The 288358-nt window shown below is 38.3% G+C and overlaps 14 protein-coding genes across 28 annotated transcripts; 10 read left to right on the forward strand and 4 right to left on the reverse strand.

Moving 5' to 3' along the window:
* Positions 1–11965: 11965 nt before the first annotated feature.
* On the reverse strand, positions 11966–15214 carry si:dkey-192g7.3 (uncharacterized). The gene is made up of 5 exons (XM_056232923.1): positions 15169–15214; positions 14537–14583; positions 13943–14257; positions 13134–13285; positions 11966–12623 (listed from the first exon to the last, which is right to left on the reverse strand). Exons 1-5 carry the CDS (start codon positions 15210–15212, stop codon positions 12579–12581), a joined length of 603 nt encoding a protein of 200 aa, XP_056088898.1. The 5' UTR covers positions 15213–15214; the 3' UTR covers positions 11966–12578.
* A 1488-nt stretch (positions 15215–16702) lies between these two features.
* Positions 16703–45112, forward strand: appb (amyloid beta (A4) precursor protein b). 2 transcript variants are annotated; one of them, XM_056232865.1, is made up of 17 exons: positions 16703–16930; positions 21603–21770; positions 27817–27946; positions 28215–28327; positions 28706–28896; positions 32551–32795; positions 32967–33137; positions 36001–36134; positions 39047–39121; positions 39406–39564; positions 39705–39833; positions 39922–40021; positions 40113–40316; positions 40893–40946; positions 41238–41308; positions 41411–41557; positions 43277–45112. In XM_056232865.1, the coding sequence occupies exons 1-17, from the start codon at positions 16868–16870 to the stop codon at positions 43376–43378; spliced, it is 2256 nt and encodes a 751-aa protein (XP_056088840.1). In that variant the 5' UTR covers positions 16703–16867; the 3' UTR covers positions 43379–45112. The 2 variants fall into 2 exon arrangements, with proteins under 2 accessions (XP_056088840.1, XP_056088841.1); XM_056232866.1 differs by lacking the exon at positions 32967–33137 and having other exon boundaries at positions 16706–16930.
* A 70-nt stretch (positions 45113–45182) lies between these two features.
* On the reverse strand, positions 45183–56881 carry gabpa (GA binding protein transcription factor subunit alpha). 4 transcript variants are annotated; one of them, XM_056232919.1, is made up of 10 exons: positions 56751–56881; positions 55109–55205; positions 54833–54977; positions 54650–54734; positions 54102–54329; positions 47300–47494; positions 47134–47187; positions 46815–46943; positions 46005–46197; positions 45183–45880 (listed from the first exon to the last, which is right to left on the reverse strand). In XM_056232919.1, the coding sequence occupies exons 2-10, from the start codon at positions 55183–55185 to the stop codon at positions 45619–45621; spliced, it is 1368 nt and encodes a 455-aa protein (XP_056088894.1). In that variant the 5' UTR covers positions 55186–55205; positions 56751–56881; the 3' UTR covers positions 45183–45618. The 4 variants fall into 4 exon arrangements, with proteins under 4 accessions (XP_056088894.1, XP_056088896.1, XP_056088895.1 ...); XM_056232921.1 differs by having other exon boundaries at positions 56544–56876; XM_056232920.1 differs by having other exon boundaries at positions 56540–56876.
* Positions 56882–58977: 2096 nt separating this feature from the next.
* On the reverse strand, positions 58978–82472 carry jam2b (junctional adhesion molecule 2b). Of its 2 annotated transcripts, none has more exons than XM_056233006.1 (10): positions 82353–82472; positions 79762–79827; positions 79560–79670; positions 78930–79079; positions 78465–78652; positions 78179–78287; positions 59582–59698; positions 59438–59462; positions 59310–59340; positions 58978–59190 (listed from the first exon to the last, which is right to left on the reverse strand). In XM_056233006.1, the coding sequence occupies exons 1-10, from the start codon at positions 82402–82404 to the stop codon at positions 59152–59154; spliced, it is 888 nt and encodes a 295-aa protein (XP_056088981.1). In that variant the 5' UTR covers positions 82405–82472; the 3' UTR covers positions 58978–59151. The 2 variants fall into 2 exon arrangements, with proteins under 2 accessions (XP_056088981.1, XP_056088980.1); XM_056233005.1 differs by having other exon boundaries at positions 59310–59343; positions 82353–82471.
* A 1475-nt stretch (positions 82473–83947) lies between these two features.
* Positions 83948–88178, forward strand: LOC130069242 (probable serine/threonine-protein kinase kinX). Of its 2 annotated transcripts, XR_008803744.1 has the most exons (5): positions 83948–84024; positions 85610–85675; positions 85933–87414; positions 87603–87642; positions 87811–88178. XR_008803744.1 is itself a non-coding variant. In XM_056233004.1 (4 exons), the coding sequence occupies exons 2-3, from the start codon at positions 85639–85641 to the stop codon at positions 87384–87386; spliced, it is 1491 nt and encodes a 496-aa protein (XP_056088979.1). In that variant the 5' UTR covers positions 83948–84024; positions 85610–85638; the 3' UTR covers positions 87387–87414; positions 87811–88178. The 2 variants fall into 2 exon arrangements, 1 of the variants encoding a protein (XP_056088979.1); XM_056233004.1 differs by lacking the exon at positions 87603–87642.
* Positions 88179–90854: 2676 nt separating this feature from the next.
* Positions 90855–103168, forward strand: mettl21cb (methyltransferase 21C, AARS1 lysine b). The gene is made up of 5 exons (XM_056233018.1): positions 90855–90951; positions 92225–92388; positions 102227–102344; positions 102487–102758; positions 102878–103168. The coding sequence occupies exons 1-5, from the start codon at positions 90855–90857 to the stop codon at positions 102995–102997; spliced, it is 771 nt and encodes a 256-aa protein (XP_056088993.1). The 3' UTR covers positions 102998–103168.
* Positions 103169–119012: 15844 nt separating this feature from the next.
* On the reverse strand, positions 119013–132400 carry tfdp1a (transcription factor Dp-1, a). Of its 3 annotated transcripts, none has more exons than XM_056232996.1 (12): positions 132289–132400; positions 129430–129515; positions 129281–129347; positions 129007–129110; positions 126040–126161; positions 124566–124731; positions 124269–124415; positions 123973–124041; positions 123737–123888; positions 123467–123633; positions 123304–123382; positions 119013–119608 (listed from the first exon to the last, which is right to left on the reverse strand). In XM_056232996.1, exons 2-12 carry the CDS (start codon positions 129439–129441, stop codon positions 119467–119469), a joined length of 1227 nt encoding a protein of 408 aa, XP_056088971.1. In that variant the 5' UTR covers positions 129442–129515; positions 132289–132400; the 3' UTR covers positions 119013–119466. The 3 variants fall into 3 exon arrangements, with proteins under 3 accessions (XP_056088971.1, XP_056088972.1, XP_056088970.1); XM_056232997.1 differs by lacking the exon at positions 132289–132400 and adding an exon at positions 130984–131056; XM_056232995.1 differs by lacking the exon at positions 132289–132400 and adding an exon at positions 130870–131042.
* Positions 132401–136784: 4384 nt separating this feature from the next.
* dcun1d2a (DCN1, defective in cullin neddylation 1, domain containing 2a) lies at positions 136785–141464 on the forward strand. Of its 3 annotated transcripts, none has more exons than XR_008803741.1 (7): positions 136785–136896; positions 138103–138319; positions 139299–139467; positions 139863–139993; positions 140094–140176; positions 140315–140433; positions 140597–140624. XR_008803741.1 is itself a non-coding variant. In XM_056232887.1 (7 exons), the coding sequence occupies exons 1-7, from the start codon at positions 136894–136896 to the stop codon at positions 140674–140676; spliced, it is 780 nt and encodes a 259-aa protein (XP_056088862.1). In that variant the 5' UTR covers positions 136785–136893; the 3' UTR covers positions 140677–141464. The 3 variants fall into 3 exon arrangements, 2 of the variants coding, with proteins under 2 accessions (XP_056088862.1, XP_056088863.1); XM_056232887.1 differs by having other exon boundaries at positions 140337–140433; positions 140597–141464; XM_056232888.1 differs by lacking the exon at positions 136785–136896 and adding an exon at positions 137780–137884 and having other exon boundaries at positions 140337–140433; positions 140597–141464.
* Positions 141465–142629: 1165 nt separating this feature from the next.
* Positions 142630–153186, forward strand: cdc16 (cell division cycle 16 homolog (S. cerevisiae)). The gene is made up of 18 exons (XM_056232886.1): positions 142630–142876; positions 143355–143409; positions 143568–143665; positions 143929–143967; positions 144268–144408; positions 145992–146151; positions 146424–146518; positions 146803–146936; positions 147023–147102; positions 147190–147239; positions 147337–147410; positions 148115–148240; positions 148372–148524; positions 148603–148666; positions 148932–148993; positions 152331–152466; positions 152547–152637; positions 152718–153186. The coding sequence occupies exons 1-18, from the start codon at positions 142715–142717 to the stop codon at positions 152960–152962; spliced, it is 1965 nt and encodes a 654-aa protein (XP_056088861.1). The 5' UTR covers positions 142630–142714; the 3' UTR covers positions 152963–153186.
* Positions 153187–157294: 4108 nt separating this feature from the next.
* upf3a (UPF3A regulator of nonsense mediated mRNA decay) lies at positions 157295–164135 on the forward strand. 4 transcript variants are annotated; one of them, XM_056233010.1, is made up of 11 exons: positions 157295–157525; positions 158312–158418; positions 158506–158612; positions 158787–158885; positions 159006–159116; positions 159553–159608; positions 159702–159860; positions 159967–160100; positions 160734–161019; positions 161323–161400; positions 162939–164135. In XM_056233010.1, exons 1-11 carry the CDS (start codon positions 157385–157387, stop codon positions 163101–163103), a joined length of 1443 nt encoding a protein of 480 aa, XP_056088985.1. In that variant the 5' UTR covers positions 157295–157384; the 3' UTR covers positions 163104–164135. The 4 variants fall into 4 exon arrangements, with proteins under 4 accessions (XP_056088985.1, XP_056088983.1, XP_056088986.1 ...); XM_056233008.1 differs by having other exon boundaries at positions 157296–157525; positions 160731–161019; XM_056233011.1 differs by lacking the exon at positions 161323–161400 and having other exon boundaries at positions 157296–157525; positions 160731–161019.
* A 1114-nt stretch (positions 164136–165249) lies between these two features.
* p2ry8 (P2Y receptor family member 8) lies at positions 165250–169722 on the forward strand. Its single transcript, XM_056233017.1, has 3 exons — positions 165250–165456; positions 165614–165718; positions 168465–169722. Exons 2-3 carry the CDS (start codon positions 165707–165709, stop codon positions 169512–169514), a joined length of 1062 nt encoding a protein of 353 aa, XP_056088992.1. The 5' UTR covers positions 165250–165456; positions 165614–165706; the 3' UTR covers positions 169515–169722.
* A 3165-nt stretch (positions 169723–172887) lies between these two features.
* Positions 172888–183272, forward strand: asmtl (acetylserotonin O-methyltransferase-like). 2 transcript variants are annotated; one of them, XM_056232979.1, is made up of 13 exons: positions 172888–173018; positions 173126–173257; positions 173357–173404; positions 173492–173556; positions 173645–173709; positions 173807–173915; positions 174208–174577; positions 178146–178320; positions 178557–178741; positions 178838–178970; positions 180389–180529; positions 180663–180785; positions 182934–183272. In XM_056232979.1, the coding sequence occupies exons 1-13, from the start codon at positions 172926–172928 to the stop codon at positions 183203–183205; spliced, it is 1911 nt and encodes a 636-aa protein (XP_056088954.1). In that variant the 5' UTR covers positions 172888–172925; the 3' UTR covers positions 183206–183272. The 2 variants fall into 2 exon arrangements, with proteins under 2 accessions (XP_056088954.1, XP_056088955.1); XM_056232980.1 differs by having other exon boundaries at positions 182846–182961.
* Positions 183273–183733: 461 nt separating this feature from the next.
* On the forward strand, positions 183734–189485 carry slc25a6 (solute carrier family 25 member 6). Its single transcript, XM_056232972.1, has 4 exons — positions 183734–183968; positions 185622–186108; positions 187913–188053; positions 188162–189485. The coding sequence occupies exons 1-4, from the start codon at positions 183858–183860 to the stop codon at positions 188317–188319; spliced, it is 897 nt and encodes a 298-aa protein (XP_056088947.1). The 5' UTR covers positions 183734–183857; the 3' UTR covers positions 188320–189485.
* A 10084-nt stretch (positions 189486–199569) lies between these two features.
* Positions 199570–207721, forward strand: crlf2 (cytokine receptor like factor 2). The gene is made up of 5 exons (XM_056233019.1): positions 199570–199719; positions 199911–200076; positions 201892–201994; positions 202086–202164; positions 206713–207721. Exons 2-5 carry the CDS (start codon positions 200007–200009, stop codon positions 206935–206937), a joined length of 477 nt encoding a protein of 158 aa, XP_056088994.1. The 5' UTR covers positions 199570–199719; positions 199911–200006; the 3' UTR covers positions 206938–207721.
* The last annotated feature ends 80637 nt before the right edge of the window (positions 207722–288358 follow it).

Consider the following 288358-nt stretch of genomic DNA (forward strand, 5'->3'; position numbering starts at 1 on the left):
TGTATTAGTGGTTGTGTATTTAAACCACAATAAGCAAGGTAATATTTTATCAATTAAAATAATATATTGCAGTTTTTTCCATATTGAGAACAATATGTTTTACTGTGTATGACAATTGGAAGGGAGAATGTGCATTAAAGCAGTTTTTAATACAAAATAACTTACAATTAATACAAACTATAATTTGTGGATGTTAAGATGAAATGTGGGCTGAAAATTTAGTTTGAACAGGTTTTTTGAGAGTCCTCCTCTATTTAGTTTCATCTCTAACACTTCATGCAACCTGATGCTTTTAACAGCATACCAAAGCCACGATCCTGAAGCCTGATATTACTAACTATGAAAGCCTTCTATGTAAATCCCACATGCTTGCCAACATCTATAATCTTTCAGTTATTCCAGGCCATTCCAAGTCATATTTTTCTGCACAGTACCAGTAGCCTACACTATATGTAGGCCTACTAAACTGCATTTCTCAAAACCTGCCACAAATCGAGAGAATTTCCATGAAATGATCATTGTTTTCATAATGATGTTATCGATTTAAAAACAGCATTTTTACTCGAGGACAAGATCATTTACCCCCTTTAGGTTCAAATAACATTGAACTGAAGTCAGTAGATTGAAGGAAGAATTTCTCAAGAAAACGTCTCGGTCACGGATGTAACCCTCGTTCCCTGAGTAGGGAACGGAGACGTTACGTCGGATGACGGAGAATGGGGGTTTCGCCAGAAAGCCAATCCTCTTCGAGTATTAAAAAACGAGCCAATGGCAAAGAAATGCCATGGGTCTGCGGAATTTGCATAATGTATCTCCGCCTCACCGCGTGAGTATTTAAGGAGAGACACCTGCAACAGCAGATCTTCGCTGAGGAGCCGAGACTGAACTCAGGCGTCTACCCAGCGGTACAGCGGAAGTGGCAGGGAGACGTAACGTCTCCGTTCCCTACTGAGGCAACGAGGGTTACATCCGTAACCGAGACGTTCCCTTTCGTAGTCACTCCGAGTTACGACGGATGACGGAGAATGGGGGTCCCCGTGTAATCACGCCACCTTCACAGCTGTCTTCCAGTGCCCTGCGAAGTCTGACCTCCCTGTCGTGATATAGGCACGGACGAAGGAGTCCTACTTAACACAGGAATACCAAGGTACACTGGGAAGCATGTCTCAGGGGAGATATGCCGCAGCATGCCTACCCGTAGGGAGGACTTTAAGAATACACATATGGCCCGAGGGGGCTACATATGGAGGAACACTGGAGTGACCAGCCCGTGGGGTGGCATCTACTTTCAACTCCAGGAGTGGCAAGGTGGCTTGCCGAGGGAAAGACACATGCTCAAAGAGGCTTACAGTGGAAATACACATGTGGGGGTTACTCAGAGGAGGAACCATGCACACGGAGGCACCTAGCCGACGCACAGGCAATAGACACTGGCGCCAGCGTCAACAGTGCTGGAGGAACTCAGGGCTTCAGAAAGGAAGGCTCAGCTGAGGAAATATCGCACGTATCCAGTCCGTGGAGTGGAATGGCGAGCAAGCGAAGACATCTAACGGTTCCCGTGTTAGCTTGAAAAAGTCAGTACACGGGAGGAGACTGGCTCCACTCGGAGATTGTAAAATCTGGCGAATGTGTTAGGTGTCGCCCAGCCTGCAGCTCTGCAGATGTCTGTTAGCGAGGCGCCACGCGCCAAAGCCCAAGAGGACGCCACACTCCGGGTGGAGTGGGCGGTCACACCAAGGGGGCATGGTCGACCTTGCTGCTGGTATGCCAAAGCAATGGCGTCCACTATCCAGTGAGACAACCTCTGCTTTGAGAGAGCCTTTCCCTTCAGTCTCCCACCATAACAGACAAAGAGCTGGTCTGAGGTCCTGAAACACTGCGTCCTGTCTACGTAAGCACGGAGGGCGCGTACTGGACAGAGCAGTGCCAAGGCTGGGTCTGCCTCCTCCAGGGGCAGCGCTTGCAGGTTCACCACCTGGTCCCGGAAGGGAGTGGTAGGAACCTTGGGCACATATCCAGGCCGGGGTCTCAGAATCACGTGAGAGTGACCCGGCCCGAACTCCAGGCACGCTTCGTCAACGGAGAATGCGTGCAGATCCCCTACCCTCTTGATGGAGGCCAGTGCAACCAGGAGCGCTGTCTTCATTGACAGGAACTTAAGCTCAGCTGATTGCAGAGGCTCAAAGGGAGCCCTCTGCAGGGCATTTAAGACCACTGAGAGGTCCCAAGAGGGAACGAGAGGAGGGCGAGGAGGATTCAATCTCCTCGCTCCTCTCAGGAACCTGATGATCAGGTCGTGCTTTCCAAGAGACTTACCTTCAACTGCTTCGTGATAAGCGGCGATAGCGGCCACATACACCTTCAGGGTGGAGGGAGACACCCTTCGCTCCAACCCGTCTTGCAGGAAAGAAAGCACGACACTGATCGAGCATCTCCTGGGGTCTTCTCGGCGAGAAGAGCACCAGTTGACTTCAACGCATAGACATGTCTCGTGGACGATGCTCTAGCGGAAGTGATGGTAGCCGCCACCGCTGGTGGCAGGGTACTCAAACCTGCCTCGTCCCGTCCAGGAGCCACACGTGGAGTCTCCAAAGATCGGGACGAGGGTGCCATAGGGTGTGCCGTCTCTGAGAAAGGAGGTCCTTCCTCAGAGGAATTGGCCAAGGAGGTGCTGTCGCGAGGAGTATCAGTTCGGAGAACCAGGTCTTGGTGGGCCAGTATGGGGCGACCAAAATGACCTGCTCCTCGTCCTCCTTGATCTTGCACAGAGTACGTGCGAGAAGGCTCACTGGGGGAAACGCATACTTGCGTAGGCCCTGCGGCCAGCTGTGCGCCAGTGCATCTGTGCTGAGCGTGCCCTCGGTCAGGGAGTAATACAGGGCGCAATGGGATGAGTCGTGGGAGGCAAACAGATCTATCTGTGCGTCCCCGAACTGGTCCCATGTCAGCTGGACCGACTGGGGATGGAGTCGCCATTCGCCAGAGGTTGGCCGGAGCCGTGACAGCTCGTCGGCTGCAAGGTTCTGCACTCCTGGAATGTAAATAGCACGAAGGGACCTCAGGTGCTTCTGACTCCATAAGAGGAGGTGGCGTGCGAGTTGCGACATACGGCGAGAGCGTAGACCACCCTGACGGTTGATGTACGCTACAGTCGCGGTATTGTCCGAGCGGACAAGTACGTGTTGACCCAGGAGCAACGCGTGGAAGCGGTGCAGGGCAAGGCGTACTGCCAGCAACTCAAGGCAATTGACATGCATGAGGCGCTGGGGTCCTGTCCAGGAGCCCGCGGCTGCATGTCCATTGCACATGGCGCCCCAGCCTGTGGCAGAGGCATCTGTGGAGACAACAACATGCCTGGAAACTCGTTCTAGGGGAACTCCGGCCCGTAGAAAGCTGAGGTTCCACCACGGGGTGAAGGTCTGACGGCAGGTCGGAGTTATTGGAACTCTGAGCGTACCGCGATGCCATGCCCACCTCGGGACCCGATCGTGAAGCCACAGCTGAAGCGGTCTCATATGAAGCAATCCGAGTGGCGTTGCCGCGGCTGCGGATGCCATATGCCCCAGGAGCCTCTGAAAAAGTTTCAGTGGGACCGCACTCTTGCCCTCGAACTGTCGAAGACAAGTCAGCAGTGAGTGTGCTCGCTCGTAAGCTGCGCGGACATGGCGACCGAGTCTATCTCCATACCGAGAAAAGAGATCCTCTGCACGGGGCAAAGTTTGCTCTTCTCCCAGTTGACCCGAAGGCCCAGACGGGCTAGGTGCCGGAGCACAAGGTCTCTGTGTTCGCAAACCTGATCTCGAGAGTGAGCTAATATTAGCCAGTCGTCGAGATAATTCAGGATGCGAACCCCGTGTTCGCGTAGGGGAACAAGGGCTGCCTCGACGACCTTCGTAAAGACGCGAGGAGACAGAGCCAACCCGAATGGGAGAACCGCGTACTGGTATGCCTGCCCCTCGAAAGCAAACCGAAGAAACGGTCTGTGTCGAGGTAAAATGGAGACATGAAAGTAGGCGTCCTTCAGGTCTATCGCTGCAAACCAATCCTGTGGCCGCACGCATTCGAAAATGCGTTTGGCCGTGAGCATCTTGAACGGCAGCCTGTGAAGGGAGCGGTTCAAGACGCGCAAATCCAGGATTGGCCGTAACCCACCGGTTTTCTTGGGGACAATGAAGTAGGGGCTGTAGAACCCTGACCTCATCTCGGCTGGAGGGACAGCCTCGATTGCACCCTTCGCCAGCAGGGTAGCAACCTCCGCTCTCATGATCGGGGCATTGCCACCGACCATAGTAAAGCGGACTCCCCTGAAGCGGCGTCCTCCCGGAGGGGCAGCGAAGCGGAGTGATCGGCACAGGCAAGGGTGGCATAGCGGCCTAAGCGTGTGCGCAGCCAAGCTCCGCGCCCTGACAGAGGAGACCAGGGAAGGACCAGCGTTCCACGGGGGTCTGCTCTGCCAGGGGTCTGGCGATAGAGGGGGATGAGAGTGGTGTGGTCCGGGGACGGCACGCACTGTCATCCTCGCCCTCAGAGACAGAGGAGGACGAGAGTGCCGAGGCACGGGGGCGACACGCACTGTCATCCGGCTCTGTGTGCTCAGTGATGGACATTTCGGTTCTTTCTTTAACCACATTAGGGTGCTGCCCACCCGTGGGTGAGCAGTGGGGAGTGGAGAACAAAAGATTCTCCCCCGGCCCTCCACCGGGGGAAGGAGGGGGCCTGCAACCGCCTCCTGGGAAAAAACCGACACCATCACTGAGCAGCCCGTCTCAGGAGCGCCGCTTGGCCTGGCGTTTAGTGGGGCGCGGGGCCTGAGGGGGCTGGGGCGCCTTCCTGCGCCTTCCTCCACGACGCGGCCCGGGTGAAGGCTGCTGCTGGGGCCATGCGGGAGGGGCGGGAGCCGCAGGAGGGCGCCCTCGGCGGCGAGTGGAGGCAGCAGCTGGCCGTCGGGGCAGAATATGTTTAATCGCCTCAGACTGCTTCTGTGCGGTTGAAAACTGCTGGGCGAAGTCTTCAACCGCTCCGCCGAAGAGGCCGGCCTGGGATATGGGGGCGTCGAGCAGACGAGTCCGCTCAACGTCCCGCATATCGGCCAGGTTCAGCCAAAGGTGACGCTCCTGGACCACATGAGTGGCCATCACCTGACCCAGGGAGCGTGAGGCCACTTTCGTCGCCCGGAGAGCGAGGTCAGTGGCGGCACGCAGTTCGTCGAACGTCCCTGGGTCAGTCCTGCCCTCGTGCATGTCTCTGAGCAGCTGGGCCTGGTAGACCTGCAAGGTGCTCATAGCATGCAAAGCAGCAGCCGCCTGTCCTGCAGCTCTGTGAGACCTCGCCACCATAGATGACGAGAATCTACAGGCCTTGGACGGGTGCTTAGGATTACCACGACAGGAGGCGCTCTGTGGACACAGTTGCATCACAACAGAGCGCTCCACCGGGGGAATCCCAGTGTACCCATGGACAGCTGCGCCATCGAGGGGAGGAAAGGCGGAGAAAGCTGACGAGCGTTCACGGGAGGTCAAAGGAGCCTTCCATGATCTCGACAGCTCCTCATGCAGCTCCGGGAAGAAAGGAATTGGGGTTGGCTGAGGCCGTGAGGCGGCAGCCGCACCCAAAAACCAATCGTCCAGCCGCGAGCGCTCGGGGCAGGGCGGAGGGTTCCACTCTAGCCCGATGCTCACGGCTGCCCGGGACAGCATGGCTGTCATCTCGGGATCCGACACGGGCAACGCTGGGACTCCCGAAGGAGGCAACGCAGCCGCATCCTCACTTCCCAAAGAATCGAGCCCACCTTGTGATGCCGCGATCGACATCGCGTCCTCCTCTGGAGCGCCGAATGAAACACGCAGGGCTTCCGAAGAAGCGCCCGCCTGAATCACTGCGGCACTCGCGGGTTGCAACACAGCGGAGGGGGGCGTGGTCCGAGGACGCATCGTCGGATTGCTCCACACCGTCACCCTCAGATCACCCTGTCCCCCAGCCGAACTACCACCTCTCGTGGAGGAAGCAGAACGGGTGGTGGACGCGGGGACTCTCACTGATAGATCATTGAGTCTTAATCTAAGTGTTGCGATGGCCATGTTCCCACAGAAGGAACATGAGTCATCCACGAGCGCTGCTTTAGCGTGCTCAAAGCCCAGACACACAAAGCAGCGCTCGTGCCCATCAGAAGATGACAGATATCGACCGCAACCAGAAGAACACGGGCGAGACATCTTTAAAAAGATGTGCCACGTGCAGCTCTTTTAGGAGAGGAAAAACTCTGCAATGCTGAGGCGACCAGGGAGAAAACACAAAGTCTGGCAGACCACTGCACAGATCGCAGGCAATGTGAGGACTCGCTGGGTACCGCCGTCAGTGCCCGTCACACCAACACTGGAGAGTTCGCTCGTCTCGAAGAGGTGAGTCACTTGTAAACTCAGGTCTTGTGGCTGTGGAGTGAAGAGGTTCTCTTGGCTCCGAAGCGAAAACATGATCTGCTGTTGCAGGTGTCTCTCTATTTAGAGAGACTGATTCATCCATCGAGTCTTTTGAGAATCGTTGAAAAATGATGTGCAATGTATATTATGAAAAAACACATTTTAGTAGAATTAGTTTACATATTTGACAAGGTCAGGCTTCCGTAGCGTAGGCCTATTTGTCTTTCAAAGAGATGCTTATACTTATTCAGTCAGATGGCTTGAAACCAAAATAGTGAAATATCAGGTTTACACTCTTGATCTTGCAGAAGATTTCAACACCTTACATATCTTGCAAAACTTTTGCAATTACCACAAGTATTTGTTAAAAGCAAACTGACAGATGAAAGTGATTGGTGACAGATAAAACATTGCGTACTCCACACTGACTCAACTGGTTTACATCAGCATAGTTCCCATCAGGATGAGAAAGCAATTGTCTCTGAGACTGAAAACAGATAATGCACAGTACTGCAGAGCCAGGGCCATTCTTGATTCTCGCGTTGTATGTTAAGCACTCGAGTAGCGTGGCAAACATGGCATGGGCAGCTGGCAGCGGTGCCCCTCAGCAGACACAATACAGCCCCTGGTGAGTTGAGTATGACACAAGGGCAAGCCAGTGCCAGCTGTGCCACAGGACGCCATGTTTAAACATCCATGCGACAGTTCTGCTAATAGGTTAATTTAATTTACTTCAAACATGAGAAGCACTGCTTTTCATGTGTTTTAATGTTCAGCTTTTAAAGCTGCACAATGTAATTTATGGCTGTCTAGCGGTTGAAGCATTGAAGTTATAATTATTTTTAAAATTGTAAATTACTATTATAATTTAGGCAAAATAGACCAAAACAGTAACTGTTTAAGAGATTGGCATTGGTACCAACATAAAAATTGTTTTGTGAACTTAGTCAAGAATGAGATATTAATTTGTGATGATTTTTATTCTAATGTAGGCCTATGTTCTAATGTTAATGCAGTTCTATAGTTAGTAAAATCATTCATTTGATTATACCTTTATATTACAAGGTAATTGCTAGAGAAACTATTTCAGAGAAAAAATAAATATCAAAATGATGACGTCATTGGAGTTAAAGTGATTTGATTAGAGTTCAAATGCATAAACAGCCCTGTATTTCACAGGTGTCTGTTGAGGGAACGTGACTCATATTCAGAAATCTTACTGAACCGCAGCTTGTCAAAAATGATGCATGAGGCAGTTAAATTTAAAAGGGAGATGGCACAATGGGTTACAGATGGATAGCTGTGAAGATACGATTTAAAAAAGTACAGAATACCTTTGATGAACCTTGATTTTTTCGTCTTTTTTAATTTTTAAATTTTTAAATAACTTCAAGCATGATCTTATTTCTTTGAAGGAAAGTGATGATTTTGCATGTTCTTATTGTGACAGTGAGTCAAAACACTTTAATCGGAATATATATATATATATATATATATATATATATATATATATATATATATATATATATATATATATATATCAGTAAGCTTTGAAACTTACTGATATAAATATTATGATTAAACCTTATGTGGAGTACTTCTTTATTGCATAATGCACATTTCTTAATATTAAACCTAAAATGTATTTTAATATCCCTATTAGTAAGGATAGTATCTCTGTATAATATCAGTCTGCAATATATTTAAAGTTTACCTAAAGTATACTTGCAATAGTTCCACTTTAGCAGAATCAAATACACTTAATTATATTTAGTTGGACCTCAGCACTATTTCTGTATAACTAAAGTACATTTAGTACTAAATTAGTATGTTTAATTTAGCAGACTTTAAGTATATCAGTTTAGTATATCAAAAGTAAAGTTTAAGTACATAAATATGTAAATGTATTTGTAGTATACTTAGCATAAAATAAATTTATTTCAAATAGGCTACATTTTGGTACATTTATTTTTGACTACGATATAAATACACACAATCTTTTTTTTTTTTTCATCCAAACAAATGGTGGCTTGATTTCCCGCTCTCCTTTGAGTGGTGGGTTCAGGCTGAGGATTTCAAGGTCTTAGAGAGACCCTTAGAGGCGGACTGAGAAAGAGGAGGAAGAACATCTCACACAATGAATGCTATACTAACAACGTTTTAGATTATCTGTAGAGATACTGTAATATGTAGAGTACAGTATGAAGTATCTCTGTTGACCTTCCCAAAAATAAGTATAGGCCTACTTCAAGTTCATTTTATTAAGTATACTTAAGTAAAGTTCAAGTATATTTTAGGCATACTTTATAAGTATACTAATATGTACTAGACGTATACTTGGAAGTGTACTGTTTCAATACTTGGGACTAAATTGGCCCACCTTTTAGTGTTTAGGCAGAGATTGTGTTTTGTTTTGTTTTTTGTCAAAGCCCTTTATCAAAGACTCCATCCGGATCTGATTCAGAACGATAATCAAAGATGGAGTAGATCGAGTCCATCAACACCCCCAAAGCTTCACAGTTGTTTCCTCTTCAAGGATTCGACATTTCATTCAGTAATGTTTGGCAGTTTTGATTTATATGCTGTTTAATGTCTGATGATTGTGTTATTTTACATGTGCATAAGCAATGCTTCTATTGCTTGTATCTGCTTCTTCTTCACCTGTGTTTTGGTCCAGAGATTCTGTACTCTTTCTAAAATGGGTCATAGCGCCCCCTACCGTATAACAGTGAAAACATGGATTGCCGAAATTTTCCATTAATGGTGGGGAAGAGTTGTGTCATAAATAACAGCAAATTCTGTAAATGGTGGGAAAAGAGTTAAGTAGTTTTGTAGTAAATTCCTATGTATACTACCAGTGGACTTCACAAAATTTCACATTATTTTCAAACAAATCTATTGTATTGGGTCCCAAAATGCTCAAGTTTATATGACAGTATGTAAAACTATAAGAAAATATTAGCATAATGAAAGAGTAAACATAACTACAAGCCAAGTAGAATATACTTAGAATACTTAGGCTAATTATATTTTTAAGTATGCCTATATCTCGATCCAAAGTTTGAGTAAAAGTATAGGCCAAATAAACTTAGACTTTTCTGTCAGTAAAAGTCAAGTATACTTAAGTGTGAATTTATATTTCTGAGAAGTACATAAAAAGTGTACTTCTACTAATAGCACACTTGAATAAACTTGAATAAAATCAAAACTTATCCGTTGCTTGGTTACGTCTATGATGCAGTTTTCTGAAAATCGGACTTTTCAGGGTGTGCTAACCAAGATAGCCTAATCTTGTTTTTGGAAGGCTTTACACTGTAACATTCATTTAAGTAACGTGCACAACAATTATGCCTTGGTGCCAATACACTTTGTTTTCGAGTTGTTATAAAATGTTACACAGCTTGTTTTACAGAAACTTCAAGGATCTCAATCTTTCCCACACACAAAGCATTACCAAACACAAACTTTCCTGTCCGGTTCCTTTATTAACTTCCTGGAGACATGAGTATCATGCAATCTTTTGAAAGAAGATACATTATAAACTTCTCATTGTTCACCTCACATCATGAGGAATATCATGTCTGTGTTTGAGCATTTCTGGGCCTGGAGGTTGCAGTCAAACTGCCAAGTATTTTCACTAAATTATTAGTAAAGTAGTAGTAGTAGTAGTAGTAGTAGTAGTAGTAATAGTAATACTTTATTAATCCCCAAGGAGAAATTCTTTGCGACAGGCTGCATGCACGCATGCGCACAAGATACGCTCTCTAAGCTCTCTAAGAATGAAAAGACAAAGCAGCTTGAAGACAAAAACTGGCAACAGCATGTCAATAAACAGGAAGCAAAACAAAGTAGATTTATATGTGAAAACTTAATAGGTAGTTACCTGATTTGGTCATATATAAAACATATGGTTGTATTATATATTTTTAAAAAATATTTAAAAAAACGTGATTTCACGTGTACAATTACATCATCACATGACAATGTCCTACTCCGCTGACATCAGCATGGGACTTTCCAAAGCAAAACAATCACAGAGGTGAGAAAGTGTTTTTCTTTCTTTTAAGGACTGACTTAACTTCGAATCAATCGAGAAGTTGTTTGCTTTTATTTTTCATTTGTGTTACGAAACTTTCTTCAATCCATTGTGTTCTAGAAAGTAAACGCAATTTTTTACAGGTTTTTATATTGCTTGACAAAGTAAAAAAAAAAAAACTTCCAGAAATGACTGCTTCCATTTTCCCAGGCAGAGATTTAATGTTAATAATTCATAGTGTATGCCAACTCAGCTTTACTATATTGTCAAATATTAACTCTCTTTTTATCAACATGATTTAAAAGGTCAATACCTATGGTATTTTATGGCTTAAAAGAGGGCAAAAGACAGAATTACTTGTTTGTTTGTTTTTTATGATGTTTGTATCTTAGATGTGTTTTATGTTTCCATATGGCATGCCCTCATTTTAGTTTATCATCCTTAAAAATAACATAAAGATCAGATGCCTGAACAGTGTGTCACCAGTGAATCTACATTAAAAGGAAAGTTCACCCATAATTTGGCCATCTTTTTGAAGTCCACCGAGGCAAGAAAATCATGGTTTAGAATTAGGGTGAACTATAACTTTAATTTCACTGTCAACACTGTGGGAAAATATAATCTTTTATTGACAGATATCTTGAGGTTGGAAACTTAACCTGAGCTATTAATGTTTGGCACACATCTTTAACTGCCTGCAGCAACTTCCTCTATTAGAAGCAAGCTTTTAATCCAAAATATGCACGTTCTTTCAGATCAAACACACCCAGCACGACAAGAACAGCCTTTACTCTAATATATGGGTTAGGTTTCTGATTGTGACCTTACTGGACTCATTTGAATAACCTGAAAACACATCATCTTGATTTGGCAAAAACATTCCAGAAGAAACAATCTGAAGATACGGTCCACTAGAGAAAACTGATTAAATTCTTGACCTCATTACAACCAGGAAGAGCCATTGATGTCAATGAACTAGAGCAGATTTTTATAATTATTAACTCACACGATGGTTTAGCCTACTCATAAACACAACAGTAACCAGCAGGTTGTAAGGCTTCCAATATGCGAGTAATAGAAAATTGCTTTGAATGGTCATATTTTATGACAGAAGAATGTTTTGATATGCTTATGCATTAAAGGTTCTCACAAAAGTTAATATATGAGTGATTAATCTGTTCATTACAGTTTGTGCGTTCTGACTTCTTCATTCAAGACATTTTGTCCATCCTACTTGCACAGTCATATAGAAACGGAAAGCAAACCAGTGGAAAAAAATGTAAAATTTTGAGACAAGGAACAAAATGTCATTCTTTTGTTTCAGAAATGTAGACAGGATTACAACCTCAACGTTACGCAACAGCCGAGAGTAACTTCTAGATGGAATTTTTGACCAAAATCCCATGTCAGCAAAATTTGCTAAATTCATGCCAAGCTTTAGTTGTAATTCATTCTGTATGGTATTATTCTAAAAGTACTAAAACTTTAGTAACAGAAGAGAGATACAGAAAAGTGTATTTGTAAAAGGTTTATTGCCTCGGCAGGTTTGAAGCAGAATTCATTTAAAAGTAAATGAAATTTAGTAGAGTAAAAAAAAGCAAACATATCCCATAGGGAGTGCAATATTTCTTCCACATAAATGAAAATCAGCATAGGCTGAGAAAGACAACCCATTCAAGAGTAAATGAAAAGAAGCTTACATGGTGTGTGCTTAATAAATCATTGCAATACACATATGAACTATAAAAAACAGTGATTTGAAAAGCCTTTTTAAGCATGAGACCACCAATGACTCAAATAGGTGGAATATGCTATATATACTGCACGTCCCCCACCTCTTACATCTGTTCTTGAAAGAATGAATAAACAGTTCCTACAAGGAGAATCTTGTCATCTTACAAACTATAATGTTTACAGGAAGTATATTCACAGTGTATTCACAATTCAGTGGTATAACAGTGCTACAACTGAAGACTGCACATTGCAACGATTGTCTGGACGCAGAACGCACCACTCTGTAATGCCCACATACATGTGTTTAGGGCTAAGGCCTCATATTGTCTGTGCTGTTGTAGAGGACCTTGTATTACAACATAGAAGTTAGTCCATTATACTTTCAAGCAAGATCACACACTTTTGATCATAGGCTGCTGTGCTGGTAAATCAGTGTCCTAAAGCAAAAAAGAAAAAAAGAATTCACAGTCAGGTTTTTGGAAATGTTTCAGGTACCATGACTAAACATGTCAAACACATGACCTGAAGCGCCGCTCTGAAAATATGTGCCAGCAGTGAGCAACTGGTGTAGATTTACTTTTGCCATGAGCGCAATTCAAGGAATACGGCCCCTTTCTCAAGTCAAACCTCAAAAGCTGTCATTTAAGGTCACGTTCTTGGAAGATAAACGGAATGGAACAAAAATGTTTTCAACTTAATATGGTGTCTCAAAAACGTGACCCTCAGGTTTCGAGATGCTGAATAAACAGATGCATCGTAACACGTCAAAGACATTTGTATAGTAGAGCGTGTTTACAGGCATCTGCTTCTAAACGACCCATTCGTTTTTTTATATAATAAATGAAATCATTTAGAAAGTGTATATTTGCTATGATGTTTTATGTCATTTAATGACTAATCACAAAAAAAAATCAACAAAACATAATATATAGACAAAAACTGCTTACCGTGTTTGTCCGATGTCGTCTTTTGATCAGTAGGGTAAGAAGCACGGCAACAGCAAATATTAGCACGACCACAATGGGAACACTAATAGAGACAGTGTTGTCAGTTTTGTCTCCAGAGAAGGTTAGCTGTCCACCGTCTTCCTTTTCAGACACTGGTTGAAGACAATGGTAATATATGAGACATGATTGTCATCAATATCACACATTACAGATTACAAGCCCAACTTGTTATATATAAAATATCCATACAGGCAAAGGGTTCTAAGGCAGTGGTTCTCAACCAGGAGGCCGGGGTCTCAGCAAACGTCCGAATAAGGCTTAAATATTTTATTTAGTCTTAAATGATTATATTTAGTCTTAAAATTATATTAACATAACACTTGAACTGCTGTTCTAGCGGAATCTCAGCATTCGTAACACCAGCTCTGAGCCTATAGCCTTATTCTGATACCATTCAACAGATAAGCTATTTTATTACTGCTGGCTGCACAGCTGATGACGTCAGGACCATGTTTTTAATATTGTGATAGGCAACTCTGTGGGGGCTATGACTTTCGGTTCTGCTGCAGTGGCAACAAATTCAACTTCCTTTGGTTGTCGTGAATGTTCTGCTTTTTAGCTGCTTTTTCCGACCTGTGAGTCTCTCACACGTCATCATCTAACCAAACATAATAGACTAAAGCTAAGCAGACTAGCATTTTGAAAAGAGAAGCACAATGAAATTTTAAAAGAGGAAGAGGCTTGTTTCCTTTCAAGTTATTGCTACTGATTTGCTATAGGATAAATAAATTCAGTTTTAGATAACTCACCTGTTAGATTAACTTCTAATTCCTTCCTCGACCAGATGCGGTCAGAAACACTGAATAAGGCATGACAGGTGTAAACTCCTGCATCCGCTGAAGTGATGTTGAGGATCATAAGGGAGCAGTTTGTTTTCTCCTTTTCCAGGAAGAGTTCAGTCCTGTCAATGTGAGCCTGGTCTATAGATTTCCTTTCTTGTGGATAACCATTCACTACTGTTTCACCTTTCTGCCATACCAGTTTAGACACATTAGTACAGCCACAAGGTAGAATTACGGTCTGTCCAACGATGCCAGTCGCACTAGTTTCCACTGCAGAACCATCTACAAGAACAGTAACAGATTCTCATCATAACAAATACTCAACTTCATTTTCAAAATTTGGAACACCGAATAAACACCAAAAAAAAGAAGATATGATTCTCTAAAGGAACATCAGAAACTGTTTTACATTTCTTTGATACATATCATTTTACATTTTAACTTTTTTTAATGCCAATAATATATGCATATCTGTATGTGACAAGAGATCATCAATAAAATATGTTTTTTCATAGATTAGAGCTACGTTTAAGGGTCCAGAAGGATTCAATAAAGACTCACTCGTGATCAGCAGAAGTGTCAGCAATGCCAAGATCATCATGGTTGTCCTGGAGGAGAGAGAAGCAGGTTTTGAAGTAGGCTATTTATTTGAGGTTATCAAAGGGTAGGTTATCTATTTAAATTCACAAGTTCTCAAACAAACTACAAACAAGGCTAAAATGTGCATAGTTGTATGCGAGTACTAATACAGGATTATAAACATCTGCACTTTGTCCTGGTGAGACACGGTATTTTTCCATTAAAGAAGAAAACGATCTCCTAGCAGCTCAATTCATTGGTGAAATTTATCAGGCAGCCAATTTCCCACAGGTCACATGAGAAAAAAGAGCCAAACAGCTTTTCCCAAAAATCCAGTCAACTCTGGAATGTCCTGTGTGAAAACAAAGCTCCCCCAAACAATGCAGTCGTGAAACGCACTTAAGGGTCGATCATCTGAGTCTCTAACGCGTAAGTTGTGGACCACTAAAACTTTCAACTGCATGAAATTATTCAAAAACTGTTTTATATTACATAGGCTATATTAAACATATTAAATTTAACCTTTTATTATAGCCTAACATATTATGTATCAAACGTATAAAAAATAAGATCAGTAAAGAAAAAAAAAAAAGAATAAACAATATCGTGCTGACCTTTGGGTTAGCCTATATTTCCTCTGCAGAAGACACGCACGCATCCGATCGCGATGAGTGAGAAATACATGAATCAGTTCTGGAGTTTGTTTCAGTTAAGACGCGCCTCCTACGTCATCCCACACACAGATTGCAACGCTGCTGGGTGTGGCCTAAAAGGACTTTGGTGTGGCTGAGTTTATACAGAAGCAGTTACCTGAACGAGTTGACCTGGATTTTGTGGGTAGGTGATCAGGCTCATTTTCACCTGGATCTGCACGTGCAACTTGACTTGTTTGTGGGCGGCGATTTTAGGTGGGAAAACCCCAGACCGGACAAGATAAACAAGATGTCCAATGCATTGTTCTCTAAATTCCATAAGATGGCGCTAGAGGGCTTTAAATTCCCTTTCTGTGCCTTATTCATTTTCTCTTGGCTTTCCTACTGTTATTGCCCAGGAAATAAATTTCATTGACCCTATTAATTATAGGGGGGTAATTAATTTGGGTAATACTTTGGGTATTGTTTATGGTCCAAAAGTGAATGAAGTTCAAATTTAATACTGAGGAGGCAACACATTTTCTGTGAACAGAAGATTGCTTTTAATAAAATTCTAGGCCTATAAAATAACACATGCTATTTATTTTTGTAATATTGATTCATAATAATCACTTCAGCAAAAGGTGTATCATTTCATTAAAACATTTCAAGTAGCCGCCCTATTCTATAACAACTCATTCTTTCTGCTTTAGCATCTGAACATGTGTTGTTTTAATGCTAGCTACCGGGGTATTTAAAAAATGAATCAAAATTGGCCTACTTAAAATGAAAGCTCTGAAATCTTCACATGTGTGCCATTGCTAAACGTAATGTGCCAGTTTGAATATGTAGAACAGAGAGAAGAATGCATTAAGTGAATACATACAATATAACATATAAAACAACAAATCTTCATACATGAAGACATTGTGTAGATAGGCTATACATTTTTACATATGCTATTTTTGAATTTACAATGGTCATCTACACTCTGGAACAGGTTATAAATTTTTTTTTTCGTCATAAATTTAATTTAAAAACAATGATATAATATAATTGTTTTAAAAGTAAATATAAGAAATTATATCTACTGTGAAATAACAGTTCATAATTTTCAACAGTCATAATTGTTGTTGCTTTGGCTCCATGGTCATTTTTACACACTTTTAAGAGTTCTTCCAAGCTTTTTCTTTGACCTCCTTTTGGGATGGGTTAGGCTACAAAAACTGAATAAAGTTTTTGTTTGGTAGCCTATTTTATTTGGTACAACGTGTCGGTTTAGGTAGTAACCTAAATAGATCACTTCGTTCAAACCTAAACCGGAACGTTACACCAAAATGATGCAAGAGATTCAACTCTCAAACATGCTTTGCGATTGTGTCTGCTTTGCTGTTTGTTCATCATCCCTGTGTTTTGATGTATCGGTCAAATTCTGCGGTTTCCTCAGTCACTGACCACCACCTTCAATCTATATCTGCCTCCCTTCTCTTCCACACTCTCCTCTCTCCAGACGTGTGGTCAGCTGACTTTCACTGGAGCAGCTGTGTGCAGTCGCGCATTCTCACAAAGCACAGCCCAGCATAGACGATAGGGGAACACGGGGCTGAAAATCGCGACAGAAAAACCCTGAACCGCTCAGGACATTTATCCATCAGGACGTGCTGCGCTTGGGAACACGGCCATGGATATGGACCGTACGGTATTCCTGCTGTCAATACTGACGACTTTGTCGCTCGCCATCGAGGTAAGAATATGATTGTGTGTAATGGAGACGGAGCTTGATTCTCCTCCATAGTTTAAATGACGGCCTGGGAGCAAAGGGGAGGAAAAACGCAAAGCTAGAGCATGACGGATGCAGATAGACATTTGAGCGCTACGTGATTGTCAGTTGCGTATTCCAGCATGATCATACTTCTTTCTCATGCAGTTGCCAGTTGGGTTTCTTGTCCATCGGTGTTTTAGATCAATTAAAAAGTGTTGGGTGGATCCACTCCTGGTGCAGGCAGGATCGTCACTAGGCACAGCGGGCGAACTGTAGCGCATGAAAGTGATACATAAAGACGCGCATCATTCTAGCATCTTAGCATTGTTTTTAATATCTGAGGGTCATTTGCACACCTTCATATAAAATATTAGCATCACATTCGAAGGTGAAACGTGGCATTGAAACATAATGAAGAATTGCACTGTGGAAAACGCTGATATGGCGATTGTATGCTGCTGTGCCCGTAATGTGTTTTATGTTAGAGCAAATAAATGTGGATCGGAGGAATATGAACTCATGTCATGCAGATGGGGCTGGTGGAATCATGTAAACATCAGTGACTGACAGCTCTTTGTCAAGGGGACATGTGTTAAAGAGCGCATTCTCTCACCACCTGCAGTTAGCCTATAGAGCTTTTATTTACACGAAAAAAAAAGAAAAGACATAAAACCTGTGGCTGGTTTGCAAGATTGCAGAGCTCCATTTTGGGGGAATATGCTGTGACAGCAATCCGACGGCCCTGCTGAGCCATTCGATTATCAGAGGACAACGCGCTCATTCCTCTGCGGCGCCTTTTGCGCATCTATTATTCATACAAGTCTTTATGAAGGAATTTGCTTTGTTATAGGCCTAGGCTTGATTGTTAAAATGCGTAGATGATGTAGCACTTGTTCATGGTGGAGAGATTTTGTGAGGAATATTAGGCCTACAAAAAGATGTTAGTTGACAGAAGCAAGATGGCGTCCGTGAACTGCGGCGTTTCTTTTTTTTCTTTTTTTTTTTCTTTTTTCTTTTTTTTTATCTCGTTAAGGCAAAATCTGCTATATGGATAGATAAACTTTCTCACTCCCACAAACACACACGCATCTGCACTACGTGTTCTTTGCATGCAAGATTATTTTAATACTTGAATGTGGAGCTTATGACACCTGGTTGTCAGTTTACACAGAGATATTTTATTCCACATAGTTTTCTGTAATTCTGGTCTACATGTAGATGTGGTGTTGTTAGTGTTCTTTTAAAATATGGTAGCCTATAATGGTACCAATATCAGGGTGCAAATAGCATGGAGCCTTTGGCGGGGTGACTCCCAGATTACAAATATTTCAACATTATTTAAAAATTAATCATAACATTTTAGTTACAAATCAGCAATGTATTTTCGCAGGGTACCAAATAGAAGCTCCCCAAAAAAATGTTACCTATTGTTAGAATATGGTTCTCATTTGGTTATTTTGTTTCCTAACATTCTAGGAACGCTTCTTTTAGGTAACGCTTTGTTTTAATAACCATAAACTAATGTTTCCAGAACATTCTGGGAACCAAAAATTGTTAACTGGGACAATACTAAAGCTCTTTCTGTTCAGTATTAGATCAGCAAAAAACAGGTTCTGTCATTGTCTTCCACATTATTATTGATTCACAATCACAATATTTCACAACAACTGTTTAAAACCATGTTTGTGGGTCTTATTTCATGTGTGTTGGCTCAGAGGTCATCTGCTGCTGCTGTATTCCTAAACATTGACTAAATTAATTTCAGTTACTAATTTTATTGGGTTTTCAAAACTAAATGAATAAGTGTGGATGTGTGTGTTGTATGTGTGTCAAATGACAGTTTGAGTTGTGAACTAAAAAGTTACAAATTCCTTTTAAAAATGGACCCTTGTACCAGTCAGAGTGCAAATTATATAATGACTTACATGAAATAAGACCCTGGCCTAAAGCTTTTTCCATTAAAAGGTGTCATTTGTTGGTAGTGTGCCAAAACAAGCTCTGAGAGTTTGTGTTGTCACCTCTTTACTGATCACCATGTTTTGCCTGAAAGGTCCCTTGCTTATTTTGCGTATAATTGGTAAATCTGTTTTCGGTTAGTCTCCATCTGAAAAGGGCTTCCTTTGTTTGACTGGGAAATATCAGTGGAACATGTAAACATGGTCGGTTTTACAAAAACTACCTTGTTGATGTTTGACAGCCTTTAAGATTAAGCCAGAGCTGAATGGCTGTTGAAAGCTGCACATTTTCATTTTGCACTAATGTGGATCCTGAACTGCTATGACAACCTGGCTGAGACACTATTTTGGTACACTGATATCCGCAGATGATTAGCTTTCACTAGTGGCTCAGTGGCTGTGTCAATGTTAAAGCATTTCTTATATCATATGGTAATGATCTCGTGTAAAACAATTTATAGCTGAAATTTTGCAGCTTATTGCAGTAGTTAAGACCATTTCGTGTCTAACACATGGTTTTCCTAAAGAGTTACTGAAGTGTGGCCAGCATAATTACAGTATTCTGTTTTTAAATTGCCTACAGCATAGATATGTTTTATTGCACTATAACCACCAAGCCATTTGTTAAAAGGTTTGAAAGAAAAAATACATTACGGACAGAGTCTATCTATCATCCTATCTATCTATATATCTATCTATCTGTTTGGGGTGTAACGACGATACCCTCATGTCACAAATCGATACATATCACAATACGATATTATTGCGATACTCTAAGACATAAGAAAATGTACTGTTGATTAAAATGCTAAATTTGATATTAAATTGTGGGTGTAAATGAATAGGCTTGGACTTGGTGCTGGTAATTCAATGCACAGGACAATGGTGACACCAGAATAAAAAATATTCATCATTCTGAGGCTGAAAATACAGAATTATTTTAGACGAATATTTGCACTTTGTCACTGACTAGATACATTTCAAATAATGTAGGCCACTTTTTACTGGTAACATAAGACAGTTGGCATTATTAGGACCCACAAATATTCCCCCATTGCATTGAATTATTATACATTATATTAAATATTATATAGTTTAATAATAGACATTAAAACCGTGACTTGTGACACAATATATTATTACACCCACTATCTATCTATCTATCTATCTATCTATCTATCTATCTATCTATCTATCTATCTATCTATCTATCTATCTATCTATCTATCTATCTCTTATTAAGCCGTTTTCTTAATGAGACAGATGCATCTTTCAGACAGCTGGCTACAGCAGCACTTCCACTGTTTGTTACCCAGGACAAAAGAGGGAAAACACAACAGTCCCATAATCCCTCACGCTCAGTTGAACAGACAGGGTGGGTCTGGTTGTAAGGAACCTTTGTGACTCACTGGGTCGAGGCCAGGCCAAAGACACACAAAAGAGGACAGCCATTATTCTCTCTCTCACTGACTATGAATTGAGTGTCTTCTGCAAATATGTTTTCCTTCGTGTCATTTTCAGGACCAAACTCATACTTTATCTCTCCCTTTCTATCTTTTTTTTTCTTTTCAATCTTCCCACCCACTTCAAGAGATTAGATTGTATTCAAGGCTTTTAACCCTGAACCGAATAAGGCAGTAATGTTTGATATTGTATGTTACATAACTGGCATTGTGGCTCTAAAAGATTAATGTTTGTTACAAGTATTTGTCAGATGTAGAGAGTTTTCACTCTCATGGTTTCAGTTGAGTTGCTTGTAGCTTTACAATTTAGTTGAGCAAAAAGAGTGAAATTATTTTGATTATTCACTTTGGTTTAGTATGGAGGAAAACAAATCCTCCATAGTTATCATAGTTATATATTTCTATGTTGAAAATTAAGATTAATGATACCTTTTTAAAAGTTTGGGTAGGATTAAGTTAAGAAATGGAAGCTTTTATTCAACAAGGATACATAACAGACCCAAACTTTTGAATGGTAGTGTATACAGTATATACATATTTATATAGTATTCAATATTTTATTGAATACCATTTCTAACACTTGCTTACGCGCTAAAAGCTTTGGTATAATTTGAACACTGCTAGCAAGGACCACAAAAACAGCAACAACAGCATAAATAAAGCCAGCAAACAGTACAGCAATAACCTGATAACAGTCGCTACATAATTTATTCACTCCATACACAGTGCATTCTGAGAACTCAAAACCCAACATTGTTCAATATAAAAGCGTTTATCCAGTCGACTTTCCGTTTGGCTAGTTAGGGCAACATTTGCTGCAATATTGTTCGTCTAACGTGTTTGTATGTAGATTCAAAGTAATTTCCTTGTGTCTGTATGTCCCTGTCTGAACCCCACAAAGCATGTTTCTTGGACATTATAATGTGTAGTGCTCTAAATAGATGGGCGAACCTGCTGTTATCTATATCTATCAGATGCTCATAATCACATCAACTATTTGTTGAATTGTTGAATTCTTGTGCTTCCCTACACATTTGCTTTTTTTCCTCTTTTTATTGTCATCCTGTCTCTGTTATCGAATTAATTAAATGATTGGCTGCTTACTTAATCAGGTCAATCACAGTTGATCGTATACATCAATATTTGCTGAGAAAAGCCCCGACATGAAGACATCTGAAGATCATAGGCTTATGTGATAATGGTTCCTCATGTTCCTGCTGATTGTGCTGTTGGCAGGTGCCATCAGATGACTCAGTGGGCTTGTTGGCGGAGCCCCAGGTGGCCATGTTCTGTGGAAAACTCAACATGCATATCAACGTCCAGAGTGGCAAGTGGGAGCCGGATCCAACTGGCACCAAGAGCTGCATCGGCACCAAAGAGGGCATCCTTCAGTACTGCCAAGAGGTAATGAGAGAGGAAAAAGATATAAAACGAGACGAGCAAATATAATGAGTTCTGCTGCTGTGTCAGTGTTAGTTGTCAATAGCAAGCTTACACGCATTGTAAAACATTGTATCATGATTACTTTAGGAGTTAAAGTCAATTATATAATGACCTTCACGGTATATAATACGGGGCTTCTGAGTATTACATAAGCATGTCAAGTTCTATTTAGTGGTCGACTGATATAAGTTTGTCAATGGCTGGTGCTGTTATTTGGGTAGCAATGTGGCCGATTGCCAATGTAATGTCAATATACTCTTCCTTTCAAAGGTTTGGGTTCAGTGAAACATCTTTGGGGAAAGAAATTTATACTTTATTCAGCAAGGATGCATTAAAAGTGACAGTAAAGACATTTATAATGTTACAAAAGATTTCTATTTCAAATAAGTGCTGTTCTACTGAATAGAGAATTGTATTAATATAATATATAACATTCAATTCATGGGCAACAGCTCTGGTTGACATTCCTGCAGTCAGCATGAATGAATGTGTTTGGGATGCTCTGGATCGGCGTATACGACAGCGTGTTCCAGGTCCTGCCAATATACAGCAACTTCGCACAGCCATTGAAGAGGAGTGGACCAACTTTCTGTTTCACAGTTTCCACAAAAATATTAAGCAGCAAAACAGTTTTCAACATAATAATAATACGAAATGTTTCTTGAGCACCAAATCAGCATATTCGAATGATTTCTGGAGGATCATGTGACACTGAAGACTGGAGCAATGACTGCTGAAAATATATTAAAATAGAATTTTAAATTTTGTAATAATATTTCACAATTTAACTTGTTTTTTTGATCGAATAAATGTGGCCTTGTTGAGCCTTTCAGAAACATTAAAAAAAATCTTACTGACCCCAAACCTTTGAATGGTAGTGTATGTTTGCAAATGAGAGTACATAGTACAAACAAAAATCTGAAATCAAATGTTTATGTTACTAAATATATTCTAATAAATTTAGTCAAAAATATTTCTGAAATCTAAACTGACCCTTTTTACACATTCATGGTCTTATTGTGTAAAAAGATAAATTTAGCAACTAAATATGTTCAGCCATGAAGTTTGAGTTTTGGCTGTAAGACAAAAGAGGGCAAAAATGTGAAAACAAACAGTTGTTTTTAGGATTAATTAATTAACGCCAGCTTGTGATGGTGATGAGGGGGGAAATTGTGTAGTTTTTTTTATCACAATTATTTAGTTAAAGGGGTCCTATTATGCCCTTTTACGAAGTCTTGATTTTGTTTTTGGGGTGTACTAGAATATGCTTTCATGCTTGATTGTTCAAAAAACACATTATTTTTCACATATTTTACATTATTACAGCTCATCTCCTAGTCTGTCCCAAACGCATTGTTTAGTTCCGGTTTCGATGAAGCCCCTCCTTCCGAAATACGAAATGTGATTGTGATTGGCAGCATTTAGCGTGTGTTCGGGAAATGTCCCCACTACACCACCCCCAACCTGGAAGCTGTTATTTGTAAAATGTGCAGCGCACAGATAAACATCAGGACTATAATGTTCAGGAACAGTGTTTAAAATAAATTTTACCCATTCTAAGTTCGTCAGCCTTAGGAAGGTCAAACAAATGAGTTGTGAAAAAGCGTGTCTTTGACATAGCAGCAGCTCATCCAGGCCCCATCCGCTTTTCTGCGTATTCCGTGGGCGGATATCTAGCTATAAATTACAGGAACGTCTGTCTGTCTGTGTGTCTGTCTGTCCGTCTGTCTGTTAATCGAATATCTCTCAAACCGTTAGTCCGATGGATTTCAAACTTGACAGGTGTCTTGCTATGGGCACGAGTAAGTGCAGTGCCCAGTTTGACGTTGTTTGGATTAGAAATGCAAAAGATATCATTAAATATATCTTTTAAAGAAGCACACATTGAAGTTGTGGTTTAAAAACAAATAATCTGACATTAGAGAGGGTTGTGGTTTAAAAATAAACATTTATCAGCTAAACATTAAGTCAGCTACACTGTTTACTTCTGAAGTAAAAAAGTAGCGATTCTTTTCGAGAAATGTAGCAATTCTTTTCAAGGTTGTTATTATACATTTATTACAATGTAATTATACATCGTTTATAATGTAATTATACATTTATTACAGTGTAATTATGCATTTATTACAGTGTTATTATACATTTATTACAATGTAACTATACGTTTATTACAATGTAATTATACGTTTTATTACAATGTAATTATACATTTATTACAGTGTTATTATACATTTGTTACATTATTATTATTATACATTTGTTACATTTTGTTACATTATTCTTTTTGAAAAAGTAGCGATTCTTTTTGAAAAAAGTAGTGATTATTTTTCGAAAAAGTAGCGATTTTTTTGAAAAAGTAGCGATTCTTTTTGAAAAAGTAGCGAATCTTTGAAAAAAGTCGCGATTCTTTTTGAAAAAGTAGTGATTCTTTTTTTAAAAAGTAGTGTAAAAAAGTAATTATACATTTATACATTACAATGTAACTATACGTTTATTACAATGTAATTATACGTTTATTACAATGTAATTATACATTACAGTGTTATTATACGTTTATTACAATGTAATTATCCATTTATTACAGTGTTATTATACATTTGTTACATTATTATTTTGTTACATTATTCTTTTTGAAAAAAGCGATTCTTTTTGAAAAAGTAGCAATTCTTTTTGAAAAAAGTAGTGTAAAAAAGTAATTATACATTTGTTACAGTCATACATTTATTACAATGTAATTATACGTTTATTACAATGTAATTATACATTTGTTACATTATTATTATTATACATGTGTTACATTATTTTGTTACATTATTCTTTTTGAAAAAAGTAGCGATTCTTTTTGAAAAAGTAGCAATTCTTTTTGAAAATAGCGATTCTTTTTTGAAAAAGTAGCGATTCTTTTTGAAAAATGTAGTGTAAAAAAGTAATTATACATTTACAGTCTTATACATTTGTTACAATGTAATTATACGTTTATTACAATGTAATTATACATTATTAGAGTGTTATTATACATTTATTACAATGTAGTTATACGTTTATTACAATGTAATTATACATTACAGTGTTATTATATGTTTATTACAATGTAATTATACATTTATTACAGTGTTATTATACATTTGTTACATTATTATTATACATTTGTTACATTATTATTTTGTTACATTCTTTCTGAAAAAGTAGCAATTTTTGAGAAAAGTTGCGATTCTTTTTGAAAAAAGTAGTGTAAAAATGTAATTATACATTTGTTACAGTCTTATTATACATTTATTACAATGTAGTTATACGTTTATGACAATGCAATTATACATTTATTGCAGTGTTATTATACATTTGTTACATTATTATTATTATACATTTGTTACATTATTCTTCTTTAAAAAAGTAGTGTAAAAAAGTAATTATACATTTGTTACAGTCTTATACATTTATTACAATGTAATTATACGTTTATTACAATGTAATTATACATTTGTTACAGTCTTATACATTTATTACAATGTAATTATACATTTATTACAATGTAATTATACATTTGTTACAGTGTTATACATTTATTACAATGTAATTATACGTTTATTACAATGTAATTATACATTTATTACAATGTAATTATACGTTTATTACAATGTAAATATGCATTTATTACAGTGTTATTATACATTTGTTACATTATTATTATTATACATTTGTTACATTATTATTTTGTTACATTATTCTTTTTGAAAAAAGTAGCGATTCTTTTTGAAAAAGTAGCGATTCTTTTGAAAAAAGTAGCGATTCTTTTGAAAAAAGTAGCGATTCCTATTGAAAAAGTAGCGATTCCTTTTGAAAAAAGTAGTGATTCTTTTTCGAAAAAGTAGCGATTCTTTTTGAAAAAAGTCGCGATTCTTTTTGAAAAAGTAGTTATTCTTTTTTGAAAAAGTAGTGTAAAAAATTAATTATACATTTATACATTACAATGTAACTATACGTTTATTACAATGTAATTATACGTTTATTACAATGTAATTATACATTACAGTGTTATTATACGTTTATTAAAATGTAATTATCCATTTATTACAGTGTTATTATACATTTGTTACATTATTATTTTGTTACATTATTCTTTTTGAAAAAAGTGATTCTTTTTGAAAAAGTAGCAATTCTTTTTGAAAAAGGTAGCGATTCCTTTTGAAAAAGTAGCGATTCTTTTTGAAAAAAGTAGTGTAAAAAAGTAATTATACATTTGTTACAGTCTTATACATTTATTACAATGTAATTATACGTTTATTACAATGTAATTATACATTTGTTACATTATTATTATTATACATTTGTTACATTATTTTGTTACATTATTCTTTTTGAAAAAAGTAGCGATTCTTTTTGAAAAAGTAGCAATTCTTTTTGAAAAAAGTAGCGATTTTTAAAAAAAAAGTAGTGATTCTTTTTGAAAAATGTAGTGTAAAAAATGTAATTATACATTTGTTAGTCTTATAAATTTTTTACAATGTAATTATACGTTTATTACAATGTAATTATACATTTATTAGAGTGTTATACGTTTATTACAATGTAATTATACATTTATTACAGTGTTATTATACATTTGTTACATTATTATTATTATACTTTTGTTATATTTTGTTACATTATTCTTTCTGAAAAAGTAGCGATTCTTTTTGAAAAAATTGTGATTCTTTTTGAAAAAAGTAGCGATTCTTTTTGCAAATAGTGTAATTATACATTTGTTACAGTCTTATTATACATTTATTACAATGTAGTTATACGTTTATTACAATGTAATTATACATTTATTAGAGTGTTATTATACCTTTATTACAATGTAATTATACATTTATTACAGTGTTGTTATACATTTGTTACATTATTTTTATTATGCATTTGTTACATTATTTTGTTACATTATTCTTTTTGAAAAAAGTAGCGATTCTTTTTGAAAAAGTAGCAATCTCTTTTTGAAAAAGTAGCGATTCTTTTTGAAAAAAGTAGCGATTCTTTTTGAAAAAAGTAGCGATTTTTTAAAAAAAAGTAGTGATTCTTTTTGAAAAAAGTAGCGATTCTTTTTGAAAAAGTAGTGATTCTTTTTGAAAAAGTAGCGATTCACTTTTGAAAAAGTAGTGATTCTTTTTGAAAAAGTAGCGATTCTTTTTTGAAAAAGTAGCAATTCTTTTCGAAAAAGTAGCAATCCAGTTTTTTAAAAAGTAGCGCTTCACTACTTTCGAAAAAGTAGCGATTAATTTTTTTTAAAGTAGCGATTTAACTGAATCTGTATGTCAGCTACACTGTTTAATTCTGAATATTATATTTTATTCTGGTGCGCTTAACGTTATCGTTTTCTCAGAGTTTAGGCTCCTGTGTAATAGTAGCCTAGGCTATTCAGCAACTCAAACATACCAAACCAACAATTACTAAAAACACACAAAAACTGATTTTGTACGGGCATTGCACTAGTTATTTAAATGAGGAACATTATGACTTTATAAAGCCCTGAAAAATCACGTTGTAGTCCAAACGAGCCATTTGTTGTAGTTCTTGGAAGTGGATTCTGTTAAATGAAATAACTCCCTTTGGAGTGGACTTTGAGCTTTGTAAACTTGCAGATTTTTTTATGCTTAAACAGCAACATTACACACAAGCTAAAGTTGAAAAGCATAATAGGACCCCTTTAATCCTGAGAAAATAAGAAATAAAATATACAGTATATATTGCAATCTTTCATTGAAATTTATTTTGCTTCACCTCTGAAACGACTTTTCTGTTTTGGATGATGTCACCAACGCCTCTTATTTTTCTACATTCTGATATATACCACCTCCTTTTCACCATCCAAGCACTTAACAATGGATAAAATCAAGATCCCTCATCCTGTCTCATTGAATATCCTGTTTCACTTGAAAATAGGTCAGATTATGCAAGTAAAATGGATTGCAAAAGGCTTTTCTGTTGACCCCCACAACAGCTGGTAATTTGTACATTGTCTTGACTCCCACAGGTATACCCAGACCTCCAGATCACTAACGTAGTGGAGGCCAACCAGCCCATCAGCATCCAGAACTGGTGCAAAATGGGTCGCCGCCAGTGCCGCAGTCACACGCACATTGTGGTCCCCTACCGCTGCTTGGGTACATATTAGTGTTTTACATTAAACTATCCTTCAATGTGATGATTACATCAGTACTCTGCCACTCCTCAGGTTTTAACCTGGATTTGTGGAACATTAAAATAATGCTTTTAGCGTGGCTGTTGTGTGATTTCCTATCATCCTTCCACATCAGATAAGATGAGATTCATCAAAACACAACGTTTGCTCAGGATATTTTCACCTGCAAGTTACATATCAGCAAACATCTATTTGAGAACCTGATGAGCAAATGTTCGTGTTTTTATTAGTTGGGGAGTTTGTAAGCGACGCCCTTCTGGTCCCAGACAAGTGCAAGTTCCTGCACCAGGAGCGAATGGACATGTGCGAGAGTCATCTGCACTGGCACACGGTGGCCAAAGAGGTCAGAGGTCACACCACATGACATTTAATGTACTCTTTCACAAAGTTATAAAACCACACACAAAAAGCCGGATCCAGATCAGGCACCTCCAGAACTGAATCTAGTTCCTATTTTAGTGGATCCCCATTTGAAAAGAAATGTTTGCTATGTATGTTTAATATAAAATGATATCCCCAAAAATGCATTTTAACACACATTAAACATCTAGACATGCATGTTAAATAATGGTGCAGGCAGATTATGATTGAATAGGATGTATAATACATCTCTATCTAACCCACGACAGCGTTCTACTTATAGCTCTATGATGACTCAGCGTCTTATACCTCTCTTGCTTTCGTTCTCACTCACACCTTGCCTGTGGCTGCCCCTCTGCAGTCCTGCGGTGATCGTTCCATGAATCTCCATGACTACGGCATGCTGCTGCCGTGCGGCATCGACCGTTTCCGTGGTGTAGAGTTTGTGTGTTGCCCCATGGAGGAGCACAAGGACTTAGACAGCGAGGAGGAGGAGGAGGCCAACTCAGATGTGTGGTGGGGCGGCGCAGAGGCCGAGTATACCGACAGCAGGTACACAAACACAAGTGCTATTATTGACACTTCATTCTGAGACCACTTGTGAACATGTTTATTTTGAACAACTTTTTTTATATAAATTATATTATCAGAATAAATAATCATTTCCAACTTAAACTGTCGTAAATCTTGAATGTTTTGGATCACAGTCTTAAGTTTGGTCTTTTTTAAAGAATCTTGAATGTTGGCAGATTATTGCTGCGAAAAGTGAAGAAAAAGTGAAAAAAAAAAAAAGTTTAAGTTCTAAAACTCTAAAACTGTGAGAAAATCCAATCCATAAATCCAAATTCCAAAATCCCAAAAAATGTTCCAAATTTGTGCTTGATATCTCAAAAAATTAGCTTTCAGTAACATTTGGTTTAGGCGCAGTATCAAATGTTTCCACTAAATGAAATTCGCTTCCCATTCGTTTCCAATGCGGTAATTTTTTACCACGAACAGTTCAAGTCAAGTCAAGTCACATTTATATATATATAGCGCTTTTTACAATACAGATTGTTTCAAAGCAGCTTTACACAGAGATAACAGGACATAATAATGCAACAGAGTTTGTTTCCAGAAGAAAATAGCGTCACAGTCCAGCTTAAGTAAGTTCAGTGATGTTTCATTTTTGTTGTAAAAAAGTTGTTAATTTATATATATATATAGCCGCTCTGGAGAAAACCGTGATGTCATCGTCCAGCTCAGTTCAGTTCTCATATAATGGACAAGTGTGACTATTTTTTTTCAGGACCATTTAACCCTGTCGAATCATGTCCATGGATTTATTTTGTGTTCACATAGCAAGTGCTAAAACCTTTACCAAGTTTTGTACCATTCCGATGAAGTAAAAAAAAAAATTCAGCACCAGAGGGTTAAAGGGGCAAGAAAATATATTCCTAATACAGGTCCTTCTCAAAAAATTAGCATATTGTGATAAAGTTCATTATTTTCCATAATGTAATGACAAAAATTAAACTTTCATATGTTTTAGATTCATTGCACACCAACTGAAATATTTCAGGTCTTTTATTGTTTTAATACTGATGATTTTGGCATACAGCTCATGAAAACCCAAAATTCCTGTCTCAAAAAATTAGCATATCATGAAAAGGGTCTCTAAACGAGCTATTAACCTAATCATCTGAATCAACTAATTAACTCTAAACACCTGCAAAAGATTCCTGAGGCTTTTAAAAACTCCCAGCCTGTTTCATTACTCAAAACCGCAATCATGGGTAAGACTGCCGACCTGACTGCTGTCCAGAAGGCCATCATTGACACCCTCAAGCAAGAGGGTAAGACAGAAAGAAATTTCTGAACAAATAGGCTGTTCCCAGAGTGCTGTATCAAGGCACCTCAGTGGGAAGTCTGTGGGAAGGAAAAAGTGTGGCAAAAAACGCTGCACAACGAGAAGAGGTGACCGGACCCTGAGGAAGATTGTGGAGAAGGACCGATTCCAGACCTTGGGGGACCTGCGGAAGCAGTGGACTGAGTCTGGAGTAGAAACATCCAGAGCCACCGTGCACAGGCGTGTGCAGGAAATGGGCTACAGGTGCCGCATTCCCCAGGTCAAGCCACTTTTGAACCAGAGACAGCGACAGAAGCGCCTGACCTGGGCTACAGAGAAGCAGCACTGGACTGTTGCTCAGTTTTGCATGTCATTCGGAAATCAAGGTGCCAGAGTCTGGAGGAAGACTGGGGAGAAGGAAATGCCAAAATGCCTGAAGTCCAGTGTCAAGTACCCACAGTCAGTGATGGTCTGGGGTGCCATGTCAGCTGCTGGTGTTGGTGCAATGTGTTTTATCAAGGGCAGGGTCAATGCAGCTAGCTATCAGGAGATTTTGGAGCACTTCATGCTTCCATCTGCTGAAAAGCTTTATGGAGATGAAGATTTCATTTTTCAGCACGACCTGGCACCTGCTCACAGTGCCAAAACCACTGGTAAATGGTTTACTGACCATGGTATTACTGTGCTCAATTGGCCTGCCAACTCTCCTGACCTGAACCCCATAGAGAATCTGTGGGATATTGTGAAGAGAAAGTTGAGAGACGCCAGACCCAACACTCTGGATGAGCTTAAGGCCGCTATCGAAGCATCCTTGGCCTCCATAACACCTCAGCAGTGCCACAGGCTGATTGCCTCCATGCCACGCCGCATTGAAGCAGTCATTTCTGCAAAAGGATTCCCGACCAAGTATTGACTATTGAGTGCATAACTGAACATAATTATTTGAAGGTTGACTTTTTTTATTTTATTAAAAACACTTATTTTATTGGTTGGATGAAATATGCTAATTTTTTGAGACAGGAATTTTGGGTTTTCATGAGCTGTATGCCAAAATCATCAGTATTAAAACAATAAAAGACCTGAAATATTTCAGTTGGTGTGCAATGAATCTAAAATATATGAAAGTTTAATTTTTATCATTACATTATGGAAAATAATTAACTTTATCACAATATGCTAATTTTTTGAGAAGGACCTGTAATACATTTTGGGTAAATGCAAAATGTTTTTTAAGTGTAAATATATATATGAATATATCAGATTTTTTTGACGTATATGATATATGTGCTTTAAAGCTGCAGTCCGTAGCTTTTTTGGGTTAAAAATTATCCAAAATAATTTTTTGAGAAAATACATAACCAGCCAGTGTTCAAAACTATCTGCTTGCCTTAGCTCGATTCGAAACAGTAAGCTTGTAATAATGTTTTTAACTCAAGTGGTACTGGTGGATTTCCGCGGGAGATTCTAGCATGTCTTTGCGTCATTACGTCACATCTGTACACATAAAGAAGGAGTCTCGGCTAGTAGGCTATATTGCGTGTGAGGATGCTGAAGGTGGAGATTTATAGACTTTTCTCACAGCACTTGATATAATTAAACTTATTAATTTGATGGCGGATCCAGAGAGTTCAAACGACAATCACCAGTGACAACAGGAGACTCACCCTTGATGTAAAATGCAACTTTGGAGACTATAAAAAGACTTTGGGCTGAGAGTTTGGAAAAACAGACAGCAACCGGCCCATGCGAAAACAAGGATACATATCGGAAGGACATTACATGTTGTCACTTGTCACGCAATGCTGACATTGTTAACATTAACAATTTGAGAACAAAGTATAATTTGCACGGTTTTACGTGATATGATAAGCGATTTTTAGATTTAATCAGCGCGATTTACTGCAATGTCAGAACCAGAACAAAAGTGGATGTTACTTACTTGTTCAGATGACATTTTCCGGTGAAAATTATTATGTTGGTCATACTTCCAAATAGAATAATCTGTGATTCTGAATGACAGTATCCACACCGACGCGGTGACTGACAGCCTCACACTCTCCTCAAACATTGTGTTCATCCGCGCTGTGTCCTGTCGAAGTACAACTCACGTAAAGTTGATAATTCCGCGAATAACTGCAATTGCCGATTTTGAACAGAGATGGCGACAAAGAGGAAAAACTGCAGCTTTAATTGAAGAAAAACATCTGATGGACAAAGGAGTTCACATGAACAAACAAACTGTATTTGATTAGTGACAAAGAAATAGTGCTGAATCTTAAATCTGTTCATTTCCTTGTTTAAATAATATTTTGAATCCCACCTTTTCAATAGTCTCAGACTTGTATATGCCATGAACTTCATACATTTTTGCATCTCAGCGTGCTGAGAGAGCAGACCCCGACCAAACCTGAGCCCGCTGTGACTGAGGATGATGAGGATATCAACAATGAGGAAGAGGAAGTATGGGACAACGATGAAGATGGTGACGGTGAAGATGATGAAGACGAGGAAGATGACGATGAAGACACAACCGACGAACAAGACACCAGCGAGCAGACCTCCAACGTTGCAATGACAACCACCACCACTACCACAACAGAGTCTATAGAGGAGGTTGTGCGAGGTGAGATTTGTGTATGCTTAAGTGTCCGTATGTACATTTCAGTCGTACATTTCAGTATCCAAATGTGAAAAAACACCCTTACAAGACATGTTTGAGAGAATGAACCGGATAGGCAAAACTGGAGCAAAATGTTACATTTAAACAAATCAAAGAGTGTCTCTTCTCCATTAGCGGTGTGCTGGGCCCCTGCTCGGTTGGGGCCATGCCATGACAAGCTTCCCCGCTGGTATTTTGTGGTGGAGACGGGCCGATGCGCCCCCTTCATCTTTGGGGGCTGTGGGGGCAACCGCAATAACTTTGAATCAGAGGAGTACTGCATGGCTGTCTGCAGCAGCAGTGTGTGTAAGTCCAGACGACTCCTGAGAGGAAGTTCACCTCTCTCTAACCAACACGTCGTCTCTTTCTCACTTTCTTCGCTTCATTCGTGCTAAACTCACAAGCTGAGCAGATGGCTAGATGCTTTAGCCCGCATGGATTACAGGTCTCTCTGAGGTGACTGTACAGGCAGGGCGCCTAGTTCCTTTAGTTTAACCTCCTTCTGTCTTGTCTGAGCACACCGGAACTTTTCTGAAACTTTTCTGAAACTCTCCTGAAACTCTCCATCTTCGTTTCCTGAATCTACAGCACCATGTTAAAAGAAATAATATTGTTTTGATATTCAAATCCGGATTGTAAGTGATAAGTAAAAACACGGGGCATAGGGCTGAGTGGCGTGAGATTTGCTTGTTTTGCTTGTTTTTTGATGACACTTAAGTTTTTAATGTGAAGCTGTTTTGGCACTGATGCCAGTCTTATCATACATATCTTATCTTTTGTGATAACGGTGTTCTTATCTAACTGAATTATTTAAAACACTTTACTTTAATGTATTAACTAACATGAACTAACAATGAGCAATACATTTGTTACAGTATTTATTAATCTTTGTTAATGTTAGTTAATAAAAATACAGCTGTTCATTGTTTGTTAATGTTAGTTCACAGTGCATTAACTAATGTTAACAAATACAACCTTTGATTGTAATAACGTCTTAGTAAATGTTGAAATTAACTAAGATTAATAAATGCTGTAGAAGTATTGTTCATTCTTAGTTCATGTTGACTAAGGTAGTTAACTAATGTTAACTAATGAACCTTATTGTAAAGTGTTACCGAATTATTCATAAATAGTCATACATGCATGGTTATTTAATATATAAATATTTCTTGCTCTGGAAATTCCAGCAAAAGTAAATAAATAATAATATTTTATATTAAAAAGAACATGTCTTTGTATTGTATTGTCTTTGCTAGCTGTATGCAAAAACAAAGACAGCGCAACCAGTGTAGTTTAATTCATGCACAACTAAATCTTATGAGCCTGTTTGTTTAATGAATTGTTCAAAAAGCATTTGCAGAATTACATCTGACCTAATTACTGAACTGCATCTTATCAGATCAAATACAGATTTAAAAATTTCGATTAAAAAAAATAGTAGCAGTTATAGAGTCAATGGTAGCAATAAAATCTATATTTTTCCAAAAATGGTATTCAAGTCAAGTCAGCTTTATACAATACAAATTGTTTTTTGTAATTGAATATGTTTGTAGGAAAATGTTTTTATTTATTTAATCAATCATTCTTTATGATGGGCAATGTTTTCCATACTGTACTATGGTTTTGTGTTTGCTTTTTTTGAGTTTCAGCCACTACAGATTTTGAGTAGATACTGACATATTTGATAGCAAGGAATATTTGTTTGTGCTTTTGTCTGTTTTTAAAGCACCTGCATGTCAGTGGGTGTATTTCTTAACCTGCTTAACACTGCACTTCTGTATGCACTCCCCCATTCTCTCTCTCGGTTTGTGTTTTATCTCTGTGTGTGGGCCAGTAATGGAGCTTTAGTCGGCCTCTGGTCAGACCAGTCTGCGGCAGTGGTTCAGTGGGCGGTTTACGCTCGGTTAAGCACAATGCTGGACGCTGCGGGAGAGTGACAGGGGAGCAGCCCTCATTCTGACAGGGCATATTCCTCACAGCCAGTCTGGCTGTTCCCGCATGCTCGCTGTCAGAAAGTGTCACAGCAGCTTCACTGGAGCTGCTGCAGAACACACCCATAGAAATACAGCTCTCACACCCCCACACACTTACAGCGGCACAAAAAAAGTATTTGGACACTTATTCCACAATCAAAAATGTCACCGCATTACAAATTATCTAACCAAAGGGCATTTATTTTAAAGATAGCTCAAGCACACTTTTAAAAAAAAATCACTAAAGGACATGTTAGGTTTAAAATGGTAAAACAATAGACAAAATTTTCAAAATTAAGATAAAGGTTTTATATACTTAGTGAAACATGTCTTCATGTCTTTATTAAATTGAAAACTGTTTACTCTTTGGAGCTGTTTAAACGACACCGTTTTCAACTAAAAACGTAAAACTTTGTATGCGCTTTGGCCGTTCATTTACACGACAACGGCGTTTTGGGTGCCTGAAAGTGCAAGATTTTGAAAACAGATTTCAAAGTGCAAGTTTTTGAAAACGGTCTCCGTGTAAACAACAAAAACGCGAAACCTCTGAAGACAATGACGTCATGCACATGCGTATTACTTGTTCAGTCTACAGTGTTTCATCGCCATCTAATGGCCTGGCAGCAGAATACAGTGTTTTCAGTCGTTTTCGCGGATCCGTGTGAATGGGGATCGTTTTGACTATGGTGTCGTCTGTACGCGGAAAACTCAAAGGATAAACTTCTCCGTTTTAAGCATATCGTTGTCATGTAAACGTACCCTAAAATACCGGGTCTTATTTTGCATTATTAATTGATGCACATTATTTCAAAAGTTCTGCAACAAAGTCTAGTATAATTTGTGTGCATATGCCTCATATTTGATATTTTCTACTTCATGCAGTGACATTCATTCATTTTCTTTAGTGTCTTAAGTGTCCAAACACTTTTGTGGGTCACTGTATATACATAGATCTACCATACTGGATGATTTTCCAGCATGAAAACTCTTTTAACTTTCTGAGCGTACCTAAAACATGCACTATAGCAACCTTTGGCAATAGTAAGCTCACACAAATGTTTCCGACTTTGCTAAAAAAAAACTTTGCGACTTTTCTTTCCCTGGAGTCTTCACTCTCTTTGCTGAAAGGAAGATACTCTGGCTCACATTTATCTGTTTTTTGACACTCACTGAACAAGACTTCTCACTCTCTCTAGTGCCAACCATGGCCCCGAGCCCTGCTGATGCTGTGGATCGTTACCTGGAAGCTCCAGGAGATGTGAATGAGCACACCCGCTTCCAGAAAGCAAAGGAGAGCCTAGAGGCCAAACACAGAGAGAAAATGTCAGAGGTGGGAACCTGAGTAGAGTGGTATAATGCAGTTATAGCAGTGGGGCAAAGTTCGCTAACAAAAACAGTGTTGTGGTTGTAGGGCTGGGCAACAGTACTAAAAAACAGTTTCTCTTTTTTATAGGATTATATAGGATCACATTTATGTAAATGGTAAATGGTAAATGGACTGCATTTATATAGCGCTTTCACAGACCCAATGGCCACCAAAGCGCTTTACATTTGCCTCACATTCACACACCGACGGCGGTGTCTGCCATGCAAGGCGCCATCCAGCTCGTCGGGAGCAGCTGGGGTTAGGTGTCTTGCTCATGGACACCTCGACACTTGGTCAGGTGGAACCGGGGATTGAACCACCAACCTTTCGGTTGGTAAATATATATATATATATATAGTTTATATATATATATAGTTTATATATGTCTTGAAATATGAAACTTTCCTGAATTTATGAGTAAATTTGGAGTAACTTCTTGAAAACTCTCCTCCGGATTCACAAACGCTTCGTAAACATCAGATTTGAAAAGTGTGTTAATGAACAATCATTTGTAAAATTCGTTTAAAAAAAACTTCTCAATTGTTGTTCAGTCGTTGTACAAGTAGGATGGTTGTTCGGTGTAGTATTGGTCCCGCCTCTCCTCCACTGTGATCGGCTAGTTAAAAAGTGACAGTGACGAATGTACAAAGTTGAACATTTTCAACTCTAAGTTACAAAAACAATTAATTAATTAAAAAAAAGACAGGGCAAAATAACTTGTGAAATATTATTATGGTACATAGTGCATCAAAATTCAGTGTCATCAGTTTGCCTAAAAGAATACAAAATGAATGTTTTATGCACCATTAACATGTGGTAAGCAGCAGTTCTTTTGTACCAACAAAAATTTTGTAAATACAAACAGGACCAGGTGCAAAGACTAATCAAACCATGGCTAACCATAGAAACTAACTAGAAAAGGGGAAACGGAACAAAGGAAACGGAAAACAAAGCCAAAAACAACTCATAGTAAAACGCAAACACAGATAAAACATTACATAACCCTGACAATTGTACAATTACAATGTTTAATGCAGGAAAAAAACATATTTTATTAAAAAAATTAAAGCATAAAAAATTAGATTGCTGAATAAAAAAAACAAGATTGCTGAATCAGAGTTTTGATTTAGTTCAGTGAAATTGACAGTTTGAAGTGATTCATGAAAATGCATCATCATTTAATTGGTATTTTATTGTTTGTTAGAACCTTAAAAGTATAATTATGTATGGCAATGCAAAGTTAACGATACACATTCAGAGCAGACATTTTTATTTTAAAAAGGATTAAAGGTTTTATCTCTTAAATAGTTTAAAGGGCATATTGCAGGTTAGAGGACCCAACGAGTCAATGTATAGAAAAATAATGTAGGAACTAGATTTTCTTTAAAATATTCTTATAAATACGCTACATAAGCTTCTGGAGTCGTTTTTGTGAGAAAATTTTACTTCCGCGTCTGAAAATGGGTGTGGTGGGCGTGACGTAACGGGCGGGAGAGCGGTCGATTCAAACAACAGGAAAACAATGGATCGCAATGACATTTCGGACGCTGAGGAAATACTTACTTACAATTATGGACTACAGCCATACAATTATGAGCCTGCTATGCTGCCAAGAGAGTAGGGACAGGCCAGGATTAATGTCAGACAGAACGGTCAGAGACACATTGAGTTGTGGTGTGAGGAGAACCAGTGGAGAACAGGACAGGTGTCTTGGTGAGAGACATGCTTATAGATACACGTTCGCTAACAATATACACTGTGCTCACAATATTGTACAGATTATTACCATCGTATATCAGGCCAGCAGACATTAGTATGTTTAGGGTAGATGTATACTATTAAATGTATAAAAACTATACTTGAGTATATTTCTATTGTAAGTTACTAAAAACATACTCAAGTACATTTTTAAAACATATTTTTCATCTGGGTTATAACATAAACAGAAAATTAAAGATTTGAATATTTAATCAACCTAGTAATTTTGTTTTTCAATTACAAGTTGCCTCTATTTAGGGCATGACTCCCTATATCACACTATTTGATGCCATTGGTACAGTATACGACGATCAATATTCTTGCTTCGGCATCCCATGTTAAACTCCATCATATCGCCGGGATGATAATCCTCCGATCTGAAGTGAACGCTACACACGATCTGAAGTGAAAGCTACACACGACCGCGTTTCTCGAAGCCGATGCGGAAGAGAAATCCCGTCTCTTCACCTGCACAAACCGCACCAGGCACGAAAGATATACAGCACCGTTTTTCTTGTGTGGGAAACCTGTGGACTCGATGTCCTGACAGGCCGGAGTTTTTGCAACCTCCACAAACACAATAATTTACCATGAAGATGATAGATTGAAATACAAAAACTACCGAAAACACACTGACTCACGGCCGCTCTCACTGAACACCAGCCTACTCTGCACTGAGCCGAGGCTGAGGCTCCCTAGCGTGACGTAAAATGACGCGATGTTGAAAAAAAAGCCGTTTTTACGAGCAGTCCAAGAAACGCTCACTTTATCTACTAAATTAGTGCCCTTATGTCGTTTTAAAACATTTTAAATCCTGCATTACCTTTTCATATGGTATTTTCATACAAGGTTATATATTAATTTAGATTTTTTTTTTTACCTACAATATGCTCTTTAAGTAAATTTAGTATTTAATTAGAAACCATTATTAATATTTGTATTTAAATATTTCTAAATTAATATAAATATATATATAATTTTATGTTATATTATAATAGCACATATTATTTATATTTTACCATTGTACATGTCCAAAAGAAATCTTTAGTTAATAAGTGTTTAGAATTCATCTAGTGACTGTATTTTCCGGTCTTTTCATCTCTCTTATCTCTCTTCAGGTAATGAGAGAATGGGAGGAGGCAGAGAGACAGGCAAAGAATCTTCCTCGTGCTGATAAGAAGACCATAATTCAGGTAACCTTAATAAATGTGAATAGGATATGTTGGCTGATGATTCATAAGCAGTGAACGGCAGAAAGTAAACATAGTTTATTGTTAATATAATCTAGCAGTTTGTGAACCTGTTATATAAAAGCACTTAGCGGGGTTACGGTCCAAGTGCATTCAGATTTAGTAGCACAGCATACAGTTTCCATTAAAGCGGAGGGGGGATTTTCAAGCGGATTGAAGGGCACTGTGTTTTATTCTTCGGGATTAATAAAAGGCTTCTGGCTTAATGTTTATTCGTGTTTCTATAGCGCTTTCAGGAGAAGGTGGAGGCGTTGGAGAAAGAGGCGGCCGGGGAGAGACAGCAGCTGGTAGAAACCCACATGGCACGAGTGGAAGCTCTGCTGAACGACCGTCGCCGTCAGGCTCTGGAAAGCTACCTTAGTGCGCTTCAATCGGACCAGCCTCGGGTATTCGCACACAACCATGCTACTGAACCACTAACAAAATGGCGCACGCATGTTGTTTACAATAGTAAATTGCATCGTTTCTTCGCTAATCTAGCTAAACAAGAAAAAACCTGTTTTCTCCTGTGTCCCGTCTCGTACAGCCTCGGCAGGTTCTCAGTCTGTTGAAGAAGTACATACGAGCGGAGCAGAAAGACCGGCAGCACACCCTCAAACACTTTGAGCATGTGCGGGAGGTGGATCCGAAGAAGGCGTCCCAGATTCGACCATTTGTAAGCTTATGTCAAGGTTGTTCTTTCCTACTTTAGATATAAAATGTGTAGACACTTCAAACTTCAGTTTGACCCCTTGTGCTCATAGGTGATGACCCACCTGCGTGTTATTGAGGAACGCATGAACCAATCCTTGGGGTACCTCTACAAGGTGCCACAAGTGGCTAATGAAATCCAGGACCAAGTGGGTGAGTGTGAAGTGCTTTATTTAGTGTTGAGTTCACTGTCATCTCATTTAGGGAACATGTTTCAAACTGGGGTCTACTGAAACTTTCTCAGCACTGCTGGTTCAGCGTGACCAGGCGGAAGTCACCCAACAGCTGTCATCTCTCCAGAGTAAGATGAGGGTTAGCTACGGGAACGACGCCCTGATGCCGGACCTGCCTGACAGCACCACCACCCTGGACATCCTGCCACCAGAGCAGGACGGCCTGGGCTTCATCCACCCCGAAAGCTTCAACCAGGCCAACACTGACAACCATGGTAAACATTAGCACATTCATTGCTGGAACTGAACCGCAAAACTTTTAAATTTCATGAAAATTATATACAGATTGAGTAACCAGTCATATACACTGCCGTTAAAAAATTTGGGGTCATTAATTTTTTTAAATTTTTTTATGTATTATGGTTTCTGCAAAAAATATTAAGCAGCACAACCATTTCCAACATTGATAATAAAAAGAAATGTTTCTTGAGTGCCAAATCAGCATATTAGAATTATTTCTGAAGGATCAGTTACACTGATAACTGGCATAATTATGCTGAAAATTCAGCTTTTCCATCACAGCAATAAATTACATTTTAAAATATATCAAACAGTTATTCATCTAACAGTTTACAGTTACAACGGTTATTTTGAATTGTAATGATATTTCACAATATGAAAGTTTTTACTGTATTTTTTTTTTTTTTTTTTAATGCAGCCTTGGTGAGCAGAATAGTTTTTTTTTTGTTTGTTTTTTACATTACAAAATATTACCAACCCAAAATGGTAGTGTAAATAATCAACAAACACTGGATTTAAAAGAGACTACGCTGCTTTTTTGTCTTGCTCAGTTGAACCCGTAGATGCCCGTCCAATTCCAGATAGGGGTCTGCCTACGAGACCCGGTAAGAGTCTACTTGTTATTTTCAGTAACTGCTTTGTTTAGTTGCTTTGTTAATTATTAAACTGAACTGAATCAACATATTTAGTTCATATAACAACACTTTTTTTCAACTGCTTTACAGCAGAATTTGAATTTGTCTCGTATATGAAGAAGTTTGCATCATTGATCATTATTTTCCTGTTTAAAGCTGCTTTGAAACAATATGTATTGTATAAAAGGCTATATAAATAAAGGTGACTTGACTTTAATATCACATATCTAATGAATATGCTCATATGTGTGTATTTTTAAGAGATTCCAAAGGTTCGGCTGGATATTGAGGAAAGGCACAACGCTGGTTATGATGTTCGTGACAAGAGACTGGTACAACAATTTACACAACTATTTTGTCAGACAAAATATCTACCGTATATGTATCGAATATTTCACATGCAAAAAGTAATTGATGTGTTTGTGTCCAATCAGATGTTCCTTGCAGAAGACATGGGCTCTAATAAGGGGGCAATCATTGGACTGATGGTTGGTGGAGTTGTCATTGCTACAGTCATTGTAATCACCCTTGTTATGCTAAGGAAGAAGCAGTACACTTCCATTCACCATGGAGTTATTGAGGTGAGAAACATGTTCAAATATCATTGAAATGAAAATAAAAGTTTTTAATGAAATATTTCATTAGTAGAAATTGCTATTTCAAAGTGTAGTCCTTTTTTAATTATTTCACAAGTTCAATTGATTATATAATCAGAGATGAAAAGGGGTAAACAGAATTGGCATGCTGTCCATAACTGAAAGTTCGATTTTGAAGACTACACGATATCAGCCCGATTTTGGCACGATCCATTTGGTGTAGGGTGTCATGGTGATTCGTAAATTGGGTGTCAGAACATAAGAATCGATCATTTTATCTTGTATAGTGTGATATAATGGGCGACAACCAACGCCATGTCTGTGACGCTACACAATTAATATTTTTTCGGTCCCCCGCGACGGGTTCCGTCACATATGTGACTTTGACCAATAGGAGCACAGAAGCTCTTCTGTACACACCTCTCAAACATGCCGAAACAAAAGAAAGACGATGGTATTTGGTGCTGCTATGTGGAATTATGTAATGGAGGAAAGGTTTGTGGAGCTATGGCAACAATACGGCAAAAAAGTGAAAAAGATAAATGCTGGCGAACGATAGGCACACACTTTCAGTACATTTATTTTATTTTTACTACTGGCTAAAAAAATAACAAACGAAAATTCTACCTCAAGTTCGCTTTGGAGGATTGACAGGCCATACTGTCATCTTCGTGCAATCCAGGAACGTGTCCACTGTCAGGTTTTCTTTCTTTTTTTGTGGGGGGCTTTTCTGACGACAAGACAGCCAGTGCATAACACGTCGCTTCGACAGCCATTGTTTGTTTACGCTCACAACACCTGTTGTCAGTCCATTGTTACGCCATCTCGATGACATCACGCACGTCGTTATAGACGGCTAGCGATGACTGGTCGGAAAGCAACGTGTAGTCTGACATGTTTCTTGTTTACAACACAACAAGAATTTAGGAGTCAAAATCACATAATCTGACACAGTGACTATCGTCACTTACTGACAAAAAATGTTGTGTAGTCTGAATCCAGGATTTGGTAACTTAACCTACCTTCCTCCAATGATATTTCTCCAATCATCCCTCCTTTCTCCCTTCTACAGCTTTAGGCCTACATTTGTCATCCTATGTATTTATCAGATTCCCCCCTGAGTAATACATAGGATGACAAATGTAGGCCTAAAAATGGAGAAGGGAAGGAGGAGGGATGCTGGAGAAATGTCATTGGAGGAGGGTAGGGCAAGTTACTGCTCATAGTCTGTGACGGCAGAAGCTCTGGACTCAATACCACCCAGAGGCCATCTGACTGACATTTAAAGCAACCAATCACAGTTCGTTTTGTTCCGTGTCATGTTTAGGGGCGTGAAAATGTAACATCGATGTCCCTACAATAACAGACCGGTGTGTAAACCTCTTACACGTATTTTAAAGAGTCTATACCGCGAACTTAACATATTTCACATACTTTTAAAAATCCAGCGTTTAGTTGATCCTGATAAGCACTCGTTATCACAGTTGTAAACACAACGGCTTTCTTCTTCCATGAGGGGGTTTGGCATCGCGGCATCTGTGTTTCCAGATTTTTTAAATAAAAACTGAAAATGTAAAAATAAAGGCTGGTTCATAATATTAATACATACTTTAATAGTATATTTTAAAAAAATACTACAATAACACTGCTGGGAAGGAAAAAAACGCATTTAATGACCACCATATATTTTTTTTAATATCTCAGGTTGACGCAGCTGTGACCCCTGAGGAACGCCATCTTACTAAGATGCAGCAGAACGGCTACGAGAACCCCACCTACAAGTTCTTCGAGCAGATGCAGAACTAAAGAACAACTTCACACCCACGCACTCCCCCTCACCAACACCATCAGCACCATCACCCCACTGCATCAGGACAGAGAATGCAGACTGATCCCTCATACACACTGTTGATCAGCTCTGTCACCATGGAGATGAGAGTGGCTTCCATCACCTGACCATTTCATCCAATCGAATGAGCGCTCAATCGGTTTGCACAGAAAAGTGATGTATCATTGCTGCCCATTCAGCCATCTGTCAGTACGATGGTCCATCTGTGCGTTCACATGCTTGTCCGTCACAGCATTGTGTGGTGAATGATGCGTCTTCTGCTCTGTTCTCTTCACCCATGCATGCTTTCCTTCTAACTTACCCATGGTTTTCCAATTCACAGGGTTTTTTCTCTCTCATGTGACCATTTTTGTTCCCCTCCAGAAATTTATTTAAGCACTTACGTCTCCTCTTTTGTTTGCACGTTTCCTTCCTTTCGCCCTCCTTCCTTTTTCCTTGGCACTCAGATGATGCAGTGCTGTGTTTGGCTACACGAGGCTCCAAACGCAAACAACCGGATGCAGAATAATGTACTCATCAATAAACTTTCCATTCAGGTTATTTTTTTCTGTAAAAAAAAAACATAAAAAAATACACATTTAAAAAAAAAAAGTTAAAAGTTAAAAAAAAAACTTAAGCAATGAATGTTTTTATTTTATGTGTAATATGTATTGAATTAAGGCAGAAGCTAGCTGTATCTATGTAGTGCATGGAAATTTTAACAGAGAGATGGTTTCTGGATCCAAACAAAGACTTTGACCTCTCTCATGTAGAGATTTTAGCTGGATTGTACATTTTATTGTCTTCTTGTGATCACATTTTAAATAAGTGAGAAAAAAAATCTGCTTGGCTACATTGTCACAGGGACATGCTTTAACTGAAGTGTGCTTTTTCTTTCTTTTGGACCATGCCACGCACACTTAAATGGTTGCATGGGGCTGGAAAAAGATGTATGTATTGTATTATGAAGTGTAATATTAGCCCACGTTTTGGTTTGTTAACGTTCTACGCACTCTGCATTTTTTTAAGGGTCTACTACACCCTTTTTGCCTCATGAAGTTTTATCCCATGTCGGGATTTGGTATGGGGCCGGGATTAGGGAAAGGAGGGATGAAGTGGTGGGAATTTACTTCAGAAATAGCCACCATTTTTTTGATTGTGTGATTTTTGTCCCACTCTCCCCTCTTTGTACTCCCCAGTGTCTGTGATATTCACGAACACATTTTGGGACAGAAACACCTCACCTCCCCTCTTTTGTTTCACTCAAGTATGGCATAGCACCTTATAGGTCAGAGCAGGTAGGAAAGGACGGGTAGATAATGAAATATTAATGTAATGAGTCCATGCCATATGGTCTTTTGAAATGACCTTTTAAGTTATTTTGAAAGTGCCACAATGTTGAAGGAAATTGTGAACTGTTGTATAATGCATTGTTCGAGACAGCCATTTAACGATTCAAACATTGTGCAGTTATGTCACAGTGCACTGCACACTGCTCATTATGTTCCTGTATAGAAGTACCTTAGCTCTAAAAATCTGGTGTTGTGCTGATTTGTGGATACTCTGAGGTGAGTGTCTGTGGTCAGTAGGGAGCAGAGAAAGCTCTTTCTGTGACATTTTCCTTCAGTATCTATTCAAATCATTGGCTTAGAAGGGGAAAAGCTTTCTACAACACTGTAACCCATGAATAAAGTTTTGAATGTACATACAAACTCCTTGTGATGTGTTGTTTGGGGGGGGGGGGGGGGGGGGGGATTTTCTGCTGCATTATGCAAGACTTGATCAATTCAAAAACCAACTGTCTCTTTATTGCCCTCTGGTGGACAGTAAAAAGTACCTCACCTTGAGGGAATTGGACGCTCAAAAATAAAAAAGAAAAGATCCTTTACAAATGGAAAATATCAAAATACACTGCCCACATGGCTATCAAAAACATAGAGTATATACAATGGAAATATAGCCGATGCAACCCTGCAGTCAGAGAACAAGCATACAAAAACTGAAAGCTCATACATGATCATCTATTCTTATATCTCACACAAACACACACATTCACTCTCTTAAGCATTTTAAGGACACGCAAACACACACACACACACTCATAACAAAGCGCACATCTCCTTACAAACCCGCTGTCTCCCTCCCTGCCCAAAGTCAAATGTTTAACCCGGTTTCCTCCCATCTTAAACTTGTCTCCTGATTAGCTGCCACTCCCTCCTCAACTGTCTTTCTCTAAAGTTGCTGCAGCCAGAGTGACTGTGGTGACAGGCTGGCCTGTGGCGGTGGCCAGCGTGACTGTGTTGACGGGCTGGCCAAGGCCGTGCAGCTGAACTCGGGCGAGTTTCTTCTGTTCGCACTCCGTCACCAGGGTGTTGAGCTCTGCAGCGCTGTATCCAATCAGAGTCCTCAGGTCGCACACAAACTTGTAGACAAAGCGCTTACCCTGCACTTTGCTGATCATGTCTCCGTCATAGTAGTACCTGTAGAGATGAGACACATTTTATATTATCTAAAACAATAATAAATTAAAAAAATGATACGTTGCTGATTACTAGTTGCATCTTTCCAAAAGCACCTAAACTAGATAAAGGAAACGAAATGCACCTGAGAGCTCTGCTTAGTTTCTCGTAGTTCATGGTGGGCTTGTTCTTGCGTTGACCCCATTTCTGAGCTACCAGCTCAGGCTGATTGAGTTTGAACTCGCCTTCTTCTCCCACCCAGGAAATGCAGTCCCGAGAGTCCTTATCTGTCAGCAGCTCCAGGAGAAACTGCCACAGCTGAATCTGACCATTGTTACCTGAGAGGTCACACAACACAATAATAAATCAACTCAAAAAACATTTATTAAGAGTTGTGCATGGTATTTTTCTTAGTATTAGGGTTGGGCAAATTTAGAATTTAAGGAATAGCTTCCATTAAATTGTTGATTTGCGATTTGAGTTGAACACACACCACAGGATGTTGAATTTGGAATGACAGGAAGAGGAAAATGCTTATAAAACAGATAGTTTCGGTTCTGATTGGTTGAGCCATGTTCCAAGCCATTGTAAATTACTCTACAAACATACACCTGTGATAAATATTAAAATAACTTTTTTATGAACTAACTGTTTTATAAAAGCAATAAGCCCAGTTAAGCAGTGTTTTAGATTGAATTTAGAAGCTGGGTTGGGCACTACTCTCCACATCGGCGTATTGCTTTATTCTCCACCATGGTCCATAAAATTAAAGTCAATTTATTCAATTAGACATTAGATTAAGATTTCTGACATTTCATCAATATGTAAACTACCGGTCTCTAATGCTGACAAAATGCAAAAGGCAATAAAAACAGTGAAATATCATTACAATTTAAAAGAACTGTTTTTACTTAATATTGATAAACCTGCGCTTTTACACAGTGTTTGTATGTACCTGTGCGGTTGCCAGGGGAGCTGCGCTCCTCTCCTGAGATCCGGGGGGTTCGGGGTGTTTTGTTGTGCTTCATCACCTTAATGGCTGTGGGTGTGGCCTGCTGAACGGGGGCAGGAATGATCTGCACAGCTGGAGAATATCAAGAAACTGTGTTACCCAGAAGACCAACACATGCTCCTTTCATCAAAAAGCTTAAGTGTTGCCTGGAGACACAAACCTGCCCTTTAAGCAACAGTCATGTGCAGGTTATATAAAGTGTTACTCAAGAAGGTACTCAAAAAGTGCTTTTGTTGAAGATTCGGGATCTACAGATACTCACGTTGATCAATGGTGACTGTTGCTTCCTGACCCTGATCCTGACTTGCCAGTACATCTGCACAGAGCATTACAAAGATTGAAAATTGGCTAAAAATATTGTGATTGCATCTGAGAGGGTTGCATTTGAGAATACACACCACACACACTCTTTCCTTTGTGAAACTTACACTTGCGTAGAAGCTCCAGGTGGCTCCACAGGATCTCTCCGCTAGGCACTCTCTGGAGGAACTCCTCCTGGCTAAAAGCACAGAGCTGGCGGCCGGGGATGTGAATGCCACCCACCTCCATTTCCTCAATCCCAAACTCCTTCATAACCCAAACTGCCCAGTGGATCACCTGATCTGCTGTCCACTGCACCGGGTCTGACATAAAGACACACAAACCTCATCAGATTGCTTAACTCTGTTGCTGACTAAAGGTGTAAAAATCCAATGATCCGACAATGACAATACATTTCAGCATTTACGAATTTAATTTTATTATAGTAAATTTATCATTTGTAGTAAGTGTATTACATCGAAGATACAGCAAGCTTCTGCCTTAATTCAATACATATTACACATAAAATAAAAATGTTTGCGTTTGGAGCCTCATGTAGCCAAACACAGCACTGCATCATCATTGCAGGGTTCTACGCTAAGGTTTTTCCCAAGGAGCACATGTGCTCCTAAATGAAAGAATTTAGGAGCACACAAAGAAATTTTGGAGCACAGTGAAAATTTTTCAAGTAACAGAGTTTAACAAACTATTTATTATATACACTACATGTGTGTGCTCCTTCTCTTTGTGTTCAACTATGGTGTGAAACCGTCGATTTGATGCAGAAGTATAAATTACACTTTACAATCACTTTATAAAACAGAACAAGGGGAACGTGTTGCTCTCAGGAGGAGGCTGGAGCACACCTGGGCATCTGCATCTTTCCACTGCAGAGGCTCTTTCCACAACATGGAGGACAAACTAGTTTAAATGAGTGTATTAGTATTTACTAGTATTAGTATCTGATTTAGTCGACTAAAATCTTATTGTATTTCGTCGACTAAAACTAAAACAATTCAGATGACTAAAATATAATGGGTTTAGTTCAATTGTAATGCATTAATTTAGAATTTATCTAAATTTTCCAAACCCACATACTTCCGGAGAAAACATCTATTAACCAGTTAATATGAATGATTTTAAAGTTTGAACATGCAATACAGATACAGATTTAACTACTGTGACTTAAAAATATCTTAAAATTAAATAAAACCACTTTTCCTAAAGTAGAATAGTCTTCTTTTCAATTAATGATATATGCATTCTTTATAACTTGCATACATCATTCTTTATTCTTTCAAGCAGCAGACATATTTATTTGTATGAATTAAATATAATGAATCCCTATTAAAGCTATTAACGAGCAGTGAAGGCTATTTTCTTTTTCTTTTGTTGCTTGATGACACAGACCGCATTAGGTTTATTACCCACGACCACTTTAAGACAGTGGATCTGTCCAATGACATGCGGATCCAATGGCACTGATGCACATCCGATACACTCTCAACTGTTTAAGACATAACCAACATAGTTTACCTGAATACTCTCCAAAACGGACATTTCGACATAATGTTGTGTATTTGTCCATTCACAGGGATTAAAGTGAAAAAAATTCTTCTGACTGAATTTTTTTTCAGGCCAAGTCATATTCCTGTAACTTTATTTAAATAGTCGAGACCAATAGCGTTTTAAGGGAAGATGTTTAAAACCGATCTAATATTGAGTAATTTAAAAGCTATTTTAATCTATGAAAAACAATTACTTATCTTGACAAATAATCAACCATCTACATAACTTTTCAGTGCATGTTTTTATTTATCTTATGAGACCAAACAATGCTAAACTATATTAATATATAGTTTGTGCCATGGCAAATTGTTTTGGCTGAGGGCAAAGTGAAGTTTTATAACTTTATTATGTAGGCTATATTTAACTTTAACTTTGTAGCCTATTACAGAGCTGACTTATGTTTAATTGAATTGTTTGCTTTATTTCTCATTGTATAGCTTATTATAGCCTACCTATTAGGCTACTACTTTTGAACGGGATATTAGCATTAAAACTGACATTTAACAAAAAAGAGACATGGTTGTGTAATTTTATATATTCTAAAATATATAAAATATTATATTACTATGCATTCTCTTCACTGTATGTGTAGGCATAATACAATAAAACGATACAACCCTGTCTGTTTGTTAAATGTCAGTTTTAATGATAAATAATGTTTCATATTTTTAAAATGAAAACAAAAAGAAGCAGGTTTGTGTTTTAGCTATATTTCGTGTTGTTATAACTATATGATAAATCAATGTGCGTTGCCTGAACCACATTTGTGTGGCCATTTATATGTTTATGATAATAATTATGTTCATTTATAAAAGAAAAGAGGCACAGTGGTGTTGATGAAAAAAGGCAGAGTTGATAACCGGAGTAGCCGCGTGCTGAGTGACGCGATCAAGAACGCGCTGTTAGCAGCGTCCTCTCGTCCTCGGGAGTTTGTTCTCCTGAGTCGAACTTGGCAAGTCCGAACTACCAAGGACGCAAGTCCGAACTACCAAGGACGCAAGTCCGAAGTTTGCATACTTGGTATTGAGAAACGACCAATATTGACCCGCGTTCTGTTTTCTATCATGGGACCGCAGCAAACGAGCTGTAGCCTCGCCTGACAAGATTGAGTGAACAGGGTCCAGGGAGCAGTTTTTCCGTGAGCGGGAATTGAAAAACCGGAGTGGACCATGAGCAAAGTGATTACAGAATGCTTAGAGTGGAGAGAGGAACGTGCTTTTGCTCCACTCCAGGCTTTATCACATCCCCCCTCAGCAGGGTGAATACGCATCATCTTTCCTTAATTTAAGACCTATTCAAACTAAAATTAAGACATTTATCACACTGTTTGCGAAATTAAAGCCTATTTACGGCCTTAAAATTATGAAAAGTTAATTTAAGACATAAGGACAGACGGGAACCCTGCAATTGACGGATATCCGTCATAGACTCGCTGCAATTAACGGAAATCCGTCGTAGCGACGGAGAACTTTAATCCCTGCATTCAGACTCGAAAGAGCGCTTAATTCAGTCCTCGCGCGCTTTAAATGTGTCTATGTACACATTTACGTGGCTGCACGCTTCGGGTCGGGTGTGTTCGCACAGAAAACCGTACCGAATAGAGCTCTTTTTTTTTGCGTCGTCACTCTTATTCAGATCTATATATCTGCTCTACTCATTCTCCCAGACGTTTACATTTTTTTACGTTTTATGAGATGCAGCGCATGTCAACCCGTGTGCCGCTGGGTAGATCAGCACGTTACAGTACAAATGTGCGCATCTACCACAAACGCAGGACATAAGTATTCTGACTGGATCGCTTCCCAAATCGTCAGTATCTAAGATTTGTCCAGTTTTTATTCGTTGACGAAAATGTCAATAGATTTTCGTCATAGTTTTTGTCATTCAAAACTAGTTTTTATTTAGTTATCGTCTCGTTTTCGATTATGGTAGGTTGTAGTTACTCGCACATTGTGCTCGTAAATCATTTTTCCGGTTCGCACGTATCGATTTTTAGGGGCATATGCGAGCAAAATGGTCGCACTGTAGAGCCCTGCATTGCATTCATTTCTTACCTAAAAATACAATTCCTGACCTATTTTCAGATGTAAACTTGCTATTAATTGCACCAGTTAATCGTATCATGATTCCTTTCACAATTTCTTTGTCATTTCAGATTTCATGAAGCATCTCATTATTTAGAATAAATACATACACTAATTAGTGTTAAAAAGTTTTGGGTCCGTAAGATTTTTTTATTTATTTTTTAAGAAATTAATTTTTACTTTTATCCAGCAACAATTTAAATTGATCAAAAGTGACAGCAAATACATTTTTGTTACAAAATATTTCAAATAAATGATGTTCTTTTAAACTTTCTATTCATAAAAAAAGTCCTGAAAAAATGTATCATGGTTTTTTTCATAAAAATATTAAGCAGAACAGCTGTTTTTTAACATTCAGAAAGAAAAGTTTCTTGAGCACCAAATCAGCATATTCCAATGATTTTCGAAGGATCATGTGACACTGAAGACAGAAGTAATGGCTGCTAAAAATTCAGAATTAATTAAATTGTTAAAGGGGTCATGAACTGAGAAACTTTTGATAAATTAGAGGTCATCATACTATAAAAGAATATACTGTAAGTTTCAGAACTGAAAACTTCCTTGTTAGTCCAAAAACAGCTTTTTCTGTAACCAAGCCCAGAGAACAACTGTGCCTATCTATAGGTGAAAGACCACCTCTGCAGAAGAAAATCAACGCCTACTTCATCATTGCAACTTTGGCCCCACCCACTGGTATGTTAGTGAGATGAGGAGGAGAGAAGAGTGATACAGGATCACTGGACAAAAAATAACATTACCTTCCAAGGGATCCTAATGCTAGGAAAGTGGTTATTTATTTTCAACAATGTGAATGTCTCAGTTGAGCATTATTTTTTTGTATATGGTACATTTCACTCTGGATAATTTAGTAAATCAGTCGCAATTTCAGTACAGGCTTTGCAAACAGACTTTTATGATATGGACTCGACAGTAATGCGACAACATGTAAGTAACGGTGTTAATTCCACTGCCTGATCTGTAACCAGTGATTTCTGATAGGTAATGTTTCATGTAGCTAGAGTCACCTGTTCTTTGTCTGTGTCAGTAAATCAAACCAGTGACTAAACAGTCAGCTTCACATTGTTTCTCTTAGTAGGATGAACATATTCTGTTATTTCAACATAGAAAAGGATCAAAGAACACTCCCTTTACACTTGCTGGAGCTGTCAATCAAACAGCGCGAGTTTATCAGTGACTGAGTTCTGGACTCTCGTCAAAACTCCTGTTATAATCAATTAATCTCCTATTTACATTGTGTTTGCACTGTTAGTTATGATGAAAGCAATCGTTAGTGTGCAAAAATCGAGTTGCAATGATGAGATCACTGCATTCATGCGCTCAACATATCGGTGATCGGCTAAATGCTCATCACTGCAACCTATCATACCACAATCGAAATATAATGCCATAGATCTAAATATAATGCTGTAATCACATGTAATACTTAGCCAGGGTTTTTCCTGGCTCAAAACGAGGCGGAAAAATCCTGATCATGTATTTTAATAATAAGATAATGAAATTTGTATTTTTTTGTAGACCATCATATACCGTGAAAATTTTTTACATTTTAAAGATAAATTCATTAATCTGGTGCACTTAAATAAATAAATAAAATAAATAATCCCCCGCCAACTGCCCGAACCTATGATATTCTCTGATTTAGATATCTTCATCTGATCATCACATTACAATATTCAAATACTCAGTGTTAAGCATGATGATATAGTAACATATCACGCTGAAGTAGGCTGCTTTAAAATTAACATTTATTTAAAATATAAAAGTTCTTCGTTTGGCAAAATTACATTTCCTTAATAGCCTAAACAGAGGCTTTACTCCCTTCAAACTTAAACTGTCAATGTTTCATTACATCACTGTTGGAAAAACCTCTTATCAGAATATTTTTTTTTACCTTTATAAAGGGCATCTTTTCCCCTAATTTTATTAAATGTATGCTCCATCTTTCATTTCAAATTCTTAATTTTTATCAATACATTTAATTACAATAATGAGACACTATAGGGCTGTTACGAATCAACTTAATTTACATTAAAAAATTACAACTGTAATAAATGAGATTATGAGATTGTTTTAAATATTTTTTGAATATACAAATAAGGAATGTTGAAAAGAATGATACTTTGAAACTAAACCGCCAGTAGGTGGTGGCAGGCGACCGTCTTAATGAGTGAGTCATTGAGTCATTCACTCAAACGATTCGTTCAAACGGCTGATCTATTCAGAATGAGGCCATTTATGAATGGGTCATTGAATCTTTGCCTCAACCGATTCGTTCAAAACGCTGAATCATTCAGTAATGAAACACGGCTGAGTGTTCCTGTGAGATGTGCTATGGTTCGGCTGCGATCTTAGGAACTATTTTCGATGCTATAACGGAACAAAAACAGTCATTGCGTCTAAAATGTAGCAGGCCTAAGTGACTTAATTTTAATTATTTGTTTATTGAACTGTTATGAAATCAGTGTTTCGGTTTCAATCGTGATGGTAATCAGGAAAACAGCACTCTGGTGTGATGTTTCTTAACTGTATAATATGTTATAAATAAATGTGCGAGCCTCAACAGCGCAACTTTGTTACATTAGGTACACCTATATTATTATCAACTAGGCTATCAATCACCACTTACATTAAATGAAATAAAATCAGAATCATCCTCGCGGTTTCGGTGATTCCCTAGTTATTTTTTATTTATTTTTTTTGATATTGAAAATTGTTTTAATCAGGCCATTTGTCTCGTTGGGCAAGTAAAACTTGTCCCTTAAAAAAAAACACACGTGTCCCGGACAAGCGTTAATGTCGAGCCCTATCATGTGTTTTCCTTGATTGGTTTTCCCTGAAGAGAATTACGTTGTTGAAAACAAAAGTAAAAGAGTGACCCACGTTCATTGTGTTTTACGGTGATGAGAGTTCCGTGTCTTTATTAAACTCAACACATTATAATGATTCATCGGTCATCCACCCTCGATTAATTGGATTTTTTTATTACTTGGCCCGCCCGACCCGTGGATTATGATCGGCACATCACTATTGGCAAACTATACGGTTTGAGAATGGTCACAGGAGGCCGGGAACCCGCAACAAAACGGTTACGGTGGAAAAAGGGTATCTGTGCATTTGATACTCAAGGCGAGTATAAATCAGGCTTTGAGACTTTACACATTTAAAAAATCTTGCCAACCCTAAATCTTTTTAAAAATCCTTTAAAAAAAAATTTACATTTAACTCTGAAACACGTTAATATCAACGGACAACTCACCATAGGGAATGTTCAGTCGAACCTGCTCCTTGCGGTAGCCTTCCAATGCGGCCGCCCAGCGGGTCACCTGCTCTGAAGTCTCATCAGGAATGGAGGCTCGCTCCACTGCAATCACATGTCCGTCCTCCACCAGATGGGCTTCCTCGCCAGCAGCCGCGTCTGGATCGATCACCACCTCCACAGTCTCCACTGGTTTCACGATCTCCAGAATATTCAATTTCTCTTCACCTAAAACAGACCACACACCCACAAGCAGGTCAAGTATTTGTTTTTGGGTTTTTTTATTGCTATAAATGGGTAGTTGTCTTTTTGCCTTCACTAGTTCAATGTAAATGGTCCTTTCAGAATTTTTTAAAGTACAAATATTCATGTAGCCTCTCAATCAATAATATGGGCTCTGCAAAGCTGCATGCATAATTATAAAATAATTAGCAAAGTGCTCACACCGCAGGACACATCAACTAACCAAATATTTTCAGTTGTCTGAAGGGCATGTTGACAAGTTCAGATTTGTCCAACAGCAATACAAGATCATTGTAAACTGTTACCCTGTTTCGTGACAATCTGCACGCTGAGCTGTACTGTGCCATCTGTCTTCACTCCTTGATCGAACAGGCTGTGATCAGGATGCAGCTACATGACGAAAGGAGCGGAGACAGGGAGTGAAGAGCTCAGCCAATAAATACAATGAGTGTGCTCAAATAAGTTTAAATTAATACAGAAGCACATACTAGGATGTCCTGCAGACAAATGTCATATCCATCCAGCGGGACCTGAAGACGAGGCTCCAGTAACTTCTTTAGGTTACCGATCGGCTCATTGATGTCAATGTCTTGAGTAATCAGTTCAGCTGCTGTGATCGTTTGCTCCTCAATCCTGACATTTGGTCACAAAAAAAAAACAGATAATTTCACAGGCACAAGATACACATTGCACAATGAGATGACTCCTCAAAACATATCACATAAAGAGGAAAAAAGGATGAGAAAGATAGAAAAATCACTTACCCTTCCTCTAAACACTCTTGTTTCTCCCGTCCATCAATCTCAATTTCAATCATCTCCTCTGTCTCACTTTTTGACATCCCTACAACTCCTTGTCCAACTATGAAGCAAATGCATTTTTATTTAAAAAAAAAATATATATATATATATATATATATATATATATATATATATATATATTGCAATTAATTTAATCACAAGAAAGCATACAATTATCAGTAACACTTTACAATAAGGCCTCCTTTGTTAATATTAATTAATGCATTAGCTAACATGAACTAACAACACACATTTGATTTTTTTAGTGTGTATTGGTCTTTGTTAAAGTTAAAGTAGTTAATCAAAATACAATTGTTTATTTTTTTCCTGTTAGTTAACATATGTATTAGCAAACATTGACTAAGATTAATAAATGCTGCAGTGTAGAAGTTTTCATCGTTGTTAGTTTATGGTAACTAACGGTAACAAATAAAATTTTATTGTGTAAGTGTAACCAAATTATCTAATACTAATAATCTTGTAAATAAACGTTTATTTAAAATAATTTCTACCATTTTAATGAACAGTTAGGTTATATAAAACATCTAAATGTGAGCCAAAATGCACTAAATGGTCAGCTTAACGCACTCAGGCTGTCAAAGAAGTCTCTGAAGTCTCATAAACTCTCACGCAACACCGAGGCTTTGCTAGAGTAGAGGCCCACCATGACATTTTCACTGCATTAGCACTCTTATTAAACACAAGAGACCGCACGTATTATTAAATATACCATTCATTTGATCAATCCCATTTTTATTTTAGTGTGTAGATTTAAACGCAATATTTTATTAATATAATTTCCACCAGCGACTGGGTGGGAAGACGACGCGCGAATCCATACAAACGCAGTTGCCATGTTGGAATGCTTTTGGGTTTCGTAATATAACCGCAGAATTGGGCGTAAAAGACGACTTTTTAAAACTTCTGAAACTTTCAGGGGTAGCTACACATCAAGACTTTTGATTCTGGAAAGTTAAAACGGAAATGGAAGAAACGGAAACAAAACAAGAGAAGGGCAGATGTAAAAGCAGCCGGAAATCCTGGCCGAAGTCACGGCGGCTGACAAGACTTCCGAAAACAGCCGTGCGACTGAAGAAACGAACGGAAACATCACGGTGTTTAATTATGCGGAATATAATATCTACGAAAGGTACAATCATGAATGGAATATGTATGTATACCTGGCCTCTTTGTTAGCTGCTTAGCGTATGCTGACGAAAGACAGAGAGACACGCCTGGTTGAACTGAATATATGCTCACGCGAACAGCTCGCGCTAACTTTTACCAAAACTCGCGCATCTGTTTTTTACGACCGAGTTATATACCTAAACAACATCTCTCGGTAAAATAGATATATTTTAAAATATCCAGAATAAAATATACTGATATTTTTACCTACTGTTTGTCGGGTGTGAGAGGGCTGGGTTATTGTCAGTTCTGTTAGCACTCCAGCTAGCTCTGTCTGTTTCCCCTCAGGATGCTAACAGTTAACGTTAGCTCACGCAGAAAGCGGGAAAACTGACACGCTTATAACCTCACACACTTGTAACATTCTTATTTCTGTCCGCGTTTATCTCAGATAAATTAGTATCGCGGCCCAACGTACCTCTTTATCCCGTTCAGTAAGTGCTGTGTTGGAGTTTTTTCGGACTAAAGCTGTGTGTCAAGGGCTATAGTTTAGTGTGTGTGCTAATAAGTTGAGCGAATGTTCATGCTGGTTTTTGGTCAACATTGCATTGGGGGCGGGGATGAGCTGGAGGCCTCGCTGCCCACTGACAGCAACATGTACACCCCACTCTGTGCAGTTTTTCCACAATATGTCATAATACATATGGGTATTATTTGATTAGTTATACTAAATAGTCAGTCAGCAGCAGATTTAGAAGGTGTTGACTTTCTCAGTGTCCGAAGTGTGAAAATCGACGCGGTTATTATTGGATAAGTTACTTGTAAATTTATATTTATACAGTTGTGTACATTGCATAATGTGCACATCTGGAAATCAGCCTTCTGTTTACTCCATCTTTATGTAGCCTATAGCAGTGGTTCTCAAACCTGTCCTGGAGGACCCCCAAGGACAGGTTTAAGAACCACTGGCCTAGTACTGTTTTTTTTTTAGGGATTTATTTTATTCTTAATCCTATTTATTTAATTGTTGTCTATTCTCTTGCGTTATGCACGTATGTTCTCGAGTGCTCCTGGAAACCACAACACATTCCTTGTTTGTGTGTGCATATTTGGCGAATAAAGCACATTATATTTTAAAGTGTTTTGAATTCTTTCACAAGCTGATTGATACTAACGTTACAGTCCTGTGACACTTCAAGTAAATGTTCCCAGCAAAGAAATGTCTCACCCTGTTGTATAAAACTGATTTTGGATGTGACTTTTATCGATGCCTTGAAACCAATGATTAAATAAACAACTTGGAAAACTGATCTGTGCATTTCTTTATTTAACAGTGAAAGTGTATACTAAAGTCATTTATTCTGAGTACAAAGAGGAATAGATATTGCAGTGAAGTCTGAATTTTGCATTTGCTTCATTTTACATAACAGATAATGTAACAAATGACCAAAAAACCATCTAGTTTTTAGTGACATTGTTGGTTCATTTGAGCCACAAATCAGCTAAACCAAACAGTTAAATAAACTCAAACACATTGTTTAACTCTGTCTAGATGTTAAAGGGATAGTGTAGTGTTGTCTATGGTGGATTGATTGTTTTGTTTTCACTATGCATGTCTAGTGAAAAGTGTTCGATTGGTTAAAACTGCTTCTGTTATTAAAAGAGAAGTGTGCAGACCTGAGAAAACGAAAAGCAAAAAGTTGCTGAAAGGAATTTTCTGTCTCTTGGCTTTCTGTGCACGCTACAAATAGTTCACCCCCCAAAAAATGAAAATTCTGTCATCATGTAGCCTCACTTTTATTGTTCCAGGCAAATTTGACTTTGTTTCTTCTGTGGAATGTAAAAGAAGATATTCTGAGAAATGTCTCGGTTGTTTGTCCATACAGTGAAAGCCAGTTCTTCAAAATATCTTCTTTTTTGATTATATCTTCTTTTTTAATTAACAGAAAAAAAATAGTCATACAGGTTTTTGAATGACATGACAGTAAATGTCTCTCTCTCTCTCTCTCTCTCTCTCTCTCTCTCTCTCTCTCGTCATCTCATCTCCATCTCGATCTGCATCTCTCGAGTAACTCTCGTCTCTCTCTTCTCCTCCTCTCCTGCCTCTCTCTCTTCTCACTCTCTCTCTCATCTCTCTCTCTCTCTCTCATCTCCTCTCTCTCTTCTCCTCTCTCCTCTCCTCTCTTCTCTCTTCTCTCATCCTCTCTCTCTTATCTCTCTCTCTCTCTCTTCTCTCCTCTCTCTCTCTTCTCTCTCTCTCTCTCTCTCTCTCTCTCTCTCTCTCTCTCTCTCTCTCTCTCTCTCTCTCTCTCCTCTCTCTCATAGAGAAATACCTATCATCAGACAACTGATGACACTTATTGAAACATGAAAAAAACAAGGCAAGGTAACTGTGATTAAAATTCAACTGAACATTGATAGTATGATGATTAATAGACTTTAGAGACATCCTGAGACAAGTCAAGCTTGTTTCCGCTCAAATCAAGTGGACCATCACATCTGTAGTTGGGCCTTTATGCTCAGTGGCTTGGTGATTGAAACCATTGTAACCTGCGTTGGACAAATCTGGCATAAAATAGTGCAACATTTTTACAGTATCTATAAACACTAGCTAGTCCAAATAATATTACAATAATACGCAGTATCCAAAAAAAAGGCTTTTTACAGTAGTAAAAGAGTAACAGCAGATGTCATGTTGCTTGTGGATTGTTCCACTGTAATCAATTCTCACCACCAGGGGGCGTGTTTCTGCTCTCATGGCCCATAAGAGCAAAGCAGAGATATAGAGGCTTATTTGATGTAATATTTAATTCTCTAGCCTTTGAGGTCAATTGAATTCACTTCTGTAAGCATGAAGCTGTCCAAAATGTGCACACTCTTCAAAGCACAAAGGATTGGGTATGTTTGTAGCGTCTCGGCTGAGGAGAGAGATGAACATTCTGATGAAGACCAGCCATTATTTTAAACAGAAGCCTCTACAGTGTCATTACTGTACCTTTTGACTATTAAGTTATAAATAGGAAACTTAAAGACTTACATCTGTTGGAGGGTTACAGCTGGTCTTTGTTCTGCTGAAAAGTGAAGAGAAATAACCACTTTGTTTCAAATGGTCTGTTATGTTTTATTCTTATTAGAGTGCATTAAAAAGCACTGCAAAAGACTTACCTGTGTATTGTCTCTCCTTTACTCTCTGTTGGTAAATGCAAGACTTATGTTAGTAGATGAAGACAAGACACATTTCGGTTCATAAACAGGTATAGTAAGTTCAACCAACAGCCCATATACTGTTTTGAATGGAGTATCACTCACTGCGGCAGCGTCGACAGCACCCTCGTCTGCAGCACAGACAGATGGACACACAGCACGAGAGAAGCAACAGGAACGCTCCCACTTCTAATGCTATAACTATTGTCATGTTGAGCTCAACTGCAACAGAGCATGTCAAACAGATATGCAATGGGGTCATATGGGCATTAATCATAAAAGGGTTTAATCTGGCATATGGTCATGTTACATTTGTACTATGGGGCATGTTGTCACATTTCACTTCCATTCTTGTGGGGTAAATCAAGAAAAAAGTATACACCGTATTAATGAAACAAATTCACATAATTGTACTAGACGTGTGAAATTAATGTGGGAAAAAAATTCATTCTCTGAACCCCAAGTGGATTTATACAAACTAAGAAAGTCAAAAAAGTGTTAGGTTGTGCCCCGCTCTCCCCTACACTACAATATGTTTTTGCTGGGGTAAAAATGATCCCAAACTCCACTATTCAAAAAATAGTAAAAAAACGTAATATTGTGAAATATTATATATTACATTTCGAATTTCAAATGTAATTTATCCTTGTGATGGCAAATCTGAATTCTCAGCAGCCATTACTCCAACTTCCAATATTTCAATATGCTTATTTGGTGCTCAAGAAATATTTCGTATTATTGCCAATGGTCCGTGTAACGCTTTGCAGTTCTTTGTTCAATTTGCACCATCAAAATTAACCAAATGAAAAATTGGCTTCGAACTTTCATTTTCCATTTTTTAAAAATAATTCACAAACGGATAATTGTCTCTCAGTTTAATTTTCAATTCTACAAGCTTGGGTTGTTGCGTCCGAGTCTGGTTTTTGAACAAACATAAAAAAACGACTCATTGCTCTGATTTTCCATTTCTCTGTGTTTTGCTCGCGGTTGGACCGTACCAGTTCCGCGGGGGGTGGAGCGGGGGGTGCACGTGGATGCATTTACGTAGAGCGCTGTAGCGTTATGTAGGGTAGACTGAGTACAGAACACTTTTTGCGTTTTGATTTTTCACACAAAAATAGATAATGAAAAGAAGTGAATTTCTACATGGCATGCCACATTACATTTCATTAGCTTGTAGACTAAGATATTATCAATCAATAATACCCATAAGTAGTTTATATTTTCCACAATTAGCTCATAAAAATAAGGTGCTTTTTGTCTCAACTTTGTCTCAACTTTACCCATATGTGGTACAGTTGAGACAGTAGCCTACCATGGTACAGTTGAGACACCCATTTTTAATGATGTAAAAGGTAACTAAATGTTCATTGCAAATATAATAAATAAAGACAAATAAAGAAAAAAATCAATTGGGCAACATGTTTATTTATTCATCCATTTTACTAAAAGCCAGACGATTTTGTCTTTAAAAATCATCTGCTATGTAGTGACCTTTAATGTGGAGTATAAACAGGTGGAGTCACTTTATTGCATCAGACATGTGTCACTTTGCTCACTGCTGATTGGTCCAAGTTCGGTTTGCAACCTCTTACCTGCAACATAACCTGCCCTGGACCATGTTAGCCGTGGAGCATAAGTTACTATGGCGATATACACTGCTAAAAGCCAAACCACTTTCATGGTGCCTAAAACCCAGGGTTGGCGCAAACTAAGCTAAAACATACCTGGCTAGCCACCTAAACCGGCTTCATGGTATAGACCCCTGGTTGAGGATGGCCGCCGCTTATCCTTCTCTCCCGCACCTTTTTGCCGTTTTTGTTTCCTTATGCTCGACACCTCATATCTTGTTGCATACATTGGTAACACTTTACAATACGGGTGCACTAATAAGCATTAATTCATGTTTAACTAATGCACAGATAATACTGAATTAATGTGTAACTAATGATTATCTAAGCTATTCATTAATGATTACCACATTAGGAACTAATTAAGAGTCTGTATGGTTAATGTATTAGTTCATACATGAATTGTTATTAATTAAATATGTAATTGTGAATTAATTCCCTAATAACTTTTTTAACTAATAGTGTTAATTAATATGTTAATTACCAGAATGAGCCAAAGCCTTGTATTTCAACTTCCAGATAATACAGGTACACTAATATGCATTAATACATGATTAATTACTTCATTGTTAGTGCAAATTCATGTGTAAATTACTACAATTACTAAATGAGTTAATAATGATGTGCCTCAACAAGTAAAGTCATAACATAATAATACCTTTGCAAATCTTTAGCTAATGATTAATTAAAGCAGACAACTGGAAGTTGAAGTGCATAGCTTTGACTAATTGTGGTAATTAACACATTAATTTACACTATTAGTTAATAAAATATGTTATTAAGGAATTAATACACAATGACACATTGAATTAATAGCAATTCATGTATTACTTAATCTATTAATCATATAGACTCTTTATTAGTTGCTGATGCAGTAATCATTAATTAATGGTTTAGTTCTTCATGAATCATACATTAACTCATGATTATCTGTGCATTAGTTAAACATGAATTAATGCATATTAGTGCACCCGTATTGTAAAGTGTTACCCATACATTTTTATTTCTCAACCTAACATCTATACTGACTTTATTTAACTGACGTTGTTCATTCTTTATCTTTAATAAATATATTTCTTTATATGAAAATTCCACATGGTCTTCCCTCTCTTTTTACATAGCCTAGAATAGGCAGGATGTAACAACACAAGTAGGCTACTACAGAGGCCTGTAGGCCTATCATGTTTCCCAATTATGATTGAGTGCGGTATGTCCTATACAAATACGAGAAATTACTGTATCTTCTCTTCTATTTCCACACACCATTCTCTCCCTTTGTAATCTATACAAGCTTGTCTATAGGCTACCTTTTTCCTCTGTATCCCACATTTCTTGCCACATTCCTTTTATTGCTCTTTTTATTAACCCTTTGATTTCAAATTGTGCAATGTTTAACCTTTTGTTTCTCGCTCTTTATCCCCCTATTTCTTTCATAAATCCTCTTTCTTAAATATATATATCATATTTATATATTATTTTCTTTCATTCTGTTTTGAATGTTATAAATATTTAATATTTCACTCTGCTTAGAGCAGGTGTACGTCTCCTGGTGGGTCTCTGCAGACTGCAGAGTTTTGCTCCAACCCCTATTAAACACACCTGAACCAGATAATCAAGCTCTTCAGGGATTATAGAAACTTCCAGGCTGGGGTTAGCTGGTTGGAGATATGGGATGCAGTCGTGGCCTAATGGTTTGAGACTCGGACTTGTAACCCAAGGGTGGTTTGAGTCTCAGTACTGTCATGACCAGGCTCAAAAGGCCATGACAAAAACTGGGAAAGGACTCAGCGATCGATTTAGCAAGGTTTATTGTAACGTGACATAATCAGAACAATACCTGAATGATAAGATGGGTTAGTCAGCAACCTCAGTTGTGTAAGTGTGGATGAGTGATCGTGGTGTAAAGTGTTGTTGAAGTGTTAAAATAAAACAAAACAAACAAATCCAGAACAACAGGCGACTGCTGGTAACGAGGATCAGAGAGACCCCGACGATCTTGGAGGTGGAGCTTTTATCTCCTGTGGAGCACTAGGACCAGGTGTTCACAATCGGGAAGGACCTCTGCAATCAGCTCCTCAAAACAGAAAAACACATCACCCTTGCAGTACTGACAAACATACACAGTCCAGCCACACAGGGGCGTCACACCCCCCCCCTTAAAGTCGGTGTCCCAAAGGGAATCACCGGCCCACTAACTTACTCAAAATCACCTATCACACCATGTACCTTACTTAATTCAGCAATTACTTACAATAACAAAAAATATGAACATACACCTGACTTCCCTCTGCGCATGGCCCGCTATGACTCCCACCCATTCTTCAGCAACCTGGTACCTAGGAAGCAAATTTAAGAAAAACAGGCAGAGCAAAGCAAATCATCCGACAGCACAAATGTCATAGTACATTCAAATAATAGGGGCACGTGATAGAGCATCTGCTATGACGTTGTCTGCCCCTTTAATATGCCGAATGTCAAGGTCATAGGCCTGCAAAAACAACGACCACCTCATAAGTCTTTGATTTGGACACTTGAATGACTGTAAAAATGTTAAAGGGTTATGGTCTGTGTATACAATGAGTGGAGCACCTCCTATGTACACCTGAAAATGCTGTAGTGCCCAAATAAGTGCAAGTGCTTCCTTCTCTATTACCGAGTAATTAAACTGGTAACGGTTAAACTTCTTGGAAAAAAAACTAACTGGTCTTACCACCCCCTGATCATCCTCCTGAAGCAATACAGCACCTGCTCCGACCTGGCTGGCATCTACCTGGAGCATAAAGTTTTTATCAAAACATGGGGCTGCTAGCACGGGAGACGAGCACAACAGAGACTTGATACTATCAAAAGCTTGCTGACATGCAAAGGACCAAACAAACTTCACCCTGGCCTTCAACAGCTCCGTTAACGGAAACGCCACAGTAGAAAAGTTCTTGCAGAAACTCCTATAGTAACCTACCAGACCCAGAAAACGCTGCAATTCCTTTTTTGTTGTAGGCTGAGGATACCTCTCCACTGCCCTCACCTTATCTTGAACTGGAGCCACCCGGCCCTGTCCCACTACGCGCCCCAAATATGTCACAGTAGCCCTAGCAAAGTCACACTTAGCCAAATTAATGGTAAGATGCGCCTCAGCCAGCCTTTCAAACAAAGCCCGGATACGCTGAAGGTGAGAGTGCCATGTATCACTGTAAACGACTAGGTCATCCAGATAAACGGCACAACCCTTCAAACCAGACACAACACGATTCATAAGGCGCTGAAACGTTGCTGGAGCGTTTCTTAAACCGAATGCCATCACTCTATAGGAATAGAGTCCCGACGGCGTAATGAATGCAGATATCTCCTGAGCACGCTGAGACAAAGGCACCTGCCAATACCCTTTAAGTAGGTCAAACTTGCTGACAAACCTGGCAGACCCCACCTGATCTACACAGTCATCCATCCTTGGCAGCGGAAAGCAGTCGGGTTTTGTTACAGAATTCACCTTTCTAAAATCTGTACAAAACCTAGGTGTTCTATCTACCTTGGGAACCAAAATACAAGGGGATGACCAACTTGAAAATGATGGTACAGCAATACTGTTTTTAAGCATGTAATTAATTTCAGAATCTAGATGTTTTAATTTCTCTGGCGACATGCGATAAAACCGCTGTTTAACTGGCTGCGCCTCTCCCACATCAATATCATGTTCAATCCAATCCGTGCAAGTAGGAACGTCTCCAAACAAACAGGAATATTTCTGTACCAGATCAGATAGCTCACCACATTGGGACTCAGATAAATGGGATAACAGTTTGTCAAGATTTTTGAGTGAGTCTGAATTATTCAACCGGCCATATAATAAACTATCATCAGGCTCCGGCACCCCATCTTCCTCCTGCGACCCCGAAACTGGGTTGACCACGAGAGCCGGACGTACCTCATCTTTATCTGCCTGGCTGGCCCACCACTACCTGCACTACTTATCACTGTAGCAGAAACAACACGATCAAACATCTCTTTCAGGGAGGGATCACTTTGCTGCTCCTGCAACAACTCACTCAATGACACGGACAGAGGAAAATCAGAAACAAACGGAGCCACCAACTCATCACCACCTCTCTCCTCAGACGATGCCTCCACATCAGACTTAGCCATTGCTCGTGTGACCACACAGGCAGAAACACCCTCAAATGAGTCATTTACCTTCTGATCCAAAACAGGACTAGGAGTAACCACAGGTGATGGTGCAGTGTCAGCCCAAACCCGACTACCAGTCAGGCCATTGCCCAAAATAAAGTGAATCCCCTCCATGGGCAACGCCGGTCGCACCCCTACGCATACTTCACCCTGCACCAGCTCACAATCTAGGACTATTCTGTGTAAGGGAGTAGGCAAAACAGTTAACCCCATCCCACGACTCAATATTCGGTCACCAGTGTCACTGGCCTCCGACAGCGGTAATACCGAACCCACTATGAACGAATCATAGGCCCCTGTATCTCTTAGAATTTTCACTGGGATTTTAGTGTCATCTCCAACCAGTGACACAAAACCACTTCTAATAAAAGGACAATATGCATCCAAAACGTCAGGTGCACAATCCGAAGTCAACAATTCAGAGATTTCATCAGTATCCACAGGCGCAGCCGCTGCAGCAGGCTTAACCTGGTGTTTGCTAAACTTTTTCCTGGACTGCAACACCGGACACTCAGCTTTCCAATGTCCTCTGTCATGACAATAGTTGCAACTTGTATCGGGATCAGCATTCCCTCGGAACATACTATCTGCTTTAAACATTCCAACTTTGCCAGAATGCATCCTGTCACCTGAAGCCGCACCCACACTCTTGCCTCTCCATCCAAGATCATCACACGCCGCTGTGCGCTCTCTAAACCTGCCCTTATGGAGTAATACATACTCATCTGCTGACTCAGCCGCCTCCGCAGCAGTAGTGAACTTTCTCTCTGTAACGTATGTTGCAATTTGCACTGGAAGCGTATTTCTAAGCTGTTCTAAAATAACCAAATCACACAAATCATCAAACGTGCCAATTTCCAGGGCCGTCAACCACCTTTTAAAAAGGTTAGTCAAATCCCTAGCAAACTCCATGTATGTCTGGCCATTCCTTCTCTCCCATGACCTAAACCGCTGACGATATGCCTCTGGCACCAGCTCATAAGCCTTAAGCACGGCCGATTTGATCTTAGCATAGTTAGAACTATCTTCCACACTCAAGGACGAATAAGCTTCCTGAGCTTTCCCTGTAAGAGCGCACTGAAGCATTAGCGCACAATCTGCATCAGGCCACTCCCTCGCCTTAGCCACACGTTCAAACATCACAAAAAAAACATCTGGGTCTCTCTCATTAAACTGCGGTAACAATCGTAAATTACTAATATCAAAGGGACGCACCCCAGCAGGCCGATCTTCCCTGGACCACCTGCGCTCTTTACCCAAAGACAGACGATATTCCTCCAGATCTAACCTGGACTTCTCAGACTGCTGACGAATCCTCTCTACCTCAATTTGTTTTTTAATTTCCAATTCGTGTTTAAGTTTCTCATGATCCATTTGAATCAACAGTAGCTCCTTCTGTTGCTCAAAAGTGAGGCCCTGTGCCTCTACAGGTCTAATAGTGGAAACTAGAGAGGGTTCCTCTAATTCTACCGTTATAATTCCCCTTTCAACTAATTCAGATTTCACCGTCATTTTAATATTTTCCTTAAGACGTTTATCTCCAGCCACCACTATAGAATAATGCTCAGCTATTTTAAGCAACTGCTCTCTTGTGCATTCCTCCAAAGCCTCCTCAGACGGAGCCGCAACGAACGTTTCACAGTTAACCATTTTCGCTACCAATTACAATCAGCCAAAATCCCAACAACTTACTATTCCAACAGGCCCAGCTAGACAGTAGCGTTTCCCTGTGAGCACTGAGAGGACTAATCCTCAATACGGTTTGGAGTTTCCCCACTACCTAAAGATCACCCAACTAACTAAGCTCCCCTCTAGTCTTCATGTGGTTACTTGTGGTGGGTATTTATGCACTGAAGACCGCTGGACCAGGAGAGCGACTAGCAAGCTAGCAACCCCCCCAGAGCCACGGACATGCTCCCAAGCAAAGCTTCACCCACGTTCTCCACAACACTAACCCAGATTTGCTCAACGAGCCCCAAAAGGGAATCGTCGCTACAGCCTACCAGAGAAAACTCCGAACCGCTTTTTAAACAATAGCACACAAGGACCCACACCTGTCATCTGACACCTGTAACAACGTTTGGACTAAAATTCTCCTTCCCCAGCCTGAATAATGACAAAACAAAAAAACAAAAACAACAACAAAAACCACACAAAAAAACTAAATAATTCCACAACAACTTAATTCCAACCAAACCTAACGCTTACCCTGCTAAATCAGCAACATAACACTGCGCCCTCTCCTTCAAACATCCCCACTCAAACCATGACCACCAAAAAAAAAAACGGGGAAAAACAAAATAATTTAACGTACCTGAGCTTCTCAAAATCAAGCCGGATTTGATAGTCAAACAAAGCAACATGCGCAACTAACTATCAACTGTTCAAGCACTCCACAAACCTATTTCAAACAAATTTACACATCGATCACGCTACTCAAACAGTTCAAAAACGGACGAGCCCCCATTTTGTCATGACCAGGCTCAAAAGGCCATGACAAAAACTGGGAAAGGACTCAGCGATCGATTTAGCAAGGTTTATTGTAACGTGACATAATCAGAACAATACCTGAATGATAAGATGGGTTAGTCAGCAACCTCAGTTGTGTAAGTGTGGATGAGTGATCGTGGTGTAAAGTGTTGTTGAAGTGTTAAAATAAAACAAAACAAACAAATCCAGAACAACAGGCGACTGCTGGTAACGAGGATCAGAGAGACCCCGACGATCTTGGAGGTGGAGCTTTTATCTCCTGTGGAGCACTAGGACCAGGTGTTCACAATCGGGAAGGACCTCTGCAATCAGCTCCTCAAAACAGAAAAACACATCACCCTTGCAGTACTGACAAACATACACAGTCCAGCCACACAGGGGCGTCACAGTACTGGAAGGAATTGTTGGAGGAGGGAGTGAATGTACCACGACTGAGGTGAGACCTTTGAGCAAGGTACCGAACCCCCAACAGCTCCCCAGCCGCCGCAGCAAAAAATGGCTGCCCACTCCGGGTGTGTGTTCATGGTGTGTGTCTGCTCACTGTGTCTGTTTGTGTGTGCACTTGGATGGGATAAGTGCAGAGCACAAATTCCAAATATGGGACACCATACTTTGCTATATGTCACGTGACGTCACTGCAGGACAGTGCCCCTCCAAGAACTAAGTGAAACCCTTCTTTGCTACCTTATCCGCAGCTTCATTTCCAGAAATCCCTTTATGTGAATCTGACTGTCCTTCAAAAGCATAAATATATCATTTCTCAAATCTTTTCTAAGCGATTTCTGAGCAGATATTGTTTTTAATGATGATGCTGAACCACAGTATCACTAATCATGCTTTATTTCTACTACCCATGTTAATCCTATAACTCACCTGCTTCAGCTATAAAGCAGAATATTATTTGAAAACAGTGTTGGAGCAGGGTTGTGTCCCTCAGGAACCCCTGGATTGCATGGCTTTTGAAATTCCTGTGGTTCCTGCAATTGGATCTTTTGATCTGTCTGTATTTGTATAGCCTTAAATTTAGTAAATAAAGTACCCATTTTACAAACACAGCTGCAATTGAGACCAGCTTATATAGACAACATCCTTATTGTCTAGCATTTTATTATTATCTGACATCATATTGTATCTCTCTCTCTCTAGAAATGTGTCTTGGAGTGACTTAGAAAACCCTGAATTCACCCTATACAGTAGGCCTATATATAAATACCTAAAACAATAATTATACTAATGATGACTTGTATAATAAATCCTTATTTTATTTAATAATCGGTGATGTCTTATTCTGTTTGTCGACAACTTATGAACACATTATAAAAGAGATAAAATAATTCTATAAAAAATATTGAGATTGAGTCAAAAGGACCAAGATTGAGCGTGCACTCGCAATAAAAAGCGCGCCCCGAGATTCGTGTGAGAGGGAATTCGCCTGCGAAGAGAGTCGCTCTCGCGCATTAACATTGAAGGGTTGGTCAAAATCCCTTGCCTCTTCAAATACATATATAATCATATATCATTTTGAATGGTTATATACTTCCTTTATAAAAATCAATAATCAAATATATTCATTATCACATAATAATTTTTATATTCTTGTGCTTGTGAAATTATATTTTCTTAAATGCATGGATGCAAGTAACCAGTTTCTTTTAGGTGCATTCCAATCTTACTTTGAGATTGCACTTAGTACACGCAGGACACGAAGGCCACGGAACCCACAAGGCCGTTTGTCTCTTTCTCTGGGATCAGTAGAAAGGTTAGAGGGTCCTAAAGGCAGCGTGGGCACATATGATTCTTCGCTGGACATATGGTCAAGCTATATTGAGCGTTACTATCAAACTTGAATTGTTGTATTAAAATGTATTCTTTCCAGTATATTTCCTTCCTTGGGAGTAAATGCCAGTGATCTGTTTTTCTCCTAAATGAGTGAATGTTTTGGCATTATGTTTTGGTATACTTAACTGATAATAAGGAGCTCAGACTCTCTTCAGCCTTGATGGGAGCTGTTATTTGCTCGTGTCTGTTATTTGTGTGTGTGTGCGTATGACATTCTATGTAGGTTCTGGACGTTCGGACCAGACACCCCGGCGCCCTTCTCTAACCTGCGAGGCCACCACAGACCTAAATCCAATGAGTGGACGACAACTATCTTTACTAATGGCGATAGGCACCCCTATCTCCTCACATGTGTTAAATTGTTTAGGCTTTCATGTTTCTTAGCCAATGAGAATCATTCAACCTGTAAGCAATGACGTAGCTTAGACCTTGGAAATGGTATAACTGCTGTGATCTTTGTAACTGTAAGCGAGGCGGCCTACGAACTCCTGTGTGAGTCTTGAAGCTGACTTCTGCTGATGAAAATGCAAACTATCTTCAGTAAAACTTTTCTTTAATTTTTTATAATTCTGACTCCGGGTCTTCATTCTTCATATCTGGTTCTGGGTCTTTGACTGTATACCCCTTACAGTTATGGTGGAGGATGCGCAGGCAATTATTCTCGGTGACACCCCTGGCAAATCAACAAACAAGGTAGTAAGCTTTTGTTAATTGTTAGGGCTGTCTGACTGGAAGAGATTTTGAAGGAGAGCGGGAGAGCTTCACTCCGATGAGGCGAGTGAAGCTTCACTCCGATGAGGCGAGTGAAGGAGTAAGTTAATTATACTGCTGACAGTATAAGAAGTCGCTGAGAGCGTCGTTAAGGGTAACGGCAGCAGACAGCGCAAGCGAAGCGTGCTCTGTGGGGGCCCCGCTGGGCATTACTGGTGTAGCACCACCCCAGCAGGGCACGTCCCTGGGCTAGAGGTCCAGTGGCACCGTAAACCTGCTCAATCTCTTCCATTTCAGACAGGGGATCCCCGAACTTAGTGAAGTGAATCAGGCAGTTAGGGATACTAACAATAATAGGGTTGTTTGCCAGGGATGCATCAGGAACAATTCCGAGAGCAAAATTTAAAAAGTTGTGACCCAAATTGGCATGGACCAGTATATGTAACTGTGATTTTGGAGTATACTTTGCAGTTTCATCACGCAGAAGCCAAGCTGTGTTGTTCAAAGATCGCCGCCTCCATTTCTGCAATAACTTCAGGTGAGTATGAACCATGATTAAGATATGGCAGAAAAATGTAATAACTTAATCAGTAACCTGAAGAGTCCTGAAACAAATAGTGAGACAGGAGAAGCAAACGCTGTAAGCAGCTGTGCTCTAAAGCCCTCACTTTAAATAAATTTGCAGAAATGAAGTTGAGTAATGAAATGAAGAAAGTAAATGGTAGTCAGGATTTTGATTCTGATTGGAAATTTAAAAAAACTTGACTGGCTACAAACAAACAAAGAAACTGAAAAATTAAAATGTTTAGCCTCGTATTGCTTACGATGATTACAAGAAGCAAGTGAAAGAAATTCTGGGTCAGGGATAATTTCCCTGGACAAGCGACTAAAGTTAAACAGACACTTTGTGAAAACAATATTTTGCAGCTTATGAAAATTAATGTTCTGCCAATAATAATGATGAAGATTATGATTGGGTTATTATGATTAAATCCGCCACTGGTGGACTGTAAAAGAATACAGAGAACTGCTTAATCAGTAGCTCTGTTTGCATTCCTGAATGGGACACACTGCTTCAAGGGCGTGCAGTAAGTTGGAGCCGTTGAGGCTGACACATGAACCCACCAGATGACAGAGAGTGTTTTAATGGTGGTCATCAGGACCATTTAATACGTAACTCTAAATTCCCACCGAGAAGGTGTTTAAAAATGTGATAAAATGACAACACATTTCTGGTAATAATGTGAGTTTGAAAGTAGATCAGTGTTTAAATGACGATATTAAAGTTGTCGTCTGAGAAAGAACAAGAGATAAAACAAGGTCAAAAGATTGAAGTCTTAAAGTGAATCCTTTTGAAGAAAAGATCTATAATAGTAATTTTTATAAGTTGATGTAAAATTAATGACTCCAACAAATGTGAGTTGCAAAATATATCAAAGTAACTTAAAGGATGATTGTGTTGTAATTAAACATTTTAAAAAGGTTTTAGATGATATAGAGAGACTAATCTCACAGATGATTTACAATAACTGCAAAAGTATCACAAGCAGAGAGTGCTTGCCTCGTCAAACTTAGTGTGAATCCTAATTGGAGATTGATAAACTCCAAGAGAAAACTGAAGTCAAATGTGAAACGTTATTGAGAACTAGAATAATTATTTTTATGTAAAACAAATAAGCAGAAGCCGTACTGAATTAACAGTTGCTAAATGCTGATTAAACAAACAGCTTGAAAAGTTGACCATGAAAGAACTAGAAGCTGATGTTTAGTTTTCAAAAGATAAGTTTGTTATTGGCTGTAATGAAACAGTTTGCTTATCTGAATCTGATGTGTGCTGTGGCTGAAACTGCCAGTGCAACAGACTCAATCTGAGTGGAAATTTGTAATGCCTAAATTTCCTGATGTGTGGGCAAAAGACAAATATAAATAATATGTTTATTTGAAACCGTATGTAATTTCTGGCAAAGATGCCTTAAGCTGGGATAGAGTTAAAAGATGATAGATAAATGTTTGATGTTAGAAGTATATGAGAGAGCAGTGTACCATCCAATAGAGTCTCAGAGTCTCTCTCATTCAATGAGTCAGCTAAAAGCTGGTATCTGTGATAATGTGTAAAGCACAGTGTTTCAGTTGAAGGATCATAGACACAGAGATGTTTTAAAAATAAAACTGAATGACTTTAAAGAAGTATTTAAAATAATAATACAGATAGAGATGACATTTTGATTAGGTTAATTTAGGACCAGTAACTTCTTTGTCTGATCTTAGTCCCCACCATGAAACGGGGGAGGGGCCGACGGAAATGTACACTGAATGTACGGTTGTGATCTGAATTCACTGAGTATAATCCAAGTAGCTAGGTTGCTGCTTTTAAGATAGTTAATGGATTTAAGTGATTAAATACTGTTGTTCTGACCTGTCTCCCTATGTGAACACTATTAGGCAATCCGAATGGCTCTGGATGACTCTTGAACGTGCCTTTCCTAAGCTCCAGAAAACAGCTGAGTTCTGTTGAAGAGAACTGATTGTGTGATTGGAAAGAGCGGTCACCAGTGGGCACGAGTGGCTACTCAATGACGGGTAAGACCTTCTATTAGCCAGACAGGGGGCAACCCAAGCCAGAGTGGATCACGTAAAGTCACTGGGCATCTCAAGATGGAGGTGTTTATGTGAGAAAGGTATGAGAGTGGAACGGATGACTGTGAGGCCAGCAGCATCCTTTATCGTTAGGGCGGATGAGCTGTGAGGAGTTACAGACAGTCTGACCCCGAAACGTGAGTGTTCCTCGAATACCAATCACCAGAAACCGCATTCATTGTATGGCTTGTTTTTTTATTGTGACAAGCGTCTGCAAATATGCCAGGGGAAAACACCCTGATGGAGATTATAGATAAAGGGCTAACAGGAGTGGGCGAGCAGGAGCCAGCTGAGGCCATTGAGTGATTCCCATTAGTTGTTGTGGAGACAGTAGCAAAACTTTTTATGTACTGGTTTGCCTTATGGGCAAGGAAAATCATAGTGTTGATTTTGAACTAATAGGTCTATGACATAGTTTTAACTCCTGAAGGTCGTTAGACATGGTGGTGGCTAAAGATGAAGACAGCTTTTATAGATTTGAGAAAAGTCTGGATAACAAGGTGAATGGTCAAAGGTTATTGTAATTAATTTAATATTACATTATGTCTAAGTTACAGCCTTAGAAGGCTGTTGAAAAAGATTATTTATTTATAGTGAGAGAGACTGCTTGAGCAGAGGAAGGGATGGTAACTGTGTCTGTCTTTCCATTATTGGCCTGCTAGAGCAAGCTGAAGCAAAATAATGATAATGAAACAAAACAACCCAGCTGACCTTGTTAAATTCTAATGAATAATGAACAAGACATGCTTTGAAACTGGTTGGGAGACCATGTAAAATTAGGTAGAAGCTACCGGAAAATGGGAAGTTTAAAATCTTATTTAAAATTTAAATCTTTTTAGCAATAACATAAAGAAAAATTAATATTGAAAATGAACAGTTAACATATGCGTGTCTAGTATGAGTGCGTGTGATGGTGACAGCACTTTTTGTCTTGTATGTATTAGTTTGGGGTACTATTATTTCCTGATTTTGAGGATATTGTGTCATTAACCTCTGGAATTAGTGTTTTATCATTACAGATGGGTTAAGTGAAATGACCAACTTTAGAAAAGTTGATAATTCTAAGACAATCTGATGAAAAGACAATGCAGAACATGGGACGAGCTTTAATTGGAGTGGTTCTCCAGCTCTGTCTGCTATTGGTAATTATGAATGCTTTTGTCATTTATGATATTGAACTGAATTACTCTCTGGATTAGTATTTTATATAAATTGGAATTGTAAAGAAGATTGCCGTCCATTCTGGGGTAAAACTCTTGTCTAAATTCAACTGAGGGTCTAAATTTAAATAGACAACTAGGTGGGATCATAAGGATAAACGTAGGAAAAAAAAAAAAAAAAGATATATACATATAGACTTGACGGCAGAGAGACAAAGTGACACATTGGCTAAGTCACTATCCAAATTATCCAGAGTGAGTTCCCTCATTTTTATTGAAAGGCCGGAGGGCGAACAAAGAAGGAGTGAATATAACTTCTAAAAAGAAAAGGTTTTATTTCTCAATCGATTAAATGTATGTATGACATTAGATGTCTAAGAAAACTACAATTTAATAAAGGTAAAAAGAGAAAGCAGCTATATGGCTGTGGGCTGGGATCTGAGTAACATAATATTTTGGTTTCTGTAAAACTGTAAAGATAAGTGGAACTGAGACAAATACTGTGAGAAGTAGTTAAAATGAACAATAAAGTTGAAGTTAATGATAAGAAAACAAGAGTATTGAAGAATTAATAAAATACCATGATTCCCCTAACGAGGGAACTTTAAGTGTCACTAGGCTGACAGTGGTGAGAGACTCGGATGCAGAAGGAACTGGCATGTAGGGCAAGATGGAAGAAATATAGTAGAAGAAAATGTATGTTATGAAAATACAATTTCTGATAGGATTTATGGAAGTCAAATTAAGTTTAAATGGTATGAAAAAGGTTAGGGTTAGACATTGTATGATTGACAGGGATTCAAGTTATATAAGGATAAGGAATGAACAAAAGCTTTATTAAGCAGAATGGGGAACGATCCTATATTTTAGTGGTAAAATAATGACTGAAATGATGATGTGAATTTGTTTTATTTTATTTCTATTTTTGAAACAAACAAAAAAGGGTATAAGATGTTATACAATTAAAATGGTACATGCTATGTGACCGTAAACTGAAGGATGATTTCAGTAAAGACTTAAAGGGCTTACATCGATTATTATGGGTCTTAATTATTAATATTTTATTGTTTGTTGTTTATTTTTAGTTAGACAACCATTGTGTTTTAAACCTAAAGGGTCTATAAAAGGGGTAGTGAAAATAATGGATTAACCATCCAACTTTGTTTATAATAAAAGGATTTGGAAATCATAATTTTATAAATAAAAAAAACTAGTGCATATATTCTGGTACTCATGATTATAGACAATGTCTTTATTTAGGATCTGAGTAGTGACTGTGGATCTAGCCCATGCTAGGAATACAGCAATAGTGCTTGCTTATTTAGCCTGGCTTCCAGAGAAAAAATATGTACTTGTTTCGTAATCAGTTATGTGTTTTATAAAAATTTTAACCTGACTGATAAACTGAGGAAGAATGACATTGATGTCCTGTTGTGAGTGGAAGGTGGGAGAGCCTCTTAATGGGGACTGGAATTTTTAATATCCAGCATGTCCGTGACGAGGTGAAGAGACAAGTGTGACCCGTCAGGGGAGCATGCGTCACCACTCCTCCCTTCCGTAGTGACCTCACTGGTTAGACCAGACGTGGCGGTATTGGACCCCACATTGGTCTAAAACGGGGGACTGAAGGGTTGGTCAAAATCCCTTGCCTCTTCAAATACATATATAATCATATATCATTTTGAATGGTTATATACTTCCTTTATAAAAATCAATAATCAAATATATTCATTATCACATAATAATTTTTATATTCTTGTGCTTGTGAAATTATATTTTCTTAAATGCATGGATGCAAGTAACCAGTTTCTTTTAGGTGCATTCCAATCTTACTTTGAGATTGCACTTAGTACACGCAGGACACGAAGGCCACGGAACCCACAAGGCCGTTTGTCTCTTTCTCTGGGATCAGTAGAAAGGTTAGAGGGTCCTAAAGGCAGCGTGGGCACATATGATTCTTCGCTGGACATATGGTCAAGCTATATTGAGCGTTACTATCAAACTTGAATTGTTGTATTAAAATGTATTCTTTCCAGTATATTTCCTTCCTTGGGAGTAAATGCCAGTGATCTGTTTTTCTCCTAAATGAGTGAATGTTTTGGCATTATGTTTTGGTATACTTAACTGATAATAAGGAGCTCAGACTCTCTTCAGCCTTGATGGGAGCTGTTATTTGCTCGTGTCTGTTATTTGTGTGTGTGTGCGTATGACATTCTATGTAGGTTCTGGACGTTCGGACCAGACACCCCGGCGCCCTTCTCTAACCTGCGAGGCCACCACAGACCTAAATCCAATGAGTGGACGACAACTATCTTTACTAATGGCGATAGGCACCCCTATCTCCTCACATGTGTTAAATTGTTTAGGCTTTCATGTTTCTTAGCCAATGAGAATCATTCAACCTGTAAGCAATGACGTAGCTTAGACCTTGGAAATGGTATAACTGCTGTGATCTTTGTAACTGTAAGCGAGGCGGCCTACGAACTCCTGTGTGAGTCTTGAAGCTGACTTCTGCTGATGAAAATGCAAACTATCTTCAGTAAAACTTTTCTTTAATTTTTTATAATTCTGACTCCGGGTCTTCATTCTTCATATCTGGTTCTGGGTCTTTGACTGTATACCCCTTACAACATCCACTCTAAATTACATTGCACTAAATGATTTCATGGTCAGACTCACACGTGCCATATACATAACGCTACAGCGCTCTGCGTAAATGCATCCACGTGCACCCCCCGCTCCACCCCCCGCGGAACTGGTACGGTCCAACCGCGAGCAAAACACAGAGAAATGGAAAATCAGAGCAATGAGTCGTTTTTTTATGTTTGTTCAAAAACCAGACTCGGACGCAACAACCCAAGCTTGTAGAATTGAAAATTAAACTGAGAGACAATTTTCCGTTTGTGAATTATTTAAAAAAAATGGAAAATGAAAGTTCGAAGCCAATTTTTCATTTGGTTAATTTTGATGGTGCAAATTGAACAAAGAACTGCAAAGCGTTACACGGACCGCCAATGTTCAAAACAGTTTTGTGATACATTGTTTTCAGGATTCTTTGATAAATAGAAAGTTCAAAAGAACATAATTTATTTGAAACAGCAATCTTTTGCAACATTATACTGTCACTGTTGATCAATTTATTGCATCCTCAAGTCTTAATTTATTTCCAAAAAAATGTCTTACTGACCTCAAACGTTTGAACTGTTGTGTAGATGCCAGTCACATTTCTACTTAGTTTGTGGTAATACATAAGGGAATTTAGGGTTTTGCAGGGTTTGAATTAGCACAGAGGACCTTTAAGGGAAAACGGGAGGTTAATTTTGAAATTACTATTAATATTTTTGGGGGTTCCCTAGTGAAAATTTAATATACCAAAATGTATTAGTATACTACAAATATATCTACATATTTATGTACTTAATTTAAATACCCTGCAATTGTACTGTTGGCATACTAAATTGCTATACTTAAAGTCTGCTAAATTGGAACAACTAATTTTGTACTTAATGCTCTTTAGTTATCTGGAAATAGTGCTGAGCTCCAACTAAAGATATACTTAAGTATATTTGATTGTGCTAAAGTGGAACTATTGCAAATATACTTTAGGTACATTTAAAGTATCCTGCATTTAAAGACTGATATTATACAGTGACCATACTTTCCTTACTAATGTGTAGAATGTGTAACTAATGTGTAGAAATGTGCATTGTGCAATTAAGAAGTACTCCAAATAAAGTATACTTGTAATATTTATATCAGAAAGTCTCCAGGCAATATGTCAGTAAATATGTTAATGGATTTGTACTATACTTAGTATGAAATAAATGTATTTTAAATACATTTTGATATAGGGTTTTTTCATTAGGGTCACTAGACCCCCAAACGAAAATAATATAGTCAACATCAATAGAACATGAGGGTTTTTTTTTTTTTTTTTTTTTTTTTTTTTTTTTTTCACTGTACCTTTAAGACTTTGATCTAAATGCCCTCTTTGTACATTTTCATTTAAGTATAATTGATTTCTTTAAATTACCAATTTGTCATTAACTTACATTCAGTTATCTTCATATGCCGGCCTGCACAGCTTTTGGGTGCCCCCACTCCATTGGATGCCTCACATCGATACTGACCCTCATCAGATTTTGATACCGTCTTGAATTTCTGTTCAAAAACAAAGGAAAAGAAACAGTGTATATAAATCACACATGCCATAAATGCATCAAAGCCAAACAATAAGCAGCGTTTGTTAGCAGTCAAGGGAAAAGGCTACAGGAAGTTCAATGTTTTTATCAAAATGTTTGCCCATGTGATGGAAAGAGATTATAGCACTACACCAACCAGAGTCCCTGTTTTGGGGTCCAGGGTGTAGTTGATTTCAGCGAGCTTGCCAGTGTTAAGTAGTTTGTTGTCTTTGTACCAGCTGTAGGTGGCAGCAGGAACGCTGAGTTTGTCTTTACAGTGGAGCTCCGCAGAAAATCCTTTCATGACTGTTTCTGGAACCTCACATGACGGCGCATTTGGCGGCACTGTCCATGTAAGACAGATCATACTGCTCACTGACAGAAAGTTTATGTTTAAGACAAGGAGTTATGAATACACTCTTAAAAATAAAGGTTATTCAGACTTAGAAAAAATGGTTCTTTTAAGAACTGTTTATTGAAAGGTTCTTTGGGGAACCAAAAACGGTTCTTCTATGGCATCGCTGTGAAAATGCTTTTTTTTGGGGAACCTTTATTTTCAAGAGTGTATCATTTGCTGCACATGTAAATAATGAAAATAAGTGTACAAGATTTTTATTCCCACCAAGCACAATGAGGGTGACGGTGACCTCCCCCAGCTTGATTTTGTCTTGGCGGGCTGTGACTTCGCAATGATACACTCCCGAGTCTTTCTGTGTGACACCACGGAGGGTCATTGTTGCCCCGTCGATGGACGCACGGCTCTTAAATGCACCTGGTAATGGTGAGAGTAAGTCAGAACATTCTGAAGAAAAAACATACTGTATGTGAATGAAAGTACACTGTTCACTGAAACACATAGTTAGGGTGCAGTCACATTTACAATTGCTTGGCAGAGTTTCGTGGACGAAATCTAGTAATTTCAATAGGAATCTGTGCGATCAGAAGTTTCAAATAAGGGGGTGAAAGATTTCCCGACACAGATTTTGCAATGGGTTCAGCATCGACCGAAAAAAAGCTGCTTGGTTTTAAAGTGACTTCTGTGTGAGCTTCATAAATCATCATTACACTACTGACAATGGACCTTTTTTGCTCGTAAAATTTCATGTGTGTGAAAATTTCACATGTGAACACAAGTGTGAATGACACACTTCTTCTTTTAAAAGATTTCATAAAATATCTAAACTAAAGCTATATACAAATAAGAGAGATAAGGGACTGTTTAAAAATTGGAATGGGCTAAACAACAACAAACCTGTAAAATCGCCATCAAAATAAACATATGAAACCTCTTTGCCTCTCTTCTTCCATTCAACACGTGGGTTTGTTTCTTTCTCTGTCCTGAACTCACAGGAAAGGACAGCATCTTTTGAAAGAACAGATAAAAGTGTCACATCAATATGGTCTGAAAGCTTTTAAACACGTCCAGCTGATTATCTGAAGACTAAAGAACTTACTTGTGTTTTCATGTACTTCCACTTTTGCTTTGCTTGTCGTCACAGTAACAGGATCTGAGCAAGGAACTGGATAGAAAAGATACAAACAAACACATGAATGTTGTAACACACTCCCACAGCATTTTTTATAATAGCAAACTTAGTTTGTAGGAAAAAAAAAATCCACCTATAATGAAAGACTATGAGAATCATTATATGTTTGGCCCATAAAGTTGTTGTTTTTTACTGAGGATGAATTGAAATTCTGCCCCTTAAAAAAAAGGTTCATTATTGGCACTAATGGTTTTCATGAACAACCTTTAAAATCCTTTAAACCTTTCATTTCTGTTCTTTATAGTGGGGAAAGGTTCACACTAAGATACAAATGGTTCTTTTTAGAACTGATCACTGAAAGTTTCTCTGGGGAACCAAAAATGGTTCTTCTATGGTATTGATGTGGAAAAAAGAAAAAACCTTTACAACCTTTATTTTTAAGAGTGATGCACTGTTGATATAGCTTAACTTACACAGTAAAAAATCCTAATTTTAACAGTAAAAGACTAAAATGCTACAGTAAAAAGCTGTTCATTGTTTAAACTGTACATTACTGACTATACGGTGAAAAACTGAAATAGATCTAATTTCATGTAATTTTACAGTAAAATACAATGTACAGATTTCTTTAATCAAGAGTGTATGTTAGATTATACTTTACAACGAGGTTCTAAACTTTAGTTAACAATAGTTAACATAAACTATTGAAAAGTACTTCTAAACCATTTATTAATATTAAGTAATTGTAAACAGCATTTACTAATACATTATTAAAAACAAAGGTTGTATCTTTTAATAATACTTAATGGACCTGAGCTAACATGAACAATGAAATTAATTAACGTGAACAAAGATTAATATATACTGTAACAAATGTATTGCTCATTGTTAAAGTTAGTTAATGCATAACTGTTAATTAATGGAACCTTTTAGGAAAGTGTTACAAGTTTTCTATATTATGCCTCTGAGCAATACTATATACGTATATAATATTTAAGTAAATAAGGAATAGAGTGAAGAGAAGTTAAAACACACTGAAGTTGTGAAACCTCACTAACACTCACTCCTGCTCTGGTGGTGCCAGGAACAGGGAGTGTAGGAATTTACGTAATGGATGGATGTTCTTCTGACACAGTCTGGCTGTGGGGGGTGGCAGTACAAACCAGGCCTGATAACCTCCACACACACTGAAAAACATGCACTTCTGGGGAAAGTGAGGGGAAATACTTTCCTTTTATCTGTGTAGCTCCCTTTCTATAGCCCTGTAGAAAAGAACTGAGTTTCATACGTGACGACAGAGAAAAGGTGTGGAGGGTCTTTTTACCCAGAGATACAAAGACGTACTGTGCTCCTGTAACTTAAAACCCCTTCAACTGGAAGAGGACTAGAGTTAAAATCACAGACCACCCCACAAGGTTTAACAACCCTAACTAGCACTCAGTGGCATGAGATCTGAATAAAGGGTTAGGTTTAGAATATCAGAATAAAGCCAATTAATGTTATGAAAGTTAACCTAACATGTTATAGCTACATTTATCACTCTTTTAACATCTATGGAAAAAGTAAATTGCTACATAATTTGTAAAACATTTAGATCTCTCTAGACTGGGTGGGAGCAAGCATTTCTCATGGTATGCCGGGTAACCATAATCTTCATGATAATGACCAATACACAAGGAGTCAGGCAAGGGGCATCAGCCACATGAAAGGGTCCCTGCCACATCAGACTGAAGTTCAGATCTGGACAGCTTCTTCACAGACATTTTATCACCTTCAGGATCTCATGTGTTCAAATGCTGTTTAAGAAGTTTGTGTAAACACAGTGTCTTACAAGACCCCCACCCATTCTATCCAGACCCTCAAAGCATCCATCTCTCTTTGAAAAAGCACACACACACACATACACACACACACACACAAAACTCTGTTTCGCTATCTCCATAAGCGTAATGATTTTTATACTGTACAAATTGTATCTTCTATCCCCTAAACCTACACATCATAGAAAACTAGCTGCATTTTTACATTTTCAAAAAATATGATTTCCACTGGCTGATTTCAGGTTTTGCTATCCTTCTGGGGACTTCTGGGTCATACATCACTTTGTATGATTTTAAGCTGTTTTCCTCATGGGGACCAAAAAATTTACATTTAGTCTAAATAACGTGTTTACCTAAACCACACACACACACACACACACAATCATTCATGGCAAGACACAAATAAAATAAAACATGTAATTAAATTAAAGAATAAAATAATGATAAATACATAACATATTCTTTATATTATTTGTAATATTTGTAATAACTTTTAAGCATAAATGTTTTTATATTCGGTGTAGCAGCCAATTCTATATCTAGTCTATATCATTATTAACAGAGCTAAATGTAGATTCAAATTATTAATCAAAGGATCTGTGTTTTACAACTCACCCCTCAGAATTCCCACCATTTCAGTCAGAATCAAAAATTCTTTCTTTTAAAACGTCCAGAACACGACACACCACATAAAGAGCATCGGATATTGAGAAATACAAGCATCATCAATATACTTACTGTAGAGCAGCATGAGAAGAGCGGGAAAGGTTAGTATGTGTGTTGTTCTCATCTTCAGATTGTCCGGCGCGTGGAGAGTCTGATGTGTTTCTCGCTCTTCGGAAGTTGTTTAAGATGTTTTGCGCGCTCTCGTCAGAACGCTGCGCGAGCACGCCGCATATGCTCTGAGACATGTGTCGTTGCTTTGCATATGAGCGACATATACAACATGAAAAATCTTATTCCTTATGATCTTTCTTATCATGTTTTTTTATAGGCAAGCGTGGAAACCAGTTTCAAAATATAGATATTGTTACTTCTGTAAAACTAGGCCTATTAAAACAATAGGCTATATATTTCCCACGTTTTTCTATAAGTTTACTTACTTACTTTATAGTTACTTTATTTATAGTTTTTATACTTTATAGTTACTTTATTTATAGTTTACTTACTTTATAGTTATGACAATAATATATTACTGTAATGAAGTTTTGTGCTTTGCACAATCAAATTTAGTCTATAAAATGGCATCAAATTTGGAACCTTTGGTTTGGTTTTGGTTTAGTCAAAATACAATGACTGAATCAACTTAACGATTGGGTTACAACAATTAAAGCAAACTCTAAGTTCCAGATCAAGTCCTTGAAGGGATATAGTAGTTCACCCAAAAAGGGGAATTTTGTCATTATTTACTCACCCTCATGTTGTTCCAAACCTGTATGAGTTTCTTTCTCCTATTGAACACAAACCTGAGACAGATTTATCAGTAGAAACTGTGAATGCAATGGTAATTTCATGGTAAACAAGTACTGAAGTCCTGCAGTTTGGCTTCATATTTTATGAGCTGCCCTTTCAGGGAAATGTTTGGCTTAATACAATTGATTTGTCTGTCATAATTCTGAAGAATGTGCAATTAAGATAACATGAGAGAGATAATATGTTGTTTTGCACTGCTATGGGTTTAGGTTTCAGGAACAGGGATGCATTGTTCATGGATGTTGATTTTGAGACCCCACACTCTTGTGGGTATGAAACGTTTGACAGCTGCTTTATCCACAGTATTCCTTTCCTCAGTAAGACATGGCATCAACACCTGTCCACAGTAGCAGTTGTTGTGCTGATGTCAAATCCACACGTGTATGTTACACACACATGTGCCCAACCGAAATGCACCACTCCACTGTTATTATGTGTGGGGGGGAAAGATTTGTTTTCAAACTAGGTCAAATAAGAAAGAAAGAAAGAAAGAAAGAAAGAAAGAAAGAAAGAAAGAAAGAAAGAAAGAAAGAAAGAAAGAAAGAAAGAAAGAAAGAAAGAAAGAAAGAAAGAAAGAAAGAAAGAAAGAAAGAAAGAAAGAAAGAAAGAAAGAAAGAAATAAAGAAAGAAAGAAAGAAAGAAAGAAAGAGCATCTAATCTATAAACTTTGTATATCTCATAAGGAAGTGATCTGGTACTCTGACCTTAAAAGCAAGAAAAGCAAACAATAATGAAATATAATGAGATGTTATTTAGATAAACATAAAACGTGTTGAAGCATGTGATGGCAAAAGCTATTGTACTCGCAGAAACGTGACAAGACAAAGGTTAAAAAAGGGTTGTAAATAATGTATTTTATAAGACGCACTGATTTGATCCCACAGCACTGAGAAAAACACAAGTGAAGAGTCAATACAGACCAGCAGAATCAACACAGGTAAGAATAACCACCTGTACATCTTTCTGAAGAAAAACTTTTTCTTTCTTTCTTTCTTTCTTTCTTTCTTTCTTTCTTTCTTTCTTTCTTTCTTTCTTTCTTTCTTTCTTTCTTTCTTTCTTTCTTTCTTTCTTTCTTTCTTTCTTTCTTTCTTTCTTTCTTTCATACTTTTGCAGTGATTTAGTTTGAAAATAATTGTTTGATTTTGTTTCAAACAAAGGGTGTTAATCTGCAATGTTGTCCTGATCTAACCCCTTAAATGTGTTTGGCGTAACTTGGTGTATTTTGGTTGATTCAGTGATGTTAACTTAAAAGTACACTGTGTAACATTTTTATTCAAAATTAACAAAATTTAAATAATCAGTCAATACATCATCAGTCCTTCTTCCAAAACATGTTTTTGTCTTACCTTGATTTATTATGAGCCTATTATTATATTTTAGACCTTAAGAGAGATGGTTTTCAAGGGAAATTGCGTATCTTATGTCCGTAAATGGAGAAAAGTTGCTCCGGCTACATTGGGTGTTTCTCAAACGGAAGGCTGCATCCTACCGAGACTGCGTCCTATAGTTCAGTCCTTCTGAGGCTTGTAGGCTATAGTGTCCTCTTCAGCAATTAAACGCTAGAATGAGACGGTCTAAGAGCGCATGCTACGTCACACATTTTCCCGCCCCCACGGTCCCTGAACGAAAATACTATTAAAACTTAATTTTGGAAAAATACTTTTTATTACAAATCTTTAGATTAACTGGCTTTTTATTCATGCAATACAGTGAATGACAGCCGTTTGCGGCCTCCCGGTGGCTTAGATTGTTGGCAGTTTAGTGTTAGTGATTAATTTACAGCCAAAAAAAAAGATAACATCTATACTTCATGTCCGAAAACATTATTTTTGTCTTACATTTTATAATAAACTCAGACAAGCTCAGTACCGGCTCGCTTTCCGTCTGTTTATTCTCATGAATTTAAATGTGTGCATTGGCTTGGCTTTTTAGAGATAGCGATAAGGAATTTGAAATGTTGTAAAAGCGACGCGGAGATGATGTTTTTTTACTCAACAGGCAAGTGAGGTATTTTATTAAACAGATAAATTGCTATATGTAGCTCTCTAACAGACTTCATTGTAAAGCATTATCTTTTGTGAAGGGTCATTTCATTATAGGTTGTTGTAGAGCTGTGTTGGATGTTGTTTTCAATGCTATACCAGTCTATTAATGGGTAGCCAATCTTCAGCTTGATATCCTTTCTGAACTGGTTATAGCCTTTTAGTGAATGATTTATGAGTAGTAGGATAATCTCTCTCTCTCTCTAGTTATAAAAAATAACCTTATTCATCCGCACAGTCACGCAGAGCCGAAGCACAACCAAAACAATGTTCAGTTTTGTTTTTTTCACTGCTAGAGGGACAAAAGTTACATAGTGTACCTTTAATTAAATCGTTCATTTAATAACGTTTCTCTCAGTGTAGTCGAATCCTGTTAAATGAATAATAATTTTATGAATTCTAGTCTTACTTTATTTAGTGAAAACTAAAATAACTGGTTGGTTTACATTGGTTTTAATATTATTAAATTTTCTCTTTCAGAAAGCAACTCTTTGGAGATTTTTGGCAAGATGAGAAAATTACTTTTGCTGGTTCTCACCTTAACAGGTATGATTTGTGCTCCAGTTATACCATCATTCAAATATACAGTTAATATTAACTGTGTTAGTTTAATAATTAACAGTTTGTCCTATTTCAGTAAACACTGTGTTTAGATTTTTGTTGTTGTTGTTGAAGTAGTCATAATTGCTGACAGCTTAGAATATCTAACAAGCTAAATGTTAAATAAATCCTAAAAGAGGTGAATAACTATATTTGATTGCTAGATTGATTAACATTATTACTTTCTTATTACAACTCTGTAGCTTCAGCCAGTCCACCAGTTCAGGATAAAACGCTGCCGTTTAAAGATTTGCCTTTTGATCATGTGGTCAAGGAGGATGTTTTGCCAGTGGTTAAAAAAGAACCAATAGTACAGCACACAGAAGCAGAACAAGGTCCTTTGAAGCAGGATGAACCTGTTGCAGATGTGCTGAAGCCAGAGACAATAGAGGAACACATAGAAGAGACGTCAGTGAGAGTGGAGGAACCTGTGATAGAGGAAGATGATCTGACTGAAGCAGAACAAGGTCCTCTAATGCAGGATGAACCTGTTGCAGATGTCGTGCTGGACCCAGAGACCATGGGGGAACACAGAGAAGAGACGTCAGTGAGAGTGGAGGAACCTGTGATAGAGGAAGATGATCTGACTGAAGCAGAACAAGGTCCTCTAATGCAGGATGAACCTGTTGCAGATGTCGTGCTGGACCCAGAGACCATGGGGGAACACAGAGAAGAGACGTCAGTGAGAGTGGAGGAACCTGTGATAGAGGAAGATGATCTGACTGAAGCAGAACAAGGTCCTCTAATGCAGGATGAACCTGTCGCAGATGTGCTGGACCCAGAGACAATGGAGGAATACAGAGAAGAGATGTCAGTGAGAATGGAGGAACCTGTAATAGAGGAAGATGATCTGACTGAAGCAGAACAAGGTCCTCTGATGCAGGATGAACCTATCGCAGATGTGCTGGACCCAGAGACAATAGAAGAACAAGAGATGTCAGTGAGAATGGAGGAACCTCTGACAGAGGAAGATGATCTGACTGAAGCAGAACAAGGTCCTCTGATGCAGGATGAACCTATTGCAGATGTCGTGCTGGACCCAGAGACAATGGAGGAATACAGAGAAGAGATGTCAGTGAGAATGGAGGAACCTGTAATAGAGGAAGATGATCTGACTGAAGCAGAACAAGGTCCTCTGATGCAGGATGAACCTATTGCAGATGTCGTGCTGGACCCAGAGACAATGGAGGAATACAGGGAAGAGATGTCAGTGAGAATGGAGGAACCTGTGATAGAGGAAGATGATCTTACTGAAGCAGAACAAGGTCCTCTGATGCAGGATGAACCTGTTGCAGAGGTGCTGGAGCCAGAGACAATAGAGGAACACAGAGAAACAGAAGATAATTCAGTGATAGTGGAGGAACCTGTGCTAGTGGCAGATTATATAAATGAAGAGACACCAGAGACAGAACTAGAGTCTATGCCGGAAATAGTTGCCATTCAGATGAACAGAAACAACGTACCTGTGGAGGAACCTGTGGAGGAACCTGTAGAGGAACCTGTAGAGGAACCAGAGGAACCTGTAGAAGAGTTAGAGTCTGTAGCTGAGATGGATATGAAGGTGGAATCTGAAAAAGAGGAAAATTTATTAGAGGAGCCTACACTCGAGGGTGACTATATCGTGGATGATGATCCGGAAGAAGTAATGGAACCATGAAGGGAACGAAGACTGACATTACAGACTGGTAAGCCACCTCAGATGATTTTGACTGGTACAAAACATGTCTGATAATAGCATATTTGCCCAAATGCTTTCAATACTGCAGTGTTCACAGTCACTGTTGACAGTTGCCTTCACCAAGCCGGTGTAAAGTGTAATGTAAACTTAGAGGCTTTATTGAATGATGATTGTAATGTGGTGATATGTCCACAGGGAGGTGGACTTGTGGAGGAGAATTGTGTAGAGATACTGAGTAAGTGTTGCCGCCAAACTACAATTAACAAAAATAAAAAGATGTGTTGCTCTTGTCACAAAGATAATCCAAGGGTTTAATTTAATTTATACATCTCTTATAGAGATGCTTTATTTATTTTTATGATCTGTTTTATTAGTTCAACAAAGCTTTGTTTTTTCTTTTCAGGTGATCTGGTGTTCAATGATGTACCATGCAAAATCCTCAAACCGTTCGTCTGTTCCTGTCCACTTTAGACAGCCTGGAGGTTAACCTAACCTGCTTTACAATGACTTTTATGAAGAAAATGTAAATAATAATAATAATATTTATTATTATTATTGCAATTTTTAAAAAGTAATTTAAAAGGGCTATGCCGTAATCAAATTGTTTTGTTAAATTTGCCATGGTTTACAAAAAATAATAATAATAAACAACATACATTTTTATACGCCACAACTGATTCATTTGTTAATATTGTATTGTCTTGTATATAAGTAATTTCGTTGTTTACTTGCTATTGTAAAAAGGTATTAAATAAAATGGACTTTTATTATGGTCTTTTATTATATTTTATTGCTGTAATTTTCATGGCAATAGTTGACTCATTTAGCTGTTAACTGAAAGGACACTCCATGTTAAATCCTCACAGAGCTTTTCGCTAAAGCTTCACAGAGGCTTTAGCAAGGCGCTTGTACGCTAATAGCTCTCATCACCATGAGCCTACCATGCAGGCTGTTTTCCATCCCATCATCTGCCCAGGAATGCCAGGATTCCCATGTTTCTATGCATCATCTATGGGATAAAGAGAGAGCCACTTGGTCTGACAGATGCATTTGTTGTGAAGCCAGTGGGGGACCCTGGGACAATAATAATGTTAAAAATGTGGAAACTTTGCATGAAGTTCTAAAGGTGAAGAGTGTAATTTCTGTGCCACTGCAACACCAAACAGACTTGCAAAATAACTTGACTTTACATTAAAATAAATAAATAAATAAAAATAGTGAATAGAGAAGACTTAAATCAGTGGTTATTGACAGCTGGGTCATGAAAAAATGTTTCATGTTATACACACAAACACACACACAGTAGTGAATAAATGTGATGTCTGGCCTAGAAAAAATTACATCACCCTTTATTCAAATATTAAACATTTATTTGTAAGCATTATTGTCTAGTTGTGCTTGGAGTTAATTGTTTTATTTGTGAAAGCAATGAAACATGCAAAATTGTGCGGACACATTTTTTGGCCATGCAGGTTGTCATACATAGAAATTATGAACACATGCAAAAACAAGAGATAACCAATAATAACATATTAGTAACTGATTATGTTGTACTCAATGTATGCTTTTTCCTGTGAGCTTTTTGTTTTTCTATGCACTTTTTGCATTGTAAAATAAAACCTGTAGCTGTAGTTTGCCTTGTACTTTATGCATATATTTATTTTCCTCATATTTTGATGATTTAATCAAACTTGTAGGGTCATTAAAAACAAATATCCCCTCCGGACATCACTTTTGTGATCGGGTTGGTGTGTTGCACCACAGAGCCACAGTATTTACAGAAAACTAGGAATACCTTACTAAAATTGTAACAATTCTAACAAGAAAATTACACACATCACCTTTAAAAATGAACTTACATGCTTAGTTCCCACCACTTAAGGATTATGCATTAAACTTCTGTTTTTGGAAGAATGAATCCCTTTGAGGTACCTTGCGAGTGTTTGGTTTTAATGGCCACACCGTGGATGCTGACGATCAGGTGCTGCGATGATCTAGAATCTTTAAAGCCAAAGATTGTCCAGAATGGTTCATCATTATAGATATTATTATCAGAATATCTAAAGATTAACGCCCTCTCTCTCACTTTGTCCGACATGCACTCCGGGATAAGGGGTTAAAGTTTACTTTGGCATGCACAATACATTGTTCTTCGTGGCTGAGTCAGTTTTCCATTTTACCTCAGCAGCAGCTGTGTTTTCGCTACTGGATGTCATGTGAAGGATTTGCAGTGACTAAAGCAAAACCATGCACTCCAGCCATTTCAGTCAGAAATGAAGACTCACCTGGTCTTATAGCCAAATATGTGCATGCTCTAAGTACAGTAATTTTACCTTTAAACAAATTAAGTATTTGCTTCAGATGGTACAGATGTTTCAACACTGATACAACAATGCTGAGTTAACCACTTGATATTATCACATTCAAAACATTGCTGTTTTATATTACAAATAAAGGGAAAAGTTAAACAGTGTGCGAATTTTCCTCATTTACTTTCATATCTTTCATTTTGATCCTGCTGCACCTGTTGAAGACAATTCAGATGTGCATTCTTTTTAACTCTTTTATTGAACATTGTGAATACTTTACATTTTCTCTGTCCAGTCTCAGGTTATTTTGAATTCTGATTCCATCCCAGCTATTAAAACTGACAGTTAGGTCATCCTACTCTTTCAGACAGTAAAATGTTCATCATCCTTAATATACCATTTGGGCTATAGGCTGCAGGTTATTAGACCCCAGTTTCAGCTTCCAAGATCCCACAGGCTGCAGTATATCTACCAGAGCCTAGTAAAGGGATATGCCTTCATGGATCATAAGATAGATATTTAAAAGAAACTGGCTCCCAACGAAATCCAACACGAGGACAAACACGAATACCTACAGCCATCTTTCCCCCATCTGTCTACATCTCTGTGTTTCCGCAAACTCTGGAACCAGTGAGAGGGATCAGTGATCCCTGAGGAGAGGATTGTACTCAGAGCTGTGGAATTAAATGGCTTTGAGACAACATGCAACTCTCTCTCTCTCTCTCTTAACTGCACATCTAAATAGTGCTTCCATGCTGCTTCTTTATATTTGCCCTGAGGATGTCAACTGTCAAGCATCAGGTCTGTTTTTTGTGTTTCTAAGTGTTTGTGACAGTATGTAAGTGTGATTTCATTTTGATTGCTGTTTGTTACTGATATAGTTTAGGGTTACATTTATTTCCAATCGAATTTTGATTTGTTTTGGGTGCTGTGCTATTCAATTCAATAACTACTCCAAAAAAATGCATCTGAGAAGTTTATGGAAGCACTGGAGAAAGGCTTGGAGTCCAAGCATTTAGCTGGTAATGAAGTTAGCTGAAAATAAAGTTTTATTGAGAATTTGATTGAGAATTAAAAATGTGATTCTTCCAACATGATAGCAGTACTGAGCGCGAAGACATTTGGACTTGATTCCGTAATGGAGACAGATGGAAGGACAGGTCTAAATGTGCAGAAAAAAGGAATCGCGGAGCAACCAGTCCCTGAAAAACCACCATCAAACAACCCAGAGGAAGGTAAATAAGTAGAGAATTGAGATTAGGGCTGACTTCTAATAGTCGAGGATTCGACGATTCGATTCGGAGAGGTCTGATTCGACTATGAACCTCATAGTCGAATAGTAGGCAAGTGTTATGAGGGGTGTGACGTTATTATATAACCGTGAGACCGACGGTTATAGTTGAACACCGTCATTAGAACTCTATAACCGCCAAAACCGTGCTATTAAAATATTTTTTTACAAACATTTTTTATCATAGAGAATGTTTAAATACTAATTTCATCTTACGAGGGAAACGGAGGCGGAGTTAGTGGTGCGATCGGAGGCTGCTACTGCTGGAGATGATTCGGGAGAGGTCTGTGCCCCTTTACCGATCAGAGCGCGCGCTGACACGGAGTAAAGCCTTGTTTATAATCGACGCGTCCGCACGAGCGCGAAGGTGCGGACGGCAAAAAAATGACGTGTTGGGTGCGCAAGACCCCATTTCGCTTGGCTGTGTGCACAGCTTTTTTTGTAACAGCGCGCGACGCCGCATCCGAGGATGAACGACTTCAAGCCGAATCTGCCCGAGCATGTAGGCTACGTCTCACCGCACCGGCACACAGTTTGCGCGTCTAAATTGCAAAGTTCATTGCAAAGTTTTTTTTGTGTTAAGCATTCATTTAATGGAAAGCACATTCACTTCTAGATGTCTTGCTGTTCATTTTAAATAAACGTAGAGCGAGTTGTCCTATAACAGACGAACAGTTATTCAACCGAACGTATAGCTGCTATCTAAAAAAAAAAAAAAAAAAGGTTCGACTATCAGTCGACTACGGCCAAATCTAACGAATCAGATTTGACTATGAAAATCCTTAGTCGAAAACAGCCCTAATTGAGATATGTGAGAAATATGACAGTGGGATCCAAAAATCAGTGAATAAAAATGCATTATGTAATGCATTTTTTAGATAAAAATAACAACAACAATCTTACTACCCAACAGGATTTGTAGATCTGAGACTTGTCTTGCACTCATGACAAAACACTTAAAACTCGACTTCACCGCAAATAGGCTACTTGTAACCCGATCTCATGAGAAAACGTAGCCTAACTATTTTACAATTTGGTGATTTCGTAGGAATTCGTCTGATATGTGATTCTCACAGAAATGTCCAATAAAAAAAAAATAAAAAACGTAAACATGAACCTAAACGTCAGTGGGGCATTTGCAAATTGTACAAAAACGTACAAATTAGATCACACAAATGAACGATTGCACTGACACATTTTACTGGTGCTCTTTTCAGAGGATCTGGAGGGCAAAGACATGCAGAAGGAGGCACTGAACAGGCGCAATGGCTGGGAGCCCAGTGTCTTCTACTCCCTTGGCAACGAGACCTTTTCCTTCACCGGGCAGGAGATCAGCATCCGAGAATCGCTCGACTCTTTTGGCGCCGTCATCTGGCCAGGCGTAAGAACGGACATTATCAGGTTCTCTTTCATCATCTCGTTTCGAGATCCACCTATGGGAAGGGCATCCGTACCTGACCTCTGCAGAAGCATCCAATTGCACCAAGTCTGGCTAACAGACAGAAGCGCGCAGCCAATGCCAGGTGAGGCCACACCCCCTTACCTACGGGCATATCACAGCTGGGCGCGCTGCTATTCCTCAGTTGACATTCGCTTCTCGCGATCTCTGCATTGACACAGTTCGGTTGGATTAACGTTACGCTGCTCACTTTCGAGTCTTCAGGAGGACATATTGCCAGATCAGCCTCCGCCAGACGTGAGTGACAGTCGTTTCTTCAGCCTATCCGCTGTGTTTTTTGCATCCGGAGCCGCCCGAGCTCTCGCTGTCCTTCACCTGCTCCTCCTTTACATGGCTGCCCGCCACGGATTTTTCCGAGTTCTTCACCGCTGGCCCACCCATGGCTATGTGACCGTCTAAACAGCCGCTTCCCCCGGGGAACAGCCTATCACGACGAGCCTGCCCGGCCGCGTGTGGTGCTCTCATCGCCGCTATAAGGACCCTCTCGTTCTGCGCGGTCTGCTTGGGCTTAACACGCTCAAGCTTTGGAGAACCCGGGGAATTGCGGTCATTGTAATTGCTGCCCATGTAGCTTTTACTAAGCCGGCTTTTAGTTGCACGACACAGCGCGCCGTGCTCGGCCTTTCTGACTCGGAGGAGAGACACGGTGATGATGACGCGCTACCGGGGGACTCCCGGAGCGCCACCTCTCTAAAATATTTGAGCTGACATCAGCCCAATCCGCATTCCCTGAAGAGGACATCTTCGTGGGAAAACCTCACTCTCGTTGACGAACCGGTCGGTTCCGGCGACGGGGATGACGCGGTCCTTTTAGCGTTCCCTAGGCTAGCGTTCACGCGGCTTTGCCTCCGTCCATCCTCCTGGAAGTTTGTGAGCGAGCGGCCGTTCGTCTCAACATTGTGTGGCCAGCTCCACAGAGCGCCACCGACCAGGATAGGAATATGTACGACGGGTAAACGCTGGGACCACCGCCCAGTCTGAACGGCTGGAGCCTCCCGCTAGACTGTTAACACGGTCTCACGGGCCTTGATTTGTTACGATTACGTGTTGAGGTTTTCAATTTATGCCTTCCTAGGAAGGCGGTCCCGAACGCAAGCGGCCTGCCTGTTGTTCGACCATTGGGAGTAACGTTAACTAACAGGGTCTCCCACCTACGGTCGGTTAATCCCCTCTCGTGGCTGCCCAGCCCGTATGTTAGTGGACGTTGTGTGTGTGTGTCCCCCTCCCCCCCACAACAACAAGTTACGGGGGAGGGGGCTGTCGTGAGGAAAAGTACATAGCAGTGTTACCACACCGCACGCACTTGGTTCCCCTCACCCAGTTATTAAAGGCTTCGGCCCCAGTGTTTCCCAACACAAAACACACACATTACTAAACAACACATTTAATAAACGAATCAAATGAATTCGTGCAGATTTATATATCTGCCAGCGGCAACATAGAGAGCAAATCTCTCTGATCCCATGCATGTCGCCCTGAGTCCGTCCACAAGAGGTCGTCATTGCCTCATAAATCAACCAACTGGGCTCACACAGCTCAGTTGCGGCTGTCCAGCCGATGTGTTTTTAGTGGACGTTGTGTGTGTAAGGCCCCTGTGTTCCCCAACACAAAACACACACATAACTAAATAACACTTAAAAAAAAAAAAAAAAAAAACGCATTAAATAAATCCGTTACAGAGAGAGTATCTCTCTCCGCGGATATTATTTTTCTGCCTGCACTTGAGACTGCCCAGTTCATGTGTTCAGGAGATATGTGTTTTTCCCACTTTTGGGGGCACCTTGTGAAGGAAAGTTCAGCACAGTGGACACCACACTATGTTTCCCTCACTCTGTCAATAAAGGCTTCGGCCCCAGTGTTTGCCCAACACAAAACACACAAAGCTACGAATCAAATGAATTCGTTTTGGAGAGAAGACCTCTCTCCGCAAAGAAAACTTCTCACTGCAGAGAGATGAAATCCCTCCAAACCTCTGCATGTCGCCTCTAGTGTTCCCACTAGATGGCGCCTTTGCATCACAAATGAACCAGCTGGGCCCATACAGCTCCGCTCCGGCCCGAGCGGGGGCGCTCGCGAGTCACAAAGCGGCTTGGCAAGCCGTTTCAGCGCCCGAGTGGGTTTTTGCGTACTGTAACCCAGGGTTACAAGCTGCAGTTTGCAATAAAACCTCCGCATTTCAACGGCGTTCTCTCTTCTCACACAGAAGAAAACGCCTCACACATTCTGAAAGAGGAAATTTCCTCCCTCCTAACAAGGGAGCGATTCAGATGGTGCCACCCAATCTGATAAACCATGGTTTTTATTCCTGGTATTTTCATGTTCCAAAAGGCGTGGCGCCCCCCCGCCCTATATTGGACCTTCGAGTGTTGAACAAACATTTGAGGAAATTCAATTTCAGAATGTGACACAAGCCTCTCTCGCCTGTGCCATAAAGCAGAACGACTGGTTCACATCAGTCGATCTGAAAGATGCTTTCTTTCACATAAGCATCTACCCTCCACACAGGAAATATCTTCGTTTCGCCTACCAAGGCGTTTGTTACGAATTCACAGTTCTTCCGTTCGGGCGCAATTTGAGTCCCCGAACTTTCTGTCTGTGTGCGGAGGTGGGCGTGGCGCCCCTGAGACTATCAGGGCTGAGAATTCTGACTTACTGGCTCATCATAGCCAAATCAAAGGAGATGGTGTCGCTGGACACCGGCCGGGTGCTCGCGCACATCACATCCCTCGGGTTCAAGGTGAATGCGAGCGAAAACAATCTGACTCCCAGTCAGAATGTCATTTTCCTGGGCTTGGAATTGAACTCAGTCTCCATGCGAGCGCGTCTCTCTCAAGAGCGCGTTCGCTCGCTGATGGACTGTCTGTCTCAGTTCAGTGAAGGGGCGAGAGTACAATATCGCACATGCCTCAGGCTGCAGGATCTCATGGCTTCATCTATCCAAGTTGTGCCATTGGTCTCCTGAGAATGAGAACGTTCACGAAATGGGTTTTGTACACTTCATTTCAGCCCGATTTGCGATCTCTGCCGCTCGGTAACGATGACGCGTGCCTGCTCGGCGGCCTTGCGCCATTGGGAGAGCGAGAACTTTTACGCACGGGGAACCCCCCCTCGGGACGGTACGATGCGAAAAGTTTTGACGACAGATGCGTCCTTAACAGGCTGGGGAACCACCCAGGAAGGCAGAACGGTGAACGGTCTGTGGCTGAGCAGACTACGTTCAGCGCACATTAACTATTTAGAGCTTTTACTATTTGGAAAGCTCTGAATCATTTTCTGCCTTGCCTGCAGGGACATCCTGTTCTAGTACGGTGCGATAATACCACGGTAGTGGCTTATATCAACCGTCAGGGTGGCATGCGCTCGTCGAAACTCCACGCTCTAGCTTACAGGCTTTTGGTGTGGAGCAGACAGGTTTTTCTGTCATTACGCGTGACTCATGTCCCGGGCATTCGGAACAGAGGCGCGGATCTGCTATCGAGGGGAAACCCAATCCACGGGGATTGGCGTCTTCACCCGCAGATAGTGGAGAGGTTATGGATGAGATTGGACAGGCAGCCGTAGATCTTTTCGCCTCGCGCGAAACTCACCATTGTCCTATGTTCTTCTCGCTAAAGGACATGGACGCGCCCCTCGGGGCAGACGCACTGGCCCACCCATGGCCCAAAGTGCTGTTGTATGCTTTTCCTCCCCTGTGCCTGATAATTTTCACACTGGCCAGGGTGAGAGAGCACGGCCTGTCTCTCATTCTGATAGCACCCAGGTGGCCCAAAGCCCCATGGCTGGCAGAGATAATCCCTCTGTTATACGCCGAGCCATGGCGCCTCCCCCCTCGCACGGACATACTGTCCCAAGCCAACGGGGAGATTTACCACCCCCACCCGGACAGGGTGGCTCTCTGGGCCTGGCCCGTGAGAGGACGAACCAAAATGCACTGGGGCTCCCGCCGCGTGTGAAGGCTAGGGCCGTTTCCACGCGATCCCTATATGGCTGTAAGTGGCAAGTGTTCGAAGGGTGGTATGATGGGCGTGGTTTCACATCTTATCAGTGCTCGGTGCCTGATATTTTGTGTTTCCTGCAAGACCTCATGGAAAGAGGCAGGTCCTTTTCCACTATTAAGGTCTACCTGGCTGCGATTTCAGCCTGTCATGTGGGTTTTGGGGCTCCACCGTCAGGCAGCACCCTCTAACCCGCAGATTTATGGAGGGTGCACGCCGCTCTTTGCTGGTCATCAGGAGATCTGTTGAATCTGTCCCAGAGTGGGACCTCTCCATGGTGCTGGAAGCACGGTCTCTGTATCCTTTTGAGCCTCTGGGGAGTATTTCCCTTAAGCTGCTGTCCCTCAAGACAGCTTTGCTCTCGGCCTTGGCATCTGCTAAACGGGTCAGTGAGCTACATGCACTCTCGGTTCACCCCTCGTGCGCCAAATTCTCCCTAAGTGGAGATAAGGTTTTCCTTAAGCCTAACCCGGCCTTCATGCCGAAATGCTTCCCTGCGTTCACGTCGGAGGTTTTGGAGCTATCCGCTTTTCACCCTCCACCCTTTGCCTCCCCGGAGGATCAGGGGCTGAATGCTCTGTGTCCCGTCCGTGCTCTGCAAGCATAATGACCAGGACCAGTGCTTTCCGCAAGAGCGACCAGCTCTTTGTTTCAAGGGCTCCCCTGCACAAGGGGAGTCCCATTTCAAAGCAATGCCTCTCACATTGGCTTGTGGACGCTATACTATGGCTTAGGAAGCAAAGGGAGTGCAGCCCCAAGGGGCATCAGAGCTCATTCCACAAGGGGCTTAGCCGCCTCTTGGGCTTTGTTCAGGGGAGTGCCACTGCAGGACATCTGCTCCGCGGCCAGCTGGGCCTCTCCTCATACCTTTGAGCGTTACTACCGGTTGGATGTCACCAGAACTTCGGTGGCACACTCGGTCCTAGGGGTAGGGTCCTCTTAGCCCTTTCCCACAGCCCCGTTTGGTTAACCAACGAGGAGTGAATGGGCCAGCTGGCCATGTTCATTCCTGTCACCAAGCATTCGCATTCCTTCTTGGGTTTAGCTATGTGCATTGGTGGTGCGGGGGCCATTATCATGTATGTGTCTCATGCATGTTTCATGCCCTGCTTGTCCACAGCAGTTAGCGTGGCGGAGAACTTGCAGGGTCATGTTTGTGGGACGTGTCAGGCACCGCCTCTCTGAGGTGACCGTCCTTCTCTGGCCTTCAGAACCTCACTGTGAGTGTATTGGGCAATCGGGGAGCTGTCCATGTCTCTCCCATAGGTGGATCTCGAAACGAGATGACGAAAGAGAACAATAGGTTACTGTCGTAACCCCGGTTCTCTGAAACATCAAGTGGAGAGATCCACCAGCTTTGCCCCGCTTGCCGCACGAGAAGCGAATATACTTACTGAGGAATAGCAGCGCGCCCAGCTGTGATATCCCCGTAGGTAAGGGGGTGTGGCCTCACCTGGCATTGGCTGCACGCTTCTGTCTGTTAGCCAGACTTGGTGCAATTGGATGCTTCTGCAGAGGTCAGGTACGGATGCCCTTCCCATAGGTGGATCTCTCCACTCGATGTTTCAGAGAACCGGGGTTACGACAGTAACCCATTGGCTTGTTTTTATACCAAGATACTGCCCTTTTTATCGCCATTCTAAACACCGCTTTTAAGCCCTGCAGAAACTTTTAACCCAGCATTTTGAGGTGACAAACTTGTTCAGTGTGAAACGATGCGGTGTTATGCTGCGTTGCCACAACAAGTGACGTTATATCGGAGCGGTTCACATCCTGTCGTCCTCGACTTCTCGACGGACTGGGAATTCATTTCTTTTGGTGCGTTGAAGTCCTTCTGGGAAGTTCGTAGCTGCTATAGACCTTATGTAGCCCCGCCCCTTTTCAGCGCTGCGCTCGTTCCGGTCTGTATTTTCACAGCGATCTTGCATAGGTATGAATGAACTGCTCGTAAAAAAAATTCCGGTCGACATTTGTTAAGACATAGCCTATGCTTTACAATGCTTATGATAAACATTACAATGCTCATGATAACTTTTGTTAACTCTACAATAAGTAAATCCACTTCACCAGCTAATTACTCCTGGACAGCGATGCCATAGAAATATACAGAGCGACCGCAAAAACGGAAGTTCAAAGACAATATTCTAAAGATGTCGGCGTTTCTCTGGTGCATAAGGTCTATACAAGTTGGGAAGTCGTATTTTCGACGTCAGGACAGGTGCATTCAATTCATGCAAGATGGCGGTGTGATTAATTAATTAATTAACTTGAGTTTTTAACTCTCTCTATACTTTTAAATGAAAACCAATGAGGAGTGTTGTGGTTTTTAATGTTTTTAATTAATTTATGAAGGCGCAGTAAACTTTATCATTACATATATTGTTATATTGCAATGCTATTGTATTTTGTGCAGGGAATTAGCTTATTTTGTTGTAAATAAAAAAAAGCTTGACAGGTCACTGCTAAATACCAAATATTGTGGTATTCCGCCACGTTGCCCGATGCCCCCTCATAAAGATTGGGGCTAAAAGAAAAACCACGTAGGCTACTTACGACTTAGTGGAGGCGACCTTTCAACTCGTAAACACGGCTTGTTTGAGATGCGCCCAATTGCCTCGCCTGAAATGTATGCGAGAGTATACTAAAAAATATAAAAAATTTAGTAGCCTACATAAAAATACATATATAGGTCATTCTCAAAAAATTAGCATATTGTGATAAAGTTCATTATTTTCCATAATGTAGTGATAAAAATTAAACTTTCATATATTTTAGATTCATTGCACACCAACTGAAATATTTCAGGTCTTTTATTGTTTTAATACTGATGATTTTGGCATACAGCTCATGAAAACCCAAAATTCCTGTCTCAAAAAAATAGCATATTTCATCCGACCAATAAAAGAAGTGTTTTTAATACAAACAAAAAAAAGTCAACCTTCAAATAATTATGTTCAGTTATGCACTCAATAGTCAATACTTGGTCGGGAATCCTTTTGCAGAAATGACTGCTTCAATGCGGCGTGGCATGGAGGCAATCAGCCTGTGGCACTGCTGAGGTGTTATGGAGGCCCAGGATGCTTCGATAGCGGCCTTAAGCTCATCCAGAGTGTTGGGTCTTGCGTCTCTCAACTTTCTCTTCACAATATCCCACAGATTCTCTATGGGGTTCAGGTCAGGAGAGTTGGCAGGCCAATTGAGCACAGTAATACCATGGTCAGTAAACCATTTACCAGTGGTTTTGGCACTGTGAGCAGGTGCCAGGTCGTGCTGAAAAATGAAATCTTCATCTTCATAAAGCTTTTCAGCAGATGGAAGCATGAAGTCCTCCAAAATCTCCTGATAGCTAGCTGCATTGACCCTGCCCTTGATAAAACACAGTGGACCAACACCAGCAGCTGACATGGCACCCCAGACCATCACTGACTGTGGGTACTTGACACTGGACTTCAGGCATTTTGGCATTTCCTTCTCACCAGTCTTCCTCCAGACTCTGGCACCTTGATTTCCGAATGACATGCAAAACTGAGCAACAGTCCAGTGCTGCTTCTCTGTAGCCCAGGTCAGGCGCTTCTGCCGCTGTTTCTGGTTCAAAAGTGGCTTGACCTGGGGAATGCGGCACCTGTAGCCCATTTCCTGCACACGCCTGTGCACGGTGGCTCTGGATGTTTCTACTCCAGACTCAGTCCACTGCTTCCGCAGGTCCCCCAAGGTCTGGAATCGGTCCTTCTCCACAATCTTCCTCAGGGTCCGGTCACCTCTTCTCGTTGTGCAGCGTTTTTTGCCACACTTTTTCCTTCCCACAGACTTCCCACTGAGGTGTCTTGATACAGCACTCTGGAAACAGCCTATTTGTTCAGAAATTTCTTTCTGTCTTACCCTCTTGCTTGAGGGTGTCAATGATGGCCTTCTGGACAGCAGTCAGGTCGGCAGTCTTACCCATGATTGCGGTTTTGAGTAATGAAACAGGCTGGGAGTTTTTAAAAGCCTCAGGAATCTTTTGCAGGTGTTTTGAGTTATTTAGTTGATTCAGATGATTAGGTTAATAGCTCGTTTAGAGACCCTTTTCATGATATGCTAATTTTTTGAGACAGGAATTTTGGGTTTTCATGAGCTGTATGCCAAAACCATCAGTATTAAAACAATAAAAGACCTGAAATATTTCAGTTGGTGTCCAATGAATCTAAAATATGTGAAAGTTTAATTTTTATCATTACATTATGGAAAATAATGAACTTTATCACAATATGCTAATTTTTTGAGAAGGACCTGTATATAAAAACACATGTCTGTATTAAAGAAAAAGATTATTGATAAACACGTTGGCCTATTTGGAATGTAATTAAATAACAAGTAGGCTACTTTGGGTGTCTCGTTCATTATATTTATTTTCATATAAAAAAAAGCAACAGAACTTAAATTACATCCAGTTTATTGGCAACACTGCGCACGAGTGTGAATCCCGCGATGCCTTTGATCTCACAGGTGTCTGATCCACTGCGAGAAGAGAGAACTGTCCGGCTTGCCTGCACTTTTTTCGCTCCTCCTCTCACCTAAATTTTAGGCGAGGCAAGGCGCATCTCAAACAAGCCTATTCTCAGTCAGACTTGAAATTATGCATTTCTATGGGAACACTTTCAAATGCCAAATGAATATGCAGTGGTCAGGTGGTACAGCGGTCACGTGGAACAAGTCGGAGCTCTTAGAAAATTCTGAGCTTATAAATTGTAATTACGAGTTCTATGAGGCCGTGAATGCTTTTTACAAGTCGGAATCTCGTAATTTACGATAATTCCTACATGATATGAGCACACCTTTAGAATGTTAAAAGTAGATGCTTATGCTGCCTTCACGTTCTATAGGAAAATGTCTATTTCCCACTTCGGAAGTTGTAATTACGAGCTTGTTGCATTCAATTGCTTTGTTGTCGAAAAGAATAGGAATCATGGAGGATATCATGTTTATTCTTGCCTACTTCTTGGGGAAATCATATTAAAGCCTAAATGCACTGAAGATATTGCGTTTTGAATAAAATGTAGCGTCCTATTCATTGACAACCATTCACTAGTACGCTATCAGCTTGCAGACCATTCTGAATATTCAGTCAAATATACATTTCACTGTATAAATTAATTGTAAAACATTAATTATGCATCAAATGGCAGCAATCGTTCTCCCCTTAGGCCTCAGCCATGTTTTAAATTCATGGCACACCCAAAAAAAGACCGTTTCACTCTTACTTTTGTCCATTCAGGTAAAACTAGATAGTGCAGTCAGCAAAATAGGCCTATAATATGAGGATGTGTAATGCTATAGTAAACAAGTTGTGTGCTGCTTTCATCCAATAAATGACACTGACACCGCAAATGCAAATAATAACTTTAATGTCACTATAAAATTGACCATTCCTTTTTTATGAAATATGGCAGTATTTATGTGCACATCATTATTTAAAAAAAATTTATAGGCTACAACCTGTCACTCAAATGAGATTGCCTGATGGACAAAATCATGTCTCACCATATATTGTTTGGTTTGAGAAGCCATTTCACTTGAATAGGCCTACACATCACAATAGGGAAGAAAAGACGATTGCAACTTCGGTTTCATGCCGACTTTAACCCAGGGTTTAGAAATGTACCATGCAAAATACCAGCAAGATAACCCAGGGTTGAGAATGACCTATTCATAACTGTTTCAAGTGTTAAAAGCCCTTATGAGTTTTATGGCATAGGCATTTGCTCAGATTGTGTGTGTGCACATAGGCTGTGGCTCTCTGTCGGTATTTGGAGAAGAACCAGGAACAGGTTGATCTGCTGGATAAAGCAGTGCTGGAACTTGGAGCGGGAACAGGACTGGTGTCCATAGTGGCAAGTTTTCTAGGTAGGCCTACGTAAACTAGCCTACAATTTTTTTGTTTTTTGTTTAAGTTGAAAGGTCAAATTGATTTGACTTTAAATTACTTATTTGACTACCGTATTTATTCCCATGTACTAAATTCTTTAAAAAAATGTTTTACATCAAGGTGCCTGGGTCACAGCCACAGATCTGCCCGATGTCTTGCCAAATCTGAACTTTAACCTTTCGCGCAACACACGGGGCCGCTGCAGGTACACACCTCAGGTGGCGGCTCTGACCTGGGGTCAGGATGTGAAACGAAACTTTCCCAGCTCTGTCTACCATTACAACTATGTGCTGTGTACAGACGTGGTTTATCATCACAACTTTCTGGAAGATCTACTGATCACCATGCAGTACTTCTGCGAGCCAGGAACCACCGTACTGTTGGCAAATAAGGTCAGGCTCTGTATGTTTTTCATTTAGCCATTCATTTTAGCTAACATGTTAAATTTATAAGGGTCTGATGTAGTCTCTTTTATAAGACCTGTTGGCTCTTGATGTTTCATTTCCAACAGGTGAGATTCCAATCTGACCTGCGTTTCATTGAAAACTTCAAAAATGTTTTTAACGTTACATTGCTGGAAGAGATCCCACAAGAGGAGGTAAGGATCTACAAGGCCACTGCAAGGAAGTGAGCCCAAATGAGAGAGAAAGAGAAGAGAGAGAACCGACAACATGATGTGTAGCAAGAAATGTATTCGACTTGAGAGATTATACATGAAATGAGTCCAGCAGCCCCAATATTGAATGGAAGGTGCTCCACCTGTTGGCCATCTATGAAGTTACAATAAATGACAGCTGAACCTACAATTATGCATCTCAAAAAAAGTGGATAAAAAAGTGGATACATGTATGATTTTATGTGTTTAGTAAAAATTATGGAAGCTTCTTTTCACTTTAGTTTAAAAAATGTTTTTTTTTTTTTTTTTTTTTTTTTTTTATGCTTAGTCATACTTATAATTGTCAATTTGTCTCAAAGCAACCATTTCTCACAATTTTCTAGGGCTGTTTTCGACTAAGGATTTCCATAGTCGAATCTGATTCGTTAGATTTTGCCATAGTCGACTGATAGTCGAGCCTTTTTTTTTTTTTTTTTTAGATAGCAGCTAGACGTTCGGTTGAATAACTGTTCGTCTGTTATAGGACAACTCGCTCTAAGTTTATTTAAAATGAACAGCAAGACAACTAGAAGTGAATGTGCTTTCCATTAAATGAATCCTTAACACACAAAAAAAAACGTTGCAATGAACGTGCTTTGTTTTAAATAAATCACACACAGTAAATAAAACCTTAACAACAAAACTTTGCAATGAACTTTGCAATTTAGACGCGCAAACTGCGTGCCGGTGCGGTGAGACGTATAGCCTACATGCTCGGGCAGATTCAGCTTGAAGTCGTTCATCCTCGGATGCGGCGTCGCGCGCGCTGTTACAAAAAAAGCTGTGCACACAGCCAAGCGAAATGGGGTCTTGCCGGGCTTGCGCACCCAACGCGTCATTTTTTTGCCGTCCGCACCTTCGCGCTCGTGCGGACGCGTCGAGTATAAACAAGGCTTTACTCCGTGTCAGCGCGCGCTCTGATCGGTAAAGGTGCACAGACCTCTCCCGAATCATCTCCAGCAGTAGCAGCCTCCGATCGCACCACTAACTCCGCCTCCGTTTCCCTCGTAAGATGATATTAGTATTTAAACATTCTCTATGATAAAAAATGTTTGTAAAAAATATTTTAATAGCACGGTTTTGGCGGTTATAGAGTTCTAATGACGGTGTTCACCTATAAGCGTCGGTCTCACGGTTATATAACGTCACACCCCTCATAACACTTGCCTACTATTCGACTATGAGGTTCATAGTCGAATCAGACCTCTCCGAATCGAATCGTCGAATCCTCGACTATTAGAAGTCAGCCCTACAATTTTCTATTTCTTATTTTAACTGATATTTAAAATTAAGTAATCTGTTGTATTAGTTGGAAACAGGCTTTGTTTAAAAGAAATTGATACTTTTATTCATATATGGGTTTTTTTCTATTCCAAATCAATTTCTTTTTTTTTTTTTAAAGATTTCTATTCCAAATAAATGCTGTTCTCCTGAGCTTTCTATTCATCAAAGAATCCTGAAAAAAAGCATCAGTTTGCACAAAAATAAGCAGCACTGTTTTCCAACATTGACAATAATGAGATGCGTTTCTTGAGCACCAAATCAGCATATTAGAAAGATTTCTGATGGATCATGTGACACTGAAGTCTGGAGTAATGATGCTGAAAATTCAGCTTTGCCATCACAGGAATCAATTACATTTCCAAAATAATTTTACAGACCCCAAACTTTTGAACAGTAGTGTAGCTTTGAAACAGACAAGCTCATGGAAGAGATCACTCAGAGAATAAGATGACTTGTTTAGGGCCTTTGCAAACAGCATAAAAATAAATAAATAAGGAAAGTCCTGAAGGGGGTTTGACTCTGGATTGCACAGGGACCCTTCTTTCATACTTTGTCACGACTAAAATGATCTTTTCCACTAATAGAGAGACAAACTAACTATATTATTTAAAAAAATATCAAACCAATAAAACATGTCAGAGGAGAGCATATTCAAGAAAAATAATTACTACAGAAAATTCCCTGACTTTTCCAGCTTTAAAGTGTGTGATTTTTAGCGACATCTAGCGGTTCGGTTGCGAGTTTACACTAAGGGCTCAGCCCACCGCTCACCCCTCCCTTTCGAAGAAGCTACGGTGGCTAAAATGGGACAAACATCGTCGTCTGAGACAGCAGAGAATAGCCAGCGTGAACCAAGTTTCTGTACCACAGTCCATTATAAACCACATCATGGATAAAGTTTCAGGTGAGGATCAAGGGTCTTAATACATAATATAATAATAGTAATCAGCTGATTGTCTCACGAACGTAACCAGCACATTCTCCCCACATAGCAAACCCATAATACAGCGAGGGAGAAGAACCACATGAAACTATGCAACTATATATTTTTTCTAACAGGGTAGTAAAAGTTTAGCTGGCTAATATGAGCTGTTACTGTGGCTGAGCTGGTTAAAGCGTAAAGCCTTGTTTAAACTCGACGCGTCCGCATGAGCCCAAAGGTGCGTGCGGCAAAAATGACGTGATTGTAACAGCGCGCGCGCCTCCGCATTCCCTAGACACACTTACTACACACACAAGAGGCTTTTTTTTCTGATTTTGGAAACTCGATCGACTTAAAATGCTTCCAAGATCGACGGGTTGGTGATTCCTGTAACTGTTTTACGGTCAATGACAAGAGTAGCCTACTAATCAGCTGTCTCACGAACTTAACCAGCACATATCCCCACATAGCAAAGCCATAACACAGCGAGGGAGAAGAATTAAGTTACATGAAACAATCCAACTACATATTTACACCACTGACAAGGGAAAAGTCACTACTCACGGTGTTTATGACTAGCTTCTTCTAGCTTCCTGCGGCTTCTCTTTCAAGGTAGTGACGAAACGCGGTCTGTAGCTCTGTTTGTTCGCGTTCGGCTACTGTAGAAACATGACGTCACAATATGGCGACCTTCGTAGAAGGGGATTCCCGCGCCTATAGAGCTGGTAAGTCCCGCCCATCCGTAAAACTCCAAGTGGACCTCTAGGTTGAAAAAGCGTCAATGCAAGTGAATGAGAGAAAATAATTATTTTCTGATCCCGTTTGAATTGTGCCATGAATGTGAACATATGTTGTCTGTGATTTTTTTTTATATAATTTCTCATGTAACGAGTTTGACAGTATATTGTATGATTCTTTGGCTAGCAGTTGTGGAATAGACATAACGAGAAAGACTACACGTCGCATATGTGACGTCACCGCATAACACATTTTCCCTCCACAAATCACGGTGCGATAATCTAAGGAATTAGATCGAGATGCCTGTGTGTTTTGTACCCAAATGTCACCATTCAAACAAAGGCATGTTTAGCGGGATCCGTGTGCTAGTGGTGGTGACGTATATCAAACGCGTCGAAAGCAGCGAAGAGTTGTAGTCCACAAAGTGCTCTCACACAAAGTCTAACCGTATGAAAATTCTACCCGCTAAATTGTAGCATTCTTTACACGAAAAATTATATAAAAAATTCACAGACAACATATGTTCACATTCATTGCAAAATTCAAACGGGATTAGAAAATAATTATTTTCTCTCATTCACTTGCATTAACGATTTTTCAACCTAGAGGTCCAGCGGGGTAAGCGGAAGGGGCGGGACTTACCAGCTCTATTTAGATATAAATGCCTCATTCTAAGGTAATAAAACATTACGGTTTATTAAGTAAGTTCTTTATACTAGGGCTGCAACTAACGATTATTTTCATAATCGATTAATCGGACGATTATTTTTTCGATTAATCGGATAACAATTAAATTTTTATTTTTGTTTTGTTTATTATAACTAAATAAACCCCTAAATCAGGCTATTTATGTGTACTGTAAAAGTGTACTTTAAAAAGTGCAAAAGCCAAACATTGAGTTTTACTAATATCAATATTTGCATTGTTTTTAAAGTCCCTGTAAAGTCAAAATTTAGTATGTGTTTTGAGTTTGTCACACCACAGAAAAATGTGTTATTAGCCACCCAGCCAAATTTGAATGATAAAAAAAGCCAGCAAGTACAAAAAATAAGCTATCAAAAACTTGAAAAAATGAGCAGTAATCTCTGCTCTCAAACGCTGGGGGCGTGTCCACTGGCTGCGCTGAAACCACGCCCACTCGCGGGAAAGCTGCCGTCGACTCGCCACACTCAACTCTACAGCCGAAATGGATGCTCGCACGGTGGGCACGCACTGCCGATGATGGCACCAGTTGTCCGCGCGACGGGAGGATGAAGGCTGAGGCGGGAGTCAGTTCGGCCCCATTCACCAGTAACAGCGGATTATCAGTGAATCCCAGACAGTTATCTCCGACGAAAGTTTATAAAACTATCCCGTGTATTGATTACTTACAGAGGCGGGTTTTGGCGGTGATCCTCAGCTCTCCATCAAGGTTGGCTCTTCACAAAATTAATCCACTTCTTCTTGATGTAATCGTTTTTCGGAAATTTAAACAAGGACACCGATCTGTTTTGTACGTGATCCGGTGATCGCATCCAGGTAGTACGCATTTCCGTGACGAAGGCATAGCTAGCTAGCAATCTGTAGGCTGTGTTACTAATAATAGTAGTGATGGCAGTGTGACGCTGAAGCTTCGATACGTGCTTCGAAACCCTGAATTACAAACCTAGAGAACCACTGCTTCAAAGCTTGCTTTGGTGCGAAAAAAATCATGTGACATATGACGTCCGAAGCAGCAAGTGCTTCATTGCCTGAATGAATCATCTGACTGGTTTGCGGTCCAATCAGGTGATTCACTGGAACGGCGCGTCTCGATTCTGACAGGTGATAGGTTGAAACAGTTTTGAGCGCCTTTTAGTCTTTATAACCACTCTAAACAATGTACAATTGTACAATGTACAAAACCATAAAAATGTGTACCCTCATCTGTTTAATCTTGCAAAAAAAATGTTATGTTCGCCAGCATCATCTGTTCCTTGTGAGCGAGTGTTTTCCAAGTCTGGAGAGGTTGTGAGCAAAAAAAGAAACCGACTCAGTCCAAAAACTGTTGAAAAAATAATGTACCTCAATAAAAATCTTTGAGTGTTCCCCATCCCAAAAATCACCCCCTGCCATAGTTACACAAGCACACCCAACCTATGCCATATTTTCCCAGCACTCTCTCCTAAATAACACAAAACATACATTTATCAATTTTTATTTGTAAATAGAACATTATGCTCAGCATTAGCGTGTGTGTAGTCCGGTGAGTCTAAAGACACTAAATTAAGTAATATGTTTATTTACATTGTATCTGTATATTTTATTTATTCTGTGCCTTTACAGTGTTTTCATTTGTATGTATATAGTTATATAATTATATATAATATTATTTAATGTTTAATATCTTGTTTACGTACTCACGTATGACGCTATTGACGAGAGGAAGGGCGTGGCTGGAGGAGGGGGGAAGGAGGAGAAGACGAGGAGAAGGGAGACGAGTTGGACGAGGAGAAGGGAGTTGTGAGGGCTAGGTATTGGTATTTTCACACGATAGTCCCGTAAATACAGACTTAATCAGTCATTAGTTTTGTTGCTTTGCTAATAAGAACTTTATTTAGCAAATATTTGTGATACTCGTCCTGGATTTCACTCCATGCGCTCGTGAGGTGATTCGCGTGAGCACCGAGCCGATCACATTCGGGAGGCGAACCAGATAGCGCTCCGGGTGACCGGAAAAGCCCGGAGTTCCTCTGGCAACGAGGGATAGGCCGTCACAACAGATAGCGCTCCGGGTGACCGGAAAAGCCCGGAGTTCCTCTGTTGCATCCATAGGGTTGCACCGCGGGAGAGTGTGACAGCCGCTCACGCGCACTGTCATCGACATCGTCATATCGCAGGACACATCGTGTTCGGGAAAACATCAGGCCTGCAACGTAGAGTGTGTGTGTGAATGAGAGCATGAATGTGGTCCCATTTAAGTGAGTTTTGAATTATATTACTGAATAATTCATTGAGTATACCTATTTGAATACTGTGTGATTGAGTTAAACATTTATACTTTTGAGAGTGTTTAACACTTAGGAGATAAGTGTTTAGTTTATTTTCTGAAATTGTAAATCCTTTAAACTTATTTAATTTAACATTTCATTTTATTTAAAAAGAATGTTTTGAATTTTCATATTTTACTTTATTACATTTCACATTCAAAAACATAAAAAAAACTCGAAAGACAAGTTTTGATTCAATAGTATTTATTGCTGCTGAAGGGAATGGAATACATGTGATTATTATAGGTAATCATAAGAGTGAAACGAATACTTACCCAGACCCTAGCTGTAATATAGTGGGTATCATTACTAGGGTTACATAAATGGAGGCACCGCTGGGATCCATTACTCTTATTACTACAGCAGCATTAGCCTAAAAAAAAAAAAAAAAAAAAAAAAAAAGATTTTTTTTTTAAAGTTTTCTAGTAAAAAGAAACAGTTTAGCTCTAGCTATGGCTCATTTGCAGACCCCTATCTCAGTCCCTGACTTGAAAAGTTGGTGTCGAGGTGAAGGCATTGATCCAGATTATGCCATCATTGTGAGTAGAATTCCAGAAGAGACAGATGTTTCTAAAATTGAAGACGCTATGCATTCTATCAAAGCCCTTGGAAGAGTCAGGGTAAGAGGACGGATGTATAGCCAAGAATCACAGTCTCTGATAGTGCTCTGTGAATGTCGTGAGAAGGTGCATGCAGAGAGACTTCCTCTTGATGTATTGCCTGCTGATGGATCAGACCCATGGATCCTGAGTGCTAACAGAATGGAGGATAATGCTTTAGATGGAGAAGGAGAAAGTTTCGTTGCGCCTGATGAATCAGGGCTAAGAGAAGAACATCAAGGATCAAGTTCAACTAACTTGTTAAATGCTTCTACGCCTGAGTCTATCATCAGGGCGGTGGGTGAATTGCTTGCTAAAACCACCAAAATCTCAAGTGATAGCAGTTCTTTTAGACGGCTGAGAACCTTTTCAGGTATCACTCCCATTCCGGCTGGAGAGGATAATTTAGAGAATTGGATGGAACAAGCAATGCTCATGGTTGAGGAAAGTGATCGTTCCGGAAAAGAAAAGAAGTTAAGGATTGTGGAGAGTTTGCGTGGACCAGCCTTGGAGATTATCCAAGCGGTAAGGTTTACCAATGCTGAAGCATCTCCCAAAGAGTACTTAGCAGCTATTGAAAGTGCTTTTGGAAGCTCAGAGTCCGGTGAAGATCTGTATTTCCAGTTCAGAGCACTACGGCAACGTCATGGTGAATGCTTGTCGGATTTTCTGAGGAGACTTGAGAAAATCTTGATCAGAGTTGTGCAAAGAGGAGGGCTACCAACCCGGTCTGCTGGAAAAGCACGTCTGGAGCAGCTCATCAGAGGAGCCACCCAGTCTGACATCATGCTGCTTCAGTTACGGCTACGGGAACGAAAGAGTAACCCACCTGATTTTCTAGATCTACTACATGAGATTCGAGAGGAGGAGGTACGAGAAGCTGAAAGACGAAAGTCTAATCCAACAGTTCGTCAAGTGCATGTTGGACGTGAGAATATCAAGGACCCATTCTTTCAAGAACTTGCAACTGAGATCAAAGACTTACAAACTATGGTGGCAGAGTTAACCGTTAAGTCAAAGGATAATGTGATTGATGAAAAGAAACATAAAAGCCAGCAAGTGTCAGAGGTCACTGATGAAAGTTATGAGATACAAGCTCTGAAGAAAGAAGTGAAAAAACTCAGACAACAAGTGAAAGTGATGGCAGTGCAATCAACATCTAAGGTGGAGAAAGAAAATTCTTCAGAGGGAAACCAAGCATGTTCAGTGAAGTTCACTCGATCAAAAGTACCCGGATATTCTAAAAACTCAGATGATTACTTCTGCTACAGGTGTGGAGGTGACGGGCACATTGCTTCCAAATGCAAAGCTCCTGTAAATGAGAAGAAAGTGATTCAGAAGCTCATTCAATCTCTGCGAAAAGCTAGGGGAAAGCAGAGGAATGAGGAGGCTCCTGAGGAGGAACATAACTGTTCTGTGAAGAGAAGTGCGGTTCAAGTCAAACCAACAACCCGTATCCCTGAAGGACTAGTGGGACCATCTTCTGTTATTCCAGTGAAGGTAAATGGTACGCCTTGTCAAGCTTTGCTGGACAGTGGATCGGTGGTAACCATTATCTTTGAAGAATGGTATAACCAATACCTGGCTGATACTCCAATTCACCCCATTTCTGGACTAGCTGTATGGGGCTTGAGTGATTCCAGTTTCCCATATCGAGGCTATGTGGAAGTAGAGCTGCAATTTCCGGAGAAGTTGACAGGAGTGCAACAATCCATCAGTGTGTTGGCTTTAGTGTGTCCAGAGCCTCATGGACCCAAACAGGTTCCATTACTCATCGGTACCAATGCCAGTATGTTCCAGCGGTTAGCCCAGCTTTGTAAAGAGTCAGCTGGAGTAGACATTGTTCGCACAATGCCAGTAAATCTTCAGAAGTCAAAGAAGTTTAAAATGGAAGCCAGAGAACAGACAAATCCCGAAGATGCTGTGGCTGAAATTCACTGGTCAGGTCCAGGTCCACTAAGTATTCCACCAAGGAGTGAGTGTCAAGCTACATGCAAAGTAAAGGTGATGCAATCCATTGACAAGAGCATCTTAGTTGTTGACCAACCGTCCACTTCCAGTAGTCCTGCTGAGGTTCTAGTAAAGCCTACTATCATTCCCTCATCAGCGATCCAAGTGAACCGATTTCCTGTGTTACTGAGGAATGTATCGCAGAAAGAAGTTTGTATTCCAGTGGGTTCAGTGGTGGCGCACGGATACACCACTGAAGTTGCGACCACTGTGGAGAAAGACCATTCAATAAGAGGATCACCGGTAGATCCATGCTTGTTTAATTTTGGAGATTCGCCGATTCCAAAATATTGGAAGGACAGACTATCCCAAAAACTGGCGGAGAGAAGGAATGTCTTTTCACTCCATGAATGGGATGTGGGATCTGCTAAAGGAGTGGAACACCACATTCGCCTGAATGACAACACAGCGTTTCGGGAGAGATCCCGTAGGCTTGCACCTGCTGACATCGATGACATACGCCGTCATCTTCATGAGTTGTTGGCCGCTGGAATCATCAAAGAGTCCAGGAGTTCATATGCTTCCCCCATAGTTGTGGCCAGAAAGAAGAATGGGACGGTGCGTATGTGTATCGACTATAGAACCCTAAACACTAGAACCATCCCAGATCAATACACAGTGCCGAGGATTGACGAAGCTTTAGATTGTCTTACGGGCAGCAGGTGGTTCTCCGTTTTAGACCTAAGGAGCGGCTATTATCAGATCCAGATGGCTGATGAAGACAAAGACAAGACCGCTTTCATTTGCCCGCTTGGGTTCTATCAGTTTGAAAGGATGCCGCAAGGAATCTCTGGAGCCCCTGCTACGTTCCAGAGATTAATGGAGAAGGCAGTAGGGGACATGAATCTGCTGGAAGTACTTGTGTACTTAGACGATCTCATAGTGTTCGGCAAAACACTAGAAGAACATGAAGAACGTCTGCTAAAAGTCCTAGATAGACTTGAAGAAAGTGGATTAAAAGTTTCACTTGACAAGTGTCAGTTCTGTCAACCTCGGGTAAAATATGTGGGGCATATAATTTCTGAGAAGGGTATTGCCACTGATCCAGCAAAGGTTGAAGCTGTGACCAAATGGAAGATACCCACTGATTTGAAATCCCTCAGATCATTCCTGGGATTCTGTGGGTACTACAGGCGCTTCATAGCGAATTACTCCGCTATAGTCAGACCTCTTACTGAGCTTACCAAGGGATATCCGCCTACTCAGCATGGCAAGAGAGCAGTAAAGAACAAAGGGATGTACTACAAGGAGTCTGAAGCTTTTGGGGGCAGGTGGACTGAAGAATGTGACCAGGCATTCCAGAAAGTCATCCATTGTCTCACTAACGCACCTGTGTTGGCATTTGCTGATTCGACCAGACCCTACATTCTGCATGTAGACGCCAGCCTGAATGGTTTGGGAGCAGTGTTAAACCAGGAGTACCCAGAAGGCTTAAGGCCAGTAGCATTTGCCAGCCGCAAGCTGAAGGCATCGGAACAGCGTTACCCTGTCCACCAACTTGAGTTTTTAGCACTCAAGTGGGCAGTGGTAGACAAATTTCATGATTACTTGTATGGTGCACGATTTACAGTAAGAACAGACAACAACCCACTTACTTACATACTTACCACTGCAAAACTCAATGCAGCTGGTCACCGGTGGTTAGCGGCCCTATCCACATACAACTTCAACATACAGTATAAACCTGGAAAAAACAACATTGATGCTGATGCTCTGTCGCGCAACTTTTCTCCCACTGCAGAAGAACAAGATTGGCAAGAAATATCACCTTCTGGTATTCAGGCACTGTGCAAAACAACGAACACTCAAAAGTGTGTAGAGCAGTTGGGAGTGTCCCCTGAAGTCATACCTGAATGCTATGCATTTCCCACCAGACTAGACGTTGGTTCCCTTGAGCATTTGAGTTCCCATGACTTAATAAAAGCTCAGGAAGAAGACCCTGCTATTTCTCCTGTGATACAGGCTGTGGAAAAAGGGCAGTTGTTTTCATTATCCAGGGACAACGATCCTGAAGTACACCTCTTACAGAAAGAAGGATCCAAACTTGTAGTAAGGAAAGGACTATTATTCCGTGTGGTACAGAGACAACAACAGGAAGAGTGTCGTCAGATTGTTTTACCGCAGAAGTATAGGACAATGGTTTTACAGTCTCTGCATGATGAAAATGGGCATCTAGGAGTAGATAAGACCACTGCCTTGATAAAAGATCGTTTCTATTGGCCGAAGATGTCACATGAAATTGACCAGTATGTGAAGAACTGCGGAAAGTGTATTCTTCGTAAGACACAACCCCAAAGAGCCGCCCCTTTGAAGCAGATCACCAGCAATGGTCCCATGGATCTTGTTTGTATTGATTTCTTGTCCTTGGAGCCAGATTCAAAAGGAGTGTTCAACATCCTTGTAGTTACTGATCACTACACTAGGTACGCTCAAGCTTTTCCGACAAAAGACCAAAAAGCTCTCACTGTTGCCAAGGTGTTATGTGAAAGGTATTTTGTTCATTACGGATTACCGGCACGTATACATTCGGATCAGGGACGAGACTTCGAAAGCAAGTTAATCCATGAGTTGCTGAAGATGTTGGGGATTCAAAAGTCAAGAACGACCCCATATCATCCTCAAGGGGATCCGCAGCCAGAACGGTTCAACAGAACTTTGCTGTCGATGCTTGGAACTCTTGACAAGTCTCAGAAGCAAAAGTGGAGTCAGCATGTCAGTCAACTAGTACATGCTTATAATTGTACTAGAAACGACGCAACCGGATATTCCCCCTATGTTCTCATGTTTGGACGAGAAGCAAGACTCCCAATTGATCTCTGTTTCTCTGTCTTATCTGAAGACGAAGCAGAAAATTACCGGCAATATGTATCTAAGCTAAGGTCAGACCTAAAAAGGGCCTACCAAGTAGCTTCAGATGCTGCAGACAAGAGCCACCAAAAGAACAAAAGACTTCATGATAAGAGAGTTCGAGATCAAATACTTGAAGAAGGAGATCGAGTTCTAATAAGAAATCTAGGAGTTGCAGGAAAGGACAAACTGGGAAACAAATGGAGTTCCTTACCGTATGTGGTTGTCAGTAAGATGCCAAACTTACCTGTCTACCGTGTAAAACCCGAGAAAGGTAAGGGAACTGTCAAGACACTGCACAGAAATCATCTTCTGCCTATTGGATACCTAGTGAGAATGCCAAAAGAGACAGAGGGAAAGAAAGTACCTCAGAGACCAGTGACAAGGTCCCAGGCTCATCGACAAATTCCTCTACATGAAGCAGGAACAACTGATGTACCTGTTGAGGGAAGGAATGAAGAGGATGAGTTATCTTCAGATTGTGAGAATGTTGATGCATACATACCTTTGGAAAGTCTGGAAGAACTTCGAAGATTACCAGAGTCCCAGAATCTGAGGTCTGTTCTACAGGAAAGAAGAGTGTCTGTTCCTGTAGAGAGTGAAACAAAAAGTGTCAACAGTGAGGGAAACGTAATACACTTTGTTGAATATTCTGAGCCAAAGAGGATGAGTGATACTCTGGAAAGGGAAAGACAGGATGATGAAACAACACAAGAAGTTGAAAGACCTAACACTCCAGTGGTAGAAGGGAATAACTTACCTTTTCCTGAAGAACCTGACGGTGAAAATAATCCAAATGGTCTGGAGCCCAATAGCGAAATTAGGTCTAAAAGAGAAATAAAGCCTGTAGTAAAACTCAGTTATGATGAGTTAGGTAAATCTACAAACCGCCCAATATATACCATTACCCGCGGTATGCCAGTGCACTGCAGTTTTGTTGCAGAGGGTAGGAGAAGTAATTGTAACACTGTGTGGTGCCACCCTCTTGCTACTTGCCCTAAATGCAGTAGAGTACCTGAGAGAAAAAGAATTAAACACCTGTAAAGTCCCAAAAGTTTGATGAGGACCTCAAACATTTAGAAGGGGGAGGGTGTAGTCCGGTGAGTCTAAAGACACTAAATTAAGTAATATGTTTATTTACATTGTATCTGTATATTTTATTTATTCTGTGCCTTTACAGTGTTTTCATTTGTATGTATATAGTTATATAATTATATATAATATTATTTAATGTTTAATATCTTGTTTACGTACTCACGTATGACGCTATTGACGAGAGGAAGGGCGTGGCTGGAGGAGGGGGGAAGGAGGAGAAGACGAGGAGAAGGGAGACGAGTTGGACGAGGAGAAGGGAGTTGTGAGGGCTAGGTATTGGTATTTTCACACGATAGTCCCGTAAATACAGACTTAATCAGTCATTAGTTTTGTTGCTTTGCTAATAAGAACTTTATTTAGCAAATATTTGTGATACTCGTCCTGGATTTCACTCCATGCGCTCGTGAGGTGATTCGCGTGAGCACCGAGCCGATCACATTCGGGAGGCGAACCAGATAGCGCTCCGGGTGACCGGAAAAGCCCGGAGTTCCTCTGGCAACGAGGGATAGGCCGTCACAACAGATAGCGCTCCGGGTGACCGGAAAAGCCCGGAGTTCCTCTGTTGCATCCATAGGGTTGCACCGCGGGAGAGTGTGACAGCCGCTCACGCGCACTGTCATCGACATCGTCATATCGCAGGACACATCGTGTTCGGGAAAACATCAGGCCTGCAACGTAGAGTGTGTGTGTGAATGAGAGCATGAATGTGGTCCCATTTAAGTGAGTTTTGAATTATATTACTGAATAATTCATTGAGTATACCTATTTGAATACTGTGTGATTGAGTTAAACATTTATACTTTTGAGAGTGTTTAACACTTAGGAGATAAGTGTTTAGTTTATTTTCTGAAATTGTAAATCCTTTAAACTTATTTAATTTAACATTTCATTTTATTTAAAAAGAATGTTTTGAATTTTCATATTTTACTTTATTACATTTCACATTCAAAAACATAAAAAAAACTCGAAAGACAAGTTTTGATTCAATAGTATTTATTGCTGCTGAAGGGAATGGAATACATGTGATTATTATAGGTAATCATAAGAGTGAAACGAATACTTACCCAGACCCTAGCTGTAATATAGTGGGTATCATTACTAGGGTTACATGTGCATCAAAGAGTTTTCAAAGGAAATATAGTTAAAAATCCAAGGGTGATCTTAGCAAAGATGCTTCAGAACTAAAGTAGTTTCTCCAATACTGCTCACTGATTAATTTGACTGCAGCCTTGCTTTTCACCAGGAGAGGTCGCTGCAACTGAAGCTTCGAGTAATGAACCCATTTTCGAACCAATTGGCTCAAGTGGTTCAGTGCTTCACAAAAGCTTCATTTGGCCATCACTAAATAATAGTACTGACAGTAACTCGCGATTGAGCGGCAAACTGATGTGAATGTGCTCTATAATATTGTTAGGAGCGGCCAGCCTCAGTGGCCTCAGTGCGTCATCAAGTAGGGGCGTGTCCAGGAGCTCAGGGGCTCCAGTGCGTCATCGAGCCCTGTTTTAGCCCCGCCCAGAAAATCCGGAAAATAGCAATGGTGAAAAACTTTTAACGATCTAACTCCACAATTCAGTACTTCACAGTTCACAGTCTTTGTAATATGTTTTAGCAATACATTTCTAACATTTATAATGTGTTTAGAATTTTTTTTTTGAAATTGCCTTTACAGGGACTTTAATGATAATTGCTGATGGCAAGTTGACAACCATGATTCATGTAAAAAAAAAAAAATCTAAATTATATACAACATATTATGCTTTAACATCATTTTTGTTAAAAACAAATTTACACAGACATGTTGTTCAGATGTGAAGATATAAACCAAAAACATCAAAAATATATAATTCATTTAATTTTTATTTAAGATTCAATTAATTATAAGGATAAATTGATCAAATAAATATAGAAAGACTGAAAACAAGCGTGTGAACGTAGTAGAGCCGCAGTAGATCGCGTTTGTAAAACAATTAAAACTTAATAATAGACAAATGCTATAAAAAGAGAATGGAATGGAGGTACACAGCAAGCTAACAGGCTTGATTAAAAGGACAGGAAAAATTATGCATTAGTGCACAAGCATTCGCTGAAAACCACTGACTACAGTGACTAAAAAATCTTTTACTGCTGCTGTTAATAACTGCCTTATTTAGTGCTTCACGTTGTAAACACCGTTTTAATAACCTGATTTCTGCGGTAGCGCTATTTTAATCCATCACTTATGTTGCGAGCGAACTGATTGCGCAACTTGATGCTCGAGACAACAGACATCCCAAGTCTCCCGGAAGTTCCGGGATTCTCCCGCATATCGATAGCGGCTCCCTGATTCCCGCAAATTAGTTCAAACCAGGTTCAAATTCTCTGAATCTAGAGCGTGCGAGCAAGAGCGGCACGCGAGACAGAAGAGACTCCAAACCGTGTAGCGCACGCGCGCACGACAGAGCGGACAGAGCGGTGTGTGCCGCATCATGATTGGCCTGTTTCAACCAATCACCAGTAAACGCTCCCCGTGACGTAAGCAGACCAACTAATCGATAATGACATTCGTTGACAACGATTTTCATAATCGATTATAATCGATTTTATCGATTAGTTGTTGCAGCCCTACTTTATACACCACTGAACACATAGTTATGGATGTCATATTGCATTTCTGTTAATAGATACTCAAAAATGTTACACACTGCACCTTTAACATTCCCTGATATTGTCACCGTTTTTATGTGCTGTGGTGTGGCAAGTGAATGCTAAAAGTACAAATACTCAAATACAATGAGGTCATATAAACAGCAATGAATTAGAAAATGTTATGCCATGTCAAATTCCTGAATGCAAATCTAGTCACACTAGGCACATATATAAAATAAAGTTTATTGAAATTAGTAGTATTACATTAGTGTCGCAAATAAACACAATGAGTTTGAATTCTTAAAACATTCTTTATATTTAAATTTGAAACTTATATTAGATTACAGAAAAGTTACTTTGAGGAGTCAGTACAAGGATTCCGTTTTTTAAAGGAAATTTTCAAAGGGAAGTCCAGAGAAACCTAAAGACCATATCTTTTTAATACACAACAATAATCGTACACGCTTCAAGGTATTACTGAGAAACGAATCTTGATATCATGTGGTTAAGAAACAAAGCATTTTTATATTCCTATAACTGCTTTAAGGTACTGAAGTTTCTCCGGTGTCTCTAGGACAGGTTGGCCTATGAAGTTCGGAAACCAAAAGAAAACAAACAAAACGACTGACTTCTCAGAGTCCTCCAAAAAAGTAGCGCTCTGCAGAACGCCAAGGAGCCGAACACACACGGGAGGAGATTCTACAAAAAAAGCCTGCAAGAAATTATCAGGTCAGCATACGAAAAAAGAGTTCACATCCAAAGACCTGCCCTCCATGGGGCAAAAAAATAGCAGCCGGCTTTGTAGGTTCTTCGATTCATTAGTCTCCGAATCATCAGAATGCGAATCAAGCCAGCACAAAAAAAAAAGATCATTCAAAAACAGAAGAGAACTACTTCACACAGAGATCCACACAACATTTTTCAACAGCACGCAAGGCTGTACGCAAGAGGGGTTTTCTTCAGGAGGGAAGGTTTCAGAGGGTCACGCAGAACAGAGCGGATAACATCCAGTAGGAGCGCTGCAACAGGGAATAAAGTGACACCTCTAAACTTCAGCAAAGTCCTTCAGCTGAAAACTATCATTCCCAGCAGGCAAAACACACAGCCTAGGATGATGTGCTTGTCCTGAGCTCAGAAAGACGAGGATAAAAACAACTCATCCCATTAAAGCCTGTGTTCTTCAATGCCCTTCTCAGACAGAGAGTGAAGGAAATGGTGAGTTGCAGAAGAGTAAAAAGAACGATGTGGTTGATCAATCCTCGGATATGGCAGCTGGAAGAACTTGTGCATGATGGACAGGTTGAATGAGGGCTGCGCTTAGTCCTCGTCATCGTTTTCGTCAAATTCGTCATCGTCCTCATCATCCTCGCCCATGTAAGAGACGGGGGTCTCGACCCGAGAGCCGCTGTAGTGGGAGTCGTTAGAACTTGAGGCCATCGTGCCGTCTGCCCCACCGTCACTGTCAGAGAAACGGATGAAAGGGAAACATGATGAAAAACAAGACACATAGACTAACTCTTTTAAAAGGGAAAGTTCACCAAAATTAGTTATTTAAATCTCCCTTGTGTCAATACAAAATCGTATGACTGACTTACAAAATAGGGCTGGGCGATATGGCCAAAAAAATCATATCTCGGTATTTTTTGGTTAAATGGTGATATACGATATATATCTCGGTACTTTATACGTTTTTGTATTTGGATAAAGAAAATCTGTATTTATTAAAAAAAAAAATATTTCACATCCTGCCCAATGATATCCTACAAACAATGTTGATATTGAAGGATATGGAAACAATTTACAAATATAGTGAATGTTATGTAGGCTATGCAATATATTATGTGCAAAAAGGTGGTTAAAATCACATTATAAAACGGATAGTTCCGGTCCTTGATTCTGATTGGTTGTTGGAAATCGTTGTCGTTGGAAATTACTCAAACATACACCTGTGACCACATTACATTAGTATTACCAGAGACAATTTATATAGAGACATGCCACTTCCTCAATCCTCAATACAATTATATAGGGAAAACCCGTAATATCAAAGATGGCGGTTGTATGCACATGTACCGCCCCTCCCGCTGGAAAGCCAATCGTCTGCTTTTAACAGTCAAGCCGGGAAACATTTAAGCCTATCGTCTGGTTCCACTGACGCATGCACACAGTTGAGGTTTGCGACAGCGGAGACGATTTGGCGACAGCGAGTTGTGTTGTGCTATGGTGTTGTGTGCAAGATCAGATGGAATCCACATGGAAGAGGGTGATAACAACGCGAAGGCACCTGACTACCAAGGTAGTTGTGGCGAGCAGGACGAGGGCCGTGAGAGAGCGGCACGAGGCCGATGGCGTGATTACTGACGGAGGAGTGGAAGCATAAAAGGAGGAGCGACGACAGTGGAGATCAAGAGAGGAACATGCCTGATTTTATGTTGTGTTTTGTGTGGCCAGCAGTCGTTCGGGGCTACTGGCATACTTACATTTTTGTATTTGTTTATTTTTTAAAATGGTTGAATGTTCGCCGGTTCCCGCCTCCTTCCCATAACATCTGAACCTTGTTACAGTAGTAAACATTTTAAATCGACCACAAATATGTTACCTTACATTCTAAGTATGTGCTGTAGAGCATTCTGGATAGAGACGTAAATGAAGTTGGTGTCGTGAACCCTTGCGTATGCGTAGTAAAAGTATAACCTGTGGGGAAAAAGACGTTTTAAACCTTATTTTGAGGCAAAGTAATCAAACCTTTTCAGCGATTTTTATCATATTTTACTGCTGTTTCTATACATGCAGTTTTTATGTCCCGGTGACCAGTGAAAGTGCAGTTCTGACTCTCTGCCCATTCATTTAGATAGGAGCCTGGTCTTGTTAGTCCGAAATAGCTGCCCGGAGGCGTTGCCAAGATGGCGGCCGAGTGGCATGACTTGCCTAAAAGGACTTTGGTATTACTGCGCAACTGCCGTTTGTGATTCTTTTTTGCTGCATGTGTTGCTTGCTTGGCAACCTCTTTGGAACTACATTGCTTGGCGGAGGAATAAATGTGTTAGTCATTTTATGAATAAAATAAATATTAAAATGAATATTTTTATGGAGTAACCATTTTATAAAAGCAATAAGCCCCGCAAAGCCGTGTTTTACAGTGAATCTAGAACCTAACAACGCCCCTTAGCCATTCTAAATTCACAGTAAAACACGGCTTCGCGGGGCTTATTGCTTTATTGCATTCTAACATTACAATCTAAAAACAAAATGCTAAAAATGATGCTTTTGTTTTTAAATTGACTAAAGGCTAAACTAAAAATGAAAATAAAAACAAAAGCACAAACTAATTATATTAGCGTGCATTTGATTACCCCATTATAATGGTCACTTTCATAAAAATATACTTGGTTTAAAATTCCACATGTGGCACATATATTGTCTCCAACAACAAACATTTTAGCAATATGTTTATTTTAGACAGAATTATTGCGCTACTATTCTATTGTGCTCCGTCTGTTTGGCGCGCATGCGTGCGGCGGAGCTTATTCACGGAAGCTTGAATTTTAGCGGAGATTCACTTGCAGAAGGCTCGTCCTCTCCTGACAGTGAAATGGACATATTTGTTTGACTTTCTAACATTTACAGATGAAGAATATACCTGTGAAATGTAAGTTAGGCACTGAGGAAAGCACCACATCTCAAACGCATTAAACAGCGCAAGTATTTATCTGTCAGTCAGCAACAGAATCTGTCAGAGCATCTGACAGGACAAGCTGCTTTAAACTTGTTAACTATATCTTACCAGTTATTTTGAAGCCCTTAATTTAACATGTTTAGGACAAATTGTACTATGTACTTTCACTGCAGCAGCTCAAACTGCGTCCTCCGCTATTTTTCAGATGTGCTCGTATCAAACTACTGTATCGATATAAACGGTATTGCCTCATTCCATATCGTTTCAAAAATATATATCGATATATCGTACAAACTTAACATACCGCCCAGCCCTATTACACAAAAGAGAAATTTAGCTGAATGTTGATGCTCTTATCCATATAAAGAAAGTGAACAGGGACAGACGGACAGTCAAACTCCACAAATCAAAAAAAAAAAACCCACATGAGTCCATAGTAGAGCATGCTTGCTATATTCCAAGTCTTTTGATAGCTTTGTGGCCAAAATTGAAGCCATTATTGACTTAATCTATTCCACATATTCCCCTCCACATCCATTCCTCATACAAAGTTATCAGATGGCAATCAGATAGAAGAATAAAGTGCATTTTAACTATTATGGACTACTTTTAAGGTACCCTAAGATTTTTGGAGCTTCAAAGTGTCCGCCTCAGTTCACTATTGTATGAAAAATAAAAGAGCATGTTTGGGTGAACTACTTGAAAATTTAATTCCTGATCAGTGAACCCTCAGATTGTACGATTTGTAGGTCAAAAGGATATAAGAGATTGGTATTAGAACCATTTCCCCTCACTGTTAATTAACCAGACAGTCAAAAGTAATACCAGAACTATATTTATCATCATCTCAAGTAGAAAACATCAATTTAATTGAACTCAACTTGCTTTGAAGAATTGTCAAAGCATCCCAGGTTATGGCCTAAGGTTAAATAGTGCACAGTGGTCACTATATTGTACAGGTACACTACCATTCAAAAGCTTGGGGTTAGTAAGATTTTTTAAATGTTTTTGAAGTCTTGTATTTGTACAAAAGCACAAAAAAAGATTAATATTGTGAAATATTACTAGTTTAAAATAACTGCTTTATATTTTTTATACATTAAAAAAAATGGCAAAGCTGCATTTTCAGCAGCCATTACTGTAGTCTTTAATGCCACATGATCCTGCAGAATTCTAATATGCTTATTTGGTGTTAAGGAAACATTTCTTATAAATCAGTTTTTTTCCCAGATTCTTTGATTAATAAGTTCAAAAGAATAGCATTAATTTTAAATAGATCATCTACTTATGAACAATTTATTGTATCACTGCTGAATAAACATGACTTTTTTTTTTTAAATCTTAGCGAGCCCAAAGTTTTGAATGGTAGTGAATGACTGGAAACTATCATTGTGTAACCTAACTCAATAACTACTCTTGCTTCCAACTTCCATCCATTTTATTAATGAACAACTAAAAGGGGCACAACAGAAACTCACCTCCCAACATGAAAGCGGCCTCCGTTAGCAGATGAAGCCCCTGTCATGTAGACATTACTGATAGGCCCCTGTGCCATTTCTGCATGCAAAAAAGTAAGTATTAAATTAAACATTTGATCTTTTGATCACATAAACTTCGATGGGGTGGCCAACTGGCACTAACCTGTGACGTAGGGCTCCAGTGCTTTGGGGACCAAGCTCCTGGCAGTCTTCAGGTCCTCAGCGGAGCACTTACCCACCTCGAGACCACAAGCCATGCCCATGCGCTTCAAAACCTCAATGTCATCGTGAATCTCGAACATGCTATCAAAGTTGAAGAGGTACTCAAACCTGACCACAAATGGAAGTAATGAGAAAAGGTGTGTGAAGTGAGGATCTTTGATTTGCCAGACATGCCACCAACAGCCCACAAGGTTGGCTTTTGAGATCATACTTGTCATTGGAGATGCTGCAGTCAATGACTGTTTTCTTGCTGGTGTTGACGATGATAAAGGGCAGGTGAATGACCGAGTTGGCGGGTGGGGGTCTTTTCGTCTGTTGTTCTCTCTGGCGGTTCCGCTGTACAAGGTTCTTGAAGGCAATTTGCTGCAATTGAAACAATATATTACTTTTCAAATGTTCATCATCAACATTAAATAATTCTTATAAAACAAAAGAGCAACTTCTGACCTGTAAAATAAGTTCTTGAAGTTGCGACTGTTTTTGTTTGATTCTCTCCAAACGTCTTTGCCTCTCCACCTTAAAAAACACAATCAGTTTAAACTCCACTTCAAATGTTGACTACTGTGTCAAAAAAGTTCATCAAAGTTGTCCTCAGACAAGAACAGGGTATTGTTCAAAATTCACGTACAACTTTGAGGAAAGGTTTTGATCCACTCCAAATGTTGACTACTGTAGTTGCCCTACTAATTGTCTAATAGGAAATCTCAAAAAAGGTTAGTGAAATAAAGGACCAGTGCACCCACCTCCAGGTTCTGGCACTCCTGAGCAGAGTTTGTGGGCAGGCCAATCCATTTGATCTCTTTTTTCTCTTTGGAGATGATGTTCATGGCCATCAGCACATTGAGCGCATCGTACACACGCCGTCGAATGTTCTTTTGGTCATACACATGCTGAGAAGAAACAAACACAGAAAGTGAAGCACTATTCATTATGGGATGTATGTGAAAAAGCAACTCTTTAATCGGTTTAAAAAGCTGCACTTCTTCTGCACTCAACAAACAAAGTCGTGGATCAATGTCTGGCCACAGGAAGAGGCTTACCGCATCATTAGGGGAGATATGATTATCACCAGAGCTGAACTCAGCCACAAGCTCATCAGCAACCTCATTGTAGGTTGTGACACCCTTCCGCTGGACCTTCTCACAAACCTTCATGGAGAAATGTCTGAGGCCTTTCCCATTCTTCTCCCCCTTCTTACCCCTCTTCCTGAAGAAAAGCCAGACAAAAACCAAATTATTGCATGATATTTAACATCATGATTAAAAAAAAAATAAAAAAAAATGGTTTGCTGCTGCTTTGTAGGAATTTCCATTATAAAAAAAAAAGTTCTGTAGTGGTACCATGGTACTTCTAGGAAAGCAAATATTTTTCTCTCTATGATTTTAAATATAAGGCGAACTTATAGCCAAATAATAGTTTTTATATTATTGATTAATCCCATGAAAACAAACTGTAAAAACGGTTATATTTTTATATTATTATAATAATAATTCTAAGTTAATTTTATCAACTTGTTTATTTTAACTAGTTGCATTTTTTCTTGCATAGTGCTTTGAGTATAAGAAAAGCCCCTTACAAATACAATTTATTATTATTATAATTAATTGCAATTATGTAATCAACTGTGTACATGTGGATTGTCGTTTTTTTTTATAGGCGACCACCACAGACCATTTAACTCTTTTTAAAGACAAATCCAAAGAAATCAAGAGGCGTTTCCACTGTCGGGTCAAAAAGCGAGTGTGCTAGTGCGAGGGCCAGTCACGTTTCAGTCACTTCTGGGGCTTGATTGAGCCTCATCAGGGCTTCCCCGGGGCCAAAGGCCAGGGGTTTATGGCCCGCCGAATACCCTGGCCCAAAGTGGGGCTTAGGAGTGGACATAAACAAAGGTGGAGCAGAGACTCAACACCGCTGCTCATTTCCCATGTTATTATACCAGGCTACCAGCTAACTTTAACATTTAAGATATTTTAAACAAATTTCAGCTCAAAACTCACTTTCAGACACCAGCGTATGTTTGAAATAACTTTCGATCCGATGGGTATTCTGATCACCATATGATTGCATATAACCATTGCGATAATAAATACACGTTCATGGAAAATACCTCAAGATTGCTTTATTGTAAATGATTCGTCAAATAGCGATGCTGGAATCTTAAGTCTTTAACTAAAGACCAAACGTTCGCTTCTGTCACGCTCATTTGGCAATCTAGCTAGTTTTCAGTCAGCTGGTGAAACGGTGGGGTTGCGTGACGTCATTCTATGTAGGCGTGTTAAGGGCGGGTTTTAGGGTAGCACTGCAGGGCTACTGGCACGACATTGGAAACGCAACTTGATTTGGGCCTCTGTGCTTAAGGTCCGAGGGTATTGGCTACTCCCAGAACGTTGTTAGACCTGAGTCGCACTGGCCCTACAGAAGAAAAGCGGCTAACGACAGAAAAGCACCTGGAACCACAAAATCTATTCCAGAAAGAGAAATGCAATAACGTTATAAAGTAGTATGCTGACTTACCCCGAAGACCACGGAGAGGCTTCCGATGGTTGACTCTGGGTGATAAACTGAGAGCTGGGTGTGTGTGGGCTGTTCATTAGGATCACATTGGAGCCACTGGGCCTCTGAGGTGTGCTGATGAGCTGTGATAGAGAGACAATCAGGTTACAAGATAATACAGCAAACATAATATAAAAAAAAAAGTAAATTATGCTATATACTGAAGTATGATATTAAACATCTTTACAATCATGAAAATCTAAACTAAAAGAGTTATTAACACTGATGTTAAGGAAGGCAAACATTTATTCAGCTAGGACAAATGCAAGCTAATGTATTTCTTTTTTATGCTGGTTACACAAATGACACAGTTCCTATTCTCACTGACATATGGCAAGGAATTAACAGCAGCTGTGAATATGCAGGTGGCTAAACAGCAAGTGTCAGTTAAAGGAGCCAACAATTCCCCTTTTCTAAATGAGTTAAATCCATTTTTTAGTTGTTATGGGAAGCCCGTTTCAGTCTCTGACATGGAAGACATCTGACAAACCCTGATTCTGTCCCCTAATTGAAAGCTGCATCCCTTCCTTGTATATATTAAAGCAGCTGAAAACACAAAGCTACAGGCTCAGACAGAATACATATTCCACAACTGTTCCTATCCCTGAGGAGGAGATACCTCACTCCTTCACTGATTACTGTGAATTGCTCCATCTGGATTAATAAAAACTGTAAACTAAACAGAACCCTTCTTGGAAATCTATTTCAGCCTGAACTGTCAGATCAGAATTCAAGTAATTCTCTTTCTTCATTCAGGAGATGGCAATTGTTCAGCATCCTGCACAATGCAAGCAGCGTCTGAGACTCTAGCTATGCGTAAAACACTAAAAGGGTTAAAGGAACTTTTCCAGTTTTCCATTAGCTCTTCCCATTCTGACGCCTAGCTACTCATAGTTGTTGTAAACGAGAGTCACTTGCAGGGCTCAAAAATAAAAATAGCCTGATGGGCAGGGCCCCAAATGAGAGTTTTGTGCCAGCCGACGAAAGTGCAACTTGTCCTATTTTGCTAATGCCTGGGATTTTTAGTTTCAAAGCTCTAACATTTGTTGATCGTAAAATATATATAGATATATATGTGTGTGTCTTATGCCTTGCTTTGCTGAAACTGCAAGAATGACTTATGATGGTTAAATTAAAATGGATGGAATATTAAATCAGTAATGTTCTGCTCAATTGCCATGAATGATGGTTAAAGCTGTCAAACAGCAACATTATAGTTGTAAAAGGGCTATTCTGCAAGTAAAATGTTGTAGTGAAAAATATATACTGCTATATACTAGCACATAATTTTAAGAACCTTAAATATACACTACCATTCAAAAGTTTAGGGTCAGGTTGTTGTTTTTTTGCTGAAAGAAATTAACACTTATTCTGCAAGGACACGTTAAATTGATCAAAAGTGCCATTAAAGACATTTATAATGAGCTGTTCATTTGAACTTGAATATTTATATATGTGAATAAAAGCTTAAATTAAACCTGTTCGTCATGTAAAGTTATCGGGTCTCTTCAGAAAATTTGGACTAAACCACTCAATTCATATGGATTAGTTTTACAATATCTTTATGAACTTTTTGAAGCGTCAAGGTGTTATTTGGGACAGAAAGCTCTCAGAGTTCATAAAAAAAGATCTTCATTTGTGTTCCGAAGATTAATGAAAGTCTTACGGGTTCGGAACGACATGAGGATGAGTAAATAATGACAAAATTTTCTTTTTGGGGTGAACTATCCCTTTAAGAAGCACAGATGTTTTCAACACTGTCTGATAATAATAATAAAAATGTTTCTTGAGCATCAAATCAGCATTTTAGAATGATTTCTGAATGGCTGCTGAAAATTCAGCATTGCCATGACAGGCAGGAATAAATTACATTTAAAATATATTACATTAGAAAACATTAGTTATTAAATTGTAATCAAATTTCACAATATTACCGTTTTTAAATGTATTTTTGATCAAATAAATGCAGCTTTGGTAGCATAAGAGACTTCTTTCAGAAACATTAAAAAAAATCTTACTGATACCAAACTTTTGAACAATAGTATATAGTGCTATTTTTTGGGGTGGGACCTGTGAAAATATTGAAAGGGCAAACAGAAAAGCATTACATGAAATATATTAAATCAACTATTTTTGAGCCCTGCACTTGGCATTACTACAGTAAGTGATAAACTAGACATTGTCCACAATGCCTGAACAAACATCCGATTAGAGCATTGGCTAAATAACATTGAGGACAGACAGGAGAACCCTGAAAAAAAACTGGAATTGCATGGGATGTGAATAAGGCTAATGGCTGCATTTACATTACATGGATCAAGTGACCCAATTCCCATGTGGCACAAATCAGATATTACCCACGAAAAAAACACATGGATTTCAATATTCTCAGATCGGTTTCAGGCCTCATTCATATGAGGAAATAAATCTGAATATGAATCCGATACGTACATTTGTGTCTGCCATGTAAGTGGACAGATCTGATATTCCCATCAATGAATGTACATCATTGAAAAAGCAATGGTGCCGAATGAACCAACCGTGATCATGAATCTTTTCAATGCCCAGGCTGCAATAAGAGCCCTTTTTTCCTCCACCTTAAGAGACCAATGTTTTGTTGACCTTTAAAGATGGTGGAGAAAGCAACCACTTGTATTATCATTTCGTCTGCATTTGCAAAACGCGCTATTTTTACTTCCTATTCGGCCTAAGCTTTACTGGGTCAGTACGTAGACCTTGGGTTGTTTCACCATGGTGTAAATGCAGATATCAGATATGGGTCACTTTTAAAAGAAGATGTAAGATGGTCGTCAAAAAAATACTCAACAAATCGAAATTGGGCATCAAGACCTGCAGTGTAAATGCCGGCTATGTGATCCAGCCTATCCCTTTTAGTGTTTATGCGACCAAACTCCATTTAAATCTTACCATATGTGGTGCGATGTTTACGTTGGAAGGGCCCAGTGTTTTTGGCAAAAGCTGTTTTCCAACAGTCAATGACTGTGGATGCACCGTTACTAAAGACAGCACACCTGCAAGGGTAGTATTCACAGAAGACATCTTAATGCAGTGCTATATAAGGTCAAGCAGGTGTCTGGGTGTTTGTAAAGCATTACTGTAAGGTCAAACGTCCTTGAATATCAAAATTCAACTGCTGATGCAGTGCACTATTATCTTGAAAAACTTCTAATGTTCCTCTTACCTTTGCCAGGGCTCAAGTTCTGATCAATGAAAACCTTCAGCTCCCCATTGGCCTCAATCAGACCAGCCTGTGGAGAAGATGACCATTCAAACTCATTGACTCACACTATTTTCAGTCGATTACATCTAATAGAGCTAGAGAATACTCACATCTTTGGCCATGATCCCTGGGGCTGAGGAAATAGATGCTTGGTCTAGCTGAAAAACCTGAGCCAATTTTCCACAACAAAATGACTCTGCAACAGAATTGAAAACTGGTTAGGCAAAAGAGCCAAGGACAATCGAAGACTGTAACCAAGGACACAACAAAAATCTTTGTTAGAGAAAGTGACTAATGAGGAAAGTTTACATTTCATTTCATAAGATGCAAAGATCAATGGGATTTCAAACAAGTACATCTCACAGTTTTAGGTGGTTCCTTGATCTATGAACAGAAGTGGCTGGGTCTTTTTACAGTAGGCCTCATTTTTGTCTTCGTGCCTAAACCCCCTGCGAACAAGCAATCATCCAAATTGCTAAATTTTCACAATAAATAACTCAAAGAAAATGTGACACTGGCACTCTGCATGTTTGAAAACCACCATTGGGTCATCAGGATGTTTTAATGGATGATTATTATCAGTTATTACTAAAATATAACTAAATATTACTAAACATACAAAGCTTGATGCTTTGGATTGAAATGAGGCATTTGTATTGCGCTTTACTATGGTACTACTGTACACCCAAAGTACTTTACAATCATATAAGGGGGTCCTCACCTCTTAGTATTTTTGTTTGGAACATCAAACTGCCCATTATGTCTAAACCTCAAGTTAGTCAATATTAATTATTTGTTTCTTGAATTGTTGTATAAAGAGCAACATCATACTTGCAATCATGCTATAGTAGTGAATATCATCAGCTATTCTGATCGTATGCGGATATTCCACACAACAGCACTCTTGCTAGTGAGAATGAGAAATGGACTGACACCCTGTCACAGGTAAAGTGGACTAAAATAAGACTTGAGCCTACTTTCGAGCCCACTTTCAAGCCTAGGCACAGTGTGAATGCAAAGACAATTGGATTCTTTGACACGCAATTCACTTAAAAGGGTTTAAGTTTGCTTATTTAAAATGCGGTCTAGGTAGGAAGCTCACTAGGTTTGAGAGACAACCATAAGTGATGAAAACGAGGCCCGCCGATTTGCTTCCAAAGCACTCATGCAGCTTATATTACCAGACAAAGACCTCGACGAATCTTTCCATCGCTTTAACATCAAAACTTCAGCACGTGCACTCAAAAACCGCATGCAATCTTTTTTAAAACCATCCATATGCAACAGTTCCTGTCGTTTTGAGTAACTTTTTTAGCAAAAGCAATGGGCCTAAAATATAGAAAATATTCATGGTCACTGTCCTAAGTTATAAAAAGCATGTAAACAAAGCAGAACGAGTATCCGTTTTATTCGTTTATGTTTTCCGCTCTAAACATAATGCACATTCGGAGAAGTACTATAATAAAGCGTGTTAGCCCAGTTAGCTAGCTGCCTTTCAAACACGTTTTGGAATGAAACCCAGTTCTAAATGTGATCAAAACGTACCCCACCTGTTTAAATGCGATGAGGTCGGATATTGTGCATTTGCTCGTACCGTTTTGCGAACGGATCGTACTTAAATGGCCATCTGGAAATGAAGTGTGTAAACTTTCCTCTGAACTTACAGTCCTGAAAGCCCTTTGCCTTCTTAGGTGCTGTTTTTGTTGGCATAGCCAGTTAGCAAGAGGACAGAGGAAGAGGAGGTCTGAACCCCATCCCTCAAACAGGAAACAAAGATAAATCAAATAATACGAAAAATAAAATCTCATTAGCAATGACTGATCATGCTTTTGTAACGAGCTTGCATTTGGGAGATGTTTGATTCTAAGATCATGGCACATTCATAAAACCCAAAATGGATGCGGATGTTAGATGCATGCACATAAAAGACGCATGGCAACTGAGAAATCATCATGCATGCTTTCAAAAAGGAATTAAAATTATCTAAATGTTTTATAGAGAGTTTCTGCAGTTTATCTTAAGCACAGTATATTAAAAAAAGATATCTTTAAATGTGGCAACACAGTCATAACACTATAGTGCTGGAGGGTGACAGAATTCATTGCTTCACCACAGCATGAGTTTAGATTACTGAAAATCCTTCAAAAATGGAAAATAACCTATCAAAATAGAGCACACTTGTTTAACAAGTCATCAGAACTAATTTAACAAGCAGGGTGGTTTTGGTTTAATGCCTGGCAGCCATTTTACATGGAAGCTAAAGCAAAGCCAACATGCAGTGATGCTTTAATAGCTTGCTAGCTAATGTGACAGGTCCTTATGATGACCTAAACTACTTATAATCTAGTTCTCTTACACCCCTCACGGTTATGCACAATTAGCAATAGCCTAACCGTTCCATTTCGCAAAAGTATTTCAAAAACACTTTAGAGCGAACATAGGATAAAGAGGTTAAGCTAGCGACCAGGCGAGCTAGTAAGCTAACTTCCACTCAAATCGAGGTCATCTCCGCTTCTTTAATTTAATCAACCTAGGATCTGCATACTATTGTTTACTACACGTCCAGTGTTGTATACCAGTGCTTTTCCGTGCAATGGCCAACCATCACTGAAGATCAGTGCGGATTTCCTATTGCATGGTACTGACAGAAGCACTTGACATGGGTTAGCTTGTTGGCTAACACAAGCCATTTGAGACAGACCGTTTCGATCTTTCACATAAGTGATAATTAATCCGGACCAACGGTTAACAGACTAACGATCATGGAATCCATTATGTATAATAACATAAAGATACACGCTGAGGTTACAGACCGGTTTGGCTGGCAGACGCAGTTATTGCATGCCAAATTATCTTATTTTCAAACGCAGATAAATGACAGCTCCTTTATGCAATGATGAATTATAGATACAGAAAATATCGGTCAAAGCTGTGTACGTGGACTCAAAGCCCCCCCTGGTTTCACTTACGGTCGGTTGCATACGCCTTCAACTGTCTAGTGCTGAATGAATAGGAGCGCACACAGTAGAAATTGCTCCCTCTCTGGGTCTGTAAAACTGAGCTTGGCGGTGTCTACGCCACGGGAAATCTGATTGGGCAGTAATGCGCATGACGTTGGAGAAGCGTGGTACGGAAGGCACGCCCACATGGAATTCTGATTGGGCAAAGCTCTACAGTACCAGACAGTACCCGAGTTAGAATTTTCTTATTGGTTCATTTCACTGGACCCCACCCACTACGTCTGAAGGCGGAGCGTGCGCAGGAATACATGTAAATATTAAAAAGAAATTCACGAATAAAAAGGTTAATACCTATTAAGTATCGTATAAATTTTGCTCAAAACAGTCAAAGACTATGATAATAGCTGTTATCAGTATTTCCAAGTTTAATTACCACTTTCATATCACTTTCTAACGATACATTTGCATTAGTACCCATTACATAAATGCTATCCTATTGATTTTTTTTATCATTATTAGGTAGAGGTGTAAAATGTACCGAGTCCTCAAATTGTAGGCCTCAAAGTAAAGATAATTTATCAAACGTTTTATTAAATTAGTATAGTATTAAAGTATAAGTACCCAGCCAAAAATAAAATAAAAAGTAGGCTAATTTAAAAGTAAAACGGATCCACATTATGTGTATTTAAGAATTTTAAAGTAAAAGTAAACAATTTACTTAACTTTCTAAATTGACTTTTAACAAGAGACAGCGATGTTCTCATTTTAGTATTTTTGTCCTCAATGAACTCAATAATAAAAATTCCACTGGCTGTTTAAATAAAAGGAAAGTTAAACTTATGTGAGCATGGTGGATTGGCTTGTTAGTCACATTATAGGATAAAGTAGAAAAAAATACTACTTTTAATTTTTTAAATCATTAAGTAAAGTCCTGAATTCATATGACATGTATGTAATGGAGTAAAAGAAAAAGTACTTTGTCCTTGTAAGTGTAATTGAGTAAAAGTACAAGCATTTGGTTTAACAGAACTCTAAGTACAAATTCTGCAAAATATTATAATTTGAAGTACTTAAATATTTTGCACCACTTTAGGTCTTTTCTAAAATCCATAATGGAGGCGTGTGGTGTTACGTAAAAAGATGTCAATATTTTGAAAGTATAAATCAGACTGTAAAATGACTGTAATTAATGTGATATAAGGTTGTTTTTGGTTTCAGGCTCTGTGACCTGTTTATCTGTATTCATGCTGCCCCCACAGACAGGACTCTACAGTATGTTTTATACAGATAACTAAATGGAGATGAGTTCAAAAAAGGGTGTCACCATTTTCATGTCACTATCATTCTCTGGGTGGGCATATTTGAAGAAATTATCTAGGTTAAATACTGTACATTTATGAAGGTGGATTTGCTACCTTTGAGAATATAGGCCAAACATAAATACAATTTTGTTATATATTTTTTAAAATATCCATCCAATAAATGAGACATATATCAAACATAATTCAACCTTTATTGCAACAATGAATAACAATGTGTTCATACCTGACTTTAAACACTGTTTGTGTTCACAAATAACTGCACATGTAAATCAGAGAAGGTCTTCCTCTTGCAACATGCTGTGTCTGTTTATTAACCCTCTGGGGTACTTCGGACCAAATGGACCCGAAGAATTTAAATAAAAAAATGTGTAAAATCATAGCTTGATCGGAATGGTCCGAAATTTGGTGACTTTGTTGGTACTTGGTATATGAACACCCAAAAAAATTGGGGACAGGATTTGAATAGTCTAAGTGGTTGTAAAAAAAATGGTCACACTCAGGGTCTTCGGGTCCAAATGGACCCGCCATAGGAAATGAATGGGAAATTGACAAAAATGTGACAATACAGAGTTGTTTTGTGCGTACAATCAACAAATCAGCCACGATCCAGAAAAAAAGCACACAACAGTGAAGGGGTGAATCTATAAAACATCAAGAGTGCAAAACAGACACATCCACACACACACACACACACTTTTATACACAAACACACTAATAAATTCAGATTACATAAATATGTTTTGAATTTTTAAAAATCACAGCTTCATCGGAATGTTACGAAACTAGGTGACTTTTATGGTATTAGGTATGTGAACAAACAAAAAATACTGAGGTCATGATCCAAGCATGCTAAGTGGTCGTCACACTTCTGCTCTTTGGTCAAAAATGACCCCCATAGGAAATGAATGGGAAATTGTCAGTTTTTTTTTTTTGCATACAATCTACAAATCAGCCAGGATGCAGAAAAAAAGGACTCAACAGTGAAGGGGTGAATCTCTAAAACATCAAGAGTGCAAAACAGACACACACACATACACACACACACTCACACACACACACAAATGAAAGCTAATTTTGGGAAATGTCTGAAATAAAAGCAATTATTCATCAATGTAAGACATAAAGTGCACAGCAATGAAAGCATGAGTCTGTAAGCCATCAAGGTTGTAAAATAGACAAACTCACACACACAAACAGACATAGGGTAATGTGAAACTGTAACAGAGAATTGTGAAAATATGTGAAATCAAATCAATGAATCAAATAAGTTAGAATTAAGTTAGAATTAAACATTGGGTAACAAAATGCTTTCCATTTGTTCTCTTTCTAATGCAATGTTCAGGTTTGACTGTATTATAAAGTAAAACTGGCAGTTCAAATTACCATTTAAACCAAACAAACAAACAAAAAAAAGACAAAAAATAGTCTTTGAGAATCTGTTATTATATTTTAAAATCAACAACCTGAAAAACATTGTCAAAGATGTGCAAAACTCACAAGAATTTTGAACCCTTTCTACAGAGAGCTGTAAATCCACTAGTGGTAAAAATGTGCTATTGCGTGATAAAAATGCTCAGTGTGTCCAGCAGATGGCATCCATCTCATTTCAAAAATTGTTTTCATGAGGCCTAGGCTTGACTCTAAAATGAAATACAGCTTTAAAAAAAAAAAAAAAAAAAATACATATTTATAAAAAAATTATATTATATTCAATGGGGAAAAATGGGTCATAATTATTGCATAAATATTAATTATAAATCATAAAATTTTCTCAAAACACCAAAAAATAAAATAATTTTTTTTATAAAAAACAAGTAAAAAAAAATATATGTGATTTTCTTTTAATAAATATGAATCAAACCCTTCCGGACCATTTGGTCCCGAAGACCCTGAGTGTGACCCTGAAATGAAGGACCCCAGAGGGTTAAGAGTTACTGAAACACTTTGAGCAGCAGGTAATATGACACTCAACATAAATGAAAAATGAACAGACCTGAATAAATATAACAAATAGTACTTTAAACACAATGTCATCCACATGGGGGTTGAGGAGATCCCCCCCCCCCCCCCCCCCCCCCCCCCCTTCAATAAACCGCTTTGAATGCTAAGAAAAGTGCAAATGTAACAAATGATTATTTTGTATTATTATAATACGTTCAAATCAGTCTGTTTTGCTCTGTACACACTAAACAACCAACGCTGTTATGTTATCCACTCAAAGGTTTAGCCATACTGCACTGGTCAGCTGAACATGCTCGAAAGTAGGTCATAACCATGTTAGATTATGCTGGCAGAGTCTGCAGATTGTGCTACTGAGAGATGACAGTAATAGTATTATAACATTCAGAATTTTCCCATATGATCTTTATTAGATTTTACATTAATTAATCCCCCCAGGCTAGTTTGTTTAACTCTGTAAAGCCAGACATATGAAATAATTGTCCGAATAATAGGCCTAATACATTTGTTTTTAGAACATCAAATCATTTAGACAAAATCTAAATAAAAGTAAGCAAATGTGTTTTATGTTTTGTATTTTTTTTGATGGCCCATATGATACATTTAGAATTTGGAGCTCACACTCAAGGAGGAAAAATGGTTCTGTTGTTGTATTATTATGGCAAAAAGGTAAGATTGAAGATAAATCAACGAGATTTTTATAACGGTATCAGACAACTTATATAAAATGCATATAAATCTCGCTTATCACTAACTCACCATAATGTTATTTAAGACGATATTCAAATGCTTAGTTTCATTACCAAAGCTCTGTGGGGGAAATATAATGCAGTGACAATGATGATTGAGAAAATTCCTCAAAAGCCTTGTATCATATTTGACACACACATTTTAACATGAATGTTGAATTAACATGTTGAATTAACATGAAGTGAATGTCCATCTTGCAATATAAGGCTACTAAAAATATAAAAGTTGTTATTTGTTTACTTCATACAAATCATTAAAGATTTTTAGAATTATACTAAAAGGCCTTTCACTTATTAAAAAAAGTAGCCTATGAACTATCAATAGTAGAAGGAAATAGTAAGAAATAGTAGAATACTACAATACCAATACCAATACAATACAATACCAACACTAGTTGAAAATGTATAATCATAGACAGAAGGAACTACTGAACTCAGGTTTAAACAAACTACAACTCCCAATACTTCACTGTTTCACCGCGCAGACTCGTTGGAGTTCTAGCGCATTCCCTTGATGCCTACACGCATGCGCAGTCCTACATGGGAGCATTGGGTATCAATTTGGTCAAACAGCGGGTGATAAAATGGTAGGTGACATAGAATTTAAAAATATATCTTTCGTTTTATGCTTCTGTGTTCGACGGAGAAGATCTGGCAAACGTAGATATTCCACACCTTGTACCAATCGTTGTCTGCGCGTGTCGCACCGAGAATGCTCATAATAATTGTGTCTAACGTTATGTTTTGTATGTGCAGGAAGGTCAGTTGTTGATATTTAGGGAGTTCAGCGTGTACCTTTCCGCTTAGGTGTTCTGGAATCATATCCTGTGTAATGCATAAAGCATACGAGAATGAATATTATTCTGTGCTTTAGCCAGACATGCATGCTGTTAACCCTGATGTTCTGTTGAGGGTTTTAGAGACCCCAAGCCCCTTTTTAATACATCAAAATCGAACCTAACATTGAACAGGTTAACCGTCATGACTTTTCCTAAATGCATGCGATCTGATTCTAAACAAGATTTTACTTTGATGACACGTTTTCATTGTTTTACATTCAAAACAAAGCATCTGTTATGGTGTCATTGAAACCCCAAGTTAAAAACCCGCACTGATATTGATATGTCTACTATTATTTCACACATATACAATAGGGGCCTCTGGGACCCCAAACAACCAGGCAGTAAATGTCAGCAGAACAGGGAGGTTAAGTGTCATCCATACCAAGTCCATGAAATTTCAAACGTCAGTCTTTTAGCCCTGCCTTTTTAACCCAGCCCTCAATAGTAGCCTGGTTAGTTACCAGATTGTAATCTTGAGTGGGCTATCGAACTTTTTGCACAATGTGTTCTGGTTCTATGTCTTGTGATGGCCTGGTCAAAATGGTTCTTTTGAACTTGTTTAAAGAACTAGAGTAAAAACAGCTTACTGTGCATCGATGGAAATAACTGTGGGGTAACCTGGTTGTTTTGCACTGGCCGCCCTGAGCTTGCCATCTCATATTACATGCCAAGAGCAAGTGGCCTGTCACAGGTCCTCACATGCTTGGTGCTTCAGACGAAGTTGCTATAACCGGTAGAATGTCCTTTTGTATTGACACATTGGTCTGGACGTTTGCTCAACGCTTTGTTTACGGTTGTTCCAGTTGTCAGCTTTAGTCTTGTGCCTGAATGTTTGCAATTTTTTCTCTCTGTATGTTTGTTTGTGTCTCTTTCTGTTTGTACACACTGCTGAGTGTATTCCTCCGTCTGTCTGAGTTCATGTCTGAGGGCATATCTTTTGTGTCCACACAGCATAAGCTAAAATCCTCCCAAAAGGACAAGGTACGGCAGTTCATGTCCTTCACTCAAGCCGGGGAGAAGACCGCCGTATACTGCCTCACTCAAAATGACTGGAAACTAGAGGTGGCCACCGACAACTACTTTCAGAACCCAGATTTGTACCACAAGGAATCCATGAAAAGCTCGGTGGACCGAAAAAAGCTGGAGCAGCTTTACAATCGATATAAAGGTGAGTTTTTCTAATTCTGATATTTATTATGCCTTCTGTTCTGTGCCTGAGAGTACCATTGCATGCTTAAAGGTGATTGTTTTTACTCGTTAAATAAGGCTTACCCATAAAGATATGGATATTTAAAAAAAAAATATCTATTACTTTTTACTATGATTTAAATGTAAAGCTATTTTAGTTTTCTACACAGAGTGGGTTACACCCTCATGGGGGCTGTCATTTTGAGATCACGCGACCAGCTGTGTCATGCAGTTCCACTGAGTTACTAATAATAAAAACAACAACTTTACTTTATATAGTTCTTATCCAGTGCTTAAAGTCAGCATGAAATAGAAATACACCCTATATATTTTCTAAGTGCATCTTAATGATCTTATTGTGAAAAATTCATCCATGGTTATGTTTTTTTTTCTTTTATTTTCAAAATGTCATATCTTTTCTGGTGAATTTTTTTCTGGTGATATATGGCAGGCTTCTCGAATCATTTCGTCCTCATAAACCCCCGGCTCTTACAGTCGACTGTAAACTTACATTCAAAACCAAGTCCCCACCACACTTTTTTTCCCCGATAATCCTTTTCACTCGGATGTACGTCACAATATGGAAGAAAAGATCTGTTGTTGCAACTTTAACCAAACAAAAATGTAATAGAATAAAACTTAGAATAAAATGTATGTTTGAGTGGAAAAACAAAATGTCTAAACAAGCCGTTCCTGTTAGAGCAATGAAACAAGACCTGCAGGTCGAGGTCGCACACACCACAGAGCGAAGAAAAAAATGTCTGGACCTTCATAAACAAACTTCATGCATTCATGTGTTATTATAAAGCCCAAAACCACTGGGATGAAGAAGAGCCAGCAAAACCTAAAGAAAAACTTTCTCTGTGCACCTTTAAATGTTGAATTCCTCACAAAAATGTTTGTTTTGCTGAACTAACATTATTTTTTAAGTGAGCTAGATGTTTTTTATTCTCCCTCAGATCCCCAGGATGAGAATAAGATTGGGATTGATGGAATTCAACAGTTCTGTGATGACCTCAATTTGGATCCAGCGAGCATCAGTGTTCTGGTTGTGGCATGGAAATTCCGTGCAGCAACACAGTGTGAATTCAGCAAAAAAGAGTTCATTGATGGAATGACAGAACTGGGGTGGGCTATGAAATCATTAATTTATTAAGTCATTATTTTGACAATATTTGGGTTGTGTGGCAGCATTATCATTCTGTAATAATGAGAGGTTTTGGAATATTACACATAAAATGTCCTACCACCTGACAGAATCACTGAAATAGTTTCTGTGACAGTCCTCGGCTCTAATAGCCACAGAAGAATGGTCCCAATTGAAATGTTTGATGTCTCTCAAATGATTTTGCATGTTTGGATTTGCTAAGTGAAGCTGTAGTTGAAATTGTCAGAATGGAAGTCAGGTTTAAATCGCTAACAGCAAGTTTAGTATACATCTTTGTGTATGAATGAATGACATGTATATGAGCCAGTGATTAGACTGACTAATGATGAACCTAAACGTTTAATTTCTTCTTCAGCTGTGACAGTCCAGAGAAACTTCGAGCTCTTCTGCCCCGATTAGAACAGGATCTGAAAGACAGCGGAAAGTTTAAAGATTTTTACCAGTTCACCTTCAATTTTGCCAAGAATCCTGGACAAAAAGGTTTAGGTAATGGCACCTTAATATTTTTTCTTTCTGCATTTTTGTCTCTTCAGTCTGAATAAACAGTTGTCTATATTATTGGTTTAACTGTCTTTTTCCATTACAGATTTAGAGATGGCAGTAGCATATTGGAACCTGGTTCTGGCTGGACGTTTTAAGTTCCTAGACCTCTGGAACAGATTTTTATTGGTAAGTCATAGCAGCATTGGACTTTTGACCCTCTTTAGCACTCAATACAAATTAAAATGGGCTTTCTGGCTGCTACGCAACACATTAACCACATAGTGGAATAATTTCCTTTAGCAATTAATTTAGATGCTTCTCTAGTCTCTGCCCTTATTTTGCGCAGGAGCATCATAAACGATCAATTCCCAAAGACACGTGGAACTTGCTTCTGGATTTCGGCAACATGATTGCAGATGACATGTCAAACTATGATGAAGAAGGTGAGACACATCATTCATTTTTGTTGTATTTTGTGAGCTAATATGCTGCTGACTGAATTTTTAGTGGTTGGTTTTAGTATTTTTGAAGTTCTACTGTAAATTGGCTGCCTTTATTCATGGATTATGATGGATTTTAATCACGTGACCTCCTGTTTTGTTTCAGGAGCATGGCCTGTTCTCATTGATGACTTTGTGGAATATGCTCGGCCAATCGTGACAGGATCAAAACGCAAAACTGTATAGTAATGCTACCATCGGGCGAGAACTCGCACCTTGGTCGCCTCATTGACTTTGTAGTTTTTTTAAAGACTTGTAAGCATTATAAGAGAGAACTAAGAGAAACACTTGAACCCGACAAGCTTTGCAAACGGAAAACAGGATGGAAAATACGTCTCAGACTTCCACACACCACACGGGAAGGACAAGAGCACGAGACTCAAGATTTCTGATAGAGCCATCAAATGCACATGGCCAGCTATATTTGCACTGGCTACTCATTTCTAGCCCGAAACCCTTGGAGATTTTGGGTGGATATCTTTGAACCTAGTACCTCATCTCCATAGCAATCAGTGTCACTCTATAGGGCAGAGTCTTCATTGCGTACCCACTCCTTACAGTCTGAATTATGGAATAGTCTCTCCAGTTTTGTTTTAGATTATGTACCCATCTGTCTGGGTGTGTATCTCATGCAGGACTTGATGCTGATCATGTCGGCATTTTAAGCCAGGCGTTCATGGGCAGCACAGCATGCAGCTCGCAACACCAGCACTATTGTTACAGTTGTAAAATACTGTATCTACTGCGGCAGTATGTACAGAGAGAAATGTATTATCAGTAATGTTTTATTATATGAAATACGAGACATATGAAAGAAAAGCGTGGTCTAAAAAAGATGCCTCCATACCATGTTCTTGTGTGATTTTAGGTCAAACGTGTCATCTGCCCTGTTGCGGAACTTGTAACAACGCGGTTCAGTGTTACACCTTTTTTGTTTACCAGATTTATGTTAAGAAATAAATTATTGCCCTTTACTTTCTTCTCAATCTACAACAACCCTGTTATTCTTTAACAGGACTCATATAATAGCCTTTGACAACAAGAGGCTTTGCTAGCCTTCACTTTGAAACATTCTCCCATCAGTATCACAAATTCAACACACTTATGAATCAAAATAATCATTCCAGAATATTAATATCTCACTTCATAAATCACAATGCTTCAAACTGTTTTGCAATTCATCCTGCTGCAAAGCAACCCAAGAACATGATGGTAGGGATAACTGCATTTGGGTTGTATTTGGTTTGCACCAAACATTCAGGACATTGAGGTTAATTTTAGTGTAGACCACAATTTTCTCCTAAGAGCTTTCAGGTTTGTCACATGGCTTCTAGCAAAAAACAGGCATGCTATAATGTTCATCTTTTTCAGAAGTGGTTTCCTTCTCACCAAAGAGAGTGCCAAATCTGCAGTGTTGAAAATATTGATGTCAGACAAAATGCTCTGCAACGCTTTCAGTACTGTATCTGGCCTCTTGGTCACCCGTATGACATCTTCCCTGTTTTTGTGTATTGCTCATGCTTCTTTCATCCATTCTGTTGAACTTCCATCCACAATGAACTTAATGTGTGTAGGGATATAAAGAGCTTTGCTAATAATATAACTTTTTGTAGCTTTTTTAATCCTTTAATTAATCTCAGAGTTTCACAGGCAGATCTTTTGTTTTAGCGGATTTAGTGGATTGAAGAGTTAAAATTGAAGTATATTTCAAAATAACTGATTATTTCACTTAATTTAGGCTATTTAAAACAGTATGTTTATGTAGCTGATGACTTTCTTCTGAGGAACACTAGATTTAAGGCTACTATTTTCCCTGAAAATCTAAATATTTGTGTTGCACAGAAGAAAGAAAGCCTTGTGGATCTGGGACAGCATGAGGGTGATTAAATGATGACAGAATTTTTATTTTGGTCCTTTAATGGCGGAAATGGACTTGTGCAATGCGATTTCCCTGTGTACCACAAGAGAGCGGCAGTGTGTTTATAACCCAAAGAAGCTTTACGTTTGACGTTTTAAGCGCTTGTGTATTTATGTATTGCTGTATTTTTATTATTTGTGTTTATGTGTATGTTATATTCTCAGTCTGTAAAAAAAAATATTTTCACTGAAATCTGTATTTTTTGTTGCGTTGTTACTTTCAGTCCATATACAAATATTTAAAAATGACGGAACTTCACAAAATCTGTGTTTCTCGACGGAGTGGGATCAATGTAACACACGTTTTATGCTAACCGCGGGCTTCAATCTATACAGAGGATCAGTCTTACAAACTCATTTTCTATCTATTCCATTTGACAAGAATGACAGTTTTTTGTATTTGACAAACAGTACAATCACAATGAATCTAGACAGGCTTCGTAAAAGAGTGAGACACTACATTGATCAGGTAAGTAGAGGCAGTATATTTAGCATGAACACTAGCTTTAATTTACTCAGCAAATTAGATTTGATTAATTTATGATTGTATGAAGCTGATCATATGACATTACGTTATCGGAATATTATAGAAAAAGAAAGGTATGGTTAGTACACTGAATTGGGCAATAATTTGTGTATTTACGAAGCTACCCAGATGACTTTCATGCTACCAGGTTTGAAAGCTTCTTAAATGACATTTAAATAACAAAAGTATTGGTTAATAATAGATATGACATCATGTTGTTTTGGGCTATTTTATTCTCAGGAGATACGCAATATAACATCTATGAGGGCTTGTGCACGTCAAACTGCACTAATGTGACAAAAGGATTTCATCTATATGTTGATTTCTGAATAAAAGTCCAATTTTACCTCAATAGTGAAATTCTCAAAATATGAATTAAATGTAGTTTCCCTCTGTTGTTTTTACATGATCTATTTTATAGCAACAGTATCAAAGTGCTCTGTTCTGGGCTGACAAAGTATCATCCTTATCACATGGTAAGTGTCTTCATCCTCCTGAACACAGTATGTATACTGTCAAATAGCAGTTGTTAATGTAGATAATTCTAAGATAAAATGCATATTTTGTTTTAATTCATTTAGCTTGACTCTTTACTGTCTATTGGATTAATCACAGACTCTTTAATCTCTTATAGAGGATCCTCAAGATATTTATTGGTTAGCGCAGTGCCTTTATTTGACAGCACAGTATCACAGAGCCTCTCATGCGCTCAGATCTCGCAAACTTGACAAGGTAAGAGCTATTGTTTTTTGGGGGGGGGGGTAAAGAAAGAAGTCATTTCAATAGTATCAGATATTCTTAGTTCTCCAAGTTGTGGTCTTTCAAACACGTAACCCAGTAAAATAGTTTACACAAATGCAGCCTATATTACTGAAATGTTTGAAGTGCATTAATGCAATAGAATGGAGCAAACAAATCAGCTAATGTTCAAGGGAATTAATGAAGAAGTATTCAATTCTTGTTATTTATGACAGACTTTTTTTCTTTTTTTTCAGTTGTATGGGGCCTGTCAGTATCTAGCTGCAAGATGTCACGTGAGTATTTACATTAATGCCACAAATTTGATTTATTTTAGACATGATACAATATATTGTTATTTTTGATGGACAATTTGTAGAATGGATTTTACATGATAAATGTTAATATAGGAAATAGTACTATATTTATTGGTAGCTGAAAGCATGATCAGATTTGCCAAAATATTTGATAAACGAACATGCAAGGGGTGGGCATTTGTGTAATTTTATGGCTAACAGACCAAATATTTCCTAAAACTTAAATAAGGAAATAATCAATGATTTGTACTTTATTGTTGTTGTTGTTATTATCTGCAGTATGCCGCCAAAGAATATCAACAAGCTCTAGACATACTGGACATGGAGGAAGCAGCCAGTAAAAGATTATTAGACAAGAATGTAAAGGAGGATAATGGCTCAAGGGAAACCGTAAAGGAATGGGAAATGTCTCCTGCCTCAGTGAGTCTAACTCCTTATTTGTTGGGGGTTTTTTTCTTGTCATTGATTGTGTTTATTATGTTTTATTCTGAGTTTAGAAACAAACTTGGTATTTGAATGGCATAAGAGGTTGACTTAGGGCTGGGCGATATGGAGCAAAAAATATATCTCGATATATTTTGCTATATCTCGATATTCGATATATATCTCGATATCTTTACAGGAAAATGGATGTGAATACAACTCAAAATATAGGCCTACAATCAATTGAAAATTAATTTTCCATAACAGAATGTAACCAAATGAGAAAAATTAAACACAGGGCCTGAATTTCGTCATCATTATTAATCACGTGATTCATATACAGAAACTGAATAAAGTAATCAAATGGAAAATAACACTGAGTAGTATTTTAGTCCTGAATAAATTAAATACATAGGTTATTAATCCTGATTCCTTTAACTTAAAGCTATCTTTTGTTGTATTGACAACAAAATGAATGACACACATATGGCTGCCGTCACTTTAAGAGGTAACTTAGTGCACGGATCCTGTGTTCATTATAGCCTACTGGCATGCGTTTTATGCTTATTAAAGACAAAACCGACTATGTTTAGAGTATACTCACGACGACCGAAATTGACAATTTTGCGTGTTAAAGCAATATAATCCGCGAAAAATAACTTTTGTTACTGGCCAGCTGTTCTTAAGGCGGATTTTCTATGAATGTGCGCATAGAAAATAATCTCTCAGAGAGCGCGCGAGATTAGTTTAAAATCGCTTGAATGTTTAAACTGGTAAGACTTAAAAAGACGTGCAAATGGTAAACTTCAGTCACGATGCACTGCTGGCCCGATTGTGCGAGTGAATATCCATCATGTCCCGACTCCTAAACGCGAGTGTGTATTATCGCCGCAGCTCTTGATGCTTGCCTTGCACAACACATTATGAGAGACGAGAAAGAAGCGGCACCGCTGAACACTCACGCTGTTTGTGAAATTGCGTCTGGCAGATAGTTGTTAAAAGAATGATTTGATTTTATAATCTGTGTGGATTACGATTGCGGGAATTTCCCGCATTATAAATGGGAGACCTGCGGGAATGATTAGAATTATGCGCAATACCCGCGCCGAAATTCGAGCCCTGCAATATACAAGACGTTTGTAGTAGCCTTCTGATTACTGGAGTCCATTAATCGAACTTCCATGCCTCTTATATAGTAATTATATATTGTAGTATGTAGGCTACCAATTTACTAATGCAATTAATGCTCACACTCGGTTTCTCTCGTGCTCTGTCGCTCGCGCGCAGACACACTCGGAGTTCTGTAGCCTCCGGGCTGGTTGCGGATGAGACAATTGTTGAATGAGACAACACGCGAGGTGAGGGGGAACAAAAGCAAGGAGGCGGGGGCGAGCACAGCACAGAGAAGGCAAACAAGCAAAGTGGCGAAATCAGGATTAAATATAAACAATATATCGATATATACGATATGTCAAAATCCATATCGTGTTTAAAAAATATCTCGATATATTTTAAATATCGAGATATCGCCCACCCCTAGGTTGACTGGATCTTTTACTCCCTGTGGCCTTTTCTCTCAGATCAATAGTTCCATCTGTCTCCTGCGGGGGAAGATCTATGATGCCATGGACAACAGACCCCTAGCCACGTCTAGCTACAAAGAGGCCTTGAAACTGGACGTCTACTGCTTTGAAGCCTTTGACCTTTTGACGTCCCATCACATGTTGACCGCCCAAGAGGGTGAGAGAAACTATTCATATGTACATGCAATGTTTGAAAATCTTTAGTCCCTGTTTGTAAGTAAAGTCACTTAAAGCTTAACTAACATTGTAAGTGGACCAAACAAAAATGATTGTATAAAATCATAAGAAAGATATGATGCCTTTACATTTTTTATTTAGTGTTTTGTTTTCTGACCTATAGCCATAATGTCCTCTTTTTCTGCACTTGAAAGTCACCGTGGATAAAATGAAAAAATGCTTTCAAATTAATAAAATGTTATCTTGTTGTAGAAAAAGATTTCTTGGATTCTCTGCCCTTAAGTCAACAGTGTACAGAAGAGGAAGTGGAATTGCTGCGTTTCCTTTTTGAAAATAAATTAAAGAAGGTGAGAGGGCCACCTTTCTAATCTATTTAAACTCACATAAGTTCATATCAGGACAAAAGTAAAATATTTGTGTACCACAGATGGTTTGCTATGATTTACATATGAAATGGACAACATTTACAGCATCATACGGATCAGACGCTGTTAATTGATTTTTGTTTTGTTATTCTTTAGTTTAAAAAAGAACATGCACAAATTACTCTGAGAATTTGAAGTACCTGTTTATTCAGTCAATGGGTTTGAAGTGCTCACTGAAGAGCTAATCAGCAACTCTTCTCTTTCAGTATAACAAACCTAGCGAGATGGTCGTCCCAGATATAGTCAACGGTCTCCAGGACAACTTGGATGTTGTCGTCTCCCTCGCTGAGCGACATTATTACAACTGTGACTTTAAAATGTGCTACTCTCTTACATCAATGTAAGTCTGCAAACACCGGTATCTAATGTTCGGTTTGACATTTAGGGAAAGGTTGAATTCATCTAATGTTTGTTTTTTCATTCAAGGGTTATGGTAAAAGACCCATTTCATGCCAACTGTTTACCAGTGCACATAGGAACCCTCGTTGAGCTAAGCAAAGCAAATGGTATGAGATTAATATTGATTTTAGGTTTAATTTAAGTGTCGAATTTGAATGTGGAATCATAACAATTACCATACGTTGTCTCTTTAGAGTTGTTTTACCTGTCTCATAAACTGGTGGATTTGTATCCCAGCAATCCAGTGAGTAACAAGGAAATTATCTTTCAGAAGATGAGTTTCAGTTAAGTTTCATGTGATTTGTTTTCTTATCAGTTATTTCTCTATGAACCTCTCCAAGGTTTCATGGTTTGCTGTCGGATGTTACTACCTCATGGTTGGGCATAAAAACGAACATGCAAGGCGGTATCTCAGGTATGACTGGATTTAGTTGCTTTGTGGACTTTTAACTACAGTTCAAAGTTTAGGGTCAGTAAGATTTTTTTTCTTCCTTTTAAAGAAATGAAGAGTTTTGTTAAAAAAATATATAAATGCTCTTGTTTTAAACTTTTTATACATCAAAGAATTAAAAAACAAATCATGGTTTCCACAAAACAATTTTCTTAAACACCAAATCAGCATATTAGAATGATTTCTAAAGGATCATGTGACACTGAAGACTGGAGTAATGATGCTGAAAATTCAGCTTTGGCATCACAGGAGTAAATTACATTTTAAAATATAGAAAAGTTATTTTAAATGGCAATACTATTTCAAAGTGTTACTTTTTTGTACTGTATATCTGATTTAAAAAAATGCAGCATTGATGAGCATGAGCACAAAAACATTTGAAAAATCTTACTGAAATGATCATTTAATGATTTCTAATATACGTTGCTTACTCAGGAAGTCACTTATATCTTTGAAAAAATGGCAAAAGAGTGAATTAGAATTTAAGTATTGTAACCTTTTGCCCTATCACATAAACGGAAAAACTTTTTAGTGCTGATATACTGCAGAAATCAAGCCCCAGGTCATTTTCAGCAAACATGTTTTTGTGGTAAATCTGGGAAAGGTTTCATAATGATGACAGATCTTTCGACGAAACTTGTGGTTAACATCAAATTTCCCTTCCACAGTAAAGCCACCACGCTGGAGCGCACATACGGACCGGCATGGATAGCATACGGTCACTCGTTTGCTGTGGAGAGCGAGCACGATCAGGCCATGGCTGCTTACTTCACTGCTGCCCAGCTCATGAAAGGGTTTGTAGACCTACAGTGCTTGTGACAAATAAATGAATTAGGACAAGAATATTTGCCTCTCTTATATGACTTGTGTGTTTGGTAAAGCCATTAGGCTAGAAAAAAAACTTTCTGGCTTCCTGTTTGAGCAGATGTCACCTGCCCATGCTTTACATTGGTCTGGAGTACGGACTCACTAACAACCCCAAGCTGGCAGAACGTTTCTTTAGCCAGGCCCTCAGCATCGCGCCTGAAGACCCCTTTGTCATACATGAGGTAGCTGTGGTTGCCTTCCAAAATGGAGAGTAAGTGATAAAAAAAAAATCACACTATATACATCAGTGGTTAGTGGTTTTACTGATGAGCGCTTTGCATTGTTGCAGTTATAAAACAGCCGAGAAGTTGTTTCTAGATGCTATGGACAAGATCAAAGCCATTGGAAATGAGGTAACCACCCTCTTGCTTCTATGATCTAGTTGTTTTTCTAATTGTTTTTTTTTTTTTTTAGCAGAATAGATGGAGTGAAGTTCAGCTTGTTCAGTATGACGTACTTTTATGTTCCTGGGTGTATCAGTTAACTCATGAAACAATGAAAATACCAAATTTCCAATATACAAAGATTCTTGTATTCACTTACAAATTGTTTAATGGTACATGGTTAGAAAAAATGCCCTTGTAAATTGTTCTGTCGTAATGAATTATTTCTCTCCAGGTCACAGTCGACAAATGGGAGCCACTCTTAAACAATTTGGGTCATGTGTGTCGAAAATTGAAGTAAGTTAAAAGAATTCTGATTTTAAAGTACATTTTAATTTTAGTTGTTTTTTCCCCAGTTAAAAAAAAAAAAAAACTACCATTCAAATGTTTAAGGGTCAGTAAGAATTTTTTATTTTTTTTAAAGAAATCATTTTATTCAGCAAGGACACATTCTGTTGAAGTGACAGTAAAGACATTTTATAATTTTACAAAAGATTTCAATTTCAAATAAATGCTTTTTTTTTTTTATATATATATATATATATATATATATATATATATATATATATATATATATATATATATATATATATATATACTTTGTATTCATCAAAGAATCCTGAAAAAAATATCATGGTTTACACAGAATATTCAAAATATCTTTCTTTGTGTTTAGCAGAAAAAAGAGATTTATACAGGTTTGGAACAACTTGAAGCTGAGTAAATTATGACAGAATTAAAAAATTTGGGTGAAATAACCCATATTAGAATGATTTCTGAAGGATCATGTGACAGTGAAGCTTTGCCATCACAGGAATAAATTACATTTTAAAATAGAAAACAGTCATTTTAAATTATTTTCATTATTGTTTTACATAATTTATTTTACTTGATCAAACAAATGTAGCCTTGGTGAGCATAAAATACTTATTTCAAAAATATTTAAAAAAAAAAAAAAAAATAGTGATGGTATTGTATATAAAGACAATGCATATTGCCAATTTTTGCAGCTTAAGTGCCTCATTATATCCCAGTTAAAATAGGCGGGATCTGGACCGTTATACTATACTAACCTATAATTGTGTCTTAAAAGTGCCTGTTTCTAAAATTGTCTCGAGTGGCATTTAAATGAAGAGCATGAAATGGGAGGCATGGTCAGATTGCTTCCTTCCTCTGTTGTATATCTTGTTTTTTCCACTTTAATAGAGTGCTTGTTTTGTTCTGTCATTCTAGTGTTTAATGAATTATGCATGTCCACGCACTGAATATCAAAGTGCTCGCAATTACAAAGTGCTCGCAATTCACACTTGAAGATCATTCCACTCATGATTCTTTATTTCTCAATGGCTGTTTAATTATTTATTTTATGTTTGTTTGTTTGTTTGGACTGTATCGATATAGTGATTTGTCCTGAAACCCTAACTACAAACTTATGCGATGAATTCGGCTCAAACAGGGTATCCGCGGGGTCTTGAAAAGTATTAAAAGGTGATAAATCAATTTTGGGAAAATTAAGACCCTTAAAAAGTATTAAAAAGTCTTATCACGGCTTTATAAAGTCTTAAATTTTGAAAGTATTTTTTCTAGGGATGCACCGAATATTCGGCCACCGAAAATAGCCCAAAAGTGCATTTTCGGAAAGACTTTTATCACCGAAACAATACGGCCGAAATGTTGTGATGACGCAAACAGAAACCGCGACCTGCACGTGCTTGTCTGAAGCAACCTTTTACTGTCTATGGAAGCAACATGTCTGCGGTGTGGACGTATTTCAGTATATCTGAACCCGCGAGGAGACGGAAGCCTTGTTTATACTTTCGCCTGCCTCTGCAGCGCGAGTCTCCACAGACAGCGCGCGTAACGTTACCTCTCCAAACGGTCGAGGCGTTTATACTTGACGCGCTCGCCGTTGTACTATTCTTTGAAACGACAGGGGACGACTCAAGTAACTGTCCTCTAACCATCAGGAATCGGTGAGAAGAAAGATAAACACGTGACAATGTTTATTTTTTAGTAGCCTACCACCACCAATACAAAAATAATCATGTAAAACCCAGTAAACCCTGAGATTATTACTTGTGACATTACAACAAAATATGTATAGGAATATGTACTAAATTAACGCTCTCTTAAATATTTTCTAATTTCACTAAACATATTTCATTAAGTTTCGTGTACATTTGTATTAAACATGGACCTTTGTTCATTAAAATGGCTTTTTATGCTAGTATATGCTCATTTTTAAAATGTAATCAACTAATTTAGACATGCAAACTGGGTGCTGGTGTGATGAGAAGTTCGTGCTCGGCTTTGTTTTTATGAGAGAACATTTAATTTTAAAACCTTTCTGCAGGCCAGCAGATTATTATTTAATGTACACATGAGTGGGGTCAAGTTAAACATTTTAGTTTGAATTTTATTTTATACTGTGCATTGTGCTAAATAAATATTTGCATAATTTGTAATTGATTTATTCTTTGAAAATGTTAATTTATGCAATTGCAATGCCTTGATTTTAGTATTAAGTTTGTACACAGTCATAACCATAAATGCAATGGTACTTATAATTGGCATAATTTCTTTCGGTGTTTCGGTTTTTCGGTTTTTCGGCCTTGGGTTCCTCTTTTTCGGTTTTCGGTTTCGGCCAAGAATTTTCATTTCGGTGGATCCCTAATTTTTTCTGAATTAGCTGTCCAACAGTTTGAGTCCCAAAAACATCGTAAAAGTGTGTGAATTTAGTGATTTTTATTTTTTTAAAAACGAAGAACTGAGGCACATGTCAGCATGATTGTTGTTGAGGGTGGAGCAAAGTTTTGTTTTGTTTTTTAATAAACTTTGCTTTAATTTACTATCCCAGCCTATTTGATTTTTTTTTTTATCAGAGTGGTCTATAGTCTTTATCACAAACTAAAACTGTTAAGTTAAAAGTATCACTGTAAATGGTTACAGCTTGAAGTGGCGGTGAGGTATTAAAAAATATTGAGAAGGTCTTGAAAAAGTCTTGAAAAGGTATTAAAATTAACTTCAAGATTCCTGCATATACCCTGTCAAAACAGAACTGCATTCAAAGATCATTTTTAGTGCTATTTTTTTGTAAATGTTTTATTAAGATAAGAAACTTAAGATTGAACGATTTAATTTTGAAAACTTCCCAATTTTTTTGATAGAATGTTCAGAATTCCAAATCTAGTGTAACGACACCATTGCAATATTTGAATACTGAATTGTTTTTGTTGTTTTTTTCTCCCAAGTATTTAATAATTTATCGCCAAAATCCGAAAATGAGACATATATTGAGCAGAACTGAGCATTTCAGAAATAAAACCTGAAACCTAAGCATACATCCAACTTTAACAACGTTCTTCATCGGGTATTTTCATTCAGGAAATGCACAACTGGTTTTCTTTAACAATCATCTATTGTGAAGTTGCTAGAGATTTATTGTACAGAATTGCAAATTAGTCCCAGCCTCCCATACTAAATATCTGAAGAACATTCAATAATGAAGTGCAATGTTTAAACTTGATTACAGTGGTTGAGAATAATTTTCACTGCCTCTGTAGTGAGCTTATCAGTTTATCTGATGCAGTAGACAAAAATCAGGTCAGTGATTGCTTTCATGTTGTTTGTGTAGGAAATACGATCAGGCTCTTGAATACCACAGGCAAGCGTTGGTCCTCATCCCGCAGAATGCCTCTACTTACTCAGCCATCGGTTACGTACACAGCCTCATGGGAGATTTCGAGAGCGCCATTGACTACTTTCACACTGTGAGAATATATAACAAACATAATTCTGTATTGTTGAACAGTTTTTTCAATCAATTATGAGTTGTAAACTCCTTCTTTAGGCACTTGGTCTTAAAAGGGACGACACATTTTCCGTAACCATGCTGGGCCACTGCATTGAGATGTATATCAGCGATTCGGATGCTTACATTGGTAAGACGACCATCCATGTGCTTTGTAAACTTGCAGATTCAAAGTGTCCTTGCAGCTCGTAAGCTTATCTCGTTTCGCAGGAACTGACATTAAAGACAAGGTGAGGAAGACCCTTGGGACGCCTGCACTGATGAAGATGCTCAACACTTCTACCGAGGGCAATGAGAGCAGAGCACAACCCGTAGAAGAGGTGAACGTGTGCCTGGAAACGCCATCTTTTAACGCCGACAAACAAACCGATGCTTTCCAGCGCTTCCTCTTAGAATGCGACATGCATGAGAACGACATGATGCTGGAGACGTCCATGTCTGATACCAGCACATGATTTAGACTTGTAAATGGGTCAAAGAGGAACTTTGAGCATGAGATGATAAAGAATGTGACTCTGAAAAGGACACGACACGCCCTTCCTCCCTCCACCATCCCTGCCGTGTCCTCAGTGTTGGACCCCTGTGGATTTTTTTTTACTATGAATAAATGTAAAGAAGTGAATGCAAATGGGTTCTAATGATTCAATCAATAAACCCTGCATCCATATTTTTACAAAGATTTGGGTATTCTCATTGGTGCTCTATTTAAATGTCTGTTTTGTGGATGAGGCTGCACAAAATTGTTTTTGCAATGCCAATCACGTTAGCATCTGAAACACTGAAATTAGTCAGCCAAAGGAAATGACTTTGAAATGTTGTTTTTATCAGTTCTCTCAACTGTATCTGTTCAGAAGGCAAGGAAATCTGTGCATGTTCTCTGTCCCTGTAAAGGCAATTCTAAAAAAAAAAAAAAATCTAAACACATTATAAATGTTAGAAATGTATTGCTAAAACACATTACAAAGACTGTGAACTGTGAAGTACTGAATTGTGGAGTTATACCGTTAAACAGTTATTCACCGTTGCTGTGTTTAGGATGTTTTGGGCGGGGCTAAAACGGTGGCTCGATGACGCACTGGAGCACAGGCTGGCATCAGTTCGCCTCTCAATCGCGATCTGTTAGAGTAGTACTACTATTACTTACTACAGCCTACAGTGTGCTAGTAGTAGCTACTGGGTCGGGGAAATGCGTATTACCTGGGTGCGATCACTTACAAAAAAGATCGGTGTCCTTATTTAAATTCCCGAAAAACGACCATATTAAGAAGTGGTGTATTAATTTTGTGAAGAGCCACCTTGATGGAGAGACAACTGGGATTTACTGATAATTCGCTGTTACTGGTGAATGGGGCCGAACCGACTATCTCCCGCCTCGGCCTTCATCCTCCCGTCCCGAGAGCACCATCGGCAGCTTTCCCACGAGTGGGCGTGGTTTCAGCGCAGCCAGCGGACACGCCCCCAGCGTTTGAGAGCAGAGAATACTGCTCATTAAGATTTTGATAGCATATTTTATTTACTTGGCGGCTTTTTTATCATTCAAATTTGGCTGGGTGGCTAATAACAAATTTTTCTGTGGTGTGACAAACTCAGAACACATACTTAATTTTGACTTTACAGGGACTTTAATGATGTTGTTTTTTCTACATGAAAGGAAATTAGTTTTTGTAACACTTTATAAAAAAAACTGAGTTAGATTGTCCAACCAGATCAGTAGTAAATATAACAATATGATACTAAATAAATAGAAATACAGTATACACTGCCCAGCCAAAACAAAAAGTTGCTGTTTGGATTTAAATATGCAGTCTATGACTGGATCATTATTGCAGTGATTATTATTTTGGAAGATGCTAGGTTTCGAGCATGTTATATGTTTGGCAACAGTTGTTCTAACCCTAATTGATGGAGTGTGTAGCTTTTCATTTCTTAAACAACCATGGAAGACACATCATGGCAGTATTCCAGGATGACAAAGCCAAGATGCATCACACCCAAAGAATGGTTGGGCGAGAGCATGAAGAATCATTCTCACACATGAATTGGCACCTCTGAGTCCAGAAAGTCTTTGGGATGTGCTGGGGGAGACTTTACAGAGTGCGCAACTCTTGCATTGTCAATACAAGATCAAACATTTATGCACTTCTTGATGGAAATTAAAGTTGTGGTTTTTCCTTTTCTGGGCCGGGCAGTGTATGTTGTAACAATGTATGTTGATGTTACGACCTAAAGTGGTCATACTTTATATCAGGTATATTTAACTACTATGTACTTACATAAAAAAAAAATGTTAGGTACAATGTACTTAATGTGTTCATGTTATATTGCAAAACACATTTGCTGCTATTGAAGTGGTAAGTAAAAGAAAGGGTGTGGTGGTATGGTTATGGTTTAAGGGTTGGTTAAAGGGTAAAGGAAGAGTCAACAGTGTAATTAGTTTAATTACATGCAGGACAGGTGTTTTTTAAAATATTAATACAATGTTAAAACATGTATGTAAACAATAAGTGCATTCAAATGCTAAATTTAAATATCAGTACATGGTTAAAGACACTTAATATAAAATGGGACCCTCAAAGCTATAAAGTGTCACTGACTTTTATTTCAAGTGGTGCTCAATGCAGAGCCAAATGACGTCCAGCTCCACCTTTTTGGACGTCTAATGGGTGGAGGGATCGAGTTATGTGTGGGGTTAGGTTTTGGCTGGATATTCTAGCTCCACCTATTACGCCCAAAGTACATTCAGAGAGGGGGAGCTGGACTTCACACTCCACCCATGGCTCTGCAGTAAGCAGCCTTTCATTTATTTTACTGTACTCAAAGCCCTTCTCAGGGGGACATCAGGCACCGCCTCCCTAATTGTGCATCCAGGAACGTCATGGGGTCTTTTCAAACCGGCCCCTGAAGTAGATCAGAAGTGTCTTTGACTGCTGTCATTGAAATGTGCAGGGTGTGCCACTCTGGATGCTCCTCAGATGGAAGCTGGCTTGTGAACAGCAGAATTAGTCATGGGCTGCACACCATCCAAATCCAACATACTCCCCTACTCTCACGTGCGCTTGAGTCGAGATCTGGACACCTGTTCTACGTTTGTGCCCAGTTTAAAAAGCTCCATTTCTACGCCAGAGAAGCCTTCGCCTCAGCTCTGCCTCGAGACGGCCAGTGGGAAGCAAACTTTTCTGAGTGGTAAGAAATTAGTTAATCCATACTAAAAAATATGGATAGTGATACACAAGAGGAAATAATATAGAAGGTTGTATATCAGAACACTTTTGCAGCTATTAAGGTGGGATATGGTTAAAGTTGGGGACAGGTTTCGTGGTATGGTTCAGATTAAGGGGTAGCGTATGTTTTTGTATGCAGAATTTTGCTAATATGACTTCACCTTAAGTGCACTGTCAAATGGTTCATTTAAATGTTACATAGTAGTTAAAGACACTTAATTTAAAGTGGGTTCGATAATTTTGTAGATCTAACAATTGGTAAAAGATACTTTTGCAGATGAATAGATACGTTTTCTGTTAATTGCATGGATAGATGCTTTTGTAGAAAATTAACAGATTTGCTGATGGATGCTTTTGCAAATAGGTGGATACTAGAATAGACACGTTTGGATGGGTATTGATACTTTTACAGATAGATTATAGATGGATAGACACATTTGTTTAGATAAATACATGGATAGATGGTTTTGCAGTGAGATAGAAGGACGAATAGTATTGTAGATGCAATTAATACTTTGCAGATATGGCATAACGATATATCATGGATGGATACTTAATGAATGCATCATGCTTTGCAGACATGGAAAGATATTTGCAGATGAATAAATGGATGATGGACATAGTTGGCATGCTTTTGCATATAGATGGGTGGATTGATACATTTGCAGATAAATATAAATGTGGATACTTTTGTCGGTAGATTAGATGGGCAGAAGGACGGTCACATTTGTTTAAATAAATAAATAGTGGATAGTATAATGGATATATAATTGTAGACAAAGGAAATTAATACTTTTGCAGATAAATAAATCTGTGATACAGATGGGCAGATGGTTAGACATATTTGGTTAGATAACTAATTGGGTGGATAGTAGGCTATACTTTGGCAGATGGATGAATAGACATTTTTGTAGACCTGGCTATGGATGGATAATGGATGGATTGTGCTTTTGCATACGGCAATTAAATGGATAGACATGTAGCAAGCATGCTATTGCAAACAGAAATTTGGATACGTTTGCATACAGACTAACGTGTTTCTTGCAGTTCCTAGTCCTGACTGTTACGGGCGCTCCGTGAGTCAGCCCAGCAGCCCGGACGGATGGAGCTCAGTCAGCACCGGCAGCCCGTTCGGTCCGGCTCGGCCATGCATTCAGCCGAGCTGCACTGACAGCGACTCCGAGGACGACAGCGCGGCAGCCGGCAGTAAACAATGAGTGTCATCATCCTGGTCGTTGTTTTTATGCCCAACCCGCTAAAATGAAGAGATTTTTTTGTAGCCTTCTCAGAACAGAGTAATAGGCTACATTGAAAAACGTGAGAATAAAATATAATAATAATACATTATTATGATTTATTATGATAATATATTAACAAGTAGGCCTATCTTGTCGGTGTCTTTTAAAATTAAGAGATTAACCAAAAATGCTACTGCCCTAACCATATTCAATTTAGCTTTAATTCATAAAAATAACGTAGCACGACTCCATAGTTCTGTTTTATCAATTTATTGTAGACTATAAATAAAATACAACAAGCCTATTGTTCTAAAAATGACAAGAGAATTAACACCAACGTGCAAGCATCGCGGTATTTGGTGGTGAATTCCCGCGAGAGTTGGGGGATTTCGGACAGCGAAGAGGGCGAAATGGAGATATGAGGTCTGAAAAGGAGCAGAGGGCAGGAAGCAGGGAGAGAGGCAGCGTCGAGATCCAGTTCAGGGACTGTCAGAGGGAGCAGGACAACGTTGCGGTGAACCCGAAGCACAAGGAGGAGAAAAAGGAGATCTTCACCAAGGTAAATGGCGCAGTTGTTTGGATGATGATGATGATGATGATGGAGGGAACGGGATTCAGCACCATAGACAGCGAAGAGACAGGGGAGCCAGTCGAAACGAATATCCTATTGGCATCAATCACTTCAAACACAAATGCATTCGTACACTTAAACAGTTACCCCTTTGAATACATTTAAAAATCCAGGCGTTGAATGGATATACTACGCATAAATAATTTTGGGGAGAACAAAACAAATCAGTGGTGCAATAGAGACATTTGAAAATAGACACACACACACACATATATATATAGCCTATATTATCTCTTTTATTATATATTATCTCCTATGTGTGTGTAAAGGGATAATTCTGTAATTTATTCATTATTTACTCGCACTCAGGTATCGCACTTTCTTATGTGGAACACATATGGAGAATTTCAACAATGTACTGTTCGTTATTTTAATATCCAATAGCAATTAATGGGCACTGTAATTCTAAATTCCTTAAAAAGTACAGAAAAGCACCATAATAGTGATTATTGATTTGTGCACAGGGATGTTGGACTGTTCAATGGGACCAGAGCCCTGGGGCCTCTGATTACCAGACCTCAAGCTGAGAAACAAGCTACTACATACTGTATATAAATTAGACAAACAATTTGTGAAGAGTTGTAAATAAATGAGAAATGTCCCAGTTAGGATAAATGTCTCTCTTTTTTCTCTTTTGCAATGTTTTAAACGCACATGTTCATTTTTGTCATTACAATTTTATTTCTAAAAATTTTTAGTGCTTCTTTTATATAGGTTGTCATACGCCGACTGCCACCCTGTCTATCAAAAGACCAGCTCGAGGAGCATCTGAGTCCTCTTCCATCTTTTGACTATTTTGAGTTCTTCCCAGCTGATCAGAGGTATTCGGTTTGTGTATGAATATTCTGTGATCATGATCACTGTCACTCTTATACATATGCATGTTTTTATATATTAATTCCCTGCAGCTTATATCCGCATCTCTTCTCAAGAGCGTACATCAACTTCAAAAACCCAGAGGATATCATTATTTTCAGAGATCGTTTTGATGGCTACGTATTCATTGACAACAAAGGTGATTCATTTTACTCTTTTTAATATTTATCCTCCCTCAATCTAGTTCATCCCACTTATACTATAATAGATTTAGTTTTTACAAAAAGCACAACAGTGGTAATATAAATGGTTTATATTTAGTTTAATATAATTCATAACAGGTCTATAATATATTAATTGTATTTTTATTTAGGCCAAGAGTATCCAGCTGTTGTAGAATTTGCCCCATTTCAGAAGGTTTCCAAGAAAAAGTTAAAGAAGAAAGATGCTAAAGCCGGAACTATTGAAGAAGGTATTTATAATTTTTAATTTATAAAAAATGTATATACATTTAAAGTATACATGAAAAGTGACTTTACTGATACATGGCGAAAAGTTAATAAATTTGTTAAACACTTAAATCTTTTTTCAGACCCAGAATACAGGCGATTTCTGGAAAACTACTCTTGTGATGAAGAGAAATCCATGGCCAACCCAGAAACACTACTGGGAGAGATTGAAGCTAAAACCCGAGAGCTTATAGGTATGGTTTTGGAAATTGTTTAGTGCTGTTATCATTTGTGTAGAATAAATGTATGTCCTGGACAAGTATTACAAAGCTGGTCCTAGTTCATTTTGATGAGAACACTTTTTGATGTTGAGAAATGTTATTCTAGCATAGAGCTGTTCGATCATGGTATTGCTATGCATTTCAAAATAGCGGTTTTCAAAAAAGTATGTGGTGAACATCACCTGATCTAGAACAGAACATATGTTCAAATGTGAATTTTAAAACGTTTGTGTAATTTAAAAAGATAATCTGCTGGATATTTTAAGGACAACCACTATGTTATATACTATGTTACAGAAAAACGCTATTCAGACATTTCGGAGGGAATCCATGGCTACATTATGCTTCTCTTCCATGATTTATGACTATAAATTAAGCTATATGTTCCCTCTGTGTGACTTTTTTGTAGCCAAAAGGACGACACCCTTGTTGGAATACATCAAAAACAAGAAATTAGAGAAACAGGTAAGGGCTCAGTGAGCACCATCAGACGGCATGTTTTTCACTGCGGTTTTGTACTGTACTGTACTGTATATACATGATTCTTTTCGATTCTAGAGAATAAGAGAGGAAAAAAGAGAGGAGAGGCGAAGGAGAGAGCTGGAAAAGAAGCGGCAAAGAGAGGAGGAGAAGAGGAAACGCAGAGAGGAAGAGAGACGAAAGCGGAAGGAGGCCGAAAAGCAGAAGAAACTCTCTGAAAAAGAGATTAAGATCAAGGTATGACTATAAACTGTTATCACATCCTGAAGCTGACTACTTCTAACTTGTGGTTATCAGTACTGAACTGTAAACCAGTTATTACAAAAGTTCTTGAATCCTTTAGCTTTTGAAAAAGTGTGACCGAGACGATGACGTGGACTCAGAGAGACTGAAAGATAAAGGAGACAGCGGAGAGATGGAAAAGAACAGATGGGAAAAGCCGGCAGGACACACTAAGTCAAAGGATTCGAAGGATAAGTAAGAGCTACCTAAAAGTTGCCTTTCACCTTGTTTACCTTCTACTGTAATTCAAACTTGGACCTAAACAAAAAGTTTAAAATGTCTATGTATTTTCAAAATGCATCTTAATGATCGTATTATTAAAATGTCAAATCTTCCGGTAAAACAACAGACTGCAATTGACTGCAAGTTCACATTGAGATCTGAATGCATCCAATCAACAACTGATGACATTTGCTTCTTTTTTGATTAATATATTTCCCTCTGATGTACGTCACAATACGGATTAAAATATTTTCCGCTACTTTTGTTTCATAGCGACTTTAAGGATTTTGAAACGTTTTGTTCACATCTCCTCAAATAAAGCAGAAATATCTGCACTATTTCTAGGTCACTAATCAATCAAATTTGTGTCAAGGATCATGTGGATTTTTTGTTAGATGTTCGTTCTTCCATTAAGGCCCAAGATGCTCTTTAGATAATTCTCAAATCATACTGGAGAACAAGGTCATCAGATTCAGCAGATTTTTCATTACAACTTAATGTAATGAAGTAATGAAAATGTATACTTTGAAAAGTTACTGAAAAGAAAGTTACTTTTGGACCCCACTGTATATGCATTTATTTATCTAAGCGGGCTTTCCGTAGTAGGAGTCAAATCGAGAGTGACAAGGAGCAGCGGGAAGGTCACGGCCGTCGGCAGAGGGACAAAGAGCATCGCGGCAGAGACGAGGAACGTAAGCGTCAGAGGCATCACTACGAGTTTGACAAGTTCATGCGACGCAAGGAGGAGACCAAATGGGGCAAAGGCTACTGCCAGGACAGGGCCAAGAAAGAACAACATCATGCCTATTCCTACTGCCCAGAGACTGGAGACAAACTGGGCAAAGAGGACAGAGAGGACATGGGCAGCAGGAAAGAACGGATTCGCAATAAGGTAAATAAAAACTAACAGAGTAGCAATATCTCAACCACAGGCCATTTGCAACTCTGGTTCTGGTATTATGTACAGTTATTGCCATCAGTCAGTTTGTCCGGTCTGTGTAGCAGATGAATCCACTAATGCATTCAATATTTACACACCTGTACTTGATTTATACATCATTATGTCTGTGGGAAATACAATACGAATCTGCCTCCCTCCAGGGGGTTTCAATGCAGCCTTCACTGATGTGTTGAGGTAGTTAGCTGTAATTTGGCTGTTGGCAATATTATTGACGGAAGACAACGTGTCTCTCAGTCTGTGTTAGCGCATCAGGAGAAAAGGACTTCCCAGTCTGAGGGGCCAGACCAGATAGGAGGGGCTCTGCCAGCAAAGGTACAGCTAGTTTTTGAGCCTTTCTACCCACGGGAGGGGATGCTTCACATGCTGTATACTGCGAGGCCTCGCACCTTACAGTGCCAGGCGTACTTGATGACAGCAGAATGTTGGTTATGCTGTAATGGCACAGATGAGGAGCCGTTCCCAATAGAAGGAGCTTATATAACTGAAAACGACGGCCCTGTTCCAAAACCGAGCGAGTTGCCTATGTAGGCACTGGCAGCATTTTAAGGCATTTTATGCATGCCCTCAATGTAGAATTGGACAAAAAAAAATGTAATAGTCCTTATTTTGGCCAAATTCAATATTATCTTTCATTTATTTACCTATTTTTGCAAAAGGCTATCCCATAATGCATTGCGACCATCTCGGGGGGGGGGGGGGGGGGGGGGGGGGGGAATCCAGTCAAGATGGCAGACGATAAATGTCGATTATATATTATTATAGTTGAAAACATATTAGATTCAACATCTCATTTAAACCTGGAAATAAACAAAAAAATTAAGGATTTTAAAACGTGAATTATTTAAAAAATCTTTTAAAATATTTCTGCTCTGTTTCGTGGGGGGGAAATCCATTCAAGAAGGCTCCCAAGGTGAGAGAAATTTTAATTATGAATATAGTTTAAAACAAATCTGTAAAATAGATTCAACATCTCATTTAAACTAGGAAATGAACTAAAAGTTTAAGGAATTTGAACTATTATAAATTATACAAAAAGTGAATACAAAATATTTAAGATTCTGATCTATTTTGGGGTAAAATAAGGTGAGGTGAGAGAAATTGATATATATATATAAATAGTTAAAAATGTCAATAAAATAAAACTTTTCTACTCAATATTTGTGTGGTTTTATACTTATTAGAGTTTGACACTGTTAGTTAGCAACATGTTATCGCAGACTCTATTGAAATGAATTGAAAGTCGAGTCTCCTTTGCCTTTTGCATTGAGTTGCTGATATGTAAAGCGTTACAATTTTATGACAGTTGTCTTAAAAGGCAGCTTCCTGTGTAGACAGTAAATTGCATTTCGCTTGGTTTTGGAACAAATCCTAAATGTATATAGAAGAATACTTAAGATCTCGCACATTGTAAGCACATTGAAATGCTTACATGCTGGATTCTGTTTATACCTTTAGTAAGTAGTCATTTAGCAGATGCTTTTATCGTACTTACCGTACACTTATTTCCAGAAGTGATGATAGCAACAGTAGTCTGGTTATTAGCCCTGAGCTTTAGCCATTATGTGTCACCCCCGTCACCACCACCGTAAACAGAAACTGTATAACACAAACAAAGGCATAACAGATACAATTCAGTATAATGTTTTTGTTATGGACTAAATGGATTTTGAGGGGCTGTCAATAGCTGGTTGTCTGTCTTGCTGAAATGGGTTGAAATTGATTATACTGTATGCATGAACAGCACTTTCTTAAATAACCTGCCATGAAAAAAGCCGTGTCGTCTGCGTTTGTGGTATGAAATATGAGTGTATTGCTTTTGTCTCTTTTGTCTTACTCATTTCACGGCACAGGACCGACCAGCAATGCAGCTGTACCAACCTGGGGCTAGAAACCGCAAGCGCACGGGCTCCGGGAACAAGGCCTTTGACTTCTCGCCAATCTCTCCCGATCACGGAGGAGAGCTTTGCTACAAGACAGTCATTGGTACAGGCTCAGAAAAGAGTGCTGACGAGTAAAAAAAAAAAAAAAAAAGACCACGACAGGAAGAAGTTATGCCAGTATAGGAAGAACACTCAACTTCAACCTTGTTTTTTTGTCTTCTGAGTCATCTGTGAGTATAGTGCATCGAAATCACCACTGAATATTTTATACACAAAGTCAACAGTGTCATAAATGTACAATGATCGGCTTCTGTACGCTTGTCAAGGATTCACACCACTTCATTGATACAAATACCTCATTATTTACAGAGATCAGATTTGTATGCCTTTTGTAGTGCAAGAAATTGATTCCATTAAACAAGAGAATATATATATATATATATATATATATATATAGAGAGAGAGAGAGAGAGAGAGAGAGAGAGATTTTACTGTAAAGAAAATCAGTGTGTGTTGTGAAATCTGTATTTTAAATAAATGTAATGTGGGATGGGGAACAGAGACATATTTTTTCTTTATGAATATAAAAAATGCTACATTGTATTAATGAAACATTTAAGCATGCAACTCTTAATTTCACATTTTCACACTGTAATGCCTTTGAATGATGCCTCTATTGTCCCTGATGTATAGACATTCTGGCTTTTCTGCATTAACAAATTCATCTCACAACAGGATATAGCAAATTTCTTAGCATCCTTTCACCTGCGGGCCAAGAAGAACAAAATTATTTGTTAAAACTGTCTTCTGTTAGGTCAAATAAGATGTTGTTTTGTGATATTTCTAACCAGTGTGCATGTTTTTGAGAAACTGCAGTCATTCAGCGGTGGGAGGCTACATGGGGTCACTTGCCTTACCTTTGATTTGCACTTAAAGATCCCGTCCGTTATTAAATACAAAAAATACAGGTTTTTAGAATTACTGTTTAGTTAGTATGGAAGTAAAATAATGACAAATGTATTTGAAACAAAAAAGCTTGTTGAATTATTTTACTTCCATAAGTTAGTCCAACAAAAAAGTGAAGTCTGTAGAATACTTAAAAAATGTGATATTGTATTTGATGGATTGATCATTTGTGTACAATAAAGATATGATTATATAAAGTAATATTTGAATTTTATTATTTTTTATTTATATTTTATTTATGACTTAAAAAAATATTAAAAGAGCTGTATTGATTTTTTGTTCATAAATTATATTTAGACTTTTACACTTTAAATAAGTTTGATTAAAAAATGTACAGCTTTTTTTTAAAAGAAATTTTTAAGTAGTTAAATTAACAAAAATAATTGAAATAAAAATATTGATACAGAATTGTATTTTTTTTATGGCATTACATAATGGCATATTTCTTAAGATAATAGACCAAATTTTACCATAATTAAAGTTTCTCGTTTGCGCTTGAATTGCAGCTGAAATAATACTAAAGGACGAACTTTTCTCAAGGCTGGATTTCTTTGTAAGATTTATTGCTTTCGCTTGCAAAACAGCTCAGCAGCTTAAGTTTGCTCTTTCTGAGTCAATTCTAAACCAGAATCAGTTTGCACTGAGAAGACAGAAATTAATAGAATTTGCATGCTTCTCATACAACTTCTTTAGTTCCCACACTTTCAGACAGAGAAAGCAAGTCATAATGACTTTCCTGTGTCTTTTGCGACACGACTATTTACCTCTAATTTTACTTTTAGCCTGTTTTGTTCATTCCTATTGCCCCTGCTTTTCTCGCACTCTGTGAAATGTGAAAGAGTAACGATGGAAGATGCGATAAATCATCCTGTACAGAAGCAAAATGTCACTAATGGCAGTTTGTGCCACTTTATAAAGAAAATAGTAGTTCCCCGTTCTCCAAGAAAACACATTTATTTTAGGTTTGTTTGTTTTCTAGTTAAGTGCATGAATAACCAACATAAAAGTAGAGCTCACAAAGCAAACAGGAAACAAGATCACAGGTATGACTGAGATAAAAAAACCCTGAACGAGTTTCTTCACTGTAGGTTCCTTTTTTTTGCTTTTCTTTTGTACATTTTGTACAGATACGTATATCCACACCAGATTTGACAGGCCTGGCCAATGAAACACTGAGGTTTCTATTAATGCATCTACAAGTTCACTAATAAAAATTTGGCATATCCCAAAAGTAAAATGTTCATTTCACTGTTTGTTTGGGGTGCGGGAGCCCTTAAGACTACATTAGCTTGGCGTCAGGAAAGGTGTGTGCCTTTATTTTTACTGGTTTATGTGGCATATTGCCTTTCACCACATCCTCCCACATCAATTTCAGCTTTGAGTTCGCAGTCATTTAAAAATCCAAATCAATAAAACATTCAAAAACACACATCACTATTGAGAAAGAGAAACTGTGTAAAACCAGCATGTCATTAGAGGAACTTCCTCTGGATGCTATAAATTCAGTTTTGTTTGCAAACTGGTAAATGAATAGATGTTATAACTTTGATAATGAAATACGTATGCAATGTTCTTGTACATGTTTTAAATGATCAATTTATGATATTTCGAAATGAAATATGTTGTTAAATTTCACATATGTGTAACTCTAAGCTTACTATTTTGATCTAAATGAGTAGTCAGGCGGCGTACTTCCTCTCATCAAGAGGTTTCCTGAGTCTAACAGTCATGCCTGAAGATTAACTGCCATCAACACACGAGGGAAGTCGCACATGCTTCTTAAGGTATGTACACAAGCCTGAAATTGCTTTTTAAAATGATGTATTTCCTAAACATGTGCCAGTATACTTCACACTTTGAGTCGCTCTGATAATCCCAGGGACTTTACATGGCTTTCATTGTCTATTGTGAATTATTGAGAAATCGTACATTTTGTGGATGTGCTCTGCTTGTTAGTTAGAACTGATTCATTGTTACCTGAATGTTTTGCTGCTCTTGTTGAGTTAGAACTGTGTGATCGTTCGCTAGACGGATGATCGCAAACAATCTCAGTCCGTAATTCCTCCGGATCTGACAAGTATATTGAAAGCATTGAGTTGCAAATGAATCTCCTATTGCTACAAATAACAGCAAATGTAACGTTAAAAATATAGTAACTGATAACATGTATAAACTCACTGATCTCATACTATCAACATCATTTCACACAGAGAGCCTTTTATAGTTTTGTCTAACAGATGAGTCATGATGGTGTAACACTTCACGGGTTATGAGAAAGCAGGCTACTCTGAAAGCAAAACCAATTTTACTCTGATCCAGTAATGTGGTTTTTTTTAACAGTGTAAAATATGGAATCATTATAATAATTTGGTTGAGTTATGTTCTCCATATCAAAATGTTTTAATGGACATTCTTTTAACATTCTTGCGGTTTTATGAATTTGTGTTTGTTAACTGTTTAAATTCCGCTGACAAGCTTATAAAGATTACATTGAGAAAACTTACCTCATTAAATATGATAACAGGCACCATGAAATTTAGTAATATCATTTTTTTGGGCAATAACTATGTGGCTACTATGTTTGTGTCTATAAGGACATTTGCTTTCAAAAATAAACCTACCATGAGAACTATTATTCACTGTAAAGTAAAAAGTGTGAAAACTAGACATGGTTTCACCTACTTTGAAGGGTCCGCATGTAGGTCGTTATCTTCACATAAGCATGGGTTCACTGAAAAAAAAAAACATGAAAGTGTGATCATAGGTTATTAGGTGATACATTTTCCCATAATACCCATAAATGTTGCTGCATTTTTGTAATTCTGTTAATTAGGCAATATTCCAAATCCAAAATGACATGCAATACATTCAGGTACAGTATACATCAGTTTACACATTCCCTGTGAATCAAATTTGAGTATTTTTCAGGAGCCCTTGTGCAAACCTATTACTTAAAACTTGCTTATTGCTTAATGACAGAAACACCCATATAAAATACTTTGCGAATGATGGCATTCAAGTACAGTGTGTAGCTGATATTTAGCAGGAAAATCAAAAGGCGATTGACAAAAATCCTAACAACGGCAAAAAACATGATCTATCTAATGAACAATGGTTCAGTTAAAGGGGTAATTCACAGAAAAATTCTGTCATCATTTACTCACCACCATGTTGTTCCAAACATGTATGACTTTCTTTCTTCTGTGAAACACAAAAGAACATCAGTGCTTTTTCTCGTCCATAAATTGAATGTTAATAGGGTCCGATGTTGTTTGGACACCCAACAGCTTTTATAATATCTTTCTTTGTGTTATGCAAAAGAAGGAAAGACATGCATGTTTTAAGCCACACAAGAATGAATAAATGATGACTGAATTTCTTTCTTTTTTTGGTTCAACCATCCCTTTAAGTCTACTTATTTAGGTCGCACAAAATTAAAAAATGAAAGAGCAGAAAATAAATGACTCAGTTTTTAAACAGACCCGGGAACACATTTTAGTCACTATTTAATGATACCCTTTAAGTTTGCAGAAAGGTGGCGTACCCATTAGTTGCCATCATGACCTAAAAAAAAAGGCTTATTAAATCTATGAATATCCTTTCAAGAAACAAGGACACGGTTTCAGAAACATTATTTTACGTCAAGCATTTGAAACTACAGCCCACCTCTACTATTTCAATCTGTGCAAGACACCCGCACTAAAGCTGTAATGACTATGAAATCTGATGCTGGCACACGTTGCGGCATTAAAATAACTTTTCACTTCCTTTGAAATAACATGAAAAAGTCCCTCGCTCGAGACTGTTTGTGTGAATCATTTCAGTTAACATTTGTGAAACAGCTCTGAGACTTACAATAGGCAGTGATTTGTTGGTCATTTGTGCTTTGTGTGTACCTGCTGAAGAAGCATGTTTGGAAAGCCTATAACATGGCCTCACACTTCCTGTTCATGCGAGAGTGTTATGAAGCATCAGAGGTATATCTCAAATGTGTGTGTGACTGCAGGTCTAAAAACTGAGAAGTGTTTTCAGCAACACATTACAACGTCTTAGTCAAGTTATACTAAAATAAAAGAAAATATTTATTTTAATTATAAATTAAGCATGTACATTATAATAAACATTATATTTCTTTTTAATTATTGATATATTTTTATTAAATATCACTATTATTATTATTAATTTGTATTCTAATGCATAAATTATAATATAATTTACATATAAATGATAAAACTTTATGTAAAAACTAAGTGTAAATTATTATGCATTATAATGTATAAAAATAATCTTAAATCAAGCGCTCATAGTACAACTACAACAAATAAAATAGCATTTATTAAAAAAAATTTTGATTGATATTTAATTTATTTAGACAAAATTATATGTCATTTTAATATTGTACATTTACCGGCTTATTCGTGTCAGTGAGCCGAAATACCAACATTGCAGATGTTTATCACACAGTTTGTGGTTTTAAGTGATGAAGTTTGGTAAGTGTAATCTTCCGGTCTCTTCAACCTTTTCCAACAGGTGGAGAAAACAATCATGAATGGTTCGCAACCGGGCACCGTCAAAATGGACAATGCCACCTTGGCTATGTTTGACAACAAATTAACCAGTGATATTGTGTCAGCCGTCTATGTCATTGTGACTCTGTTCAACCTCAGCGGTAACGGCGTGTCTCTGTTTCTGCTGCTGATGCGCACCTCTCCGAAAACCCCCTCCATCATCTTCATGATCAACCTCACCCTCACTGACCTGATACTAGGCACTGTGCTCCCCTTTCAGATTGTGTACCAAATGCAAGGCTACAACTGGACTTTGGGCACGGGCATGTGCAATGTACTGACTGTGGTATTCTACGCCAACATGTACTGCTCCATTTTATCCATGACTGCGATTAGTGCCGACCGCTACCTGGGGATTGTGAAACCGATGCGTTTCAGAGAGAGGAGGGAGAAGAAAGCATTTGCAATTATTGCCTGTGTACTGATGTGGCTGCTGGTCCTTGTCATTCTGAGCCCTCTGGAAACAACAAACCTGACATATTATGTACATGAGCGCAATATTACAACATGCTTTGACATATTGAAGAAGGACATGCTCCCTAGCGTCGCTCACTGGGCGGGATTCCTGTTCGGCATGTTCATCATCCTCTTCCTCTGTCCGTTCATCATAACGGTGTATTGCTATGTTAACATCATCCGTGTCCTGGTCAGAAAGACCAATAGTCAACAGAAAGGCCGCGCTGTGCGCCTGGCGTGCATTGTCCTGTTTGTGTTCATCTTTTGTTTTGCTCCCAATAACATATTGCTCTTGGCCCACTCAATCTCAAGGCTGTACTTCGACAAATCTCTCTATATCTATTACAAACTCTCGCTGTCTCTTAGCTGCATTAATAGTTGCGTAGATCCATTTATTTATTATTTCGCATCTAAAGAGTTTCGCCGGAAGCTAAGGCAAATTCTGCGGTTGCAGACTCTCAGCACTGGTGAGACTCAAATGATTGAGGGTCACAGAGAAAGCTTTTTCTCTGGACGTTCAACGTACAATGCAAATGAAGACTGTGACAATTATTAACATTTCTCTTTTTTTTGTACGGTCTCTGCTACTTTTTATGTTTTTAAGATTATGGGGGAAATGTCATAGGAATCAGAAAATGTCATGATTCTCGCACTGTTTCTAAATGTGTCAGAGCACAAGCGCTTACCGCTAGGCCACGGCTCTGACACAGTGTTTTAGCATTTATAAGAATCTATTTAATTCGAATTCATACCACTTCCCATATTTTGTTTTCTTTTTGTTGTTTTGTTCTGTGTTGATCTCCTGACTGAGCAGCTGAGGAATAGCATGCTGCTCACATGCATTTAGGACGTGTGATATTGTGTATCTTTCTTTTTTGCTTTCTTTTTTGGTATCAGACATCCAAGATCCTCTTACCAAAAAAGTTCCCATATTCTTCATACAATGCTGTGTGATTATACTTATGTATCAACTTCAGTAATTTCAGATCTGACTGAAAAAGTAAAGACTTATTTTGGCAGCTATTTTTGACATATCGTTGATTTATGAATTATTTTTAGACTGTGAAATGTGTAGTTATTGTTTTTTTTTTTTTCATGATTGAGCCAAGGTGTTTCAATATTTATCTTACTTAAGCTGTTTATAATGTGCATGCATTATTAAAAATGTTTTGCTTAGTTACCGGTTTTGTATTTGTTTGTATTGCTGGGCATAATGAAACAGTTTTTCTATATTGTAACACAGTATACGATGTCATATGGTTAAATTTAATAAATACATTTGAGTTAATAATTAGCATCTATTGTCATTCTAAGATTAAAGATTACATATGGGCTATTCAACAAAATCCATGTTACAATCACCTTATGTCTATTTTCAGTTGTTCGACTACATGCTCTGAGAGCAAAAGACGATGTCACAGAAAGGTCAAGATTTGTTTTCAGTTCCTTTGAAACTGACTGAGAACTATTGCATGTCGAGCAATGTGTGCAAAGTAGGAACATGTAGTACTACATGTATGGAACATTTTTTAAAAAGTAAAACAAATTAGTACAAGGCTTCTGGAAAATCAGTTCTGAAATGTCATTGATATGTAGCCTCAGTCCGCAGCCTGCACAAAAAGGAAATGAAGCAGGTTGCAAATACCACTTCAAAGTGTGCTTAGACAGGTAAGATTATGGTTCAAGAGAGAGCAAGAAAGAAAGCATATTCCACAGGAGATACATTTATTAATTTATAGGCCTAAATCAAACTATAGAGTTACCTACAGAGAAGTATAGGGCAGAGTATAGGGCGTTTTTGCTTAATTTGTCTTTTAGACAATGAGACAGAAGATAAAAACAAAAGTGTGTGTATCTATATCATAGAGGCAAAGAAATATTACTTTTGAAATATGAAAAGGGTTGGTAGAATGTTAGGGGTAAGCTGTCATATCGATGAGCATGACATTGATTGGGGAACTCATTGGTGAAAAACTGTCATTAGAATTCTAAATAAAATACATAAATGTTTTTTTTTCTTTACAAAAAACAGAACAATAATGCATTGTCCCATATAAATGTCTTAATCTGTTGCACATTATTATGTTTTTCTTTTAAAGATTTCCATGAACAATGACAAGGTTTATTATTCATTAGGCCTACTTCAATGCAGTGAGATAATTTTTTTTTTTTAGATTATTATAAAAAATATAATTCTTTAAAATTTGTCTTGAGTTTGGAGGCTTATCAACTGTCTAATCTGACCAACTGTCTAATCAATTGTCTAATCTGAGAAAAAAATTCTCATTTTTTTGAGAAAAATGCTTTATTTAATAATTTAGTAATCATGAGACAAATCATTTACATGGATTTCTCCAACGGGGGGGCGCCTCTTTCGCTCGCTTACCTCTCTGCCATTCGTGCGCGTGCGCGGTTAGGAACGCGCCGTTAGGAGCTCAACACATCTGTCTCGCATGCACGCTCGCTCTAGATTACAGGATATTTTAACTAGTTTGCGGTAAAACTAGTCGATCACGAATGGCTCAACTAGTAGATCTATAGATAAACTTATCTTTCAGGCGTTTGACCGACCGGGTTGACACTTCAGCGTGAGAAATCGGGGGTGTGGCGTGAGAGCGTGAGAATTGGCTCAATTGCGTGAGTCTCACGCTGAATGCGTGAGAGTTGGCAGCCCTGTCTTACCATTCCAAAAAGCTTCTTGAAACTAGTTCCGAGTGTCAATTCGAATTGAATTGACGCGTTGGAGGACTAGGACCGCACGTCAGAACGCGCCAAGTTAGGCCTAACTGATTATTAAATTACATCACACCGCTATACACTGCTCAGTTGTGGTCTAACTATAAGAAAAAGAGTATGCAGAGACTCAAGGTTGCATACAATGATGCAATGAGGCTGCTGCTTCGTGTCCCTAGGTGGCATACGGTGCCAGTCATTTGTTTGTGTCTACTAGAGTGCCATCTTGTGAGGCATTTTGTTTTGGTCAAGACAACTGATGTTTGGTTTTATGTGTCGCCTGGACAGGTCAGTGAACCATATAATTGAAGCCCTAGTCAGTCCGCTGAAAAGATGTTATAGATACACATCTAGGTTAAGACGACACTGGTGCAATAGCCTGTATATCCTATAGACTAATATGGAAATTTGTATGTATTTATGTATGTATGTTTGTGTTATATGGACCTGTGTCTGCAATAAAGCTTTAATTAAAATAAAAATAAAGCACAATTACTAATATATGCAACTTTTGGTGTAACATTTTATATGACATTTGCGTATTTTGGCATTATATAATGCTGCAGCTGATTTAAAAGCAATGTTCTAATCTAAACTCTCTTTATAATGAGTGACGTTTTTACATTAGCTTACTGCGCATGCGCGCGGTAGACTCCTCCTCTTCAGGATCTTGGTCAGTGCTGCGAGTGCGTTTCGGGAAGCGCAGAGTTGAGTGGAACAGTCCTTTCCAGGTAAAAGCCTTAAAAATACTGATCAATTAACATTTGCTTCTTTTAGATATGTGTAATTGTCTACTCCTGACTGTATCAATCAAAAATAAAACATAAATGAATTCATAGCGCTCATCATCACGCCAAAGTCTTGCATGAATTCATTGTATATTTAGAGTAACTGAAAACTCTTTTAATGCAGCCACGCTGTGCATGCATCTTTTTTCTTAGAAACGGATAGGCTGATCTTTTCTGTTGAATTTCCGAAAAACAATGATAAAGACATGATGATCTGGCCAAACTGTGGTCAAGCTCACCTTTAACCAAGGTTGCTGTCCCAAAGAACATAGACATTTGATGGTTTAGCACACGCAGTTGTTGTGCAGTTGCTTTGTATGTAGCCTAGGTCAACTCCATGTCCAAGTACTGCACTTGCTTGAAGTTTGATGATTTTGACACGAATTTAGTGTTTCTCTTGATTCCCAGGATATACTTCTGGAACTGACAGCAAGGAGAGGGATAACATGCTGTTAAATCCAGTAATATCCAAGCTGAGTGGAAAGCTTGTTGTCCTGGCAAGTGCATCTCCAAGACGGCTGGAGATTTTATCGAATGCTGTACGTTTTTTTCTTTGTTAGTTTGTTTTAGGTTACAGAGGCAATGAACTTGAAATGATCAGTCCTTTATCTTTATCTTTATCTTTTCTTCTGCATCGATGAGGCAGGGTTTACGATTCGAGGTTGTTCCCTCCTGGTTTAAAGAAACATTGGACAAATCCTTGTTTAAAAATCCATATGAATATGCAGTGGAGACGGCTAAACAAAAGGCTTTGGAGGTGGCTCAACGAATGCCATTTGTAAGTTGTATTTGAAAACAGCAGCTGTTCTCTAACTTTGTTTCTGTCAATTTTCAATGTACCTTTTATTCTGTATGATTTCATATGTGCTGGGTTCAGAAACACTTGAAAACTCCAGATATTGTAATCGGAGCAGACACTGTTGTGGTAAGTAGCTGTATGTTTTTATATATTCTACATGTGATATTTAGTCCTGAAAAGTGCCTTGCTAAATTTGTTGCCTTTCGTTCTCAGACAGTTGATGGCTTGATCTTGGAGAAACCTACGGATAAACAAGATGCTTACCGTATGCTGTCCAGGTGCATTTTCATTTCTGTTTTGTCTTGAGTGAGAATTTGTGGCATTTATTGCATATATTATTTCAGGCGCTAAATGAATGTATTTCAGGTTGAGTGGTAAGGAACATAGCGTCTTCACAGGTGTTGCCATTGTGATCTGCCATGAAAACACTGGTATGTGATTGTTTATTATATATTTTTTTTACAATTATAGTCTTGTATTTGTGAGATAGACAGATCATTTTAAAGAATGATTTGTTCTTTTTTGCAGGTACAGATATGGACTACAAAGTAGTTGATTTTTATGAAGAGACAAAAGTTAAATTTGCAGAGTTATCTGAGGAGATGCTCTGGGAATACATCAACAGTGGAGAGCCCATGTGAGTTTATGAGGATAGATTTTGACATGCTAAATTCTTTGAAGCTCGGTGATTGAGCTTGGTCAGTGAATTGTTGAACCTGTGGAATTTGAACCTTGGTGCAGTTGTTCGTTTTATGTTTGCTTTGATGTGCTGAAAATGACACGTGAAAAGTCAGCAAAGTACATTTCAAGTAAAGAGTCCATTTTTGTCAATTTTGAGTAAATAAGGCCATTTTCTGTAGTCTGGCATTTCACCTGCCATGTAAAATTTGGCGAATGGTGGGACTGACAGATTTGTCTGTGCTTGACAGGGACAAGGCTGGTGGTTACGGGATCCAGGCATTGGGTGGCATGTTAGTGGAGTATGTGCAAGGAGATTTTCTTAATGTGGTAGGCTTCCCTCTTAACCATTTCTGCAAGCAGCTGGGGTTGATTTTCAACAGCCCACCTGAAAGCCCCACACACAAGAACAAATGGGATTCGGATGTGGCTTGGACTCTGGTTAACAGCCTTTCTGAAGGCGCCGCAAATGTGGAGGTTAAGCTATTGGAAAATGGTAAAGATTGCAGTAGGACGTCTATGCAAGATCAGAATGTGATGGGGCCGGAGTGTGCCAAGTGCAGCAGACAGGATGTCCCCCACAGTATTATCAACTTACTGGATGGGTTCAAAGCTTCAAAGGTAACAGTGATTAGATTACTTTAATAGTGAATCATTAAAGTAATGGTTCACTAAAAAAAAAAAACTAATTCTGGCATTATTTACACACCCTCATGTCGTGCTTAAAACTGATTTTTCTGTTTAAAACAAAAGGATAATTTTTAAAAAATGTTCACAGATTTTTTTAAATTCAACTATAGTTCATAGTGACTATGGGCTTTAGTCTCGATGAAAAACAAACCATTAACACATTTCTAATGACATATGCACTATATTCCAAGTCTTTTGATGCCAGAGTGAAATTTTGGTAAAACATTCTCCTGTTGTGTTCAACAAAATTGACTGGCACAAGTGTTAGCTCGGATGGAATCCCCACATCAGGGGCCTCATTTATAAAACTGTGCGTAGGATCCTTACTAAAAGTGTACGTGTGCCAGAAAGCCAAAAATGGCGTACGCAAAAAAATATTCAGATTTATAAAACCGTGCGTACGCCAGAACCTGCGCAGAATTCACTTTATAAATCCCGATAAATCTCAGTCAGCGGAAGATTGTGCGCACACGCGTCTCCTCCCCGAAATAACCATATATGGAGCTTACAACGCCTAGTTTTACTATGCATATTCTCATCTGCATATCATTTGCATATGATTATTCATCCACGTGATAACATGTTTAACGGTATAGACATTAGGAAAATATGAAATAGCCTAATACGGATGTGCCGTCACATTAGCCTACATTAATACAAATAATTTAGTAGCCTATCTTTGCATTGTTTTTGAATAAATAAATCAAATAGTGTAAAATACATTTCAGAGAAAGTTTTCACAATCTTTTCCACTGACCAAATAGTATTTTTTATTGATTTATATTTTTAATGGAAACAGATAGACTGTTGTGCATTATTTGCACGAAACTATTTTCTCAGACAATCTGCTATAAGCAATTATCTCTTTAGTTAAAATATTAAAACACAGCATGCCAGAGGAAAAGTGTTCAAAAGCATTGCATCCACAAGAAATATTTATATTTATTGAATATAAAAAAATGTTGTAACTCAGTAATGATTTCATGTTTAAGTGTTTAACTCCATCAATGACAATGGCATATTTAATCTAAATGTTTATATCAGAAGTAAAACAGTTTAAATCATTCTTTTATTTATTTAAACTGTTATTGTGAACATGCACTGTTTTTATGATTAGGACTCTGTCGTTAGATAGGCGTTAGTTTCACTAAACGGCACAACGCGCTCGCTGGCGCGGACATTTAAGAAGGGATGAATATTTGCCTCAAGTGATATGCTTGGTGAGTGAAATTATATTTGTATTATCTTTCTGTATAGCCTATGTATAATTTTCTTTAGATTTTCTGTCTAAAAGTGACCAAAAAGACATTTAACTCCAGCTCACCATCGGTGTCGCCAAACTGCTCCGTCTCCAAAACGTTCGTACGCATGGGTCAGAGTTTGCGTGCAGGTGCGCACATTTTTCCGTCAAGTTTGTTTTTATAAATCACAACTTATGCGTCGGAAGTGGCGTACGCCTCTTTCAGGGCCTGTTTTGTGCGTACGCAACGGTTATAAATGAGGCCCCAGAAATGTCAAATCCGATCTCGGACGCCAGATCTTCTCAAAAGATATGTTTTGTCTAGTGTCCAAAACCAGTTAAACCTGTTAACAGAAAGTCTTGTCTGGTACCCCAAAACTCTATTAACAGTCTTCTATCTGCCTGAGATTTTGACTGATAAAGCCAGAGAAAAGCAGAAGCAGGAGGCGAAGTGATGATGATAATTATAAAAATAGCAGAGTTTATTGAATAATCTTAGTTGCGTATGTTTCAGACTTTTTATACCAAGGGAAAAACAATGCAAAATTACTGCTTGACAACATCGTCATGTGACGTTAAAAACCTTGAAATGGAGACATTCTCTTATCTCCTAGTCATAAAGACAAACATCCCTTAAAACCACACAATCATAAGATTTAAGCAACAATAGAAAATAAATATTAAGTAATATAAAAAATAAAATGGTAATATGAATAAATGATAAATGGTAAAATTAAAAAACAAAGAAAGTAAAACACAACACAGATGTATTTGTTTCTCTCTCAAAGTAACACACACACAGGTTGCTAATCCTTAGATCCTTCACAAGAATAAGTCAATAATGACAACATTTAAATGTTTGGGTGAAGCATCCCTTTGAGATGTTTATTTAATTGAGGTATTATGCTGTCAGTGCATTCATTAAAGGTGCTCTACGTAACTTTTAGCGGCCTCTAGTGGTGATGTTTCAGATTGCAACCAAATTTTACAAGAGCGCTCGTGCTCGAACTCATAGACAATACCGTCTATTACGCAAATATCTCGGCGAATACTTGACGGATTCGGCGAGCACCGAGCTCGTTGGGACCATCTAGTCGAGCTGAAAAGAACCATATAAGTTCCATAGTGTTTGGTGGTGTTTTCACGGAGATATTAGCAGAAAACCATCGGGCGCGCTGCAAAATTGCGGACGCCGGTGACGTCACGATCTCAGAAGAAAATCGCTCGTATCTCTGGAACGCAAAGACCCAGAGAGCTCAAATTCGGGGGAGGAGGTCCCAGGGGAACCCTTGCCCGGCCTCGGGGATGCCCCCTACCGGATCGCCGTTCGCTGGAACCCCCGATTTCGAACGGCTATAACTCGGGGAGCCGGGCGAGTTGGACCTCGGGGGTGGGCTCGTTCGAAAGGCCCCGTCCAGCACTACGAACGATTAGAGTCTTGGGAATATTGATCAAAGATTGACAGATATAAGCCGAAAAACGTGCGCCTTTAACCGGATGTAACTCCCTGACCGTCTACAATGGGCTCTATGCACGGCGGTATTTCCGGTGAAGGTCTAAGGGTGCTGGATTACTTCCGCCGATCGTAGAGTCCAATGCTATACCGAGAATTTATATTGGTTTTTATACTCTATTGCTATACTAAAGAAACGTTAGTCACAAAAACAGACAAAACAGACACCCCTCATTTTTGTTTATGCTTCTTTGTTTATTATATTAAATAAACATAACTATATATAAAATTACATCTAAACGTATTAAAGTTTCGTTTCAAAGACGAGAGGACAGTACATTTTGAAGACTCTGCCATAATCCCGTTTTTCTCGGTTTTCCTCCGCTTTAAATCTCCCCAACCGGAAACGCAATAGCATCCTTGCATCAAACGCGGAAGTTATGCGTGCATATAGCCCATAGACTGTATATAAGGAGAGAGGCTCGGGAGCGCGCATGCACGTCACATCCGTTGGATTTCGCGGTAAATCCGACCCGGAGACTTCACATAGAAATAGGAATACTGGCCTTCAGAGGTAATAGCAAAACTCGACAAGTGGATCATTTTAATGTGTGATTACAACCCCTTCACACACAGGCAATAAAAAAAGGATTCATTTTAGTATAAAAGTTACATAGAGCACCTTTAATACATGTAGCATTAAAACACAAATGGAAAGGAATGTCCATTTTAATATATACATGGTTTGTATGATTTATTATTTATGAAGAAATGTGTGGTAACTGTTCTACAATGCATTTCGACAGACTCTATTCACAGCATCCAAACTGAAGGTGTTTGATGTGTTGAACGGCTCTGAAAGTCTGACATTAGAAGAGGTTGCTGTCCAAATCAACGCCTCTGTTTTAGGCACCGAGAGGCTTCTGGAAGCTGCTGTCTCTTTAGGGCTGCTAGAAAGGGTCAAACAGCGAGATACAAGTGGTAAGATTTTCGCACTGCCAGTTACTGTCGTAGAAATCACATGTGGTTTTCCTAAATGTGAGTTTTGAAACCTCTGAAAGCTCATTGTTCATTTATAACCTACAAATACTTTCTCTGTTCATTGAATCAAGGCACTTGCATGCATGGATGCATTTCCTCCTACTGTATGATACATGTTCTCTTTGTTATGTCCGGAGGTGGACTGTGAATGTAACATTGTTTATTGTCTGTTACAGTGTACAGAAATACAGAACAGGCCAGTCGCTTCCTGGTATCGGACAGCCCGGTGTCTCTGCATGGCTACATTCTCCACTGCAATGATATGGTGTGGCCTCTCTTCAGTCATCTAGAGAACGCTGTCGTGGAGGGCATCAGCCAACATGAGCGGGCCTTTGGGAAGAAGAATGAGGATGTGTTTCAGGTAGACACGCATTTTCTGCTTACATCACCCATGGATCGTGCACTTTTAAAAGCTGTTGACATTCTAGTACTGAGTAGAACTTTTTTCGTTTTCTAGGATGCCTACTACAGTAAAGATGAAGTTAAGATACGATTCATGGATGCAATGCACAGCATTGCAAGAGTGACTGGAAAAGATGTGGCAACAGCGTTTGATCTTTCTTCATATAAAACAGCCTGTGACATTGGAGGTATATGATCTTCCCCTCAGAAATAGAGATTAATAAGAGTCTTAATTTTTAGATCATTAAATCAATGATTAAGATCGAATACAGTCCACAACAATTTATTTAGCAAATCAAGCAAAAGTGAGTGGGGAAAACACTAAATGAATTTGACAGCACTCCCTAGTGAAAAAAACTATACCAAAATGTATTTAAAATACATTTATTTCAATCTAAGTATACTACAAATCTATTAAAATATTTACTGACATATCGCTTGAGACTTACTGATATAAATATTATAATTAAACTTTATTTGGAGTACTTCTTTATTGCACAATGCACATTTTTTAATATTAAGCCTAAAATGTGTTTTAATATCACTATTAGTAAGGAAAGTATGATCTCTCTATAATATCAGTCTTTAAATGCAAGATATTTAAAGTGTACCTAAAGTATACTTGCAATAGTTCCACTTTAGCACAATCAAATATACTTAATTATATCTTTAGTTGGAGCTCAGCACTATTTCTGGATAACTAAAGTACATTTAGTACAAAATTAGTAGTTCCAATTTAGCAGACTTTAAGTATATCAATTTAGCCAACAGACAATTGCAGGGTATTTATATTAAGTACATAAATATGTAAATGTATTTGTATTTGTAGTGTACTATACTTAGCATAAAATAAATGTATTTAAAATACATTTTAGTGTATTTATTTTTCACTAGCGCTAATATAATGTCAATTCAAAGTGAAGTAAATTTTAAAATGTTTTAATTTAATTAAATTAGGAAAGAAACCTATTTAATTAAAAAATAGATTAAAGAAAAAAAATTATAAAAAAAAAACATTTTGGTAGATTTTTTCTAATGTTCAGGATTATTCAACATTCCCCACTTATAAAAAACCTGCAGGTTCCCATTGAGTCGTGAGCGAGTGACCATGAGATTTCACTAGAGGATAGTGCATGCATATTTTATTCTGAAAGAGCTTGTTCTCAAAAGCTGCTTATCTGAAAAGGAGTTGCGAGTTTGTTATGCAAATTATATGTGCTTCTGATTTCCAGTTTTCTTAAGGGCTTTTTATGCCAAGGACATCTGTATTTATTGTATTCTGTTTATTTTCTTCTCCCGCGTTGACCTAAATCAGCCTCACGAGATCAGCATATTAGAATGATTTCTGAAGGATCATGTGACACTGAAGACTAGAGTAATGATGCTGAAAATTCAGCTTTGCCATCACAGGAATAAATTATTTTAAATTATATTAAAATAGAAATAATAGTTATAATATTTCACAATATTGCTTTTTTTTTTTTTACTGTACGTGATAATTAAAATATTAAAACATGTAAAAAAAAATTTGTACAGATTTTTTACCGATTTATGAAATGTATATTTTTATGGTATGATGCATGTTAAGAAAAGCGTTCTTGCACAGGTTGCACTGGTGCCATGGCGTACGAGTTAACAAAAGCCCACCCGGGACTGTCAGTTATTGTATTTGACTTGCCACAAGTCATTGAGATGAGACGCCACTTTAAACCTAAAGAAGATGATGACAGGGTGTCATTTGTTGCAGGTCAGTGAATACTTTATATAAGCGTTTTTATGATTAAGTATTTAAAAATGTATTAATAAGGAATTTTGAGTAATGTGCAAAAGGCCTTATAAAAATCTAGCATTTTTTCCTACTTTTATTTTTTTCAAATTAGGAGACTTCTTTAAAGATGACCTGCCTAAAGCAGACCTGTATATTCTTGCGCGAATCCTCCATGACTGGTCTGATGAGAAATTGCATTTATTATTGAGCAAACTGTCCAAAATGTGCACACAAGGTAAGTGCTTTAAAATGTGACACTATTAAATTCTTAATGTGTAAGCCTGATTCTGAAGTATCAAACTTTTTGATGCCAAGGATCCTCTAATACAGGGGTGGGAAACTCTGGCCTAAGCTAATCAATGTCATAAGGATTACTAGAAAGCTACAGGCTGGTGAGTGGATCTTGAGGGCCAGAGTTTCTCATCCCTGCTCTAATATGATGATCCTTTTGCAAATTGCCCTGTAGCGCCCCCTTGCGGCCCCCTGGGGGTTTCTGCACCCCTGCTTGTAAATGTAAACCCTTGGCCTAATTCAAGGGTCTTCAACCGGCAGTCCACGACCCCCTAGCGGTAATGCAGGAGGTCCTCCAATTAATGTTTGATCACAAATAATTTTTTTGTCAAAAACAAAAAACATGGGGGGAAAAATCACAAAGTTACATTTAAGCACCTTGAAACGAAAGCAAGAGCACCCTCATTTGATGCTGTACTAATATAATATTATCGGCGAAACAGATTTGGAAAACACTCCTATTTACAGCGTGTTTTTGCAGCGGTGAGAAATGTAGCCAATCACAGACATGTTTGTTGATCTCTTGAGCGCATTGTCCAATCAGAGGTGTTTTAAGTTAAAATCCACTCACCGCTCAAAACGCCAGAGTTTTTGTTCGGTGACGAGTTTGGTCACTCTTGCGATTCCTCTCATTAACTAAGAAAGACACAATGTAAGTTAGAGATTCATTATGCAGTGTATAGACAACTTTATTGATTTTAATGGAAAGTTGTAAGATTGCGAACTGAGATGAGTGACAGCTTTTAAGTGATTGTAAAGTGAGCGTTGTTTCGCGCTTTCGAGGCTATATAGATAGATATAAATGAATCCATTGAGTAAAAGTATTGTTTTTTTATGCTGCAAAGAGGACCGATGGCCAATTACACGCTGAAGTTTTGGAAGTGACATCTACACATAAATGCAAATCAGTGATAACTAGCACTGGACAAAAAAATATGGCATGTCAAAATAGATATGCGCAATGTAAATGCAGACAGACTAATAGATTACTAGAAAAATATTCGTATCAATATATTTTTTAAATTCCATTCCAATTATTTGTGAAAGTAGTGACTTGTAAATAATCTTAAATGTCTCACTGTACATCGCTATTCTTGTTATTACATCTGCACTTTACTAGATAACACGCACTCATTTCACATACTCAGTGATTTGATTATTAATTTTCCATCTGACGGTCAAATTAAAATGTGAATTTTTAATAAACTCGTAGCTAAAGTTCAGGTAAATGTTTAATTGTCCATCTGATTAATTAAAATCAAAATATATGACTGCAAATCCGTTAAAATAATTTACAACAACTGCAAACAACGAATGAATTGTGATTTTTATCGCAACGTGTTGTTTATTATGATGAGTAATATACAGACAGCGATGCATGTGCAACAACAAAATTGTGTATAGTGCTGATCTATTGTCTTAACATCATAATATGATCATAATATGGTAAGTGGATCGAAGGCTAGAAGGTTAATATGTAGCTCTGTTTGACACATTTTATATCGTGGGTCCCTGCTCTGTGTTTCTTATCGCATAAGGGGTCCTTATGATAATCATTACGAATTATGAATTTTCAAATAGCCAGTTCTAGACAATAAGGACGATTATGCAGATACTTTATTGATCTGCAAGTAAGAAAACGTTTTGTTTTGTTTTATTACCAAAACTTGTCATACACTGATAAATACTACTGATAATTATTGATAATTCAAGTGTGCTAACAAGTGAAAATGTATTGAAGATGTATTGATGTTTGTTGACAAATATAAACATACAATAAAAACAGACATGACATAAGGGCAAAATGTGTTAACATTTTTAGAAGAACCCAATGCAAACATGCCAGTTTTATATAATTTGAAACTTTGGATACATTTTTACGGCAACAGGGAATCTGTGTTATTTTAACTAATTTTTAACCTAAAACTTACCCCGTTCAGATGGTAATAATGTCCGCATTCAAGCATTTCATACAATGGGCATTAACAGCTTGCCTTTTTACAGCAGATTTAGTTCACAAACAACTGACAGCCTTGACCTAAATATGATTTTCATAAAGTGTTTGCTTTATGAATGTATTAATAACAAACAGGTTGTGGACTTCTGGTGTCTGAGATCTTCCTGGATGAGGAGCGGAAAAGGCCGAGCCGGGCCCTGCTGCAGGCCCTCAGTATGACAGAAGGAAAGCAGAGAAGCACCGCAGAGTACAGTGACTTACTAGAGAAGCATGGCTTCACTCTCAGACACATCCAACACACAGACAACCTGCTAGATGCCATGCTATTTGTCAAAGAAGATCCAAATGACAATAGAACGTTACTAGGCTGTTCTTCAGCATCCATTGAGACTGCTGAACTTGAGTGATATAACTACAGCATTTGTATCAGAAACACTACAATTGACTTATTCTAGTTCATCAACTGGGGGAAAAAAATGTTTTTTAGCTGTGTTTTGAAGTACTATGAATGTTTCTGATCTATAAGCTCAAACTAAGTATTTGTACATGATTATTATTAATTACAGATAATGTTTTTAACCGGTGATGTAAACTGAAATAAATATGGTTTGAATTTATAGCCAGTGTTCTTGTCTTTAGGTTGTTTTTTATATGTGGTCATATTGGGAAGTTATCACAAGGGCTATATCTCATAAGTGAGGTTTTAATTCACTTTAGCAGTGATTTTGTATGTTGGTTTATTGTTCAAAACTCTTTTAAATTAGAATAATATAAGAAATGTAATCAGTTAGAACATAAACTAGCATTACTACATTATATAACGCTTAACACAATGCATTACAGAGTTATAAATTAGTTAAAAATAGCATGTCATGAAATGTTCTATAGGACTTGTTGCTTCGGGTGCAAACATCGCGAGAAACCTCGAGAGTTGGCTGTAGAGGACACACTACGCATCTCCCCATCACTTTCCGCTCTACTCTACCTCCTGCTTCTGCAAGCAAGCACGTTCAGTACGTCGTGTTTTCGAAAACACTGAGCTAAAGAATCAACGCTGCCATGGCTGATGCTGCCCTTTCTTTCGCTAAAGACTTTTTGGCCGGTGGTGTCGCAGCGGCAATTTCCAAGACCGCAGTTGCACCGATAGAGAGAGTCAAACTGCTGCTGCAGGTGAGACCGTGAGAATTATCACCTTGACTAATCTTAGCGCACTCTGATATCTCATGAATCATGCATGCAAATACATAACCCGTTTTCTGTCGCATTTAAGAATTATCTTGTGGCATTGACGTTGATTAACGTTGAGACACGACTTTGTCCTTCAGAGGCCATTTTTGAGTTGTGTGTTCGCAACATCCGCATCCTTCGAGCATCTTTACTCTCAAATTGGCATTCTGATACCAAGTGTCTATTCTTGAGTTCTCTCATTTGGATCTTTATATCCAAATTTTAGTAACTCAAATGTATTTTAAGGTCAAACTGTGAATTTTTTATCTGCGTGCTAGGTGGTACATTCTGTCCCCTGCAGTCTTGTCTCATGTTACAGGCCGTGGCATGTTTAGACCTTCCTGGATCAAAATTACTATTAAATGAACATAGTCTAACCATTTTGGATCAAAAATACAGTAAAAACTGTAATTTTGTGAAATAAAGTTACAATTAAAAATGGCTGTTTTCTATTTTAATATATTTTCAAATGTATTTCGGTAGCTTGTTTCTTCCACAGAATAAAATGAAGGTTATTGAGACTTTATTAGTGGTACTCGCTGCAGAGTCAAATGACGTCCAGCTCCTCCTCACTGGACGTCTAAAGGGGTGAAGGGATTGTGGGTAGGTTAGGGTGTGGTTGGAACTTGGTTATTCTCGCTGGATGTAATGGGTGGAGCTGGACGGTCCAACCACCTAACCTTACCCATAACCCTATCGCTAAACATAACTCCTCCCATTAGGTCCACAGAGGTGGAGCTGGACAAGGTCCAGCCATTATGTCCAGAGAGGGGGGAGCTAGATGTCATTGGGCTCTGCAGTGAGCACCACTTGATATTTTCAGCATCAGTTTTCAGTGTTGCATGATTCTTCCTAAATCATTTTAATATGCTGATTTGCTGCTCAAAAGACATTTCTGATTATTATCAATATTGAAAACAGTTTTTGCTGCTTAATATATTTTATGGAAACTGTCATACACTATTGTACAAAAGTATTTTTTTTAAGATGTGGATACTTTTATTCAGCGAAGATGCATTCAATTGATCAAATGTGGCAGTAAAGACTTTTATAATGTTACAAAAAAAATGCTGTTCTTTTGAACTTTTTATTCATCAAAGATTCCTGCAAAATAATTACAAAAATACAAAATATATACAAAAATATTAGGCATCATAGTTTTCAACATTTATGATAATAAGAAATGTTTCTTTAGCACCAAATCAGCATATTAGAATGATTTCACACTGGCTGTTGAAAATGTAGCATTGCCATCACAGGAATAAATTACATTTAAAATATATTACAATAGAGAACAGTTATTTTAAATTGTATTTAAAAATATATATATTTTTATGGTATTATAAAATAATACTGTTTTACTGTATTTTTGATTAAATAAATGCAGCCTTAGTGAGCAAAAAAATATATATATTTCTCATTACTAGACACTATTTATGGGGGTTTCAGTATTTAACTCCATCCGTCCCGGTAAAAACCCCAACTTCAAGATACAAACATCAAACTAAAGCCACTCATCAAACTTATTGGTTGATTCAAATATTGTTCCAACCCAGATATCATGTAACTCACAGGATTTTGTGTTTCACTTTACAGGTACAACATGCCAGCAAGCAGATCACTGCAGACAAACAGTACAAAGGTATTATCGACTGTATTGTGAGGATTCCTAAGGAGCAAGGCTTTATTGCCTTTTGGCGTGGCAACCTAGCCAACGTCATTCGCTATTTCCCCACACAAGCCCTCAACTTTGCCTTCAAGGACAAGTATAAACAGGTATTCTTGGGTGGAGTTGATAAGCACACGCAGTTCTGGCGATACTTTGCTGGCAACTTGGCCTCCGGTGGAGCTGCAGGAGCCACTTCCCTCTGCTTCGTCTACCCCCTAGATTTTGCTCGTACCCGATTGGGTGCAGATGTCGGGAAAGCTGGCAGCTCCAGAGAGTTCAATGGGCTGGCCCACTGCCTGGGCAAAATCTTTAAGTCAGATGGGTTGCGGGGTCTGTATCAGGGCTTCAACGTCTCTGTCCAGGGCATCATTATTTACAGGGCGGCCTACTTCGGAGTCTATGACACTGCTAAAGGTAATAGGTTTGTGCTTCAGATGATGTGATCTGCAGGGTTGTGATTTGACAAAGAATCCATTTTAAATTCCAATGTAATTCCTAAATTTGAAATAATTTGAATAGAGGTAGAAAACAGAATCATGCAGAACTGCAATTTAAATGTTTGGAAGTAGAATTAAAATGAATTGAAATTCAAAATTCTGAATAAAAATAAAGGTAAATCACTAGAAAAGCATATACAAACTTTGTTTCAAGCCTTGTTTAAATTTAAAAGTGTTATTTTAGTATTGTTTATATACTATTATAGTATTATAGTAGCTTTTATTTGTATATTCAGGTTTTATTTTCATTTTAATTATTTTTGTTTTGTGCTTTTGTCATTTTTATTAGTTTTAATTATGTTTTTTAGCTTTGTTTTATTTCAGTTGTAGTAATTTTTGTATTTCAACTTATTTTATTTCAGTTAGTTGCCAGTTATTCATCAAATATTTAATCGCTTTAGTTAATAATAACGACACTGGTTTGAAAGTTTAGAAAAAACTTTTTTTTTAAAAAGTCAAGCTTTGAAATTAAATTTGTATTTAGTTTATATATTTCTTCCTATTTAAAAATGAACTTGTGGACCAGGGTGGAAGAACACTTCCCTTCCCAGAATGCATTACCTGTGTTTTCTTTGAATATAGTGCAACAGTGCAAACTCAATTTATTTTCTCTACTAGGAAATTGATTTTGAACGATAACATATAAACCTTTAAAGGCTGCTGTGAGCTATGAGGTTATTAATCCATGGTATTTGCTTCTGCTGAAGCGGTCAGCCCTAATTATTTCAGCTTATTTTAAAAATAATCGGTAACGCTTCCTTTTACAGTCCTGTTACCCATGTACATACTATGTACTTATTATAGTAATTACAATTACTGGGTAATAACTAGGTACTAACCCTGAACCTACCCCTAACCCATGTACTTACCTTATATTAGCCAGTACTTTCTAGGTAAGTACACTGTAAGTACACGTAAGTACTGTACTGTAAAAGGAAGCGTTACCAAATAATCATGTTTAACAGTGGAATTCCTGATGAAAAACTACATTACTCATAATGCTGTACAGAAAATTACACCAATCAGTGCCCACCCCTTTTTTTTTTAGCTGCGCTGGTTCCGGAAGTATCTTTTCCATACATTTTTCCCATATGGATTTAAAAAAAGTCTTCGTTAAAGAATTATAAGCCATAAACCAAGCCAATCAACTAGGTGAATTACAACACTACAAGCTTACACTGATTTGAAGCAAAAAAGTTTTAGAAAATTAAACAAAAAGACATAGGTACAAGACTGTATATATATACGAGTATTTTGAGAGCATAGGGAGATCGACTTGATTACATAATTCAGTGCTTCATGGGAGTGGGCGGAACTTTCTGGTGTAATTTTCTGTACAGCATCATGGATAATGTCGTTTTTCACAAGGAATTCCACTGTTAAACACGAGTGTTTTAAAAAATAAGCTGAAAGAAAGCAAGACGATGGCAAATACTTAAAAGGTTTATTACTACTGATTCACTCTATTGGCGATTGGCTCTTTTATTAAGAAGGCGGGACTTATTCCGCCATATTGCCAATTGCACTTTTTCCCTTTCATATTAATATGAGACCACTGTTTTTGTATTTCTAAAGTCTTAGATTACAACTCAGTAAATTCCTCTTCCTGTCATTCCAGTTAAACTTGTGATATGGCCAGTTCAATTCAAATTCATACGGCTAATTCTTGAGTTCTGAATTAAACGAGGTCCATGCATTGTTTCTTGTGTGGTGACGTACAGGCATGCTTGCTGACCCTAAGAACACCCACATTGTGGTCAGCTGGATGATTGCACAATCTGTGACGGCAGTGGCTGGCGTGGTCTCCTATCCCTTTGACACTGTGCGGCGTCGCATGATGATGCAGTCTGGGCGCAAAGGAGGTATACAACACACATATGCTCAAACATATTGGCTCATTTGAATAACTCCCTGCTCTCTATCAAGTATGCATTTATTTAAACTCAGGCCTTTGTCTTTTGTTTTCCCAGCGGATATTATGTACACTGGAACCATTGACTGCTGGAGAAAGATCGCTCGTGATGAGGGCGGCAAAGCGTTCTTCAAAGGGGCTCTGTCTAATGTACTCCGAGGAATGGGGGGCGCTTTTGTGCTCGTGCTTTATGATGAATTCAAGAAGTTTGTTTAAACAACATATGCTAAAAGAAAGTAGAATAGATTTCACCACAGTTTTGTCAAGCTTTAACCAAACCCTCTCCACTCCGCACAGATGTGGTCTGAATTAAATTGTGTTAGAAGCAAAAAGCAATTATTATTTTAAATTAATTCTGTTGGTTGCTATATTTTTATGTTCAGAAAATGCTCTTTCCTTTGATGATAAAAAAAAAAAATCTAAATTGTATCAAAAGAAAGCATCTATATGTGTGATTTAAGTGTGCAGCCAGAGAAATATTACAGATAAAATTATAAAAAGAAAAAAAAGCGAAATGTGTTGCGTATTTATGCTCAAAATTATTTTAATTAAGATTTTGTCTATAATATTCCTCCATAAATCTGAGCCATTATAAGTATTCATTAATATGTTGTCTATTCCGTGCAATACCATAATTCCTCCTGAAGATGGCGTGACACGACAGCATTTTGTCCTGCATTCATATACAGTACCATGTTCTTGTAGTCCTTCGGTTAAGTTTTTCAGTTCTCCTAGCCATGGTCTGTGGTTACAAGGGTATACAATATCACTCTCAAAACAAAATGTGGAGTTCAAACACAGAATACTGTTCCACAGTTTAAACGTTTTCTCAAAGTTGGACTTGAAAAACCAACTGAGAGCAAGTGTCCGATGGAATCATAGACGTATTAAATATGACGCTTTAATTCACAACAGATTTGCCCTCTATGTGTCTCAGCAATGAAAGAGAGCCCAGTAAAGTGTTCCAGCAGAGAATGTGTGGAGCCAGAGACATGGCATTCACAGTCAGACCTTATGTGACACGAAAAGTGTATTTCCATGATTTCTCTTTTTGGAAGTCCGCTTAAGTATTTTCCATCTTGGATAATGAGGGGAGTCATATTTTCATGGTCATTTTCTTGTCAGTCTCAGTGTTTGGTTGCGTCAGGCTGATCTTGATGAACTAGATCCCGCTTTTAGAAGTATAAATGTGAGGGCAAGTAAGGAAGGGCGTTTTGAGTTCAGGAATGACACTGGAACGTTACACTCATTTTTAGCATGTAGAGCTATTGTAATATTATTCCACACTTTATGGAGAAAAAGGCTGTAGTCTACTTACAGATTCTACTTGCAGTAATGTACGAACACCAATGCTTGTGAATTCAATAAATGTCCATACCTTATATGCTCTTATGTTTTCAGATTTTTAATCATTTAGGGTTTGTGGCAATTCAACGTTTATGAACTTTTAAATTGTCTATCTCCATAATCTAAAAATATAAAAGACAAACTAAAATATTTTGCCAATAAAATGCAATTATTAACCTTTTCATATACAATAATAGCATGTTTTAATAATTAAAAGTGAACTAATTTTTTAGTTTGACAACGAACACAGCAAAAAACCAATACAGCATAGTTCAAAACAATAATAACTAATCATTTTTGAACATTGACTATCGGTCTTTATTCACCTCTTTCTCGTGGTTTCTCAATAGAATTCATAAAAGCTGGTTAGATCACTATCTCAACTAAATAACAATAATTGGAGATTAAAATAATAGCAGATTTGTCTCATTGTACTATACAAACACTAAAAACTGAGATGAAAAATTAACTTCAGTAAGAAATTTGCTATGGTTAAATAAATGTTCAGTGATATCTTCCAAAGATTTTTGAATATTGGCGCAATTCTTTCTCTATATTGTGTTGATATGGCAACTAGTTGTGCCCCGTTCACCCCTAACTGTAATTAAATTACAGAAAAATCAAGACTTTAAGAGTAATCCCTTACTTGACTTTACTTGAAAAGTAATCAAATTACAATAATTAGTTACTTTGTAATCCATTACACCCAACACTGTCCCTACATAACATCTACTGACAGCTGCCACACTTGCACTAATATAGCTATGGGTACGGGGCTAAAGGCACACCTTAAGAAAAAAATGCTTTTCACTATTCCCATGCAGAAAAGATATACATTGTATTGAACATTTTTAGAGCAACAGATTTTGTGTGAAAATAAATCATAAAAGTGGTCTTATAAATGTATTAGGTTGCAAGGTGGGCCTTTTACCCCACACAAGGGGTAAAAGGCGCACATTATTTATACAAATACTTTAGCTAGAATAATGTATTTTTTATAATGTCTAAGTTAATACTTGTTCAAAATAATCACTTTAGCAAAGTTTGCACTATTTTCTGTTTATTTTGAGAAGTAAAATAATTCATTTTTGTTCAATAACTTGGCTATATTTCATTAAGATATGTTAATATAAAAATACATTTTAAATATTTATAAACAAAATTATTTTAAAAAGTAAAGATTCTGAAAGCATTGAATGAGATCCCATAATAATTTAATATAGATTTACAGCAGTAACATTAAATCATATTTTATTAGCCTATATGATATGATTAATATCATATTTTTTTTAATCTGATGGTTTAATTTTAAATATGGTGACACCCAACTTAATATATGCTATTTGCAGCTGAATCTAACCAGCCTAATGTCAACAAATGGTAAAGTCAGCTGGCTGTTTATTATCATGTTAAATATTGTGCCTTTTACCCCAAATACCCCTTTTACATATTCTTCCGATATTGAAAAACTGTTGCTTTAATTAGCTTGAGCAAAACTGAAAATCAGAAGACTGTGGCGAGCAGGACGTCTAAAAAAAAAAATTGTCTCAAAATATATTCAATAATTTTAGCAATTCTGATTTGCTACTTAAATTACAACATTTTTTTTTAAAAAAAAAACATCAAATATTAGATCAAATTAGCGCAGAATCAACTTTATGTCAAGGATCAGACAAATTTCCACGTGCATCTTGAAAAGCGGATGTTTTGGAAAGTGCTGCTGCAAGTTTTTGTGCCATCTTGTGGTTTAGAGGAATATAAAACCAAAGGAGCATTTTACCCAGTGGAGCCTATAGCCCCGTTGTATCATATATATATATATAGAGAGAGAGAGAGCGGCCTATATATTCTGCATGGTTAGATTGTAGAGATTAACTGAAAAAAATAGCCAATACTGTGTATTAACAGAAAAGCAATAAGCATCCATGCCAATAAAGGGTGAAATGGCAAACCGATTGTCTTTCTCAGCTAGAGCATTTCAAAGCTTCTGTAATCAAGGCTGATCTACAATCTTAAGCACAGCTGGACACAGTCTCTCTATTATGCCTCTGATTTTGTTTACTACAGACAGACTTTGCAAGACTTTATAATGAAAACCATACAAGTCAATCAACTGACAGAGATCAAAGGCCAATGTAATTTACCAAAATGGCCATAATACAAAGCAATCTTCTGTAATGTGAACTGCCTCGTCCGACTCCAAGCATACTGTACATGTCAGATAAATATTAAGTAATTTTCTTTAAATGCAACCTTGACAGGGGTTTGGAATTGCCAACCTGCAAGTAATTATAATACTAGTGTTAAGTGCTTTGATATTAAAATGACTGGTTTAAAACCATTAACTTTCTTCAGATAACAGGAAATGTACAATTGTTACCATATGTTGATACTTTAGAAAACTGTGTGTTCATTGACAACATGTGACATGAAATTAAAACATTATCTGCTTTCCCTTATATGAATTCTCATACATTTGAACTGGAATTTGGTGAAAGATTTTTAAAATCTGCCCTTTATTATTTTTTAAATCTGCCCACTTTTATTATTGCATTATAACGATTGCTTTCATATTTGTGTTTTGAATTTACAACTGCTAAGCAGACATAAGAAGTCCACATGATGGCACTGTTGAAATGAAAATAAAACAAAATAATGGTTGCTAGAAGAAACAGATCTAGATTCATAACAAACATGAACTTTCATCAAACTCTTAACATTAAAAGCATGCGTTTCTATCTCGGTTATTCTTTTTATCTGTACTGTTTTGTTTGTTTGTGGCATCATCCATTCTGAAATGATGTTCAGCAGAGTAATTCTAAAGCCACCATTTGGACTTAATTTGAGAAAAAAGCAACAGAAAAGTTTGTGAGATACAGCACCTACTAAGCCTTTGACGGATATCACAGCTAAACGAGCTTCAGTGATTGTGTTCTGTGGCATTAACTGTGGATATATTGACTTATCCACTAGACCCGAGGTTTGTTGTGGTCAAAATCCCATGTGCTCTGGCAGCAGCCTCAGTCAGTCAATCTACGAGCAAACACTCATTGAGGTGTGGACTGTGAGAAGTGAAATATTTCATGACAGGGCTTTCATCCAGACCTCGGATGACTCTTTGTTGTTATTTCGGAGTTGTCCCAGCGGACCACTCTTACCTTGCAGTCTGCTGGCTGCATCTCATAAACACACACATACATACACACACTGCTCGCTTCAGATGTCTTGCATGCCATGTTCTCTGTCATGTCACGCACCTTTATGCTCTTTCATTCTGTTTGAAAAACAACAATAGCATCTGTAAGGGTGTTGTGTCCTTAATTTTACGTTTATTTACGCTAAAGGATAGACCTTTCTTGTTAGTAAATAAAGGAATCTTTGACTTCTAGACTATTAAATCAACGATTTATACCAGGAATTCATTCACTTTTATGTCAGCCAAACAAAAAAAATGATATATTACTTGAAGATTTTAAGTTAATGTTTCAATTTACATGTTGACAGTTATCTGATGTTAAGGGTCACATGACATGCAGGAAAACGTTTTTATTTTTCATTATATATATATATATATATTTTTTTTTTGAGTGTTTAATTTTGATTGTTTTTATTTTAAAATCATTTCATTTTTACAATTTAATTATCACTAGTTTTTCATCAACTCACGAACCCTGCCGAACTCCCAGGGGCTCGAGCACCAGAATTTGGGAAAACCCCTGATCAGTCAATTTTTTTATACACATTTTAGAATAATAATAGGGTTCTCTATTTTATTTGTGAAAAAAACTGCGGAACTATAAAATAAAATATAAAAATATACAATTACAATCCAATTAAAAACTATAACAATATAAAATTAAACATAAGTTTTGTAAAGAACTACATATTGTAGACTATGCTATAGAGATAAGGTCGTCAGAGCAGAATTGTTAATGATTCTGATACTGGTTTTTATTATTATTATTATTTTTCATCAATCTGTTGATTTACTAAGGCCTGTAGCTAATGACCATAAAAGTAAATGTAGGTCATTTCAGCATCAGAAAGCAAATAATGTCTTCCCATAAAAAAAAGATGCAGAGATAAGAAAAGAAAAAAAGAAACATGCACTTACTTTTGTCAGGCTGATAATGCTCTGAGATACGGAAAATGTTCTATAAGTGCATTAAAGGAACTAGTGGTTAGCGTGGTTAGCTCGCGACAAACATGTTTTTGCTCAGCTGCTTTTGTCTTGTACACTGCAAAATGTAGGCTAAGTGATGACCAAACCTGATAACATTCAATTTGAATAAAAATGTATTTGAATTAATTTGAAAGGTTTTTGAATGTGAATGCACTTAGAAATGTTTTATAAAACCCAGTTAGGAACAGTAGATCAGAGAGTGGGACGTCTCTTGAAGCACAACTACTCCACACCCCTGACATTGACCCTTTTTGTTGACCTTTACGGTGCCCTTGCCTCAAACAAACCGTCATTGATCATCACGCGCAGTCATGTTGACTTTCAACAGCTGTTTGTTTGATTATAAGTCAGTCAGTGGTCAAAGCAAACAAAACAACCGTCGCTTTCTTTTCCGCCGTTTGTTGCGGCGGCTTATTGGCCCTGACATGTTCCAGTGCCTCTGTTTAAGACCAGTGGTGTCGTTCCAGTGTTTGACGACTGTCACACATCACAAAGCTCCACTTTTGAAGCGCAAATAGGTGACCCTCCACCTCAGTCCCACGTCTCTCTCTTCTTCTCTCTAGCAACAATAACAATCAATTCTTCAACATCAGAAGGTTCTGAAGAACAACTTATAAATCATATGCATCCCCTGCTGGTCTCTTGGCGGCCAAGTTGACTTTACTGAAGCGTTGCTTTGATCGTGCACTGCTTTGATTCACTTTTCTCTCACCCTTTTAGCTAAACATATCATTGGAATTTGGCTCTTTGTTCCTGACAGGTCTCGTCTTAGCTCGGTTTCTCTGCAGACACGCAGCCCTTCCCAGAGGGGCGGTAATCGAGTGCTGCTCAAAGATTTATCCTCATCTTTTCAATCGACTCTCTCTTTTCCCCTTCACTCTCTGCCTTGACATCTCCAGGCCAGCGTTCCATCCCTCTCTTTGGCACAATTGAAATGACTTGGTTGGTGTGGTCAGTGTCATTCAACGTTTTATAAATAATGCTGAGCACAAGTCTCATTAATCTCTATTACAAGCAGAGATCTTGAAAAAACAGGGGGATGCAGTGGATCTTTGAAAACTATCGTCCTATATATATATTTATATTCTTTGTTTGTAATCTCAGAGACCCTAAGAATTTACATGTAAAAAAGATGAGAAAAGAATTTGTAATTTGCCAAAATTATTCAGATGTTGCCCTCTTTTTTTAAGGTTCAAAACCCAATAGGTTGAAATTTTCTAGCATTGTATGCACTTCTTAGAAATGTACATAATAATTTTTTAACATAATATAGAAACATTATTTAAAAAAAATATTCACAAACTTACCACAGCAAAAACATAGTAGAAAAATACAAATAAATAAATGAACAAATAAAAACAAAGTGAGAAAATTAGAAAACCTTATCGTGTAAAAAAAAATTCTTATAATGAGACCCCGAGTAACATTTTCATAGAAGATGATTAGTGCATGTTATCAAGTTAAGATCTTGTTTAGAAGCAGTTTGCATAAAATTAGGAAAAGTCAACTGATTCTTAAATGTTACGCATGTTTTTTTTGTTTTTTTTAGATGTTAATGGAATGTTTAAACATAACCTGCAGGTTAATTTGAATTAAAAAGACAGTAATTAAGTGATTAGACAAATAAACTAAATAATTAAATAGACATACTGTAAATGCACTGGAACGTTTTTAAAAAAAAAGAGGGTAAATACCACCGGGTTTACCAGCTCACATCCTTTTGACTTTGAAATATGTAATGAACATCTAGGTGCAAAAACACGATCATTATCTATTACAAAAAAAAGAAAAGAAAACCTGCTCCAGGCTCATATGTGACTGTTCGCACGCAAGACTCATGCATCTGCTTTTGTGTGGTAATTTATATCTATGATATGTACAATGCATGAGAAATAAATTTATTGCATGTATTTGATTAAGTCTTCTGTGGCTGGAACACATATTTTTATCAAGCTGCTTGTAAGGTTTGGTTAATAAGACAGAATATGTGACTCGTACAGTATCAAATTGGAAAAATGATTAACTTTAACATAACATAATTTTTATTATTTGTGGCACAGTCATAACATCTGGTGTAGGATTTTGTGATTGCTAATTGTAAGACTAGTAAGCATTATGGTAAGTTTTAGATATCACACAAAAGTAAAAGAAAAACATTTAGTAAAGTTGGTGTATTAGCCTGGTTATGTGTCGAACCCTTGTTCACTTCCTCCCTCCCACTGTGGGTTCTAAGTAGCTACATCTGATCTTGTGGTGAGATGAGTGAGTTCTATACAGTGAGAAAATACCAGATAATCATAAATAATCATATTGAGAGATACAACTGTTGGGGGAAATATCCAACATATATTTCACACCTTGACCACATTTATGAAAATATGGTTAATAAATAAAAGAAAAAGAAGAAAAGAAAGGAGCAATTTATTTCTGACACAAGAAAATTGACACCAATAATAAGGTCTTAACTTAAGTGTCACCGCCATTTAAAACAGTAATATCCTATAATAAACCTAAACTAATATTGACAATATATCTTTTGAAAGCTTACAATCTGTAGGTTTCATATTTGGTGATTGATTTTCAAAATAATGTCAATTTGCTATCAATTAACTATCAATTTGCAACAAGAATATTTTTATACTCATAAGGCGTGTTAAGACCTTTATTTTGAAATAGTGATGAACATGAAAGAATGGTAGAAACCTCAGTTTGTTTTCATGGCAATAGTTCAAAATATAACATCCATTCATTTTTTTTTAGAAACAAAAGTCTGAAAATGTTTTAAATATAAAGAAAACAATTATAGATTCACCATTTGTGATGTGGCAGCGAGCTATAACGCACATGCGTGTTCTTTTTATGTGATTATTAGAGGTTGAATTCATATCAAAATATGCCAAACTTCCCTTACTACTTCTGAATAGGATGCCTACTTCATAGGCGCCCTTATATGGGCAGTAATGGAGTCTAGTTGTGAACTATGAAAAAGTTTGGTACTGCGCCCAAACAAAATCTTACGCTCATTTTTTGAGATATCAACCTAAAATTTGAAACACAACTTGTTCAGAGTTTTGGCTTTGATTTTCTTGCAGTTTTAGAGTCCACCAGGTTTTGAAAAAAATATATTTTATTTAAAATATTAATCATTAAATGTTTACATTTTCATAAACCCAAACTTCTATAACTTTTTTTCTGGTTCACTTTCTTAATTTCTGTTTCACTTTCTTCTACAAAAATCTGCCAAATGTCTTCTTTAAAACAAGACCAATCTTACTTCTATATTCCAAAGCATTCTTGAATTATATCATCTAAGTTTGTATTGTGCATTTTCATGTTTATTCAAAAAAGGGGGCACGACACTTAAGAGGTTAATTTGCAGGTTTTTATAATAGGCTCTACACTAAATAACTAGTTTTGACTGCCTTGATTTTGTTTTCAGTTGATTTTATGGTTATTTGGTGCTTAAATTCTTATATTAATCTATCATGCCTTACCAGAAGTAAAGCCCTGGGTTCTTACATCAGTAAACATCATTTGTTTTTTTTTACAAAGAGCAAGAAAACATGAAAGTGTTTTCTATAACATCAAAAGAACGTAAAAGGTTTCCCCTATAACTGGGTGAAATCACCAACAATAACTTCTACTAAGAATCTACCAGAGTCCCAAGAAATAAATGTGAACTGAATAATAAGAAAGACTTTAAAACAAAACTAGTGATGTGAGAGAGTTAAAAATCAGAACCCTCCTTCACACTATGAGTAAGAAATGAGGGGGAGAGAACGGGAAGGAAACGAGTGGAGGAACAGCAGGGTTTGGTGATTCAGGTATAACTTGTGTCACCTGTTCCTCTGTACTTTAAAGACTGAGACTTCTTCATTGACAAGTAACTGAGAGAGGAACATAACATGAACAACTGGAGTGTGTATCTCCTGGTAGTCCTTGCCTCGCTCTTTGCTTCAATGTCCAGTGCTGCTGGTGATTATGATTATGATTATAATTATGATGATGGTGATGATGATGATGATGAAGTTGGTGAGTTCTTCTTTAATCTTTAGTTCTTTTACCAATTAACAGAACAAACATTCAATATTTATTGGTTAATGTAACCTTTGATTTAACTGAGACTTGATTATACATTGTTATTTTCATATGACACATGTTTTAAATTAATAACTTTTATAATACAACAAAAAATAACCATCACTTAACTTACTTAAGCTGGACTATGACGCTATTTTCTTCTAGATCAGCTGTAAGGCAGAAACAAACTTTGTTGTATTATTTTCCTGTTATCACTGTAAAGCTGCTTTGAAACAATCTTTATTGTAAAAAGCACTATATAAATAAAGGTGACTTGACATATTTATCTATGAAGAGCTGTTAGAACAGTTTGTATAGAGCATGAGAAAAGACATGTATTAGGCAAAGTATTATGAGAATAACTCCCACATAAGCATGATTATTAGACTCATCACAAATGTGTAAAAGGTCACGGGTTAAATGTTTAGGAAATGGAGTATGTGACACACATTCTTGCCAGTATACAGTACATTTAGACAAATGTCTGATGATAATGATAAGTTTGCTGTTAAGTGACGGTGCATCACAGTGCATGAGCTGTCTGGAGACCCACATCAAAAGGCCCGAGGAGGGGGAGGCGTTTAGATGAGCTTGTATATCCTGCATACCCGACAAAGACTCACCTCAGAACACATTCATTAAATAAAAAAACCATGTTTTCGCAATAATCTTATTCATTCAGTTAATTTTAAGGCTGTTACTCATATAGGCTCAACAGAATAAGTGGACTTTCTCAGCATTTTCTGTTGTGATTCTGCTGAGTTTTTTTAATCTAAACACGAACTGAATTAATTAAACATGAGTTAATAACACGAGAAGTGCTAGCAATACAAAGTTTCAAACATCAGTTAGATTTAACAATTATAACTATAGGCTAGTAACTGTACATATTTTCACTAAGTACAATACTCACCAATTAAATAAATACGTGGACATAAAAAAAATTATTTGAGATTAAATTACAGTTTATAGTTTTACCTGTAAATGCTACTACTGTGTCCATTGCAATGTACAAACCCCAACTCATGTGAAAACAAACTATTCTGTGGTAGTGATTCCATATGAATTTGAACAATGTGATTCAAGGTCCACCCCTAAACCTAACCGTCAGTGAGGCTTAAACACTTTGTACAAAAATGTATGAAAGAGAAATTCCTAAGAATTATAGCACCAGTTTTCCAAAATGCTAAATAGTTGTGAATTGCCATGAGAGTGTGTTGCAATACACAAAGCAATCAACCTAGCAACAAGACGATGATATAGTAGCCTAATATTATTACTTAAGTCCTCAGGTCAGTGACTACAATTGATAACAGAGACAAAATGGTGGCACTTGCATTTGAATGAAGCAACAATGAGTTACGAGAGACATAGCACTGGATTCTGTTACAGTTGCGGATGAGCGGTCTGCTACAGCGTTGACATGGACAGCGATGAATATTAGGAAAACTGGAGGACACGACTGACCAATCAGAATCACATATTCAACAGAGCCATGTTGTATAAAGATATAATGTACATCCAGCTGGTTGTTATCGCAAAATAAACCCAGACATTGTGATCAGGAAATACTGAAGTCCTCCGATTTCATTTTAAATACAATTGATAAGTGATGGCAATGAGAAACTAGCATGAATGAGCGGTCTGTTATTCAGTGCTGCTAACAACAACGGTCATTATTTAGAAGTTTCAGACCACTGAATGCCGAGATTGACCAATCAGAATCAAGTATTTCAGAGAGTTGTGTAATAAGGAAAAATATTTAATAAACACATTAACATGCAAGATGATTTTTCTAATTCTGTGGAATTTCGTATGAACCGCTACTCATTATTCTGTGTTATTTTTAAGCCATGCCAGACATTAACCCGGAGAAGATTGTTTTTAAGATTAGTAATACATCACATGGTATTACTGTAACATGGCGGATACCACATCCAGAAAAAAATCCCAAATGTTATTCAACTGAAGTGGAATACAAGAGCCAATGTGTCAAAGACTGGAAGGTATTGAACACTCACAGACTTACACATTTGAGCTTCAGTAATGCTCACTTTGAGCATAGAACTGAGGCAACTGGACTTGCTTGATACAGTTTGACTGAAAAAATGCTCATGAATCTGATATAAAATGACACATGCTATTCAAAGCAAAGATGGAGAATCTTACAGTATGTTTTGCATTTTCTTATATGCAGAGAGGTCAGAGGATTGAAGTTAAACAAGAACATGATGTGTATAATTTGACCCTGTCCACCCTCAGCATAAAGGTGAATTACGATTTCAGAATAAGAATGAAGTGGTGGTGTTTGGACAAGAACTGGAGCAACTGGACAAAAGTGCAAAGTTGGGGAAACAATAAAGGTACCGTCTCTTTGTCTTTGAAAAACCATGTGTTCAGGTTCAAGACCAGAGCCTAGTTTGATAAATATGAATTAAATGGTCATTAGCCATAACTTATATGGTATATAATTTATGGTTCAAAAACAAATTTTCTTTTTACATCTCTTTATTAGCCCATACTTTCATACTAATATATAATTGTAATCAAAATGTAATGGAAAAAAAAAGTAATTGAAATAGCTCAACACAATAAATGTTTCTATTGGTTTCCCCATATTCAATTGAAAAATGCAACCTTTAATGACTTCTGCAGTCTCAAAATTATTCAACCCTCTTATGGCAAGCATCTTCAGTACTTAGTAAAACACCCTTTTGCTGTTATGACCTGCTGCAAACGAGATGTATAATCAGACACCAGCTTCTGGCAGTGTTTCTGAGGAATCTTAGCCCATTCCTCATGAGCAATGACCTCCAGTTCAGTAATATTCTTGGGCTTGCGTGCTGAAACTGCCTTCTTCAAATCCTACCAGAGATTTTCAATGGGGTTCAAGTCAGGTAACTGTGATGGCCACTGTAGAATCTTCCAGGACTTCTTCTGCAAACAAGCCTTGGTGGCATTTGAGGTATGCTTGGGATCATTGTCCTGTTGGAAGATGATGCCCAAGCTTCAGCTTCCTTACTGATGGCATGATGTTTTCTTCTAGGATTTCCTGATACTTTAATGAATCCATCTTGCCTTCCACATGCTGCAGGTTTCCAGTGCCAGAGAATGCAAAGCAGCCCCAGAGCATCACCGAGCCACCACCATGCTTACCTGTAGGCAGAGTGTTCTTTTCAGCATATGCTTCATTCTTCTTATGTCTCCAGACATACCGCTGATCCATAGGGCCGAAAAGTTCCAGCTTTGTTAAATCACTCCACAGAACAGAATCCCAAAACTTCTGTGGCTTATTTATAAGATTTTGAGAAAATTGGAACTGACTTTTCTTGTGCTTTTGGGTCCGTAGTGGTGTATGTCTTGGAGGTCTGGCATGGATTTAGTACAGGTCTTACTGTGCAAGCTGAAACCTCAGTGCCTGTTGCCACCAAGTCTTTCTGCAGGTCTTTTTCAGTCACTCAATGGTTTTTCTGAACTTGCCTTCTCAGAAATCTGGTGGCACCCGTTGATAGCTTCCTTTTTCTGCCCGGTCCAGGTAGTCTACTGTTCCTTTAACTTTGAACTTGCGAACTTTGCTTTGGAACATTTTGTGCCTTAATTTGCTATATGAAGATGACATCTTCTATTCACTTTTTGGACCATTCTTTTGACTTAGCCATATTTCTAACATGCAGTCAAACATGAAACTAGCCTAGCCAGTTCAGATAGTTCATGTGTTCTAGCTCAAGGATACCTGGTGCAACTAATGAAGCCCTTGATTAGTTGCATCAGGTGTGCTTGAGACAACACCTGTTTTGCAGATTTGTGCTGTTGTGAGGGATTCTATTCAAATAATTTTGAGACTGCAGAAGTCATTAAAAGTTGCATTTTCAGTTGAATTTGGGGAAACCAATTGAATCATTTGTTGAGCTATTTCAATTGCTTTTGTTTGATTTGTTCATGCAAACAGATGAAAGTCTGTAAATTTGGCCAATATGATTTGTAATAGGGGTTTAATAATTTTGAATACAACTGTAGATATACTATATACACACATACATACATATACCGCATCCCTCCTCCACCACAGTTCCCAAACCTTTCCCAATAACTCAAACCCATTTTCCCCACGTCCCTCCTCCATATAGTTTGCATGAAATAGCCTTCAGTTAGAAATAAACTAAACATTTTGTTCACAGGTGCTTGTATGGTAGAATCACCTGCCAGCATATGGGTTTATTTTTTGATAATTGTGCTGCCACTGACTGGCTTACTTCTTGTTTATCTGCTGACTCAACAGGGGTGAGTATCACTGACCCTTTGGTTATTATAATTTAACCAAACAATTTTTACTGAATGACTGAATGCTGATGCCATTATTTGGTCTTGAAAGAATTAGAAGACGGATCCTACCTAAAGTACCAGATCTCAAACACTTCAAAAATGAAATCATGGACATTGATCATTCTCAGGTAAGGCCATGCAAATAGAAAAAGCATTAATCTGACAGAATACATTTCAAGATGTTTGTAGTTTGTCTAGAAGAGAATTTGCATTTTCAAGCCACAGGTTCCTTCAGGGTTTATTTTAATAGCGGTTTGGGATTTATCAATATATTACAGTTTGTGTTAACATTAGCATACTTTCAGATTTTTCTTTGTACAGCATAGATTACACACAATTATTGCTAAAATGTGAATTACAACACCATTCTGTGTTCTGAGTTTTTGAAGCTCCAAAAAATGCATCGATCCATCATAAAAGTAATCCAAAAGACTCCAGTAGGTTAATAAATGCCTTCTAAAGAGAAGCAATGGGTTTTTGTAAGTACTTTATAAACTTTATAAACTATAATCACTGGCTTCCGACAACGGCCGTACACATGTTCACGTGAGAGTCGAGTTCCGGCAGAAGGGTGACCTCTGACCTGACGTAAGATGTAAGATGAATGACGTAGGCATAGCGTAAGCTTAGGTAAGAATTGACGAACGCGGAAGCACAGAGGAAAGAGCAAAACAAAACACCGCTCAAGAATTAAAAGTTTAATATAAGACAGGCGCGTCGTTAGACATGGGCATTCGGGGCTTCAGCCCCGGATGTTTTTTTTTTTAGCCCCGGATCTCAAAAAAAATAATTTATTGATAATTATTATTATTTTTTAATAATTTTGTATTTATGTTAAAAAAAAATGACCGGGTCTTTTAATCTATTCTTCGGAATCATGTATTAAAGACGATTAAAATGTGTTCAAGCAGATCAAAGTTACTATGGTTATAGTTACAGCACGCTTGCATTTAGAGTGCGCACCAGAGGAGAGAGAGAGCCTGAAAGAGCCATGTTTGTGGCTTCTGGTGGTGGTAGCTATTATGGACATTAGAGGGGGAAGGTATACTATATACTATATGAAAACTATAGTATAATGTGAGATAGAAATACAAATTTAAGTCGTTAAATTCAAGATCACATAAACGTTTCCCTCCGCTGCGGCTGTCAGTCATTCTCCATTCAGCATCAAACAGCGCGTTGCGTTTGGTAACGACAGTCAACGATGAAACTCTCTCCAAGTTGATTCAATGTTACTATTATTATACTTTATCGGACGGTAGATAAAGCTATATGGTTTCGCATAAAATGACTATATCTTGCTGGACTGTATTGCTTAATATTCGTTTCTACCGTGATCACACTGGAGAGCACTATAATTGTTCTTCACGCGCACATTAACTGAAATTTAAAACTGTTAAAAGAAAAGGCTCAATAAACTATTGCATAGATAGATACTGTTACTGTATAATACACTATGCATCGATATGCCTTTCCTTTGTGCTTTGAACTTTTCTGCGCGCTGTGACTCTGTGTTGCTTCAAGCGCATCATTCTGCGCTCGAGATGCGCATAAGCGCTGTGTGCCGCACATGAGTCTTTCATAATTATATCATAATACTTTTGCGCAATGAAAGATTATTAATAGCTTTTTTTGTTCTGTTTTGTCCTATCTATCATATGTTGCTGCCTCATTAAACAGCTGTGCTATAGGCTACATTTAAAAATGTCTTAATTTTATAGTAGACTATATATATATAGCCTATAATAATTGATCTTTCTGATTTTTATCTTGTTTTTCATAAATGTATTTTACAACAATACAAAGAGCAATGTGTAACGTTTTACCTGATTTAGTGCTACACTTATTGTCTCTTTGTTCCCCACTAAATAATGTTTTTTTCACTAAATGTTCAGTACAATTATTGTTTTTCTAGACTAAATTGTACTGAGTTATCCACTAATCTAGTTTATAATATAATTTTTGTCATAGGTTATGATCATATTTTTTTTTGATTTGTTGTTTTTATTTATAATGAAGTTGTCTGTATTAGATTGTGTTTAACACACAAAAGAGTGATTATCAGTTCAACACACAGAGTTATAGAAATTCTACTTGATTTAAAAAAAACTGCGCTGGTATTGGACCGGTATCGGTTGATACTCAGAATTTTTGGTATCGGATTGGATCGGTTCAGAAAAAATGATATCGGGACATCCCTAATATTTTCTGGTAGGCTATATCTAAGTTACCCAGGAGCTCTGTTGACATAGGCTTAGCTTGCATGAATTGAGTCGTTGAACACAGCAGGAGAGAACGCAACGTTAGCCAGCTAGGCTAGCTAAAGCTCCGGACGGTGGAAAATTATTAGCTAACGCTACGGAGGCCATAATATTTTTGACTCATGGCTGAAGTTAAGTTTCTCCAGCTCTCCAGGTTGGCAAAAAATGCATCTCAAAATGCATCAGATTGATGCTTTAAAATATGGAATATTAAAAAATTTCTTACGGGGGAGCATGCCCCCGGACCACCCTAGAGGGGTAATATCCTTCTCAACTTTTTCACCCCTGACCCCTTTTCATGCCTGCTATAGTTCCTTTTCCAGACTTATACAAGCACACTATTGGAGTGATTTATGTGTGTGTGTGTGTATAGATAGTTAAATAGATATAGATAAATATCTACACAGAATAGCCTATATACACTCACCGGCCACTTTATTAGGTACACCTGTCCAACTGCTCGTTAACACTTAATTTCTAAGCAGCCAATCACATGGCGGCAACTCAGTGCATTTAGGCATGTAGACATGGTCAAGACAATCTCCTGCAGTTCAAACCGAGCATCAGTATGGGGAAGAAAGTTGATTTGAGTGACTTTGAACGTGGCATGATTGTTGGTGCCAGAAGGGCTGGTCTGAGTATTTCAGAAACTGCTAATCTACTGGGATTTTCACGCACAACCATCTCTAGGGTTTACAGAGAATGGTCCGAAAAAGAAAAAACATCCAGTGAGCGGCAGTTCTGTGGGCGGAAATGCCTTGTTGATGCCAGAGGTCAGAGGAGAATGGCCAGACTGGTTCGAGCTGATAGAAGGGCAACAGTGACTGAAATAACCACTCGTTACAACCGAGGTATGCAGCAAAGCATTTGTGAAGCCACAACACGCACAACCTTGAGGCGGATGGGCTACAACAGCAGAAGACTCCACCGGGTACCACTCATCTCCACTACAAATAGGAAAAAGAGGCTACAATTTGCAAGAGCTCACCAAAATTGAACAGTTGAAGACTGGAAAAATGTTGCCTGGTCTGATGAGTCTCGATTTCTGTTGAGACATTCAGATGTTAGAGTCAGAATTTGGCGTAAACAGAATGAGAACATGGAACCATCATGCCTTTTTACCACTGTGCAGGCTGGTGGTGGTGGTGTAATGGTGTGGGGGATGTTTTCCTGGCACACTTTAGGCCCCTTAGTGCCAATTGGGCATCGTTTAAATGCCACGGCCTACCTGAGCATTGTTTCTGACCATGTCCATCCCTTTATGGCCACCATGTACCCATCCTCTGATGGCTACTTCCACCATGTCACAAAGCTCTAATCATTTCAAATTGGTTTCTTGAACATGACAATGAGTTCACTGTACTAAAATGGCCTCCACAGTCACCAGATCTCAACCCAATAGAGCATCTTTGGGATGTGGTGGAACGGGAGATTCGCATCATGGATGTGCAGCCGACAAATCTGCGGCAACTGTGTGATGCCATCATGTCAATATGGACCAAACTCCCTGAGGAATGCTTCCAGCACCTTGTTGAATCTATGCCACGAAGAATTGAGGCAGTTCTGAAGGCAAAAGGGGGTCCAACCCGTTACTAGCATGGGGTACCTAATAAAGTGGCCGGTGAGTGTATATATATATATATAGTTTTATATTCATTTTTTTTATATATTTAATATTCATGTATTATTTATTTGTGTTTCTGTGAATAGCTGTTGCAGTTCTACAAATAAAGCATTCTATCTTTTTACCTATCAATTAAATTAGCTACAAAAAATGCACCTGAATGCAGGAAATTAAGTGTTTAATGCCCAATGTTTCCTGGGGGAGGTCCCCCAGACCCCCCATTTATATTATTATTGCTTATTATTATGTGCCTCTGAGTAGAAGTAGTAGTTACCAAAAGCGGGGGTGGGTGGGTGGTGGGGTCTGGGCTAAGCCCCCAATGTATCAAGACCCTAGCAACGCCCCTGATATAAGAGGAGCCTCGTCCTACGTTGGGTCAGAGGTCACCCTCCCGCCGGAACTCAACTCTCTTGTGAATGCTCGTACGGCCTATGCAAAAACCCATCGCTTCGCTTCAGAAGACATTTATTAACCCACTGGAGTCGTATGGATAACTTTTATGATGGATTGATGCGCTTTTTGGAGCTTCAAAAACTTGGGCACTATTTAATGCCATTACAAAGCTGGGAAGAGCAAGGATATTATTTAATTCATATACACCTAGGATAGCTTGAGGGTGAGTAAATTATGGGATAATTTTCATTTTTGGGTAAACGATTCCTTTAAGAAGAGTTCACTGAAAGGTTCTTTGGAGAACCAAAAATGGAACCTTTATTTTCATGAATGTATAGATTGACGTTATCATTGGACAGCTATAACTCAATAATTTTGCCTGTTATTTCTATTCTAAGTGTTGGGGGAACCTTACGCAGTTGAATGATGAGTGCACAACGACAGATATTGAGATTATTGACAAGAACGAAACGGAAGAGCAACATCAAATTTTGGTAATGCAGCCCATCGACACCAGCTCTGAGCAACATGACAACATGTACTGCATCTACTCCTCTGAAACATCTGGTGAAAACACAGAACCACAATACTCTCAGATGGTGTTGGGGTATATAACCCTCTAAAACCACTGAGAGTGACTGAAATCATGTGACTTCTTTTCAGACTGATTGGTGTAAAACATTACAAACTTCATGAGTTGATCTTTATTGCTATCTAGAGACAAAACCTGTCTCAAGTTTGTGGTCATCACAGTTTGGAAGCTTAGCATGGCCTTGTTAGCCCCCGCTGGTAGATCATGTAACTACACAATATGATACAGATACAAAAAGCATCTTTCTCCATTGACAGCCACTCAAAATTAGCCATCCGATGCAACTAAAGTCTGCTTATGCTGCTTATTTCCAGGGCAAAGTCAAACAAGTGCCTTAGAGATGAATGCTAATGGATATTTTTCTCTAGGCATAGATCTCATTGCTAAAGTCTGTGATTAGGATTATGGTTAAAGCAAGCTGGAGCAAAGAACATCATTCAAGCATATCTGTAACAATGTGAGTGCAATGCAATAATTGGACAATGGAGGGCACTCTGACTATCCTGAAGTGTTAAAGAGTTGAACATATCAAAGCCAACACACTCTTCACAGCATCACAGCCCTCTCTTAAGGGAGGATGTACGTTAATTTGAAGACTGATTTAAAAGATTAATGTGAAACTGCATAATAGATGTAGAATTTCAGTGTGATGGCGTAACAAAGCCAGGGCAGCAGCCACACACTCCGAACTGTTGTGATTGATGAACTGGAAAGTGGGTGAGTGAGAATGAGCAAATAATCATTAAAAGATAGAAGCAACAGTGAACAGCACACAGGTGGATAACTAAAAATGAAAATATACACTGTTTCAGTCATACCTGTTGCAGCTTATAAAAATTGACCAGTGTTATTTGTGTGCAGAGTAATAGTATTGGCTGTATAAACAAGGCAAATATGTACAGTCGAAACAAAAAGTATGAGACAACACAATTTTTTGTTTTTATTAAAGCAGAACATAAGACAAAACAGTTATATACAGATACCATCAATACAAAACACATAAAACAGAAACTAGGATGTACGTGTAAATTATGTGAAGTGTGTGTGTAAAATTGTGTTGAACGTGTATATCTCTTTTACAAGTTTCCTAGTATATATGTAGAACAATGCTTATTATATATACAAAAGATATATAATGATCAAAGATGTAATAAGAAAAAAAAAGAAGACAAGTAAATTATCAGAGAAATGGTGGGGTTGTTGAGAGAAGATGAAAAAGAAGAGAGAAATAAATAGGTACATAAATTGCAAAAGAAAAAAATATTTTAAAAAAAGAAAAAAAGTAGGAAAAAACGCTTTTTACATTTAAAGCTGGAAATAAAGGTTATTATTATTATTATTAAACCTAGAAAGAAAGTTTTTGAAAACCTTTGAAAGGACAAATAATAAAAAAATAAATCTGCAGTTTTCTAGGTCATTGATCAAACACATTTGTCACAATCATGTGTTTCCGTTGTACCAAAGGTCAGATTTCAAGCTTCCATAGAAGCACAAGATGCTATTTGGAACATTTTAAAGCACATAATCTTTAGGTTTTTCCACAAACTTTTATGCAGCTCGAGTGCTGCTGTCATTAAAGCAAAATACAAGGACATAAAAAAAAAAAATGCTATTTCACTCAAACTGCTATGCTGATAAGGGTGCAAAATAAAAGCATTTTACACATGGATTCAGATGGTGGATGGTTAGGCCCTACTGTACATGCATTTGACACAATACCCACAGAAAATCCCTTGATTCTCTCTGGTTTTTTTTGTTCTGTTTTTTTAAATCAAATTACCATAAATTAAACTTTCATTATTTTTATACACTGTGTAAAGATTTGCTCAAAAAGAACCGTGGTTGTGCTTTATACTTTTGTATTTAATAAACACTGCTTTTTTTGTCCAACGGTGTGTCGCTAACTGTTTTTATGCAAACCCACTGCCAGGGAAGGATGTGATTAAGGCCTAGCCTGGTCTTGTACAAGACCGAACAAGATTCCCGTGTGAACAGCTGTACGATAAACCGACGATTGATAGAAATGATCTTTTAGATAGAGTGGTGGGGAATTACCTTGCAAGTAAAAAAAACGTTGATCAATACAATAGAAAAAGTTTACTCAGAATAATAAATGATATGAGATAAGATGAACCACTTTCACATATGTCATTTTCCATCTTCACCTCTTAAGGAGAAACTCTTTTCTGAGAAGGGGGACTGGAGGTGGTACACTCTCAGAAAAAAGGTACAAAAGCTGTCACTGTGGCGGTACCTTTTCAAAAGGTACACCTTTGTACCTAAAGAGTACCTATTAGTCCCTCAAAGGTACATATTGGTACCAAAAGTGTACATATTAGAACCTAAATGGTACATATTAGAACCCTTCTGAAGGGTACTGTCCCAGTGACAGCTTTTGTACCTTTTTTTCTGAGAGTGGGTTTGTACTTCATAGGCCTACATGATAATTCAACGCTATCTCACGACCAATTCGTCCGAATTTGACGAGTGATTAAAAGATGGCTAATTCGTACGAATTCGTACGTACGATTTGTCTAAACCCACGTGATGGGTAGGTTTAGGGGCGGGGTCAGGGGTAGGTCATTCGTACGAATTCATATGAATTGGGCAACTCGTCAAATATGTACGATTTAGCAAAAATCGTACTAATTCGTACGAGTGAGGTCGTACGAATTGTTACGAATTAGCCATCTTTTAATCACTTGTCAAATTCGGACGAATTGGTCGTGAGATCGGGTTGGATAATTGCGCATATGCTGCCCGCTCAAATAACCAATCAGAGGTAGCTAGTCACCATTGTGATAGTTTTATAAGAGTTCACACCAGCTAGAGTCTTCATACCTCCTCCAGCTTACATAAGAGAAGCAACAAACAGCTTGCTCGATTAATAAATTAAGTATGCTAAATATAGCTTACAGTCATGTTTCAGAGCTATTTAATGATAATCAACATTCCAACAATTACATCTTTACACTTTTAATTATACATTGTGCTTTTCTGTCTGGCAAAAGGGAATGAATCGTGTTCCCTGGTGAATTGTTCTCCAAAGCATTAAGCAAAAATATGTGGGTCTATCTGTTATGATTTTTGCTCTTAAATACCAGGAAACACACACACACACACACAACAGAGATCAGCCTTGCTGGACTAAAATGTTTTATTTATTGTAATGCTTTAGTGGGGGAAGACCCAGATCATGCATTCATTATCATAAAGGCCCCAAGACATTCCGCACAAAGAGCGAGACGAGTTTTGCGCCTTCTACGGCACCTAAAGAATGTGCAGGTGGAGGAACGACGTGACAGAAGATGACAATGTCAAAGAACCGCCATCTCTAGCACGTAAACTGTCCCTGAAGCAGACACTTAAGGGAGATGTAAAACGCTACACATCTTGCCGTTGTTTTCACTCTCATCAGCTTGTTTTTACTATGCTACGTTGAATGTGTCAGGGCCCCCAGGCGGTAAATGGTGGATGACAAATGTTACTGCAAGCAAACCCACTGGAGGCTGACCATATTGTACCTGTGCCAGGATTCTTGAAGCTCCTTTTTATCAAAAAGCTCAAAGCTGGAAGGAGCGCCTCTTTTCTCACCTACTAGTCTGTTCCGGGTTGCATGTGAGCTTGCGCTCGGTGGATGCACAGTAAAACAGATGTTGAAGATTCTCGCAAAGACTCAATAAAAAAGACTGTGGAGGAATAGAGCCTCTTTTCTATTCAATTATTTAGAGTTGAAAAAAGAAACAACAGTATCAACATGTTTCCTCTGAAGCCCAAGCGTTCAGGAGGAATGAATAACATATTTATATAGTAACTCATGCCAAATAGCTGCAAACGGAAATAAATACCTTCTAAAGGATTATGGATCTGTGTGATCGCCTTTAACCTCCGATCACAAATATTAAATTGCACAAAAAACTGTCAAAAGCACTTTTTTTTGCTACCAAATATATATTTTTCCTTTCTAGCATTAGAGAGCAAACTAGAGAATTAATTCTAGAGAACAAACTCCACCCTGTTGCCATTTAATTATATTAAAGCTTAAAACAGTGAAAGCTTCCACACCTCTTACAGGCATATTTTAACTCTTTGCTCTTGTGCGCTTGATAACATAAAAAGGTGTCACTGCCAAGCAGTGGGGTAATGCTTCTAATTATGTTGAACTCATAATAAATAAATTATTTACTTTTCACCGGGTGAGCGTGACAGGTTTGCCAACAGCCTGACAAATGGAAGAATCACTTGCAAATGCAACGCGCGTACTGTATATAACGTGCAGCGGTAGAGAGACTCAGACAGGGCAAGAGTTTGACAGCCGTTCCCCCCCCCCTCCTGTGTTAGTCTCAGTGCTCCACTCAAAATAAAGCTCTGTTTAAGGACTATAAGGTCTGTGTTGCAGTAAGCCTGATTGTGCCAAGCCTGATCTGGTATTCATTAGTGCTTATTACTTGTGACCTCACCTGCAAGTCGAGCCTGTCACGATTAAGCCGGTTCCTCGGGCACTTGCGAAGACTCTCCTCTGAGGTTATGGAAGACGACACCAGACAGACAAATTACACAAACCGATGGTTTCGAACGATGAAGCAAGTTGTCATTGGGCTGTTGCATTGATTAAGTCTACAGTACGAAAAACAGAGACAAAGAGATAGGTATTTTGGCAGGGGCTTTCCAAAGAAACCATTGTGTCTGTGGGAGGAAGGATCTGATTATTAGTTTTTGCCACTAGCACAGATGAGAGGAGGAAGTCTCAGCGGAGAATAAGGAGGAAGCGTGGTAGTGGGCGGGGAGCCGGCAGAGAGCTGATGTTGTATTCAGCGATCTCCAAAGGTCAACCTAAAACTGTACTGTTGTTCCTCAAGGATGAATGGCGTACATTCATTATATAGGCGCTCTGTTTCAGACCCTGTAAACTGCCTACGTAGGCCGTGTTGTAAGGCATCATAGGCCAGCTCCCGACACTGAGGCTGTTCCAAAAGGTTGGCAGAATGATTATGCTGCTTTCTAAGATGCCTACTTTTGGTATCTTAAGCAAAGAATGAAATCCCATAATGCATTGTGAGCTCTGTGAAAAAAATATCCATGATGGTGGACGAAGCAAGAAGAATTACAGATAAATTATTCTATACCAATTGTATTGATAAGACATAAAATTAAAAACGACAGATTAAAAATTAAAAACGTACCAATATTTGTGTTATTTGGGGGTTTTGCTCAAGAGTATCTTGTCTTTAGCTTAGCAACATGCTAATGACATACATTCTGTGAAACAAAGATGGCAGAATTAATTAAATAAGTCATTCACTATCGAAAGTATTAAATAATTGTTTAATTTAATTAAAAACGACTAACTTACCCATTATGTGTGTTCTATGTATTTTTATGATCATTTGAGTATCATTCTGTTAGCTTAGCAACATGCTAACTGGTACTCGACATCTGACAAAATCCAGACAGAGACTCTCCATCTCTGTCTCAAATCTCAAATAAAGTCCAAGACTATATTTTCTGACTAGTTGAGTCCAAATGCACCAATATAGGCGTGGACTTGAGATGGAGTTGGCAGAGTTCAGATTTGTCTGGTCTTAAGTACTACAACACTAATGCTAAAACTGAGCTCTTCCCCTGCTCTTTGTCTGAGGGACCAGAAAATAAAATATTCTAAATTATCCCAAGCTGGTTTGCTGGTTTTAGAAGGTCTCCCAGTCTGGTCTGTTGACTTGTTTCAGGCACTTTTCAGTCAGACTATAGTTAAACTAGTTAGACAGTTATTTTTTCAGCTATTTTTATGCAGCTCACTAGATTTTGAGTAGAGGGCTTGTTATATCCAAATCCAGAGCAAATGTAGACAAATTGTCTCAGCATTGCATTCAGGAATCTTCCAGAAATAGATTCATAAATAGTTTGCCAAAGTACAACAAGCTGACTAATTAGGTGTAACATGACTAATTGTATGTACACTAGTAATAAGATTCTTATCGCTTCAGTAGAGGAGGCCATTTGTGCAAACTGATTTGCCAATATCAAATGCTGCCAACGTCAACACAATGCTGCTCACTATGGGGGAAACCCCCCCACCCCCCCAAAAAAGACACACACACACACCGGCCTTCTACCGAGAATATCTGTCTGCTCCAGAAGTGTCATATTATGCCAGTACAGCAGCTGTGTGAGATGTATTTTTTTCATTATTATTAAGTATTCACATTTACAAACTAGCCTTGTTCACAGATGAAGTCTTACCTTATAAATTATAGATGCTGAAACAATCTCTAAAACATGTTCATTAAAGACAACGCTCTTTTTTTTAAAGGGTACCGGCTCATAAATATTTCTTAAAAGCAAATTTCGTCACACACACACACACACGAAAAGAAAAGACTCCTTCCTCGACATCTCGAACATGTGAGAGGCATCGCATCAGCCTTCACAGACAAGCAGAGGACACACACACTCACACACAGGGAGACAGAAGTGCGACTGCGTCGTCTGCGCCGGTGACGCCTCTCTCTTGGAAAAGCTGAGCTCACGTACGCTCGCCTGCTCTGGAAGTGATGTTTGTGTGGATGACACGTATGATCCTTTAATCTCAGGCTCAGCTTGTTGAGCATCAAATTGAAATATCCTGAACAGATGTAAAAACACATGTGAGCCTCAACGTGCAAGCTGTGCCGAGCTTTGTTTCATCTGCTGATGATGGGAGCCTTAAGGAGATCTTTTTAAAATTTCATCACTATTCAAAAGGATAATTAATACGTACCCCCAGGCTTTGATTATGCTCTTCTTACTGTGTACGGCTGGTGTGGAGATAATGAGACACTCATCAGTCGCTGCCAGAGCTCCCCAACAAACGCACACAGTTTGCATAAGATACTGGAGATTCTGCAAAGGTAGCGGTGAGAGGTGCACCCAGCCCGATGCTAATTTTGATCGCGGTGAAACCGAAACGATCAGTCTAAGTGATACACGTGTTTCGGGTGTTGTGTTTACAGGGGTGCCCGTGTTGAACAGCGACACTGCATTGTCCTTGGGTCCTGGGTGGTACACACTTGCCTTTCATTTGTGACCGTTGTTGAGCAGGGGATGCCTGGGGAATCTGGACAGAGAAGAGTGACAGATGTTAGGAGAGATTATAATGAGATTTGTCAATTGGAATGCAGTTTGGTGGCCATTTTTTCTGCTTAGGAAAAAAAAAAAACCTCTGACCTTTGCCCAGCACATTCCCCTAACACCTGAGTTACAGGCAATTACTAAGCCACTCTGCTCTCAATGCTGAGCCCTGACCCCAGGTTAGGTGCTATATGAAGTGTTGCACCGGCAGTATGGGGTATAATATAATATAATTAATATAATATAATGCCACTTGAAGTTCAAACTTGGAAATGTGTGCAGAAATATAGATTATCAGGATAGTTTTGTAAATAATTATTCAGATAACTGGCGAGATACGGGTTTGTGTTATGAAAATGGCGTCAAGCTGCACACTGTTAATCTAAAAGTTGCAATGTAACAGAAGCAGCGAAAGATAATTTATTTCATATTGTGACGTAAAAAAATAGATAAAATTGCAAGAAAGGGACTTGGTTCTATTCATCGATTTAATGGATGCAGATCTGAATGTGAACCTGGAGTCCATTGTAAGGAAGATGCAGGGTTTAAGCAGACTAAATGTCTGGAGAAGTCTGGCAAATGTAGATAGAGTTCTGTCGTTTCTCTGGAAGGTTGAGTTATGAAATTTCGTTTAAAAAAAAAAAGAGAGAAAAATGTCCAAGGATAAGTCATTTGCAATAAGTGATAAGTGTGTTGAAGAAGAAATCTTTGTTGACAACGTCTAATGCCAGCATTGCAAATTTGTCAGCTGTCTTACTGCTTATTCAGACAAGTGTAGAATGAACAACAGCTAACCTGAGTTCAGTATGCATTTATTTCTTGATATGAGACATTTGACCTCATCAGCATGAAGTCATTTGCCAGATTTGCATGATTGTTATCATATATTTCAGAGAAGAACTCGCAGCACGGCTACTCATGTAAAAAAAAAAAACCCAAAAAACATGAATAAATAAAATGGTAATAAAAAAAAATCACCCCTCTCAGCATGCTGTCCCTACATACAAAAGACACCTCTCTTCTGAAAAAGACAGGCTAATTAATTCCTGTGGGTTAAAAAAAAAACACACACACATTCACATGATCGCCAATCAACATAGTCATTACAACGGATGCCTAGCACACACACGTGCACAGATGCACAACACGCATACAAACCCCGCTGTGAGCTCCGTCTCCTGCTGCTGTACGAGGGCTGGCTGTGTGCTACGGTAGTCATTCAGCACTCATCCGCTCACAGGGAAGAGGCTGGCATAGACAAAGCCCTGCCTGTAGGTATGCTGTACACCACATCAAGGAGCTCCAGAGGTTTCCTGCAGTGACAACTATTTTGGAGCAGCACACTGATGAGCCTGAGGATTCATTTGCAGGTCCACCTCTGGGCCTGACACAACACCAGTGACAGGGTGACAGTCAGCACGAGAGTTTGTGTGTGTGTGTGCGTACCTGAATCTGGGTGGGATTTGGGGACACCTGCTGTAGCTCATAGTAAACAGCATGGAGGTACGTGTAGGCCTATATTCATAATCTGATGTGTGACACAGAATCTTTCAACAAGAAAAAATATAGGGCAGGTCTTGATTTTATCCATAGGGAATTGATTGGATTGGATTGTGAAAAGTGAGCATTACTTATCAGAATGGATCCAGGTGGTTGGATGGGAGAGGATGAAATACAAGCGTGTATTTTTGATGCAGCTGAAAAAAAAGGGAAGGAAAAGTTGATACATTTAAGACAATTATATATTTCAAATAACATCATTGATGAATCATTCACAATAAAACCAGTAAATACAGAATTTATGGGTCATATAAAAAAGTGAAATTTCTCATTTAAATGATTAATTTAATCCTATTTATTAATTAAATGTTTCAATATATATACGGTATATCCATTTATTTGTTTGTCTAATCTGAAATTGGTATTATGCAAACATAGCATACATACTGACATAGTGAGTGCTGTACTGTATGTAGTCACAAAATAGCCACTTACCCATGAAATCTGAGGACAAGTGGTTACAGGAGATGTATTTGAGATGTCCATCCACTTTTTATGGGATCAACAGAGAATTTAATACCAGGTGTAAACAGGGCCTTAGTGAACGGGGTACCAAAACAACATAGGCAGCATGTGCTACTAAACAATGCTATCGGGATGCGCCATTCATTTTCCCCTCACAATGATGCTAATGAAGGCAGCGACAGAAGTGCGGAAGGAGCATCCCAGTGAGACTTACTTGTTAGCCTATAATGATGCATACTCATTGACATATTTATGTCAGAAATAGATACATATGTATGTATATAATATGCACTATATGTTGTCGTCTATTTAGAGACAGTGAAGGTTGAGTTCGTTTTAGAGTCTGTACTTCAGAACAAATACAATAGATTTGCTGATGTTCAAGCCCAAATCGCTTAGGGGCCTCATGGTACCTTAATGCATTCTTTTGTAAATTTGTTGGGTTGAGCCAGAAGAAAACCGCTGCCTCTTCCGTATGGCTGCTGGATTCTCCCAAGGTGCTCCTCTATTATGCCTTTTGCAAGAGGCATCTGCGGCCGCCACACAAGATGCTCTATTATGCCTCCTGTGAGAGGCATCTGCGGCAGTCACGTTTTGAAACTTCACACGGCCTTTTACACAAAAAATAATTTGATCCAAGCCATCTGCCACTCTGTGATGGATACATGTGTAGAGACACGGGTTTCTGACAACACCATGTCGTCTCTTCTCCAGACAGATAATAGCATGTCAGAGTCACTGGCCAAGGGGCCACATGTTAGCAGTCGGCTGAAGTGACATTTGAGATGGGTCTTGGGACCCGGTGGCAGTGGCAGCAGCCATCCAAGTGTCCTACAATTCAATTCGGTGCTTGACAGCGTACGAAATTATCTGTAGACAGATGATAGATCGTTAGTGGACTGAACATTCCCTATGCAGGACATTCAAGGACTTCTAGATCACACATTTTTAAGGTACCTCTTTAAAGTTAGAATAAAATCAAAATGGACAATTCTTTATTTTATGGAACATTGCCGTGTTTATAAATGATTTATACATGGACGTCATTATTTTTAATTCATGTGCCCTCGTAATCTTTAAAGTCCCACTCCGATCATATTTTGAGCTATTTTTAAACATTCCCAGTGGTCTTTAAATTATGATTATGCCATTTTTAGCCAAAATCACAAAACCTGTGCCGTTTTCTGGGACTTCGCTTCAGCAGAGCGGCAGTAGCTCATTAGCAATTCGCCTCTGCGTTGTGGGCGGAGACGTTGGCACGGAGACGACCCTTCCCCTGCCCGTTGCTGAGAGCTCTGTCTTTCCCGCTAGCTTACACCCCCAATACCGGTGGGGCAACAGTATTATATACACGTTAATTATTATTATCCGAAGTTAATCAAAGATATCACCGATCACCGATCATTATTTCACTCCAAGACGTCGCGTGTGGAGACGCCCAGTGGAGTTACTACGTCACAACTCCAGTCTATTTTAGCCGGCATTTTAGCGTCTGCTACTGATTCACAGCCATTTGAATGTAGAAATACTCAGAAATACAACTTTGAGCTTATTTTTCTCAAGATATGTCCTCTAACAACAGAAAAATGCCACAAGAACATGTTAACACCTAGAAAAACATTATTTTCATCGGAGTGGGTCTTTAATCAAAATAACTTCCCCTACCCTTGCAACAACATCTCGTCTATGATGATGTGTTCACCGGCGTGAGGGCGGGACAACCTGTCACTCACATGAGATCGCAGCAATAGCAAACCACAATGATCCAATGATTCAATGATCAAATTCACAATGGACTGTATCAAATCCCGGCCTACATTTTCACTTGGACATACGTCACAATATTGAAGAAAAGACTATCGCAATTTCCATTTCCGTGCCGACTTTTGAAATGTTGAAACGATCCTTTTCAAAACAACCCAAATTTTTGTAATCGCACAATTGAGAAATCGTTCACTTGAGCTTGTGCTAACAGCACTGTTTCGCTTTGAGTGGACTGACAGTTCCAGTGCAGGCCGAAGCTTCTTCAGGATCAGGATTTCTTATTCTTCTCTCTGCACTCCCCTCAACCTGAGTGACAAACAGTGTGCTGTGGCTCCGAGCTGCAACCTCAATCGGCCCTAATCCTCCTAACCCGCTCAAACCGGTCAATGAGTGTCAATCAGGCCTTGCCCTCTGCTCGCATTCGCAACAAGTTCCGTATCCTTAGAAAACAATTATGATTGGGCTGTTGTGAAAATTGATCCCTGGGTTGAAGAGCTCCACGCACACATTCTTCTCTGGCTGGTGGGGTCCTGCCATGGGAAGCAATTACTGCTGGTTGCCAGCTGACAGCCTCATTCCAGAGTGAGTCAGGGCTGGCTTGATCCTCGGGCACTCTCTAGGCAAATTGTATTCTCGCACTCATCTCAAACCTCTTACCAACTGCTGGCTTCTATCAGGAAAATAGATTGTTCCCTTTGTTCCCAATGCATGTTGGGGAATGGGATGGACATGACGTTTCAACAGTAAGGAGCTGCTTTAATTTTAATGGGCCGCACTGTACGCCGGGCGGAGGGGGGCTTGGTAGGAGTACAGGCTTTCTGCCTGCAGACCTGGAGGAGGCCGGAGGATGGGACCTCCATCAACTTGACAGGTATCATATCACCCTAACAGTGAAGTGCAGAATCCAGGTCCCAGGTTTTCGTATGTTTGAGAGTCAGATTGTTCGACTAGACCACTTTGGCAGTGATGGCTCGCTCAAGGTGATATTTGTCAATTACAAACTTTCCAAAAAGAAAAACAGTTTTAGTCTGAAACGAAAAACTAACACTGCACCTCACATGAATCTATATAATCAATTGTTACTTTTAGGATAGCAGTTTATAATTGGCAAAATATTATAAAGTTTCATTTGGTGAATAAATTCAAGCCCAGGAAACTGTGCATAATCAATCAATAAAATAGATGATCACAGCAGTGGTCACAAATGATCAAAGCTATTATTTCTAAAACATACTGATGTCTTCAGATTTATAATACTCTGCAGACAATATTGGGTTATCTAATATTTAATAACTTAATCTATGGACAGCTCATCATATCAAATAATCTCTCAGCTGATTTTTTTTATTTTTTATAAATAGGAACATAGGGAATAACAAATGTCACATATTTCCAGGGATGAAATTCTTAAGGAACCAATTATATTTCTTTTAACCTGTTAATGTAAGTCACAATAGTATGTTCAAGCTTCATTAGGCCTACTTCACAAAGGCTTTATGTATCTTACTTTCTCTGTAATAGTTACTCCCTCAAGGAATGAGAGAGGTGGATCCTTTTGGAGCTCCTGCAGGTTTAAAATGCACCATGACTCTATAAACAAGGGGAAAATTCTTTGAGTTTCAAAGTCTCATCTGTCAATTTACTTATTAATTTAATAAACACATCAAGAGACTGCACAGTGAACACTTTAATCATTGTAATTAATGCATGTAGCTGCATTCCTCTCTCTGTGTGTATTAGCAAGCACTAGAGAATAAATAAATTAAAATATATACAGCCTTCAACTAATTATCATGCAAATACAGCAGCAACAAAGCATTGAGGGGCCGTTAATCTTTGCCAGAGCCTCACTGCAATTCCCAGATGTGCTTAAAGCTGTCCGTAGCACAATTAGAGACGAAGTGAGATGGCAAGGGAGAGAGAATCGTCTGTCACTTACTCATTGTCAAATTAATTCCGTGTTTTGCGCGCCCTTGGCTTGTCAGCGAGCAATACACCGAGTCACCTGCCTCACGCGACTCCATTGGGGACGTTTGGTTCGTAAACGAATCTTTTTTTGTCGGTTCGTTTAAATGAATCGGTTGAACTAGTTCACAAAACAGGTCGATTAGTTTGTATTGGGGTTTACTTCAATTACTTCACGACCGCTAAAAAAAAAAAGAGTACGTTCTTAGCCTAGCCTATGAGGGTGTTTCTGCAACTACGGGCACTTTTAAGTCCTAGCAGTGAAATTTTTGATGTATGTTAAAATTTGTCATTTGATGTTTCATAAATATATTCACAGTGCCATTACACATTGACAAAAAATATAATTACCGATTAATGTGATTAAATATAATATTATGAAGCAGTTAGCTCAAAACACAATTTTTGTTAATGTCCCACACCTGTGGTCTCAATGTTGAGATACATAAAATAAGCTAATCATTTTTATGATTTTTTTTAAACTAAATGTGCCTGTCCCACAGTTTTGAGTCCTTACCGCAACAATAAAAAAAAGCTTTTATTATGAAATTTTATCGAACACAAACAAGTCTAGTTTCTATGGAAACAGAAATTATCACTTGAGCACATTGCTGACAGACTGGGCCATCACACTACCTCACTCACAAGATACCAAAAAAATAAGGTAAACATCATCTTTTCTGCTCTAGTATTTATTGTGCGTCCTTACCATTCAGCTTAATTATTGTGTATTTTGAACTACATTTTAAAAATACATGTATATTACTGTTGAATTCATGTATATTAAGATGCTAAGAGTCAAAACTAATGTGGTAGGCCTTGCTAGCTGCCAATTAGCTAAAATATTAGCAAAAATGTAATTTCCGCAACATGTCTTTACCGCAGCAAATTTAGGTGTTGCGGTTGAGACAAATTCAAGGTTTACTGTATATTAAATTACAAATATTCAGTATATTATTAGTACTGAAGTATATATTAGTATATATATAAATATGTTATCTTTTGTGTGTATGGAAACAATTGGCATCTAAGGTTACTGTAAATTCTTTTACATGGCATAGAAAAAAACATGAAATTCCCTATTTTGTATATTATTTTTTTTATATCAGTATTTACAAAACTGCATCAAATTTGAAAAAGCTATTTAAATATATTACATTTTTTATAGAAATTACTAAAGAAAAATGTATAAAATGAACGTTATTGTAACGTTGCGGTAAAGGACACTTAGGTGAAGATGACCCGAAAAACATAAAAAATAAACATGTTCCAGATTAAAATCTTAACGACTACATTCTATTTTGTGTACATTTTTATATGTATTACAGACTGTGATGGTTAAAATTGAAATTCATTGAGGTTGATTTTTTTTCAATTGGGATGGTCAAAAGTGCTCGTAGTTGCAGAAACACCCATGAATGTATGTAGTAGCCTATGAATGTAGGGTGTTTCTCAAATAGAAGGCTGCATAATTTTGGAAAAATACTTTGTGTTACAAATCTTTATATTAACTGTCTTTTTAATACAATGCAGTGAATGACAGCCATTGGAGGTTTCCCAGTGGCTTACATTATTGGCAGCAGTTTAGTGTTAGTAATTAATTTACAGCAAAACAAAAGATAACATCTATGCTTTCATGTCTGAAAACATTATTTTTGCCTTACATTTCAATATAAACTCAGGCAAGATCAGTACCGTCTCGTTTCCCGTTAGTTTATTTTCATGAATTGGAATGTGTGCAAAGTATTGTGGGTGATTAAAGGCCGTTAAGGATACATCCGATGCATCCCCAAAAACAGGCCAAATCAAGGACGTGAAACGAAGGCTGCCTTCCATCCTTTAAATTGAGATGGCCTTCAGCGACATTTGATGGCGTGGCAGCCGAGATATGCAGCCTTCGTAGGATGCAGCCTTCCGTTTGAGAAACACTCCTCATCTGGACATACTACATTCGGTATGTTGTCATTCTCATGTGACCTATACCAGCGTCAGTTGGGTCGCTTCACTGCCATTCATAAATTCTCTCCGGTGGCCTCATGTGATGGGATAGTAGGCTAGCCTATAGTGTCCATCGTATGCACACTTCAGAATCTCACCAGAAGAGGTCATCCGGATACTTTTAGCCCACTCTTTTAAGAGTAGGACCTACTGTGAATTAATTCGGACATACTTCGGCTGAATTCCAAACAGCGTTTTTGCACCCTTGAAGGGCACTTCGGGAAGGGGACGTCATTTGTAGGCGCATTCCAATTCCAAACGAAAGTGAACAGGTGAATCCCTTCATGAAGGGCCCTTCCACAGGTCCATTAGCGAAGGGAACATGGAATGGTCACTTCAAGGAAGTATTTAATAATTTATGGTCATGTTCTGCCCTTCGGAGGGAGTAGGACATAGAGATGCTCACTTCCGATTGGAATTTCCCATCCTTTTGTCACATAGCCTACTGTTTTTCTATTATATTCTATTATTTCTACTATATAGTAGGGAAGTATGCGATTTCGGATGCAGCCACTCTTTCGAACATGTTCGATTTGTAATGAGTCGAGAACCGAAGATTGAACTAGTTCTTGAAATGTATTTGATGGAAAGCAAATACCAATTTACTTGTAAATGGTTCTAAATGACTTTGTGTTTTTGATATGAACTAAAAAATGACTGCAAAACTCTACTGAACACAGGAAATCGTAAAGTAAGAATTTATCGCAATTTTCGAACATTTAGCCTAATATTTTATACTGGGTGTGAATATCCACCTATACAGAAGAAGTAATTATCACATTAGTTATGACATAAAATAACAATTGCTGAAGCGAATTGAGTTGAACCGATTCGTATGAATGATCCGTCTTTCTAGAAGCTCGAGCTCAGATCCATTTAATCACCTGACCTGTTGCGCAATGCCACGCGACCTCAAAGTTCACGCGAGTCACGCGATGGATACGCTTGCATTTGATAGGGGCACGCGCTGGCGGTGTCAACATTACAGGATTTTAATTGACTTTTGGAGATGAGCTGGAGTATACAAAGAAACCACCAAATGCTATCAAGAACTCATCAGCCTAGACGTTTTGTCCATGCGTGGTAAGAGTGAATAGGGCAGGGACATGCCATTATGCCGCCTGTCAATCCAATTTGTTCTCCATGTATAAAGATACATTGAATACTGCGGCTGCGGGTTGCATCACATGGTTTTGTTTGCAATAGAGTGGCAGGCTGATTGCTTGAGCTAAAATTGAGAAGATGGTGAGATCAGGCAGGGCACTGGAGGCTATTTAAAGGAATAACATTTTTGCAAGGTATATCAAGGTAATATCAAGATAAACAGCATATGAGGTTATACTCCCTCATATTTAGGGTGACCAGACTTTTTTTAAGCTGCACTCAGTTGTTTTTTCCTTATTAAAAAGTTTTACACATAAATATATGAATATTACATTTAGAATTATTTTAAATAATAAGATAAAATAATTAATTAAATAATTGTCCTATTTAGCCACTTCCAAATGAGCAGGTTATTTTGTTGATGGCTTGGTTTCTAGAGAGTGCAACAGTCAGATTCCGGAAGTAAACTTCCCATTCAAAGAACACTCCCATGAATGAAGCACTGCAAATTATGTCGGTTTAAAATATATGTATAATCAACATCTTTAAATCAATAATTTTAGATTTTCACATCGTTTTTATTATTGATTGTCATTTGCAATGCTTCATGGGATTATAGTTCTTTCCCTTGTTAAAGCCGTTAAGTACGTAGTCTTTTTGTCCAATTCAAATCCAAAATTCAAATCAAAGTTCGCACTGTGATTCACTTTGTAGCTGGTTGTTTTGGTTCATGGCTTATAACTCTTAAAGGGTTAGTTCACCCAAAAATGAAAATTATGTCATTAATGACTCGCCCTCATGTCGTTCCAAGCCCGTAAGACCTCCGTTCATCTTCGGAACACAGTTTAAGATATTTTAGATTTAGTCCGAGAGCTTTCTGTCCCTCCATTGAAAATGTATACATGGTATACTGTCCTTGTCCAGAAAGGAAATAAAGACATCATCAAAGTAGTCCATGTGACATCAGTGGGTTAGTTAGAATTTTTTGAAGCATCGAAAATACATTTTGGTCCAAAAATAACAAAAACTACGACTTTATTCAGCATTGTATTGTCTTCCGGTTCTGTTGTCAATCCGCGTTCACGAGTCCGCAGTGACGCTGGTGACGTAAGACGCTGCTGACGTGTATCTGGTACGCGTCTGTGTATTCGGGTTCAAATAAATATGGCTGGGCAAAAAAATGCAAGTCTTCCTCTGTGTCGAAATCCTTAGACATGTTTGCGAAGATTGTTTTGTTTACAGCGTGGGTCTCCCTCAGACTGTAAACGAAGCTCGGGCGCACCAGATTACACGTCAGCAGCGTCTTACGTCACCAGCGTCACTGAACGCGGATTGACAACAGAACCGGAAGAGAATACAATGCTGAATAAAGTCGTAGTTTTTGTTATTTTTGGACCAAAATGTATTTTCGATGCTTCAAAACATTCTAACTAACCCACTGATGTCACATGGACTACTTTGATGATGTCTCTATTTCCTTTCTGGACAACATTTTCAATGGAGGGACAGAAAGCTCTCGGACTAAAATATCTTACGCTCTTACGGGCTTGGAACAATTTTTGGGTGAACTAACCCTTTAAGCCTATAGTCCCAGACTAAAATGCATGTTTGAGCTGTTTTAACTGAAAGCAACTTGCTCGGACATATCTTAAAATATGTCACTGCCATTGTCTCAAGATGCTTACCAGTAATCATTATTTTCCTTAGGCACATTTATAAAAGCTATTTAAATGTCCTTATTTAACTTTGGTCTAATCCTCCTGACCCTTTCTCTGAAACCAGGCCAAAAACTAAATTTACAAAAACAAAATCTTAATGGGAAAATACTTGCAGAACCAAGGGCCACTGAAAAAGTGTGTTGGCACTGTATAATATATGTATTGCTAGTTTCTTTTGATTTCCGTTGTGTAGCATTATGTTAAGCAGGGCTACTTAATGTAACGCTACGAAATACAAACCGATAGAAACCAAGATATAAACAAAATACTCCCACTGTGGAATCTCATTGGTCTGAAATTCCGCTCCTCATAACTGTTTAATAATGTCTTCTAATTGGCTATGATTGTTTGTTTCACACTACTTGTTGCTGAAAACGTTTTGCATTGTGCCGCCTATGGACACTGTACATTTAACCCATAATAGTGATGTTTTCCTTTTGATAGCATCAAACGTATTGATGCTATCGTGTATTTTCAGATTTCCAGCTTGGCTGGCTAGCAAGAAAAACAGAGAATCAGCTTTCTTTTTCTTCTAGTGTCATCCTGAACCACATTCAGAGACGGTAATTTAAGGGACATTGAGGATATTTAATTAAGTTAACTAACAGCTTAAACCAGGATTTATTACTGAATTCCGGAAACCTGGAATTGTCATGGGTAAACTAGGAAGTCTGGTCACCCTAATCGTGTTTTGTCATCCCCAAAGATGTTGACAATGTTTTCATGCTGTGTTTTGTCTAGAGCAGCCTATAAAAGGCCTAGTAGTTACAAATATTTTGCTTTGCATATGATCGTAGGCCTTCTCTTTTATGCATACATTTAAGTTATGTGCAAGCCAGTAAACAAGTTCAGTTGAAAGTAGCTCAGAATTAACTGATAATATCATATTAGAAACAATTTTGAGAAATGTTTCTGCTCTGGCACTTAACACAATTAGAGGCCTTATTGCAGCAATGTACAATAAAGTACAATAAGTCACCCAAACCTTTAACACCCGTGAATGCTTCCAAATCCATTGGTAACCCACTTAAGAGGAATCAAATTCTCTCAGGTAATTACAGCTACAGAGCGCCGTGCCCTTGTACGCAAACGTATATGCTCCAACGAGGACTTTAGTCTGAAATTTTAATCACATTTTCCATTCATCCCTGATGAATTCAAAGTATATGGCCCTGTTTTTCTGCTATGAAATCCAATTTTGGCAAAAGACTAAAATCTAATTGGCCTCCTTTTGTTCATCACGACAGTTACAGCCCGTGCAAAACAAATAAGCAAACTGAGACTCATTATCAGCACTCTTATTATCATAATGACCTTATTTGCCTAAATATTGTCCCTATTAGTCCAAGGGAAAGTATGGAGTCCAGTGCGTAATGAACCGCCGGGGTCTTGTATCATGCTAGGGACTTTGACATGTCTTTTATTACTTTAACACTAAATGGAGGAAATGATGTGGCTCTTGTTGGTGATTACTTAGTGTCTCCTTGATGTCAAAGTGAAAAGTGTATCCTCTTTTAATATTTGATTGTTTTTTTCTGACGCAATTTTATCCAATTCATCATTTTGTGTGCTAATTTACTGAGCTTGTGACACTTTCAGTGATATGAGTTACTGTGTAAGTGGACCTTCTAAGATGATGTTGTCGTTTGATGTCAAATTTCCTTTTGGCAAATTGACTACATTGAGGGAAAAGAGTTTGTGCAAAACATCTTTTCCTCATTTCTCAGACTTTCAAACCCAACGAACTCTATAAACAACAGTGTGTGCACAACACTAGCAGTCTTTTAATGTCTGAAGTGCTCATATAGGCTATACTAGTTTCTAGAGATATATGTGTATTTTATTTCTTAATGAGGCCACCTATTAATGTACTTATTTTGGTCCATTTTAAAAACATTTTTAATCTATGCATGTTTGCTCTCACTGATCAATTAATCCGTGTCAGGCCTCAAACAGAACTTTAGCATGAGGTTAGTTGCTTATTTCCTACTTATCCTTATCAGAGTTGTGTTAGGGGGTTTTGTGCAGGCTCAAAAGCACAACATTAACAGCATAGTTGTCAGATTTTCTTGCGCGCACAGTGAACTGGGCATGCATTCTTGTGACACATCAAGCTCGTTAAAATAGCTGAGAAACTATTGGTGGTGAACGCAAAAGAATACAAAATAGCGAGAAACAGTCTCTATAACCAAGACAAAAGCTAAAAAAAAAGAAAAGAACAAGAAAGTGAGGCACTGAGAGAAAGATATTGAAGTCTGATTGCTCTCCGTCTTTGTCTGGATTTGTTTCCCTGCTTGTTATTATTACGTTTAGAAAAATGACAATTACATGGAAAAAATCAGAGGGGAATATTCATTACGTTTCATTATCTGCTCCACCAAATTGCATCAAGCTTATAAAATATTTCTTTCACTTGTTCAAAGGCTTGTTAGCGCTTAAATTCAATTACCGCTGACTGTAACAGACTGTCAGGACTTTTTAGCAAATCATTAGTCAAGGTTTACTCCTGGGCAGAGAACAGCCGCTTGACAGCCTTAATTGTTGTGAACCATTTAAAGGTCCACTAATGAAGCGGGGCTATAATCGGCCAGTAGTAGTTGGCTCAAGATCGAAATTTCCAAAACTTTGGCAAGATCAAAGCGATACAGTGGAGACCATTTGCTAAATTATCAGCTCGAAATTAAGCCTGTCTGCGACCTTGCTTTTTCCATCTGAGCTTTTCTGAGATGGAGGGGAGGAAAAGGTTGCCCTCAATCTGCAGTGCCTTTCATCTAGAAATGAAATAACATGGATAAATATGAATTAAATATTGTCTTGGAGGAAGAGGCGAAGAGATGTACATCTTGACATGGTGACAGCAGCAGAATTTTGCATTAGTAGGCAAGGGTTTGATTGAGAGCAGGAAACTTGACCAATCATAGCTGAGTCATAAATGCTTCATAAATAAAGCATCACTGTTGTTGTAATCCACACACTTGTAGGTGAGACGTACGAGTACTGCAGAGCATTTTAAAAATCGAAACTATCCTTTAAACTATCTCAGAATTGTTCTTTCTTATTGTGTTCAAGGTATTCTTGAAGGATCCGTTTCATAACAGCCTTTTTAGCCTTTGTGTTCCCATGTTCCACACTAAACTCCCAAGCCCACACCTAATCTATTCAAATAATGTACTTTTAAGCTCTTAGCAGCTGCTTTGCTACTTGATGTAATAAGAACATACTAAGCTCCTTTCTAGCACTGTTTTGTTTTTTCCTGTCCATTTTTCTCTGGTCAGTGTGTGTTTTTTTTGTACTCGCTGGATTCTTCAGAGCTGTGTAAAGTGGTTTCGTGTTCGATTGGTCCCTTGATGTCACATTGGACAGATACTTGGATGGAAAATGGGGGTAAGAGTGTTTTATGTAGTTATTAGCTTAAGTGCTATATCACAGCTGCTCCACGGACCATGTTTAATAGTCGTTTTGGAAATTTAGCACATGAAAATTTTGCACATTTCACCTGAAACAGAGTTTACAAAATGATCACTTAGCAAGTAGCTAAAGACATGTGAAGGGTAAAACCTGTGTGACCTGTACGTGGCCAAATAAGTAGTTGCGATCCTCTTATTAGGGGCTTTTCCCACACATTTGATCCATAAATTGCCTGAGATTTTCTGGGAGGTGTTTTCATAAACCCCCGCTCCTGTGCATATATGCTTGTTGGTGCTTTCACATCATTGGAATGTAATACACTCTTTAGTGTGACTGACAGGAGACAGCACAATGACTCACTTATGGCAGCATCGCACCAGTCACCCACACCAGAACACTTTTGCTCTGAACCCCACCAGCTGGCGGCCTACAAAACATAGAAGATTAAATGTACTGGACCACGGCTTGCTGTCGAGGTACTGATGGAACCTTTTAAGTGCGAAATTGTTGCCGAGTGAAAGCGCAGCGCACTTGGCTGATGTCATTTCACAGCTGTTTGCTCAATTAAGCTGTGCAATGGCACAGTCCCCACTTTACTCATTTGCTCTACACATCGGGACCTCCTCTACAGTTAATGCTGAGGCCTTTTTTCATGCCTTGTGACCTTTCATGAGCACTGGTTCAAAAGATTTGACTTCACTCATCACATTGTTAGGCTGTTGAGAGGATTGCTCCCCTTGTTGCTAGTTGTCCATCAGTTCTTCTCAGACTAGCTGTGGTTTTTGTTCCCGTCTTTGGCTTCTCTTCAATTAACATACAGCTTTTGCAGCTGCTTAGATGCTTTTTCTTTTGTGATTTTAAAAGCTGCCCCTTGTTTAAGATTTATCTTTCATCGAGCAAAAGCTAGCATTTTGGTGCTTAAGCTTGTGGTCGCAGCCTTCGCTCCATCAACCTGTGTGTCCTCACACATTGCTTAAGCGCTCGATGATTAATGGATGCTGTGGCGTTCCCTTATACCTGCAACTATTAGCATTGATTTATCTTGTATAATATTCCCTTCTTGTCAGGGACGTCTGATCACTGTCAGCTTCCTGAAAAAAAATTTTTCTATGTAATTTTATGTGGATTTGTAAGTGGAAATCATCTTTGTAGAGACTCTAAATGAGGATCAATAATATATATATGAGTGTCCATGATAAAGAAAAGGAAAAAGCTCTTTAAATTGTATGACTAAAATGTAATGTGGTTTTACAAACAAATGTTACTTTTTTATTTTTTTTATTACAAAAATCATGAATTATTATTCAGATTTTTGTGTGGAATTGCTCTGATATTTTATGACCTGAACTGCCCTTTCCTTGTCAAAAAAGGTCAAATTATCTAATATTTGAAGAGATATTTTAAATCGCCCCCTATACCCTCATTCACTATTCCCTTCATTACTCCACTAATATAGTCCACTTTAAGGAGTGAATAAAAAAAGTGCGAATTTGGACACCGGGAGGGCTACCGCTTTTGCTTTGTCTGTACCTGCTGTTTAATAATCATTTAAAACTTAGCAAACTGGCAGCTAGTACTAATGAAAAGATGTATCTTGAACTCTGTCATGGAAACTAGCATGACCTTAATTAAACAATTTAATAGTCAATTGAAAAATAACTGGTTACACTTTATTTTAAAGTGTCTTTGTTACACAGTAATTATACATTTAAGTATGGGGGCGACTACGGACACAGCCTTAATGTTTTTTCAAATACTAATAAGCAGTTTTGTTATAATATTTTTTTTAAGATTAATAATGATCACAGTGATGTGTAATTTAGAAATGAAAAACTTGCCCATCATATAAGAGGTGTTTTCAAGTTGTTATATGTATGCATTGCATTTTTCATGTGTTTTTTAAATCAAGTAAAAAAAAAAAGACCATCATCATATATACCCGTCTCATCAATGACCATGATCAGAAGTAACCTTGCTTGCTCAATTTCATAGGAAATTTGTTCTGTATAATTTTAGATGGATTTGTGAGAGGAAATCACATTTGCAGACCACCATCTGAACTGCCGCGTCATCAGATAACAGAAGTTGACGAAAAGCCTGTAGACCCAGCACAAAGAGTGAGTAGGTCTTTTTTTCGGCTTAGAATCCCTCTGGAAATACCTCCCAAGAAAGACGTACACCACATGGCCAGAGCTTAGTTTAAGTCGCTCAGAGTTATTGGGTTTTGACAGTGTGTGCCATCAAGGCTTTACCCTCAACAGGTGTTTTACATTCCCCCTCTTGAGGGTGGCCTGTAGACTGTAGCCTACAGAGGCAGAATAGCTCTCGCTTGAATTGTTCCCTCCTCTGATTTGGCCAATCGGGTTACAGCAAGACATCTCACACACATTTCTTTCATTGCTACTTCAGACAACACATGTATGCAACAGAGAGCTGAACTGTAAACGTCAGACTTTGAACCACGAACCTGCCAAATCCTGCAATATGGTGCCATCTTCAGTGAGCCTGGAAAGACTTTGCGATGTAGCGTTCTCTTTTTCAGCCGTTCTATATCCAGCACTTGAGTTTGGCGCTCGTGGAGTTCTGTACTCGCCCCCCCCCCCACCCACCTCCCACCGTCATCAAGTATTCCACACTAAAGCGCAATAGAATGTCAAGACGATGATAAGAAGCAAGCTGCGAGCTGTCAATGTCGTCCTGATTAGGGAGCGAGGCTGAGGTGGGATCCGTAGCTTGAGCGAGCAAATCTCGAAAGTCCTCGCAAGATATCTCTCCTCTAGCAAATCAAATGCAGCTGTAAGGCGGTATCTGTTGCACCTGAGCTCCAAACAAGAGGAGTCTTTATTATTATTTTAATCAGGTTCTTTGTGTTTAATTTCCCCAGGCTTACCCTGAGTCAGCGCCGGTGTGAACGAGGAAGCGTGCCCTTTGAGTGCCGATACCCCCAAGTGATTATAACGCAGGTACAATAGCTGGCATGTATAAAATTTCTCTTATTAAAGTCAATACATATACATATGTCTGATGCATAATTTATACCAGCAGCATGTAGTGCCAACATGGGAGAATAGCTTCACAGACTTTAGACTTTTTTTTTGCCTTCAAAGTGTTTTAGATAGAGCATCAGGCTTTATAGGGAATTCTGCCGAGCTTTCAGCAAACACTGATTTGGGTGAACGTCCCAAATGTAGTTCCCTCCACATTTATTTGACCAGGATACCAAATATTTAGAGACAAAAGTTTCTTATTCTTTTACAGATTTTGTATTGTTTTAATAACATATTAGAGTACTTACAGTGAATGTACAACCATAAAAATACATTAAGCTTTTATAAAGGTTTTCACACTGGAGTCTTGCAGGACCAATCTTTGGGGAAATGCAGTACATTAATTATTAGCTGAGTTTTCATTCATTCAAATTTATGGGTTTGGCAGACGCTTGTATCCAAACCGTCTTGTATTGCATTGAGCAACGTATTGTTATACGTTTTTTTTTAGTTCATGCATTACCGGGGAATCGAACCCATGTCCTACTCTTCGAGCTACAAGAATTTGTTTTCCACTTATTTTCAGGCCACTTTTGGGATTTCAGAAAAAGAAAATATATATTTTTTAATAAAATAGCCACATTTTATATTGTATACGCTTGCTGGAGGTGGGTCATTTTATTTATTTTTTTCGTTATGGTGACAAACTTATACCAAGATAGAAAAACTTTTTCTCAAATAAATTCCAAGTTGTGCATAACACGTCATGTGATTGAATAAATTTAAGAAAATATAATATTGAAGTAATTTATTTAATAAGAAAACAGAACCTTCCCCAATCCCCAGTGGGTTTCTATTTTGCGCCAGGTTTTTTGTCATGAACAAATGGAATGTAGACGATGCGTTGTTTGGAAATTGTGTTTGCACCTTTTTTTTGCATAAATTAAATTGGCTACTTTGGTGGAAACATAGCTTTTTTTGTCAACTGAATAAATGTAAACGAAAGTCTAAGTTAGATTATAACCAAAGACAAAGCAATCTTTGTTTTCGTCCTTAGTTTGATGTATGTGCCTGATGAAAGGTTAATGGGGCAAAACAACTCAATTAAAAAAAGCAACAGTTTTGGTTCCCATCATCAAAATTGTGACCACTCTGTTAAGAACATAGTACATTCCTCTGTTTAAGCACACCATCTGGCCCCTGAACAGACAAAAGTTTGCTTTCACCTTAGATGTTTATTGTTCTGAAAGATTGATGCGGCTAATATCAGCCTTCACGATGACAGATTATCATCAACAGTTAATCAGCGCTATTAGGAGATAAATATCAGTAATTTAATCAGTACAGTCATTTCTTTAGCAATAATACAATTTACAAATGTAAGTGATTAAGTAATTAGCATACATCGCTCCAGATAACAGTCCCTTAGAGTTCTGAGCGTCTGGTTTCTGTAGATCTCAGCGGTTGATTTTAGTCTCCCCTGCTTTTTTTTTTTTAAATTCTCTCCTTTTTTTTGTGAATGAGAATTGTTAGGTCTTGGCTGAAACCCAGAGCACTTTCGAAATGACCCTTAGAAATAAAATCCTTCTTTTAGTCCGCCGTTTTCAAGTTAGCGTGGACATGTTGCACAAGTGCTGCACACTGGGGAAATGAATGCCTTACATTAAATTCAATTGAAAAATTATGTGCACTTGATAAAATAAAGCCTGGCTCTGGGCTGGCATATCTAAACAGCTATCAAGGATCCCTTTGTTGCCTTTCAAGCAGCACCCGCCTGGGGCAAGTCCTGGTTTCAACATTCTAAAGTTATACTCCTTTATTTACAAAGTAATTTGTCGGTTAGTGTTAATTTCCTAAATGCGACATAAAAGGAGTGCGGCGGAGAGAAATTTTGGGAGAAAATCATAAAAACAGCCGAGAATCAGGCAAATTGCTAACATGTGTGCCCTGCTGCTGAGTGCTGCCTCTGCGTGGCTGTTCCCGGCCCTCTGAGCATTGGCCAGTTCCGTTTGAAGGGTGCAGTTCTTTAATGAAGGGCTAATTTTTATTGACACTCCATTGACTTCAAAGCAGTTCAAGTTGCCAAACATAATTTCACTGGAGGTATTTTCAGGTGCACTGCAAATAGTTTGTAATAATTTCCCCATTAGGCACGTTCTTCTCGCAAGTGGCACTTTTTGGGGTGAACGTTTCATGTCTGCGTGCCTCACTCGGGTCCTCCTCCACGAGCTCACAGAGTCAAATGCCACTTACTAGATCTGCTAGTTCTCCACAAGCCTTCAGACATTACTGCGGCATCGGACGTGTCATTTACTTGCAGGGAGAAACCTGATAGAGGATTAGAGAATTAAAATAAATCCAACACAACAGGGCTAAATGTGTGATGCCTTATTGCACATGACCAGGCTGCCACTTTCAATGCGCTCTCAATAGAGTTGTGGAATGAACCCCCCCTACTTTACCACTATGTTGAATTATTGCATTGTTAGAAAATCTCATCCAACACATATATAATCAGACTCTGAGTCTTTGTTACCCATGCGGCGAGTCTTAATCAATTAAAGTTGATGAAAGAATTGTGTTATGAATGTTTGTTATGAGTGTGATTGGATTAGACTGCTGATGATGTGTGTGTACTTGCATATTTGGCTCATTCACTGAAAATCCCTTGTAGAATATATGAACTCATTCATTCACAATTAGGGGCTTTTTTTTAGTGTATAGCATTCTAGTAAGATTTTCCTTAAATAAATATTCCAGGTTCAATACAAGTTAAACATGGCATAATGTAGATTACTACTAAAATGAATTTTGTCCCTATTTCTCTATTAAAAAAAAAACTTGTATGGCACTCACAATAGAAGTAAAAAGAGCCATTTTTGGAGGATTATAATTTTTTTTAAGTTGTAAAATTGAATATAAATGTACACAGAAAAGGTTAGTAAGTTTTTCATACTAGTGACTATACTATTAAAACAGAATATTTTAACTGCTCCCATTCACTTCCATTGTAAAGAAAGGGGGGGGGGGGAATTAATATTGAAATTTTCTAAATTAATTTTTGTGGCAGTCATCCTTATGCCTCAAGTGCTGCCGATTAAGCTTAACTTTGATTGAATCTGCGATATTCCTTTAAAACAAGGATTCCTTTGTTACATCACTGAAAATGTGTACCTACAATCATGCTCTTATGCAGTTGTTCTTCTTTATGGCATTCGGTTTTCACATATAATGCACATTTTTATCCTCCTTCTCGATTTGAGATTTTAATGGATTTTGAGAGACTTCCAGATCCAGGCAATCAAAGTCTTTATTGAACACAAACTAGCAATAAAAAGAATAACAGCATCAAAGCACATGTTTCACATTCCACCACATTCTGAAAGGATTATATGAGACTTATGGGGCCATGCCTTGACTTAGCAAGCTATTAAACATGTTTCGCCAATGTCAAATGCTTTGTAAAGAACTTCATAAAAACTCTTTTGATAGGTAATAATATGGAGGAAGTAAAGCTCATTGTTTTTTTTCTCTCTAGAGCACTCGGTCACAAACATAAAAATGCAGCTACAGACATACAAGCATGAGAGCCTAATGCGTTTTTCCCCCCATTATTGTGTGTAAAGTATTATTATTGTTTTTTTTAATTTCATTTCTGTCCCTGCAGCAGACTGCAACCTTTGAGGGGGAAAAATGGAACACTCCTTTTATTGTTACCAGGCAGGTATTTGGCAATAAGGCGCATTGGTGTCATTGTACACGTAACATGTTTAATGTGAAAACAGACCATAAATCATGAATCATTGCAGTGATATTTGATTATGCTCCATAATTGCTGTAACCCACGCCAGAATTTTTCAGCTCATGCTGGCATTAAGTGTAGTCTGCTCTGTAAACATTTGTAAGTTGGAAACGTCGCTAACATTTTCACAGTTTTATAGCTTATACTGTGCTCACATTGAGATATATTTGTTTGTAGAACATCATGACAGAAATGACAGAATGATTTTGTCAGATATATTGAAGCTGTTTTATTGTTTGGTTTTGTTTACCTTGATTCAAAGCCATTTTAATATTCCTAGACTATCTTTATAATCCTCCCAAAATGAAAAGAACATTAATCTGCCTGGCCAGATACTGTATAAATAACAGTGTCATTGTTTACAGGCTTATTGGGTCGTATAGTTCTCTTTATGCTCATAGCCTACATTATGTGTATTTTGGCTCTATAAATGGAGATATGTAACCCTATGCACACCAGCTCCAGGTGAAGATGGGAAAGTTTGGTTAATGAGGATTTAAGAGACTCCATATAGGTCCCAAAGCATAGATGCCCCTAATCAGCTCTAATAGAAGTTATGTTCTTAATTTCAAGCCAGACAGATAATAATATGGCACGCTGGAAACACTGTAGTGATGAAGGTTCTCAAAGCATCTGAGGTGTGTATTTTTAAAATTGGGTGAAGTATGCTTGTTGGAAAATGCTGTTCTCTTGTGGGCTCTTTTTTTCTAAAGATCAAACCACCAATACAAGACTGATTGGTCTTGTGATTCATGACTGCAGTCTGCCTAATTCCTCTAGATACACAAACACTTAATTAATGAGTCATTATGAGAGGAAGGAGAGCCCAGGGTATCTGTTAAACACATTTACAGATTGGGGCTAATGAGTTCTGTCTGTGCACAGTGTGCCCATTATGGGATTGGCGCTGACTGGTGTTCCACCTCTGGGTGGCGTTGGTGCTGGGATAGTAGCTGGGCAGTCCTGGAGGGCCAGTCTGATCCCTAGGGAGTGTTGAGGCCCTCAGACTATTCCTTAACCCAGCTACAGGAAATGAGAGCCTGACCTCTACTCATGGGAGGAATAAGGGCCATCTGAAAGCTGGCAGGGAAAAAGTGCATTTATCTTTCCCACAAAAAGCTCCAGCTAATTGTAGCACTGAAGTACATAGTTTCCATCATAATCCATCTCTAAAGGAGTGAAGAACTGGACTTTATTTTAGAGTATGTAAGTGGTGGATCTTTTTGTAATAAATACCCAGGATAAGAGTCAAAATTGTTGCCACATTGGGTTTTCGTCCCGTAATGCATAACTTAGCAAAGAGGCCTTTATTCCCAGACCCAGTTCATTATCCTAACCCATGTTTCAGAATGCAATTTTGATTCAAAGCAATTTTTAATGTTCCAAGACCGTCCTTATAATAGGGCACTCCCAAATGAAGAGACGCTTATTATGCGTGGTCATAATTAATCCAAAAAGATCACTCACTTAATCATTCACATCAGACCCTAGAAAATCTTCTCTAGATTTTTCTGGTGCTTTCTGATCATAAATAATCACACAAAGAGACGCTCAATTAGATTTTCCTCAAAAGTCCTGGCATTATGTTGGAGGAAAAAATCCTTTAACTAGTCAGGCTACATGCGTAATTGCTCTCCAGTGACTTTGATATCAGTTTTAAGCTGGAGGTTTAACTTCTCCTAATGACGGCTTCTTTGAGGTAAAAGTTCTCCATAATTGCAATTATAATTATCTGTAAAGTTATTTTTTTCTCCCAGAACCGTTCTGCTGAGTTGCCATTGGTAACCTTAAATGAACATGAAGTTTTGCTTGATAAAGTGATACTTACAATTTTTTTTTATTGCAGTTTTGCATTTAGTGTCATTTAACAATTGAATAATTGTATTGTTTAATGATTTTTTTGGCATAATTGAGGCTTTTCGTTCTTTTTACTGGCACTATGCCTGAAAAACTGAAGAAAAGTGAAGAAACAGTTGTTATATTTTGCTACTTGCAGCTCTCATTTCCACATGGAGACTTCAGGGATGAAATGTTATTCATCTTCAGAATTTTATACAGATCCTGTACCTGTCTAGTGGCTCTCTATCAATGTTTGAGCAGAATTTCATTTTCAATCTTCATACTCTGACACATCATGTCATCCTTGCCAATCAGTGATAAGGGCAGTAACTAGATCTGGTTATGCTCCTCATGCTGGTAAGCCCATTATTGCAAGGTGTGCCTACCCAAACCCATGTCTTTGTTTTGTCTTCAGCCAACTAAGATTACTGCATAAGGATTTTTCCCTTAAGTGCAAGAAATTGCATTGACCTCTTCTATCTATTGCTTCCATATGCAAGCAGTTATCTTTCTTGCAAATGGAAATGAGACCCAAAATTGCAACAAATGGGGCCATGCCACTGAATGCAGATGTTTCCCCTTTTTGCGGAGAATACACATGCCCGATCAAATTAACTTTAACCCCTCTGTCGTGGAAACAGACATCTCCTTTAAAGGCTCCTCTTCCCCCAAATTTGTTTACAGTTTGACCCAGCAGAACAACTGTATCTCACAGAGGACTAAATAACTTGTGATTGTCTTAAACACGTGTTGAGAAGAGCTCTTCCAGGGCCTTAGCAGGGGTTCCTCATGTCCAGCAGTTCACCAACTTCACCCCTTCGCTGAGTAAAAGAGTGAGATTTGAAGAAAACCACCTGTTTGTGAGGCGGTGGAGGGTTGAAAGTGGTCAGCTGCGTGGAAAGAGGCAGGGGGGATCCTAACAGGTGCTTCCTCTGCTCTGTGCTGGGAATGCAGCACTATAATGTATGGAAATGGGCACAGGAACTCACACACTTTGACTCTCTCTGCCCTAGCATATAATGAGGACAACTTATAAAACAGCCCTGAAGATAATTTGCCAAATTGGTTAAATGTTGCCCAGAGCTGTGCGTGTTAATGGCCTCCATTTGAAACCACGATCGGTCACCTGAATGCAGCGCAAACACTGTTGTTACCCTGCAGTTTTGCCAACAGAGCCCTATAACTTCGTTATCTAATCTATTTTTAGCACAATTAGATTAGACCACTATTTAAACTTAAGCGTAGTGAGTATTTAGCAAACAGTACACTTTAGCTGTTATTTTATTATTTTGAATGTATTGCCTATTCTTTCGCTGTTACAAATAACCTGTTTCCTTCTTGGCCCATAATTCATCCTTGTGGCCCGGCTACACAGGAAGTATCTGCTCTATTTCCAGCTCAGGTCTCCCCTCCCTCAGTTGAGTCCCAGGGCACAGTCTACAAGTACCCAGGCAAACAGCCTCTAACCCCATCATTTATAAGACTGTCAGCTCAATACACTCAAAAGTTATATACACGCAGAAAACATGCCGAATTGGAACATACAGGTGCTAACTTATTTCACTTTAGCTTTTCCTGTCCGCAGTAATGAAGAGCAGGTGAGGGCTGGTGCTTTAATCAGATTTAGAGTTGGACGCATGGAGATTTGCTGCTTGTTGAAAGGCATGCTGTCCACATGGGGTTGATTATGGGGGTAGAAGGGAAAATCAGTCATGAGCAATTGTTTTCCCAGTCGCTATGCTCAAAACGAAGTAACTTGCACATCTAGTGAAAGGTGGCTGATTCTGACCTCATCAAAGTCCCACCAACAAGTTCCTCAGTGCCCAAAGCAGACGTGAGGGCTCTCTTAGTGTCAACTTACATTGTGCGACTGTGACTCTTGTGCTAAGTTTAGCACTTCATCTGTTCGGCCGGTGTTAACGCTCTATGTAAATCACTCCGAGTGACTCATAACTTGAATAACGAGATCATTATTCAAATGTGTCTGTCACTTCTGAAGAGAAAAGTTCATGATGTGGGATTGTTAATTCACAATTTGTTAATTCACATTTGATTCATTTAAGTTACAAAAACTAATTTCTCTCACATAAATATTGGGATGCACAATATGTTGGTACCATATCAGTTATTGGCTAATATGAGAGATTTAGAATTTATAGATTTTTGTGCCCAATTTTAGTTTGATTGTATCTGTTGATATTGGATATTCAATTGTGCATGCTCATTTCCCCTTTTTTGAATTCAGATTAACCTTTGCTATAATGTAGTTCACTTAAACTTACATTTTAATAATTTAATACCACTGTTAAACATAACCTTTAGCATATCTCAAAACGAATATCCATTTTTTCATATTGCATTGTAATGTCGTGATCCCTAAATTCACTTGTAGCATTTAAAGCGATTGATTTTAGTTTTTGGTGTGTTATTTAAAAATAAATACATAATAGCATAAAATTTTGATGTCAGCCTATCGGTTATCTGCTATAATATGAAAATAATTATCGCCTTATTGGTATTGGCCAAAATTTTAATTTTGGTGCCTATGTTTCAAAAATCATACAGAATTTATTCTATTTTTAAGGTCTGTCATGTTGAGGAGTTTTGACTTATTAAACCAAGCTGAAATTTGCAGTTTACTAACATCAAACAAGTCTATACTTGATGGATAGTTAAATCATTTTCAATAGGGGAAGTAATGGATCATGGCTATCAGAATGTGGAAATCATTGCTGAATTGAGAGGTAATTGTAATGTTTGGTAAACAGAAAGGATCCGGCTTCATTTGGCAGAGCATCGGTCTAACCACACAGTGTTAATTTTATTTGACGACTTCATATTTTCCCTGTTTTAACTGGGTTCTGGTAAACGCATGTGTATGCTAGAGAAGTGTCAACAGACGTGCAATTACATTTGTTTACCCATTTGTGAAAGTGCTCGCCTGTTGCTAAAAAATAAACCCAGGAACGTTTGCATGAGCAGAATCCAGTTAAACAGGATAAGGAAATTTTGGAATATTCTTCTCACGCTAACGATGTGTTCTGATGCGACATGATTATATTTTAGAATTTTTAAATGGGCAAAAAGTAACCCCCAAACAAAACAAAACAACTCTCTTCATACTCCTGTGCAAAGTTGTGCTGTCAAGTCCCAAGCTTTTCCAAGGCCAATGCCACTCTTCCCGATTCACACAGATGCATACCAATAAGACCCTCGAATCGGGTTGTTTACTTCCGAACACACACACACACGAAACAACCCACTTCTGTCTTTGTCTTTGCATGTTTTTTGAATTCACTTAAAACAGCCGCCGTTTGCGCTGGATCTGTTAATGGGCGCTTACAGTTCCATAAAAGTTTCAGCTCATCACAAGTCCTGAACTTTTTGAGGTGATAAAGAGGTGGGAAAAACCGAATAATTCCAAGGTGATAAAAAGCCCACATAGAGATATTAAATTTTATCTAGTCGGCCATGGCAGGCAGAGAACTTCGGAAGGTCATCGGCAAGTAAATGGAAGGCATCGTTTCGCATAAAACTCCCCACCTGATCTGTGACAACACCACTTACCATGTCATTCGGCTGACAAGTGGGCATCAGCTCCCATTACTGCTGCCCACGTCAAAGGTGTCAGACAGCTTTTCAAACTTCTACTCTCCTCCGCCATATGAAAGTCGGTGACAGACAGAGTTACCGTCTCTGGACAGAGTGCTGCACTATGTGACCCGTTCCCATTAGGACTAAGAAAATAGTGCGAGGAGGAGAGCTGTGGGAGAAAAGGATACAATAACAAAGTGCCATTTGGGTAGTCTCTCAGAAGTGCCAGTGGACAATTAAGCTCCTATTTTCTCTGCCCCCATCGGCCCGGGCTCCGGCAGTTAAGTCATTTCAGAGACATCCTGCACCTGTAAAATTGCTGCGCTCCTCTGAATTATGGAGGGGGTGGTGTGGGAGTGTGAAAATAACCTGTCTTTAACCTCTGATCTCGGAACAGTGTAGGACCGCCGGCACTGGAAGATGCGGCCGCGGTTGAGGTGAAGATGAAATGAGCTGAAGTTAAAAAAAAACACCCGTCTTACTGACATCTCCACTGCTTTGGTCAAAGATGAAAGCTCGACGTGTTCAAGTGAAAGGTTGATGGTAAATAAACACACAGCCCTTTTTTTATGAACTTGATGTAGATCAGTCTGAAATTGTTCACCAGTTGGTTGTATTACTGGGATAGTCAGGCCGTGGTGCGCTGCTTTCATCTGTGTTTTCCCAGTTGAGCTGCACCGGGGGCTTTGCCGTTCATGTCTGCGCTTTACCAGTAGGTGCAGCTGTGGTTCAACTGGAGCAGGGGTGAGAGAGAGGCCCTGAATTCCACATGTAATATTAGCAAATGCAGCCGAGTCAGTCGCTTCTGTGATTATATTAAGGCTGTGATCAAAACTACTGGAATGCTGCTCAGATAACCGTAGTGATGCTAGACTTCCTATTGAAGTCATTGCGTTTTAGAGACTGCGAGGGGCAAAGCGACGCTGCGTCTGGTTGGTGGGATCAGTCTTTATGTTTGGGGTTTGTTTTGCCACTGTATCCAAGGTAAATTTTAGAACATGTCAGAGTAACACTAACAGCAATTATGCTTGAATTAAATAATAGCCGGTGGAGTAGTAGCAGAATTATTATTTTTTTAGTCTGCATGAGTGCGATTCCTTTAAGCAGTTTAATTTGCAGAGTTTTAACATTTGTGATTTTAGTTCAGCATAATAAAGTCAAGGAAAGAGGGATTTGACAAATAATACATTTTTCAGTTTGGGTCTTAGTCAGGATAGATATCATTATATAATTTGATGTGAATCAAAACAAGGTTGTGAGGGATAAAAGTATAGTCAGGTTAAGACACCATGTATTGGTTCTGTAGGCTATCAGTTATTGGCTTACAATTGTTTTGTTAAATGTACAATATTGGTGTCAGCCGATATTGGATATTTAAATTATACATGCTCTTTTACTCTTTTACATTTAGATTGCCATCATCTAATGTTCACTTGAAGATTTTTTTTAAAACATTAACAATTTAATAACAATAAATGTGGTCTTTAGCAATAGAAATATCCATTTTTCATACTACATTGTAATGTCGTGATGCCTAAATTCACTTGTAGCATTTAAAAGTATTGATTTTAGTTTTTTTTGTGTTTTATTTGCAATTTATTTAGATAAAATGATAGAAAATGATATACAGTAGAATTCTAAAATCAATTGATTGATTGTCCGGCGAGATTATATCCATTGAGAACTGATTGGATTTTGAATGGAGCCACATCAAAGGCATGTTGTTTCAAAGGGAAAGTAAATTATTACATTTGGTAAACATTACAAATGTTTTTTTTTATATATAATTCACTGAATGCAACAATTTATGAACTGAAATTTCCTTTTATTAATTCTGTTATTGTATCAGAAATGAGGCCCTTGTTTTTATACTAGTCAGAATTAAATATGCGTCTATAGCCTGACTAAGATCTATACAGGTTGTGAAATTGGTCCCTCTTTTTTTTTGGATGTTAAATACTACTTATGTAAGTGACGGTTCAAGTGTAACTTGATTTCATTCACCTAATAATAGAGTAGCTGGTGGTTCACTCTTCTCAACCTTTTGTGAGTCAGGTGAAATATTTCTGAGCATTTTGATGCTCAGTGGACTGAGAAAGGAAGTCCTGCTGAGGCCTGCTTTGTTCCCTGCACTTCCTGTGTTGCCCACCGTTGCTCTGGCCCGGGCTCGAGTGCAGCAGCCAGACCCGGCCCCAAAGGGAGCAGACGTGGGCCTGACTTCATACATGATTAATACCCCCATCATTTTCTAAACGGCTGCCACAACTTTGCCAGACCAAGTCCGGAGTTTGGCTTCCAGATGCATTGCTCCGTTTATGAGAGGAAAGTTTTCTCCTGAGCGAGAAAGCAGCTTTCTTTAATGTGATAATTAGTGAGCATGTTTTTCCAGGGTGAAAGCAAAGGATCGGTCTCATTAGGGTTAATTTTCTAATAGCGTTTCATCTAAATAGCATGTAATTTTGGCCATCCCCGATTATATAGACTACCGGTCAAAAGTTTGGAATAATTATGTTGCTTTTGAAAGTCTCCTATGCTCACTGAGGCTGAATTTATTTGACCAAAAATACAGTAATGTTGTGCAAATGTTATTACAATTTAAAAGACATACAAAATTTTGTCATGAAACTCTAGATGGCGCAGGCTAATAGGTCCTTTACTCAACCTGTTTGCAGTCACATCATTCTCTAAAGGGCACAGCTGATTGGTCCCTGCTGTATCAGTAGCCAATGAGCTTGCGTGCTCAACCTTCAAATAGCATTTGCCTTCGCAGTACAGCTATTTTGTGCATCAGTAGCATGTCTGTCTTGCTCACAGCAGTGCGTCGTGTATGTATTGGCAGTAGCGAGTCTTGTTCTTGCTCTGCAGCAGCAGCGTAGCAGATCTATTCCACCAAGACCAAATATATCAACATTATCATAGCCATTACCATGCCAAACACTCCAAGAGTTGTCATGACAGCACTGTTTTTTAATTTAATATATTTTAAAATGTAATTTTATTCTTGTGATGGCAAAGATGTATTTTCAGCAGCCATTATTCCAGTCTTCAGTGTCACATGATCCATTTAAATCATTCTAATGCTTCATTTGGGTCTCAAATTATCAATTATTATTATTATCCGTGTTGAAAATAGTTGTGCTGCTTGAAATGTTTTTGGAAACCATGATATATTACCATTCAAAAGTTTGAAGTAAGATAAAAAATAAAATAATATTTTGATTCAGCAAGGATATATTAAATTAATCAAAAGTGACAGAAATCTTTTGTAACATTATAAATGCCTTTTACTGTTTCAAATAAATGCTATTGGTTTGACCTTTCTATTCATCAAAGATTAACTTTATATGCATCACGGTTTCTACAAAAATATTAAGCTGTTTTGAACTATGACCTCTCTTCAACATTGATCGTTTTAAGAGCCAGTAGTAGTTGAGGATATTTGAGCACCAAATAAATCACATATTATAATGACTTCTGAAGGATCATGTGACACTGATGACTAGAATAATGGCTGCCGCAAATTCAGCGTTGCCATCACAGAATACATCTCAATTTGAACATATTTTAAAATGTAAACAGTTATTTTAAATTGCAATATTACTATTTTTACTGTGGTTGTGATCAAATAAATACATAAACAAAAGGTACTTTCTTTCAAAAACATAAAAAAATAAATATTTTGGCCGGTAGTGTAAATATCTTAAATCTTTGTTATTTGTGTATTTTTGCACAAGCTGCAAACATGATTATATGAATTGAGACTTTTTGAACATTTATGTGTATGCGTGTGTGAGAGACGGAATGGGCGAGGGAGGGTCGAACAACATCGCAGACATCTGCCTGCTGTGACCCCATTGTTGTGATAGGTGTTTGCTTTAACTCAGAGAGAGGCCATTGTAATCTATCCTGCCGCTGAAAGGAGGTGCTATTAGCGGCCCCCCGTGCTCTGCTCTCCGTATCCAGCCAGCTAGGCCTGAACCCCTAAGGACATCCTCAGCTTGCTGCAAAAAGCCTCCTTAACAGGCCTATCTGCATGGAGCCACCTGCTGATGGAGCTCTGGCCTTTGTGTGGTTGTCTACATAGGCTGATTCTTTATCCCTAGGGAGCAACACATGAAGGCTGGACAAGCTGGCTCCCGTCAAGGCCTACCGTGGACGAGCAGAAGGCCGTCAGATATATACGTAATGCTTGTTTGTTGGCCAGAAAGTGTGGGGTGTCTTATGATGTTGCATCTGGATGAGGCATCAAACGTGTTTGGTACTGTACAGTAGCTGTACTTTTCGCTGGTTATGGCCATCTCATAAAGTCTCATTATGGTTTCATTAATCTGTAATTCACCCTCATGGTTTTTGAATGAGGGATTAAAGTAGTATGTTCAATAGTATTGATCTAACTAATGTGAAGCGTTGAACACTGAGGGTTTAACTCATGCATACAGTACACTGAGAATTATTAAAGACTAATGGTGTACTTTCAAGAAAACAGGCGTATAAAGCATGCATACTATTATTCTGCGAAGTACAGCTTAGTGTTGTGAAATGAAATACTCTCCCGGCAGGCTGTTTTTTTTTTTTTTTTCAGAGAATTTTGGTAATTGAGATGCCTTCTTTGCAAAGATTTTCTGTTGCCTGATCGAATTATTGGAGGATGCATCTGTCTGACATCGTAATCACAGACGCAATATGGCTGATTGTTCTTTCACCACAAAGTTTATGTTCATGAGAGAGTTAATTGCTTTAGAATGAGGGGAAAACGCATGAATGAGCCACACAATTAATATGTAATATGCAACATATGGCACGAAACAAAGAAAGAATAATGCAGAGGGTTGTGTTTCAGTGAAAGCATTGGAAGAATGTTTAGGTGGGCAGTGTACATTAAGCATACTACTTAGTGTGCTACTTAGTATGCTAAGTGAGTGTGTTGTCCTGAACTGACAAATATAAGGCAGAAATGAGATGCATTGCAGAAATTTAATTTAAATTCACATTTAAGACCACAACCATTTGTATGATCAGAGAGAGATGATAGTGCAGTACTTTTGCATTTTTGTAATCTACTTTTTAAAATGGAAACAAAATCAGAATTTCTTAATATTTGGTACAGTATGCCCCACATTTTTGCTTTAATGGCAGCAAGTTTGTGTAAAATCTGATTATCATGTTCTCCGGCATGATTTGAGAATGATCCAAAAAGCATCTTGTGCTTGACTGCAACTTTTTGTTTAACATTTTTTTTATTGGTGAGTGACCTTGAAATAGTATAGAATCTGAAATATTTCTTCTTCCTTTTTTCCATAATGTTTAATTGTTTAAAACCCTAAAACCTTTTTTCTTTCTAGGTTTAAATTAAGTTTTGAATCTCATATTTTTATAATATTAAATAATTTTATAATAATCATTTAAAAGAAATTATTCTCACACAGAGGTGTTTGATGAAAGTTAAAGCTACTGAACAATGTTCTAGTCTTTTTGTTGCACCTAGTTATTTATTTTTTTAACCTTTTATCTTTCTTTGTCATTGTGATTTATATTCCCCGTCGTCCTCATATACTGAGTAAATGTACAGCTTTCAGTTCATTAAACATTAATAAGAGGAGAAATGTCACCTGCCCATCAAAGAATCGATTTCAGCACATCACCTGACAAAGACTCATGTAACCTAAGTTGACAGATAACTGAAAGTAAACTCTGACCTTCATCTGGCTATTGCACCATCAAATAAAGAGAATTTTAGGGATTGCCCTCTGACTAATGTCAGTGGGTCTTGATCTGCGGATGAATTGACACCTGTCTTACTACATTCACTCATGTCAGAGTTGTCAGTTTCTCCTCATGTACCCTCAGTTTATGGAGCTGTGTGAAGTTGCGAAGTGTAGATCAACCAGCCCTTAGTCAAACATATGACTGATTTTGGAGCATGTCAGCCATCTAGTTTCAGCCTCAAAACTGCATGTTAAATCTGTTAAATATTTATTAATTTTTTTAATAATTTAGACAGTATATCAGAAAATTGTCTCTGTTTTCAGTTGAAATATTCTCAAAGTGTCCTTTGATATTTCAAACACGTTAATACTAATTTAACACTAAATGCTAGATTCTGTATTTTCACAAAAGTTCGATTAATAAGACCTGTTTGTGTACGTTATTTTCATTCACCAGAAATAATTTTATGTTGCGTCATAATTATTTGTTTTAAATAATTAAAGGTCTGAATTTGTTTTTAAATATAAAGAAAAAAATGATAGATTCACCATTTGTGGCAGGAAGCTATAACGTACATGCGTGTTCTTTTTATGTGTTTCTTAGAGGTTGAATTCATATCAAAATCTGCCAAACTTCTCATATTACTTCTGAATAGGATGTCTACTTCAGAAATTGTATGAAAATTGTGGAAATAATGGTTCAAATCACTCAAAACACATATGGAAATGGAGGCGCCCTTATATGGGCAGTAATGGAGTCTGGTTGTCATCTAGTGAAAAAGTTTGGTACTGCGCCCAAACAAAATCTTACTGAAAGCTAATTTTTTGAGATATCAACCTAAAATTTGAAACACAACTTGTTCAGATTTTTGGCTTTGATTTTTTTGCAGTTTTAGAGTCGCCAAGGTTTTGAAAATATATATTTTATATAAAATATGAATAATTAAATTTTTTACATTGTACATTTTCATAAACTCAAACTTCTATAACTTTTTTTCTGTTTCACTTTCTTAATTTATTTCACTTCTACAAAAATCTGCCAAATGTCTTCTTTAAAACAAGACCAATCTTACGTCTATATTCCAAAGCATTCTTAAATGACAACATTTAAGTTCCAAATGTGCATTTTCATGTATATTCAAATAAAGGGGGGTGACACTTAAAGGGTTAAAATAATATATTATTTTAATATATTATTTTAAAATCCCCAAATATTTTATTGTATTAGCAATAAATGTTGGAGGTTGAGCAGTCAGCAGTTGTTTTCAGATATTTAAAATTTTTACCTCTTGTATCGCTTGATCTTACTTGTCTTACGAACAGTATGAATTGTGCATATTGCGTTTCATTCATTCAGTCACTCACTCACTCTCATTCATTCATTCATTCATTCATAGATAGATAGCACGTACGCCCAATGCATCTGTGTAAATGAGGAATCTCTCTTCCTGTTTTGCTCTTGTTATTTTTACAGCACACAGTGAGTGCAGCCCTGGACTGAGGCATTGTTTTGTCGGGCTTGCTCTATTCTCGCGTTCTTATTTATTCGTCTTAATTTAAGGCATTGCTTTCAGCTCCAGCGCCTGCCGTTCTACAAGCGCTGGGAGCAATCTCGCTGACCAGCCAGGTCACTGGCAGAACGTGGGGCCAAAATGAGAATTTCTGCAAACAAACACAATCAGGCCACGATTAGATTCCGCTTTCATGATCTTGAAAGGAAATGCAAAGGAGATTAGATAACAGGCGGGCCATAAGGCTCATTTATCCCACTTGGCGCTAAGTGTCTAGAGATGGCTAAATGCTTTAATTCCCCACTTGTGAAGAGCACCTCGGGCCAACTCCAGCTATTGCAGAACTTAACTAACGGTATTAATGTGTAACAAGGAAAAAATAGCAAAGCTTATCGCATGAAAGTTTGTTTCGGTGTGTTCCGCCACACTGATGCTTTTTTCTCAAAGTTCCCAACCGTTTTAAGTGCCACTCTGCATTTAAGTGACCGTGGCGTTTTTTGGATCCTCCAAGAAAGAGTTGTCCCAGCGCCAGTGTTTTTGATTTAGAGGCCAGCCCTGGCACGCCGTGCCCGATCGCTGTTATCTGAGTGAGGCTAATGGACGTGCTGGAATTAGAACAGGCAGAAAACGTTCTAAATGGGAACCTTTGCAGGGCAGCTGTTTGCTAGTTCAGAAGAATACCAATAAATGGCAGCTACATAGCTTTCCTTAATCAGATTCGAGCAATCAGCTTGGAAAAAAAACCCATATGGCGCGGGAAAGCAACGAAAAGGAGAGAGGGCCAAGGGTTACTGCAAGGACACAGGCCGCTTCAAGGTTACTATGTCTGGCTACAATTAGCCACTCGCAGAAGAAACGGGAACAACGCTTCAGGGAGCTATTCGAGCTCAGTCGTTTGTAATTAGTCAGTTAGGAATTACTGACAGGGAAAAGCAAAGTGTGGCTCCGTTTGATTGTTTACAAACACGTTTTGCCGGGACGGTTCTCGCTAATTCTCATGCTGTGAACTTGTACTATACAGTTCCTGTGAGGTGCAGAGTTTGAGACTTGAGTGAGTACTTGAATCAAGGACGATGGCTTGGACAGTTATTGCATCATCTAGATCTAACACAAAACACTGAATTTTTCACTGAAAAAATGAACTTTGTTCATATTTCCAGACTTGTATTGGACTTGTATAAAAACATATAATAATCTAAAAATCGATCTTATATTTTTTGTGTCATTTAATTTTTTCGGTTTCCTTCTGCCACTGCTTGTAATTTCCAATCAAACCCGTAATTCAGTTTGCAAACCAAACCAAGTTTGAAGGACTCCATACAAAGTCATCAGTATTCACCGCAAATATTTGTCTAGTAAAATTCATGTCAGAGCAGGACAGGGTAAAGATGTTCAGATCTGTCTACATTTATGCGACTTTGCTTCATCTTCTCTTCATAGCAGATTGTCTTAAATGATAGGAAATCCTGTCAGTCTCGCATCAGCCTCTCTTAACGAGACCCTATGAAATCAGCTTTCAGTTTATTTCATAATGTTCTTTTAGCTGTAAAATTTAATAAACCCTGCAGTTCCTAATTTAGAAAGAATGACTGTTTCTGTCTTTCATAAGAGAAGTTATTCTGTCGCCCAGATGTTGTTATTCAAAACTTTAATTGCTACACAAGTGTTTCATAAGTGAAATATTGCGGTTTCATTCCCTCACAACTTTTACTGATAAAATGTGACCATATTTTTTTCTGTGATCTGACAATAACCAAAAAAATAGTTATCTGCTAAATTAAAATTAATAATAATATTTTAAAAGAACCATCTTAAAGTAGCCCAAAATGAGTCCGCTGTTGTCCCAGGCTGGTCTGTTTGCTGGTTTAAGTGGCATTTTATGCACAATTAAGTACTTCCCCCCCCCCTTCTTTTTAGAAACAGCTATTGTTTAATGTATGTTGTATTCTAAATTGAGAAAAAGTAAAATTGGCTTTATGTTGTGAAGTCATGGAAAATTGGCAAACATGCAACACAATGAACTGTAAGATGAAAAGGTGAATGCCACCGTCATGACAGCTAGCAAATGTTAGCATATTGTGAGTGCCTTGTTTCGCTAAGAACTGTCATGCTAATTAGCTAATTAAATGTAAACCTTACAAAAGTGCAGTCACACAACAGGGGCCTCAAATGCCAGAGATCTCTTCATCTTTATGCATACTTATTCATTTTTAAAGCCGTGTTTGACTGAACATCTGAAGACGTAAAAAGGAAAGACTTTCCAACAATAGAGGATAAACAAGGTTGGTTGAAATCAGCCCAAGAGAAACACTCGCCTCTAGGGGTCACTTTCTCCTATTGACTTTGGCAGTCTCGCATTGTAAAGCTCATGTGTGCCAATTGTATGTACAGGCAATGAGGTGCATGAGCAGCTTACAACCCCCTCATTTAGTCAATTTGTTAAATTATTTGTTTTTAGTGTCATTTACCAGTCTATAAAACTGTTTTATTTGCAGACATGGCTTTTCTGACATTGGTGAACATCGTGTATCATATTTGTACTGCAAGTGTTTTATTATTATGTATTGTTATCTATCGATATTGGATATATCAGCATTTTATTGATCCTATCAATTTGTATTGGATATCACAATTTTATGCTTTCAATTTTATACTGCCTTACACTCACTAATATATCTAAACTTTAATTTAATACATAACACTGTTAAATTCAACCCTTTGCAAATCTCAAAATGAATGTACATTTTTCATACATTATAATGCTGATGATTAAATTCACCTGTAGTATTTAAAATGATAAATGTTTTAATAAGTATTTTCTTTATATTTTATGTATATATATACACTCACCGGCCACTTTATTAGGTACACCTGTCCAACTGCTCGTTAACACTTAATTTCTAAGCAGCCAATCACATGGCGGCAACTCAGTGCATTTAGGCATGTAGACATGGTCAAGACAATCTCCTGCAGTTCAAACCGAGCATCAGTATGGGGAAGAAAGTTGATTTGAGTGACTTTGAACGTGGCATGATTGTTGGTGCCAGAAGGGCTGGTCTGAGTATCTCAGAAACTGCTAATCTACTGGGATTTTCACGCACAACCATCTCTAGGGTTTACAGAGAATTGTCCGAAAAAGAAAAAACATCCAGTGAGCGGCAGTTCTGTGGGCGGAAATGCCTTGTTGATGCCAGAGGTCAGAGGAGAATGGCCAGACTGGTTCGAGCTGATAGAAGGGCAACAGTGACTGAAATAACCACTCGTTACAACCGAGGTATGCAGCAAAGCATTTGTGAAGCCACAACACGCACAACCTTGAGGCGGATGGGCTACAACAGCAGAAGACTCCACCGGGTACCACTCATCTCCACTACAAATAGGAAAAAGAGGCTACAATTTGCAAGAGCTCACCAAAATTGAACAGTTGAAGACTGGAAAAATGTTGCCTGGTCTGATGAGTCTCGATTTCTGTTGAGACATTCAGATGTTAGAGTCAGAATTTGGCGTAAACAGAATGAGAACATGGAACCATCATGCCTTGTAACCACTGTGCAGGCTGGTGGTGGTGGTGTAATGGGGTGGGGGAGGTTTTCCTGGCACACTTTAGGCCCCTTAGTGCCAATTGGGCATCGTTTAAATGCCACGGCCTACCTGAGCATTGTTTCTGACCATGTCCATCCCTTTATGGCCACCATGTACCCATCCTCTGATGGCTACTTCCACCATGTCACAAAGCTCTAATCATTTCAAATTGGTTTCTTAAACATGACAATGAGTTCACTGTACTAAAATGGCCTCCACAGTCACCAGATCTCAACCCAATAGAGCATCTTTGGGATGTGGTGGAACGGGAGATTCGCATCATGGATGTGCAGCCGACAAATCTGCGGCAACTGTGTGATGCCATCATGTCAATATGGACCAAACTCCCTGAGGAATGCTTCCAGCACCTTGTTGAATCTATGCCACGAAGAATTGAGGCAGTTCTGAAGGCAAAAGGGGGTCCAACCCGTTACTAGCATGGGGTACCTAATAAAGTGGCCGGTGAGTGTATATATACAGTATATATATATAACAAAATATAACATGTTATTGGAGAAAAATTCATGCATCCCTACTATTAAGCGCATACATATGCATATGTTTAACCATTCAGGAACACACATGGGGATCACATTTTTGAATCCATTGCAGGCTGATGCTTTATACATATTGTGCACACATATGTAGGGGAGATCTTGCCCTTTTGTCAAACACAACAAAGCCTGTAGCAAGCGAAGATGATCCTAATTGAATAATAATATTAGTCATCTTGATGATTACTATAATGGACCTCTGGACTGCAAACCCTTGTGTTGGCAAACAATACATTTCACTTTCGTTCAGTGTTCCGTTCCTCAAGCGTTATGTGAAAAATCCAGATGTGACCGTTGCTGTCACCCCTGGATGGCTCATGACCTCAAATTTATATCCAGCTCGTACTCGCAGCTGCAGCACTTCAAAACTTTCCCTCCTCCAGCTGGCAAGCTTTGCATTGATGAACTCCACCGTGGGACAGAAAAGCGAAGGAAAGCTCCACAGCTACCACAGACAAGAGCGTTTGAATCTATTTTAATAACGCCCATTACGAGCGCGCCGTAGGATCATAACTCCCCCATCTCCATCATTAATACATGAGAGGATTTTCTCGGGATCTTTAATGAAAGTCAAAGCAGCCAAGGTTTTCTGTTGTGCAGAGCAGACCACAAAGGGGAAATTTCCCCTTGTGGATGTCAGATGGAAAAGGGGCATTTAAATAGCAATACACATAATAGTTCTGAATCAATACAAGTCATCAATATAAGTCGGATTTGTTTTAATTTATGTGAGCGCTTACGGATGAACCTCAGGGAGTCCCGTTGGCTCTACCACCAGCCCTAAACCCAATTGTTATTTTGGTCTTTCCTCTCATCGTATACTCCTACAAATAAAAATAAGAAATCAATGTACACTGCAATTTTTACGGCACTGATTTAAGTGGCGGTGGCAGGCCAAATCCAATAGTGCCACTAAAGCTGACAAGCTTGACATGTGCCTTGCCATGCTACCCCTCAATTATGCAGGACCCAATGTTTCCTTGCCTTTTAATTGAATCACACCGTCTCAAACTTGTTATTTTTAATTTGTTGCATTTGATTTCTGACACCAATGCCAGGGTGGCATGAATTATGCAGAGGGGGACCTTAATTGTGGATCTTATTAGAACGAAACTAATTGTGAATGATTAAAAAGTAAATCGGAGGAGGTTTTAGCCTTATGTAAGTTTCTGTTTCTGCCAAAAAATACTGGGCTCGTTTGTTGTCAGTGCTGTACGTGTTTTGGTGGCATATGTCAAAGCGCTTAATGGCCTTGTAGAGAATGGTCTGATCACTGTGCAGAGAGCAAGTTGTGTTATGATTTTTTTGGGGAGCCCTCCGCTGTAAAAAAGCTAACAGACATCTGACTCTTTTTCAACTTGGGAAGACCTCATATGAAAAGAATTGAGTGCAATTCACTTTTCTTTTCTTTTTTTTTTGGCTAGTACGCCATGATAGTTAAGTTTTATTGATCTTTTCTCTTGAGTTTTGAACAGGCCTTCTTTGGGATTGACCGGTTTGTTACATGAAAAGTAACTTTCAATATTAGGTTGAGGTTGACAGTGAACAGACGTTACTCTCCATTTTAAGAGCTTTTGAAACCCAGACAGTCATAGTTCCCTGTAATGGAATGCATGAAATCCACCCCATCTTATGCGTTAGTAAGTTTCTGCCACAGAAATTGTTAAATCAGTAGATGAATGTGCATAATCAAAATAAAGTGAAAAATGAATAATAGGATTCATGTGAGGTTTTATATTCGGTATATTAACATATATATATATATATATTATGAAAGTGATGTTTATATAAACACTGCTCTTTATCAATTCAAGAAAGAAGTGCTAAATTTAGCCTTTGGGCACAATGGAGGTACCTCGTTGTAAAGTACATTTCTTTGAAACATGCATCACTTTGGAGGTATCTGGGAATCATTTCTATCTCTGCACTTGCTTTAGTTTCATGAATGCTCAATCAATTCAACAGGACAGCTTAACTTTCCTTCTTTCTTTTTTTTCTTTCTCCCATAATCACAACCGTTTAAAGTCCCACAGGCACTTACCGATTGAATTCAAGCTCTATTCTGACAAAGCCTTGAGATTTCACCTTTGGGGGCAGTTGAGATAGAAAATCCCCAAAGTAAGTGAAATTCCTCTATTTGATGATCTAAATGGTTGAAGGGGCCACAGCACTGGCAGTTCATGTCTATTTGTCCATATGGGTTACACTTAATTTTCTGGACTATACTTTGTGCCAAGCTGCCTGCCCGCCCTTTAAATCCATTAATATTTCTGGTGTTATATATGATACATATTATGAAGACCACCTATATTTAAAGGGCAGACATAGAGTATAGTATGGCACCTAAATATTATAATGTATAATGTTATTGTATATACACCACTTTATAATCTTTATATATAATTAAGTGTAATACGCTATGTAAAAAATACACCTTTTCTGTAAGCAATGGTGAATTCACTTGCTAAAATGACACCCAATGTATATTACACTAATGTTATTGAGCCTTTCGAGAGCATTCTTATTCTGTAGTGTAATCATCTGTGTATATACTGAGGAGACGAGGCAGGGAAGATAGATCTCACGGCGTTTCTAAAATCCACCTGTCAGGTAATGTTGTTTGGCCTCAGACTTAGAATCTTTCCTAATTCTGTATGCATGATAAGTACAGCGTGACAAGCCCTGCCAATTTAAGAAGTCCATCTTAGCATAAAAGTCCCTTCCAATAAGGTCTCCTTGCCTGGCACCATCCATATGATGAAGTAGCTCTCTAAATTTCAAGAGCATCTCTGGAATGGTAGCAGATTCTTGTCCACTGAAATGACAATTAGAGTCACTTTCTACACAAGTTAGGTTTGATGTCTCCTGTCAGCTGCAGGCAGAGGGATATGTCCTGAGACAGAGACTAATCTGGCTCAGGCTCTGATTGCATTGGCCCCTCATGATCCACTCATTGACCACTCCAAACGTGGGGACAGGAGATGGACGTTTCTGGGATGGGCGATTGGAGGTGGTGTGGGGGGGACCAAATAGTCCTCTGGCTGACTTCACATGTCTTTGTTGTCTAAAATGGATCTGTCATTGAGCAGGTGTATTTTGTTCTTTTCACTTTTTTTTCCTCCACATGCTGGCTTTCTGTCAGTCAATTAATATATTTAGTCATGGTTAATCTCATCTTTTTTTATGTAGTTAATTTATTCAGTCCAAATAATACAAAAATAATGTGTGTACTGTAAGTGTTGTTTTTGGCAACTTGCATGAATGTTATGCCTAGTGTTACATATGCCATGTACCCTGGACAGAGATAGATTACTGAGTTAGCACCCTCTATTTGTCTCAATCATACAACAACACAGATTATGTTTTTATAAAACTGGATCAATCTAAATACAAATCTTCAATGATAAAACTTCCCCCACACTTTATGGACTTAGAGGGACACTATGTGACTTTTGGCCCTCTAGCGGTTGTAAAACAAAACTGCATGCATTTTGCGGAAGAACATTGCTTTGGTTGTTCTTTGGATTTGCCTGATGCGGATGAATATGGTTATCCTACTGCTCATGAAACATTCACTACTAAGCGAAGAAATATAACCAGTTTATGGAAAGGATCTCAAGCTGACTAGCTGAAGACATTACTGTAGCTATACCCATTAAAAGACACGGTACTTCCTTGAAAATAATTCCAGCACAGCGCTACAACAGCCATAATGAAATGACCATTCACAATAGATCATGCTTTACAATGAACTCTGTTATGGTGCTCTTCCACTGCTGGTACGACACGGTTCGGCTCGCTTCACTTTTCCACTGCGTGGTACGACTTGGCTCGGCACGGCTCGCTTTAGCTCGGTTTGCTTTTCCACTGCAATTTGTACCGCTTCAAAGTGGGTGGGATTATAGTCTGACCGTTATAGTTTATCCGCTCCTCGGCAACCAACGAGAGGAACGTCTGCACTTCGTCCACTGACCACGATTCAGCCATTTCTTTTTTGGAAGTTTTCTTTCTTTTTTCTTCAAGCAAGTCAAGCAAGTAGTTTTAAAACAGGTGCTACAGCGGTGGCTGTTACTTGCTATTTAAATTTAGCGTGTTTGATGTCTCGCAAAAACAATGACGCTGGTAGTGAGTAGTGACGATTCTGTCTGACCTATCAGTGATCTGCAGTGTGTTCACGTCACATTTTAGTATCGGTACGGTACACTTGGAACCTCGACAAAGGTGGTACCATTTAAAGCGAGCGGAAGCGAGCCGTACCGTAACGTACCATGCAGTGGAAAAGCGCCACAAGTGAGCCGTACCGAGCCGAGCCGTACCGTACCATGCAGTGGAAAAGCGCCACAAGTGAGCCGTACCGAGCCGAGCCGTACCGTAACATGCAGTGGAAAAGCGCCACAAGTGAGCCGTACCGAGCCGAGCCGAGCCGTACCGTAACATGCAGTGGAAAAGCGCCAAAGCGTGCCGTACCGAACGGTGCCGTACCGTACCATGCAGTGGAAAAGCGCCATTAGAGAGCTACATATGGCAATTTAACTGTTCAATTAAAATACCGCACCTGCAGAGTAATAAAAACGCCACTTTTTTACTCGCTTTTACAACAATTCTTGCCATCACCGAAAAGCCAATGTTGATTCTTGTTTTATTACGAGCTGTGCATTCTTTTTTTTGCCTGCAGATTCTCTGCTGTTCTGCGTTTTTTATATATATATATAATTATTATAATTTTTTTTACGGGTGATTCCCCAGAGGTTCGAGATTTAAGGGTGTACTTACACCAGGCGATCTGAACGGTGCCTGAGCGCGTTTGACCATCAAAGTCAGGTTCGTTTGACTTGTGTGATCGCTCCATACCATGCCCGGGCGCGGTTCGATTAACCGTCCCTGGCCCCCATGGAAGAAGTGGTGCAGTTGGGCTCGGGCACGGTACGTATGTAGTGTGATCGCTAACCGCGCTGGAACACGGAACAGCTGCGCTACTGTCATCATTATAACAGCAAACATCTTCTATTACTACTCAGTACACTTTTCAATTAATTTAATTAAATTGAGTATATTTATGTTTATAATGGGTCTGGTTCTCACCTTATTGATAAACAGGAATTGTAGCTTGCGAGTAAAGCTGCAAATTCCTCCATCTGCCTCCGTAATAATCTCATGATACGTGCAGCACAATCAAGTTAAAATCGCTGTGTGGCATAAATATGAAATCTTTTAGGCAGTCTATTAGCGAAAGTGCCTTTTTCCTGTTTTCTTCCAAACAAAAAGTTGCATCGTAAATGATGTAAGCGTGCTCCGGCCCGCAATCGCAATCGCGGTACACGGCAACCGTGCCTAGTGTGAGTACACCCTTAGTGTGTTCCATCATGTTAACATTTATCACTCGTTATGACAACTAACCTATGCTACTCCAACACCATACATGTGTTAAAGTAGCCCGAGCAACTTTTCTTCGTTTACGTATATGACGAGACGCGCACGGGCGAGTGACGTATGTTTACAATTTCCTGCGAAAACCATCCAGCTATAGGTCTAAAAAATAAACACATTAGGCTTATCTTAGTGAATCAGCGTAAGACAAAAAAAAACACGTTTTGAAAGAATGATTGATGATGTATTGATTGACTCAATTTTGTTCATTTTACAACAACAACAAAAAAGGTTACTTTGCTTACCTTTAAGATTACATGTGTAGAGTACATGTGTTTTTGGCACTGATCCAAAGTTCTTTGCTGGTTTTCACATTAACATTTCAATGGTAGGATCTCGCAAAAAACATCTTTTACTTCAGTGAAAATTACATTCCTCCATACAAAATTCAAATTACTTTACAGTACTTTCATTTATTTATTTATTTAGTTGTGTATTTGTTTCCTTTTTAAAAGTCAAAGATAAATTCATTAACTGTTTTAACAAAAGAAATGACTCCATTAAACATGGTGTGAATGAGACCTTCCTCGACAACGGGGCTCCTTCCTCCCATAACGTGAAACCTTAGGCTTCAGTAAAATGTGTGACAGGATATGTTCCATTTCTGAAATAACACTTCATTGTAGCAAGTAACTAAAAAAAAATTTCACTTCATTTTCTCTCACTTGTATGATTTTCCACTGACAGTAAAGTCACCACACGTCAGTCCACAGTCAGGCAGCAGCATTTGTAAACGCCTCACTGATATCTAATGTGGTTTTGTGGCAAGATGATCGGTAAACACCGATCTGAAACGCTTGTGATTTGACTGATGTGGCTCTGAAGAAGAGGTGAAATGTAAACAGTTGCTGTTTGGAGTGTCTTGGCCTGGTTTATTCCTGTTCTTAGTTATCAGAGCGGTTCAGTAATTGCTGTCAGTTAGAGATATAAAGGCAGTGGTTTGCAGGAGTATATCTATGCGTATCCTCTCGGATGTGGCTTTCCCCCTCGCCTCCTGAGACTCCCCTCATCCTCGCCATCGTTGTTTACCTCGTATTGTCAACAGCGAACACGTTCAGGAAAAAATTAAAGGGGGCCTACCAGACGCAGCACAACAGGCACTATAATTGAGGAGATTACCCTCTGTACGCCAGCAGTGATTTGGGTGTGAACAAGGCGCCAAGAACACAAGTTGTTTTGTTTTTTCCAGGAAAAATAGAAGAAAGGGTTTGACATTCTTATTTTTTTTACTGTGCCACCTGCTTTTCTCCTTTCATGGAACAGAACAACCACAAATTATTGTCATTTCATTTGGAGCTGTGTGGCACAAGAGCACATTTTATGCATTACTGATTATGTCTGTTCAAAATAACTTATTTTAAAAGCACAATCCATGTTGTTTATAATGATGTCACAATGTAGACCAGTAATTTTGATCTTTCTGGGGCAAATTCACTAAACATGTGACACTTTGTGAAACTTGTGGTATTTTGGTGGAAATCATTACCAGCCACTTAATGTGATTAAATGGTGCTTAAAGTAAGTCACTTTCCTTCACATGTCTCATTTGTAAGCAATTCATAATTCTGAAAAATACAAACTTTAGTGTATATTTGACTGGCACAAATAACTTGTATAACTGGAATTTTATTTGAAAGGGATGTTTTTTATTCATCACATTTTCTATTCATCACAGCAGCAGTAATTAATTTGTCAAATTATGATTAATTGATGAAGAGAAGTATTATTGCCAGAGATATATCGGTAACACTTTACAATAAGGTCTAATTTGTTGACATTGGTTAATGTAACTAACATGAACGAACAAACAATGAACAGCTGGATTTTTATTAACTAACTTTAATAAATATCAATAAAAACGGCAACAAATGTATAGGTCATTGTTAATGTTAGTTCACAGTGCATTAACTAATGTTAACAAATACAACATTTGATTTTAATAATGTAAATGTTGAAATGAACATTAACTAAGATTAATAAATGTTGTAGAAATATTGTACATTTTTAGCTCATTTCAACTAAAGTTAACTAATGTTAACTAATGAAACCTTATTGTAAAGTGTTACCAATATATCTCATGCATTGTATAATCGAATGTACTTTCAGCATTTAAAGAGTTAAAAGAATCGTTCACCCAAAATGAAAAAGTCTGTCTTCATACATCAACTCGAATGTCATTCCAAATCTTTTTTCTGCATAATACAAAAGAAGATATTTTGAGAAATGTCTGTCTTTTTTTTTTTTGGTCCATACATTAGATGTCAAAAAATTATTTAAAAGATCTTGTTCCACAGAAGTCAGTCATACAGGTCTGCAAGGTGCATGTTTGTGCCTGATTTGCATATGAGTCATGAAGCACAACAAAACTAACAGCATGCACAAATCATTATAAGTGTTCTCCCCCTTCTATGTTTTTTGTGTGCTCTGATGTGTATACACATGTGCGTTGGGTTCTATATGATATCAGGGTGGGATTTTAAGGTTAAGAGTCCCCGAATGAGTAAGGGCACTTCTCAAACACACGGCTTACCTGCTGGCTGAGATCTGTTTAATTTGTCATTTGTTGGCGAACGGAAAATTCATTCAAAACTGGCGCTGACTAGAGCCAAATCCCGCCTCTAGGCTCAAAGCTCCAGGAAATTGCTCGCATTAAGCAGATATATTGGTGTGAAAAGATCCTGTGACACTACATTGAACCGGTTAACATCTTCGAGCTCTGACACATTTTCTTGATTCTTGTGTTGTTGTTTTGCAGCAGCAAAGCACTGGACAAGCACAAACTGACCAATAAAAGAATGGAAGTTGTTTTTTTCATTATTATTGCAATAACAATGTGATTTGAATGTATTGTATTGTACACCGTTATGGTACACTAAAGGTCTGGGCTGTCACTAACAAAAATATGATGTGTGATGTCTGAGTGATGATGGACCTGTTTTTGTAATGCTTCATTGTTGGATCCATTTGAGCTGGACTCGGTTTTTATTATTTGGCCTGCCATACCTCCATGTAGAGATAGATATATCTCCCAGAGGCCTTAATTTCACTCAATTTCCTCGTGTAAATAATACTAGCCATTGATAAAAGTCTTCATTGGAACAGTCCCCCCCCCCCCCCCCCCCCCTCTTCCTGTTAAAGCTATTTCCTTCGTTCACATTTAATAGAGTAAATAACCCCAACGCCATGATGAATCTTTAACGATTTGAGGTGAAATTATCTAAATGAGTTTAATGATATTTGGCTTTTTACGTGTAAGCCTGGCCTTCACGCAGATCTCAAGGAGTGAATGAATAAGCATGTGTTTTGCATGTGTTTGTACAGCAAAACAAAACACATTTTCTTCTGGTCTGGCAAGTGAGAAACGATTTTAAAAAGATTTGATGTTTATCCACTTTTATATGAAAACGAAACCCCAAACACATTCAAAGAGCAACCAAAGCTACATTGCGGCATTTTATAGAGTAGATATAAAAACGAAACATTATTAGATTTAAATTAAGTGCCTGAAATTAGTTTTTTAATGCAAGCTCAATGTCGCTTTTTTTTGTGTGGGAGCACATTTTCCAAGTTTTTTTTTTTAAGGCCTTGTGAAGCTTATTTTGTAAAATCTTTCTTCTCATGCTTACAAAAGCAGGCTGTGAGGAAGACGTGCCATTTGATAAGATTGGATTTCATGCATTTGAAAATATTTAAATTGTTAAGTGCTGATCTCTACTTACATTAATGAGGGTCTAGAGAAATTTTGACCTTGCGGTGTGCGTAAATCAATATGAAGTTGATAAGCCAAGTTCATTGCTGCCTAACATAAAACAAACCTGATTTGTTTACTTACCTAAGCCTGGGTATGTCAGGCCCATTATGAAATGATTTATAGACCACCATCCAATGAAATTGTTTAAAGTAGATTAGGTTCAGGGAACGATCAGCACTAATATGACAAGCTGATGCCACATGACAGGTAACCAAGCAAACAAGTTCCTGAAATTCAGATTGAATTAGAATCCTAATAATCCTGCGGGGAGTCACAGATTCAATCAGAGAGTCTGGGGAAGGGGTGTGAACTCCACGCCCCTAAATAAGCACACACATGTGCGTGCACACACACACACACAAGCCAAACACAATAGGTGACAGGAGTTTGTGTACGTGTGTGCGCAAGTTCACATGAACATAAATCTTAGACTTGCATCTAATATTCTATAAAATGTTTGTACTAGTTGCCTAATGTCTTTGTTTGCTTTCTTTAAGTTTTTAATACCTTTAATAAAAAAGATATTTAAAACTTTAAGCAAAACACTTGCCCTTTATTTTGTCTGATATGCCAAAAATAGGAAACGTAATGCACAACAGAATGAGTGCCGCTCTCATAAATTCTGTACCAAAGGCATTTATTGACCCGTACCTAATAAAAGCACAGGCTCACATCACAATGATAAAGGGCTTCTGCAATAAAGTAAATATTATCTTTCAACAAAGTGAATTTATGCACCACGAAGAACACATTTAGACTAGTTAAAAAAGTTAAATCTTCAATTCAGTAATGTCCTTATGAATGTTTACATATTTTCGTAGATTATTATTTTTTTTTTTTTTACTGAAATTTCCTCTTTATTTGAAAATAATGAATATAAATGAGTATTGTTCCCTCTTTTCCTAGGCACGTTAAAGAGATTGTCTGCATATTACAATATTAATGTGTAAAGTAAGGTGCATTGTCTGGACATTTGAATATGCATGATGAATATTACATTGTTGCAGCAACAAATCCCAATTGCGAGGGCTGAGGACAAATCTATTATGTATTAGGATAAACTTTTTCGCAAAGCAAATTTATATATATAAAAAAAATTGACATTTTTGGCTAAATTTGAAAGGCACTTTACTTTCATACAATGCAGAGGTGCACTTTTTTTTCTTGACTATAAATACATTATTTGCACTTGTTATCATTATCTGCGATTTTTGAAGAAACCCATCATCTAGCAGTGTTCATAAAATTATTTTTTTTTTAGTTAATATATGATTTTATATATTTAATCACCCACTGTGCTGAGAGAAAATGGACCTGAGGAGTAATTTCGTGCTTGTTAATCATTCCAAATTTTGGAAAGGCAACGCAACTCATCATAACTAGATGTTATGTCTTCGTTTTTCATAGCTCCCGAATCCTCACTTGTGTTTTTCCATCTGCGTTTCCTCTAGACTGGCTCTTTTGCAGTGAAGAATGTTGCTTTGCATGAGGAGGAGGATGAGTGTGTTTCAGATCAGGCCCTAATTAGGGTCCCCAGCGTCAGTCCGGCGCGTCTAATGAGAGGTGTGTGACAGAGCAGCGGCCTGATGATCGCAGCCCCGTTCTGATAGGAAGAATTATAGGACTGGTGATCCCCAACACAGCACGATCCACACCTGCAAATCCCTCACGAATGCCCTCCTCTGCTTTTGATGTGCTATTCTTTTCATGTCTTTAACTCCGACGACATCAAGAACCGATATCCCGTTGCAACTGAAGCGGAGGGGTGCGGGGGTAATCATCTATTATACGTTTTAATCATGCTAATTAATTGATAATAGACCCAGTAATTAACAACGGGGTGCACAGTGTTTGCACGATCAGTTGTAGATTACAGGAATTCGTTTGGGAAGGCAAAGTTGAACAATACGGCGGCAATCACTGCACTTAATTTTCCCGCTCATGCTTTAACGACCCTGGCACATCAATGTGTTTCAGATATCCACATGCGTACGGGGCAGGCATTTATCTTGGGAAGAACAAAAATGTTCCTAGACCTGCTCACGAATAAGGCACTATAGGATGCAGTGGGAGTCTGTAGCTCTTGATGTGACTGTGAAGTCGATTATGGCTACAGGGAGCTAGAGTGAGTTACAGTTCCCCTCTGCTGGAAATTAGCCCGTTATCAATTATCAATTAGACTGCCATCTGATTTACAGCATTTAAGCAGGTGGTATATATTTTTTCCCCCTCTCACTTTTTTCACCTGTTATCTATTTTTATGAACACTCGCATGCTTTCATCCACTGAGCGCTCAATCTGCCAGCACATGTGGAGAACATTGACTCTTTTTCTTGTTTAACTATGCTTTGTTCCAGCACTGAAGCACTTTTCTCTTTTTGTCTTCCCTGTAGCTTTAAGATATTTGGTGTTCTTGCATTGGAAGGATAGGTCAGTGAGTCAGAGCAGTGTAGCAGTAAATCACACAAAAGGAAAATGGCCTTGCTAAAATTAACAAATGCTGGGCCGTCCTGCTTGCTTACTATAAATGATGGAATATAGATTTTTGTTTTAAAAAAAAAAAGAGAGAGTATAATGTACTGTAAGGAAAATGAAACCGCATAATGTCATCTGAAACATCTACTATTTATAATATTTAATTAAAATGTAATATGCTGCTTTCCATTAATAGGGTACACAATTCTGATAAAACTTTTTTTCTTTCAGTAAAGTAGGGCTTGACCTTGACCAAAAATATTTATAGTCCATTTCACAAGTTCAAACTGAATATTATTTTACATTTATATTAGTATAATATAATTACATTACACACTACTGTAATTATTATCATTTAAAGATTTGGTAACAGGGTTGCAATAATTTAGTTTAAATGCAGATTAAGTTTGTGTAAAAATTTAGAAGATTTAATAATAAGATTATTTATTTTTCTTTCTGCCATGCTGCATCATATGCTGAAAGTCAAGTGAGTTGTGTACAGCTAAAGTCATAATCATATGCTAAACAGCTAAATAATCATATTGTCACTTATTTTATGGTTGGTTACCATTTGCGCGTGCTTTTAATTGAGCATTTTTTTTTTTTAATGCCTGTGTTTGGCATTGTCTATTTGATGGCCTTTATTTCATCTTTTTGAAATATACATTCAACCACTAGTGGGCCACCATCCTTTTTGAGAGAGGAAAATATGTTGCTTTATTTTTGGATATTTAATGCAAATCATTCAAAAAGATCAGTGCAAAGTGCAGGGTGGGATGTGGTGATGTCAGACTTTTTTGACACTTGCTAAGAATTGGATGCGTATGACCTTTTAACATTTGTAGTGATTTATGTCTGATTATACTGCTGATGAGTATAGTATGAGAACCACATTAAAGATGTAATCCAGCTGTGAATATTGCCAACTTCAGCAGTTGATTTTAGAGTTTTCTGCAGTAATTGTGGTCATTTGAATATAATGACATGGCGGATAAAGCCCTACTTTAAGTCTTGCACCCTCTAATCAATTTCTTTGACCTGTTTTGTTAGTGTGTGTTTTGGCACAATTTATTTTACAGTTAATAAATTGCTCCTGAAAGTGATAAAACAATGAAAAAAATGTTTTTTCTGCGCAACATTGTCTGATGCACCATGATGCCTTTTAGCTGAGAGCAGAGGGTAGCACTTGGGCACTCATTAACAGGCTGCCCACAGGCACTGATACCTGTCCCGCCAGCGCACTTGACACTCCCCTCAAACCTGTCTGTCTCCCGTCCATGTGCCCCCATCCTGTCTCATTACTTATTGATTTGTAAATCAATAACACCTTTCAGGCTGCCTGAGATGGAAGAGGAGAGAGAACTGCCCTTGCTACCAGCTCGGGGAGAAACATACTGGAGGGTAAAAGCAAGCTAGACCCTTTTACTTAAGTGAGTGGTGGCAGCAAACGGGATACATTTCACATTTAGATATATGACAGCGGCAACCAAGGAAAATATGATCCATTCAGCAATGCACTTCTATGTTGTGTCAGCGTTCCTGTTCTTAAAGGATGTTTCACCCAAAAATAGAAATTCTGTCATTATTTACTTACTCTCATTTCATTTCAGACCTGTATGATCCCAACCCCCCCCCCCCCCCCCCCTCCCCAAAAAAATAGAAGGGAGGGGATAGAAGAATTGTACTAGTCGCTGTACAATAAGAGTGAATGTTGGATTGAACTAAAAAAACAAAAACAAATTCAAATTAATTTTAAATTTGAAAATTATTTTATTTGAAAGCTTCAGTTACTATTTATTGTAAATGGAATTGTCATTGAATTCAGTATGTTGTATGTTCCATTAAAGTAATAAAGTAATACTTTTGGAATGAGGTAATAATGACAGAGGTTGTTGGACAGAGGCGGCTGTTCCTTTAAGAGGTATTCAAATTACTTTTATGCGACTATGCTATTGGTAATGGTCAGTTTCACAGATAAACCCAGAGGGGCCTGTCTAGATTCTCATTAGGTCAGGGCTTATTGTCACTGCTAACAGAAAAAAGGATTTGCTTGAAACAGCCAGGCACAGAACAAAAAGCTTCAGCCCAGGTCCCAATCAGCAGCTCATAAAGGAGCCAGCACAGGTCTTAATCAGTCAGTCCTTAATGGAGCCGCTCTTTAAAAGTATTATTAACCTCATCTGTCTAGATTAAGAACTAATAGCCCCCTTTCTGTGTATTGTCTTTGTAGCAGCTGGTAATGTACATATATATTAATCCACTCGCGCAGGCGAGATTGTGTGGCGCGGGGGAACAACGGTGCCCTTCACAAGCGAGGCAGACACAGGTTAGGAAGCCACTAATTAAATGTCAGACTTGACAGATTAAAATTATGAAATTTAAAATCAGCAAGTAGCTCTTTGTCATTGTCAAATTAAGCGGCCGGCATGATGAGGAGACGGGAATGGAAGACTTTAATGGATTGAAGGGGAATGTACTTTAGCAGCCCTGGATATGGTGAATAAAGATTTCCCTGCGCTCAAGGTAATGGGGCTGCACGTTCAATTCAATGTGCCGATAGGCTGTGGCATCAGAGCCATCTGTGCTGCCACGCTTTTCCTAGCCATGCAATTTAGCTGTTTTTCTTTGTAAACAACACACAAGCAGTTGAACACAAGCTCTGTTTTAAAACCTAGTGAGAGGCCTAGTCTAATTATGCAGGAATGGCACTCACAATTGATTTTAAATAGGGCCTGACGTTAGCATGTTGCTTAGCTAATGGTGTGAAACTAAGTGAGGAAAAAGCACACAAATATTGTTTATTAAGATTATTATTATTTTTTTTTACACTTAGCTAACTGACTTTTCTCCATATTAAATAAAATTTAGGTTTATTACATCCACCATTTTTTTCTTGAAGTTCTTTGCAGTGCATTCTGGAAGGCAACATCAAATTTTTGCATAAAATGATGCTGACTTCGCTTTTATTTATGGCCTTTTTGATTTTAACTTAAGGTCGCTATGAAACTAAAGTATTTTTATTCTGTTTTTACATCCAAGTGAAATGGATTATTGGGAAAAAAAATGTAGCAGGGTCTTGGTTCTATCCATCGATTGTTGATTGGATGGAGGCAAATCTGAACGCAAGCTTGCAGTCAGTGGTAAGAAAGGGGGCGGGGTTTAAGCGGACTAAATGATTGGAGGAGCTCGGCTTATGTCACCAGTCATTTCATCAGTAAATCGTGTCATTTTGATTTTTTTTTACTTTGTAATTTTTAAAAACATGTGTGAATTATTCACAATAATATCGATAACATGAAATTAGAAAATAGATACGATTTATTTTCATTTCATGCAGAATTTAAATGGATGCAGTTCAGATTCAAACACCTGTTTGCGCTAACCACTATGTCACAGCTCCGACACTGATAAACCGGATTTCTTTTTTTATTATTTGTATTCACATTCAGCGTTTAATTTTTCAATCATTTTCTTCAAATGCTGCTGACATTTAAAAGCATTCTGTAAGCAAAGGCATCTTGCTTGTCCAGTTTTTAGTTAACTTTTATATCTCAGTGATAAATTAGTCAAATGCTTTTTGTGTTTTTAATTATCGAAGCGCCAAGTTTGCTCTCAACATCCATATTTGTAGAGTTGTTGGTTCATAATTAACCTACTATCAGATCAATCCGATATGTGTAAGAGTGCATCACAGAGAACGGTCTGAGATTGTAGGCCTAATGAATACTAACAGAACTTTTTCTGCAGTCAGAGGGAAAAAAAAAGCTCCTGCACAGCATTTCTAAATAAATAAACCAGCACTAAATTAGCCTGATTCCTTGTTCTTGCATTCAAAGTTCAAAGGCTTTGAGCTCAAATCAGGTCTAGATGTGTTTAGCTTCATATGGGTTGAGAGCACAGCTTGCAATAAAGCAATGAACAAACCAGAGGCAGCATTAGAGCAGCAACACTCAACAAGGAACCAAAAACGATACTGATTAAAAGTGACACGATCCAATTAAATTTAATTACACAAGCTGTATATTCATTTTAACTGACAATTTTTATTAGGGAGCCACACACACTTAAAGCAAGGAACTGAGGCTAAATTATATCAATGTAATACAGTTGGGTTATGCAGAATCCAGCGTGTCTAATTTGCTTTAATTGAGTTAGGGGCAAAAGGCCTGCAAAGGAGTTCAATAGTTTGAGGAAAAGATCACTGAGCCGAACATCTCTTGGTTTGTCAGGCCAAATATATTGAGGGAGACGATAAACATGACCACTCTCTACCCTCTCTGTGATCTTTAAAATTAAACAATATTGTCATTAAGTTAAGTTGAAGTTAAAACTGTTAAGGTTGGACTGAAATGATCAGGTCTCGTGGTAAAATTAAACCTTGGAAATAAAGAAAAAAGGGGGCATCTGGTTTACCACGAGATAACCTTGTGAATGAAATGTTCATGAGAATCATTCGTTTTATTCAAACCCCCATTGCATTTAAACAGGGCAGAGCTGTTTACAGTACATTTTGGGGTAAAATTCAACCTGTTCCTTGCCCTTTAGAAGCAACTCGACAAAGTCTTTACCTTATATTCCATATCTAAATGTGACATGACACATGAGAGCTTCTGGTGTGCTTGAGTCCTTTGTAGAGGTGAGTGAGTGGCATAGTAACTGGTTAGCCTCGGGTGCTGTGCTTCATATATGTACCCAGCCTGTCTTGTGCACGGGGATGCTCAGTGACTTGCCCTGTGGTGCTATGCTGAGTTTTCAAAGCACACAGATCATTTGTTTTCCCTTTCCATGACATGTAGTTTAGCTCAGCTTTCTTCTGGATGTGTCACCAAGGCAGACTCCGGGCGTTTCCCCGGTCCAGTCTTTTTACCAAAAGAAAATGGGAAATTTTCGATGAAAGAATGAAATGGATATTTTTGATTCTTACATCTGTGAGTTATTTTTTTTTTAATATATTTTGGAAAGAAGTCTATTATTCTCACCAGTGCTGCACTTAAAAAAAAAAACTAAAATACTGTGATCCCATTAATATTGTAAAATATTATTGCAATTTAACAACCTTTATATTTTAATACATTTTTAAATGTTACATTTATTCCTGTGATGGCAAAGTTGAATTTTCAACACCAGTCTTCAGTGTCACATGATCTTTCAGAAATCATTCTATTATGCTGATTTGGTGGTCAAGAAACATTTTCTATCATGATCACAGTTGAAAATAGATGCGCTACTTAATATTTTTGTGGAAACCGTGATACATTTTTTCTGTTTTTTTTTTATGAATTGAAAGTTCAAAAGAACTGCATTTCAAGTCGTGGCCTTTATTTATGTAGTGCTTTATACAATACCGATTGTTTCAAAGCAGCTTTACGTTGATAAACAGGAAAATAATTATTCAATGATGCAAACAGAATTCAATTCCGCTGTAAAGCAACTCTAAAAAGACAACAGTTATTATTTAGCAGAAGTCAGTTCAGTGTTGATTCAGTTTGGTTCAATAACTGTGTAAAGTTAATCAATTATTGAATAAGTTCAATTCATCTATGAAGCAGAAAACATTGATGTCATCATCCAGCTGAGTTCTGTTCGGTTTTTCATCCAATAGTGTCAGCGCATTCAAGTCAATGGGCCAAGCCAAAAGGCAACAGTGTCAGGGAACCCAAACTCCATCTGGCCAATGAATGAACATGGTGTGGTTTAATTCTAGGCGGCACCACAAGTCAGGCAAGTCATTTAGAAGTATTAAAAAGTAAAAGTGTTAATTATTTTACTTTTTTTTTTTTTTACTTAGTGCAAATGTTTCATAAAGAACAGTGGCTTTCAACCAAATACAACTATTGTGTAGTTATATTGGCAACATAAATAGGTTTATATGCTTTTAAATGAGCTTTTAAAAGACTTCTTATATCCATTGTCGTTGACTGCAGACATCAAATAGGATATAAATTTCCTGCTCAAAATAAGTCTTCATATTTTCAGTGTATGCAGTTCATGGTAATATAAAAAAATATAGTATAAATATCAATATCTCATTAATAAATATAAATAATATAGTATAAATATCAATATCTCATTAATAAATATAAATAATATTAATTTTAGATTTTCTTTATTTACCTCTGTATGTTAATCAGTGACTGTGTCACTTGATGTCCAATGTAAAATCTGGGTCCTAAACCTAACCCGGTTGAGAAGCACTGATGTGGAACATTGAGTTATCTAAGAATGTGTGTGTGTGTGTGTATGAGGAAGATTGAGAAAGAAATCGTGTGTGAGGTGGTAATGATGTCCTCAAGTTGTTAAATGCAATGGTCTGTGTCCTGTTCACCCGGCATGCTGTTGCTCTCCCATCTGTGCAGGGAGCCACATCTGCTCCTGAGGTCATAGAGGTCAGCAGTGACACCAGATTTAACTGTTATTTACTCTGAGTCCCCGACAAGACACATACAGCCCGCACCCACTCAACTGATGTATGTTAAATGTGCTCCAAATTACCAGTGTGTTGGATCTATTGATGGGCCATTCGAGCCTGTCAGCCTGTCTCTATCAGCCTCTCAGTTATCCCCCTCCTCTCCTTCCCCCGTTCGTTCCATCCTTCATCTATCCTTCACTCCCGCGCTCTCTCTCTCTCTCTCTCTCTCTCTCCAGGCCCCACCGCGGCCCAGGCTGAGCACCTTGCTCTGAATGGGAAATGAGGGCTTCGACAGATACATGCACCTCTGGAACCTGTTGGGTGTTCAGACATATGTCTTGCCCATCTCATTTTGAACAGGTTAAAAGACTAAGTCAAGCGCAATTATACTGTGCCAGCATCTTCAACAAGACCTCGCAGGAGACGTTGTTTATTATGTTCTGATTTACTCTCCGGTGTGATTACAACATGAGTACGGATGGGAATCGCGATCAATTTTAATTTTAATTCTACTCATGGTTGTAGTTACGCTAATGATTCATTATCGATTCGAAGTAATTTTTGAGGACCAAATAAGTGATTGAAACAACACTGTGCGTTTATTGTTGTGTACAACCGGCATACAAATTTCAATAGAAAGATGTGCTTTATTTATTTTGTTGATTGTATTATTGTGTTGTGGAATGATTTCCATGACATTTAAGCTTCCATGAACCATAAATGAGCTGTGATTTTAAAAACACAGTTAAGCCTTTTACCTAATTAATCAATTTGATGAATTTATTCATTTGAATTTTTAGCAGTTTTCTCAAGGCAAAGTGCCACCGTCAGGACAAAAGGGAGGCATGATGCCCTTTACACAGTTATATTTGTCTACGTGACACACTAAGGACTTGTTGAGGGCTCAATGACACTGTGTATCTGATAATGTCAGAGGCTTGTCTGGCTGTGTAAGGGAGCTTCGTGTTTACACAGAGGCAGCAGTGAGGAGATTAGCACAGAGGTTCTTGTAGAACAGCGCTATGATGAGCAGAACAAGGCTCCGCTTTGGTTCATAAATAGTGCAGCACATGCACTGCTGCTAATTGACTCACACAGGCATTAGTGGGATTAAGTTAGAGCCCAAAGTTCATTAAGCAGATAAATGCATCTCTTAGCCTGCTAAAGAGCTCCAGCGCTAACACGGCCCACTGAAAATAGCGCTTATGCACAATGGTGCTCAAACGAAGTGAAATTTAAAAAAAGAAAAGTTAGTGAAAAACATTTTAGTGCTGTTTAGTGTGAGGAAGGTATCAAACTTTTAAGCGTAATTTACTGTTTTGATGTGATTAATTTCACCTTAAATATGTTTGGCACAGTTAGCATAGATTTTCTTTTCTAAAATACACATTGGTTAGCACCAAAACAAAGCTGTTGTTTGCATAATGTTGGGGGATATTTGGATTTTTTTTTTTTAAACTGACAGGGCTAATCATCAAAAAATCTCTTGGCATATTTAGCATTTATTATTTGGGGTCAGTTGGATTTTTAGAAACTAAAGAAAAGATGAAATTACTTTTATTCAGCAAGGATGCATTAAATTGATCAAAAGTGACAGTAAAGACATTTCCAATGTCAAATAAAGGCTGTTCTTTTGAACTTTCTTTTCATCAAAGAATCCTGAAAAATATGCATCACTTAACGTTCATCACTGTACATGGTGGAACATTTGTTGAAAAAAACTGTTGTTTGCATATTTAGCCTGTATAATGTTCTTCTCGTGGAATTAAATGAACGCAGGGCTGTGTTTTGTAGAAAGTGTAGCGTCAACAGATTTCGAATTGACTCTCCAGCTATGAATGACATCACAGCGAGCGCTCAGAAAGCGGTGGAGAGTGCTTTCATTTTGCCACTTAGACGACAAATTACCCAGACAATAGACCTCTAAAGTTGGCAGGTAATTCAATCGTGACTGTTGACTCCAGGCATTTGCTTTGTTTGCCCTCAGAAGGAAATAGCCAAAAATTCATCTTGGCGGAGTCAAACGAAATGAAAGATAATATTCTTTATCTGCTCGGGATAGCTGCGGATGAACTCCTCCAATATGAGTGTAAATAAGATTTAGCGATTCCATACTTCAGTTGGCTTCAACTCAAAGTGATTTGGATCAATAGCGTTTGCCCGTACGTACGTGTGCGCGACAGGGCTCCAGCCCGTCACGGAGGGGAGGCACGAGGGCTGTATTCAGATTTCACCGGTGTCAAATTAATTCCAGGCTTATCGGGAAATTCAATTAGCAGGGAACCCCCCTTTGTGAGTAAGAGAGTGTCCGACATCCCAACGTGACAAATTACAGCGCTCAGAGAGCATATCAAGGCGAAGTGTTGAGGCTTGCTAATCTTCCCTCTAATTCTCAATTACTGTAAAATGAAGCCATAAATCACAGGGACAGGCAGATCGATGGAAACGTTGTTTTTGGAGTGATTGGCAGCCACCCCAAAGGTTACTTTTTAAGTTGGTTTAAGGTTACCTCTCGGAGAGGGCTCGAGGCGGGGGACGTGTGGCAGCTTGGGTTGGGGGCGGAGGAGGTTTGGTGGTAGCGGCGGGGGGGTCGAACTCAATCTATATGATGCAAGGTTTCAATCCTTTAGGGGATACAGCAGAGGGACAGGACCAATTTTTAGCCCATCAGCCATCCAATTTTTCTCCTTTTCATACCTGCTGTAGTAAATGAGAAACAAATTAAATTTCTCCCTACTATCTCCACAGAAACCATTTAAATCCTTTATGGAAACTAAATTGTCCCCAGACAAATCGCCCCTGGTTCTATGACAATATACTATGGCAGTGCAACCGAAATAAATTTGTGTCACTCCAGATATGCCTTTGTCTGTAATGCCATTCATTGGAGACTTGAAGAAAAGATAGAGAGGGGAAATAAAAAGAAAGGGGCACTTTTGGTAAAGAACAAAAGAAGCAAGATAGGAGGACCCCCTTCATTTTCTCCCTCTCTCTCTCTCGCTCGCTCTCGATCGCGCTCTCTGTCACTCTCCTGGTGGTGCCCACCTCCAACTTGTGGCGTTATTAATTTTGGGCTGGAGTCTTTGCATTCATGAGGCTGAGATTGAAATGTAAATGAGTCTGAGGGAGCAAGCAGTCAACACCGGCCCCGGCTGCACGGCCCGTGTCACGCGCGCTCTGTCTCCGCACCCCGGCTCTTATCATTCACACAGATTAAGAGAGTAGAACATCAATCACTACATCTGGGAAACAATGAATAAAACGGCCCAACGAGGCAGATGAAAAATCACTGAGGAAGCAGAGTTAAGAGGACACGGGGCAGTGGCTGATTGCTGTGGCGGAGGGGCACGCTGTGCTGGCAGCTCGCTGCGACAAGTGCTGAAGCCAAGAGGTTTGTTTGGATTTGCTCTGTCCAGCTGGGCTACGTGTGTTTGTGAGCACTCTCACCCACCACTCTGTTTTTGTTGCTGGTTTGCGGTGCATAGCAGATCATAGCTGTTATTAGACTGTTATAGACCTATCAGTGTGAATGAAATCGCATAGAAGCACAATTATTACTCTATACTCTTTCCAGTATATTAGTATTCATTGATTATGTGAAAAGCCTACTAAAACTATTTACCTTGTTACATACATCCATCCATCCATCCTTACATACATACTTACATACATACATACATACATACATACATACATACATACTTACATACATACATGCATACATACTACATACATACATGCATACATACATACATACATACATACATACATACACACTTACATACACTTACATACACTTACATACATACTTACATACATACATACATACTTACATACATACTTACATACATACATACTTGCATACATACTTACATACTTACATACATAAATACATACATACTTACATACATACTTACATACATACATACTTGCATACATACTTACACACTTACATACATACATACATACATACATATACAATATATGAAGATCCTTTAAATACAGCTTTAAGTCATTCTAAGGGAAATTAGTCTTTTTTTAATGTATTAAGATTTTATATAATTTATGATAATAAATAATTTGATGTTTTTGCAGAGAAGTTAAAAAAAACATACAGTAATTTTTTAATATAGATTTAGATTTTATATGTAAAATACATCAAATATAACATATTGGGTCACAGTAGAACCTGCTATTTCACAATATATTATAGGCTTTTTTTGATAAATGTAAAAGGTAGCCTAACAAAAAATATATGACACAACAAAGATTCTAATTAATAAATTGTATAAATGCACGCAGTCTCCCCTTATTTCTATAAACATCCAAAGCAAGAAAGTCAGTTTCTGAATTTGTTCCACTTGAAATTTATGTAGAATTGAAAGGTTTTAATAAGAGCACAGACTCCATCAATCGAAGGGACAGATTGGATAAAACGGCATCAATAAATTTAACTGAAGTCCGAGTGAGCTTCCCGTAATGGCAGCTTCATGGACTATGATTGGTGAATATTACAAAGCTTATTGGCCGTGAGAGAAGGCTGTATCAAAGCTTGCAGTTATTACTGACAGAACTTGGACATCTTTATGAACCCATTGTGATATCATACTAATTCCCCTAAGAATGACTTTATCTGCCCTGTCGCGGGTCCCCGTTCGGTGTGTCACATCAGGTTTGCGTCTAATTCTGGCCAATTACAGCTGGCATCGCCACTTATAGCCTGTTTGGGGCCAGTGGAATTCCATTTTCTCAGGCACCGCCACAGTCCGCTATTATTATTATCAGGTTTTTTTGCCTTCTATCTTTCTTTTCTTCTCCCAGCTCTAGCTTTTACTTTGTGCTTTTCAGAACAAAAGCTAATGTGCTGAAAGACCGGTCTCGTCTCGTGCTCATTGAAATCATGCGAGTGCCATTTATGCTTAATACGTCTGCGTGCGGGAGGAAGCAAAGCAACCTGGCAGCTCCTGAAGCGAGATGAGAAGACCTCTGGGGATTTGTGCGCGTTGTCTTCCGAGAGCACTCAGACACTGACAGCCCGACCAAAATATTTCACATAATTTGATTAGGTTACAATGACAATCTTTATTTATAGTGCTCCTCAGATGCAGGGGGTGGAAGCTTTTGTAGTGACGAATCCAAATTAACTTCTGTTTGTCTTACCATGGCAATCCAAATAAAAACAAACACTGTTCATGTAACTAGGGGTAATTACAGCCTACAGAATGTCCATCCATTGCTATGGTGGAACGCTCAGCCGCTTCATTAGGTTTGTGCTCCCATTGTGCTCCCACTCCTCCCTTTTTGCAAGAGGTCAGGCTCCCACACAAAGGCAAGAACATTTACACTATTAGGAGTGAAAGAATTATATCAGCAATTCCTTTGAAAAACAGTGGCAATTGCTAAATGCTACAACATGCCGGTGCTGTTAATATCTTTTAGCTTAGATCACCCACATTTTTTTTACTTTTGTCATTACTTACTCACACTTATGTCGTTCTAAACTTGTATAACTTCTTCTGTGGAACACAAAAAAGATATTTTGAAAAGTGTCTTAGTGTCTATATAGTGAAAGTCAATGTTTTCCAAACAACGTTGGACCCCATTGACCCTCGTTGTATGGACAGTAAGAACGTTCTTCAAAATATACTCTTGTGTTCCAAAGGTTTGGATTAATCCAAGGGTGAGTAAACGTTGACAGAATTTTCATTTTTGGGTGAACTATTCCTTTAATCATGGGACTAAAATTGTGGAAATACACGGTATACTTTTATTATCCTCACTCTAAATCAAGTCGTTCACCTGCAAAATCTTCATCAAACAGTACAGCTTGTACCGGAGGTTAATGAAAATGTCCCACGCATTGATTTACCTGCGTGTCTGAGGGCAAAGCCATTGAAACAAACAATTCATTTGTCTGCCACATGTTTCTTCGGCAAGACCCTCATAAAAGCTTTTCAATAAATTTCTCCGTCTGTTTTACAGACCTTTCCTCTTCCTTGCGTCATTTTTTTAAATTGAAAGTTGGTTTTAAAGTCAGCTATAAACATCATTCCGCTCAATCAGTGCTGGTTCAGATCAAACGGCAGTGGGCTGCTACAGATACCTCCAACCCTGACTTGTCTCCCCGCTTTCATAGTGTTTAACACCGTGGCACACTTTTTTAGCTGGAGACGGCTGTCACTGTATTTTGTCAGCAAAGCATAATATTTCTTCAGGAGTTCTAAACCCGGTACTCAGCAGGGAAGAAATGAAAATACGGCACTACATAAACCGAGCGAGTCAGTTGTAAATCACCTAACACGATGTAGAGGCACCAGGCAGAGAGCTGCGCGCTGTCAAGTCCTCCCCTGGAAAACAGAACGGACACCAGTCATGATGCTTTAATCAGCCCCCAAATAATAGATGCCTCCCTGCTCCCCTCCAAGCTCGGTGCCATCGGATGAAACGGGAAAACAACCTGAAACTTACTTTGCTTTCAGACTTTGCCGAGTTGCGCTATTGAATTTTTTTTGCCTTTGTTTGTTTGTTGGCGTGTCAGGGGTTATTTCTTTGGTGGGAATCTAAAAGGAATCTTTGAAGCTTTAATATGATCCTTTCACACAAACACTTCAAAGGTCGTCTCTAGTTTCTACGATAAGGTGCCGTTATTTAGATGCTTTGCATGTCAGATGTTAATGTTATTGTTGGCGGAACAGAGTTTTTCTTGCTTTGTTTATTTATTGCTTTTCTCTCTCTCTCTCTCTCTGTTCAGAAGCAGTGGATGTATTGCGTTGCTGTGGTTGGTAGTTACGTGCAGTTGGAGTGTTAACATCATCCAGATGGATGCATCGCATTGTTTGATGGCAGAATCTTGAAAAGGTCTGGGAAATGGGAAATTAATTATTCAAACTTTCTTGAATGGCACATTTATTGAAATATTCAGAAAAAGCAGCTTACTTTAGAGAAAGAGAAAAACAACTGCTAATCTTTTCCCATGGCTTTTAGGGACAGTCTGGGTTTGGACACGAAATGAAATAACTCTTCCTCTCACATTAGATGTCATCTGTCATAACTAATCAGTCCGCACCAGTTCATCCAGAACCTCGACACGGTTCCCAGTTCGTCAGGAGGGACAGATGTTCCCGCCACCCCTGAAAGGGAAAAAAATCAAGTTAAGGCTCTCTGCGAGAGGAATTGCACTGTTTTGCTGCAGTTGATTAGTGTTAACCAAATAAGAGTGACTTCACTGACAGAGATGTACACTGGGCTCTGGAGCTCTTGAGAGCCGGCCAGATGGTCCTGCAGCCCCAGCTGCTGTAATGTAGTAAAGCTTGTTGAGAAGCTGGTGGTATTGATTTCATTTCTGCCCGTAGATGCAGCTACTACATCTACATGTGTCTGCGCTGATATGGACCGCAAGAAATCCAATATCAAGTCTGGGATGGAGGGCCCTGTGTGCCGATCCCTAATAAGGCTGTCAATCCCATCTGTCCTCTCCACTCCAAGAGAACGTCTGCCCCAGGAGAGGCGATATCAGAGACGTTTCGTTATCCTCACCCTTACGTGTAGGTACACCTCTCCCCGTTATGCTCGTTAATTAGGAGATCAATGAACGCGAACGTCCGGATGTACTGATAATGAGAAGGTTTGGCTCATTGTAAAACAGGATGTTCTTGATCATGATACTGTGGATTCTTTTATCAGGCAGGTATGCGATAGACGTCTGCTAATACTGCGAACTAATTTTTTAGGTGGCATAACAAACCCGTTAGCAGAATGCATAATCTTTAGATTATGCTGATGACTGCTTTGACGAAACACTTCAATAGTTCTCCCGTGGAAGGATGGATGGTGGGGTCACGCAGCAGAGGTGCCATTATATATCAAAAGAAGCCCTTACGCGGTCTGACACATTTATCTTTTGTTTGCTAATATTGGAAGCAGTGTATCTTGTGTTGTGCGTTATTTGGGTATGTTTGATAAATGCTCCTTCCATGACTGTTTTGGTCCCTGGGTCATCTCTTGCTCACTGATGTGCTTATTAATAATAAATTGCCTTTGCCGAATGTGCGAATTCTTCCTCCCTTTACAGTTATTGTGTAAACAAAAGACTGCTAGCGGAATCCATCTTAATAGAGGACGTTTTATTCAATAAAGATAACTTGCCTGAGAAAAATGAGATCTCTTAACTCTCGCAGCCTCAGTCTTTCACTGTAAATCTTGTGACATTTCCCGCTACTCGCTCCGAGTGCCCATGGTGCCGTGTCACTGAGGAGCTTGGCCAATCATGGGCAATTATACATGCTAATGAACGTGCCCTCATATTCCGATTCTGACATGGAGCACCACAGAGTCCGTAGGGATTGAGCCACCTACAGCGGGAGCACATAATTTCTCTTGAAAGTCATTAGCCGTTACAGTTATAGCAAGCGGTGGAAAAATGCATAGGAAGCCCTATATCATATAGACCACAACCTTGACCAAGCTTGTAATAATACATTACCAAGGCATGTGTGGCATATTAATCAGTTGGAAAGCATAATTTATTCATTTTGCAATCTTTTATGATATGTCCCCTCTCCCCATCCCTCCTTAATCCGTTTTTAATCAAAGAAAGGTCAGTTCATGTAGAGGGCATAAATCTCCCTCACCTGGTACTTTGTAAAAATACGGAGATTAAGTTTGTGCAATGTGGTCAGGGGAGAGCAGTAAATTACCCTGGTAACAAAGTTAACATTGATTCAGATATAACCACTTGTCCGCATGTAACAACGATAACCTTTTAGTAGGTTTGGAAAACAAATTTGACAACCATTAAAATAATGAATGAGTTTCTGCTCTCTCATAGAAGTGAAAGAAAGTCTATTTGCACCGCAAAAGGCCCTTAATGCCTCATGCTGTTCTTTCACAGCAACCCGGCAGGGGCCCTAAAGTAGAACATACTAATACAAAACTGACATAACAAATTACTGCACTGAATGAAGGTGCACAATAGGTTATAGTCACCTGCATTCAAGTAGTTTAAAACGCTGTTTATGGGCTGCCGGCAATGACACTGTATTTGGCACTAATAAGGACGTAATTCAATAAATGCCACAATTTTCGGCTCTAACTCTGTGCTTTTCTATGCATGAATCTTCAGTTAATTAGGAGAAGAATCCCAGCACTGCTTCATTTGTAAAACTACTTGAGATAAAATACAGAAATCCCACTAAGCACTGTGTCTGTGTGTATGTATATATATACAGACTGGCATACAATCCCAAACCGTTCAAAAGTTTGGGATCGGTAAGATAAAAAAAAAAAAAAAAAAAAAAAAAAACGTTTTGAAAGAAGTCTGTTATGCTCACCAAGACTGCATTTATTTGATCAAAAATACAGTAAAACCAGTAATATTGTGAAATAGTGTTGTTATTATTATCAATGTTAAAAACGGTTGTGCTGCTTAATATTTTTGTAGAACCCATGATAAAAAAATTCAGGATTCTTTAAATAGAAATTTCAAAAGATCAGCATTTATTTGAAATATTATTTTTTGTAACAATATAAAAGTCATTACTGTCACTTTTTGATTAGAGGATAGTTTACCCACTTTTTTTTTATAAAAGAGACTCTGTTAATCTAGGACAGTATAAGTTGGGAATTGGCGCCTATGAGACTCTTGTCTTGCGTGGAGTTAAAATATTTTTACAACTTGAAGCGCTAAAGTGACAAGGCCGTCAATGAAAGTAGTTTGTCCTCTGCAGTTCAGTGAAAATATTTTGAGAGCTTGAAGAACGAGAGGAAAGAAGAGTGATGGACAGCTCTGACACTCCAGAGCACTTAGGCAATTATTAACAGTTTCTGCCAGTCACCACATCTGACACAACACAAACATGCCGTGTCTAATTTTACACTACTCCGGCAGGCATGGGTCACTTTTAAAGAACACAAGGAAACTCATTTTATTTTAGATTTGACGACCAATCATCCAAATTGGCCCCAATGCTACCAAGCCCCCCTTCTCCCACCATAACAGACAATGCCTGGGAGAAAAACAGCCGCTTAGATCTTTGAATTGCAGCTGTCCGTTGGAGCTTGCCAAGGCTGAGATCAGTGTGGTGAAATGGCACACAGGTGTGGGATTCGACCACAGACGTCTCTCTGCATAGATAGACATCAGCCTGTCAACAGGGTTTCACAAGATGCTTTAGGCCGAAACGGGCAACATGTGAAGAGGTCAGGCCCTGTAAAATCTTTACCACATCGTGCATGTCAACCAAAGGAGACCTCAGCCATGTTTTGATAGCCGTCCAACAATTTTAACGTCTACTGACAGCGTCTCTCAGGCATCAAAGCGTAGATGTAATTGATCAAAATTGCTCATTTTTGCGGCCCATTGTAAGTTTAAAATCAGATTGGTATGCCTTGTTATATCTCCGCATGTGTGCTCAGGGGTAATTGCTTTCCAGATAGCCAAAAGGACCTGAGCTAAAGCTTCAGATATTCACTCTCTTGTATAGGTTAATCTGATCTGAGCGTGATTTCCTGACAGGCAGGTTCGGCACGTGAGATTCTGCCATTTCCAATGCTGCTCCTATACATTCTGATGAATGCTGCTGGTAATTTGTTTTAGACAGATTACCCACAGATCTTTGCGGAGACATCTACACAACTACACGCACAGAAAAAGTATCACAGAAGAAGTCCAAACACATAACTGTCAATGATACTTTTGAAGTTATCTCTTGATGGGACAAGGTGGACCAAACCTGATTTTCAGACACTCAGGAAATCATAATAAGCTGTGAAGGTATTATTACGAAGATCTCAAGAGGCTTTCGCGCATCGTGTTGGTTTAGTGTCTGGTGTAGATTATTTTTTAGATACGTTTTTTTTTTTTTTTTCGTTGAATAAATGAATAGGTCTAATCGGTAGGGTAATTACAAGACAAAGGATCTTTGTAATTAGAGACTAATAACAAGCTTGCAGCCTGCTCATGCCAAACAGCTGCTGGGAAAGGTAAAACTGAAGCCATCCCCTGCACATGTTCCAACAGATGAAAGTAATTTACAGTAGTTGCACTTAACTGTCTATAAACAATTACCGTAAAATGAAGCAGTGTCTTTATGTATGGCTTCTGAAACGTATTTTCTTTTGCCTGCTGAACAATTATTAACGATCTTCATCTGCTAGGTACACTTCATGAATTTTACATTACCTCTTGTCATTATCATAACTAGACTATCAAAGATATTAGAAGCCTTCGACATTCTCTTCTTGGGGATCTTTCTTAGATCTATTGTCAAGAATCTGAGAATTGAAATTTCCCTGGATTTTTTTTTTTCCTCAAGAGCATTTGCACATGCATAAGCATGAGGATTATTGGGGCTGTCTCCATGTTTGTATGCCTGGCTGTCTTTCTGTCTGTGGAGGCATGTTCATTTCCTACATTTTAATGCCATTGTCCTTATCTAGTCACTGTCTGATTGCATGCCACTTTTCTTCCAAACAAAATGCGCTCAAGTAAATGTGTTTATGTCGTCCATACATTCTGATAACAAGGCAGAAGTCTTTTAACGTTACATTTGATTTGCGCTCGGCTTACTGTTTTTTTATTTTTTATTATTAGGTGCGGGGGGTTTTGATGGACATCTCGGATGTGGCAGAATAATTAGCATTTCCCCACATGCCTTTCTCCATGCTCTGTTCCTCAGCACACTGATGTCTTGTGATGCCCAGAAAACGAGCGTGAATGCCGTGTTATCATTTAGAAACCGGCAGCCAGCACTAACAGACTGTAATTATGTACTTCCAGGGACAAGATCAGTGTGCAGAACAAAGTGTGCTGGAAAACATTGCAAGGACTATTGGGTTGTTTTGTACAAAATGTCCATCACACACTTGGCATGCTTCGCCCCCCTTTTCCGCTCCCCTGGTGTCTTGTTATATTTCTTTCCGGGAAATTGATTTGCTTATTAACGGAGCAAATAATATTTGCTGATACCCTGTCAAGATGTTTACTGGGCTGCTGGCTCGCGGAATGTGTTATAAATGCTATCGCATTCAAGTGTGAGGGGTGGGGGAAATCAGAATATTTTGCATTCGGAAACTATATGGCCATTATCCTACAGGCCATGGCTTTGTTGACAGATCCAGCATTAGTGGATGGCAAATCCATGATAGAACCATGTTAGATCTGTTGGCTTTCAGCTGAACACTTTAGGGGCGAATAAATTGTGTAAAATACGCATGAATTCACATGCAGCGGAATGTAGCCTACCATTAGGCTCATTATTGCACCTATAGCGTATGAACCTGCACTTTCATAACCTGCTGTTGTACTAATTCAAAACTAACTCACACAATTTATCATGACTGCCATTGTAGTAACAGCTGTACTAGACTAGCATGTTATATGCGTGAAAGGTCATTGGCTAACGAAAGAACGGCGTGTGTGTGTAGGAATAGGAATCTTAAAAAATTAATATTGGTTATATTGGTTCCATTGGTTATTTTAGTACTTTAACCCTCAGATTCACAGACAAGGCTCAAGCCTTGTTCCAGACTAGGCTTAAAAATGCATGTTTGAGCTGTTTTAACAGAAAGCAACTTGCACTGACATTTCTTAAAATATGCCAGAGACATTGTTTTGTCTCAAGATGCACACCAGTAATGTTTTTTTTTTCTTCTAGGGCACTGCTTATAAAAGATACTTAAATATCCTAATTGAACTAAGGCCTAATCCTGGCTTAATCTAAGCGCTGTCTGTGAAACTAGGCCTTAAAGAAGAAATATTTGGGGGGAAAGTGCAGTTCCATTGTTTGTTTGTTTTTATAATAAATTTAAAACCATTGCAAAATGTGTGTTAACATGTTACACAGATTTTTTAATAGTCTTTTAGAGGTGGCATAAATCCAATAACTGGCCTTTACTTGGAAAAAAAAACGTGGCAATACATTTCATTCATTAATATTTATACAATAACAACAGACAAGACACATAAGTATCTTTTGCTACAAATTGCCATATGAACAACCAGTCAAAAACTTGATTTACAGAATGTCTAACGGTTAGTTGAGTTTTTTGATTCTCTAAAAAGAATCATTGAAGTCATTCGTTCGGGAATGAGAATTGGTTGTGCTGTTTGTGTTGGATTCACAAAAGAAAACGGCTCGTGAGAGCCATTAATTTGGGAATCCATGTAGATTTCCGACGCACGTTAAATAATATTGTGTATTGCAGGAAGCTCTCTCAGATCATTTTAGTTCGGTATTTCGTCCGATTCTGCGGAACAACACAGGTGTGAGAACCATAAGAACCGGTTGTGCAATATTTATTTTATTATTACTCTGCGAGTGAAACTACATAATGGAATTTTATGATTCGTAGTCAATTATTTTAAGACCAAGGCTCGGTTTATCTATAAATCTTCTGGTTTTACCTTAATTCTTTGTATCAGATTTAAATTAGCACTCATGTTTCAGTAGGCCTGTTTAGTTATCCCTGGGGCTTTAATGGGAAAGACTGATGGGGCATTTCAGTCAGTAAGCACTAGTAAAAACTCAATTTGAGAACAAAGCCACCCAGATTGCAGCACTGCCCCGAGCTACTGAATTTCTGAATGGCATAAAGCCTATTATTTTTGCATGTGATTCTAATTATTTACCTACCTGTAAATATGAGCACCCATTTGAAAAACATTGTGTTTTATTAGCTCGTATGTCAGTAATTTATGTAAGAGATGACAGCAGAGCGTGGAAAAGTCTTGATTTTGAATAAACCAAATTTAATGTGTTTAGGACCCTGCCACAGGTAGTCGGCATCCGGATGTAAAAAAATCTGCCCTCAAGAATGAATTACCACAATCAGATTAATGTTAGAGATTATCATTATAATCTTTTGGTTGCATTATAGCAGGCTTTGCGTAGCAAGCGGAGAATATCATTATCTTGGCACAACAATGGAAACGCTGATGCTCGTGGCTGTTTGCTGTTGAAAATGTTGAAACAAACTGAATTTCCCTAGTTATATTTCTTCATTTTTCTGCATCTCCTACGAATTATCTAGCTTGATTCCATTTCAGTGGAAATGCATATTATAGAGAGACACAGTAATTGCAGCAGACATCAGGCACTCACTGAGAAAGTTACTATGCTGATTGCACAGGAAATGTTATTATTCCCTAAGCTTAACTGGAAGCAAGTCACTGCATCTATTAAGAATCTACCCAGCCAAAGAAACATATTAAATCCATACAAGATCCAGAGGTCCACAATTTGAATATAATTACCTAGATTGATTGATTTTCCTCCTCCGTGATTGTGGTAAATGATATCATTCATTTGCTCAAGTGAGTGGAATAACTCCAGTCTCTGACTTCACATAAGATGCACTGTATATCATGAGTGTATTTTTATAGTTCAAAGGAGTAAATGCATTTTCATAATCAATAAACTTGTGCTGTTTTTGCTTTGAGCTAGGCTTTTCTGCAGAAACTCAACTGCCCTTCTCTAGCCTTCTGTCACCTACAGCAATAATTTCATCTTGCAATTCTTAACTAATTATTGTAAGTACATGTTGTACAGAAGCATAAAAGGCTACCCCTGTTATTGGCAATATTTTTCTTTTGTGTGATTGTGTCATGTCACTTGTTAATGTATGAACAGATTTCTCTTTTTTTATTGTCATGGTCAGCCGATTTGACAGTATATTATAAATATATATTATAAATATTTTTTTCATTTATTTGTTGAAAAAAAAAAAACATTCTGAATGTAATTTGACAGTTTGTATACTTATTATGTATTGCATGTCAACTGTACTGTGGCTAAACCATGCATGAAAATCACAAATTTGGTTATCTGACTGATGAGAATTTACATTTATGGATGTAATTTTTTTTCTCCATGAGAGTTTTTACGACCAGATATCACTTTTTAAACAGAAAGCGAGCCTCTTTAAGATTCTCATAAACAGGAAAGTGATTTTATATTTTCTTAATCAGACCATTAAAACTCTTGAGCCTCATTTCACAATGTTTCAGTGGGCTAGCAGCTAGTCAGTAGGCATATGCTTTTAAAATGTAGCTTTATGTAGCAGTGGAAGTAACGAAAAGTGATACAAAAGAGGTCTTTCATATCAACATATTGTGACATGAATACGGGTGTAACAAAAAAAAAGTCCATATAAAATGTGTAGTTTGTTGTAGCTAATCTCTGTCGATGAAGCTGCTTTCAGTTGTGTTTCACCACTTGTCTCAATCGACTGACTGTTATTAGTATGTTTGATTTATGGTAAGTCCTTAAGCAATAATATCTGCTCCGGTCTCTTCCTCAGGACTTGTTGTTCTATTGATCGGCAACAATCACCAGCCAAGGCAGCGCTTCGTTCCCTTGATGCTTGCTAATTAAGATTCTGAAGCATCTCCTTTGTTCTGCCTGATCTGTCCTCTCTGTGTTCTCTTGCGTTGGTTGGGTCATATGGTGTTGCAATCGCCCGAGTGGTTCTCTTCTGTGTATGTCTGTGTCACGGAGTAACCTTTAAGTAAAAAACAGTTTGTATGTGCCCACAGACAGCCAATAATTATCATAGCCCCACAATGTGAACAGAAAGGGAGAAGGACCCTTAAGCTGTTTAACTTAAAAGCTAATGCTTCAAAAAGTACATAAAACAAATAATATGACTAAAACCATAACCCTAAGAGACCTCACTGACTGCCTTATAATTGTCTGCTTTCATGACACCATCTATCCAGAAAATTACTCCTTAGTTCTCAAGCCTGTTGGGCAATATCACAGAGGCTATCGCAAACAAGAGACGCTTCAGAAAGCCTAGGCCTCCATAGGGATTGCTAAAACCATACGATTAGCCGGCCATGGGGATCTATTCCCATATAAACAATTTCAAAAGAGCAGTGCCTCATAGCAAACAGCGCTGCTCTTCGGCTGCCGCCTTCTCCCTCAAACTCTTTGTCCTCCATTCAGACTTTCCAGGGCAATCTCTTATTTCCAACGAGATCCATAAAAGATAAAACAACCTTTGCGTTGATCTTCCTCAGATCTGAAGAGGAATACCTGGAGCTACAGTAGTGTTCTGTGTCTATATATTGAAATGAACTGCGAGGGGTTTGGTGCAGTAGACGTTGTTTTCTCCCACACACTTCTCCTGTAGATACGAGTAGGCTTTTTGACCCTCAACTTTGGCATGGAGAGGAAAACGTCTCTATAATTAGATGCTACTGGTGTTGGGGAGTAACTAACGAGAAAAAGAACCGATGCCATTGAATTAACTTTTTTTTCAGTTGCCTGACAGTAGGTCAGCTGTTTTCGGAATATGTGTAGTTTTTTTTCATTAATGAGCTACATTTTTCAACAAATAGTGCTATAGCTTGACAAAAAGGTGTTTTTTTTTATGTCTTTGTATTGTGCACACTGCTTCACATCCAAGCAAATTATCTCTATAATCAAACATGCTCTCCTTTTTCTCTCATATGTAGTGAATCGTCTCATTTATAAGGCTCATTTACATATTTATTTCTGGCATCAAAATAAAGTGTATATATTTTGGTTTATACATGCATACATATATTAAGGCTGTCAAAATTAAAAAATTTAAATTCAAAGTTAAAAAATATTTAACGCAATTAACACAGCATCAGTTTTTTTCCCTTCATCCTTTGGCTAGCAATGCAAATGACCACGCTCTTATTCATGCAAATGCTTTTAAACCATTCAAGCATGATAAGACACAAAAGAGAAGTAAAGTGCGGTACTGGTGCGTTCTCTGTGAATCTCCTGTCTGTGTGACACACACACGACTCGTACGGACAGAAAGCCGCTTCAGAAAACGCACAAAAACACACAAAATTATGCCAAAATGCCTGTTTTGTCAAGTATCCTTGCAAGCGCTGTCTTAAATGAGTTAAATGAAGTCTTAAATGAACGTAAAGAGTTGTGAGAAAGTGGGATGTGTGTCAGATCCGCATCATGTGTGTATATTATAAATTGAAATGATATTTCACAATATTACTGAACATATTATTTAAACATTTAAAATAATCTTACAGACCCCAGGAAATATCACAGCATATTCATAAAACAAATATAGTAGTATAGTAGTAATATAGTAGTATAGTAGTAATATAATTATAAGATAAGATAATAATAAGAAATGTTACTTGAACCCCAAATCATCATATTAGAATTATTTCTGAAGGATCAGAACTGAAGACTGGAGTAATGATACTGAAAAGCTTTGCCATCACATTTCAAAATATTAAAATATATAGTTATTTTAAATTGTAATGATATTTCACAATAATACTATTTTTTTTCTGAACAAATTAATGAAGCCTTTTAAAAAACATTTAAAATAATCTTACAGACACCAGAAAATATCACAGCATTTTCATAAAACTAATCAATTGTAATAATACAATTGAATCATTTTATTGATAAGCTGGGATATTTGAAAGTGACAAGAACCAGTGTGAAGATAATTTTAATAGAATTAATATTCATTGTTTAATGTGAGTTAGACTGAAGCCAATGACTGACTTTTTGTTATTATTCAAACTGAATGAAGGTTCAAAAAGTCTCTTTTAGCATGCACTCATAAAACAGAAAAAGTCCAGTATGCGCTGAGGTCAGATTCACCCCTAATGCATTACATTCCAAATCAGCCATGTCATTGGCCCGCTGCGTGTCGACCCAGTGTCCTGGAGAGCAGTAACTGCGATCAGACCCCCTCCCGCTCATATTACACAAGGCAGACCTCCATTAATCAGCCATCTTGGATGAGGCCCAGCCGTGGTGTCATTTTAACACTTTTAAAGTGCAGTTTGTCAGCCATATTGGTGTATCTGTTGTATGTATGCAATAAATTCCTTGAGACATTTTGACAGCATTGTCTTTTCAATGTCTTTGGTGTAATATGGGTCTTAATACAGATACGCATGCTGAAAACAGCTGTCAGAAAACTCACTCAGGACAGAGCACTTTGTTACAGACTGCTCATGTTCCATTGTAAGCAACTGTGTGTTCATTAGGACGTCATTTTGAATGTTAGCTGATATTCTGCTCTGTTCCGAAATCTAGTGAGCTGCATAGTGCCTATATAAACAGCTGTCTTGCAAGGCAGCATCCTAAGTGTCATGGAACCTTGCATGTAACCGATTTAGAACACTCTACATGCTCTACACCCCACGTGTCACACACATATTTTACACCCACACACACACACATGTTTTGTTTTCATGTTTTATGGGGACTTACCATAGACACAATTATTGTTATACTGTACAAACTGTATATTATATCCCCTTACACTAACTCTACCCCTAAGCCTATACCCATCACAGAAAACTTTATGCACTTTATCACTTAGTATGATTTAAAAGATGTTTTCCTCATGGGGACCAAAAACCAATTTCCCCACAAGAACAAGGATTTCGGATATTGTCATTTTGTCCCCATTATGTAGGGTTTACCAGGCCATACACAGTGAAGCATGCAACATGAAGCTTTCTTTGAATAATCATTTTTTGTTCTATTTTAAATTCAATAATCATTTTTTTATCCAGTTTTTTTTTCTCGAGTTTTGCATAAAAATTGTTACCATCTTGGATTTATTTTTCCCCCTAAACTCGTTGCAATGAATTCTGGGATCGACTTTTTCTCAAAGAATGTTTGAAATAATCTTTAGATATAATTTATAATAGATTCTTTTTTTTTTAAATAATCTATTTTATTCATTCAAATTAGTTTTT

Source organism: Rhinichthys klamathensis, unplaced genomic scaffold (genome assembly GCF_029890125.1).
Source record: "Rhinichthys klamathensis goyatoka isolate OS25496 unplaced genomic scaffold, OSU_Roscu_1.1 h1tg000358l_1, whole genome shotgun sequence".
NCBI classification, from domain to species: domain Eukaryota; kingdom Metazoa; phylum Chordata; class Actinopteri; order Cypriniformes; family Leuciscidae; genus Rhinichthys; species Rhinichthys klamathensis.

Excerpts from the sequence above, each read along its gene's own strand:
- si:dkey-192g7.3 (XM_056232923.1), bottom strand. The coding sequence starts at position 15,212 with ATGCGTGCGTGTCTTCTGCAGAGGAAATATAGGCTAACCCAAAG. Across the intron at positions 14,258-14,536 it reads GACACTTCTGCTGATCACGA|ATGGTTCTGCAGTGGAAACT; the intron begins GTGAGTCTTTAT and ends CTGTTCTTGTAG. Across the intron at positions 13,286-13,942 it reads ATTAGAAGTTAATCTAACAG|TGTCTGAAAAGGAAGACGGT; the intron begins GTGAGTTATCTA and ends GTCTTCAACCAG.
- appb (XM_056232865.1), top strand. The coding sequence starts at position 16,868 with ATGGATATGGACCGTACGGTATTCCTGCTGTCAATACTGACGACTTTG. Across the intron at positions 21,771-27,816 it reads TCCTTCAGTACTGCCAAGAG|GTATACCCAGACCTCCAGAT; the intron begins GTAATGAGAGAG and ends TGACTCCCACAG. Across the intron at positions 41,309-41,410 it reads ATGTTCGTGACAAGAGACTG|ATGTTCCTTGCAGAAGACAT; the intron begins GTACAACAATTT and ends GTGTCCAATCAG.
- gabpa (XM_056232919.1), bottom strand. The coding sequence starts at position 55,185 with ATGTCAAAAAGTGAGACAGAGGAGATGATTGAAATTGAGATTGATGGA. Across the intron at positions 54,978-55,108 it reads CAAGAGTGTTTAGAGGAAGG|GATTGAGGAGCAAACGATCA; the intron begins GTAAGTGATTTT and ends ACCAAATGTCAG. Across the intron at positions 46,944-47,133 it reads AACAGTCACCATTGATCAAC|CTGTGCAGATCATTCCTGCC; the intron begins GTGAGTATCTGT and ends GATATTCTCCAG.
- jam2b (XM_056233005.1), bottom strand. The coding sequence starts at position 82,404 with ATGAGAACAACACACATACTAACCTTTCCCGCTCTTCTCATGCTGCTC. Across the intron at positions 59,699-78,178 it reads GCATATGAAGATAACTGAAT|TTGAGCTCAACATGACAATA; the intron begins GTAAGTTAATGA and ends GCTCTGTTGCAG. Across the intron at positions 59,344-59,437 it reads AAAGGAGAGACAATACACAG|CAGAACAAAGACCAGCTGTA; the intron begins GTAAGTCTTTTG and ends TTCACTTTTCAG.
- LOC130069242 (XM_056233004.1), top strand. The coding sequence starts at position 85,639 with ATGAGAAAATTACTTTTGCTGGTTCTCACCTTAACAG. Across the intron at positions 85,676-85,932 it reads GCTGGTTCTCACCTTAACAG|CTTCAGCCAGTCCACCAGTT; the intron begins GTATGATTTGTG and ends ACAACTCTGTAG.
- mettl21cb (XM_056233018.1), top strand. The coding sequence starts at position 90,855 with ATGGAGACAGATGGAAGGACAGGTCTAAATGTGCAGAAAAAAGGAATC. Across the intron at positions 90,952-92,224 it reads ATCAAACAACCCAGAGGAAG|AGGATCTGGAGGGCAAAGAC; the intron begins GTAAATAAGTAG and ends TGCTCTTTTCAG. Across the intron at positions 102,759-102,877 it reads CCGTACTGTTGGCAAATAAG|GTGAGATTCCAATCTGACCT; the intron begins GTCAGGCTCTGT and ends CATTTCCAACAG.
- tfdp1a (XM_056232996.1), bottom strand. Across the intron at positions 124,042-124,268 it reads AGGAGTGCCAGAACCTGGAG|GTGGAGAGGCAAAGACGTTT; the intron begins GTGGGTGCACTG and ends GTGTTTTTTAAG. Across the intron at positions 123,634-123,736 it reads TGCAGCATCTCCAATGACAA|GTTTGAGTACCTCTTCAACT; the intron begins GTATGATCTCAA and ends ATTTGTGGTCAG.
- dcun1d2a (XM_056232887.1), top strand. Across the intron at positions 139,468-139,862 it reads GATGGAATGACAGAACTGGG|CTGTGACAGTCCAGAGAAAC; the intron begins GTGGGCTATGAA and ends TTTCTTCTTCAG. Across the intron at positions 139,994-140,093 it reads TCCTGGACAAAAAGGTTTAG|ATTTAGAGATGGCAGTAGCA; the intron begins GTAATGGCACCT and ends TTTCCATTACAG.
- cdc16 (XM_056232886.1), top strand. The coding sequence starts at position 142,715 with ATGCTAACCGCGGGCTTCAATCTATACAGAGGATCAGTCTTACAAACT. Across the intron at positions 148,525-148,602 it reads GTTGCCTTCCAAAATGGAGA|TTATAAAACAGCCGAGAAGT; the intron begins GTAAGTGATAAA and ends GCATTGTTGCAG. Across the intron at positions 148,994-152,330 it reads CATGTGTGTCGAAAATTGAA|GAAATACGATCAGGCTCTTG; the intron begins GTAAGTTAAAAG and ends TTGTTTGTGTAG.
- upf3a (XM_056233008.1), top strand. The coding sequence starts at position 157,385 with ATGAGGTCTGAAAAGGAGCAGAGGGCAGGAAGCAGGGAGAGAGGCAGC. Across the intron at positions 159,117-159,552 it reads TAAAACCCGAGAGCTTATAG|CCAAAAGGACGACACCCTTG; the intron begins GTATGGTTTTGG and ends ACTTTTTTGTAG. Across the intron at positions 159,609-159,701 it reads ACAAGAAATTAGAGAAACAG|AGAATAAGAGAGGAAAAAAG; the intron begins GTAAGGGCTCAG and ends TTTCGATTCTAG.
- asmtl (XM_056232979.1), top strand. The coding sequence starts at position 172,926 with ATGCTGTTAAATCCAGTAATATCCAAGCTGAGTGGAAAGCTTGTTGTC. Across the intron at positions 174,578-178,145 it reads ATGGGTTCAAAGCTTCAAAG|ACTCTATTCACAGCATCCAA; the intron begins GTAACAGTGATT and ends GCATTTCGACAG. Across the intron at positions 178,971-180,388 it reads AACAGCCTGTGACATTGGAG|GTTGCACTGGTGCCATGGCG; the intron begins GTATATGATCTT and ends GTTCTTGCACAG.
- slc25a6 (XM_056232972.1), top strand. The coding sequence starts at position 183,858 with ATGGCTGATGCTGCCCTTTCTTTCGCTAAAGACTTTTTGGCCGGTGGT. Across the intron at positions 183,969-185,621 it reads GAGTCAAACTGCTGCTGCAG|GTACAACATGCCAGCAAGCA; the intron begins GTGAGACCGTGA and ends TTCACTTTACAG. Across the intron at positions 188,054-188,161 it reads GCAGTCTGGGCGCAAAGGAG|CGGATATTATGTACACTGGA; the intron begins GTATACAACACA and ends TTGTTTTCCCAG.
- crlf2 (XM_056233019.1), top strand. The coding sequence starts at position 200,007 with ATGAAGTGGTGGTGTTTGGACAAGAACTGGAGCAACTGGACAAAAGTG. Across the intron at positions 200,077-201,891 it reads AAGTTGGGGAAACAATAAAG|GTGCTTGTATGGTAGAATCA; the intron begins GTACCGTCTCTT and ends TTTTGTTCACAG. Across the intron at positions 202,165-206,712 it reads TGGACATTGATCATTCTCAG|TGTTGGGGGAACCTTACGCA; the intron begins GTAAGGCCATGC and ends TTCTATTCTAAG.